At 40.9% G+C, this 278,315-nt stretch overlaps 8 protein-coding genes and 3 long non-coding RNA genes across 25 annotated transcripts; 8 read left to right on the forward strand and 3 right to left on the reverse strand.

Moving 5' to 3' along the window:
• Nucleotides 1-700: 700 nt before the first annotated feature.
• LOC124144838 (dynein axonemal heavy chain 5-like) lies at nucleotides 701-111,244 on the reverse strand. 6 transcript variants are annotated; one of them, XM_048397433.1, is made up of 67 exons: nucleotides 111,027-111,244; nucleotides 81,375-81,509; nucleotides 80,146-80,233; nucleotides 76,201-76,251; nucleotides 71,528-71,688; nucleotides 70,226-70,430; nucleotides 69,194-69,357; nucleotides 68,443-68,619; nucleotides 68,088-68,201; nucleotides 66,492-66,599; nucleotides 65,511-65,820; nucleotides 64,247-64,383; nucleotides 63,180-63,408; nucleotides 62,045-62,223; nucleotides 60,641-60,847; nucleotides 59,689-60,006; nucleotides 58,517-58,667; nucleotides 57,520-57,780; nucleotides 56,616-57,064; nucleotides 56,030-56,231; nucleotides 54,756-54,991; nucleotides 52,750-52,968; nucleotides 51,915-52,216; nucleotides 50,997-51,237; nucleotides 49,636-49,989; nucleotides 48,960-49,123; nucleotides 48,472-48,679; nucleotides 46,416-46,577; nucleotides 45,531-45,755; nucleotides 44,781-44,953; nucleotides 44,182-44,360; nucleotides 43,665-43,852; nucleotides 43,069-43,263; nucleotides 41,529-41,825; nucleotides 39,759-40,005; nucleotides 39,113-39,354; nucleotides 38,191-38,331; nucleotides 37,408-37,654; nucleotides 36,652-36,929; nucleotides 35,213-35,428; nucleotides 34,321-34,551; nucleotides 33,627-33,790; nucleotides 31,886-32,011; nucleotides 29,542-29,611; nucleotides 28,899-29,152; nucleotides 28,128-28,281; nucleotides 27,467-27,631; nucleotides 26,688-26,914; nucleotides 24,919-25,037; nucleotides 21,385-21,836; nucleotides 20,091-20,306; nucleotides 18,911-19,048; nucleotides 17,787-17,914; nucleotides 16,910-17,078; nucleotides 16,123-16,278; nucleotides 14,933-15,271; nucleotides 13,634-13,738; nucleotides 12,323-12,576; nucleotides 11,535-11,725; nucleotides 10,518-10,639; nucleotides 9,276-9,597; nucleotides 8,750-8,976; nucleotides 8,024-8,296; nucleotides 7,061-7,323; nucleotides 5,135-5,504; nucleotides 4,264-4,416; nucleotides 701-2,714 (listed from the first exon to the last, which is right to left on the reverse strand). In XM_048397433.1, the coding sequence occupies exons 1-67, from the start codon at nucleotides 111,135-111,137 to the stop codon at nucleotides 2,325-2,327; spliced, it is 14,049 nt and encodes a 4,682-aa protein (XP_048253390.1). In that variant the 5' UTR covers nucleotides 111,138-111,244; the 3' UTR covers nucleotides 701-2,324. The 6 variants fall into 6 exon arrangements, with proteins under 6 accessions (XP_048253390.1, XP_048253391.1, XP_048253392.1 ...); XM_048397434.1 differs by lacking the exon at nucleotides 31,886-32,011 and adding an exon at nucleotides 32,376-32,498; XM_048397435.1 differs by lacking the exon at nucleotides 111,027-111,244 and adding an exon at nucleotides 101,040-101,248.
• Nucleotides 96,510-106,648, forward strand: LOC124144926. The gene is made up of 3 exons (XR_006862497.2): nucleotides 96,510-96,852; nucleotides 96,986-97,240; nucleotides 106,227-106,648. It is a non-coding gene; the product is annotated as an uncharacterized LOC124144926 (long non-coding RNA).
• An 8,337-nt stretch (nucleotides 111,245-119,581) lies between the features above and the next one.
• LOC124144496 (protein NDRG3-like) lies at nucleotides 119,582-171,012 on the reverse strand. 7 transcript variants are annotated; one of them, XM_046513963.2, is made up of 16 exons: nucleotides 170,886-171,002; nucleotides 168,174-168,262; nucleotides 148,795-148,902; nucleotides 144,292-144,391; nucleotides 143,268-143,388; nucleotides 141,369-141,407; nucleotides 137,899-137,961; nucleotides 131,545-131,605; nucleotides 130,615-130,701; nucleotides 129,569-129,646; nucleotides 128,607-128,707; nucleotides 127,790-127,855; nucleotides 126,816-126,915; nucleotides 125,537-125,624; nucleotides 124,622-124,667; nucleotides 119,582-122,810 (listed from the first exon to the last, which is right to left on the reverse strand). In XM_046513963.2, exons 2-16 carry the CDS (start codon nucleotides 168,231-168,233, stop codon nucleotides 122,735-122,737), a joined length of 1,194 nt encoding a protein of 397 aa, XP_046369919.1. In that variant the 5' UTR covers nucleotides 168,234-168,262; nucleotides 170,886-171,002; the 3' UTR covers nucleotides 119,582-122,734. The 7 variants fall into 7 exon arrangements, with proteins under 7 accessions (XP_046369919.1, XP_048253396.1, XP_046370159.1 ...); XM_048397439.1 differs by lacking the exon at nucleotides 170,886-171,002 and adding an exon at nucleotides 170,588-170,606; XM_046514203.2 differs by lacking the exon at nucleotides 168,174-168,262 and having other exon boundaries at nucleotides 170,886-171,012.
• On the forward strand, nucleotides 152,962-180,831 carry LOC124144359. 2 transcript variants are annotated; one of them, XM_046513843.2, is made up of 5 exons: nucleotides 152,962-153,069; nucleotides 174,119-174,252; nucleotides 175,725-175,800; nucleotides 176,825-176,996; nucleotides 179,773-180,831. In XM_046513843.2, the coding sequence occupies exons 1-5, from the start codon at nucleotides 153,031-153,033 to the stop codon at nucleotides 180,513-180,515; spliced, it is 1,164 nt and encodes a 387-aa protein (XP_046369799.1). In that variant the 5' UTR covers nucleotides 152,962-153,030; the 3' UTR covers nucleotides 180,516-180,831. The 2 variants fall into 2 exon arrangements, with proteins under 2 accessions (XP_046369799.1, XP_046369712.1); XM_046513756.2 differs by lacking the exon at nucleotides 152,962-153,069 and adding an exon at nucleotides 172,863-173,119.
• Nucleotides 180,832-187,753: 6,922 nt separating this feature from the next.
• LOC124144175 lies at nucleotides 187,754-200,210 on the forward strand. 3 transcript variants are annotated; one of them, XM_046513488.2, is made up of 5 exons: nucleotides 187,754-188,039; nucleotides 192,397-192,531; nucleotides 194,840-194,962; nucleotides 195,591-195,733; nucleotides 199,670-200,210. In XM_046513488.2, the coding sequence occupies exons 1-5, from the start codon at nucleotides 188,006-188,008 to the stop codon at nucleotides 199,907-199,909; spliced, it is 675 nt and encodes a 224-aa protein (XP_046369444.1). In that variant the 5' UTR covers nucleotides 187,754-188,005; the 3' UTR covers nucleotides 199,910-200,210. The 3 variants fall into 3 exon arrangements, with proteins under 3 accessions (XP_046369444.1, XP_046369526.1, XP_046369603.1); XM_046513570.2 differs by having other exon boundaries at nucleotides 187,758-188,035; XM_046513647.2 differs by lacking the exon at nucleotides 187,754-188,039 and adding an exon at nucleotides 190,985-191,147.
• Nucleotides 200,211-216,738: 16,528 nt separating this feature from the next.
• LOC124144119 lies at nucleotides 216,739-220,963 on the reverse strand. The gene is made up of 4 exons (XR_006862380.2): nucleotides 220,845-220,963; nucleotides 220,237-220,311; nucleotides 219,522-219,575; nucleotides 216,739-219,074 (listed from the first exon to the last, which is right to left on the reverse strand). It is a non-coding gene; the product is annotated as an uncharacterized LOC124144119 (long non-coding RNA).
• A 17,340-nt stretch (nucleotides 220,964-238,303) lies between these two features.
• LOC125381099 (probable serine/threonine-protein kinase clkA) lies at nucleotides 238,304-242,669 on the forward strand. Its single transcript, XM_048397314.1, has 3 exons — nucleotides 238,304-238,538; nucleotides 239,510-239,759; nucleotides 240,838-242,669. Exons 1-3 carry the CDS (start codon nucleotides 238,304-238,306, stop codon nucleotides 242,549-242,551), a joined length of 2,199 nt encoding a protein of 732 aa, XP_048253271.1. The 3' UTR covers nucleotides 242,552-242,669.
• On the forward strand, nucleotides 242,625-243,495 carry LOC125381100 (histidine-rich glycoprotein-like). Its single transcript, XM_048397315.1, has 3 exons — nucleotides 242,625-242,822; nucleotides 242,912-243,452; nucleotides 243,491-243,495. Exons 1-3 carry the CDS (start codon nucleotides 242,625-242,627, stop codon nucleotides 243,493-243,495), a joined length of 744 nt encoding a protein of 247 aa, XP_048253272.1.
• A 4-nt stretch (nucleotides 243,496-243,499) lies between these two features.
• LOC124119489 (cell wall protein DAN4-like) lies at nucleotides 243,500-246,098 on the forward strand. The gene is made up of 2 exons (XM_048397440.1): nucleotides 243,500-244,140; nucleotides 244,986-246,098. Exons 1-2 carry the CDS (start codon nucleotides 243,540-243,542, stop codon nucleotides 245,300-245,302), a joined length of 918 nt encoding a protein of 305 aa, XP_048253397.1. The 5' UTR covers nucleotides 243,500-243,539; the 3' UTR covers nucleotides 245,303-246,098.
• A 1,697-nt stretch (nucleotides 246,099-247,795) lies between these two features.
• LOC124119405 lies at nucleotides 247,796-267,674 on the forward strand. The gene is made up of 3 exons (XR_007221712.1): nucleotides 247,796-247,909; nucleotides 266,198-266,243; nucleotides 267,546-267,674. It is a non-coding gene; the product is annotated as an uncharacterized LOC124119405 (long non-coding RNA).
• Nucleotides 267,675-268,244: 570 nt separating this feature from the next.
• Nucleotides 268,245-274,310, forward strand: LOC125371696 (probable cyclin-dependent serine/threonine-protein kinase DDB_G0292550). Its single transcript, XM_048397316.1, has 3 exons — nucleotides 268,245-268,479; nucleotides 270,379-270,662; nucleotides 271,055-274,310. The coding sequence occupies exons 1-3, from the start codon at nucleotides 268,245-268,247 to the stop codon at nucleotides 274,169-274,171; spliced, it is 3,636 nt and encodes a 1,211-aa protein (XP_048253273.1). The 3' UTR covers nucleotides 274,172-274,310.
• Nucleotides 274,311-278,315: the final 4,005 nt, after the last annotated feature.

Consider the following 278,315-nt stretch of genomic DNA (forward strand, 5'->3'; position numbering starts at 1 on the left):
GTGGGTTTCACCAAAGTGGTAAACGTCTGAGACCTGCATCACTTGGGGCTTTCCTCCCACATCAAGCTGACACCCCGTGATATAACTGCAATACTGTTAAAAGCGGCGTTAAATCCAACTCACTCACTGAAGACAGATATTTTTGGCATTGACCTGAATGTTTCCACATCTTTGATACTTCTTATGTTAGGTGACAGAGAGTTCCATAAAGTTGGGCCAGCTTTTGCAACAGAATGATCTCCAAAAATGCTTGTCCTCATTCATGGTATCTTCAGAAGATGAATGGGGCGGTGGGGTAGCCTAGTGGTTAAAGTGTTCGTGTTCCAGGCATATCAGCCAACAAGGTCACCATGATCAAGTGATCATCTTTTGAGTGAATGAGCATGGTTTTATGCCACTTATAGCAATATTCCAACAATATCACGGCAGGGCACACCAGAAATGGGCTTTACACATTGTACTCATGTGGGGAATCAAACCCAGGACTTGGGAGTGACGAGCAAATGCTTTAACCACTAGGCTACCCCACTGCCCCGAGTGTTCTGAGAGTACCTAAGGTTGGTCAACAGATGAACCTGTGAAAACCTGGGTGACAGTTGATCTTAAGCAACCCAACCCATCAAAGCATTATGATACTGCAGACCAGCAGAATTATTCTTAGTTAATGACTGTCACCACTTGAAACGATGAAGAAGAATTCTTTACAGCATAAGTTATGAAAGTTTATTCCATAAACTTCAGACAGAAAATAAACATGGAAGTATAGGGCATTAGGATGAAACTAAACAGGTATAAGAAATAACAACTCTGTACAGGGCAATAAATAGTAAAATAGATCAGCCAATTAAATGAAGACAGTTTCATTATCACAGTTCGTTGTACACACATCCTGGAGGGAATACAGCAAAGGGAGACAACTCTGGAGTTGGAGCCTAGAGGAATACAGCAAAGGGAGACAACTCTGGACTAGGAGCTTCATCACGTCAGGTTGAATACTGAAGTTACCTAAAACTGAAATACTGTTTGGAAAATCTGTTATTACAAATGCCGAATAAATATCACTACTCTGGATATTATTGCAATAAGTTGTAATACAATCACTACGAGAAATGTAAATGCTATGGATAGTCATCACCTAATTATATCTACACATCTGAAATATTATTCAATAATGGTCAGGCAAGAACAATTTTTGTTTCTAGTTTTAAGGTCTTAAAACATAATTATAAAAAATCAGGTCATCTTTAATATTTAATGAAAAACCTTACAATTCAAATTGAACCAAAAAAATAAAAACTTAATTGAACACATTTTGATCAAATATTTTTTCACCTTAACTTCAAGTGAAGGCTTATCCATGAAAGAGAAGACAAAATGGTCTTGCCTGTTAATAAAATATAACAAACACACAGATGCTATACTGTGTGGGTATGCACGTGTTAGTACATTGCTCTACTATGTACTGCATGTAATAACATACATACCACTCCTGAGTAGAAGCACTATCTTTATTACAACATATCTACCAGCTAAACACATGGTGAGTGTATAAATGTTTTATCACAGTGTGGAGGGGCTTCAAGAAATACTGACAGTGGAAACAATGGATGGTTCCAAATAAATATACACAAGATATTTAAAACATTTTATTTTTTATCACGGATACTTGACTGATGACTGCTAATCAAAATTCATCACAATAGAAGAATGTTTGTGCAATGAAACATGGACGGACTATGAAGACAAAAGGCAATATTTTCTGATCAGTTCAGAAACCCAGCCTTTTTGAAAGGCTATTATCGATTTAAGAAATATTATACATAGAAACTGGCTGCTTTATTTAGTATAATTTTGATGATCTGAATACAAATACCATGCAATAGTTTGTGCATGTAGTTTTTTAATCCGTCACATTTTCATCATGACGAGAAGTTAAAGCATTTCCATTATAACCAGTTGTTACATTGATTCAATTCTACACCGGCTAAAGGCAATTCAACAGCAACACAATCAGCTGTCGATTGTGTCCAGGAACTCACATACGGTAACATTGTTCCAAACAAATTGTACTTTTTGACAAAAAAATGTCATAACAAAGAAGTTGATTCTATCAATAGAGTTTGATATAAATGCTTTCTAAGCAAAGCAAGGCAATACTTTAAACATATGTGAATCAAGACCATTTTCCAAAAATGGAAAATATAATAAGAAATATGGTAAATCTTAAACTAGGGCTATTCACAATATTTTGAAGTTGTAAACTCAGATCACAAAGTGGATCAATTTTTTCTCAAAATGAAAAGTCTGCTGACATGAATGTTCCTTTATTTGATGTCACACAGGAGCGCCACACCACGCAACACCCAGTGATCTGGCGGCTGGTTCGTCTTCAGGATGACGCCGGCGATGTACGTGAGATCTGTACGCTGTGGCTTCTTGTAGATAGGACAATAGTACATGCGTGCATCAGTTGTCCCGGACGTGCTGTTGATGGCGTAGATGTGGATGACTGGCATCTGCTCGAATAGCACCTTGGGCTTGGGTTCAATGAGCTTGCTTCCTCTCCGGTCCCAGCCAGCCCCCTCTAGGTACAGGCCGTACACGTACACGCCCTCTGTTGGTGGCTGAGTGACATCATCCCGGTTGTACTTGGTGACGTCGTTATGGAGGATGACGGTGTCCAAGGCCCATCCCTTGTGAGCGCGTGTCACTTCCTGTAGACAGAGGTGACGTGTTAATAGTGTTTACTTCCCTTCACACAAAATTCAAATATACATTGTACTCCCCACCAAAAGAAACGGGAACCATAGAAACATATTGAGAAGTATGTATGTTAAGAAGAGATGTTTCCAATGTGTACCACCTAATGACAAAACTAACAATCAGTCAAGTGTTGCCCCAGCATGTCTTGGTTCATATCACGATATGCTGCACGTGATTTCCAAACTTTACATGCTAATCCTGCACGAGACAATGGTGCATGTCAAGTCATGGATCTATAACATGACGTGATGCGTTCATGAGCGACGATTCACACAACATAAAAGTATGGTCGTTTGTGCATTGAACCAATCTAATATCTCTTGAATGTGATTAATTCGTCATATATTAACCGACATGTATGGTATTCACGTTTCTTTTGTAATGATTATGTATTTGATAATACAGACAGTTAATAATTCCTGTGAATAATTTGAGCAAATATATATTCATGTCAAAATTAATTACTTTGCAAAACATTATATTTGATGGAGAACCAAACCTTAACATAGAATTAAACTTGGACCTGAATCCCCAGCAAAGGCAAACACACTATCTACTTGGCTAATCTATTGCAACAGTGAAGAGTGACTAAGTCAGTCATGATACCAATCTCATTTACATCAGACCTCAGTCAGTCATGACACCAATCTCATTTACATCAGACCTCAGTCAGTCATGACACCAATCTCATGTACATCAGACCTCAGTCAGTCAGGACACCAATCTCATGTACATCAGACCTCGGTCAGTCATGACACCAATCTCATTTACATCAGACCTCAGTCAGTCATGACACCAATCTCATTTACATCAGACCTCAGTCAGTCATGACACCAATCTCATTTACATCAGACCTCAAGTTCAGGTCACATCGGAACAACATCTCATCCAATCAATCAACCAATCAGAACTTTGCTCACCACATAGGGAAAGTGACAGTCGGATAGTGTTTTTTAATCATGGAAACCTTGAAAAGATTAACATGTGTTGTTTCGAACGACAGTATTGGGCTATACGACAGATTCCATCAAAATCGTCTATCTCTTGCTCTTGTGGGATAAACATTTAAAAAAGAGAGACTTTCCACAGACCATGGTAAGAACTGCCACACATTCTTAACCATCTATTATAGTCATTTAGAAAATTTCTTTTGTTCCATTTTCAAATTTTGAATCAACATTTTTCAAAGGGTAGTATAGAATGGAAGTCACCAGTTGTAAACTGGCGCCGTAAAGCTTGAGAAAGCTGCTTTCTGAATGGCAAATGTTGGTAGTCATTTCATTGGTCAGTCAAAGCTTACGAAAGATCATTCTGACAAGACCTGTAATGGGATGTCCTTTGTATAGTGTAAGCGAGCTAGAAGATATGATTTTAATGAGATATAAATCAACCTGCTATGATGCAATTCTATCGTTATTCAGTCAACTCCGAAATTGATCATTCTCATATACAGAATTGAAAGAAAGGAACCACTAAATATTTGTATCATTTTGTTCTGACCTGTCGCATGGCTGTGAGGAATCCCTGTGGGTTGAAGAAGCCGGTCATCCAGAACGTGTGTGGTCGGCCATCGAAACACCAGGTGTTGAACTGACTGTTGCGGTCGATGAGCTCCGTGAACCAGAAACCCAGAGTGCTGGAGTCCCAGGATATCTGAGAAAGCAAGGTCACATGATCATAGCTAGGTCACATGATCATAGCTAGGTCACATGATCATAGGCAGAGTCAGGGGATGCAAGGGAACAACCCTTTTGAAAATTACATGTACACCAATGAATTTTCTATACCGAACAATACATAATCAGTGCCAAATATTTTTTTGTACGTCTACCTGGCTACTACTCAAAGAGTGAGTATGGTTTTATGCCACTTTAAGCATTATTCCAGCAATGTCACACCGGGGAACACCGGAAAATGGGCTTCAAAACATTGTACATATCTGAGGAATCGAACCCGGGTCTTTGGCGTGACGAGCCCCCTACTACTCAAAAGAAGTTTAAGAACACCCAATTCTTTCAGACGACAATAGTTAATCTGTCATGCCATGAGAATCAGTGTTCCTTGACTTCTTTTGAGTAGTATATACAAATTCTGAGTCTCGACCACACGACCCCGGCAGTGAAATGCTACAATATCTATACACAATGTGATCCAATATAGAGAGGATTACAAGGAATACATATATGAGGAGAGGCCCTTTCCCAACAGTGTATTTGGTTACATACTAGTTTGAGCAACACAAATAAAAAAAATGCCCACCCACACTATATTTTCAATAGCCATTGCCTGAGAACAAATTCTTTTATTTTGTTAGCCTTAGAAGTAGATGTGTTAGTAGCATTCATAAATTTCCTCCTGAAACTGCACTCACCTTCTGCCACGCCTTGGGAATCCTGGCATCATACATGGAGTCCAGGGCATCTCTCAAAGTCTCACTCATGATGATGGTGCCGTCAATGGCCAACTTGAGGTCGGTCAAGGTCAGGCGCACCAACGTGATGACTTTCTGCATCCTGTCAATCTCCTGCCTCAGGAAGATGTTCATGGGCTGCAGGATGCCCATCTTTTGGAGTCTGTTCTGGACCTCGAACGGTATGTAGTCAGCCGGTAGTTTGTCCAACATGTCGTCACAGAGGCGGTAGACGATGGACTCGCGGGTCTCCCCCGTGCCGCCGCTGCTGTCCTTGGGTTGAATCTGGAGGATCGTGTCCAGGATGTTGGAGGCTGTCTTGCTCTGGTAGCTGCAGGAGAGGGCAACCATGTTAACATTCACGCTTGGTTCCGTGTTATGGAACGTGTCCGAAAATATTTTAAAAAGCATGAAATACTCATATCCCCCGCCAATATGACGTGTCTGGTTATGTGGAGCACTACCACCATTTTCAGTCTAAGTCAAAGTCGTTGCCATGGAAACTAAAAAAATAATTTTTTTAAAAATCCCAAACTATCAAAAGCACCAGTTGACCACTAGACCTATCTGTGTGTTAAGTTTGGTTAAGATATCTCTCATGGTTTTTTAGTTCTGCTCCGAAAATGAAACGTGATGAATGGATGGAAGAACGGAAGGACAGACGGACAGCACCCATTCCTATATCCCCCTTCCACTTTGTGGCGGGGTATAATAATAAACACATTATCTATTTCATATTTCAGATATGACAGACAATATGCAGTGTATCTGATTTTACATCCCTTTTAGCACCGCCAGGGACACCCAGGATGTGTCGCACAATGTCCTTGTCTCGTGTATCAGAGGGAATGATACAGTGTATCACCTTTTCCAAACTGAACACTATCAAAATATCAACTGGCAGTGCGAAAAAAAACACTCTTTTCACTGCACGAAAAATTTCAGTTGTCACAGCTAACAGCTGAATTTGATCAAGCAACACTAAGTTATATTTACAACCAAAATATGTACACAAACCCTCATGGTCATGTCTACCAACTAAAGACAACTCTAAAAGTATGTAACAATGTGTATGTCAAGTAGGCCAAACCAACTTTTGTTTCACATATCTAGTAGGTCATAATGTGAAGATACACAAGGAAACATAGTTTCAGGTTTGATTTGAAAGTTGTAACAAAAATACAAAATGGTTTTTTTCCGAAAACACATTTTATCCATGCACTTTAATATTATATATAATGAAGCTAAGGCCCAACCAAATGAAACGACATCTGCCCGAGGCAAGGGCGTTAACTAACGATAAAAGTCCAGTTCCCACCCTAACTGAACTAGGCTGGACTAACGAGTCTATGCATATTCCAATCAAAATCGTGCAACGAACTAGATATCTGATTCATGAACAATGTGGATTTAAACGATCAGATTTTGGTCGACTGCACGATTTGCAAAGCATGTGTACCGCCAACTTGGCGTTGACAGATATTTTCCAAATCATTACATGCTTTAATCAAGGTGATCACATGATCTGATGCACCTAGCGAGGTAAGACCCGTTTTATTACAATATAGATCTGTATTGATCAGATCGTCTTGACCAGAAGCCGCCATTTTGTTTGAAGCAAATGCAAGTGATATGAGAGGTGGAATCTGTTTGCTCAGCAAGAGGGACATAGAAGGGACATAACTCGTAATAGCCACTGGTGGCGCTACAATTGAACCTGGAAATTCCAGCCTCGTTCAGCAAGTGTGGAAACTGGATTTTTATGTCAAATAACTCACTTACCTCTGGAAGATGATGAAACGATTGCTATAATGTAAAGCTTACCTTGCAATAGTTACAAAATAGTATGTATATAACTGGCAGAATTGACTAATGTTCTCAACATACGTGATGTCAGCGTTGCTGTGAAGTCCGAAGGCCTCAGGAGTGTCCTTGATGGGCAGGTTGTTGATGTACTCCATATATTCGTTGTGTTTGGAGCACTTGGGGATGACGTAGCCCTTGTAGAAGTTGAAGTTTGGAGTGAACATGTTCTCCCCAAACCAAACCTTGCAGAAAGTGTTCAGGAGGCGCTTGTCGAAGTCGTCTGTGACTCGACCGCCATATTGGATCTCACCAAGCATGTAGCGAGTGCAAGTCCAATTGACCCCCTGTGAACAAAATATACATACATGTACATACAAATATTTGTTTACACAGTAGAAATTCCTGCAAACACTGCTCAACAGCACTTCACATGGAGAAGAAATTGTCACAGTCTTGGAAACCTTATCAGAGACCCAGTTAGAGAGTCTTGTCTGACGTGTCTGAGACTGGTATATGTCACACATTATCTTGAAAAAGTGTCTTCAGTTGGGACTTGAAACTACATCAATTTTGGACATGTTACTTCATGTTTTATATTTTTCGGATTACGGGCCCTCCGAACCTAATTTTTTAGAAAATGTAAAAAATAAATAAATCAGATTTCCTTTTTTCCATCCCCCGCCGATAGCCGCGTAGTCAGTTATTTTATTTGTTCTCATCACCTTTTAGTTAAAAACACATGAATTTACCGTTGTAAACTAGTAAAGAGATACATAATTGATCTTTGTTGATCTCGAGCCGAACATGAATAGCCTCCCTTGACAATTGCCCGTGTTGTAAGTGATAGAATTTTTATTGTTACAAGGGGCTTTATCATCACAAATGGCGGTCTTTTGAGCACAGAATATGTTCATAAAGTATGCATTCTGCATTCTGGCTTTTTTTTTCTTTTCTTTTTTCCCTCCTCCAACCCTGGACTTTGGGCTGAAAAATGCGTTATCCTAAAAATAAAAAAGCCTGGCCTAACATAACATCGCAACTTACCCTCTTTATGTCCATGTCATCAAGATGGTTCTGGACAAACTGCACACTAGCGTTGAAGTCCGAGGCGTTGAACTCGTACGGTATGTTCCATCCAAGCGGGCCGAACTTCCTGCGTTCCTGCACCGTGGTGTGGAGGAAGGAGACGCCGTACAGCATCGGCTTCCACTGCGGCATGTTGGAGATGTCCAGATAGTCCTGGGTCATACTGGCGTAGGTTCGCTTCAGCCCCGCCTTGATGCCCTGCGGCGGCTCCATGGTGAACTTGATGGCTACCTGTTAGAGGGTTCATAGAGGTTATCGACAATGAAGGATTATTTGCAACTTGTTTGTGAGTTGCAACAAAATAGTTACTTCTTCTGTGCTAATGTTATTAATTATTCTTCTATGACAAAATATAATGTAAGATATGACTAAACAGTGAAACCAACAAACTTCAACAGCCTCTTTTCCAATATCCAGATGGCAGAACGCAAGGTCAGTCAAGATCTCAAGGTCAGTCAAGATCTCAAGGTCCGTAAGGATCTCAAGGTCAGTCAAGATTTCAAGATCAGTAAGGATCTCAAGGCCAGTCAAGATCTCAAGGTTAGTAAGAATTTCAAGGTATGTCAAGAAATCAAGGTCAGTCAAGAAATCAAGGTCAGTCAAGAAATCAAGATCAGTAAGGATCTCAAGGTCAGTCAAGAAATTAAGGTCAGTAAGAATCAGTAAGGCCAGTCAAAGTCTCACCTGGAGGAAGCTGATTGGGAACTTGGGGTGGACCTCGGTTGTGACCCACAGGCGGAACTCTTCATGAATGTTCTCGGTCTCCATGATGGTGTCCATCACCTCTTCCACAAAGTCCAGACTGAGATGACAGTTCTGCAGCAGAAGCCAGCCACCATTCTGGGTCCCTTGTGCCATCATGCGGCGGGCGTGGACTTCCTGTCCCTGACCCATGGATATAGCCCTGTACTCTGTGAGAGGAATACAAACACGTGTAGAGATAGCACTTGGAGCGAGAGAGGTGGTTCAGGAGTGAATAATCAACCATATGTTTGTTATCTTAGTGGCGAATATAATGCTCCCTTGGCAATGTAGTTGGCCAAGACTTCATCAGTAAAACGTCAGCCAAGTTTAAACTTTCCACCCATGAAATTTTGTTATAGGCTAAGATTTACCATCCTCATGGAAACTTTTTTTAAATTTCCAGTTCAATTTCAATTTCATGTTTGTAAAGGTCATTCCACATGCATAATGATGGGAGTCTCCTTACCTAGCCTGAACTTCTTGGCCAGTGCCTCAATGTTGTTGGTGGGATCTGACCCCATGGACAGCAGACACACCATGGGCGTGCGGCAGACGCTCTCTTCCCACATTTTCTCGATGTCCAGGATCACCCCCTCGGCATACTTCTGTCCCAGGGTGTCTCCAATGTAGTTCTTGGCCTGGGACAGTGTCCGGTCTGGACACCATGACCTCACCAGCAGCAGACGTCGGAACACGTCCAGTGAGTTGTTGTAGCCGTCGGGGATCACCTCCTCCTCGGGAGCATCTTTGTCGAACCACTGATGCCATTGTTTCTCATTACGAGTTACCTGTAGACATGATTATATTCGTGAATGGTTAGGAATTAGTGGTGGTGATGATACAACAGTACACTGATTGACGTATTAGTGAGTGAGTGAGTGAGCAGCTCCTAGCAATATGTTTCTTCCATGATTCCACCAGTGTACAGTGGTCTGAAGAAATATTTTGTGTCTATTAACCCTGAAGTCAGCAGTATCACAATCTCATTGAAATCAGATCTAGGTTCTCGCTGCTGCTAAACAAAGATCTGAGGACATCCCATTACGGGTCACGTCAGAACGACCTTTCGCGAACTTTGACCAACCACTGAAATGACTAACAAGAGGTCGACATCAGCGATGAAAAAGCAGCTTTCTCGAGCTTAACGGCACTCGTTTCAACCTGGCGACTTCCATTTCAGACTACACTTGAAAGATATGTTGACACAGTTCTCAATAAAGATTTTGAAAACTGAACAAACGAACATTCCAGGAATGTCTAATATATGGTTGAGATTGTATGGCAGTGCTTCCCCCACGTACTATGCAATCCCTTCGTATGGGTCGTAACTGTCGTTCGGAATACCCCGTGTTAACATTTTCGAGGTTGCATGATTAGAAAACACAATTCACTTTCACGATCTGGTAAGCGACGCTTTGATTGGTCGGATGAAAGGTCGCTCTAACGTGACCCGTAATGGGATGTTTAGCGATAGCGAGAACTAAGATCTGATATTAATGAGATTGGCCTTACACAACTGAGTCTGAACCATGTTATAATGAGCATCATCCCAAGACATCAGGGTCAGACGATACACCATCAACAAGTCACCAAGTCTCACCCTCCAGTTGAAAGGATTCACCTCTTCTGACAAGCAATGAGAATTCAGGGACCTATCCTGACCAGGAATCGACACGGCCTTGTCTGATGAAGGAAATACTGCACCTACCTGTTCCAGGATCCCGGAGAACTGGTGCAGGTTGCTCAGCTCCACCAGGTTCAGCCAGGTCAGGTCAATGATCCACTTGTGAGGCTTCGGCTGAACCACGTTCAGATCCAGGGAGGCACCACCTGCAAGAGGAAGATCATAGTGAACGCGGGGGCGGTCGGGTAGCCCAGTGGTTGAAGCGTTCGCTCGTCACGCCGAAGACCCGGGTTCGAATCCCGACATGGGTACAATGTGTGAAGCCCATTTCTGGTGTCCCCCGCCGTGATATTGCTGGAATATTGCCAAAAGCAGCGTAAAACCATACTCACTCACTCATAGTGAACGCCATCGACACATCGAGTACCTTTCCAATCATTGATAGAATGACGGTTAGAATTTGGGATCTAGTCCAATGACACCCAAAATTATTGACAAACTGCCCTCACCCCATTCCACAAAGTAATCCCAGTGGTCTGACTGTCACAAGTGCTTTGCAGAAAAAGGTCAAATATTTAAGTTTGCACAATTATCAGACAATGTTATTTCAGGCATATTCATTCAAACTGAACGTAGGATGACTAAATCTGCCATGACCTTGTGTCTTGTGATATCTTTCAGGAAACCCTGGGATGAACCAACAGCCAGCAGATCTTGGCATGGCTATTGGGTGCAAATTTTCCCTAGTCCACTAGGCCACTCATATCAATGACAGATGGTACACGACCCATGATAAGGTGGAGAACGCCTCATCTTGATCTATGACTTAGACCGCTTGGCCACCTTCATCATTGACAGATGGTATATGACCCATGATAAGGTGGAGAATGCCTCAAGCTTAATCTTGTCTTAATCATAATCTATGGCTAATCATGTCCCAAAGGAATAGACAGCCATAATGGAACAGGAATGTGCAAGTACTAACACTTGATAAGTGTGGAGAATGCCTCAAGCTTAATCTTGTCTTAATCTTAATCTATGACTAATCGTGTCCCAAAGGAATAGACAGCCATAATGGAACAGGAACGTGGCGGTACTTACCCTTGATAAGTGTGGAGAACTCCTCATGCTTGATCTTGGTGCAATGAAGGTCAATCTTCAGAGCCAACAGCAAGGTGAAGGTCATCTTGTCTGTCTCATACAGACCACGTACCGCATACTTGAAAACTTCAAACGTCATGTACTCGATGATGTTGGTGATTCTCTTCTGTGTGATGGGAGATTTTTGTGACCTGAAAAAAGATAAAGAAAGGATTAGAGACAGACTGATTAGCCAGGAGACGATAATAATCCAGATCAAAGAAAGGAGTGAAGAAGCATTGTTAGTCACATACACACCATGACTGATTCAATCATATTCCCCAATCTCATTAGAGACAGATCTTAATTCTCGCTACCGCTAAACAAAGATCTGAGGACATCCCATTACGGGTCACATCAGACTGACCTTTCGCAAACTTTGACTGATCAATAGAATGACTGAAAAAAAATCACCATTAGCCAATCAGAAGGCAACTTTCTCATATTTTACGTCACTAGTTTCAAACTGACAACTATGCTTCGAAACATATTTTGATAAATTCTCGATCAAATATTTGCAAACTGAACAAAAGAACCTTCTGGAATGGCTAATAGATTCCCTAGATTGTATGGATTCAGCCATAAAGCCTGTAACTGTCAGAATACCCTGTGTTATATTTTTCGAGGTTGCATGATTAGAAAACACATTCAGAATGTCACTTTCCTGACCCGGTAAGCAACTCTCTGATTATTTGAATACAAGGTCGTTCAATACACATAATCAGCTGACAGTACGAATGTAGACTCACTTTTTCATGGACATGTCAAAAATGTTGAGGAACTGTCGTAGGGATGTCTGGTACATGACGTTGACGAGACTCATCTCTACAATCAAGAAGTACAAGATACTCCCCCTAGTGGCCACAGGACGGAACTCTTCTCGGGCAGTGTTGATCTTCAGCTCTGTCTCCTCTGCGATCTGAAGCTTCTGGCGGACATCTTGTGATGTGGTCTTTGTGACATTCAGCACATTGATCAAGTCTTCATCATCGACCAGGGAACCCTAAAATACAAGTGTTACATTTATATCAGACCTGTGGATGGTCCATGCAGTCCTATCTTGTAGTGTAATTGAAGATGAAGTGAAATGGGGTTTCATGCAGCATCCAAGATTATTGCATGTGTGTATGCACATGTTTGTACTTGTCAGGAATAATGCCCACTGAGAAACCATGCCTCAGTTTAACATGAATACCTCACTCAGACACAGTGTACTGACTCTGAGCCGACCAGTCCTTGTTTTAGTCTCATAATGCCGAGTGCCAGGCAGGGTAACAATAGGTACCATCTTTTAACATCTTTTGGTATGACGCAGCCAGGGATCCCCGAGCAGACGCTCTACTACAAGGCCACAGAGGCGGTCAGTTTTGTATATGCACAGTACAGTGATTTATAACTCAAGCATTTCCCCCAAACCACTGAAGGATTTTGACAGTGCTTTGAACACATTGCAGTAATATCACGGCATGTCAATTCAACCATGAGGAAAATTGATGCAGTGATGCAGGTGACAGATCTTTACATCTTTGATGAAATCCGCAAGCACAGTATAGTGCTGATCACAAAAGGGTCAAATCATGGATTCAAATAAATACCAGCGTATCCTGGCATAGGGAAGGGGTACAACTCCACACAGCAAACTAATCTTTGACCCCCAGGTCTCCTGTGCCTGGTAATATAGATGAAAACTGGAGACATTGGAGATCCTCACCTCGCAAGTTGAGAGCATCATGTATCATGAAGCCCACATTGAGAAGCAGGACAGCCCATTGCTGACTCACTGGTTGGTTGGTTTGTTGTACAACGCCGCACTCAGCAATATTCCAGCTATATGCGGCGGTCTGTAAATAATTGAATCTGGACCAGACAATCCAGTGATTGTTATCATGAGCATCGATCCACGCAATTGGGATCGATGACATGCATCAACCAAGACAGAGAGCCTGACCACCCGATCCCGTTAGTCGCCTCCTACGACAAACATAGTCGCCTTTTACGGAAAGCATGGGTTGCTGAAGACCTATTCTACCCCGGATCTTCATGCTGACTCGTTTTCCCACCTGTGTGCTGGTGAGGCGATACAACAGGTTGTCCTCGAGCTCCTTCATCTTCTTGTTGTTGGCCGTCACCTCCTCCATCAGCTTCACTCGTTCACTCTCCAGCTCCTGGAGGCGACAAAGTCACGTGTCAATATAAACGTACACTTAAAAATTCAATTTCGATAAACAAAATTTATAAAATGAATGAGTAGTATTCACAACAAAGGACCCAATCAAAGACATGTATTTTCTCACCATGTCATAACTTGGAACTAATACATTCTGTCACATACAGAATGGAAACGCAATGGTAATAAAAAATAATCTTGAAGTATATATAACTTGCTCTCCTGATTTGACCAGACAGAAACTACCATAGCCTATAATAACCTGGGACAGAAAGTAGGAGGCAAACTTTAATAATTAATTCGCTCATCCTGCCAAAGATCTGGGTTCGATTCCTGACATGGGTACAACTTGTGAAGCCCATTTCTGGTGTCTCCCGCCGTGATATTGCTGGAACATTGCTAAAGGTGGCACAGAGCTCCAGATAACCTTCTTTTTTTTTTACTCTAGGGTTTCTATTTTAATTGGGTTATAACATTTTGCATTGGGTAACCAATATTATTTCACTCATCCATTCATCACTCTATTGGGGTTTTCCCAAAATTAGTGAACATTTTGAGATTTAAAAAAAATGAAATAATGTTTAAGATGTATAACTATACTAAATATACAGGCTTGACTCAGAACAATGTCAGAAAGTAAATTAACTCATAATTGTGTTTCGGTAATTAGCTCTGTTGTATGCATGCTGAAAAAGCTTTGGGTATTTACACGTACTGTTTTTATACATTTGAGTTTTTCGTTTAATGCATGTGTTTTACGCAAGATAATTGAAAGTAATTGGGTTTTGAATATTTTTGTGGAGTACTTTACACAAATACGTAGCTTATCTGTAGCTCTGCCGGCATAAAACCATACCCACTCACACCCTCACTGACTCACTCGTAATCTTAGTAATCAACTTTTTGGCACAAGACAATATGATGATGTATTTATTCACTACATGTTGCCAGTTTTGAGCAGAATGTTAATTTCCTAAAATAAAGTCTTGATATAAAAGCTTTAACAAAATTGTATACAAATCAATTTCAATAAAAATTGTATTTAATTTTAGGGGGGGTATGGAGTTTGTTAAATTTAACATAGACTTGTCCAAAAAACAAGAAATTTACCCTGAAAAGAACTTAAAGGACAACAAATGTTGTCATATTACTTCCGTTAATCTGTCATGACATCACACAGAGGAACACTAACCACTTTCTCTGTGAGGATGACACGTCCTAGGAGCTGGTCCTCCAGGCCTTTCATGGTGACAGTGAAATCAATGATGGAAGTTCGGGCCGATATCTCAGGAGTGTAGGCAGGGTTGGGCAGCTTCGTTGTTATGTAGAGCGTGAAGCCCTTCATGATGTCACACTCTTTGTCTCCAACCTTCACCTTCAGGGTTGACCCCACCTTAATGAAGTTCTTCTCAAGGACATTGTCAAGGGCAGGGTCAAGCTCTTCTGCCACGTCTTCAAGAAGCAGTGGTCTCCCCAGGGACATGGAGTCTTCAAGATGTGTACGGAAATACTTGTGATTCAAGGATGTTATCTGCAAAATAAGAACAAAGTATTTTTACAGATCATCTTGTATCTGATGCATGTAGTAATTGTCGCATTTGTTTACTCATGTTTGTTTGTTTGTTTGTTGTTTAACACCGCACTCAGCAATATTCCAGCTATATGACGGCGGTCTGTAAAATAATCGAGTCTGGACCAGACAATCCAGTGATTGACATCATGAGCATCGATCCACGCAATTGGGATCGATGACATGTATCAACCAAGTCAGCGAGCCTGACCACCCAATCCCGTTAGTCACCTTTTACGACAAGCATAGTCGCCTTTTACGGCAAGTATGGGTTGCTGAAGACCTATTCTACCCCGGAATCTTCACGGGTCGTTTACTCATGTCATCAGTTTGATAGTTGTAGTAGAGGGGTGGTGCTGTAGACTCGTGGTTAAAGTATTTGTTTGTCCTGCCAAAGACTAAGGTTCACTCACTCTCACTTATTCATAATCTTAGCAATCAACTCTTTGGCACAACTCAATTTGACGATGTATTTTTTCATTAATGAGGGGTGGTGGGGTAGCCTAGTGGTCAAAGCATTCACTCACCACACCGAAGGCCCAGGTTCGATTCCCCACATGGGTAAAATGAGTGAAGCCTTTTTCTGGTGTCTACCGCCTTGATATTGCGGTAATATTGCTAAAAGCAGCATAAAACCATACTCACTCACCCATTACTGGAATGTAAAAGTTTTGTAAAACAAGCAGATGTCTGTAGGATAGCATTGTTCATGTCTGCTTCACACATGGCAACATCATCACAACAAGTTACAAGTCTGACCTATAGACTTCTACGTTCCTACCTCCAACCGTCCAGAGTAACTTCTGACTCACCTGCAGCTCGTTCTTGGCCTCCCTGTTCTTGATCCAGATCTTGCCCTGGCCCTGGGGGTCGATGAGCAGAGGGTAGCGAGCCGCCTTGGTGACGATGATACCGTTCTGGACTGACAGCTCGTCGTTGGGGAGCCCCTGGAGATTCCACTCAGCCACCTGGTGTCGAGAAACAACACAACAAGAATAAACACAGGAATATAAACAGGAATTTACAACGGGATAAACAACAGCATTTACAAATGAAATCACTTTGACGCTAAACATTTGGGTAGAGAAGTAGGCATTTCTTCTTATCACTGAAGATTTGCTTTACTAAGGCAATACTGTTTGAAATGAAACAGGAAACATCTCGGTTCACAGATACTTCAATAAATTGTTTGCATTTGTATCAGTGATCATCAGCCATAATTGTCAATCATCCATTTGAGCTGAAGAAGGAAATTATATCAAAACTGGAAAGATAATTTTTCATTGTATACTTTCATTCTGTTACCAATAAGTTGGGTGATAGTTTTCACTAACGAATGATGCCCATTTTATATGATAGTGTGTCGACATAATGTGAGAGGAAAGCCTGAAGTCGAAACAGGCAAGAAAACATTTACTGCCCTTACGACACTGATGACATGGTGCTGATAAACCAAGGATGATAATCAGAGCAAATCTTGGAACAAAACCCATGACCACCATATTCAGGTACATCTAAGGGGCACAACTCTTCACACCTAAAACCAGTGGAACTCTCCTGCCCCTAATGATTGAAAATTCAGGTTGTTCTCGTACATACCGTTGTAGGGTCTGTGAGCATGGTGGTGGTGTTGAGGTTGGCGGAGTACGGGATCTTCCTCGTCTTCATCTCCTTCATCCACTCCTTGTTGAGCAGGCTCCGGTAGTCCTGGTTGAAGGGCCCCGAGTAGGACAGGAAGGCCGTGCACGCCAACACGTCACCCACCAGTCTGGAGGGAGAGCAAGTTCACCATATTACTCTTTGAACTGTTACCACAGGAAATCTAGGTTCCTTTATGGGTACAATGTTTAACACTCTGGAGAGAGTCGACGTCAGGATCCAGATTCTGGATACTCAGATTCTCAGAACCATGGGAAAAGGTCATGGAGATCACCAAAATTATGTCATGTTCTCCATAGTTCAAGATGAGCAGGATGCCAAATTAGACCACAGTGCCCAAATTAGACCACAGTGCCCATATTAGACCACAGTGCCCAAATTAGACCACAGTGCCCAAATTAGACCACAGTGCCCATATTAGACCACAGTGCCCATATTAGACCACAGTGCCCAAATTAGACCACAGTGCCCAAATTAGACCACAGTGCCCATATTAGACCACAGTACCAATGAGACCACTGTGCCAATATTAGACCATTGTGCCCACAGTGTCATGCCTGTGTATCATCAAATCAAATTTTTCGCGAGCAAAGCTAGCATTATTTTTAAGTCAAAAGGGGCGATGGGGTTAAAGCCTTCACCCGTCATGCCAAGGCTTGAATACCCACAATGCCTATATCTGGTGTCCCCTGCCATGACATTCATGGAATAATGCTTAAAGTGGCCATAAACATAAACTCAGTTGTTTTGGTCTACACCCATATATAGAAACCAATGTGTTTGTGACTAGTTGTTCCAATATTCTCGTGTAGCTCACCTTCCAATCTGAGCCTTGAACTCCTTGCTCTGCTCCGTCCATCTCTCCTTCTCCCCAGCCAGGCCGTTGATGAGAGCAGACGCGGCATTCATCTTCCGTCTGCACGTCTCAGCATCATCCATCAGAGCCTACAGCATCACATCATATCAATGAACTGCAAGTGTTTCCATAGCATTGGATTGGTTAACCAAGCAATGTCATTTTTTTGTTTATAATTCCTAAACAGAACAAAAATGAGCCATGTCCAATAACAGACTACTGTTTACCGATTGGCTGTTTTTAGAATGGCCGTCTGATGGCAGTCCGGACTGATGCCGATTTATAGTGCTAGCACACTGAGATATCATGCCACAGTTTAACATGGATACCCAACTCAGACACAGAGTCAGACAGGGTAACAACAAGTACCATCTTTTAACGTCTTTTGGTATGACGTGGCCGGGGATCGAACCTCGGACATTCCGCTCTCTGGGCGGACGCTCTACCACTAGACCACGGAGGTGGTCTTATACACAACAACCTATCATCACATGGACCAATTCATACAGTACAGACATACAATAAAATAAATACAAATAATTCTTAATTCAGTTTATGTAACTTGCAAACCATCGATTGAGAACAAATTGGAAAAGAAAGTAACCCTATGCTGCCAACAACTCCTCAGATCTGCCTCTTACGTAATGAACCATGAAGTTAAAGTATACTCCAAAAGATACGTGAACCATAGAAACATGTAGAGAAGTATGTATGTTAAGAAGAGATGTATCCAATGTGTATCAATTAATGACAAAACTAACAATCAGTCAAGTCTTACCACAGAGTGACTTTATTCTTCTCACGATATGCTGCACGTGATTTCCAAACTTAACACACTAATCCTGCACAAGACAAATGGTGCATCTCAAGTCATGGATCTATGACGTCACATGTGATGCATTCATGAGCATTGGTTCAGACATCATACCAGTATGTTTGTTGTGCATCGTACCAATCTAATATCTTTTGAATAAGATAGGTCTTCGTATATTAAGCAACATGTATGGTATTCGTGTTTGTTTTGGCTGGTGAGTACAAGTATTCGACGTGTATTGTATAATTCTCAATTAACTAGATTTCCTCACCTGTTTCTCGCTCATGGCCTTGTCGTACTGTGCTCTCACAATGGCCAGCTCGGCCTCCTTGGCATCCAGCTGCTCCTGGGCCGTCTGCAAATCTCCCATGGCAACCTGAAGTCTTGCCTCCTGTACCACCAGATTGGCCTGGGAGACAAATGGACGAACATTAGCAATGGCAGCACAATATGTTCATACATTTGTAGATTTACCCAAAGCTGTGAAACATCCATTGGTTTGTGAAATGATGTTATCTGGTTTATTCATGATACTGTCTCCATCACCATCCAGTAAATAACCTTCCCTTAGTTCTTCCATTTGTGCTTCCTGATGAAGAGGGGAGGTAACTCTTAACTGTTTTATTGCTTTTTTAAAAGTTTGTAAGTAAATAAGAAAACTTATAAACCTCCGGTGACGTCATCCAATGTTCTCCAGTTGGGTTAAATCTCATAAACAGGGACGTTGTAATGTCCCTGGGATTTTATATAATATCCCCGGGATTTTATAGGATATTCAAGTCATATTTGCTATATAGTGTGTTATAATATCCCAGGGATTTTAACAGATATTGTACGCCCGTTTCCTAAGGTTCATGGAAAGTATGTTCGAAACATAAAAATGTTGATAAATGTTGTTTTAAGTTTCTTTTTTCGGATCATAGGTTAGACAAAACACTTCCCATCGGGTTTTTATCATATCTAAAACCGTTATCCTTGGGATGCGTGTTTTAAATGTGATAAGAACCCTTGGACGTGCTTTATTGTACACTTATAATGGGTTGAAATTTAGTTTAGGGATAATTTTAAGGTTCAAAATCGGTTTATAAGTAAGATAAAACACTTCCCCTCGGGTTGATATGAAATTTAAAACCCTTTCCCTCGGAAAATCCCGAGGGGCTTACCGCTTTTAAATATCATAACAACCATCGGACATGTTTTATCCTATACATACAACTTTATGGAGGACAACGTTTGGTTTATTGTATCAACAAGCAAACACTTTAACCACTAGGCTATCAGATCGCCCCTGATTACCAGTATAATAATCATAACTCCCTGTGTAATAACACAGTAATAACAATAACAACATCTATGAAACATAAACAAGGACACATTTAAATATCCACAATAAAGACCTGACCTGAAAGCCAGTATTGATTAGTTTATCTTCATTTAAACATATTTCTCACCTTGAGAGGCAACACCTCTTTGTTGATGGCAAAAAAGGAGGCCATAGCCTTCGTCCAGGCAGCCAGACCCGCGACGTTGCCACACACTTTCTTCGCTGTCTCCAATGTGTAATCCTCAGAGGAAAAGTAGGGTGTCAACAGCTCCACTGTTTCATCGTTGATGGTGTCCTTGGGGAAGGTTATCAGGGACTGCAGGAAGCCTGTGCCTGCCATCATCTGGAACAGTGAGGGAAAAAGGGGTTTGAAGCTGCTTTTAGCAATATTCCAGCAATATCATGGCGGGGGACACCAGAAATGGGCTTCACATATTGTACCCATATCGTGAATCGAACCCCGGGTCTTCGGCGTTACGAGCGAATGCGAACCGACCGCCCCAAAGCTGCTTTGAAGGGAATCATGGATTGATCCATCATGCTGTTAAACCTAGGATTATGATAAGGGCAAGTGTGGCCTTCAACCCTAAGATTGTGGAAACTGAGTGGTAAGGGACACAACTCTGCACAGCTAAAAAAATATGTCATTGACCAGTGAACTACCCATGCTCCATATATGGAAGAAGGTACACTTATTGATTATACCCCACTTCCGATCTTGTTGCCATAGCAATGACAACGGTCTTCATGCAACACAACGGTCTACAGGTAACACAATGACCTACATGTAACACAATGACTTACAAGTAACACAAAGGCCTACAGGTAACACAATGACCTACTGGTAGCACAATGACCTACATATAACACAATGACCAACAGGTATTACAATGACTTACAGGTAAAACAATTACTTACAGGTAACACAAATGACCTATAGATAACACAATGACCTACAGATAACACAATGACCGACAGGTAACAATGACCTACATATGACACAATGACAGACAGATAACAAAATGACCTACACATAACACAATGACCTATATGTAACACAATGACCTACTGATAACACAATGACCCACATGTAACACAATGACCGACAGGTAACAATGACCTACACATAACACAATGACTGACATGTAACACAATGACCTACACATAACACAATGACCTATAGGTAACACAATGACCTACATATAACACAATAACCCACGGGTAACACAATGACCGACAGGTAACACAATGACCTATAGATAACACAATGACCTATAGATAACACAACAACCCACAGGTAACACAATGATGGACAGGTAACAATGACCTACATATAACACAATGACCGACAGGTAACACAATGACCGACAGGTAACTCAATGACCTACACATAACACAATGCCCTACAGGTAAGACATTACCTTCAGTGACTCCCCCCAGGAGGGTTTACTGAACTCTGGCTTGTCCACGTCCTGTTTGACGGGCTCCAGTCTCCCCTGGAACAGCAGCAGCACACAATCCATGATCCTCATGATGAGATGTGGCGGCCGACCCAGCTTCCTCACTGTGGCAATGTCAGCAGGCTTGATGGTGTTTAGCGCTGCCTCGGCCTCCTCCAGAGCGGGTTTAGCAGCCTCTAGCTTGCCCATGGCTATTTTCTTGTCCTTCTCAATAACGTCTACAATGGCTTGAGCTTTGTCCTTAACCTTCTGAACTTGTTCTTTGACCTTCTCAGCAGCCTGTGCCTTCACTGTCACTTCCTTCAGGACCTTCTCTGCTTTGTCGTTGGCAATAGCAAGCTCCTTTTCCTTGACTGCCAACTCCTTGCTTAGTTCTGCGACAGCTAATGATGCTTCAATCAGCTTCTCAAGACCTGGAACAATGGCAGGATGGAACAATGGAAGGATGGAACAATGGAAGAATGTAACAATGGAAGGTTGGAAGAATGGAACAATGGCAGGATGGAACAATGAAAGAATGGAACAATGGAAGGATGGAAGAATGGAACAATGGAAGGTTGGAACAATGGAAGGATGGAACAATGGAAGGTTGGAACAATGGCAGAAGGTGACACAGTATACTGACTCCAAGCCGACCAGTACTTGTTTAAGCTGCTGATTGCTGATCACCAGGCAGGGTAACAACAAGTACAATCCTTTAAAGTCCTTTGGATTTACGTGGCCGGGGATCGACCCCCTAACCTTCCACTCTCTGGGCAGACGCTCTACCACCAGGCCACGGAGGTGGTGAGGCGACATTTAAAAAATACAGGGACTTAGGGGTTGATTGTTGTATATCATTTCAGGGTCAGAAATGTAGATGCGGAGTTGATGAAGTTACAAATTGGTTCACAGTTGTAGTAATTAGGTCTTTACTCCCTAAACATTTCAAATGCAACTTCATATGGATTTATACATTTAAACATAATTTCAGACTCCACTTCTTCTACATGATATTATTTTAATTGCTTACTTAATATTCTACTGAAACCTTTCTCTACCCTGGACATTGGTCCCTTCTGTCTAAGGGGGGTCTGGACATTGGTCACTCATGTCTAAGGGGGTTCTGGACCTTGGTCACTTGTGTCTGAGGGGGTTCTGGACATTGGTCACTCATGTCTAAGGGGGTTCTGGACCTTGGTCACTTGTGTCTGAGGGGGTTCTGGACATTGGTCACATGTGTCTAACGGGGTTCTGGACATTGGTCACTTGTGTCTAAGGGGGGTCTGGACATTGGTCACTTGTGTCTAAGGGGGTTCTTGACATTGGTCACTTGTGTCTGAGGGGGTTCTGGACATTGGTCACTCATGTCTAAGGGGGTTCTGGACCTTGGTCACTTGTGTCTGAGGGGGTTCTGGACATTGGTCACTTGTGTCTAACGGGGTTCTGGACATTGGTCACTCATGTCTAAGGGGGTTCTGGACCTTGGTCACTTGTGTCTAAGGGGGTTCTGGACATTGGTCACATGTGTCTAACGGGGTTCTGGACATTGGTCACTTGTGTCTAAGGGGGGTCTGGACATTGGTCACTTGTGTCTAAGGGGGTTCTTGACATTGGTCACTTGTGTCTGAGGGGGTTCTGGACATTGGTCACTTGTGTCTCAGGGAGGTCCGGACATTGGTCACTTGTGTCTGAGGGGGTTCTGGACATTGGTCACTTGTGTCTAAGGGGGTTCTGGACATTGGTCACTTGTGTCTAAGAGGGTTCTGGACATTGGTCCCTTCTGTCTAAGGGGGGTCTGGACATTGGTCACTCATGTCTAAGGGGGTTCTGGACCTTGGTCACTTGTGTCTGAGGGGGTTCTGGACATTGGTCACATGTGTCTAACGGGGTTCTGGACATTGGTCACTTGTGTCTAAGGGGGGTCTGGACATTGGTCACTTGTGTCTAAGGGGGTTCTTGACATTGGTCACTTGTGTCTGAGGGGGTTCTGGACATTGGTCACTTGTGTCTCAGGGAGGTCCGGACATTGGTCACTTGTGTCTGAGGGGGTTCTGGACATTGGTCACTTGTGTCTAAGGGGGTTCTGGACATTGGTCACTTGTGTCTAAGAGGGTTCTGGACATTGGTCACTTGTGTCTGAGGGGGTTCTGGACATTGGTCACTTGTGTCTCAGGGAGGTCCGGACATTGGTCACTCATGTCTAAGGGGGTTCTGGACATTGGTCACTTGTGTCTAAGGGGGTTCTTGACATTGGTCACTTCTGTCTAAGAGGGTTCTGGACATTGGTCACTTGTGTCTAAGGGGGTTCTGGACATTGGTCACTTGTGTCTAAGGGGGTTCTGGACATTGGTCACTTGTGTCTAAGGGGGTTCTTGACATTGGTCACTTGTGTCTAAGGGGGTTTTGGACATTGGTCAATCGTGTTTGAGGGGGGTTCTGGACATTGGTCACTTGTGTCTGAGGGGGTTCTGGACATTGGTAACTTGTGTTTAAGGGGGGTCTTGACATTGGTCACTTGTGTCTGAGGGGGGTCTTGACATTGGTCACTTGTGTCTAAGAGGGTTCTGGACATTGGTCACTTGTGTCTGAGGGGGTTCTGGACATTGGTCACTTGTGTCTCAGGGAGGTCCGGACATTGGTCACTCATGTCTAAGGGGGTTCTGGACATTGGTCACTTGTGTCTAAGGGGGTTCTTGACATTGGTCACTTCTGTCTAAGAGGGTTCTGGACATTGGTCACTTGTGTCTAAGGGGGTTCTGGACATTGGTCACTTGTGTCTAAGGGGGTTCTGGACATTGGTCACTTGTGTCTAAGGGGGTTCTTGACATTGGTCACTTGTGTCTAAGGGGGTTCTGGACATTGGTCACTTGTGTCTAAGGGGGTTCTGGACATTGGTCACTTGTGTCTAAGGGGGTTCTGGACATTGGTCACTTGTGTCTAAGGGGGTTCTGGACATTGGTCACTTGTGTCTGAGGGGGTTCTGGACATTGGTCACTTGTGTCTAAGGGGGTTTTGGACATTGGTCAATCGTGTTTGAGGGGGGTTCTGGACATTGGTCACTTGTGTCTGAGGGGGTTCTGGACATTGGTAACTTGTGTTTAAGGGGGGTCTTGACATTGGTCACTTGTGTCTGAGGGGGGTCTTGACATTGGTCACTTGGGTCTGAGGGGGGTCTGGACATTGGTCACTTGTGTCTAAGGGGGGTCTTGACATTGGTCACTTGTGTCTAAGGGGGTTCTGGACATTGGTCACTTGTGTCTAAGGGGGTTCTGGACATTGGTCACTTGTGTCTAAGGGGGTTCTGGACATTGGTCACTTGTGTCTAAGGGGGTTCTGGACATTGGTCACTTGTGTCTAAGGGGGTTCTGGACATTGGTCACTTGTGTCTAAGGGGGTTCTGGATATTGGTCACTTGTGTCTAAGGGGGTTCTGGACATTGGTCATTTGTGTCTAAGCAGATTCTGGAATAAACATTTCAAACAACCACATCATACAGACACAATTATTACACACCTGTGTTCATTCTCTGGGCCAGTTCACCCACTTCGTTCCTCTTCTCGGCATAGATGCTCTTGTAGCCGTTGATGAAGGACAGGTAAGACTTGGGTGTCACATGAGTTGCACGTCGGTATCTGAGTCACAGACACACAGATACTACACAAGTGGTTACCATGGTTACATGCAACAGTAGGAAGCAGGCGATTTCCAACAATCCATGCAAATGGTGTCAAATATTGTGTACATCAACATCGCTGACCTTTACCTTCAACGATATTCATTCAAAACCTATCCATGCCTGAAATATATACAGTGAAAGCTCGTTGGTTGGGACCCTGTTTGTCCCCCACTTCCAAACAATACTGGAGTGGAGTGTGGATACAAAACCTTAAAAACATAACTCTGAACCAGTAAGACATGTTAACCTGGAAATTCAGACAATTTCACTGGAATGGCTCCTACACATTAATGAGGTTCACTGAGATGCTTCCTACCTTAATGAGGTTCACTGGGATGCTTCCTACATTAATGAGGTTCACTGAGATGCTAACTACAGATTAATGAGGTTCACTGGGATGCTTCCTACATTAATGAGGTTCACTGGGATGCTTCCTACATTAATGAGGTTCAATGGGATGCTTCCTACAGATTAATGAGGTTCACTGGGATGCTTCCTACATTAATGAGGTTCACTGGGATGCTTCCTACACATTAATGAGATTCACTGGGATTCTTCCTACAGATTAATGAGGTTTACTAGGATGCTTCCTACATTAATAAGGTTCACTGGGATGCTTCCTACATTAATGAGGTTCACTGGGATGCTTCCTACACATTAATGAGGTTCACTGGGATGCTTCCTACATTAATGAGGTTCACTGGGATGCTTCCTACAGATTAATGAGGTTCACTGGGATGCTTCCTACAGATTAATGAGGTTCACTGGGATGCTTCCTATACATGTATGAGGTTCACTGGAATGGCTCCTACACATTAATGTGATTCACTGTGTATGTAATGTGATCTCACTGAAATAGTTTCTACAGATTAACAAGATTTCATTCAATCTTACTATATCTCTTATTACTACAGGGGCGGTCGGTCAGCCTAGTGGTTAAAGCGTTCGCTCGTCACGCCGAAGACCCAGGTTCTATTCCCAACATGGGTACAATGTGTGAAGCCATTTCTGGTGTCCCCCGCCTTGATATTGCTGGAATATTGCTAAAAGCGGCGTAAAACCATACTCACTCACTCACTGTTATTACTACAGAATCATTTTCTGGAGCCATGTCCGTAAATTGACATGATTGTCACTGGTCTTATATTGAACTTCAGATCACTGGATACATTTACATACGATCTTGCATTCATTAGGTTTCACTGTAACTAGTCTACACTTGATTTTACAATTCTTCTTTCTTATCATTATTCAACAAACAATCCACAAGAGAACATCTTTGCTTCAGCATCAATGTCTGTAGGCAATGTTTTCATATTGCTTTTTTAGCAAGGCTCCGGAAATAAAAAATACCCCAACTGTTAACATGACCGTCTTCCCGAGGCAAGGGAATTAACTGACCCTAAAAGTCAAGTTCCTACCCTTGCTGAACTAGGCTGGAATTTCTGAGATCAATTGTAGCGTCACGAGTGGCTATATCAGAGTTATGTCCCTTGCCTCGGGAAGATTCGTAACATGACCAGCCCTTATGAGATTAGTCACAGTGCTATCTCATCCAAGCACACCTTTAGATAAATGAACCCTCCCAAAAATGACCTTGACCCACCTCTGGAAGTAGCTGACACAGTTCTCCGCGACGCCATCATGAATGGTGCCCATGGTGTAAATGACCTGCTTCTTGACGTCTGCACTGCACTCAATGTCGAACTGGGACAGGAAGTGGTCGGCCACAGCAATGAGAGCATCCTTCGGCCATCGTTGGAACCAGTCCATTGTGCAGCCTGAGATGAGACCAGGGAACTTCAGCGACCTCTGTCGGAACTTTTCACCAACCTGAAACACATGCATCATTGACTAAAATGCTCTCAAAACATTTAGATACATTGTATAGTGCAGAACAACATTAACTTCCTCAGTGTCAGGACACTTTCAAAGACGTCTTTCCTTCTACAGCTGTTTCTACAGTGTCCAAATGGTGAAAATGTGTCAACAGTGTCATCAGAAGAACAAACCAAACACTTCCACTTGTGTAAAGGTTTCCCGGGTGTCCTCAGAAGAATAAACTTCCACATGCGAAGAAAAATCTGGATATTTCCACATGTGAAGAACGTTGCAAAAGCATATCCAAAATGCTTCTACAATGTCATCTACTGGTGATTGCATATCTGAAGATCTTCCAGGACAATTTTTCCTTCAGAGAAATATCTACAGCACACCTTCATTTTCCTAATCGGCTTTCTCTACAGTCAAACCAGGACAAGACCTTATTGAACGTTTTGTGATGCTGCTGATACAACTGTATGACTGACACACTGTTCTTGTTGGAGATTGTTGTAATATTCACTTCAATTTTGTTTTCCTGCAACTGTTTGTAGGTTTACTTACAGGAGAGAAGCAGAGCGTGACATGGAGATTGTTGCGAACACGGGACAGGTAGTACTCGTCTAGGTTCTCATTGGATGGTGGTCGTCGTGGAAACTCTTTCTTCATGATGGGGATGAGGTCACCACGAATCTCATCAATTTCATCTCTGGCAAATAAGTTAGCCACCTAGAGAAACATAAATATGATTATCAAATACCCGGTAAATTGACAAAAAAATCTTTCCATATTCATAAGAAATATCTGCTACACGGAGAGTCAATTTCAGGATTCCGAATGTATTATGGGCTTGTGTTTATGAATCACCATAAAAAAGAAATGACACTAGGTGTTCGCGAAAATGTGAGCGCATCCTGTCCCTCCAGTGGCACCCATCACAAACACATGCAAAGGCAAGTCAAATGTTCACCAGAAAAAACATGGGAACACATAGAAATTGCATTGGACATCATTTTTGTCACTGATGCACCAAGATTGGAAATGTCCCCGACATATCTACCACAAAACATTTTGAAAGCTTTACTGAGGCCTTGAATGTTGTAACCCTGATCAAACAACTTTTGAGCATCCACATCACACACATGTCTCAGCCCAGAGCATTCATATGTATATATAGTTTAACATATGTCCTTGGTGTAAGACTAAGGACACACGGCCTACTCACCACACCAGACGAGAGCATGTTGTTGAGGTACTCCAGGAAGCCCTCGTCCTTGATCTCCTGGTCGGTGAAGATGAAGGTGATGCCCTTGCCCTGCTGCCCTGCAGTGCGGTACAGGTACTTCAGGTCCTCCAGCAGGTTTGACATGTTGTACGACCTGAGGGTAGAATCACAGCAGTATTAATAATGGTATTGTGAAAACCCATGTTATTTGTTTTCCAGACACACTTTGCTACACAGCTCTGGCACCCGCAAACATTGCCAGTCAAAGACATGTGAGAGAGCATGCTTGAAGAAAAAGGCATATAAACGGTGTAATGGTGTGTACCTTTCTGGTGCAGACAGACCAACCATAATAATCAAAACAAATCTGGGATTTGAACTCGCAATCAGTGGACTTTGACAATCAAATTGCAATACCCAGGAGCACAGGACCATATGAATCTAACTATCAGATTTGTTTGTTTGTTTGTTGTTTAGCATCACACTCAACAATATTCCAGCTATATGATGTCAGTTTGTAAATACAATGTAATCTAGTCTGGACCAGACAATCCAGTGATTGACATCATGAGCATCAATCCACACAATTGGGATATGATGACATGCACCAAGTCATCAAGCCTGACCACCGGATCCCACCAGTCCCCTCTTACAACATGCATAATCTTCTTTTACGGCAAGCATGGGTTGCTGACGACCTGTTCCACCCCGAATCTTCATGGGTCTTTCTGTATCAGAATTGTGAATTCTACAACCAGAACCAACACATACCTTGTCAGGGTTATCTGGAAGGTTTTATATCCAGCAATGAATGATGCCAGTCGGGTGAGGGACTGCTTGCCTGATCCGCCCACACCAACAAGAAGGGCGTGGCCACGTGGGGTCCGGATGATACGCGAGATCTTCACCAGATGTGTCATGGCGTCCTTAAAGAACACCAGGTCCATACCGGCACCACGGATACTGTCATTGTACTGTTGCAGGAAGAAGTTGAGGCGCTCTTCAAGAGCTTCCAGAGACTCACACTAGGACGAAAATACGAGAATTTATCTACCATGTCAAGTAATCCATATTCACCAGCAAGTAAATATATGAAGCATGTGTGTAATAATTATTTCAGAGGCTTCCACAGACTTGGACTAGGGAGGAAATACAAGAATCGCCATTCATATGGAAGTTTACCCATATTTTTCACCCTTCATAACAAGATCTGTGTGAAGCACGTGTGTAATACTGATTTCAGGAGCATCCAGAGATTTGCACAGGGACGAATATAGCAGAATTTGCCATTCAAGTTTATCCCCATTTATCACCCTTCATAAAAGCATACGTCTATAGCACATGTATGATAATGATTCTATGAGCCAAACAAACATTAATATCATTCAGAACCATCCTACATCGGACTACTCACTGCCTCGTAAACTTTCGGCATGTCGAAGTCTGCATCATCTGGTTCATCACCAGTTGCCTCTGGGGCATCCCTGTGAGGGGGAACAAAGGTCAAGGTCAGTGATGAAAGTACTGGTAGTTGTCAACCAAACAGTATATATAAGAAATAAATATCCAATGGAAAAAAGACAGTTTGAAGAACAGTTAAATTAATTCTTTTCAAATCAAATCACCTTAACATTACAAAAACATTCTTATCAACACAAGCAATTTGAATGAAATATGATCCTGCAATATCAAACTTCATTACTGGGTGTTAGTGTTGGACCACACAAAAACACAACTAATCTAGACTTTCATAAAATGGAATGAAAACGTGTTACAATAAGTAGTTGTACATGTTTGTGACGTTATCACACACGCTGCAGTGTTAAGCTGGTTATCTTATGGTTTAATATATTAAATAATGTGCATTTCATGTTAAGATATTAACATCAACACTCAAAAGCTTAAATCATGGGCAATATTCAAGTCACCTTTTAATTCAAAATGAATGCAGATTTCAATTTGGCCTGAACATTTAACAATGAATTTGACTGTATATCTAAATGAAATATTCATTTATTGCATTCATTTTTAACCTTGGTGTACATTAATTTCCCGCAGTGCAAACAACAAACAATGGTGAAAGCATTAAAACACACACAAAGAGGATTAAGAAAAAAAAAATCTTAATGAAAGTAAATATAACAGAACTGAATCCCCCGAAATTAATACCAGTAAACAACACCAAAACAGTACCATGTTAGCCATCAGTCTCTGAAACAACTTCAAGTTTAAGATAAGTTCACACTGCATGTCCTGGACTGTCTACACTCAATAGTGGCCACACGAAGCTGCAATATTGCTGATGTGGCATAAATAATTATTTCATCACTCCATCAATTTTAGCATGTTTGTGACTGAATATCAACATTTAGAGGGACTAGTAAAAACTGAATTCACTTCAGTTATTTAAAATTATCACTAGTCTCTTAATGGTAAATTTATCAAGAAAAACGTTCAGAATTTCCAATGCCCTTTTTCACATACCGGTATTTGGAGAGTATGGGATAAGAAGCACAATTGAAATGGAATGACTCTAAGTTTGAAATTGCCTTTTTTATCTTCAATTGTGACTTGATTTAAACCAAATCAATAAGCTACATTACCATTCCTCCATCTGACTTATTACGCAGATTGTCAAATATCCATGTAAGTTTGTGTAAGTTCAACATCAACATGAGTTATCAGCCATCAACAGAATGGCGTCAGTGGAGGTTACGCCATGTTTGTTATTCACCTTCACAACAAGAATATCACAACAACGTCAACACGGTGCATTTCCTTCTCTAGCCACAGGTGGACGTCAGTGACGACTAGTTCAATATTGTGTACAACAATGTGTGGCGGGTACATCATGTCTGGGTTGTATGTGTAGGTCATTTAAAGAAACAGGAGGACACTTCTTGATTCTTATTGGTTGAATTGGTTTTTGAAAACCCCAACAAAATGAGCCCTTACCCATAATTCACTGAAGATAAAACACTCAACGAAAATAGAAATGTGGTGATTAGAAATATGCTTCCCTTAACAAGTTTGACATTTGACATTGGTCTATTGGATAATGAATGTCAAATTAATCCTGTTAATTAATCTTTTTGACAAATATTATCTAAAATAGGTCTTCAAATCATCCATCATTACAATCAAAATGTTTCAACCCAAACTACCGAATTCGACGTAATAAGCACCCCGCTCTAATAAGCGCCCACTGCGTTATTTGCTGATATATTGGCTAGTGAACAAGCCCAATTCGCATCCCTTCTGATTGATCAATGTACACAAGACTTAATTATTCGGTATAATATGCACACGTGTGTTATATGCACCCTTATTTATGGGCAATTAAAATCTGGAAAAATATATCTGTCGTACATAAACATTTCAGGCTGTCAGCATAAACAACAAAATTAATCTTTCAACTATGTTGTTTTCACCAAAATAATATTCTAATAAGAGCCCCCTATTTCTAATTATGAGAGCGCCCCGGGCGCTTATTACGTCGAATACAGTAAATAAAAACAGATAAATCAACAACATTCAGAAAATGTCCAGCTGCTTCTTCAAATACGGTCGTGGTAGAATATACTCAGTGTCCATTTATGAGCATGCAGACGCATCTCTTGATATCAACAACATCTTCGTTGTGAGTGGACAACAATCTGACACATTAACTGATGAATGTTGTGTCGTGGGACCAAAGCGTTGTATTGTGTACTATTGTGTTCATGGCATTGTGTTGTTGGAGCAGTCAGTGAAAGTACCTCAGGAAGTCAGTAAACCAGTAGGTTGGGTTAGCTAGTTGTTGGATTTCTTCTGACATTTCGCATTCACCCAGCACCCGCTTCAGCGTTTTGTCGAACCATACATAATCTTCAGGTTGTACAAATCTAAACATAGCAGCCACAAAAATATAACAACCGAAAAAAAGAGTTAGAGTAAAAATAGAATAAAATTCAGACTGTTTCCATTTGATAACTGGATTTTGTTCCGTAAACAAATTCATAGTCATTTGAATATCTATACCAATTTCAGGCATGATTTGTAATAAACCAGAAGACAATAAAAATTTCACAGTTATTGGACCAGAAACAGTCTGATTTTAGGAGTAGGAAAAGGTAACTCTCATACCAGATCTGATTAGTAATATAGAGTTACCTCCCCTTAATATAATCTCTACAAGCTCCCCACAGTGCTAAGCTACAGATCAGTGCAGTCACACATAGCAGTACACTGTACGGAGTAACCATGTACCTCATAAAGTCTACAAAATAGTCACTGCGTTCAATCATTGCAGGGAAATGCTCCCCGAGATCCTCTGAGGCAACACGATTCATTGTCTTCAAAAACCATTGCAAATCTTCCACTCCTGTAAATCTTTGGTTTAAACAGACACATGTCAAACATTTATCCATTATCATACAAGTCACACATCTGAAAGGACCCTGAGCCCTGAGCCACTAGGCAACCTTAGCACAACGACTGTTGTAAGTCCATGTTGAAATGGGAGTTAAGATTGCTTTGTAGAAGGGGCCCCTGATCTGATCAGTGAGTGCGTGAGTGTGTATGGTTTTACGCCGCTTTTAGCAATATTCCAGCAATATCGGGGAACACCAGAAATGGGCTTCACACATTGTACCCATGTTGGGAATCGAACCCGGGTCTTCGGCGTGACGAGTGAACGCTTTTACCACTAGGCTACCCGACCGCCCCTGATCTGATCAGTGTCAATAGTTAATATTGATTTATTATACCACTTTGCTGGTATGGACAGGCGACCTAAAATAAAACAAACATCATTAACATCATACACTTTAGTTACAGCAATGTAATAAAAGCCAGTAGAAAGTAATTAAGAAAAGCGTACAATGTAACAATTGACCAGAAGAGGTTATCCATAAAGTTGTACGTTTTTCTTAACTATTTGCCAACTTCTACAAAGTAATTACTGAATTAACATCTATTTTTTTCTGCAGATTTGGGCTGTTAAGAGGGAAGCATTTTATTTTTCAATTCCTTTAGACAAATTGTGATATAGATTTCAAATGAGTCTGACACATGAAGAACTACAGGAGCAGCAAGTTAGTCTCCCCCTCAAACATGTTTGAGTTTGAGGGGATAAAATTAGAAGGATCAAATCACAAAGATGAGGTGAGGCAGTAATATTAAATAATTACTTTATATTGGCCTAACTGAAAAATAATAATAATTTCAATAACATTAATCATAGATCTTCATGTCAGGATGAGTTAGTAATTACTGCTTAGCACCAAGCCAGCAATTTTGCAGCTAATCATGGCCATTGATTATAACCAGCTTCTTTTAAGAAAACAGTTAGTCCTCCCATATTGTCAAAAGTTTCAGACAAGTAATAACATTCACGCCTAACCCTTGTACGACACATAAAACCCAATTATGATGACATATTTTCTCAAAAAAGTTTTCAGAATTTTAAACAGTTGTGCATCATAACCTTGACCCTATGACCTTGATGTCAAAGGTTACCTGTCTGAGATGACCCTGGAACACTCGTGTTTCCATAGCGCCATGACACTCTCCTCTGACTTGATGACAGTAGAGGTAGTGTTCAACATGCCCTGCCAGATGCGAGACAGATCTCTCAAGTTGAAGATGTAGTGGAACTTGGCTGGGGTCGGCAACATCTTGATCTATATGGAAAACATATATTGATTGTGTAGGGTTTAGTGCTGATTTGAATCATATTTAAGTCATATTATTGCATGTCCATTTCTGCAGAAGGAAAACCTAAGATAAAGTAGGTCATAACCACTGACATCTGTTCAGAAACTTTCAAGGAACCCTCAAATCATGGATCATAACTCAGTCAACTATAAGATTTGGACCCAGGGCCTACAGATCCAGGCTTAGCAAAGGGGCACAACTCTTGTTGATAAACATTGATTCAAGAATTAAAAGATGAATAGAGTATCAGCATATGGTCTCTGTTAAAAAAAACTAGAGCATTTCGAAAAGGTTTGTTGAAATCAAATCTATCTGTTAATAGATATTTTTGACCAATAAACAAGCAGTAAGATTATTCCATGCTGTTTACCCAGAACATAAAATGATTCTACAATACAAAGCTAAATTAAAATTAAAATCATTATTCAGTAAAATAAACTATTAATAATCACTGCTGGAAAGTGACCTTGACATGACTTGACATTGACCCACTGACCTTTGTGAGCTGCCAGAGCCTTCTTGTGACTGGAACAAGATTCTTCACAAGTTTCTGGACACTTTCTGAGAAGCCACGCTCTTTGCAGAAGTGACCACAACCAATAACATTGAAGATCTTGTCGATGGAGGGGTTAGACGGCAGTGTACAGTTGAAGATGGCAAACTGTCGCTTGAGACGTTGGGGAATGTCGTTACGACCGCCTCCTGGTTGGATCATAGCGGCCAGGAACTGAAAGAGAATAATTATTCCCAGGGATAGAAATGTTTTGTTATTTTCAAGTGTGCCACAGTTGTAATTTAGACAGTTTGCCCCTTCCCTGTTCAGTGAGATTGATAATATCTTTACAACTTCCCCATCCAGGGTTTATTTCGGGAATCATATTGTGCATTAAAGATATTAACATGGCCATCATCCTCCACGTCTTTGCCCAGTTTACCACTAAACTCAATCACTGGCTTGATATCATAAATATTGACAAAAAGCATTCTTTTTTAAAAAATAATTTCTAAGTGTGCCCTTATCGCACCATGAACATCATTTAACCGTGGTTAGATATCCAGGTTGGATATTTTTGATGATTTCTTTTAAGGAAGCATGTTTCATGCCAAGTTATTTCATAAATCCAGGTTTATCTCAGCTTGTCAGATGAAGGCAGAAGGCCGCAACACGGCCTGGGGTGTTGTAGTGACAGACCAATGACAAGAATTTGGGCTAATCAGAGATTCAACCGATATTCAGCAGATCCCTCTTTGGCTAAGGGGAACAACTCTTGAACAACATGGGTTCAAGATGAACAGATAGGAAGAGAAGATCTATCAGGACAGACATGGCACATGACTAACACAAAATGATGGCTAAAGGGAGACTACTGGGACGTGAAGCCGCCTACCTGGACATCCACAATGTTCGTGAAGTCTCCAGGCTTCTCCAGGTTATAAAAGCCACCGTTCTCCATCAACTGTCTCACGATCTCGTTAGCGACCTGGTCGCCCCACTCGTTAATCACTGGCATGTTGATATCATCGATAAACACTGACATCTTCTTGCCAGCAGGGGGACCGTATGTTGAGCCAACTCTCTTGTCCACGTAGCTCTCAATGGTTCTCTGAAACAGGAAGTGAATGAGTGAGTGAGAAACAAGTATTTCGATCACTGATGCCATGGCAGTGTAAATAAACTGCAAGTGATTCCATGGCATTTGATTGGCTAGCCAAGAAATATTTTTGCATGGATAAATAAGGCCACACCCACTAGCCGTTTACTGTTTCCGGATTGGCTGATAATAGGGTGGGCGGGGCTTCGACTGCATTATTGTGCTGAACAACGCCACTGATTTCATATTGTATACAGTTGTTTGGGCTAATAAATACATAGGCAGGCTGTGAGTTATTATTGTTGACTTGTTGATTTATAAGAATTTGTCTTAAATACGTTTTGGCGTTTACTGGGGTATTACGTAAAATATTGTGTGCACACTTACCGGTATCCATACATATTTTCTATGTTAACACCCTATAAACGCAAAAATTATTTTCGTCAATTTTTTATTAGCCTGTGATGAATTTAAGTGTGATGCATGTCGTAGATGTTTACTGAATTGTGAGATGGAAAAGTACAGGTATAGTGTTGACAGTCCAATGTTCATAATCTGGACAATTTCAACCCACAGAGAATCCGGACACAGATGCATGTCACGAGAGTTGGAACTTCATTTTCAATCATTGTATTTTCCTTTGCCAGACCCTGGGAGCTTCTTAACTCAGCACCCATGTTAGAGGCTGGCTCTCACTCCATTCCAGAGTGAGAGAGTATGTATTTTAGCCATCTTTCAGCAATATTCCAGCAATATCACGGAGGGGGACACCAGACGTGACAAAGAACAACCTAGTTCATCAAACATAATGCGATCAAAATTTCTTGTGGATAAATTATTAACATTAATTTTTTATCACTTTGAACAGTCACACAATAAGTTGATCTGTAATCTTACGTATCTTCTCATCATCAAACCTTCCATATTGTTTCAGAGAAGAAGGATTTGCAGTTTAAACAATCCTTCCCACTCTACTCTCCACAGAGAACTCTTAACAACAGAAATTATTTTCTATTCCACATTTGGCGAAAGAACCTTCACTATTCCGCAGCGATTCTATGAAACTCTATTCCAGATAGTGTGAAAGTATCTCATTCAATCCCTGCTCTTAAAGCCCACCTAAGACCCACCTTTAGAACAATAACTATCAATGCTAAGCGTACTGAACACAAAGTTTTGTGCCCTTTTAGTGCTGTATTAAATTATTGTGCAAGCATTATTATTAGTAGTATTACCTGGAACATATACGGCGTTGTGGCGGAGGAGAAGTTAAGTGACTGTCCGACGTGTTCCTCTGGGTTGTACTGGTTGAGGTAGTTGTTGATCATCACAGTCTTTGCCGTTCCCTGTTCACCGATCAGCAGCACAGCTTTGCCCTGCTTGGAGATGGTGTGGATGAGGAACTCCGTCCTCACGTTGTCCACCATAGGGACCAGGATGTTGCAGTACTCCGGCTCATAGTCGGTCGGGTAGAGGAAGTCGGTCACCTTGGAGTTCCAGTGCACCCAGCTCCCTGCGTGGAGGACAGGCAAAAATATAGTCAAGGTCGTCGAGTCAACACAGTGGAATAGGTTTACAAGGTTTCCATAACTTCTGTTCTTTTGTTTGTTTGGTTGTTGCTAAATGCTGCACTCAGCAATATTCTAGCTATATGATTGCGGTCTGTATATATCTGGACCAGACAATCCAGTGATTGACACCATGAGCACTGATCCACACAGTTGGGATATGATGACATGCATCAACCAAGTCAGTGAGCCTGACCACCTGATCCTGTAAGTCGCCTCTTACAACAAGCATAGTCGCCTTTTACGGCCATAATGCGTTGCTGAAGACCTGTTCTTCCCCGGATCTTCATGGGTGCTATCACTTCTGAACAACCTAGGCCCTTAAAGTACACCACAGGTCCATTGGAAGGGAATATTTGTCCTGTAAACGTTCTATTCATCAATTAGATCTCTAAAATACAAGCGACCAAAACATCCGCCTACCGTTGTTGTCCACCATGTAGTCAAACATGGTGTAGTCGGCATCAGAGGGGATGTCAGGGAGGTCCAGTTTGATCTCCTCATGGTTCTTGAGCCACTCCTGCACCCTGTACCTGTCGTCCAGCTCCAGCAGCGCGCCGATGCTCCACATGAGCGTGAACACGTACAGCTTCTCGTAGTGATCCCGCGTGATCTGCATGCCCTCCTTCTCATCCTTCACTGGGATCAGCCCGGACAGCAGCTTCGTGCACTGAGGGGCAGGACAACACACACTTGAAATGTCGGACATGATTCTTGTTTTAGGGATTATTACTTGTAGTTCCTTATAATAACAACAACAACAACAATGACGTGTGGAGTGTGGTGAGAGAGAGTGTCAACGCTCCGTGTGGAGTGTGGTGAGAGAGAGTGTCAACACACCACGTGGTGAGAGAGAGTGTCACTGTTCCGTGTGGAGTGTGGTAAGAGAGAGTGCCAACCCTCCACGTGGTGATAGAGAGTGCCGTGTGGAGAGTGGTGAGAGAGAGTGCCACCACTCCATGTGGTGTGAGAGAGTGTCAACGCTCCGTGTGGAGAGTGGTGAGAGTGTATCAACACTCTGTGTGGTAAGAGAGAGGGTCAACGCTCCGTGAGCAGTGTGATGAGAGAGAGTGCCACCATTCCATGTGGTGTAAGAGGAGTGTCAACACTCCGTGTGGAGAGTGGTGAGAGTGTGTCAACACTCCGTGTGGTAAGAGAGAGTGTCAACGCTCCGTGTGGAGTGTGATGAGAGAGAGTGCCACCAACCTGGGAGATGATGAAGGCCTCCAGCATGTCCATCTTGAAGACAAGGTTCTGGGTGGCGAAGCGGTACAGAGCCGGGAAGGAGTTCTCAAACAGAGTCAGGATGATGTCCCGCTCGTAGCTAGGACGGTTGTTTAGCCAGCCCTGGAACAAGCATGTAGATAATTGTACATGTAAGATTTTCCTAATCCAAATATCAAACCCACTGATTCCTGTACCCCATTTCTCCCCTACACCCACAGTCACCTCACCACACTGATCACTTTTCCAACAGCTCCCCTCACACAGCTACTCTTCCCTACCCCCAGATCCCTTCCCCTACACCCACAGTCACCTCACCACACTGATCGCTTTTCCAACAGCTCCCCTCACACAGCTACTCTTCCCTACCCCCAGATCCCTTCCCCTACGTCACCCCTCCCTTATAGGTCACTTCATGCATCTTTGATTCCCACCACCAAAGCCAGTCTACAGCTCCTCTACCACAGTTCCCATCCAACACTGCTGCTCTCCCAAATAGCTCCCCGCCCACATGGCTCCCCCGGTCCCCCCCTACAGTTCCCCTCCCACATCCCCCACTCGCCAGAGTTCCCCTACCTCCAGGATGGGCTGCCAGTGTAGTCCCCATCCCCCTCCCCCCAGTTCCCCTACCACCAGGATGAGCTGCCAGTGGAGTCTCGCCCAGCCCCCACCCCCACCTCCAGGATAGGCTGCCAGTGGAGTCTCCCCCACCCCCCACCCCCACCTCCAGGATTGGCTGCCAGTGGAGTCCCCCCCAGTCCCCCTACCTCCAGGATGGCCTGCCAGTGGAGTCCCCCCCCAGTCCCCCTACCTCCAGGATGGGCTGCCAGTGGAGTCCCCCCTACGTCCCCCTACCTCCAGGACGGGCTGCCAGTGGAGTCCCCCACCCCCCCAGTCCCCCTACCTCTAGGATGGGCTGCCAGTGGAGTCCGGAGCTGCTCATGTACACCATGCCGTTCCTGGACACTGTAGCTGGGGAGGCGTTGTCGATGTTGTGAGGCTCGAAGATGATCTTGCAGTTGGGGGCCATTGGGATTCTGTCACCGTTGGCCAAGGTCAAGGTCTTGTTGTCATCCAACACAGAGTTAAGGTTCTCAATCCAGATGGCATCTACTGGGCCATCAAGCACCAGCCACAAGTGTTCACCTGGTAACATTGAACATACATCCCTTGATAGATACACATCTATACCAGAAATCTGAATACTGGGTTGGAATTTTAATGACAATGTTAGCAACTTAGCAGCTTTTAGTAGAAAGTAGTAAGTAGTGAATGGATAAGATTGTAGCTCTATTAGCAACCATTTCAAAGTGGGGGACACCAAGAATGGGCAGTACACACAATACCCATGAGGATAATAAAACCCAGGTTTCGGCATGTAAAGTGAATACCTGCACAACTAGGCCGACCAATGGCCCCCATAACTTGCTTGGCTTGGCAGATTAATACCAGTTTTGTAATGATCTTGTGAATGGATATGAGAACAAAATTAAAAACTTTTTTTCGTTCATTTAAGATCATCCAACTGTGAATGAAACAGAAAGAGTTACCTTTCTTGACTCGAGTAGTTCTCCTCCAAAGAGTAGAGAAGATACCATCGGTCCAGTCGTTGGTGGCGACATCAAGGCGACCAAACATCTGTGGGGCTGTGATGGCCTTGGGGTTCATCCTCCACTCCTTGTGTGGGTCTCCGGTGTCGGTCATGGCCTTCATCAACATGTGGATACAGCACGTCTTGCCCGCGCCACTCGGCCCCAGCGCCATCATGCCGTGACGGACCCGCTGGGTCTCAAACAACTGGAACAGGTACAACATGGATGACCCTCTACGTTAAATAGTGTTCGAAATAAGTCCAGGGCCCTGTTCCACAAAGTGATCTTAGCGCTAAGATGATCGTAACTCCCATACTTTATCATAGGCTTACGACAGTTGTAGTGCTATGACCGCTTTGTGGAACGGGGCCCTGGCCCATAGGCCCGTGACATGTAGAATTTGTATCAGGCCCATACAGTAAAGTACGGTTATAACGAACTCAAAGAGACCACAAATTTTAGTTCATAATAACTGTAGTTCGTTATAAGCATATATACAGCATATATACAACAAATGGCTTGGACAAAAAAATAAGTTTGTTATAAGAGTGTTCGTTATAAACATAGTTTACTGTAGTTTTCAAATTTGTCTTATGGCCTACAGTAAATTTACGTCTGGATTTATCTCACAATAAGCTGCATTTTTTTTTAAATGAGGGCCTGAAGAGTTTAGTCAGGGCTTGAAGAGTTTAGTCAGGGCCTGAAGAGTTTAGTCAGGGCCTGAAGAGTTTAGTCAGGGCCTGAAGAGTTTAGTCAGGGCCTGAAGAGTTTAGTCAGGGCCTGAAGAGTTTAGTCAGGGCTTGAAGAGTTTAGTCAGGGCCTGAAGAGTTTAGTCAGGGCCTGAAGAGTTTAGTCAGGGCCTGAAGAGTTTAGTCAGGACCTGAAGAGTTTAGTCAGGACCTGAAGAGTTTAGTCAGGGCTTGAAGAGTTTAGTCAGGACCTGAAGAGTTTAGTCAGGGCCTGAAGAGTTTAGTCAGGGCCTGAAGAGTTTAGTCAGGGCCTGAAGAGTTTAGTCAGGGCTTGAAGAGTTTAGTCAGGGCCTGAAGAGTTCAGTCAGGGCCTGAAGAGTTCAGTCAGGGCCTGCAGCTTCTAAAGTTTGTGGGTCCTGATGGCAGCCTGGCAAAAACATTTTATTTCGAACACTGACGTTAAGCTTTCAGTACAAGGGGCGGTCGGGTAGCCTAGTGGTTAAAGCGTTTGCTCGTCACGCAGAAGACCCGGGTTCGATTCCCGACATGGGTACAATGTGTGAAGCCCATTTCTGGTGTCCCCCGCCGTGATATTGCTGGAATATTGCTAAAAGCGGCGTAAAATCAAACTCACTCACTTTCAGTACAATATTATTTTGTGGCAGTATTTGTCACAACTGCTTTTTGACAGAATTGTGCCATATAATCTCAAATCTACCGAAGCCTTCACCAATATATCATTAAGTTACACGTTTGTCAAGAATTCTGTCCTTTGTGTTACTTATCTCCAAGGCCAAGTTCACCACTGATATTGAAGTATGGTGAAGTGGGATTTAAAGTCACATTCAAGTTTATTGCACTTATATATGTGTGTTTATGAGGGAGGAACTGCTTGTACTAGTCCAGACTAACGCTGGTGTTATAGTGCTAGCCCACTGAGATACCATGCCACAGTTTAACATAAATACCCCACCCACAAAGGCCACAGAGGTGGTGTTATTGATTATTGATATTGACTCCAGGGGAATGTTAAACATACCTGAATGAGTTTCAGTATCCATGACGGGTGACACACCAACTTGGCATCCTCAACATTCTTTGCAATGGCCGCCTCCAGCTCTGGGTAGCCTGCTTTGTCCAACGTGATGCCGGGGAACAGATCATTGATGAGAGACAGGAAGAGAGGCTCATCCTGGTCGACCAGTTTAGACAGGTTCATGTCTCGCAGGACCCTCATCACGATCGTCTGCTCGGTGTCCTCGGGGGACTGGCGCTTCACAGTTCCCAGGGTCCTCAGCACAGACAGGATGTTACGCAGACCAAAGTCATAGTGAACCTTGAGACAGCAACAAGTACAGTAATAATGATGATGATGATGATGATGATGATGATGATTTGGTTTGGTTTGTTTGTTGTTTAACGCCGCACTCAGCAATATTCCAGCTATATGACGGCGGTCTGTAAATAATCGAGTCTGGACAAGACAATCCAGTGATGGACATCACGAGCATCGATCCACGCAATTGGGATCGATGACATACATCAACCAAGTCAGCAAGCCTGACCACCCGATCCCGTTAGTCACCTTTTACGACAAGCGCAGTGGCCTTTTACGGCAAGCATGGGTTGCTGAAGACCTATTCTACCCCAAAATCTTCACGGGTCTGATGATGATGATGGTGATGATGTTGGGGGGGGGGGGGGGGGGGGATAATTACTGCAACAATGATAATAATAAACTGAGCACAGATACTGACACTGGTGTATGCTTTGTGAAATGTGTTTCTTGAAGACAGCATGTATTTGCTGTTTAAAGTTACTGACATACACACGTCTTGTCCATACCTACTGTGTTGTGGTGATGATTGTTTGTTGTTTAATGCTGCACTCACCAATATTCCATCCTGGATATAATCTAATCGGGACAAGTGATTGACATCATGCGCATCGATCCACGCAATTGGGATATGATGACATGCATCAACCAAGTCAGCGAGCCTGACCACCCGATCCCGTTAGTTGCTTCTTACGGCAAGCATGGGTTGCTGAAGACCTACTGGTGATGATGTGCACCTGGTTGTCACTCCCTACTGAGTTGTGGTGATGATGTGTGCTATACAGTAGTGATGCGTACCTGTTTCGTGAGCTGCTCCTCACATAGTTTGTACAGGGTGTAGAACTTGCGAGCCAGGATGATGTGTGCTATACAGTAGTGATGCGTACCTGTTTCGTGAGCTGCTCCTCACACAGTTTGTACAGGGTGTAGAACTTGCGAGCCAGGATGATGTGTGCTATACAGTAATGATGCGTACCTGTTTCGTGAGCTGCTCCTCACATAGTTTGTACAGGGTGTAGAACTTGCGAGCCAGGATGATGTGTGCTATACAGTAATGATGTGTACCTGTTTCGTGAGCTGCTCCTCACATAGTTTGTACAGGGTGTAGAACTTGCGAGCCAGGATGATGTGTGCTATACAGTAATGATGCGTACCTGTTTCGTGAGCTGCTCCTCACGCAGTTTGTACAGGGTGTAGAACTTGCGAGCCAGGATGATGTGTGCTATACAGTAATGATGCGTACCTGTTTCGTGAGCTGCTCCTCACACAGTTTGTACAGGGTGTAGAACTTGCGAGCCAGGATGATGTTGTCCATGAAGCCGACGGCGGCAAGTTTCACCCGGATGATGATCTGACGATCCGGAACCATCATGGCCACAGTACGGAAGTTGATCTTCAGGTTCTCAGGCAGCTCTTGTCGGCCGGCATAACCGGGGTTCTAAAAGGAGACATTATGACATCATTGAGACCCGTTTATATCCATGTCCTGAAACCACTTCTCAACAACACGTAGTGAATACATGATTAGTGACCTTTCCTTTCCTCGTAAATGAACAAAATCTGGTTTCAAATGAGCCATGATTTGGATAAATAAACAAAGTGTTATATAGTGGGCCACATTTCTAAGGCTCATCAATGTCTAGAATTAGAGTAGAATATACGAACTCTGCAGGCAAGATGTCTCACTTTTCTGGATAAAAAAACTGCCTTAATTTAGACAACAGGCATTAAACTGACAACTTTCAATAAATAAGTGAATAAAGAAAATGTTATCAGACTTTGGTGATGTTAATACATTGCTCTTCGAATCAGAGAGCCTAGAAGGTTCGAGAGCCTCACCATAGTCAAGAAGATGCCGAATTCTGGGTTCATGTCGACATTGTCACCATCAGTGAAGATGAAGTTCTTCTTGCGCTCCTTTTTACAGGCGAGCACAATCGCGATCTGCTGAGCTGCCACGGACAACACTGGCAGGTCAATACGGTTAAACTCATCAAAACATCCCCATGAGCCGGACTGGGCCAGACCTGGAACAAACAGGGAACAGTTCAACTGAAGAATAGCAGACGCCATATTGCAAACACAAAGAACACATATATATGCAAAGAAAGTACAAAACTGTATAAAACAATAAGAATTCAAAATATTTTGTAATTGTTGCAAATAGTTAAAAACTTGCTGTTCTGGAAATATTTGGTATTAAACAGAGCATAATATGTGAACATATATAAATTAACCCGAAAGCAAAGAATTCAAAACTTGAACCCATCCCGAATCTTGGGTCTGAACCTGAATCCTCACTGCCCTAGGCCACTGGGCCATGATCACCTCTGTCATACCAAGGAAGCTTCCTCACCTTTGTAGATACGTCCCAGACCTCGGAAGTCCATCTGATCTGAGCAGTTGAAGACAACAACGTATTTGCCGAGACATCTGCCCATGTCCTTGACTGTCTCCGTCTTCCCCGTCCCTGCCGGGCCAGCTGGGGCCCCGCCCATGGACATGCCCAGCGCCTGGGACAGTGTGATGTAGCATCTGGAAACAGAGTGAGTTTGACCTTAACGCTGCTTTGAACTGTATTCAGTTATATCACGGTGTGTCAGTTTGATGTGGGAGGAAAGTGATGCAGGTCTGAGATGTTTACCACTATGAGCAACCCATAAACAGGGTATGGTGCGGACAAACCTAGAAACCTAGAACGGGATTTGAACAGACAATTATAGGTTCCTATCATGCCTAAGGGAGACAACTCTGTACAACGAATTGCGGCACCAACGATGACATCCATGTCCCCTTCAAACGGAGAAAATAGGGCCAATGCACAGTTTCTTACATGTAAAATGAATAGAAATAAATATGTCAAGTCAGTGCTGTAGTCGTGTCTAACTCACCTGTCAGTGAGGGGGTCATCTATTTAACTCACCTGTCAGTGAGGTGGGGATCTAATTAACTCACCTGTCAGTGAGGGGGGTGATGACCAATCTCTCGGTGCAGCCAAGGACCTCGTTCTGGTAGTTGAAGTCCACATCCGTGATGGAGATGAGACACTTATCCTGGTCCTCGATGAAGTAGAAGCGAGACTGCTTCAGCCACTCAAAGTCTGTTGGCGACTTGATGTGTTGACGACACTACAAGACAGACATAAGTTGCTGCATGACAATGATCACAAAAAGTAATATTGTTTATCCTAAACCTCAACAATCATTTAACCTCTGTTCTAAAACAACAACAATGGTCTACCTGTCTCCTGTTCAAGAAGGGTCCACTAACAAGAATTGTACAACTGATCGAACTATTGCAATTAATCGTCAGCTATTGGCATAAATTGATGACAGGGGAAAATGTCAGTGCAATTATTCCTCAGCCATTGGCAATAAATTAATGACGGTGAAAATATCAATAAATGAGATCCATACCACACTAAACTATCAATGGTGTATCACAATTGTGAGACAACTAATGCTCTTGCATCAGAAAAGTGTTTTTAAATCTTTAAATCAGTACTATACTGCATTATTCAAAAAGTCACCACTCAGTCATCACATGATTCTGGAAAATAATATCAATAGTTGACATCAATACCACAATAAACTCTGGTGTGTTAGAATTACTGCATGTGCATCACAAAAGTGTCTTTACATCTTGCAATACTGTATTGTATTATTCAAATTGTCACCCTCCCAATAACCGTTCTGACACACTCACCAATTCCTCAAAGATGTCTCTCTGATGTACGTGGATGGTGATCAGAGTCTCAAACTTGGTCCTCTCGATCTTCTTCAGGTCCATGGTGGTCTGGGCGATGAGAGTGTTGAGGAGCTCCAGGAACGCGTTGTTCGTCTGCTGCATGATCTTCTTGTCGTACTTGGCGTGGGTCAAGGCCTCCGTGGCATCACGTGTCCAGATCATTTGGATGCCAAGAAGCCCGACCTACAAGAAAAACAAAATAATTGTCAGAATTCTCAGATCATTAGGAAACCAAGAGCATCAACAAATGTGAAAAAAACCAATTGGTTGAGATTTCTTTCATTCAGATACCAAGAAGGCCCACAGATACGAAAAACAAAAATTGTGCAATAGATCTAAAATTCAGCAACAATATCATTTCAGTTTCTGTTTCTAAAAGATCCAAAGAAAGTAAAAAATATAGAGAACAGATGAGCTCTCTGCACTGATGTCTTCAATAATTCATAAGATATTAACATACCTGCACTCAAACACCACATATGACTTTAATTCACACAGAATCTATCTTGCAACAGAGATCTTTTCCAAACTTATACTGAGTGAGTGAGGGGGTAGTTATGCCGCTTTTTGCAATATTCCAGCAATATCCTGGCGGGGGACACACATTGTACCCATGTGGGGAATCAAACCCGGGATTTTGGTGTGATGAGCAAACGCTTTAACCACAAGGCTACCCAACCACTCTGGATATTCACACAGAATCTTGCAAATGAGATCTTTTCGTAACTTATACTGAGATGAGCAAAAAAATGCTAACAAATGTTACAGGAGATGAGAATTTATTTTGGTTGCCCATATCTTGAATTATCACGGTAGAAGTAACTAAGGGCGTGTCCCTCCCACCTGTGCTGGGAACATGTTGAGGAACTCCAGCAGCTGGAAGCTGGGGTCCTGGATGGCCATGGCCGCCTGTCGGATGACGCCGTGGACGGAGCGGTGAGCCATCTGCATCAAGGCCATCAGCCAGATCTCCACATTGCCCTCGGCCTTCACGGGCTTCTCCAGCTGGAACACAGAACAGTGGGTGTGTAGGCATACAGTGAGTGTAGGCATACAGTGAGTGAGTGAGTTAATAAGGTTGTTTCACAATGTTGTATCGGTATATCTGCAGTGCATAAATAACAAAGAAGATATATCCCATACATACGAGAAATCCTTTCCTGGGTCAGTTCCACAAAGTGATCTTAGTGACTCACCGCTACAAGTGTCGTAAGTCTAAGTTCAACTGAATGTTCGTCTTAGCACTAAGAGTGCTTTGTGCATGTCGGTCACCATTTCAATATACCGTTGGAAATAAGAGAACAGGTTTAGCAGTAGGCCTTGATGCTGCATCGTGTAGTTACTGACGAGGTCATTGGCGGGTTACACACCAGTTACTAACACTAAAAAAGCGGTAAACTTTATCCAATATATTACTATGTTCACTTATTTCCGGTCATAAGTATAACAGAAATTACCATGAGACGATGTCACTAAAAAAAGCTAGGACAACATAAACGAATAGTTCCATATTTCATAGAGGTTTCACAAAGACTGATGTTAAAATTAAACTGACAATCTTTTTACTCATAGGAGGTGAGGTGAAATTGGGTTTTACGTCGCGTCCAAGATTATTGCACTTATATAGCGACATGCATGCACGTGTATGTGTGTGTGTGGCTGCTTGTACTAGTCCGGACTGATGCCGATTTATAGTGCTAGCACACTGAGATACCATGCCGCAGTTTAACATGAATACCCCACTCAGACACAGTATACTGACTCCGAGCCGACCAGTCCTTGTTTTAGCCCCTTAATGTCGAGCGCCAGACAGGGTAACAACAAGTACCATCTTTTAACGTCTTTTGGTATGATGCGGCCGGGGATCGAACCCCGGACCTTCCGCTCTCCGGGCGGACGCTCTACCACAAGACCACGGAGGCGGCCGTTTACTCATAGGAAGGTGTATCAGACAGGATGAGGTCATAGTTTTTAACCTGTTTACTCATAGGAAGGTGTATCTGTTGAGAATTCTCACCTCAATTGACTCTCCTTCTGTAGAGGCCACAGACAGGATGAGGTCATAGTTCTTAACCTGTTTACTCATAGGAAGGTGTATCTGTTGAGAATTCTCACCTCAATCGACTCTCCTTCTGTAGAGGCCACAGACAGGATGAGGTCATAGTTCTTAACCTGTTTACTCATAGGAAGGTGTATCTGTTGAGAATTCTCACCTCAATCGACTCTCCTTCTGTAGAGGCCACAGACAGGATGAGGTCATAGTTCTTAACCTGTTTACTCATAGGAAGGTGTATCTGTTGAGAATTCTCACCTCAATTGACTCTCCTTCTGTAGAGGCCACAGACAGGATGAGGTCATAGTTCTTAACCTGTTTACTCATAGGAAGGTGTATCTGTTGAGAATTCTCACCTCAATTGACTCTCCTTCTGTAGAGGCCACAGACAGGATGAGGTCATAGTTCTTAACCTGTTTACTCATAGGAAGGTGTATCTGTTGAGAATTCTCACCTCAATTGACTCTCCTTCTGTAGAGGCCACAGACAGGATGAGGTCATAGTTCTTAACCTGTTTACTCATAGGAAGGTGTATATGTTGAGAATTCTCACCTCAATTGACTCTCCTTCTGTAGAGGCCACAGACAGGATGAGGTCATAGTTCTTAACCTGTTTACTCATAGGAAGGTGTATCTGTTGAGCATTCTCACCTCAATTGACTCTCCTTCTGTAGAGGCCACAGACAGGATGAGGTCATAGTTCTTAACCTGTTTACTCATAGGAAGGTGTATCTGTTGAGAATTCTCACCTCAATTGACTCTCCTTCTGTAGAGGCCACAGACAGGATGAGGTCATAGTTCTTAACCTGTTTACTCATAGGAAGGTGTATCTGTTAAGAATTCTCACCTCAATTGACTCTCCTTCTGTAGAGGCCACAGACAGGATGAGGTCATAGTTCTTCTCGTGGAACTTGACCGTCTTGATGTTGTCGAAGACGGACAGGAGGTGAGCCTGAATGGTGTGGGGGTCACTGGCCTGACCCAGGATCTCCAGCAGGGCGGGGTCAGATACGAAGAAGAATCGAGGGAATGACAAACGCTTCTTCTCCAGGTAGCTAGAGAATGAATGGATTCATCAGAACTTGATCAGTTTTTTTATTTCACAATGTATACTTAAACACATAAATATGGATCTGGTCAAATTTTACACTAATCTTATTGAATAGTTATATTTCTAGTTTTTCAGTAATTGCTGAACACAAAAGTAAGGGATCATGAAATATATATATTTATCGTAGACATTTAAAGAAACTCAGTCTGCACGACAAAAAAAATATCTCCAAAAATATTTAATCCTTAACTCTTTATTTTCAACGACAATGTAGAAGAACGTACCCCGTGAGAGACTTCTGGCAGAGTTCCAGCTGTTCCAGTAGATGAGGCAACAGCTGCATCAGAGTCTCATCTCCAACACAACACGTCACCACGTTGGGAGTCTCGTGAGCGCGTGTCATGATCTTCACCCAGGACTTGTCGATGTTGCTGAACCTTTTAGCTTCCTATAACATTGAGCGAGTCAGTCATCATTATAAAAATAATTATTCTTGACGAGGTCAATATGCGAAAACAAGTTTAAACCATTCTATTTCATAACAGTTACTTAGCTGGGAATGGTGAAGTGTTCATACCATACGCCATCTTGTTTCTAGCAGACAATATTCATCATGTGACAGGACAATACTGATCATGTGAAGAGTCAATATTCGAGGTCTGTGTCAGTCACATGATTTCAGGGTCTACATTGAAACGTATTGTTCCGTCACGTGGTATGGATTAACCAATGGAATTGTAACATTTTTAATAGAGGTATAACAATGTTTAACAAGTATCGGCCACTTCATGGTGCGTCTTGTTTCTATAACATTTGCTCTTTATTATACAGCATGATTACAGTGATGGAGATGGACATGAAACCTCTTCTGAAATAGGTCCATGGTACATAATAGAATGGAGATATAATACCCTTGATAACACAGGATGGTAGGAGGGTACTGTGTGTCATAGCTCTTACCTTAGGCAGCTGTTTGGCGATGTCGCCACCAACAAACACGGCTTCCAGATACACCCAGAGGTTCTGTACCGTCATCCAGTTCTCAATGATCTCGGACGAGTTGGTCAGGTTCTGAACCCAGGTCTGAATCTTGGGCTTGAAGGGAGCATTGTACCGGTTGCTAAGTAACGAGCTGAGCACCATGAGAGAGTCCTCCATGAGGACGATGATCTCAGAGGTTGTGTCGCCTCGGAGGAGGAGCTCGCCGCGGTTCTTGAAGTTGCCGAAGGTGAAGTCCTGGTGTCCCCAGTCACTGATGACTCCTTTCAGCTTGGCCTCAATGTCCTTCTCCTTCACCGCCGATATACAGATGTCCTGGAGAAACAGACAGAGGTTAACCAGGGCCCGGTTCCACAAAGGGATCTTGGCACTAAGGTGATCGTAACTCCCATACTTTAACATTGGCTTACGATAGTCACGGCACTAAGACCACTTTGGAAGTGGGTGTTTTGGAAAAAAGCTTTAATATAAACTTAAAATATTTTGTATGAAATTCTACAATATTCTAGGTTAAAATATGAAATATAAATGAGAAAGGTGATTGTACTAGGAGGAGACATAGGCCTATGAAGTCAATGATTATTGATTCTGTTTTTCTTGGTGAAAGAAATAACTTCTCATGAGTTAGCGGGAATTACCAAGATCAGGTCTTGTAATATAAGTGCCACAGAGCAAATGAAAAGAAGGAATAAATGGTCAGTTTTGTCATGACCAGAAATGGACTTCACACATTGTACCCATGTCGGGATTCGTCACTCACTCCATTAAATGATACAACTGGTAGATTCAGTTCATGCTATCAAAGGGGGCGGTCAGGTAGCCTAGTGGTTAAAGCGTTCGCTCATCACGCCGAAGACCCCGGTTCGATTCCCAACATGGGTACAATGTGTGAAGCCCATTTCTGGTGTCCCCCGCCGTGATATCGCTGGAATATTGCTAAAAGCGGCGTAAAACCAAACTCACTCACTCACTGAACTGACAGAATCTCAGATATAATGTACCAATGGCTCTTTCAGACCATCATGTGGTTCTAGAGAGAGAATGAATCTGTATAACTTTAGGTAACCAGAATTGCCTTAACTCCATACGACCCTGTGGGGAGTTTGGGTTAGAATAGGACCCCTTAACCTATGCTGGTCGTAGGAGGTGACTGGTGGTCAGACTCGGGGGCTTGTTGATAGCGAGTCATCACACTGTGGATCATTGTTTACAATGTCAATCAGTGGATTGACTGGTCCAGACTTAATCATTCACAGCTATCATATAGGTGAAATATTGCTGAGTGTTGCATACAAACAAACAAACAAACAAACACTCCATACCTCTATGTCCTCCTTGAACTGCAGCAGCGGTGCCTCCAGGATGTTCCTGAGTGTGAAGTTCTCTCCCTCGATGTCAAACATGTGGCCGGTGGTGTCAGACATACGTTTCCAGTGACGAGGCTGCATGGACTTGTTGGCCATCAGCTCAAGTAAAGGCACCATCTCGTTAAAGTCGTCAATTGTCTGTTTCAAATCCTCAAAAGCTTGCCAGTCTTTAAGGGCACGTGGCAACTTGCGGCACCTGTGTCAACATACAACATTTACTGTATATGAGTCGATAGGGGTGGTGAGAGACAGGCTTCACTATGTGTTTTGGATAGCTAATACATCCTGACATTTCTGCATATCTGAATTCTGAATCTTCAAAATGAATGTAAGCAGGCAGTTCTGAATGGAAAATGATACAGGCTTCACTATGTGTTTTGGATAGTAAATACATCCTGACATTTCGGCATATCTGAATTCTGAATCTTCAAAATGAATGTAAGCAGGCAGTTCTGAATGAAAAGTGATACAGGCTTCACTGTGTGTTTTGGATAGTAAATACATCCTGACATTTCGGCATATCTGAATTCTGAATCTTCAAAATGAATGTAGGCAGGCAGTTCTGAATGGAAAATGATACAGGCTTCACTATGTGTTTTGGTAATTATCACAGCCTGTCATTTCTGAGTCCCATAGCATCTGCTACCAAAAGGGTGTACTATTTTATGGCATATTTATATTCTGTGTCAGTTTTCTTTTCTTAAAGTCAAAACATAGTGGTCAAGAAATAAGCATTTTAGAAAGCTGACATCTGACGGGCACAAGACCCCATGCATCCTTCATTTAGACTGGGTACTATTTCACAACAATAGAGCCCTTGTGGTTGTTACTAAAAGTAATTAAACTGTTTCGTGGCTCCTTCAGCAACTTTACCTGTTTTGGAACTCCTGCAGTTCCGTATTAATCTTATCAATGTTGACATCCTGCCAGTTGATGTCGTAGTACCCGTGTACGGTGTCAATGACGTCATTGTAGAGGCCGTACAGCTTCTGAAGGAGGTTCAGTTCCTTCCTGATGCGAACCAACTCTGGGTAATCGGTCACAGGGAGGCCGAACAGCTCCTCGCCTCCAGAGTATGTCACAAACTTCCTGTTGAGCGTGTCAAACTGGTTTTGGAAGATGATGAGTCTGTCGGAGGCCTCACGCGGGGCAACTCCAGGAACCATTGGTCCAGTCTGTCAACACACATTACACCAATATTACCATTCATGCCCAACTCTTGTAATTCTGGGACAAGCTGAATAGCGACTCGTGACCCTATCGTGGCCATTTTTGTGACTGGGTTCCATCTAAGCGCAAACAGGCATACCTAAAAGAATTGTCAACTCATTGCGTAATGATTCAAGTATATATCTCCTATTTGTCATATATATGCCAGATGCTATGGAAAACGCTGGGACTTACAGTATTATACCGTATGATTGAACACATTTAACTCTGTCTTGGGTACATTTTTTTAATGCAAGACATATGTAACATCAAAAATTATTCCTGAGGAATTCTTTGACAGAAGTACTTGAAGTCATACGCACAATCCATTTGGTTTGTCATATTTTCGCACATAACATACATCGATATGAGGACGAGTCTTCTTGCAGGTTACCGAAAGGGGCGAGTGTTCATGAAACCCATATTACATGCATATTACATGCACATTACATGCATATTACACCATGATTTGAGTGTATGTATTCACACTGTGACTTACAGTATCGTAACCTCTGTAGAAGTCTGTTGTTTCCTGCTCGAAGATCTTGACGTTCTCCACCAGTTCGGACTTGAACTCAGGCTGGATAGTGAGCAGGTGCGTTTGGACCTCGGCCGCCTGGGTGTTCAACTTCTCCCACGAGTATCGCAGCGTGTCGCATCTCTCTGTCTCCTCTTTCACAACAGGGAGGTCGTGTTTGTTCAGCACTGCATAGGATTCCTGTAGGAAACAATACCAATCATTGGAGAATGCCGTAATTCATAAACCAAATCTGTTATTCCAAAGAATATCAGGATCAATTTTAAAAAGAAAATTCAAACAAATAGTATTCTGATTTTTTTATCTGGCACACCCAAAATGAGAAATATCTTGCATACATGACAGGATATTTCAAAAACTTGTCTCATTCAAATTTTAACTACCGTATTCGATGTAATAAGCGCCCCGCTGTGATAAGATATTTGCTAATATGTTGGCTAGTGAACAATCCTGATTAGCACCCCTTCCGAATGATCAATGTCCACAAGTCTTATTTATTCGTGTATAATACGTGTGTGATATGCATCCTTAATTATGAGAAATTAAATTCTGGAAATATATATGTCGTATATAAACATTTCAGGCTGTCAGCATAAACCATGAAATTTACGATCTTTCAACTCTTTTCATTTTCACCAAAATAATATTCTAATAAGAGCCCCCTATTTCTAATTTTGAGGGAGCCCTGGGCGTTTATTATGTCGAATACGGTATTGGTTTTTCAGTAGTCATGCCGCCAAGATACCATAACGAGCGAAAGTCTTGGGCCTTACACCTCCATATTGTAACACACCTCTAACATATTAATGGTCCTTTTAGGAGAGCGGAGCAGCATGGCTCTACACAGTGATCGGATCACTTTCTTAAAGGGCAAGTAAAGTAGACATCTCAACTTTGGAAATTTTAATACTTTAGGGCATACCACGGTACTTAATCACAAATGCATGACCAACATTAAATTTGAAATATGAGCGTGTGATTTCAGCACTTTCTCTTCGACATTTAAATACTTTCTATAAATATTAAGAATGTTTATCTCTTGGTTGGTTGGTTGGTTGGTTTGTTATTTAATGCCACACTCAAGCTATATGACGGCGGTCTGTAAATAATCGAGGGGTAGATGCGGTTTTATGTTTTGGTTTTATACCTTTAGCTGCTACCCCCCGTGATACTGCTACAACAAATTTATCTTGCCAACATGTTTCAACCGGTATAGGAATAAAAACTGTTGGATAAAGCTGAGGTTAACTTGCGCTGCGTCACATGACTTTCATTCATAAAAACATGTAGATTTTTGCTTCATAAAAGGGTGCAAGAGATTTACTGTCCTGTTCTGAAATCTATATGCAGTTTGTTTTCTTCCTGGCGGTGAATAAGGGACTTATTCTCCTGATGAGAAACTTACTTCCCTCCTAGGCGGGATACATTGTATTTTAGCAAGATCACATGAACCAATTAGATCTCAACATTTTGACAGGGAGTTGGGCTGGGAAGAGTCCAAATTTACCACCCCACTATTACCCGACCCTACCCGGGTACCCTCTGTTGGTCTCAAGAGATAGGTACAAATGTCTCAGATTGGGAATAGTTTGACCGTAGCCCTGGCAAAATGTATTTAGATACTCATATAGAATGATCTGGTCATGCATACACTGAAGTTGACTGAAGTTTTATCTCTATTCAAGGATATAAAGTTGGAAAAAATGCTTGCATGGTCAGAAAGAAATGCGAACATAAGTCACTTATAGTGCAACCGTGGAAGTTCAAGATAATTTTTGTCATAAAACAATATATCACGTGACTAACCACAAGTCCGGGTAGTACTCTGGGTACCGGGGTCCTACCCGAGTTACCCGTCCCAGCCCTAACAGGGAGATAAGATCATAGCTTTTATTACATGAGACCCTAATCCTCTGAAAACAAAAAACGGACTAATAAGTAGAATAATCCCAACATCGTCTCCTCACCTCGATGGGGCCGATGCTCATGTCAATCATTATCTCCCTTTCCCTGATCTCCTTCAACACAGCCATTGAGAACCTGATGTCATCCAGGTCTTTGATTGGGCGGGTCAGCCTCTTCTGGGACTCGTCAATGAAGGTGAAGATATTCTCCATCTCATCTCGGTACTTGGCGTTGCAAGCTTTACCATAGTGAAGGCGCCACGCTTTGGTCTCCGTGGTCAAACCCAGTTTCAGCTTCTCTGTAAAACACGGATTGATTGAGATTGGTTTGACGCCTCTTTGAACATTTCAGTTATCATATCAGTGATGCAGGTCTTAGACATGAAACCCACAAGCATCGCTTTGGTGCTGACAAACCAAGAATCATAATTAGGGTGAATCTGGTATTCAAACCTACAATCACAGGATTCTGGCACAACTTTGTTTGTTTGTTGTTTAACGCTGCACTCAGCAATATTCCAGCTACATGACGGCGGTCTGTAAATAATAAGGTCTGAAACAGACAATCCATTGATTGACATCATGAGCATCGATCCTTGCAATTGGGATACGATGACATGCATCAACCAAGTCAGCGAGTCTGACCACCCGATCCCTTTAAACGCCTCTCACGACTAGCATAGTTGCCTTTTACAGCAAGCATTGGTTGCTGAAGACCTATTCTACCCTGGATCTTCACAGGTCTCTGGCATAGCTCTGCACAGTGAATCGTAGTGGCAACTCTTGTACTTATATGGAGCACTGTTATATATATATTACAGGCCTCAGTACAAGTGGTGGGTGTGTATGATCAATAACTGCACCCTTGAAACATCCGGAAGGGGGACCCCTGGATCGTATCAAACTTCCAATCGTTATTGTGTTTTAGGCAAGATCTTTCAGTTCCCGATATAAACCATCGGCCCATGGAAATCATGTTTACATACTAAAAATATGAATAATTTCAAGCCCCATACCTAAAACAATTTTAAAAGCTTAGTTTGTTTGTTGTTTACAGCAGCACTCAGCAATATTCCAGCAATATGATGGGCGTTTGTAAATAATCTAAGCTGAACCAGACAATCCAGTGATTGACATAATGATCAATCTACACAACTGGGATACGATGACATGCATCAACCAAGTCAGTGAGCCTAACCACCCGATCCCGTTAGTCATCTCTTACAACAAACATGGGTTGCTGAAAGCCAATTCTAACCCTGATCTTCACCGGGGTTTCAAAGGTCATCACTGAAACTGTTTTCTTAAGCTTTCACACTTTATACAATCCTGCTCACCTGTATAGAGAGCAATGGCGCCCACATCATAGTACTCGGGCTCGTTGTTGATCCGAACCTCTTGTTCTTCGTAGTGTTTGATCTTTGCCTCGAACTCCGACAGTTTGGGGTCATCCTTCATGAATTCAGTAAGGTCTTCGTCGCGGTCGCACTCCCAGATGGCATGGTAGTGCGAGAACTTGTCCAGTGCCGTTGTCACCTCCTGCAAGGAAAACATCGCCATATTTAATAACTAACCCAACAATGTGCAGACTGAATTTACAAATAAATACAATGAAATCATCTAAATAAGATGAGACACACCTATTACCTCTGCAGTGACTTTGTAAGGTTTTATGCTTCTTATATCAACATTCCAGCAACATTCCCACAACATTCCTGCAACATTCTCGCAACATTCCCACACCGGCAACATTCCGGCGACATTCCAGCAACATTCCGGCAACATTCCCACAACATTCTGGCAACATTCCGGCAACATTCCACCCCCCTAGGTTGGTAAACTAATGTTTCTCATAAAAAAAAAGTATGTCCAAAAGTGAAATATTTTGGAACAGAAAAGGGTGGAATAACACATAGTACTGACCTTCTTGGTCGAGTTGATGGACGTGGACAGAAGGGAGGCCAGTTTAGCAATGTCCTTGTTGTCCGACACGCTCTTAAAGTAATTCTTGACTTGTTGCAGGATGACCAAGTTGCTGGGTGCAGTCTCTCCGTCGCCACGCCCCTTGCGGTCAGGGTGGGACCCCTCAGAAGGGGCCTGACTGGCCACGCTGCCCCTCCTCTCATGGGAGTAGTCCCCAGTGACCGACCCGGACCGCTCGGTCTGGGCTGGTTTCACGATTCGCTTCCGTTCCTTGCTCCACTGAGACACGCCCTTGCTGACACAGATGATGTTCTGAACGGCTTTGTTCAGGGCCTGCTGGACCTCGTCTAGGGCAGGCTGCATCGTGATGTTCGGAATCTGTAGCGTGGCGTACGTTCGGTAGAAGGGACGGCTGTCTCGCTTGTTGTCTCCAAACACGGACGTGTCAGCTGGAATTACAAGAAAAGAGGAAGGAGTGAGTCAGTTGGGTCTAATGCTGCTTTGAACAGCATTCAAGTTTTATCACAGCTTGATGTTGGAGGAAAGCTCGAAGTGATGCAGGTCTTAGACTTTTACCACTCTTACAAACCTAGAAACATAATAGTGGAAAACCAGGATTCGAACCAGCGATAATAGTTTTCTAGCATGCCAAGGGATGCAACTCTGCACAGTGAATGGTGGCACCTTTAACATTTTGGCATGCCCCCCCAATACATGTAACATTTTGTCATGAACCCCCAATACATGTAACATTTTGTCATGCCCCCATATACATGTAACATTTTGTCATGTCCCCTGCCCCAATACATGTAACATTTTGGCATGCCCCCCCAATACATGTAACATTTTGGCATGCCCCCAATACATGTAACATTTTGTCATCACTTTTGACTGCCAGACTTACTCATATAGTGGGTGATTGAACTGGAGGTGATCCTCTTCCTGAGTGACTCGAGGGTGTTGCGGACACAACGTAGGAGGGCGTCCAGGTTGCGGTTGTTGAAGTGGATGAGCAGCTCCATGGCCGACTCCTCGATGTTCTCCCTCATCTCACGCTTCTTCTTGGCCACATTGAGGGCCTTGGAGGACAGAGGACGCGATCGCTTGCTGCCGCTGTGCGACATGCGAGACTCACGTGGAGATCCATCATGGCTCTTCACCTCAGCTGTTAGGAAAAATGAGGAGGTCAATTGTGTACATGTATACCATGGAATCTTTAACAGTACCTCAAAGTTAAACAAGAGTTTGCCACTAACATGGATATATCCTCCGCACCTGTTGCAGAATTTATGACATGATTTAATCTAAAGAAACCCTAACCTATACCGAAATTTAAAAAAAAAGAAGAATTCAGAAGAAGTCCATCTTGTTGCCATGGAAACATAAAAAATAAAAATTGCTAAAATTGCTAAATAGCAAAAGGCACCAGTTCAGCATGTACCTGACAAACCTGCAAAATTTCATGAAAAAATTATTGAACGGTTTCTGAGTTAGGCTCCAGAAACGAAACGTGACGGATGGACGGACGGAGCCCATTTCTATATTCCCCGCCAACTTTGTTGGACGGGGGATAACAAGCATATTTGAAACGTGACAGGGGGAGTTATAGGAAAGTGTACCATGTGCATGCAGATGAGACAGAATGTCAACCTAGAGAAACACAATAGTGGATATTAAACATGGCGAGGTCAGAGACTGCAATACTCAATACTTAAAGCCAATTCTTTATTGTTGGTTCACAGATCTAATTTACAATTTTTACACAAGTCTTTTCTTCTTCTTGCAAATATAACAATAATATAATTTCAGTAATGCTGTATCATTTGTGTCGTCAGCGAGCAGGGAGCAAACTGACATAAGGTTTGAAAGTAATCATTACAAGAACAAGGGAGACAACTCACCATCTTCCTCCGGCTCCTCTTCTTCCTCCTCCTCTTCCCCCTCCGTCTCCTCGGGCTCCGAGTTGCACAGCATGTTGATCAGCTCATTGGCCGCCTCCTCCACGGTCTGACTCTTGGTCTGCAGGATGTGCGCTCCCTTTGCACACAGGATCTGCCACAACACAACACTTGGTAACACACTAGCATGGTAGGTGATTGTAACAATAATAACAGGCCGGAAGTCTTTGATATGCATTTGGAAGTTGGGAGAACATGAATGCATGACACTTTTTTATGGATAGCAACTTCTTTTATTCTGTGTATGATGTATGTTTCAGAGCTACTTCTTGCTCCTTCACCTGACCATAAAAAAGTGTCATGTATTAAAAAACTGGCCTCTTAAAAAGCGCCGTACTCCAGTTTATGAGTGAGTTGGGTTTAACGTCGCTTTGAACAGTATTCCAGTTATATCACAGCGTGTCAGCTTAATGTGGGAGAAAAGCCCAAAGTGATGCAGGTCTCAGAAGTTTACCAGTTTGGTGAAACCCACAAGTATGGGTATGGTGCTGACAAACCTAGAAACATAATCGGGGCGAGCCAGGATTTGAACCCTTGACTATAGGTTTCTGGCAAACCCAAGGGCTTCATGACATTATTAATATGCATTCTTATCTCCCTGGGTAGTATACAATGCAGACTAACATTTAGTACAAATAAAGGTATATTATTTAAAAATAAATATCTACAAAATAAAAAATAAAATACAAAGGATATATTATTTAAAAATAAATATCTACAAAATAAAAAATAAAATACAAAGGAGCCCAGAACTAGACTTGTCAAATCATTCTAGATTTGAGTTGGATTCCTTTTAATATATTCACTAGGGTCTGGGAGACACTACATATTGTGGCAACTACAGTGAACAGTTTTTTCAGTTATATTTAGGCAAGTCTTACACGCCTGCCACCTTCAGGACACCCACAAGGACTGACTAAGGCTCATTATCAAGGAGAATCTCAGACTGAAACCCACGACCAATGGATACTGAATAAAGGAGCAACTCACAGCCATTTGGCCACTGGTGGCCTGGCAACATGTTAAGTACTATCATAGTTCATGGTATATCTAGCAGATACATTTCCTCATATATCAGCTCAGAATGACAGTCTGGTTCTATAGGTTCTCAGTACCTGTGTATTCTCCAGGAAGTGGTCGACGGTCCAGGGTTCATCGTCCGGAAGTTGACACAGTGTTGTCATGGCCATGTCGCGCAGGATAGCGTCAATACGGAACTCGGTCAGGTCATGAGCTCGGTCCATGAGCAGCTCCAGTTCTGCCAGAGCCTTGTACACCTCACCCACATACTCATGTATGTTGATGGAGGTCCACGTCAGAGTTGTCACCCCTGGTTCAATGGCATCGTCCACTTTGGCAATATGGAGGCCCATCAGCATCTCGAAGGCAGCAGGAATCTTCCCCAGGACTCTCTTGTTTTCTTCCAACATCATCTACAGACATGAAGCGCATGTTGTGAAACTGTCCACAGTGACACACAACATCGTCATAAAATCTACAGTGTTACTCATAGTGAAGAGTTTGGATGAAATGAGGTTTAACAACATGACCAAGATTATTGCACTTACATAGCGACGTGCATGCACATGTTGGTGTGTGCGTCTGTGTGTGTGTAAGTGTGAGTGTGTCTGTCTGTCCATCTGTCTTTCTATGTGTGTGTGTGTCTGTCTGTATGTCCATCTGTGTCTGTGTGTCTTTCTGTGTGTGTGTCTGTGCGTGTGTCTGTGTGTTTGTGTGTGTGTCTGTCTGTGTCTGTGCATGCGTGTGTCTGTGTGTTTGTGGGTGTCTTTCTGTGTGTGTGTCTGTGCGTGCGTGTGTCTGTGTGTTTGTGTGTGTCTGTGTGTGTGTCTGTGTGTGCCTGTGTGTCTGTGAGTGTGAGTGTGGACATGCTAATCCAGGCTATGCAATAAATATTCTAATAAACTGTCAGTCAAAAAGTTACTTCCCTTGCAGGTCTATTTTGGAGGTGATGACAGGACTTGGCAGGAAGAAAATAGACAAGAAATAAAATCTTAAAGTGAAGTTTATGGCTTGGCTACTCCACACACACGCAAATCCATGCCTCACCTGAAGTGCATTAAAGTTGTCCTTGTACTCAATCTGTTTGGCTCTCATGGTCCGAGCGGCAGGCGGAATCTCCAGGCCAAGTCGACTCATGCACTCCGTCTCTCGGATCATGGTCAGTATTTGGGAGTCAAAGTTGACATAAAGCTCTTTTGTCTCTGGATGGCGGACCAGCAGAGACGCATGGAGGCCAGACTTGGCAGCCTCAACCTAGAGCAGGACAGGGGACTTACTGAAGGCCTCAGATAATGTGGCTTAATGTTGAAACATATCTCAAATGACAATCTCTGTCTGTTGTAGTCGTCAGGTGAGAACTTCTAATTACATGTATATTCCTGACTAATCTCAGGTTACAAAAGCTTTGTAACATTAATGAAAAAAAAAAATCAGCCAGTTTTATTCATATTCAATCTCACATTCTTATAGTCTGAGACCTAATTATATCGCTGCCAAATTTCCAAATCTCCATCATGACAGAAGATAGTCAATATGTTAATGTTGTCCATATCTGTTCATTTTTACAAAACAAAATCATTCGAGGAAGAATGTAAGATCGAGCTTCCGACTGCCATATGTTATATTTGTCATCTTTCTTGCATCATGGGCCTATGGCTACAATACTTGTCTATCGTATTTTCTTGAGTATAGTGCGCACTTATTTTACAAAAAACACAGCTGTGTAGAAGGGGGTGCACATTATACACGCAATAATGAGTTTTGATGTTTTTTCCCAAAACAGTAAGACATTACTGTGAGCACGTAACACCGGAAATACCATGTCAACAAATCCATACTGAAGTATGCAAATTAATCATGTAATTACACTGTCTGGCTATAAAAAGTGCTCTTTGTATATGTGGACTTATGTTTGTAACTTATATCATTAATTTTAAAAATAGTTTCAGATACAATTTTTGCTGATCCTTGCATTAAAATCCTGTAAAAGTTATATCATTGGGTCTGTCTTGACCGAATCATCGGTAGATTCCAAGAAAATGTGTGTACAGCTGATTGCTGTTTCCGGCTTAGTTTACGAACAAATACACAAGGTAATCTTAATCCCTGGATGTAAAACAGTGCCTAGCAGAACAAAAAATAAACGGTAGATCAACATGTCGGGTGATTTTTTATCTCAAATTCAAAATTTGTACTGACCAAATTCTCATCACTCGTTCGTTTACCGGAATTCACTGAAGGGGTACGGAAATTATTTTCTGCGCTTAATATTCAATTTTTTTTTCCTCCAAAATACTGAATCCATTTGAGGTGGGTGCGCATTATACTTGGGTGTGCACTATACTCAAGAAAATACGGTAAATAACTACTGAATATATCAATGGCTGTTTCAGTGTTGACACCCTGACCATTTCACACAGGGCAGGTGCTAGTACTAGAGTTGTCTCCTACCTGTCTGATCCATCCTCGGTGGTACAGGACCTCAAACTCCAGCAGCACCTTGGCAAGCTTGTTGAAGCTTTTGATGATCTTCTTGGCCTCGGGGCCCTGCAAGATGGTGGCATGTTCCTGGAACACCTCCATCGGCTCTTGGATACGACGGTACAACTGGCGCGCCCACGAGATCTTGCCTGCAGAGGGATTGAGCAAGTGAGTGAGGAGTCATATTTGTATACTGCTCACAGCAATAGTCCAAGAACAAAGGACACCAATATTAGGCTTAACACGCTGTACCCATGTTGGGAATCAAACTCAGGTCATCAGTAGAGTGAACACTCTTAACACTAGGCTAACCCACCAACCCCTTAAGTAAGTCAGGCAAACAGAACCTTCATCACCAGTAAGATGACCAACACTATTGTACACTATGACTGGACCAGATTCATCATGCAGTGTGTACAAGGTTCCTAGAATCCTTGATGTTTCCTGCAGTAATAGTTTACTCTAGAGGCCACCAAAATCTTCAGTTTTGACATTAGGCTAATGACAAGGAAACCCTGACCCCTCTCAAGTTTTAACACTGCCACAGTGTGTTTCAGAAAGCAAAAGTTATCAATTCAATAATTTTGTTTGAATAAAAACAACCACCACCAGCAAATGAAAACAATCTTAGCGCTAAGACTGTCACAAGTCTATGTAAACAATTGGAATTCTGACAATCATGGAGCTATGATTGCTTTGTGAAACAGGGCCAAGGACAGAGTGAGTGAGTGAGTGAGTAAGTATGGTTTTACGCCACTTTTAGTAATGTTCCAGCAATATCACAGCAGGGGACACCAGAAATCCGCTTCACACATTGTACCGATATGGGGAATCGAATTCGGGTTTTTGGCATGACGAGCGAATGCTTTAACCACCACGCCACCCCACAGGACAGAGAAACAGTGTTAGACTCCTACTGACAAGCAACTGGGGGCAAGTTTCTGTCTACAATTGATTTGTAGAACCAGGGCCTGGCCCTGTCATATGAAGCAATCATAGCGCTATTACTGTCTTAAAATATGTGGGAATTCCGACAATTATAGCGCTACTATTGCTTTGTGACACAGGGCCCAGGATAGAGAAACAGTGTTAGGCTCCAACTGACCTGCAACAGGGGGCAGGTCTCTGGCTACTGGCGGATCACTCTTGTTCTTCTGGTACAGACGGGCCACCATCTCGATGTCCCGGCCGTAGTGGTTGAGGATGCGCTGGTACTTCTCTTGGATGCCCAGGTTGGGGATGTCCAGGCGCTCAAACTTCCTCAGCAGCAGCAGTGCCCTCGCGGTGTTTGAGATGCGATCAAACTTGCCGTCCATGAAGCTCACGATTCCAGACTGGAACATACAAGCAGACCTTCTGACTGATTGGAAATATTGAAACATAGGGTCATGAAGCTCAGATGGCCCAGAGATAAAGTGAGTGAGTGAGTATGGTTTTACGCCGCTTTTAGCAATATTCCAGCAATATCACAGCGGGGGACACCAGAAATGGGCTTCACACATTGTACCCATGTCGGGAATCGAACCCGGGTCTTCGGCGTGACGAGCTAATGCTTTAACCACTAGGCTACCCGACTGCCCCCTAGAGATAAAGGGCCACTTGTTGTTTTCAGGGTCAGTGATCAGGGGCAGGAAATTGTCCCCATCCAGACAAGACCTACCCCCCTTACTTACAACAGGAGGTACAGGCCATCTTGGGCAGCCATCTTGTTTTGGGATATAAAACTTGTCATGATTTCAACATGCAGGTAGAATGTGAAATAATCCAAACGTGATATTCATTAACTTAAAGTGAAGACAAGGTAATGTGGGGTATATAGATATATATATAGATATCTGGAAACAAGAAGGAGGCTGAATCTGACCTGGTGTTGATAATAATCATATGTTACAGCCTAATCCCTATTTCATTGTATTCAATGCTTTTCATAAACAGTGCGCTGGGGTCTAGTCTGGCCCAGAAACCACAGGGGACAAGAAAACATAAGCCTCATTGTGTGAATGGATTAAAAAAGAACATAATTATTGACAGTTATTTAGCACACAAATAGCATCATCTGTAAACTTAAATCCATTTCTTACCACACCCTCAACACAAACTTTTTAAAAAGAACGATTCCAGAGAACTCAGTTCCTCAAAGACAATGGTAAGTTACAAATCTGGAATACTGACATGCAGTTCTGAGATCTGGCGCTTGAAATCATCAAAGTCCTGGTCCACCTCCATCTTCCTCTGGTCCAGATAGTCGTACGACTTCTTCTTCATGGCTGTCACGATGACGCTGAACTTGTTGGCCATGATCTCCAGACCTGCAACAGATCGATGTGCTTCACAACAATTCTACACGCACATCATGAACATAAAGCCAGGTGTGCCTGGGATACTCTTGACACACAGAGGTACATAAGAATAGACAAACCATTGTTGATATTATGAGGATACAACTACATTGAAACGCAATCAACCAAATCACAGAATCTAACCAACCCATCCTACTTAGTCTCCTACGACAAGCAAACAGGCGAGTGATTCTTCTGGTGGTTATTCTAGCCTTTGTCATGGTGTAGGACATGAAACAGTGTGTGAGTGAGTGAGTTAGGTTTAACGCCGCTTTTAACATTATTTCAGTTATATCACGGCGTGTCAGCTTAATGTGGGAGGAAAGCCCGAAGTGATGCAGGTATAGAAGTTTACCACTTCGGTGAAACCCACGAGCACTGGTATGGTGCTGACAAACCTAGAAGCCTAATTGGGGCGAACCGGGATTCGAACCCACAATCATAGGTTTCTGACGTGCCGAAGGGACGCAACTCTGCACAGCGAATTGCTGCGCCTTAGACGACTGGGCCACCTGTGACCCCAGGACATGAACCAAGCTGACATGCTGTGATATGACTGTCATACTGTACAACTCACTCAATGGACTCTTGCCTCGGAGTGATTCCAGCTTAGAATTGGTCCCCAACACCCTACTGGTATGCTGGTCATAAGACGTGACCAAATGAATTGTGTAGTCAGGCTTGATGCCTTGGCTGATAGCATGTCAACATACCCTGACGGCATACGTTGTTGCTCATATTATCAATCACTGGATTGTCTGGCCTACACTTGATTATTTACAGACCCCCATCATAAGGCTGCAAACCACACGTTCGCATTTATACACACACACACACACACACACACACACACACACACACACACACACACACACACACACACACACACACACACACACACACACACACACACACACACTCACTCACTCACTCACACTCACTCACTCACTCACACTCACACACACACACACACACACACACACACACACACACACACACACACTCACTCACTCACTCACTCACTCACTCACTCACTCACACCTACACAACACACACACACACAGTCTTGACACCAACAAGTAACAAATCCTCCCTACCTTCAATCTTGGACTCTGCTAGATGAGAGTAGGTGTCCATTGTCTCGAACATCTCAATGATCTTCTTGAGTCGCCGCGTGAAGGTGTCGAACTTGCCGAAGATGTACATCTCGGAGAAGTCAAACGGACGCTCCTGGGGCATCTTCTCCAGCTTGTCCTTGGTCTTGTGGAAGTGGCGCTGGTAGTCTACGTTCAGCTTGATGCAGTCGTGGAGCTTGATGACCACCTGGTCCTGAGGCTGAGACCAGATCGTGTCTCGGTGAAGGTCGGTGATGTAGGCCTTACACGCTGTGATCATCTGGTTGGTTATCTGACGAGGAGGAGGATTAATAAATAATAATGATATGTACTTTTGTATATTCCATACAACGTATGTCCATAACATTGACATATTACCCCACTTCGAATTCTTTTTGCATTTTAAGCTCCATGGGGAGAATACAACCCAAGCTGCCTTAAATGAGTGAGTGAGTTGGGTTTAACGCCGCTTTTAACAGTATTCCAGTTATATCACAGCGTGTCAGCTTAATGTGGGAGGAAAGCCCGAAGTGATGCAGGTCTCAGATGCTTACCACTTCGGTGAAACCCACGAGCACGGGTATGGTGCTGACAAACCTAGAAACATAATTGGGGCGAACCAGGATTCGAACCCACAATTATAGGTTTCTGGCGTGCCCAAGGGATGCAACTCTGCACAGCGAATCGTGGCGCCTTAGACGATTGGGCCACCCTTGACCCCAGCTGCCTTAAAACCAGCACATCAATAGAGTACAACCTTGTTACATCAAAGCCCCCTAGCATTAAATATATATCGAGTGATCTATAGTCAAGGCAAGCTGCGCACGGATTCTAACGAGTGAGTCGAGCTTGATGCCCCTTTCAGTTGGAATATATTATTTATAACCCATCCTCCTAATTATGTCTGTCCTTGTACTTGTTCATGTCAAAACACAGTGTATGAACACCTGACAAAGTACGCACCTTGACGAAGAGCGACGTCATCCTCTCCGAGGTGTTGTAGTAACGTGAGATGCTGTGGATCATACGGATCGCGTTGATGAGTCCCGGGATACCTTCCAGCATGCCCACCTGAAGTACACATCACATCATGTAGGTATACTTCCCTTAAGTCTTCGATCATCTCTTAATTAGAGATATGCGGGGTAGTGGGGGGTATTTGGGGGTACTGAGGGGTACTGAGGGTTCCTTGGGGTTCCTTGGGGGTACTGGGGGGTACTGGGGGTTACTGGGGGTTACTGAGGGGTACTGGGGGTACTGAGGGGTACTGGGGGGTACTGAGGGGTACTGGGGGGTACTGGGGGTTACTGAGGGGTACTGGGGGTACTGAGGGGTACTGGGGGTACTGTGGGGTACTGGGGGTTACTGAGGGGTACTGGGGGTACTGGGGGGTACTGGGGGTACTGGGGGTTACTGAGGGGTACTGGGGGTACTGGGGGTACTGGGGGTACTGAGGGGTACTGGGGGGTACTGAGGGTTACTGGGGGGTACTGAGGGTTACTGGGGGGTACTGAGGATTACTGGGGGGTACTGAGGGGTACTGAGGGTTACTGAGGGGTATTGAGGGTTACTGGGGGGTACTGAGGGTTACTGGGGGGTACTGAGGGGTACTGAGGGTTACTGAGGGTTACTGGGGGGTACCGAGGGGTACCGAGGGTTACTGAGGGTTACTGGGGGTTACTGGGGGGTACTGAGGGTACTTAGGCTTCAGAAGACCCCAGTGAAATTTGTGTTACTTTTGTCGATGTATGATTTTATTTTTATCATGTTTATGATCCATCAAAGATTGAGCAGTTGGGCAAATAAAAATACAATTGATCTATTCATATTATATTTTTTTTTATTGTGGCGCTTGGCTCCGGTTGGTCGAACCCCTGTACCCCAAATAAATACAGTGCCTCTGTGTGTCCCAAAGCAATGATTGCTTTCCTGAACAGGACCATCTATTCTTGAGATTTTAAAGTCAAAAAGTGATTTGGCAGAGTGAAACAGTTTTGATTGTCTAGGCCTGGGACTGTTCAATGGCAGTTTAGGCTGCAAGTAGTATCAATCAATGTGTGTAGGAGTGTGAGTGAGTGAGTTTGGTTTAAAAGCTGCTTTGAGAAGTATTTCAGTCCTGTCATGGTGTGTCAGCTTGATGTGGAGTGAGTGAGTGAGTGAGTGAGTGAGTGAGTGAGTGAGTGAGTGAGTGAGTATGGTTTTATGCCGCTTTTAGCAATATTCCAGCAATATCATGGCGGGGGACACCAGAAATGGGCTTCACACATTGTACCCATGTCGGGAATCGAACGTCACGTCTTCGGCGTGACGAGCGAATGCTTTAACCACTAGGCTACCCGACCACCCCTGCTTGACGTGGAAGGAAAGCCCGAATTGAAGTGATGCAGGTCTCAGATGTTTACCATTTTGGTGAAATCAATGAGCACAGGTTTGGTGGTAACAAGACTACAAACATAATTGGGGGGAGACCAGGATTTGAATCAATGCCAAAGCAATGCAACTCAGCAATATGCAGAGTCTTAGACAACTGTGTGTATGTGGGTAGGAAGAAGGTCTCACAGGGTCACTGTTGTACAGAGGGTCACAGAACTTCTCCAGCGTGTAGAGGAACTTCACGTTATCCTTCGCCTCATTGGCTGTGTCGGTGATACGCCGGTCGAGTTCCTGCCAGACCTGTATGCATAGTGAAACAAAATAAAACATTTGCAAATGGAATGACAACAATTGTGAGGTACATATTTCTGTTCAGTAGTGTACTATAAAAGTCTCATGTCTTCAAGTTCTGCCAACTTGTACATGCCTATCAAAGAGAATCTTATTCTATCTCTAAGGGAGAAAGCTTTTATTTGTAGGAAAATAATCCTCCTCTCACAACAACATATTCCAGTTCTTCAGAAGTTATCTGGAAATTTACCTTGATTAGTTTGGACTTGGCTGCATGAAGAACGCCCAGAACGGCCTTGACCTCTGAACCCTTGATCTGATCCAGAAGGTAGTTGAACTTTGACATACGTTTCTTCCAGTGGTCGAGTTCAGCCCGGGGCCCGATGTCGTCTGCTTCTCGTCTCATCTGCTCACTCTCAGCAAGAACCTGCAGCAGCAGACGGTCACATTATCAGCAGACGGTCATACTATCAGCAGACGGTCACATTTTCAGTAGGGCAAGGTTTAGGACTTAACGTTTAGTCTCATTTAAAAAGGTTACTTATGTCAAGCAAGACTTTACCTATTCAATGCAGAACCCAATCAGTTTTTGAGTGAGTAAATGGTGTTTTATGCTGCAGTATTCAGTCTGTCACCCATATCTGGCCTGTAAATATTTGAGTCTGGACCAGACACACCAGTGGTTGGGGGGTGGGGGGGTAGTACAGGGGCAATAGGACCTATTCTGACCCAGACATCACCAAAGGGTTCAGCATAATCTATGAGTGAGCAAAACCTAGCAACTTACTGTGACAAGAGCCTTATAGGATTATAGGTATTTGGTTTGTCAGTCAACCCTTCAAATCCTACCAACCCAACACAACAAATGCCATAAATCAAAAGAGCAGGTTTTGCCAGTTTAAAAGAAAAGACACCAATAATGTCATTTCTTTACACATAAGAAACATTTGGACAACAAAACTATCATTTTATAGCATACTGTATTTCAAAGGCACCATCACCTGTTCAATCTGTTTGACCCACACATGCATGCACGATTCAATGGCCTCCAGGGACTCCGAGCTGTTGGCCACGGCCTGGTAGTCACCAGCCGTCTGGATCTTGCTCAGCTCATAACCTTCACATGGTCTCAAGGTCACCTTCTCCTGAAGACTCTCTTGGGCACCTGCAGGTACAACATTATTTAGTCTTATCAACAACATCTTGAGAGAATATGTCACACACAATTAGCAACTTACCACATCATTATCATATACATGTTCTTGAATATTTGACCAATCCTTTACAAATAAAGTCCTCTGTTTCAGCTCTAGTCTGTTGCCCAAATGTTAATATTTCTTTCAGTCTAGCAAGCTTATTTTAGAGGGGGCACGGGTGGCCCAATCGTCTAAGGCGCTGCAATTCGCTGTGCAGAGTTGTGTCCCTTGGGCATGCCAGAAACCTATGATTGTGGGTTCGAATCCTGGTTCGCCCTGATTAAGTTTCTAGGTTTGTCAGCACCATAACCATGCTCGTGGGTTTCACCGAAGTGGTAAACATCTGAGACCTGCATCACTTTGGGCTCTCCTCCCACATTAAGCTGACACACCGCGATATAACTGGAACACTGTTAAAAGTGGTGTTAAACCAAACTGACTGACTCACTCCATATCCAAAGATTAAAAGCTACTGTTAACCATCTTGGAGACACTGTTCAGGTTAACTGAAACTCAGGTTAATTTTAACAAAGGCTACACAGATTCATTTTGGAATAAACAAAACTAAATGTTCTGGCCCTCATTTCACAAAGAGATCTAAGTGCTACGACAGTCGTAAGTTATGTTAAAACATGGGAGTTATGGTCGTCTTAGTGCTAGGATCTCTTTGTGGAACTGGGCCCTGATCCATAAGGTTGCCCCATGGCCATGTTCCTCAAAGTATTCTGGGTGCTAAGGCGATCGTAGTTCCAATACTTCAACATAGACTTATGACAGTCGTAGTGCTAAGATCGTATTGTGGAAAGAGGCCCTAGTTTGGCTCTGTTCCTTCCTCACCGACAAGCACCGACACAAAGGCATCCAGGGAGTTGAGGAAGTCCGCTCGGACATTGGCGTCATCTTTCTCCAGCTTTCCCCACCCTTTCTCCAGGTTCTTGAGGGCCGGGATGAAGATGCTGGACAGTAAATTCTCCACCGCGTGTAGAAGACCACGCCCATTGTGAGCATGACCATTGGTGTCGAGCATCGTGAAGTTCACATCCTGTGTAATTGAATCATATAATTGGAAAACATGATCAATGATTTTCTGGGGCACACTGGTCGGAAACTCCCATCATCCCCCAGATGTCCTGTGACATAATGTTGATGGGTAGACGGAGTACATGAAATTCATCGAATCTCCACAGGGACAATATTGATGGAAAAAAATTATAAATTTACATAAAATGTAACCATCCCTGTTCAAAAGTTACAACTGCCAATCTGCCCCAAAACATACAACACTGTCCATGACTTATGCTTTTGTTTATATAATCATCTAAATTGGGATATAAAAACAACAACAAAGACAATAGATCAATGACAAAATATTTAGTTCAAATGCATTATGAATAGATATATGTAAGAAAAATTAAAGTAAATTTATTCAACGAGTTATTTTCTTAAATATCTTTGGGAGAAGTTTGGGAGAAGGTGTCCTAAGTTGGAGAACTTGTACCAAAACCTATTCCCTTTTTGTGAACAAAATATGTTTAAAACAAACCAATAAAATAACATCATGACCAATGCCCCAGTAATGCAATAAAGAAAATATAGAGACGTACTGGTCGAAAAGGACCATTGCTTCTTGTGTATAGTGTGCACTTGAGCATAATGCAATTGCATATATATATAGTTTCATGAAAAATTGCTGTCCATATATAGTATGTAGTAAAAAGTACATCATATTGCTATAGTTGAATGAACAGGAGATAACCACTATATGCATCCCGACCCACCCTGATCCACCCCAACCCACCCTGATACACCCCAACCCACCCGACCCACCCTGATCCACCTTGACCCAACCTGATCAACCCCACCCTGATCCACCCCGACCCACCCTGATCCACCCCCACCCACCCTGATACACCCCGACCCACCCTGATACATCCCGACCCACCCTGATCCACCCGACCCACCCTGATCCACCCCACCCCACCCCACCCCACCCTGATCCACCCCAACCCAACCCAACCACCTCAGCATAGCTGTAACTGGTGGAAAAAGTGCACTTCACACACAAGAAAATATTGTATCTCAGTTTCAACTGTCATCATTTTTAGAAACTTTTGGCAAAGTTCCCCGAGAACTGCAGACCTTTGAGATGGTTTGCTCAGTGATGGCGTTGTCTGTGGGCGCTTTAGTGAAGACAAGGCACGTCCCTCGTAGTGGCACCTCCTTCCCATCGGCTAGAAACACCTTCGGTTTGGTCGACTTCACCGTCTTCGTAGTTGGTGGGCCAATACGAACATGATCAACTGGAAATTCAACAAATTGAATTAACTCTGTTCATAAAATCATATTTTAACTTAAGGTAAAAAAAAATCAAGGTATTCTTGATTAATGTAATATAAATAAGCTACTCCATAAACGGTGACAATGTGAATGTATTAATGATTGTGTTACAATATCTATGTCATGATAATGAAGAGAATGTGCTCCACTGGGTTAGACGACATCATTGTCTGGATGTTGCTGTGGATAAGCTAGACGTCATGGAAAGATATCATGAATGTTATAACATATTATAGCTCCGGGACTGAGTATGTCTTCAAAGTCAAATCTAATCATTTAAGTCAACAATATTCCTGACATCTGTCTGTTAAAACAATAAAACCTAAAAGTATGTTCAATTTCTAGGCCAGACCAATTTTATTTCTTGTTTTAGGAACAAATATATGTTCAGATCTAGCAAACACTAAAATAATAAATTAACTTTTGATACGAAAAATGCTTTTTAACCAAAATTATTTTTTTTTTTTTGTTGAAATTTTTATTGCAAGATACATAGCTAACATCCACAAAGATCAAAAGAAAGTAGTTTTACAAAAACAAGAAATAAGACATGGAATACAACTGGTCTGGTGCTACTAAATAAGGCAAATACATCATGATGTGATAAAACTGTAATTTCATATAGTGTCTATTGAAATTTCTTTTTCATATTTTTCAAATATAAACTCTTATCAAGAAATAAAGAGCAAAATAGCTGTAATAATTATGAGTGATGACAAAAAGAATGTATCTGGTGCATACTGTCAGCTATGAAGCAGAAACTATACTGGAATAATCTTGAAATCCTCCGGGAACCAGGTGTGCGTCCATGATTAGAATCAGTTGTCCACCAGCACAATATTACCAGTATTACTGAAGCCATAGCAAAGCCAAGTAATGTTATAGCCGTGGCTGTAGATACAAAGAGTAGTACCATGATACATGTGCCGTTGTACAATAATGACATCATTTGTGTCAAGGTTGTAATGTTAGACTGACCACACACACCATTCTGTTATAAAAATAGGCAACTGTCACTCTGAACACTGTACATGCTTTACATAAACATCGAAAAGGTGATGTCTTTATAGATTTATCTCAATGAACAAATGGATGACAAGAAATATCGGTACATATCAGGTCTGCATTAGTTGTATTCCCCATACAGATACCATATTTGACATATTAAGCACCTGCTCATGTTAGCCCCCCCAAACATTTTGAAAACCAAACATCAGGCGTTTTTAATCAAGATTACACGTTTCTCGCCTGTAATTTAATCAAGCTTAATCAAGTTAAAACAACATCTTTGATCAATGTGAACAGGCACCCCCACATGGAAACTTATCATGATTATAGAAGCATAATACGTCGTATATATGGTATGTTCGACTGACCCATTGATACATATTTATTAATATAATTTCATGAATAACAAAAACACAGATTTCAAGATGCCAGTTGCCTACAAACACCAATAACAACATGTGACAGAGTTAACCTCGCCAACCATCACCAGTAGAGTGTATCAATGACAGTTACGTCAAATCATGCTGTTTAAGTATTACTGATATTTTTCAGTGATAAATAGGATCTTTGTGTATATTGACTTTGTCTGTACATATGTACATTCTAATTTCATCAAAATCTTGCCACTAAAAACATATACACTAAAAAAAAAGAGAAAGCACTTATACTGGTAGATTTTAAATAAAAAATAAAAAAATGCAAATATTCAAAAATATGAAATTTTTACACTTTTAACAAAATAGAACAAAGGACTGTCAAAAAAAAAAAATCAACATTTTCATTGTACAGATCCATCTGTAAGATCTAAGTTTTTTCTCTTCTTCACAATAAGAAATGTGCATAGGTTTAGTATTGGTGTTCAAAAGTAATGAGGTTTGGTTAGAGGGTAGGTTACAGCAACCCCACCACAGACATGTTCCGTAAATAATATTCGCACTTATATCATAGCCAAAACTATATACCCGGTACATGACTTTGACCTATTTTCCATCCTAAATATTGGTACAGAAGCCATGAAAATAGAGAACTTGTCAAACTGATAAATTCAGAATCAGGGGGTGATTTATCAATATTATTTATTGTTTACTTTAGGTTCTGATTCTCTAAACCTCTATGATATGATACTCTTAATGTATACAGCTTTTTAAAATATTATAAGGGGCAAGAGATTTTACCTTTTTTAACTCTGATAAAAAAATCAAATGTTTAATATTCAAATATATATGCCCTGTTATAAGTAACGTCAATTACACAAATGTCTCGCTGACATGAAAATACAAAAGCCAATCCTGGAATACCAGTCACTGAGTGCCAAAATATTATAACAATTATCCTTAGAAAACATGTCACTATGGGCCACAGCTTCCTGAAGCATGTAACCCAATATTCTAAACTACACAACGTATAATGAATAAGTCATGAAACGCGACATTTCACTGACACAAGCGTAAAGAAAGCAGAGTTCCTATTCATGCTCTGAGGTTTTATTTCATTGTCGTGCCTATCCTGCTGATAATTGTTCAATCACCATGAGTCCAATATTGACGACAACTTAAACAATTCCTTGGACATTCTTATACACTGCCTCAGTCAGGTCACATAGAACCTAGAACTCAAGCTGCAATAAAAGTAACAAACTGGCCTCCATTCACAAGAGAGTGCTTGAAGCTTCGTAGCCTAGCAACGGGTAAACAGTGTGCAAATGACATGAAAGTGTTGACAGGAATACATTGGTGTACGCCTATGACACTAGGGCGACACAGAAGAATGGACAACATCTAGAACAAGAGTATCCTTCTACCTGTTTCAAATAGCAACGCATACAACACTGATATGCAGGAGTTTAAGTACACTCTACGTAAGCAAAAGGATTTGCTTGCTCACAGCTTTGAGTTGTATATCGACAATCATGTACATGAATATTAATTTACTTGATATACATCTTGGGTGGGTGAAAACATAATTTTCACAGGGTCAGTAATTCATATTGTACTTCAGGATCTGATATTAATTAATATTTGATATGATTCCAGAGGGGGTGGGCGGATAACATGTAAAGTTATATTGCGATATATATCACTATATCATAAGTAGTATTGAGATTATTAAATAATAGCAGAGATCATCAAATTATCCTTTCAAAATACATCCATGTTGATTATGCCAGTACCATCTCATGTCATGATCTGACTTCCTGCCATGGGTAAATGTGGGAAAATTACTGGAAAAACAATTTGGGGAGGTTCTGAAAAAATGGACATGGTTTGGGGGATAATAATTCAAAGAAGCTTTTTTCTGTTCATCAAAAAAGGACAATCTTTTCACAGGTCATGAAAACATACATAATATTTGGGGGGCCTAAGATATGGACTGGTTTTAAGGAAGGTTTTGAATAAATGGACAACTTTCTGAGGTCCAGGAACATGGTTGGGCCTTTGGGGAGTACATGAAGACAAGTATATGAGGAGGGTAATAAATATAATTCAGCGGCTAAACACAAAACCATTCAGACAACCAGTAACGAAAACAAAATTACAGCTCTGTCATATGGCATAGATTACAAAACCCTCAACTCAAAAATCTTCAAAAGGGATTGTAGGGAAACCCAATTCTAACCAAGAAACAAATGCTCTACCGTGAGTAAACAAGCTACTACAGTGCTATGTCTAAGTACCTATCTCACCATGGCTGTCCTATTTACTCCACAATATATGGGGCTTGATCTAAGACTAAACATGATATACCTAAAATCTTCTATGCTTCAAGTCTCAAATACAGAAAAAAGATGAAAAAAAAAATATTATGAAAAGTCTATTTCAACTGTCGCTATTTTTCCAGGACTGTCAAACAGATGTTTGTTGCAACCAAAGAACTTTAACCAGATGTTGATATTGATGTTCACAATCAGGGTTGATACTTGTTGATTCGAGATTAACTTTAAAAAATGTTTCTTTCAATAAATTAAACAGAGCATAATATTTTCATAAAACCTTGGTACATGTAGTTAAAGAAACCAGAAAACAATCTGGTCCAGGCTAATCAGCGTATTGATATCCCACATCATTCTCCTGTTTCTTCTCGTATAATGATGCAAGATTTATCCGAGTATACGCATGCCATGATTTTTTATCTGGATGTTTCATTACCACCAAACTGAAATCAGATCTAGACAATCAGAAAAAAACCCATTTCAAATAACACAGTGATCTACTCTTTCAATAATATAAAACATTGATAAATTTACAATGAAATATAGATTGCTTTTCCATCCAAAGTGATTCTGGAAAAACAATATGTCTTTACTTCCGCCTACGCTCATTTAAAAAAGTTTCATCTGGTTAAAGATTGATCAGTGCAGCAACAATGTTTGTATAGATAGTTGTACGGCTAACACTACATATGTCTGGGTGTGGCAAGTGCTGAGAAGCAACATGAATTAGGTGCGCAATGCTGGTCACAAAACATACTCGTGCTTTTACGCCGGCTGTCCATGGTTTGAATGCGAAAATCTACCGATGCTGAAAAAAAATTCATCAGCAATGAAACTAAGAATGGCAACATGTTAGAAATACTAAACCATCACCAATGTTAGCGCTAAAGTCATTCTGGGCCAGTACCAAGGTTTGAACTTAAATCATTAATAAACTATAAACATGTATCAAACAGAAATTGGTCAAATTGTTGCTTGAGTCAAGAATAGTGTTCACTATCCTCCAATAACCAATGAGTGAGTGAGTGAGTTGGGTTTAACGCCGCTTTTAACATTATTCCAGTTATATCACGGTGTGTCAGCTTGATGTGTGAGTAAAGCCCGAAGTGATGCAGCTCTCAGACGTTTACCACTTCAGTGAAACACATGAGCCCGGGTTTAGTGCTGACAAACTTAGAAACATAATCGGGTGAACTGGGATTCGAACCCACAATCATAGGTTTCAGGCGTGAGCAAGGGACGCAACTCTGCACAGCGAATCGCGGCACCTTAGACGACTGGGTCACCTGTGCCCCCCTAATAACCAATGATTGTAGGTAAAGATATATGCTGGTCTTGTACTATGTTAAGAAATTATTGATGATTTGCTGGGATGGTTGATCTGTTGAGGTGAATAATCAACAAGATAGCCATCTTAATGAACACTGGTCAAAATAATTAACACCAGTTAAGATAACTAATTAATGCTGGCCATACGTGACCTTCCCCTTTGTCAGTCTTCCAAGGAGCATTAGGCAGCATTGTTTGGCTACTTTTGTTGGTGTTGGTTTGTTGTTTAACGCCGCACTCAGCAATATTACACCTATATGACGGCGATCAGTAAAATAATCAAGTCTGGACCAGACAATCCAGTGATTGATTTCATGAGCATTGATCCACGCAATTTGGATCGATGACATGAATCAACCAAGTCAGCAAACCTGACCACCTGATCCCGTTAGTCGCCTCTTATGACAAGCGCAGTCGCCTTTACGGTAAGCATGGGTTGCTGAAGACCTATTCTACCGCGGATATTCACAGGTCTATTAGGCTACTGATATACCATGTGGTAAAAATTATCATCAGCCCTATTGTTAAAAATAAAAAAAGGAAACGCAGTTACGATGATACCTTCAGTTTTGAGATATAATTATAACTACAACAGTATTATACTAAGACAGTACTGTCCAATAAAATTGATAACAAAATCATTTCAGGTTTGAGACAAAGAAGGCTTACAAATTGTGAAAGCTGAGTGAAAGTAGGCACCAACACAAACAAAAGGACCCTGTAGCTCACCTTTAGAAAAACATTTTAGAAATTGAATAATTACGGTTTTCGGGACATTTAGATATATTTCAGCCATATCAGACAGGGGAACACCAATGTGAGACTTCATGCTGCAAACTGCTTTAACCTCTAGAAAAATGTACCACCTGATCCAAAATGGAATATTATTCATATGCTTTCATGTTGTAGAAATTTCACATACATTTTACTTGAGATTCAAAGAACATAACAATGAACCCAATGGTTGAAATTTTATTTTTTAAAAAAAAAATTCTTTTAATCAAAGCAAAGGTAGCCAACTATGGCAAGTTGATTTCATGTCTCCTTGATTGCATGACATTAAAGCTGGTGAACTGTACGGTGAGTGCCAGTGGATTAATCAGTACCACAGGCAATATCAATAATTAACACTCATCTTCAAAACACCTCCATCTTTTGTGAAATGCAAACAATTAACAAGAGTGTAAACAATATACGTCCTGTGCCTCAGTGAGTGATATAAACCGTATATCCCAACTGGTGAATACATGACAAGACTTTATTTGGTGATAACAACATCGGAATGCAGAGGAAAGGTGTCTTTACAATGTACTGATATTTGGTGAAATGTGTCTTTAAGCATTCCGAGCAATTCTGGTTACCTTCCTAACTCAATGCCATAAGCTAAACACTCTGAAAGTAATTAAAAGAAATCAATAAAAAAGAACTGTTACATAGCATTCCTTTATGTTACATATTGCATGCTGGGTACTGAAAATGTCATACAAAATGTCTAATCATTCTCAAATGCTATTCAGGCAAGATTAAAACTAAACTTGAAAACATATGACTATATTAATTTCCTCCGCTTTCATACAAAAGAGTAAGTACCTATGAATTAATGAGGAAATATATGAAATGTGCAAGAAAGATACTCTACATACACATCTAAAACAGGATTCTAACATTAGTAATATAACACACAATGTTTCTACGATTAATTAGAATGATTGGAGACAGCTGAAAGTTGATGTGGTTGATGCAAAATAATGGTTCTCTGGGTTACTGAATATTCCCTGGTTGATAAATATTTTCCAAGATTAATGATTAGGTTTCTCAAGGTCATTCAACTTTTCAATAATTCATACAGTTTCTCATGGTTTACTACTGAGTTTTTATCACCTAGGATTGTTTCCATGTTCAGAGTGAGTCTCATTACACTTCGGTCAGAAATTCTCAAACCCAAGTACAATGACAATTTTTAGGATCTTGTGTGCTCTTTTAATGCTAGGTAGGTAGCACATCACCTCTACAACCTACTCAAAATGATGCCTAAAGACCTGGGTCCCGTTCCACAAAGCGATCTTAGCACTACGATGATCGTAAACCTATGTTAAAGTATGGGACTTACGATCACCTTAGTGCTAAGATCGCTTTGAGGAACAGGGCCCTGGGTAACGGTCCACAAAGCAATCTTAGCGCTAAGATGATCGTACCACTTATATTAACATAGGCTTACGAAGTCATAGCCCTAAGATCGCTTTGTGGAAGGGGACCCAGAGGACTCAGACATCTAAACAAGGCTGATCATAAAACTGCCGTTACTTGCTACGGGTATGTTGGTGAGATTAATCATCTGTATGTTACAGTACCCAAGAAGGAGATCTTTCTTCATCTTCTCTAAGTGAGCAAATGTGCCCAATGGTAAATGGGGCCTTCTATCAGTTCCTACTTTTCCCTCAGCAGTTATGGTAAATATAACATACCTGGATGAGAATCTTGATCCTAGGTTATATATAGGATTCCTTAGGCTATCAGAAAATTCCGTTGGTTAAAGAAATTTCTCTTGATTATGTTTCCTTGACTATATGAAACTTCCCTTGGTTTGTTTGTTTGTTTGTTGTTTAACGCCGCTGTTTGACGGCAGTCTGTAAATAATCGAGTCTGGACCAGACAATCCAGTGATTGATATCAAGAGCATCGATCCACGCAATTGGGACACGATGACATGCATCAACCAAGTCAGCGAACCTGACCACCCGATCCCGTTAGTCGCCTCTTACGACAAGCATTGACGCCCTTTACAGCAAGCATGGGTTGCTGAAGACCTATTCTACCCCGGATCTTCATGGGTTACCTCTCTAGGTAGTAAGAACATTCCATTAGTAATAAGGCTTCCCAAGGTTATATGAAACTTTCGTAGATCCTGTGACTTAACGCAAAGTTATAAGGATATTCCTTGCCTAGGTTAAAATGAAACTTGCCTAGGTTATAGTAAACTTGCCTAGGTTATATAAAATATGCCTAGGTTATGAAACTTGGCCAGGTTATGAAACTTGCCCAGGTTATATAAAACTTGCCTAGGTTATGAAACTTGCCCAGGTTATAAATAACTTGCCTAGGTAATATGAAATTTGCATAGGTTATAAAACTTGCCTAGGTTATATATAACTTGCCTAGGTTATAGGAAACTTGCATAGGTTATGAAACTTGCCCAGGTTATATATAACTTGCCTAGGTGATATGAAACTTGCATAGGTTATAAAACTTGCCTAGGTTATGAAACTTGCCTAGGTAATAAAACTTGCCCAGGTTAAATATAACTTGCCTAGGTTATGAAACTTGCCCAGATTATGAAACTTGCCTGGTTATAAAATCATAGGAATGACCTCACCTTGTTCCCGCTCTGGCTCTGGTTCCTGGTAGTAGAACATCAGGCGGTTGAGACCATTGGCAGCAAGGAAACGTTCCATATTCTCAATCTGTTGAGAATAAGGACAGCATGGCATGGACAGTGTTAACACAAATTACACTGTAGTAGAATGAGTTTCAAAAGGAAACTAACCAGCGAAATTAAATCATCTCCAGTATTCACACATCTTCAGAGTATTTAACTTTTTTTAAAGATCAATGAACACCCATTATACGAAAGTGTTCCGCAGTAAATCTGGTAAAAATCTGGTAATCTTTTCTTTTTCAATCAGAAATAAAATTACAGCCAGATGACAAAAAAAAAATGAATAGAAAATTAATTAACACAAAACCATAATTCAATTTGCTACTGAGATCTGAAGCCATTGTTCAGGTCAAGGATCATGTAACATAGGTTGGAATATACAAACACACCGTCATTGGAGTTGTTATCTGAACACCACGGAACACACTGTAGGTATGAACAATTATCAAGATAACATTTCACCCTTACACAAAGACAGCAAACACAAGCACCTGCCATCAAACATGTACTGTCAGCAGTGTCAAAGCCCAGGGTCAAGGTTATCAGACATTTAGAGGAATGGTACCCTAAAAACACTGACATCAACATATATCAAAACTATTTCAATTAGTCTCCAAAACACATCCTTAAATCAATTTTTTTAATCAAATTTTCAGTTCTCAATTCCTAAGCATACAGTTGCATATGCTAACTAAATAACTGCTGTGTGGTAATCTGATACGATTAGCGTGTGTAGGTCGCTCATCTACACAAGCTGATTCATCGAGCATTCCATGGAGGGAGTGAGATTAATGGCACCTTGAACAGTATTTCAGATAATGTCAGCTTCATGTGATAGAAAAATACAAAGTGATGAAGATGTATTTTATTACCCACAACAGAAAAGGAGTCAAAGAACACCCAACGCTTCCATATGACTATAGTGAATCTGTCATGCCATACAGATTAACTAAAGTAATATGAAAGAATCATGTGTGATTTAACTTCTTTTGAGTGGTATACTTCAAATTGAAAGAAAGAAAATGTCAACATATTTCTGAAATTATTTATCAAATAATGTTTTTCATTTTTTTTTCAGAAAGATAAATTGTCAAAGAATTAAACCACTTTTTGAAATTACATAACTGCATTTTCGGTGAAATGACAACCAACAAAACCAGTCATACCTGGTTTCCTTCCAAGATGGCATCTTCGACCTCTGACCTTTCCAGGCCCAGGCTGTCGGCGACAGTCTGCAGGATGTAGTAGTGGCGGTCATCGAGTTGGGCACGCTTCGCTTCCCGCTCTTCCTTCAGTTTTTGCTGCAAAACACAACCTGGTGTCACTCACGGCCACAGGCATCAATAACGTATGGGTATTGATCACACCCGAGTCCGACCAGAAACTGCCACCCTTAGCGCCATGAGGCCTGGAACAGTTGTTGCGATTCCGATTCGATGGCTTTAATGATTAGGGTTGGTCAGAAGGACCGGCTATGAGTGAAAGAATTACAGCCATGGGTGAGTTGGGTTTAACGCCATTTGAATAGTATTCCAGTTATATCACGGCATAGCTCTGAATGAAGTTTGAAACTGAAGGAGACAGATACAATCAGTTAACCTACTGCACACAAGACACACAGCAAATTTCATTAAATTTTTAATTCAGTGTAAATGAAGGGCCAAAAGCCATAAATATATTGTTCAATACGGTTGCCATGGAAACAAATCTATAAAGTTGCTTCTTGTTTTTTCATGGTAATTCTCATTCTAACTATCAATATCACTTAACGAGGGTCATGAAGGGCTTCTACTGATTAGCTTAAAATGTCTTAGGTATACTGATGTAAATAAGGCGGAAAAAATCTTTCCATAATCATAAGAAATTTCGATTTTATGATTCTGACTATATTATGAGCATGGGTTTATGAATCACAATAAAAAAGCGATGATACCAGGTGTTTTCGAAAAGGTGAGAGTATCCTGCCAATCTATATGTATCTATATACATAAGTGTAAGATTGGTCGTAATTTTATCTTAATATAACCCTGGTGAAATAAACTGATGACTGAACAAAAATACATTTTCTGCTTATCATACCAATAAAAATAATGAGAAAAAAAGTGATCCAAACTAGACTTGGTTTAGTTTCACAGGGCACTTTACAATACATCCTTATAAAAAACATTAAGATGGTACTAGTGCAAGATGTTTGATAAAACATGAATTCTGTTCAAAATATGAAAGCAGAGTAAATGTTGCCATGTTCAACAATTCACTGACAAATTAAGATTTCAAAACTTGTCAGCTTCTATTTTATGAAGAAAAAACTATTACTTCAGTGCCGTCCCCAATCTGGACCTTCATATTGGTAAGGTACATGCTGGTAAGAGGGCGGTCGGGTAGCCTAGTCGTTAAAGCGTTTGCTTGTCACGTCGAAGGCCCGGGTTCAATTCCCCACATGGGTACAAAGTATGAAGCCCATTTCTGGTGTCCCCGTCGTGATATTGCTGGAATATTGCTAAAAGCGAGGTATAATCCAACTCACTCACTATGTTGGTTAGGTGACCACGACAAGGAGCAAGATGATTGAACAATGTTCCTCATAGTATCGGTTTCCTTCATTAGTAGGGAACCAAATGACAGGAAATATACACAATTCATCACCAAAGGTATGTCTTGAGTCCAGTTGGAATAACATAACACTAAAAGTAGCCTTCGAATCAAATTACACGCTATTCACAGGAACTCTGTATAGGGAAGTACTGATATCGCAAGAATTTGAATCGAGGTATTACCAGTATCTCCCGCCTTAAATACGAATGGGAACACCTGGAGGCACAAGGACATACCACCCATGTCTTATTACTCAAGAAAACATCCCTTCCAGGTAGAGCTTTCATTCTGATTCGAAGAAAAGTTCTCTATTTAAACATACTGAGGTCTTGCTCAACCGAGACAGCTATTTTGAATATAGATCGATGCCAAAGTCTTGTTAAAATGAGTCCTTCTGATTGGTTGATGAGTTCAAGGTCATATGCCACAAATTCTGTGCTGGGGTAGTGATACAGGAGACGAAGGTGGCGACGTCACTTCCGCAACAAAAGATTTGGTGGCATTTGGGTCCTACATATCAAAATGGAATGGACATATCATAATATCCTAGATAATCAAGACAATAGGCTCATCTACCCTGTGTCAGAGAATCGTATCATTTCAAACATAACAAGTCGATCATAATTCTTATGGGTTGTACGGTAAATTAATTGTATTGGGTAATTCCTGCCCTAAATAAACTATATGAAATATGTAGAATCACCTCGCTACATAATTCGTTTCATTATTAAACATTTGGAATATATTTATTTTGTTAAAATACCTCTGAGCAATTTTGTTATTGATAAAATCTTTAGACTCATTAATATTATCATACATCTATATGGTTAATTTTGATCATGGTCGTTGTGTACAGGATTAGTAACCTACCTGAAACTACAACTGTATGCTATCAATTTTTTAACAAATAAAAAACCACAGGATATGGCTATAGTCATCATGCCAGCCATAGAGCAATGTTTTTACAGAACTTTCATCAATCCATATTTCTGCAACATGAGAACCATATCTGAAAATCCAAGTAGCAGACGTGTAGAACCTGATGATGCAGCAGACGTCAACTAACTCACCAACGTCCGGGAACTGTAGAGAGACATACTGCAAGTCATACTCCTTGAGACTCTACCAAAATAAATTGGCTAAATTCCCCAAATATTGCTGTGATGATGGCAGGTGACATAAAACAGACTTGAAGCAGACGTCATCAGACTGACATCTTGTACAGTTGGTGACATTTACCGGACAAATCTTAACGATCGGTTACATGCATCTCGATAATAAATGCATGACAGTCACGAAATATGAGAACCAAAGATCTCTGAATTATTTCCACATATTTTCACACTTCCTGTCTTTCATGCAAATGGAAATATTGGCAATCCCTTGAACTCCACTTCAGAACAAACATGCTGACGTAGCAGTGCGGGTGGTATGGCCACGTGTGTGAACATACACGTGGACCTATCTCGTGGAAGATACAAATATAATTCCTACAAATTATGTATGTACTGTATTTTGGGTAAAATCGAGATAATTTCAAGGAAACTGATTTAAACTGATGTCATTATACTGTAACTTGATGCAAGACAGTTCCATTATATTCCCATATTGAATCTCTGAATCAAGTGACATTTTGTGTTATTCAGAGAACATGCATAATGTAACAGAAGTGTTTCAGGGCACTAGCAGATGATAGGTTCATTGTATATATCACGTGTGCCATCACATTAATGGTGGTGATATAGCTTGTGTGGCTGCCTGTACTAGTCCAGACTAATGACGATTTATAGCGCTTGACCACTGAGATACCATGCTGCAGTATACCTTGATTACTCCACTCAGACACAGTATACAAATTGTCATTTCTGATATACATTCATTGTTCAATGTAACATAAAAACAAACAAAATAACCTGATAACTTGATCTGACAGAACAAAAGGGACCTTATGGTTGCCAGGATACAATTGTGCTATGACTTCCGTAACATCAACCCATATGCGGACAGTGCAGACTCTTGTTCATTCGTAACATAATCAAAACATTATTTCAAAACATATCAGTATACACGTCTACTTTTGATTAAACAAACATTATATCTAAATACTGCTATTGGTACCTAAATAATTATTAAATGTATTTCAAGGAAAAAAATTGGAGGGCTGCCTCCATGGTCTAGTGGATAGAGCGTCTGCCCAGAGAGCAAAAGGTCATGGGTTCATTCCCTGGCTGCGTCATCCCAAAATACATCAAAAGATGGAACTTCTTGTTACCCTGCCTTGTGCTCGGCATTAAGGGGCTAAAACAAGGACTGGTTGGCCTAGAGTCAGTACAGTGTGTCTGAGTGGGGTTTTCATGTTAAACTGCAGCATGGTATCTCAGTGGGCTAGCACTATAAAATCGGTATTAGTCCAGACTAGTACAAGCAGCCACACACACACACTCGTGCATTCACGTCACTATGTAAGTGCAGTGATCTGGAACGGGACGTTAAACCCCATATCACCTCACCTCACCGCTCCTGAAAAGGGTGACTTTGCAGAAAGTGAGTGAGTGAGTATGGTTTTACGCCGCTTTAAGCAATATCCCAGCAATATCATGGGGGGGGACACCAGAAATGGGCTTCACACATTGTACCCATGTCGGGAATCGAACCCAGGTCTTCGGCATGACGAGCTAACACTTTAACCACTAGGCTACCCGACCACCCCTGCAGAAAGGGAGTCCAAATGTTTGACGCCATGTATCTGTTATAAATATGAATTGAAGCTTGTGCATTGTGTTTTATATCTCTGAGGTGTCTCTAACATATAACGAGAAGACCAAATGTAATTTTACATGCTACTTCCCTCATCTCATGGTTGGTTACAAAGAAGTAACAGTTAAACTGAAGGTAACCATTTCCATCTTAAATACATTCAAAATATTTTCATAACTTAAACAAACAAAAAGGGCTTACCCGACTACTGTTTGCTACCTCTGCGAAGTTCGCCAGCGACGAACCAGCAATTCCAAACACTTTCTTCTTAAACATGGTGTCAATACAAACACATAAAGTGATTGTCTGTTATATTTTTGTCAACCATCAAGGGCTACAAGCCCAAACTATTCTACCTCTTCTAAAGCTACAAGTTTGACCACCATCTGAACTTGGACTGAATTGTCTATGTTTCAAACATGGCTCCAACCATTGTCAAGTATTTGTCATATTTCTTGAGCAGGCCATGTCAGTTTGCACACAATGCAGATAAAAAAATGATAGTTTTCATTTTCTAAACACTGAAATATGACACAGTTACATAAGAGCTTTATCACGAATAACCTTTCCACTCAGTAGACTGAAAATACAATCTTCCCAAACTGAATTCAAGATTCACATATTCCGCAGGTATCTTCTTCCCAAATACATTTAGAATCTTTGATTTGATATACTTGCTCCACAATCGATTAAATAAACTCGTTCCACAATCTTCGATTAAATATACTTGTTCCACAATCCTCGATTAAATATATTTGTTCCACAATCCTGGATTAAATATATTTGTTCCACAATCCTCGATTAAATATACTCGTTCCACAATCTTCGATTAAATATATTTGTTCCACAATCCTCGATTAAATATACTCCTTCCACAATCTTCTCACATTCAGCAGCAAGGATTCCGACATATTTGAAACCTTAACATTCCCGTGTAACTGAAATGGGAGTTCTACTCTCGTACAAATCTGGCCGTCACCATTGGCGATACCATCACAAAACTCATCAATCAACCGACACAGGCTACACCAGTAGAAACTTATCTCAAACTGCCAGTATAACTTTATCCAAGACCCCCAGAATCCTTCACTTGGACAAGGGAGTATACAAAGTCATGAAATATGTATAGTCCAAGAAAGACCCATAATCTCCTTTCCAGTGATTGGATCCGTAAATCACCTGTGCTAGGCTATTTGCACGCACAAGGTCTATTCACAAACACACATGTTCTACACAGAGGCTTGGGAACATACTGTGAACTGTTCCTAAATTACTTATACTGGTGATGAGAACAGGAAATTATTCAAACCAAACCTGGGAATTGGGGTCATCAAGTTTATGGGATTTAACAAGTGAATGTTGTTTGACACTGCAGTCAGCAATAATCGAGGTTTAGACCAGCTAAACCAGTGACTGAAAGCATGAGCATCGACCCATGCCCTCGAGATAGGATGACATGCAACAACCACCCGGCCCTTTGGATCATGCATAAACATACAGAAAATCTTCCTTAAACTGAAGCCATCAGGGCCCCATGGAAAGAATATAGACAGAATATCACATGAGTGTGTTTTTGGAAGGTAAATATCCTGTATTAGCAACAAACACTGTGTTTAGCAAGCTTTGAGTGTGAGTGAGTTGGGTTTAACGCGGCTTTTTAACAGTATTCCAGTTATATCATGGCGTGTCAGCTTAATGTGGGAGGAAAGCCCGAAGTGATGCAGGTTTCAGACATTTACCACTTCGCTGAAACCCATGAGCACGGGTATGGTGCTGACAAACCTAGAAACATGATTGGGGCGAGCCGGGATTCGAACCCACAATCATAGGTTTCTGGCGTGCCCAAGGGACGCAACTCTACACAGCGAATCACAGCGCCTTAGACGACTGGGCCACCCGTGCCCCCCAGCAAGCTTTGAGATAGTATATACGGATACAGTGAATAGTGCTTCACAATATATATCGTCAATGTTGCCCCATTTAGACAGTGATTCCCAGATTCCGAGACTACAATTTCAGCAATCATAATAATTATCCCAGTAATTTGTCCAGAACCCTGATGGTAATTGTGACTTCATCAGCGATATCTACAGATACTGTTATCCTGGGGTGTGGGTGGGGGGTGGTCGGGTGGGGTGTGGGGTGTGTGTGTGTGTGTGTGTGTGTGTGGGGGGGGGGGGGTTTGCAGTTGTGTATAGTGTATATGTAGAAGTACAAATGATGTGCCCCCATGACAAACACCAGTTGGGTCAAAGCCTTCAGCTTAGCTCTAACAACTGTTATATGTGTACATAATTTGCCTGACTTTCTCTAATGCTGCCATCAACAAAATAATATGATTAAGTTCACACACAAAATGTAATCAAATATCTACGGAACATTTTCACAAATATTGTCATTGTCATGCTATCATTGTCAGTCCATCAAAAGTATGGGTGTTTCAATCGTCTTAGTCCTACTATATGTTAAAACATGGGGGTTAGGATCATCTTACTACAACACCTCTCGTAAGTTTCCTTTACAGTATGCGGGTTATGATCGTCTTACTGCTACGCCTATAATAAGTCTATGTTCCAGTATGGGGGTTTACGATCATCTTAGTACTATCGTTAGTCTATGTTAAAGTATGTGAGTTACGATCGTCTTAGCGGCACACCTATCGTAAGTCTATGTTACAGTATGGGGGTTATGATCATCTTAGCGGCACACCTATCATAAGTCTATGTTACAGTATGTGAGTTACGATCGTCTTAGCGGCACACCTATCGTAAGTATATGTTACAGTATGGGGGTTACGATCATCTTAGCGGCACACCTATCGTAAATCTATGTTACAGTATGGAGGTTATGATCATCTTAGCGGCACACCTATCGTAAGTCTATGTTAAAGTATGTGAGTTACGATCGTCCTAGCAACACACCTATCGTAAGTCTATGTTACGATCGTCTTACCACTACGACTATCCTAAGTCTATGTTAACGTATGAGGGGAACAGTCCTGGCCTTTAGATAAATGAACAGAGACTAACAAGCTGCAGGAAGCAAGTATGCCCATTAAACACATGACATTACACAGCAATTTCCTGGATAAATATACCCTGACAAAAACAAGTTCAACAATAACTTCACGAGATAGAACCAAGATAAAAAGTGCCTCCCTTAATAGCCTCTTTCGACACACCACCCTTCACAACAGAGGAATGGGATATGTATTTGTTTATCAAGGTTGATCAGAAAGTCATCGATCTTATTGTCAGAGGGCCTGCCAACTTTAAGTGAACAAACAGATCTCTGGAAACTGGTCCTCAACTGATTAGAGACTCCAGTCAACAGTACCTTCGTGCTAACACCATTTATCACTGATTTAAACATCAACACATTGATCTGCCCCCGACTGAAATGGTTGCAATAATCCTGGCTACCTTATCATGAATTAAAGAGCAAAGACACCTTTAATGATATTAAGGTCAAACTATTAACCACCTGAGAATTCAGGTTGGTAGTTCAAAAATATAAAAAATAGAAGATTTCATTTTCAAACGTATTTTTGTATTTAAGAAATAAATGACGAGTGGGAGTTGTTTATCGTACAATAAAACACTGCAGGGAGAAAACAATGAGGGCCCAGTCCTGAGTGGTTTATTCTCCCTGCAGTGTTTATTGTATTATAAACAACGACCATGAGTCATTTATTTTTTATATGAAACATAACCATTAGGTACAGCCTCTTTAAGGATGTTCTTAAAAAGTATACACTTTAAAAATATTTACCCTAATTTAAATAATATTGACTCCCAGAGAGAATTTGACGGCGGCAATGTCAGACAAGTCCATTTTATGAACAGGGGGGGTAAATTTGGTCTTTCACGCATATTCTCACAATTTCCTTCTATTATCTGTACCTTTTCTCACAATACTGATCGTCATATCTCTTCCACTTTTGGAAGCGATCATTGGGCCTTTGCGTTTACCTACGTTGCCCAGCTACAACTATGGGGAACAGCTCACTAGACACTTCCCTTTAAAAATAACGTCATGAACTTGCGAGCGCATGTTCGACTCTCCAGAAATGATGTCATGATAGAACTATGTTTTATCGTGAAATAAACCACACTTTGTTCTTTATTATTCTTTGTGTTTTCTCGCAAAGGGATCTTATATTTCCACATAATTTTTATAAAATAAATTTGAAGCAGTGTTTAATTATGAAAAATTTAAATAAAGGTTTTACATTGAAAAGTGTTACACCCTCATTATGCATATTCAAACCCACTTTATTTGTCTGCAAAATTAAATCTTCTGATGACGATCAGTCGAGCTGTTGATATAATTACCGATTCAAAATCTCAGTATCACATGTCACTACTAATGCCTATTGCAAGGTTGAGACCTAAACTGGAATTATAGGCATTAAAGAATGGAGAAGAGATTTAAAACAAAATATATATTGCCATGGTAACCAAGCATTCTTACAATTGTTTTTTTATTTAGAGAGAACATAACAGTAAATGTGCTTTTGCCCTTTCGACAGTTTGATTATGTACTTTTTCATATTTGTATGACATTAAACATTATATTTCCAAAATGTCATATCCTCATTAAGCCCCTTATCATCCTTTACATCTGTAAGATATCTGTATAAATATATCAAGATATTAACTGTTTTGGATTACCAATACTCATTATCTAGCAATAATTCTGAATATCATATATGATCATAAATTCAGCTACAACAACTTACTCAATCAAACCAATTTCAATGTATCTAATTACCTACAGTTACTATTAACAACTATGCAGTAAGTTGTAGGACGAAATCACTGTGGTCCTAGGATATTATTCCACATTCCTGACATGTTAATTGTGATATCACCTTCCTGAGGTTAACTGACTATAAAAGTCCAGTTTCCACCCTGGAAAATCCAGGCTCGATCGCCGCACGACCAGTGGATATTACGAGTTATGTCCCTTCTATGTCCCTCCTATTGACCAATCAGATTCCACCTCTCATATCACTTGCAATTGCTTCAAGCAAAATGGCGGTGCCCAGTCAAGATGATCTGATCGATAGTCAAAGATCTATGTTGTAATAAAACGGGCCTTACTTGGCGAAGTACATCAAATCACATGAGCACCTTGACTGAAAACATGAAAAGATTTGCAAAATATGTGCAGGCCCAGATTGTGGTACACATTCTTTGCAAATCCTTCAGTCAACCGAAATCTGCATGTTGAAATCCATGTTGTTTACAAGATTTTGACTGGACAATATCATGCAATATCATGTCATGGTGTATATCTGGATGTATTCCTGTTTCCCACACCATCAAGGACCATGTCAAATGTATTTTGCCCATCAGTTTAAGAATTAAATGTTCGAGATACATCATTAATAATATTCAGGCAAATTTTCTACCCTGTTTCATGTTTCGAATTTATTGAGAATTTTAGATTTGTATGTGATTCACAGTTGCACTGTACAGAATGATTGTATTCAAATAACCAAAATAAATAAATATATGTCCTAAAGTTTTACATAAAAAAATATATCACTAAGATACAAGTCGGACAGATTTGGAGATGTCAGACAAAGACTTTGACACTTACTCATAGCCTTGCTTCAAGGCTGTACTGAAAGAAAAGTCCATGGATGTGTAGTAATTCTATTCTCCTAATAGGCAAGTCTAGATAAGGACTTCAGTCTCTTATTGGGACAACTTATTCTTATTATTTACATAATCTAGAACGATTTAAACTCATAATTATTGCCTTAGAGATTTGTGCAAGTCTAAGTTACTCATTGCGACATTATTATACAAATTTGCATGACTTTTTACCATAAGCATACACAGGTAATCCTATACAGTAACAAAAGCCTGACTGGCCTGTTTCCCATAATGTGGATATCAAATTGAGTTGATTCTCCTGTCAGTTCGCATGGGACACAGAAACTGAATCTAATTATCAGCTCAACCAATCCAAGGCAATCGTTGAAGCATACATAGAGATTATTACAGAAACACAGTGCCTTGTGGTGTACATTGTACGTATAACACACACTGGGATGGAATATGATCGCAGATCAGAACAGACGAGTTTCCATGTTGCATGCTGACAAAACATTTGAGGGACATTTTTCTACTGTTGAAAGAAATCCTTGTGAATAGCCCCTTCAAATGTAAGTATCAAGAATCTCCATGAAAAACAATACAGTATGGGATACAAGTAATTAATATACAGAAATAAATAGAAATTATCTTTCTGTATGTCACATATTTAAAAACATAATCTTATATTTCATAATTAATTGTCACAGATTATGTACCGAAACAGTCTGGCATCAAATATCGGCAATTGTCATTTTATACATGTCAAACCTGTTTGTTTGTCAAATATTTGGCAATTATAAGTGTACATAAAACTGAAATTAGAGCATCCCTGATGAATAACAGATTAATAATGATTTCTATATGATAGAGTGGAAACGTTAAACAACCAGTTGCCATAAAATGTTTGGAAATTAAGCGTGGGAGAACATCCTTTTAGATTGAAGGGTATTCTCCAATCAGTCACAGGTTCCAGTTTTATAAATATAATACTGTCATGAAGGAGAAGTATTCTTATACATGTGCAGCCCGAGATGAAAGACCTAAAATCTATGATTTACACAGATAGACATGGAACATTCCATGTTAATAATACACTTTAGAATCATGACTATCAACCTACTGCTACACAGTCAACAAACTTCCAAGTGTTGATCTGTTGTAAGGAAACTATTTGCACAGCTCTCACAGACACCCCTTATCAATATACAAAACCAAAACACTGTCTGAAAAAGTTTTGAATTTTTCTCAACAAGCACCCTGAATAAGAAGTCATAAATACCACTTTTGCCCGAAGTGTTCCCAGTCAACCCTCATACCATCCAAAACTCACCATCTGAAGTTCGCGGTTCATCTTGCTGGCCGCGACAACCGCTGCGGCCGAAGTCGTAGTCATCGTGACACTTGTAATTCACTACACGACTAAAATAAACTTCTATTTAAAAAATCCACCTCTTTCCAGCTTTGATTTAATCCATCTGCCATAGAACTTAACACGTCACCACGTGACTGTTTCGCACTGAAGTGAGAGTGACTGTTTTAAAAGTTGTCAGGATAACACTGTTGTGTATCCAAGCATAGAAGTGGAGTGGATGGTCCTGAGTGATTCCCCTTGCCTATGTCCACAGAGACACATGCAGGTGGCAGCTAGGTGTGCCTACTAGTCATCGACCCGAGTCACAAGCTGATCAACCTGCCTCCTATCATTGATCTGAAGGCCTCAAGCCAAAGCTTGTGCTATGTATACCGGGCCAATGGAGAATGTTCATTCACAAAAAGCTCTTTGCTGTACGAGGCAGCTGATTGATTCTATTGAAAATTATATTCAATCACTTCCCTTCACGATCATTACGTAGGTCATGTTGACAAAAACTGGATTGCCACTTGACAACATTCATAATTGTTTCAAAAGTTGTGTATAAGTGTAGGGATTACATTACGGTCATAAATCATTCTGATAAAATGAATCTGCAGTTTTATAGTATTGACAAATGGAGTCTTAGAAGATTTATGACTCAATCAGGCATAGAAGGATTTGCAGCAAATTGAATCAAGTTTTATGTGACTTGAAAAAACATAACAGAAAACAAACAGCTCATTTTTCCTACCTTTTGACTATTTTCTTGATATCAAATTTATTATTTATTTGTCTTTGTGCTAATCACTGCTAATTGCCATGATTTATTATCAATAAAAGGTAAAGATAAAGCTTTCTCAAGTATACAGAAACTTAGACATTATTTCACGGGTTCAGACTGTGCTACTATATCATGTACAAATATATGAACATATCTTTATGAACGATAAATTCAAGATAAGAATACTGCAATATCTCAATCCTGGGGGTTTGTTCAGCATGATAAATCTACAATATAATTTTTAGAAAAAAAGGTAAAATGAAGTATCCTGTTGCTATTGAATAAATAAATAATTTAAAAAACTATAATTGAAACCTGTTTTAAATTTATCTTAAAAACATTAAAAAAAATTGTATTTATATTTTTTTGTCCTTCTGACCTTTTTGTAACCACCATGACATCCCCCCATCAGATAATCAGATAATGAGTGAGTGAGTGAGTTGGGTTTAACACCGCTTTAAACAGTATTCTAGTTACATCGCAGCGTATCAGCTTAATGTGGGAGGAAAGCCCGAAATGATGCAGGTCTCAGACGTTTACCACTTCAGTGAAACGGGTATGGGGCTGACAAACCTAGAAACATAATCAGGGCGAATCAATCTAAATTTATTATTTTATGTACAGTTTTACTCTTATTAATTGTTAAATGTTCTTTGTAGGGAGAGGTGTTTAAATAGGTTGAACCTGTTCACCATACCCATTCCTTTTTCTTGGAAATAAATATTGTTTCAATCACATCAGAAAAACTCAACATCAGGTTGTCATATTGGAAGTTAGTTTGTTCAATTCACACTAACCCAAACAATTCCAAGTGGGTTTGTAACAACTTCCTATTCACAACATTTGTCACCCCAAGAGTCGACTGTATTATGAAACCTTACATAAAAACCTAATTATGCAAATAAACAAATTATCTTGAAACAACAAATGAGCAAACACTATCAAGAGTAACTTAAGAAACCATGTTGAGATCTTCAGTGCCGTGGAGGGCAATGGGGATGAATTACATAATGTCTGTGATTGCTTAACTTTGTGACTAAACACCCTTCACTGTGTTGGTATAGACCACGGACGTATATACGTCTTTGGTATAGACTAATTCCTCGTATAAACACAGGGGAGTTGGGTTTCTGGGAACCCTGAGGTTGTCGGTAACTCTACCACACATTACAAAGGCAGTTCATCTACTTGTGGGACTTGATCTGCTTCATTAGCTCGTCAGATAGAGTAAATTACAGAGAGAGAAATAACGGTCCTTTGAAACCTCCCTGCTTGAACAAAGTAGTCAATGCACATGTGTTAACATTAGGCTTGTTTGCAAGAGAAATTTACTGTCAGGGCTGTAAGTATTTCTCAACCAACAAAGAACCTGGAATACCATATTCAATGTAATAAGCGCCAAGGTGCTCTCAAAATTAGAAAAAAGGGGGCTCTTATTAGAATATTATTTTGGTGAAAAAACAGTTGAAAGATAAATTTTGTGGTTTATGCTGACAGCCTGAAATGTTTATACGACAGATATATTTTTTCAGAATTTAATTGCCCATAATAAAGGGTGCATATAACACACCAGTGCGTATTATACGCGAATAAATAAGTCTTGTGTACATTGATCAGTCGGAAGGGGTGCTAATTGGGATTGTTCACTAGCCAATATATTAGCAAATATCGCCGTGGGCGCCTATTAGAGCGGGGCGCTTATTACGTCGAAAACGGTATGTGTCCAAAAGTATATGTTCCTGTAGTGAAATTGTTCCTCTAAGGTTTTCTAAGGAAATTATACCAGGAAAATCTTTCCATAAAACATTTGCACTGGCAATATTTGTTCCTTATGGAACTAGTTCCATTTGGATCTGAATATCAGTGGCATATGTAATGTAGAAATCAGAAGAGTCTGTTGATTCTACTTCTGGTTGATATACAGTCTAGTCTTGTTACTCTGACACTCGTTAATCCGACAATCAGCTTTATCCAACACCAATGATTGGAACCTATTAGTTAACAATGTAACATAACAATATGAATATTTCATTTTTAATTTTTTTAATTACGTGTTTGTATCGTTATCTGTCATCTGTCTGATTTTCGATCACAAACGTTGATAGTACTTAACATCCGACATAATCATATGCAACCATCTAATATGTCAGGACTGTATATTGTCTTCATAACTTTGCATAATGACCTATATTTGTGTCAGTTTGACTCATGTAAATTTTGTTCACTATGGTCGTTGAATTCCTGGCTCAAAATCAACTGCACAACTATAGTGTGACCATTCAAAACAAGTTAAAGGACACCCACAATTGGAGGGCTGTGTGTTGCAATACTCACCAGCCATGACAGACATTTTTTTTAAATATGGGTTTTCTTTAACATGTTTAACGTCTATTGTGTAGTTTACATAAGCTCTTGGCTTGCATATGTGTTGCAGTAGTGAAACATGATCATTTATATATATATATGTATATACATATATCACCACTCTATGTGTACACAAATAAAGCATGCTACAAAAAACTGATGATAATTTCTTGAATGTACAAAGTCAGCCAACATAAACATGATAAAGAGTTGGTATAAGAAAAAATGTCTGGCAATTGAATTTTCATTATTCATCATAAATCTGAATTTTTATCTCTGAGGCCATTATTTATTTGTGGATCATGAATCTTGTCTGAGTCAGTCACCAAGTTCATACTTATCCAAATGTTACATCAAAAGATATGTCTTGACTACTTTGTGTTTATAGAAAATAATAAAACAACTAGAACTAATGATTCTATATTTGACATTCCTAGTTTATTCTTTTTTATTTCTTTTTTATTCATGGTATGTATAAACATATAAAATCACAATGTACAATGGAATAAAAATAAAGCTAAGTTCAAATCGAAGTTAGTATAATAGATAATTGAGACAAAATGTCACAAGAAAGAGTTACAAAAAGTATAGACTTTGTAAGTACACCTCTAGAGATGAGTTGATACATCTTACAATGGTTATTTTCTATTTCACCCCACAGTACATTGTTAATAGTTCAGAAATACACTGTAGAACATAGTAGAACACTGCTCACAAATCATGAACAGAGAGACAATATCTCCACATATAAACATTGCACAAAACATGGACTGAATGACTGGCGAGATGAATGCCTGCATTGGCAATGTCACGGATCTGTGTATACACTCTTAAAGGGGCATTGAGGGGCCAGGTAGATGTGGTATGTGATTGTCTCCCTGAAAGGGAATTCACACATAACTATTGATTTGACCATTTAAGTGGTGGACTGGGGGATTACATGTTTTGCCTACACGTTAGGAATGCAGGCAACTGGAAGCAGTTACTGTAAAATGTATAGCCCAAAATGATTCTCTCAACAAAGAAATGGCAGTTAAAGTGTGATCTTTATGTTCAGCAGGGATTATGACCATTGATACCAGGATTCCTGATGAAAGTATAGCACTTTGATAAAGTCTGTGAGACGATGGTTCTGGCGCCAATGGTGTTAGCAACAAATGTTGTCGTGAAGGTACTGACCAATAGTAAGTAGAACCTTATAGAAAGAGCATATTATAACAAGTCATATTCAGATTTTATGACCATGATGATAGCTTTCTTCAAAACCTATAAGAACACAGGTCTGACCGAAACTGTTTAAGGCAATCCATGTTTCAGTGACCATGAATTGAAAACTTCTGCACCCTCCTTCTTCCTGAAGCTTCCACTGTCCCCCAAGACACACTGGATCAAGAGGGGCACTCAGATCAGGTCTGTCGGGAACATTTTGTAACTTGCAGGTGCTTGGTTAGAGCAGCCGTTTCCAAGAGTTGTGCATTATTCGTTATTTTAATCTCCAGCATCTCACCGAGAGCTGTTATGCATACGTGGCTCCAGATTCAGTGGACTATTGGATGAACATTGTGCACTAAGGTAGGGTATGAAAATTGTCATTTCATATTCAGCAGATTTTGTCTGTATATTTAGGAAAGATATTACAGAGTATTATCACAGAAAATGGATAGTTTGTTGTATCACAGTCATTAACATACAGATTTTATTTGAATCACAAATTTGATAAATGGTTACGATAGGGCACCCCACATACCAATAATTGTAGGTTTCACATGATAAACATCTACAGATACAATCTGCATTCCTCCCACATTAAGCTGATATTCCATGAAAACTGATTTACTGTTTGGAGTGGCATTGAGCCCACATAACTCATTCTCTCATTCCCGGCACATAAAATAGTCATATAGTACCTAAAATATGCAATCGCCCTGGCATTTGATAGGCAAACCAAATAGTTTTTTACATTTCTGCTTCCATAAAACTTGTTTGTTTGTTTAATGTCACACTCAACAATATTCCAGCTATATGATGGTCTGTAAATAATCGAATCTGGACCAGACAATCCAGTGATTGATAACATGAGCATCGATCCACACAATTGGGATACGATGACATGCATCAACCAAGTCTGAAAGCCTGGCCACCCGGTCCCGTTAGTCGCCTTTTACGGCAAGCATGGGTTGCAGAAGACCTATTCTACCCCAGATCTTCACGGGTCCATCAATCTTTACAAAAATTAGACCACACCCACAATCAGAGTACTATTTTGTTATATGGCAGTGTAATTTATTGTTAAACAATGATTGTAACTGTATAACATTGTTTCTGTTGAGATTCAGTAGAAGTTCATGGCATTTTATATGGACAATGATTAGATGTCAGGAATGTAGTACTATTTTATGTAAGCAGTGGTGAGGAAAGTATTATGTTTAGATACTCGAACTATCCGTAAACTTCTGAAATGGCATGGATGGATATCAAGCATTATAGAAACATGTTGAATATTCTGTGACGTTCTAGTGACACTGGACTGGTCTGGCACTGTGTAGAAAGTGTTGGATTCTGGTTAGACTAGATTAGATTCTGGTAAGTGGAGCGGTGCGTCCCTGTCTCATGTTACGTTTCATCTGACATTACATCAAGACCAGCTTTCATGTGAAGATCACATTTAAGCCTGGTGTTCAGCCTAGGCCTATCTGGGAAGCTTGACCACTGTTGCGGTGAGGTGATTATTATTCTTGTCATTTCCACTGCTCTCAGATTTTATACTGCCATTGAATATTGTACTACCACTCTGTTGTGTAATGCCATTGTAATTGCTGTGCAGTAATTTGTGTTGATTTGTAGACCTAGTTAATTTTGTAATACATTTGTTGATTGTATACCATTTGTTGGTTGCTTGTTGGTTTCACACTAAATTCTTTTACGTACAGATTTCTGGGTTAACATATTGCTTTAATTTCGGAATTGACACATAACTCCTTATTGGCTAATAACAGAGTGGGCGGGGCTTGTGTTGGGTAATTATGATGAATCATGTCACTGATTTCGTATTATCAACTACTTTTTGTGTGTGTCAATGAGCAAATGAGCAGTCTGTGAAGTTATTGCTGATTTTATTATTTAATAAATTGACTTTGACATGTTTTCGCGTTTACAGAAGGATAGATGTGTAAATCCGTACTGGTTTTTACGTACAGTGAACTACGTTTATAACGAACTCAAAGGGATTACTGATTTAGTTTGATATAACCATAGTTTGTTATAAGCATATACAGCATACATACACCAAATGGCCGGGACTAAAAAATATGTTCATTATATCCATCAGTTCATTATAAGCATGTTTGTTATAAACATAGTTTACGGAGTATACTTCCATAACCACAAACAAAAATATTGAAGTTAATTATTAAATATTTTTTATATTACAACTTTCCAGACATGAACTAAAATCAAAGTCTTAGAGAAAGTACACATTCTCTCGTTGCATATAAACCCTGGACCCTGATTGTGAGGCTACCGACATTACCGCTCTGCTACCGGGTTGCAGTGGACAATGGAACATGAAACTATGCTTTAATCATGTTAATAAGGAAAGTCTTTTTGAATAAACATTCTCAGAGCTCGAGATAAGCTTTTGGTGTTGTGGGTATTTTACCCATGCATTTTAAAATCATTGGGTATCAGTAATTCTATCTGGGTATTCAAATTTCTGTTACCCACTAGTTTTTACACATGTGGGTATTTAAGTTAAATATTTAAAAACACTATTCATCTAGTCCCTGCAAACTGGTGTCCTGTGGGTTCGAGAGCTTTATATAGGACCCCAAAATACCACGATACTTCCACAAGAAAGTGTGATGGCAAATGATCATGATGTAACTGTCATCTTGGAATTTGGCAAGGTTGACGGAATGCCCGTTTATAATTCCAAAATATGTTGCTGATTTGCTAATTGAATACGCAGGGTTACTTCACAATATTTTGATGATACGCACAAGTTTTATTTTTGTAGCGTATCTGTAATGTTCGTTGCGTATTTAATACGCTTGGATTTTATTTTACTGCGTATGTCTGCATTTCTGATGAGTATTTTACACAGATACGCAGCTTATCTGGAGCTTTGTCATTCTGTTTCTTTTGTAAACATTACAACGGAAAATATACATAAATACTGATTCATTTGGATTTGGATTTTAGTAATACCAATATGTATCTTGGTGTCATTGCCATTACAGTTTCATTTGTGAAACCTCCATTGCAAATACAATGACGCAAATGCATCGACCATTACACCTAAAAAAGCATGGTGTCACAATCTATTTTAACGATTCTTCCTGTGACAAATTAGCAATAGTTAGGGGAGAGAAGATACTAAAAACACATTTTGTATTGTCTGATTGGCATTCTAGAAGTTGGTCTGTAAATAAGAACACAACACTTTATGGACAAAGTGACATTTTGATGTAGATTCTTTTACTGTTGTCAAGCTGGAATGAATACAACCAAGTGATAAGAGGTATGTATATACGTAATACATACATTCCCGCTTGTCAACGGTGTAAGAATCTACATCGAAACATCGCTAATGCAATTAACCTGAGGCTGTTATCCATGAAGTTGTACCTTTCATGATTTTCTCACAATTTGTATTTTAAACAAATTTATACGTAATCTTTAGACAGAATATCTATTATGTTAATGCAACAAGACACCCTGGTATTTAGTTAACACTTAACGGGTATTATACACTACTACTGTAAAATTTGTGAAATTTGTTTCCAAAAGTAATCAGGTAACGAGGATATTTGTAACCCATATAGTCTGAAATATCTTACTACTGAATTCACAAGTGTGCCCCCCCCCCCCCCCCCCCCTCCCCCCTCCTCAACTCTCTGCCCTTTTGTTTCCAATTTCTCTTTGTCAATCTCTGTAATGTAGCCAAACAGCACAAAATATGACAACTCAATAACTTCTTGTCATGTTGGTGTAAAGTGGGTAGTTGGGGTTCACAAAATTTGTACAACGCCACTCAAAACATGTTTAAAAACTCTGGTAAAAAACTGCATGTGAACTATATTCCATACATAATTTACTTAAAAACAGAAACCTATAATTTTTTTAAGTCAAGGTTAGAAAATTCTACAAACATGAACATAAATCAAGACAGACAATTAAAATGTCCACAGGAAAACAAAGTGCAGTAAGTATTCAGAGAGTGATTCACACATCTTGTGCTACATCATACGAAGTATGTTAGGTATTGAAAGAGTCTTACACAGACGTGCACTTAATATTCAAAGAGTCATACATCTGCATAGACAGTATGTGTAGTATGATAGATGGGAGGTGTATATCAGGCTATACCAACCAGGAACACAGTCTTGTCCACGAACATAAAGCTGGACTGTTTTGTAAGGTTTTTCTTCTTTCCTCCATCCATATTAGAATTGACCACTGTCTCACAGATCCACTGGAAAAAGGTTTCTTCTTTTTGGTCAACTCAACACCATCACAAGTTGGTATTTTCACATCACCCTATAGTCAACTCAGAGGGAAGACTGTCAAATGATCGTTTGAATCCAGATCAAAAGCAGTCTAATCTCTTAATCCACCTAGGTTTTTTTCTATTGACACAAAATGAATTGAATTTTTTCATTCAGTATCAAAAGAATCACATATCATTCCATGACAACAGCTAAGGAGTGAGACGTACATGCACTTAGCAATCCCACACAGTGCTGACGCTAATCTACCATTCTGAAGAAATGGAAAAGTTGTTTCCAAACAGTGATAAGGTGGTCTGATGTTAACATGACGAGAAAATGATTAACTACCCCTATATCTACGACTCCAATACCGGTATTGGAAGAAACGTAAAAGGGGAGTGATAAATAGGTCCATTGGCTCCACGGAGAATACCAGAATCATTCTGTTTGGCGTCACCCCAGTAACGTGCACATAAAATGTATTATGGCTCCCGTAAGGTCTCTTATCTCAAGCTTCACATCTGTATAAGTGTAGTTGCCATCTATATGAAAGCAGGGTCAAAACTACCCCGTATTGTGAAAGCGGTTGTAAATTTCCCGCATGGCAGTTTATGATGATTTAGACCCATAGTGAACAATACAACCTTTACAATCAGATGACACTTGGTTGTAAATTACAGCCCCAAACGTGGAGAGAGGAGACAAATTTGAAGTTTCACCTCAATGACTTCGAGAAACACAATGTAATATCCCTTGGTGTCCACTAGGTGACACAATAAAGAAGTCTGTGCATTGTACATGAGAGTTGACAGCTAACAATAGCCACGTTCCTCCGCTTACAACGAGATGCCTGAAGCACATAAATACACATGCATTGAAGGTAAATGTGTTTTATTCCTATCTAAAGAAAAAAATATATAAACCTGTTTTCTTTTTCTCTGGGATATAAATCACATACTACGGTGGCCCATCTGTTTTTCCATATTTTGATATTTCACTTACTTTTATCGTAACCTTTTGCAAATTAACACGATTTGTCTTACAAATATGTGATAAATCATGTGTAAAGAAGATATTGAATTGCTGAAAAGTGAAATGAAAATGTCAAAAACAAAAACGAAAATGTCAAAAACGAAAATGAAAATGTCAAAAACAAAAGCGAAAATGTCAAAAGCTAAATTGAAAATACAGAAAACTATTTCCATCGCGGTGACAATATTCCAACCGCGGTGGAAATAGTTTTCTGTGGTTTCATTTTAGTTTTTGACATTTTCTTTTTTGTTTTTGACATTTTCATTTTAGTTTTTGACCTTTTCGTTTTGGTTTTTGACTTTTACCATTTTTGTTTTTGACATTTTTGCTTCACATTTCAGCGACTTAATAGCTACTTGAAAGTACATTTTCCATGTTTTGGGTTGTTTTGATACATGATTTATCACATATTTGTATAACAAATTGTGTTAATTTGCAAAAGGTTACGATAAAAGTAAGTGAAACATCAAAATATTGAAAAACAGACCCCATGTCCCTTATGGGCCACCGTAACATACAGATGCTTGAATGTATTGTATGGGTCATTGTTTATGAAAGAAAATATACTCAGTTCTTGTGATCATGCACTTGGGAATCACGGCACTGGTGATCCTGTCAAATTTCTGAGTCATAAATGTTACCCCAAAATAGATTTGTATATCAAAGGATAACCGTTCAATAAATATTTAGATATTTCAGAATAGATCCTTATCTCAATCACAATGGTATAATCAGAACAGGAAATTGTGACATTCATTTTTTTTGTAAATCTGTGTTTGAGCACACATCTAACACAAAGCTTTGATTCCCAAATCTTGATTTCCCAGCAACAGGATGAGGTATCTACCCTTGCTGTCACAACCACCTGTCACATGACACTGTTGCCCGACAGACAGAAACAGTTGTATTGAATGAATGAAGATGTTGCAATCCAGAAATTAGCGTCTCTTCACATTCTCCAAGGAAAAAAATGGTTATAAAACACAATCTTTGGCAAAGAGGCCATTTTTTCTTCCTGCCTGTTATCTTAAGATATTTAAGCAATACAAAAAATAAATCTCAAATAGTAATTTGACATGAGAAGGGAGGTAACTTTTTTAATTGTCATCAAAAGTTTCATTGAAATATCATGACATTAACTTTTTTTACTTTCAATTTTTTTTAAAAATTCATGCTGCCAGTCATAACTATAAAATAATCACTTTGTTGCAGTTTTATTACATTTTTATTTATACCAATAACTCAACAATATATTGGTTTACAAAAAGAAATGCATAAAATACATAAAAAGCAACATAATCCACGACATTTACCAGACTTTTATTACAGGATATTTACATCACCTAGTCTGAGATTGACTGATGTATGCGCAGGCAGTGGAAGGGTTTGTTCTTGTTGGGTTGGTTTGACATGTCAAACAACTTCAAACATTTCTAATCAAAAGCAATAAAACACAAATAAGACAGCATGAGGACGGTGTAAATATCTCAATAGCCATTTGTAATCTTTTCCAAATAGTAAAGCATGACTATACGATGTTTAGCGAAACGATTACGTGACATATCAGTTATTCAGTCGGACATTTGTGACTAACTACAAATCACCCAAAACAAAACACCCACTTGTGGAGGCTTTTAATGCTTGCAAAAATTGCTTGTACTGTACAAGAGTATCATGGAATATTGCGTATAATGATCCAGTGTATCATGGAATATTGCTTGTAATGTACCAGTGTATCATGAAATATTGCTTGTAATGTTCAAGTGTATCATGGAATATTGCTTATAATGTTCAAGTGTATTATGGAATATTGCTTATAATGAACCAGTGTATCATGGAATATTGCTTGTAATGTACCAGTGTATCATGGAATATTGCTTGTAATGTGTCAGTGTTTCATGGAATATTGCTTGTAATGTACCAGTGTATCATGGAATATTGCTTTTAATGATCAAGTGTATCATGGAATATTGCTTGTAATGTTCCAGTGTATCATGGAATATTGCTTGTAATGTACCAGTGTATCATGGAATATTGCTTGTAATGTACCAGTGTATCATGGAATATTGCTTGTAATGTACCAGTGTATCATGGAATATTGCTTGTAATGTGTCAGTGTTTCATGGAATATTGCTTGTAATGTACCAGTGTATCATGGAATATTGCTTGTAATGTTCCAGTTTATCATGGAATATTGCTTGTAATGTACCAGTGTATCATGGAATATTGCTTGTAAAGTACCAGTGTATCATGGAATATTGCTTGTAATGTGTCCAGTGTTTCATGGAATATTGCTTGTAATGTACCAGTGTATCATGGAATATTGCTTTAAAAGATCAAGTGTATCATGGAATATTGCTTGTAATGTACCGGTGTATCATGGAATATTGCTTGTAATGTACCAGTGTATCATGGAATATTGCTTGTAATGTACCAGTGTATCATGGAATATTGCTTGTAATGTACCAGTGTATCATGGAATATTGCTTGTAATGTACCAGTGTATCATGGAATATTGCTTGTAATGTGTCAGTGTTTCATGGAATATTGCTTGTAATGTACCAGTGTATCATGGAATATTGCTTGTAATGTGTCAGTGTATCATGGAATATTGCTTGTAATTAGAGTGTATCATGGAATATTACTTGTAATGTACCAGTGTATCATGGAATATTGCTTGTAATGTACCAGTGTATCATGGAATATTGCTTATAATGTTCAAGTGTATCATGGTATATTGCTTGTAATGTACCAGTGTATCATGGTATATTGCTTGTAATGTACAAGTATAATGTGAAATATTGACTTAAAGAACATACTTTTTATTTGTTAGTTTATTAGGACATTATAAGTCTACTTTATGATAGAAATACAATATGAATGCTGGAGAGTTCGCTTCACCATTCTTTCAGTGACTTTACACATTTACCTGCTGCAGTGAGGTTGACTGTAAAGTCATCATATGATAAACAGTTTCATACATGACACCTCCATACTCAGGTAGACTGTGAGATATCTTTAAGAGTGTTCCTCAAAACCAAAAAGTTTATTCTCAAACAAAACACAACAGGGTCTATTTTTAGTTGACACCTTTGTTGGGCAGGCTGTTTTGTTTGATATCCAGCTTCATCCAGAATGCCAGACAGTAAATGAAAGCCACACATGGTCTTCTGCTTTCCATTTTTTGTCAAAAAAAACAGGGGCAGACTTTTGATAAACACCATAACAACTTCAAGTATGGTAAATAACTTAATTGTATTTAATGTAACAAATTAACTATAATTGCTGATGTTCATAAGGTATAGTTTGATACAAAATCAATTACTTGTTCCCTTATAATATCAAAAACTGACAATGTTAATAAAACTTTCAATAAAATGATAAAATTAATTAATTAGCAACCATGGAATTTTGTAATAACTTGTAACAGTGTAGCAATAACGACAACAACAAAAATCATCAACTAAAAGAATAGTAATTCACACATTATACCAGATTGTACCAAATTAACAACATAAATATACCGTATTCGACATAATAAGCAACCAGGGTGCACTCAAAATCAGAAATAGGGGGCTCTTATTAGAATATTATTTTGGTGAAAAAAAACAGAGTTAAAGGATAAATTTCGTGGTTTATGCTGACAGCCTGAAATGTTGACATACGACAGATATATTTTTCCAGAATTTGATTGCCCATAATAAAGGGTGCATATAACACATGAGTGTGTATTATATAAATAAGTCTTGTGTACATTGATCAATCGGAAGGAGTGCTAATTGGGATTGTTCACAAGCCAATATATCAGCAAATACGCCGTGGGCGTATATTAGAGCGGGGCGCTTATTTCGTCAAATACAATCAGTCTAAATGCAAAAAAGTTTGACTCTGCTGTGAATATACAAGACTAAATTATCCTAATAGTTTGACTCTGCTGTGAATATACAAGATTAAATTATCCGATCTTCTTTGAGGTACTACTTTTATGACCATGTTGTGCCAGTCATTAAGTTGTGCATATTGATCTCCCATTTCAGTCCTGCCATAGCCTATAGGAATGCTGCCACCCGCCTTAAGCCTATCAAGTCTGAGCATGTCGACGGAGCTCATCAGCTGGCCTCAAGCATGTATGGGACTTTCCCCGACCACCCAACGGGCCTAGGTAAACAACAATAAACAGTCCAGGTAACGTGTCTAGATCTGTCACATGACACTCGAGTTACCCCCGACAGGTACACCAAGTGGCTTGCCGTCAACCCAAGGGGAACCAACATTCAAGCAGGAACATTCAACACGGAACAGATCATACAAACTAGAAAACAATAAAGACAAAATACAGATTTTCTGTAATTAGTAAATAAATTAGTAATATATTGGAAATAAGATTATGGATGTTTGAAAATATTCAATCATAACTGACTTAAAACAATATTTTCAAATATATTTATAAGTAAAAAACAATTGAAAATTTAATTTAACACATTTATGGAAATGGAGAGTAAATGTTCACATAAACTGAAACAAGTGTTTACAAATATTATCACAATATAATGTTAAAGGTTCTTAAATTCACATAACTGATTGTAACATGATTTTAAATTATAAAATTTTATGGAAAGTTTATTTTGACATTTCATTTCTGAATAGTCAACCTCAAAATTCTCCTGGAGGAGGGAAATATAATTCTATTTGTTGACTGTGTTAATTATGTGTGACTCCATGCGTGATCAATCACATTAGGCATATTGTGTTACACTCACAGCTGGCTGTCAGCTGGATTATCTCCCCTGCATAGATCTTATCACCCTTGAGAGCTCTGGTACAATCATGTGCAATGTGCTGTGAAATATGATTAATAAGGTGTGATATTAACATATGTATAACCTGCTAATAAACACTACTAAACTGATTAGTGTCAATACTCTCTGCTTCACCAAATAATAATCTGACATGTGATTGATATTAATGAAATCTCTACACGTGGGCTATACACACAAATCTGTTGTAGCATAATTACTACCACAGCATACATGCAATCTGCCGAGAAATTATGCATACACTAAAACATATTTCTTGGCTTAAAGTGGGATAACTAATAACATGAAGGTGTGGAGGTTTCTTTTGTCCATTTCATCATGCAGATGGTAGATGGTTATAAATAAGACTGATAGTAGGGCTGGGACGGTTAACTCGAGTACCCGGGTCAGGTGGGTACTGAGTAGGACCCGGGTACCCACAGGACTACCCGGACCCGTGGTTAGTCACATGATATATGTTTAATGACAAAAAGTATCTAAAACTCTATGTTTAAACTACAAGTCACTAATGTTCGCAGTGCTTCCTGACTACTACGCCCTTTCCTTCTGACTTTTATATGTTTGAGTATAAACAAAACTTCAGTCAACTTCAGTGTATACACCAGATCTTTTCATACATGTATCTAAACACATTTTACCAGAGCTACGGTCAAACTTTTCCCAATCGGACAGTTTGTACCTACCTCTTGAGACATACAGCAGGTACCCGGGTAGGGTAATAAGGGGGTGGGTACCCGGGTAGTAAATTTGGACTCGTCCCAGTCATATTTTCTATATTACAATTGTAGCAATGTTTGGACGAAGATCCTAATGCTGTTCTGTCTTTTAATGTGATTTGTTCGGTAATACATCAAATTAAATTTATCATCAACTTACTAAACAGTTAGGGATCGGACTAGACAGAATAACTGGCAGTTGTTACAAAATCATTTCTGTCTGCTAACTAGAAGTCTATCATATACGTCCCATGAAGATCCAGGGTAAAATAGGTCTTCAGCAACCCATGCTTGCCGTAAAAGGCGACTATGCTTGTCGTAAAAGGCGAATAACGGGATCGGGTGGTCAGGCTCGCTGACTTGGTTGATACATGTCATCGATCCCAATTGCGTGGATCGATGTTCATGATGTCAATCACTGGATTGTCTGGTCCAGACTCGATTATTTACAGACCGCCGTCATATAGCTGGAATATTGCTGAGTGCGGCGTTAAACAACAAACCAAACCAAAAATCTATGATATACATCCAGCTATAAGTTAATGATTACCCTAATCACACAGTGACAATTGATGTCTCAGCTTCTCCCACGAATTACATTGTGAGTGAGTGAACTGGGTTAAATCATAGTTAATGACACTTTAAACATTATTGCATTGATATCAGGGGAGGAAAGTCTGAAGTGATGAAGGACTTTGGTGAAACCCACGAGCACGGGCATGGTGCTGATAAACCTAGAAACAAAATCAGGGCAAACCGGGAATCGAACCCAGCATCATAGGTTTCTGGTGTCCCCAATTACATTGTGACAAGTGATATCTCTGTTACACCTACAAATTACATTGTCTTGACCAATTAATGTTTCAGTGCCGTACAATAAGCATTCCATAATTGCACTAGACTGGAAATGATAATTAAGCGTTGTTTTTCTTTTATGCTCTGATAACATGTAGTTTTATTTTCATTTTATTATCATTATCCACAGTTCCAGACAAGCTGAGTGATGATATAATATAATTGACTTCATAATGATGTTTATGGGTCCATATTGTCTTAAACAACATAATGAGGTTCCACTGTAGTCATTTTGATTATAATCAATTCATAGTCAAACATTAATGAACATGATGAAAGTACAACTTGCAACATTTATAGGAGTGATGTAGAATCTCATTACTTAAAAACAACATGTGAAGAAGATAATCATGACAAGGCCTGTACACACATCTATACGTTATCCATAGATTTTATGTTCCCCCCACCTACACAGAGCAATGATCAGCATTAATCACCATGGTCTGCGGAGTTATGTCCCTTTATTCTGCATAGGAATTTTTCATTTAACTTACAGCCATGAGTCTATAGCCTGGGTAAAATATCTTTTGATCCAGTAAGCTCAGCTTATACTGTTCTATACACTAAGCCTAAAATCTACTGAAAATAATTATAAAATACAAGTTCTGGCTTGTATACACACTCAAAAGTATTTTACACAAACTGAAATGTGATATGTTTTGTGAAAGATTTGAGCTTATATGTAAACAAATTTAATAATGAACATTGCACAAACATTTAAGGAGTGAATATATCATTGTATGCCACATCAGCAATAAGTATGTTTGGTATGTACTCAGATCAGTTTATAAATGAATGTATTTAAACTGTTATAAGCAGGTTCACAAACTGTAACCTGTCAACATGGTCAAAATGTTCAAACCATACATCTCAAAAGGGTCATAAGACATTAATAAATCGATGTATGCTGCCATGTTTAGATCATCAACAGGAATGGTGATTAACTGATTCTTAAATGTCTTCATGAAATAATATCAAATCAAACAAGGCACAGTATATTTAACATCAGCAAGTAACAAAACATTCATTCATATGCATCAATAAACACTTACTAGTCCTTGACTTATGTTGAGTTTAGTAGCAGTTCTTGAAAAGAGTATTCTCATCTTGATGATGACAAATACTTTACATCAACTGATGAATTACAAACAATTATGTCTTATGAGTCACAGGGTACCCAGTTTTCTACGAGACTATGTGAGCTAGCCAACAGGGCTAGTTGCCTTCTACCTCCAACTAGTTTGTTAAACTGTTAATAACTGTAGTCTAGTGGGCAAGTGTAAACATGTAACACTGTTAAATAGGAGGATTATGATCCCCTGCCCGGTGCCATTTTGTCGTCTAGGTTAGAAATTGTAATTAATACCTATGAGGAACTGAGACGCTGTCTCTGTGAGATCATGGTGATTATGTTGACGGACACAGAGTAACATGGAATAAACAAACATCAATTAGACACTACAGCAGATTGATAAAAGTAGTGATTATTACTGACTTATCATGCTTATCAAAGAGATTTTTTCATCACTAGCAATCCTTAAACAATATCAAGACTGCTTCAATATGTAATAATATCTGTGAAAGAAATATTTGTTATTGTGGAAAGTTATCCACACTAGAGTACAACAGAGCACCCTGATAAGTGGGATAAACCACACCATTGTCCCAATTTAAGGTATTAAATAAATATTACATATAAGTATGCCTTGTATAGCATTTGGGGACATATTTTAACCATGCAGTTGGCAAGGAAAATCAACACCCGAAACAGAATCTTTTATTATAGAATATATTGTTATATCTTCACAAAGTATTAATGGCCTTTTCTGAATTTTTTTACATGACCATGCTGTGACATGGCTGGGCCTATTGTGTTTTTGCGATATTCACATTTTGGACATCAGGCATGATTCGTAGGGTTTCTTATTACATAATGTGATTTGATATCTAGATCTCTTTGTATTTGGAAAACAGTGCATGTCTATCCTCTAATGATAACCAGTGGAAACTATATCAGTTCCTTTCATTTCCTTGTGAATGAATGTTTCAACAACATCATATTTAATTAATAACAAATATTTGTAAAATAAATATCAAATATCATATCATCCACCATGATGTAGGCCTATATAGATCTATGTACGGGTTAAAATAGCTTTTTCCGTAACATGAAGACATGTTTTAAGATGAGAGAGGCTGTTAGGCCTATATGGGTATTTTGATACCAACATCGAATTCGTATTTTATAAAATTTTACAGAGTTGTGCATTGTCAGTGCATTGACATACTTGAACTTGTGCACTGTCAGTGTGTGCCAGTGGGTTGACAGCGATCAGGGTGTCCTAACCGGATCGATTTTATCACTGTAAACATGGTTTTTTTTTATGTATAATGTGATAAACTCAAAATGATTTTCTAATTAAATTTATCATATTTCTGTTGACAATACCTGCTTTTCTTTTATGTTTTCACCGGGTCCTAGGGCAGCGAGTCGAGTTTTCTTGGCCTCGGCGCTCGTGGCCCGGTTTTTCGAGCCTCGGCCAAGATTTCCGTCCGACATTGCGGATGTATAAACCTCCAAACCAAATCAGCTGCCTTTTCAGTTGGACAGATCCCGTGGGTTAGTTTCTTTCAAAACTTTCTGTGTGCAAACGAGCATCTGATGTTCAACACAAACTAGCCGCCATCTTGAATGTTTACCAGTTTCCACGCTACGGCACGAAAGGTCAGGGGTCGTTTGCATATGTGCGGCCTCATTACCGTACAGCTGATAGCAGGTGCCCGTTAGCTGCAGGTGCGAGCGAAAATGTATATTTTTTCCTGTTCAGTATTGAGAAACCGGGTTATTTCAGTGACACTAACTCTCACGACTGAAATATTTGTTATCATATCAAACAATCTTAAATTAATATTCTATGGATATTTATGTAAGTTTAATCAGGATTCTCCCTAAACGACCTTGACCTTTGAAGTATTTTACTGTTATATAGTTATATATATATATATATATATATATATATATATATAGTTATATAGTTATATATATATATAAGGAAGATAGTCGTAAAAGCCAAATCTACATAATATCTCTTTCTTTGACGTGTATAATTTGACACCCAATTTATTTTCTTGTTTTACGGATAGTTCTACCCTAATATTTACAAAAGTAAACAAAATACAAATGACGCGTTTTCTTACAAATACATCGTTTCACACGCGTTTTTATTTGTTTTTATCAATTTGTATTGTTTTAAGAGGCGACTAAATGGATCGGGTGTCCACACTCGATGAAGGGGCGGGATGGGGTAGCCTAGTGGTTAAAGCGTTCGCTCGTCACGCCGAAGACCCGGGTTCGATTCCCCTCATGGGTACAATGTGTGAAGCCCATTTCTGGTGTCCCCCGCCGTGATATTGCTGTAATATAGCTAAAAGCGGCGTAAAACCACACTCACTCACTCGGTGAATTGGCTGACCGCGTGTCACCCCACCCGACGGCGTGTAGAACATGCGTGGGACGTACGTTGCTCATAATATCAGCTACTGGTATAGACTCGATTATTTAAACGTCGCCGTCATATATCTGGATTATTACTGAGAGCGGCCTTCAACAACAAACATGCAAATCTGTTTAATCCTAGACTTGTTATGGGCATATCATCCCATGGATGATGGAGCATAGTCGGATTACCTGCACCAGCTGAAACAACTTCAGCAATGATACAAGCCTCATCATCTCTATCCGGCATGAAGATAACTTGAAGGAACACTATGTCTCTATTCCTTTGTCATTACCTTCAGGTAAGCTGTTTCAATACCACACCGGTAGACTAACACTTAGTCTCTGAAATCTTATATTACACAATATCCTTCTTGACTCTAAAAAAAATAAAACAATCCCTATGCTGATTTCAGAGTGGAATAGAGCTAGCGTGAGCTGGCTAGACTTGCTTTTGTATGCATTTCTAGATTATTTTTTTTCATAAAATAAATATATTCCACGGTCATGGTGCAGGACTACCACGCCGGGTGTAATCAATGATGTAAGCCGATTTTCAAAGTTGGCCCTTTGTTTCAAAACACCCTGCATCTGGTCAGTGATTTGCCATTATGACATCATAGGCTGATCCGGTGGGTCCAGAGGTCCGGGCTCCCTCCTTTTAAAAACCAAATCTAGTACAGTAAACAACGTTTATAACGAACACGCTTATAACGAACTGACTGATATAACGAACTTATTTTTTAGTCCCGGCCATTTGATGTATATATGCTGTCTATATGCTTATAACGAACTACGGTTATTACGAACTAAAATTAGTGGTCCCTTTGAGTTCGTTATAACCGTAGTTTACTGGATGTTGTAGACACAATCTCCTTCCCAACCAAGAGAGGATTTTGAAATTTTAGACCCCTCCCTTTTATGAATGCTTGGGTATTATGATGATTTTACTTTCACTAATTGCCTCGTTCAAGTTTGGATAACCCCTGTTGCATATCAAATGCTTTGTTTTGTTGAAAATATTTTAATGTGTGGTTGGGTGAAACTATTACAGCTGACCTGCTGAAAAATGATTTGAATATCAACACTCAAAGACAGGATAGTTTCCTAACCAATGGTAAATGAACAATGTAGCCTGAAAATCGGTGATAATAGAACGGATGAACTTTAAAATCAGTACTGTTGCTATAGTAACATTTCGGAAACGTTAAATTTAAAGATGTTATGATAATATTGCACGAGTGTATGCGAACCTCTGCATAATAAGTTTTATCAAAATAATAATGCAAGGTAAGTGGGTGAATAGTGCTTAACGCCGTATAGTGACTTGTAGACAGAAGTTTAAGGTTAACCGTATATGGACATCGGTGGGTATACGGTGGAAGAAGACGCCCCCGCCACGTACAATCATTCCCCGACGCCGTGGATGGTTGCTCATACTGCATGTAGACCTGGTTTGATTTCCAAGCAAGACAACACTATGTTACTCATTAAACAGTGCCTATCAAGTTCAAAATATTTTTATAGCGGTGATGAAATTGCTTTTATAACATGTTTATGCAAGTTTTACAATGTACTGTTGGCTTGCGATTCCATAGGCATATGAATAAATTATGTGTTGTATTTTGTGTTTGAAATAAATACGCTGTATGTCTGAATGCGCCTTCGTGTTAAATGCATGCCATGGTTTGGAGCTAGAAAACGCAAAACGGCTCGGTCCGTTGTTTGTTTGTTGTTTAACGCCGCAATCAGAAATATGACGGCGGTCTGTAAATAATCGAGTCTTGACCAGATAATCCAGTGATTGACATCACATTAAAGCATCGATCTACGCAACTGGGATACGATTACACGCATCAACCAAGTCAGCTAGCCCGACTACCCGATCCCGTTATTCGCGTCTGACGACAAGCTTTGTCGCCTTTTATAACAAACACACATGGGTTGCTGAAAGACCTGACCTCAGGATTTCCAGTCTGTAGTAGTAGGCAAATGAATGAGTGAGGGGGTTGTGTTAAACGTCATTTTGAACAGTATTTCAAAGGGGGTGCAGGTCGTAAACTTTTCCCAATCAGGGCAAACCACCGAGGATCAGTTTGCATTGTGCAGGATATTATTCAGGGTTAATCTTGTACCCGAAACCACAGCGGATCCTGGAACGGCTATGGGGCGCAACTAAGCACGGCGAATTTCGGCGCTTTAGGCCGTTGTGCCACCCATGCTCCACCATGGCAAACTAACAACATGAAGTACAGTATGGTGTTTGAACCGACGAAAGCAAGGTTATGTCATTATCGTGCTCCCTTCACCCAGCAACGCAAGACTGTATGTACATATTATGTATGTGTACAACAACTAAACACATAAATCACACCACTCAATACATTTGTAGATATTGAACATATATTGGATTATTGTTAACGTATATTTGAGTAGGACTCGGTGTCAAACATTTTTCGTAACACACCCATTCAACGATCGATCTTGAATAGAAGCACATTGTGCAAGTACCTTTAACTGCCCGAGTCATTATTCAGTACGACAAATGACACCTTTAAGGGCCCCACATACAATCGCTAATGTCATGCTCTCGTATTATATTCGCGCTGTACGAGATTAAATACTGAGTATTCAAATGGATATTAGTGATTGTACGTAAACCGAACGGTTCAAGAGAAGAATATATCCGGATTTAAGGTTAACCGCGTTCGGAGCCTAATTTTAAAGCAGTTTTACAAAGGAAAATGAAGATGTTCAAATGTGACTGCAGAAAAATTGAAAACCAAATAATATTCTGATGTACATACAAACCTGTAAGAAAGATAATACCACCCTTTCTTTCTTTTTAAATAAACTGAACATCCTTTGTTCAAAGTGGTTTTATTTCTAACAATAAACAAATATTAAGATGAAGTCCTGGAGACAATGTCTTTCAAGATAATACAGTTTAATTCGACCCGTGAAGATTCCAGGGTACAATAGGTCTTCAGCAACCCATGCTTGTCGTAAAAGGTGACTCTGCTTGTCGTAAAAGGCGACTAACGGGATCGGGTGGTCAGGCTGGCTGACTTGGTTGATGCATGTCATCGATCCCAATTGCGTGGATCGATGCTCATGATATTAATCACTGGATTGTCTGGTCCAGACTCGATTATTTACAGACCGCCGTCATATAGCTGGAAAATTGCTGAGTGCAGCGTTAAACAACAAAGCAACCAACCAACCAACAGTTTAATTCAAGTATGAAAGTTTGGCTGGTTATTCTACATTCCTCATTGTGTCTATAACATTTACACGAGGCTTCGGATACTTTTCTCAACAAGAGGCTGGCCAAAGTGAAAACAGTATTAACATTCTCGGTATCAAACATCCAAGTATATTACACCAAAGAAGTTGGAGATGAGTTTGGTTTAACGTCACTTTGAACAGAATCTAGTAAGTTAATGGAGTGTCAGTTTCATGTGGGAGGAAAGCCCGAAGTGATGCAGATCTCAGACCTAAGCCACTATGGTGAAACCCACGAGCACAGGTATGGTGGTGGCAAACCTAGAAACATTACCAGGGCGAACCGGTTTCGAACCCATGATCGTCGGTCCCAAGGGACGCAACTCTGTACAGAGTCCTAGACGACAATCGTATACTACTCAAAAGAAGTTAAAGAACAATAAATATTTTTAGGTGACTATGTACTGTATCTAATCTGACATAACATGACAGATTAAGTATAGTCATATGCAAATATGAAAAAATCGGGTGTTCTTAACTTCTCTTGAGTAGTTTACAATTACACACTGAATGTGGCACATGAAAACAGAGCCTTGAACTTCTACACTGAGACAGTGAGTGAGTGAGTGAATGGGGAATGACATGGGCAGCCATATCTCGTCAACTGTACAGCAGCCTCAAGCCTTCACATGACAAACCCAGTGGTCGATAGTGTGAGCAACAATTCATGCATGGTCGGATAAGACACTTGTTGCCTAAATAACCTGTTTAGTGGGTAGTTATGTCTGGAGTTAGTGGGGTTGTTTGACGCAGGTGACAGCAATCTAACTCTGTGTCTCTACCAGGAATGGGGAAACCAGTCACGATTCAACACACGCCCATTTAAACAAGGAACTTCTTGTAAGCATCATCTCTAAGACTTGCTTATCCAACCCCGCAACACAGGACGTATTCGACAGCTGAGGACAAAGGAAGCAGGTGTCATGTCTTGACTACTGCGGATTGTGGGTTCGAATCCCGGTTCGCCCCGATTATGTTTCTAGGTTTGTCAGCACCATACCCGTGCTCGTGGGTTTCACCGAAGTGGTAAACGTCTGAAACCTGCATCACTTCGGGCTTTCCGCCCACATTAAGCTGACACGCCGCGATATGACTGGAATACTGTTAAAAGCGGCGTTAAACCCAACTCACTCACTCACTTGACTGCTGCGACAGTGGGATGGCTAACATCACGAATGAACAACTCTCAGAGGCCACAACGTATTGAGATACCCCTGAGCGTTGTCTCGCAAAGCCAGGATTGAGCTAAATATTCTAGCACTAGCATACACATGTCACAATTAAACAAACCGAATCTATTTGTAAGAGTCTTTGTCACAATACAAGCCACACATATGTCCCCCTCTGAAAATGAACAACTGCTAAAAGTTCCAGAATGCGCTTGAAGACAACTGGTCAAAGATCGTTTTAATACTGTCGTTATGGAACAAATTGCCATCAATCTTAATCCAATCTCATTAAAATCAGATCTTAGTTCTCGCAAAGATCTGAAGACATCCCATTTGGGGTCACGTCAGAACGACCTTTCATCCGATCAATCAGAGCGTCGCTTACCAGATTATGAAAGTGACAGTCGGAATGTGATTTCTAATCATGCAACCTCGAAAACTTTAACAGGGGGGTATTCCGAACGATAGTTAGGGCTTTAACGACTGAATCCTTACAATCTAGACAATCGATTAGCCATTCCAGAATGTTTTTTTGTTCAGGTTTCAAATTTGTAATCGAGAATTTGTCAAAATATGTTTCGAAGCGTAATCGCCAATTTGAAATTAGTGGCGTAAAGCACGAGAAAGCTGCCTTCTGATTGGCCATTCCATTGGTTGGTCAAAGTTCGCGCAAGGTCGGTCTGACGTGACCTGTAATGGGATGTCCTCAGATATTTGTTAAGCGGTAGCGAGAACTAAGGTCTGATTTGAATGAAATTGCGTTCTCGCTGCCGCTAAACAAAGATCTGAGGACATCCCATTACGGGTCATGTCAGAAGGAACTTTCGCGAACTTTAACTGACCACTGAAACTTCATTCCGACTGTCACTTTCATGATCTGGTAAGCGACGCTTTGATTGGTCGGATGAAAGGTCGTTCTGACGTGGCCCATAATGGGATGTCCTCAGATCTTTGTTTAGCGGTAGCGACAACTAAGATCTGATTTTAATGTTATTGATCTTAATCTGTCTCCTTGTCCAGGAACAATTCTAATCTGGAATCCCCACGTGGTCAGTGAAGTCCTGGTTGAATCTAGATTTATTTGGGAACATATACAGGACCGGCCATCACCACCGCACTTGTACACAGCAAATCTCACAATTAACATATCGTTTTTCTTAGTTTCAACAAAATCAGTAATTGCACTCTGTTGCCGCTGGATTTTCGGGTTCGTCAATCATTTGATTGTCTCGTTTGTTTATATGCTACCATTATCAGGCAATACTTGTTTATGCAAATTGTATGAATGGTGGTGCTACCGGAAGGCGGGACATTCTTACTCTTTATGCGAACATCTATTGTCATCACTGAATTTCAGTGGTCCATTCATATAACTTTCACAGCTCGTTTGCCCTTTGCAACAAATGAAATCTGCTTCAGTGGATAATCAAGGCTGGTTACTCTCTTGCATTGACGTTTAATGTTTAGGTTGTCTGCGTCATTGATGTCTGGATGCAATGTGTAAATGAGTTGAACATGGGATAGCAGGTACGAGCAGATGAGCTGCACGAGTTCGACTGCGAAGTCTACCTGGAAACCTACCTATAGCCCCGTGTAGGTGATGTGATTGGCTGTTTGTCCTCTATTCCAGAGTCGGGGTCCTACTGGGACGATCCTAGACGGCTGTTGTGGGTCCAGGGTGACCTGATCCCGGTTGATCGTCAAAGTTTTGTTTGGCAGAATCTGTTCCGCTATCTGCTAACCACGGACTTTGATACACTTTGTGTATTGGTTAGAATACGCTGACTTGTACCAATAATGAAGTATTCTCATAACCCTAAGACAGTCCTAAGGCGTTTGAATCGTTTTCACATTAATTGGACAGCGAAATGATGGTAGGGTTGTACAGCATGTTGTTTCGAACCACGAAGGTGGTTTGTATTCACAATCACTAAATTATTCACTTTTGATAAAAGTGTTAAAATTACGAAATTCACCCCAAGACGTGCCAAGGACTGTCCAATGACGCACGTGCAGTGGAGGGCTGTACTCGGTGTTTCGCAGTCACAAAAGGACCTTAGAAAATCCCCTCCTTTCCTGTAACAGTGTGTAACAAAAAAGCCTGGCCTGAGCAAATCAGTTGAAAGCATGACCAAGGACATCTTCCTGAGAAAAGGGAGTTAACTGCCTATAAAGTCCAGTTTCCACCTTTGCCGAACTAGGCTGCAATTATTGACTTATATTTTGGCTGGACTAACAAGTTTATCCAATCAAAATCGCGTACCAAAATCGATTTGCAAAACATGTGTATCGTCAATTTAGAGTCAACAGATATTTTCTAAATCTGTTCATGTTTTTAATCAAGATACTCACGTGATTTGATGCACTTCATGAAGCAGGACCTGTGCTATTACAATATAGATCTTGATTATCACTGGGCAATGCCATTTTGTTTGTTACAAATGAAAGTGATATCAGCGGTGGAATCTGATTGGTCAATGGGAGGGACATAGAAGGGACATTATTCATAAAAGCAACTTGTGGCGCTATGATCGAACCCAGAATTCCGGCCTATTCTGCAAGGGTGGAAACTGGACTTTTACAGTCAGTTAACTCCCTTGCATCAGGAAGATGGAGCAAGGATACATGTTGAGAGGTTATGACTAAATATTATCACCCAGGTCAGACATGTGACCAACCATTCCCCTAGTTGACTCTTACAACAAGCATATCACACAGGCACCCGTCTACAGGTTAAACATGTGGCATCGGAAGAAATGAAATAATGACCAACCATTCCCCTAGTTGACGCTTACGACAAGCATATCACACAAGCACCTGTTTACAGGTAAACATGTGGCATGGGATGAAATGAAATAATGACCAACCATTCCCCTGGTTCACCCTTACAACAAGCATATCACACAGGCACCTGTTTACAGGTTATACATGTGGCATGGGATGAAAGAATGACCAACCATTCCCCACAGTTCACCCTTACGACAAGCATATCACACAGGCACTTGTTTACAGGTTATACATGTGGCATGGGATGAAATGAAAGACAATTGAGCATATGTTAGGACATTGTTTATTGTCTACAGACGCGTGCAGTAGATACAGTACAACCTCACAAATATATTCCTACACACAATGCTGCAGTCATAGAACTTTCCAATAACTCTCCCTACCTTATCTACACAGCAATGAACTGAACAAATTCTGTAAAACCTTCTAATACTAAAATGTATCGAAAGGAATGATCAAAACACAGTTTGATATGTAAGTTAAAATATATAGTCACTAAAATATGTGTTACTCATGTTTCATGGAAGCAAAAATCTTGACAACATATTTGCTAAGCCCTAAAAGAACAAAACTGACCCTTTCGTGAAGTGTAGGCTTAAAGTTAACAGAAAGGTGCTTTGATAGTAAACGTGCATACATAAATTGCATTGATTTTGGCATTTGGTGTCCAATTTTTTGTGTGTGTGTGTGTGCGTGTGTGTGAGCGTGTGCGTGAGTGTCTGTGTGTCTGTGTGTCTGTGTGAATCTTTCACTAAAAGTCTGAAAGAAAAAAAAGGAATATAAAGATAAGATTCTTGAAAGAACAATCTTGTATTATAAGGGTTGTGGAGAGAAATAAAGTACAAACGTGTAACATACTGTAACAAAACATAAGGCCAGATCAGTTTTTCTTCATGTCTTCAGAAGTACCCTAAATTTCATAAATATTAAAAAGAATATAAAAAAAAAATTATCAAGAAAAATATCCCTTAAATTACCTGACATAAGAAATGTCTTTTTAATGTCCACATTCCTGTCATATCAGAAACTAAACTGGTCTTGCCTTACTTATATCAAGAACATTACTTATCTCATCAATGTCCACCTCAATGTGTTCACACATAGCAGACATACAAATAGTTGGAATGCATTCATCACTCATCAGCACTGGGTTACAAAAGTCCTTCACAATACACAAGGCCTTCGGCACAAATAAACAATATTCTAGATCCTCCTACTCGGAGGAGTAATCATCAGGTAATATATTAGGCTTATATCTGTTATAGTAAGAAGGTTATGGGTTAAAAATCAGTCTGGTTGGGTTCCAATCATTGAGGTATTCTCGATAGTATTATGGGGACAAGACCTTGCACCTGGAGGGCAGACTACCTCAAATATCATAGTTAATATTTATTTAGATAATTTATTATTCTGATGCTTCATAACTTCCACAACAAAACAAAAAGATGGTCACAAAAATATGAGCAAGGTCTTGCAGTCAAAATGACATCTACACCTGGAAATTAGTTAAGCACAGCATGCTCAGTATTTCCTTACGAAATAGCCATTTCTTAAATTTGTATCTTGTCAGCTTAATTTGGGAGGAGAGTCCAAAGTAATGCAGGTCTATGACATTTACCACTTCGGTGAAACCCATGAGCATGATACAGAGTTGACAAACCTAGAAACATATTCTGGGATTGAACACGATCCTTGGTTTCTGGCGCCTAAGGGAAGCAACTCTGCACAACGAATTCCAGCACATTAGCCAACTGGGCCACCTGTGCCCCCAAATTCTCAAAGGATACATTTATAATTCCCAAAGTATACATTTATGTTCATTACATATGAAAACATGAGGGGTGGCGCTTATATTAGTTTTCAGGTGTATATTATTCTGTAGGACTGTGACCTTAATAAGCGTAGAAGAAACAATGAATACAAAAGAACGTGTAGGCTCAAAAACAGTGGTCAAGACACTGCAAGATGAGATGTTCACATATCCATTGACATATACTAATCTGCTCCAGGACACTTCAGGAAATCTGTTGTTTCGACTAGATGACATGAATTTAAAATCAAGATAAATGAAACTAATTGGTTCATTGCATGATATTACAGCATAATTATGATAATGTTTTCACTCAACATAATAGACATAATCTGTACACAGTTAAATCTTCCATTCACGATGCAAATAAAATGGAAAATGTGATAATCGCAAACGTGAGAAACAAAATATTTACAAAAGGGCATAAAATTCATACAGGTGTAAAACAACTGCTGTATAAGACATCTAATGAGACATCAGACAATGCCAATCAATTTGATTATGTTAAAACTCTTTCAAAAAACCACTGTATGGTCGGTCATCCAAAAGTCATCTTACATGCATGTACAGCATAAACTTGACAACATCACAAGCAAACATTTAGCAGCAAGTCCTGATTAAGTGTTATTTTGACATAATTGCTCCATCAGCTAAACCATGGAATATCTCACAGCCATTGCAGAATTATATCAATCAACAATATTAAAACATTGTTAAAATATTGACACTAAAATATTCTATTATGGTTACGCAAGGAACCGACATCAAGGAACTGACATCAATAATGTCATCAATAATGTCATGAAAATGTCAACAATTGCAGGTAAAATATTTCATATAATGTGGCAAATCTGACCCTAATTGTGGCATCAATATATTAAATGTGACAATTTGTTTTGTATCTGTTTTATCAACAGGTTCCAAATCCATGTATTCAGCTTATTTGATGTAACTTTCACAAACTTTGATAACATCTTTCTCAAGAAATTCCCATTTTTCCATCTTTCTACAAAGGGAGAATTCTGTTCCTTGACAGTCTCGTTCAGATAAAAATTCCAACAACTAAAACTTCACCAAGCAAACATAAACAAATACAGATCAAAGTTAAAATGAACTCCAATATTCAATGTTCATCTTGGTTAATGACAAGCAACAAGTTCCTATGCAAGACACTGTACACAAATAATGTTTGTTTCCCGGAAGGACCGACACATGTTATTGCCAAGGTGACACAACATACAATGAAAGTTTATCATGTTTCTCTCAGCTCATTATTCAAACTGATCAAACCAAATCACGACGGAATTCGTCAGCACATACCACAGGAGTCGAAACAAAGGTCATGTGATGGGTCATTGTAGCTGCTCGGGTATATCACACAATCCCTTCCCCCTCCTTACATATCACAACTCAAGGTTACCCCTGTCAGCACAGATGAGTGCACGGCCTTTCTCAAACCGAGAAATCAAAATAGTGTACAGGACAAAGATGGCGGTCAGTGATAGCCAGCTGCTACAGCCTTCTAGCTAAGTTGCTCTATCTGAGCTAACGTACTGGGAGGAGCAATGGTGGGGTCTAGGATGGACACACACTAACAGACAGCAGCTGTCTTATTCCCCAGGCTGTTCGAGGAGCTGAGCTGACTGATTCTTCCTGCAGTGCTTCGGGACTGCGGCAAGGAGGGAACTGGAAGAAAACAGTGAGTGAGTTTGAACAGAAAGGAAACACATTTGCATTAGTTACATATACTTGCTTCAAGGATGAAGTCTTTATCAGTGAGGAGGAAGTGAGTGAGTTTTGTAATGCCACTGTTAGAAATATTCCACCCAATTTGCAGCAGAGAACATCCAAATTGGGTCTTATAGACTGAACAAAAAAAGTTGGGGGATATTTTTTGTAGTGAAGACAGGACACATTTTTTAAAACATATTTCACAAAATACTAATGATATGTAGCCTTTTGACAACTGGGCCTACCGTGCAACACATTGCCCCATGTACCCTCTAAGGTTAGTCTCAAGTACTAGGATCAATGCAGCCATCATTCTTATTAGTTCACAGAGAGCAAGAGAAAGGCATTAATAGGTGACAAATAACAAGACAGGGAAAGGCATGACAGTACACACTTAGCATTAACAGCTATTAGTCTGATGTTATTGCTGCAGGGCATGTTATACCGGGTAGTTACACATTTCAAATCACGAGCCTCTTGTTCCTAACATGACAACACAACTCTTTCAGGTGGAGAAGAAAAGTGCAAATAAAAAAAATATAAATATATTTGTGTGCATGACTATATGGATATTTGTTAATTGGAAAATATGCAGTTCAAATTATTAATTTAATTTAGAATTAATTTAATTTGTTATGTAAAGAAATTCTGCCTGGAAAAAATCATGCAAAAAAGATTGACTTCCTTATGTATAAGAATTCAGTGCTTCCATGGATGATGATGCAGAGATGCATATTTTTCTTTTTAAGAAAAGGGGAAGAAGAATTCAGTTAGTTTTGTTATTTTCTGATATTCCACTGTAAACATAAGCTTTTAAGCTGTCCAAGCTTTTAAATTAAGTTATCTTCATAGCGAAACAGTGCTCATAACATTACTCACAATGGCTGGTAAGTAATATCTGACAAAGTTTTGTTTTTATTATGTGAACATGATGGATGCAATAGAAATGATAGAAAGTGACCCCTCAACATGCTAAAATCATATACATTTTTATTAAAACATACCCCATATTAAATGATTACATGCATGCTGAATAAAGATAGGAGCAGTGAAAATTGTTAACTTCATGATTTGAAAGCGATGTTGAGGTGTTTTCTAATAACTTCAAAGAAAGCCTTACATTCTTTATCCTCATGCACAGGCTACAAATATCTACCCTGGACTTGAAAACTTATCCAAACACGTGAAGACAAAAGTATGAACAAGTTAAAGTCATTCACAAAATAATTTATAATAATATTTCAAATAGTAATTTCATCCTTGAAATACACAAAAGTTCAAAGTCTGGTTTAGATACCAAAGGCACCAATCACATGTGTTAAATATCATGAGCACCAATGATGAGTTTTATATCACAATATGAGCACAAGGGCTGGGACGATACACCAACTGTGCGATCCGATATGTATCATGATACCTTACTCACGATCCGATATGCATCACGATACTTGCATGTGCTCTTATCTGTGGTGCGTAAGCCATCTTTTTCATACACAAATGGCCAAATACTTGATTTACAGTTGGCAGTGTCAAGTATTGCACAACAAATGAAAATATGTATGTTTTCACTATTAACTTGCAGTACTGATTAGTGTTTAGTGGAACAGTTATTAAATGAAACATTTAAGGTCAGAATCGATATTTTTAACTTAGTGTGTGACTGTGATCGATACTTGTATGGAGAAGTAAAAAATCGCAATCCACCGATGCATTGGTGTATCGTCCCACCTCTAATGAGCACAAATGATTTATTTTCAAGTCCATACTTAGTCCTAGCCAGTGAACTTGGAGGCAAGTTCACAAGACCTGAAACTGAGAGTATTTACACTTGGTGTGGGCTGTAGAGGTGTTTAAGACTGCATCCTGTTCTAGATAATAAACTGAATATGACCAGGTGAGACTATCATACTTAGACAGTCACATCTATGCTGTAAGCCATCCACGTAAGAGTTACCTCCCTTACAATAATTTTTTCTGCCACACAAAACCTGAGCCCTGTCTTAATCACCGGTTTGAAAAGTGAGATGTGGCTAAAAGAATCTACAAATTGAATAAGCAGGAAGTAAAAGTCATCCATATCTCCCACCATCCTTTAACGCCTACACTTATAAATAAATAAATAAATAAATAAATAAATAAATAAATAAAAAACAGAAGATTGACTTATCGCCTTAGTCATGTTGCAAACACAAAAGAAAAGAGAAAAAGAAGGCCTCCAGGTTTATGTCAGTGGTCTGTAAATAATCGCATTTTGACCAGACAATCCAGTGATAGATATGAGCATCAATCTATGTAATTGGGATGCAATCATATGCATAAACCAAGTCAGATATTAGAGGTTAAGAGTACAGTCCAAAAGCAAAGGAAATCAGAACTCTTTGTCAATACTTCATGCCCTTGTATACAATACCTTCCTGCATGATCTATGCATACATTCACTTTGAGATATTGTTATGTTTAATCAACAAGAGGTTCATGCACAGGGTTTATTTGCCTCCTGTGGGACATATAACTCCTCCTCTCATTAGTACACTAAAAATAAACACACATCACCACACGGATAATTGGGTCATGTGTTCACAGGTGATGGAGGAAAGTGTGTATACAAGACTGTGAATTGTTGACAATGCCGAACACGCCTGTCACACTACGAGATCCTTAGTACATGTGTTCCATCTTACCATAGCCCATGCCCTGTAGGAAGAGTTTGAAGGCCTCGGTGACCTTGCCTGGCTGTTCCTCAAGCGGCATCCCTCCACAGTCAGCGATCTGGAGGGAGAGGGAAGAGTGAGACAATGAAAACTCGAGTGAGTGAGTGAGTGAGTACGGTTTTAAGCCACTTTTCGCAGTATTCCAGCAACATCATGGCAGGAGACACCAGAAATGGGCTTCACACATTGTACCCATGGTGGGTATCAAGCCCCATAGTGCTACCATGCCAGCGGGTCAACCCGCATCTTGTTGGACACATCAGCATGCCTGACGTCCTGTAAACTGACGTCAGCTAACAAAACAGATGGTACAATCTACTGAAAATCATGGCAAGAGACAAGTTCATGATATTTCAAGAATATTCTCAATATTAACACTATTTAAAAAAGAACATTTGGTCAACTCGGTTCAAAGTAAACACTGAAAGTGCAACCTATTCCCTGAAGTATTTCTAATTTTATTTCAAGAATATTCTCAGTATCAACACTATTTATCTCTCTGTTAGAAATGCAGAGGGACTATCAGGGCACAAAGAGAATTCATTGATGTTTCCTCGATAAATGCAGAAGAGTGAGTGAGTTGGGTTTAACGCCGCTTTTAACAGTATTCCAGTCATATCGCGGTGTGTCAGCTTAATGTGGGAGGAAAGCCCGAAGTGATGCATGTTTTAGACGTTTACCACTTCGGTGAAACCCACGAGCACGGGTATGGTGCTGACAAACCTAGAAACATAATTGGGGCGAACCGGGATTCGAGCCCACAATCATAGGTTTCTGGCGTGCCCAAGGGATGCAACTCTGCACAGCGAATCGCGGCGCCTAAGACGACTGGGCCACCCGTGCCCCCGATAAATACAAAAGAAATTTGTAATCCCTAATGTTTCTGAAGAGGTGAGTTGAGGTGAAATGGGGTTTAACGTTGCATTCATGATTATTTCACTATTTGGAAGTATGTGGCTGCTTGTACTAACCCAGACCAATATTACTAGTCCACTGAGAGACCATGCTGCAGTGTAACACGGATAACCCACTCAGATAGAGGATAATGACGCTGAACCAACCAGTCCTTGTTTTGTACCCTCAATTCCGAGCACCAGGCAGGGTAACAACAAGTACCATCTTTTTAACATCTTTCGGTAAAACAATACTTAGGACCGAACAACTCTATCCGCTAGACCAAGGAGGCAGTTTCCTGAAGAGTAAACGATAAACACTTTGGAATGATGAACATGAAATACTAGCTAACTACCTTCATGAAGTCTGTTTCCTGTGGGTCCATGCGTCCGTTCATGTTGACCACATCTTCCATGTGGGGGGAATCGTCTCCAACTAGCATCAGTGTCCGGCATCTGAGACATCACAGAGAATAACGACTCTCTTTAATGATAATATTACAACATGGCACAATGAACTGGGGATACGACAATTACAGGAGGATTTCTAGAAACTGCCATGGGAGTACCTACTATTCATATTCCATAGTGGTACAATGACACTAAGTCCGACAATGTAACCATCCTCTCTCCCTCGGAGTTGATTTTTACCAGCAGGGGTACTGAGGATCTTTGAACCAGAAATTCAGTCTGGAATTGACTTACTGCAACTTGCAAGATAAGTTTCACAATCTTTTGTTAATCAAAGTCACACACAGCAATATATCAGCTCCATGGCAGCAGTCTGTAAAAAAACATGTCTGGACCAAACAATCCAGTGACTGATTTCATGAGTACCTATCCTTGAACATTGGGGTAAGATGAGCCTGACCACCAGATCCAGTTAGTTGTCCACTTACAACCAGCATAGGTTTAAGGGGCCAGATTCCAATCCAGAATCCCCAGGTCACACATTGTAGTCACCAGACCTTTATTAGCATCATTAGTCAGCTTTAACAACAAACATGGGATACTGGGGACCTTTTCTGGGGTGTTCCTAGGGTATATCTGTGGTATCTTTCTTCCATGTATTCCTCCTTGTGAGTGAGTGAGTGGGTGAGTGAGTTGGGTTGGGTTGGGTTGGGTTTAACACTGCTTTTAACAGTATTCCACTAACACCACTGCGTTCTGGTGTGCCCAAGGGACGCAACACTGCACAGCGAATTGGACCACCCGTGCACCTTTCATCCTTGTATGGGTCTGTAGACAGTGAACACCCCCACCTCCCCCTCCATGGTGGCATTCCATGCAGTACAAGCCTCTCTACACACAACACATATCTGTCACCTACCTCACAGTTCTTGTCTGCATTTTCTTCAAGGGGTCAAGTTCCCGGAAAATGTTCAAGTCTGAACGTCTGACAACAAATAACAGGTGTTCACATAAGTCACATGGCCACATAAATCTTTGGTGCAGGTGAGCTAACAAGTGAAAAAAAAACACAGAAAAAAAACAAACCAAGCAGAACCTTTTATGCAAGCCTATAAATTGTAAGGACCTCTCTTTCCAAATAAATCCTTCCTTTTGAGGTCGAATAATTTCAATTACAGCAGCAAATCACAAGGATATGTTAACTTCCTTAAATCGTGTGTTTGTAGTTCACTTCCTGTTGGAAACAGGTCATGGTAGAGAGACAATATATACAAAGTCAGTGTACATGGTGCAGGTTGTGCTGCTACAGAACAGGTCTTCTTGGTGATCTTATTTCTTTCTTAATCATTCTATCTGTTTTAATACTAATATTTGTTGTTTGTTTGTTGTGGAGCTCCACACTCAGCAATATTCCAGGTTTATGTCAGTGATCTGTAAATAATTGCATTTTGACCAGACAATCCAGTGATAGACATGAGTATCAATCTATGTAATTGGGATGCAATCATATGCATAAACCAAGTCAGTGAGTCTGACCACCTGATCCCTTTTGTCGCCCCCTTACGACAAGCACGGGTTGCTTAAGACCTATTCCAACTCGGATCTTCATGGGCAGAGCGTATATTATCAAAACAAGCCCAGATAACTCACTTTAGGTAGGACTTATACCATCAAGACAAAGACAGAGAATTCCCTTCAGGTAGAACTCATTATCAAGACAAAGCCAGACAACTCACTTCAGGTAGGACTCAATGAAGAGAGCGAGGTTCTGTGGATTGATTGACTTGACAAAATCCCTGTACACAGTTATCAGATCATGGTTATCCCAGCGAGTTTTCTGTAAAAGACCAAATGACAAAGATGAGATGCTAGACATCAAAGATGCTTATTAGATGAAAAAAAACTATACTGCTAGCATGATGCTAGACATCAAATCTGCTGCGTAGATGACAAAAATACTGGTAACTTGATACCAAATATGCTGCGTAGATGATAAACTAAGCTGCCAACTTGATGCTAGACATCAAATCTGCTGCGTAGATGACAACAAACTATACTGCTAACTTGATGCTAGACATCAAAGATGCTGCATAGATGATAAACTATACTGATAACTTGGTGCTAGACATCAAATATGCTGCGTAGATGATAATAATCTATACTGCTATCTTGATGCTAAACATCAAATATGCTGTCTGGTGATAATAAACTATACTGCTAACTGATGCTAATAAACATGATGCTAGACATCAAATACACTGTGCAGATGATAAACTATACTGCTTACTAGATGCTTGACATCAAAGATGCAACGAAGATGATAATAAACTATACTAGTAACTAGATGCTAGACATCAAAGATATTTGTACACTGGAACACTGCAATCACTAGGCAGAGAAACCAGTTTTCCAAGTAAGTCAGCGGGTAGTTTTTGGATTAATCAACTTAATCAACATTTAGATGGTTGACAATAAGATTGAATAATTTTTCCGGATTTCTTCACATCAGTCTTTTACTGATAATCTTCTTGTCCATCTTTTTGAATTACAACATACAAGACGCATGATAAAGAATAGTTGATCTTTGGTAATCTGTCACATGGGATGTTGAATCCCAGAACAATGAACTGATTGCTTATAGCTTAAGTATGCTGACACTGGATTCTCAGTAACACTTCATGTAACCATGGTAACCTACATGTCCAAACCAGTGCCACAGAAGATATTCCTCGGTGAAGTTGGTCAGCTGACCAGAGAACAGGTACCAAGAGTTCATCTGAAATATATTCATTGGGCATGTTTATGAAAGGTTATAACAATAACAGTATGAATATATTTATCTTGTAAATATCGATCAAACGTATATAAAATACAATTGTGATAAAGAGACAACCCCATGCCTAGTGTCATATTTACCATGATGTTATGCAATTCAAGTATCTAATGCAATGTCATGCAAGATCAGGTGACAGGGACATCAAAATTAAATACCAATATAATACCTCACTTCTCTCTGAACAGAATTATTGTTTTCAATATGTATCTAGATATTCAGAATAGTCATGGTAGTATCAATATATATTTTTAGGATATATCATCGTTCATCCCTATTTACCATGATTACATGATTTTACAGTTTCTTCCATTATCATGAAAAACATGACTTTGATGTTTGTTTATTTGTTTGTTTGTTGTTTAACACAACACTCAGCAATATTCCAGCTATATGATGGCGGTGTGTAAATAATCGAGTCTGGACCAGACAATCCAGTGATTGACATCATGAGCATCGATCCACACAATTGGGATACGATGACATGCATCAACCAAGTCAGCGAGCCTGACCTTCCAATCTCATTAGTTACCTCTTACGACAAGCATAGTCGCCTTTTAAGTTAAGGCAAGCATGGGTTGCTTAAGACCTATTCTACCCCGGATCTTCATTGGTCAACCTGACTTTGAAGTCTGAGTAAGTGTGGCTTAAGCTGCTAACAGCAATATTTTCAGCAACCACACAGCATGGGGCTTTAGATATTTTACCAATGTGGGGAATTCAACCCAGAGTGTCAACACAAGCACACACTTTAAACATTGTGCTATCCGATTATTTTGAAGAAGAAAGGAATAAAAAATAGTGCGAGAAAATAGGTAACAAGGGGAAAAAGTTTTGCATTTCTTCTTTGTTGTTTCTTTCAAAAATGTTATTCAGGTACCTCGTACATAATATACAATAGTAGATCTCACCTTCTGGTATCCCCACTCCATCCAGCCGGCCTGACTGGCCGTAGCATTGACCAGGGCGAGGGAGTCCACACTGTCTGGATGGAGCAGCTGAAACCAACAACATGCTTCATGCATACGGAGGCAAAGTACAGGGAAACCTCTAGGGCTGGGACGGGTACAGGACTACCCAGACCTGTGGTCAGTCACGTGACATATTGTTTAATGACAAAAATTATCTAGAACTCTATGGTTACACTACAAGTCACTAATGTTCGCATTTCTTTCTGACTATGCACCCATTCCTTCTGATTTTTCATATGGTTGAATAAAGATATAACTTAATTCAACTTCAGTGTATGAATGACCAGATTGTTTAATACATGTTTATAAATATGTTTTGCCAGGCTATGCTAAAAAATGTTCCCATTCAGACATTTTGAGACATCTCGTAAGGCCTACAGTGGGTACCCGGGTAGGGTCAGTTAATAAGGGGGTGGGTACCTGGGTAGTAAATTTGGACTTGTCCCAGCCCTAGAAACCTCGCTAATCCACAAACCCCATAATCTGGACAATTACTGTTGGGAACACATATTTTTGCAAATGAAAAGTTAAAGAACACTCAATATTTTCATTTGGCTATCGTTAACCTGTATACAAAAAGTAGTAAACAATAACGGACATTACAAGATGACCATGATTGTTTGATCAGGAAAAGTGTTAATATGGACAAATAGTATCATCGTGATTAATAGGGTTTCAGCGTGTAGTTCAGGACAGTATCTTTATATTCAAGGAATGACTTAATTACTTAATTACTTATCAACCATGTTAACTATACAGCCGAGACATGCTAAACGTAGGATGACTTTGAACATATTGAGATGCAGACAGCTGAATCTTTGGGATCAGTTTGTTGTTCATCACATCTTCCACCAGCTGGTGTCTACTTACTGAATATCGACTGAGGATGTTGGCGCCAGTGCCGATTCCAAAGCCAATGAATCTCTTCAACCTGTAACAAGAGTGAGTGAGTGAGTGAGTGAGTGAGTGAGTGAGTGAGTGAGTGAGTGAGTGAGTGAGTGAGAGAGTATTTGTGTATAATATTACGTGTAGGCATAACATGGAAGGAAGCCTATGGTGAGGTTTCTTGTTTGTTGTTGAACGCCGCACTCAGCAATATTGCAGCTACATGACGGCGGTATGTAAATAATTGAGTCTGGACATCATGAGCATCGATCCTCCCAATTGGGATACATTGACATGCATCAACCAAGTCAAGCGAGCCTGACCACCCGATCCCGTTAGTCGCCTCTTACAACAAGCATGGGTTGCTGAAGACCTGTTCTACCCCAGATCTGCATGGGTCAAGACATACACTTGGTGAACTAAATTACTTACTACTCGTTTAATGACCCCTGGCGTTTTTATCAGTCAGATATATGAAATTAGTAAAATCTAAATATTTTTTACATTTGTATACTTATCCTGCATTACTCCGTATTGCATTTACTGCTGTCTTTGACAGAGAGACGAACTGTGAGATCCAGCTGCTGAAGAAAGTTGTCCCAACCAGCCCAGGAGGCAGTGCCCTCTCACAGTCGGCACGTGACCCGGAAGTCATGACGTCACACCAAAAGACATAACTGCTTTAAACATAACATCTGAAACTTCGTGGGGAGGAAGCGGAGCGCAGGGGGGGCACTTAGACTTCGTAATGCAGGATAAGTATACAAATGTAAAAAATATTTAGATTTTACTAAATTTTTTAACTTATCCTTCATTACTCCGTATTTCATCTTTATCAGACGGCATGGCCGGTGGGCATACCTGCAGATGTGAACCATATTAAACCCTCGTCAAGGTCCGATGAATCCGCACCGCATACAAGTGATGACCGGAACATCTACGACCATTCCTGTCTTCAGGAAACAAGAGTCGATGCAAAAACAAAACGCCCGAATAGGTAACCGAAATACAATGAGGCGTGTTGCCACAATATATAACTTACCGAAGAGCGAAAGCGAAACGCAGTAGAGCCCTCTAATCTGAGGCGATAAACACCAGAGAGTTCGACGGGCCCCGCTCGGGGAATCGAAGAATCAGCGGCGTCGGCGGCAAAATCTACGACCAATCCCAAGAGCGAATGCGAAACGCAGGAGAGCCCTCTAGGCTGGAGGCAAGGAACACCGGTGAGGTCGACGGGCACCGCTCAGGTATCAGAGAAGCAGCGGCGTTGGCGTCGGCGCCGGTGTCCACATCAACTACCATTCCTGTCGTCAGGAAACGAGAGTTGATGCAAAAAGTAAAACCCGGATAGGTGACAGCAATAGAATGAGTCGGGTAACCCAAAACTAAAACTGACCTAAGAGCGAATGCGGAACGCAAGAGAGCCGTCTCGTCTGGGGTGATAAACACCAGAGAGGTCGCCGGGCCCCGCTCAGGGTATCGGAGAATCAGTGGCGTCGGAGATAGATTACCTGTTGGGCTACAACCAGGGACCAAAACTGTGAACGCCGGCGACAACTTTCAAGGCTACATCACGGAAGTAGTGGTTGGTGAAGGCGGTGTCCGATCGCCACGAACAGGCTTCCCTGAACGACTGGATGGAACAGTATACCGTGAAGAACCAGTGTAAATACGATTGCCCTGATCTCATTTTATTTCAGGTGATAGCCTTTGGGGGGAGGGTCCAATCCGGCGGCTCATAAGCTTTAAGGATGACCGCCTGGAGCCACAGGGAAAAGTATTCCGGCTGACCAACGACTGCGACGAAGGGGAGACCGGCAGAAAAAGGTGTTTCCTAGACTTGCGGCAGTCTTTAGATCGTAGAATAACCTTCAGTGCCCTTACTGGGCATAATGACGCTCATCCTCATCCTCGGCACCCACACTGGACGAGGGGGGAGGGGACAAGGAATGATCTATCAGGCTGTCCTGGGAGTTGAGTCTTTACGCTGACGTCCCAGTACGGTCCATGATGAACGGCGCCCTGGGTACCGCATTCGAAGTGGGCACGGGAGACGTCGAGGGCGTGCTGTACATGGACTCGAGCGGCAGTAGTCAAAACCAGTAGAAACACCCGTCTTCTTCTTAAGGTCGTAGAAGGAAGACGAGGGGAGTGGTTCGAAGGGCGTTGAAGACCACATTCAGATCCAACGCAGGCGGTCCGAACTTGGCCTTCAGGTCTTCAAGACTGAACGAGCGCAGCCAGGCCCGTAGGTCGGGAATTTTTGTCTTTCTCCGATCGTCCGGTATGGCCAGAACGGAGTAGATGGCGACCAGGTATGTGGGGGTGGTAAGCCCTTCAACCGACGGGTGCTACGCAAGTACAGAAGGAACTGATCCAGGATCTGCGGTGACGCTGTCATCGGATCCTGGTGTTTGTCAGAACAAAATGCCTGGAACAAGCATCATTTATCAGCATACAGTCCCCCTGTAGATGGACGGTGGGATGAAGCAATAGCCTTGGTCGCTCTAGCCGAATAGCCCTTGGCTTTCTGCATGTGTGTCAGGCGTGCAGACGATAACATGCGGGTATGAGGGTGTGGCAACAGACCGTGTGGATGGAGCAGAAGGTTGGACCACACCGGAAGTTCCAGGGGTTGTCTCTGGCTATGTTTCGGAGATCGATAACTCAACTTCTGGCTGACCAATAAGGCGAGACCAAAGTCAATGGCAGGGGTCGAGTGGCCTGGATCTCTGAAGAACCGTGGGAGGGAGAACCGGAGTCGGAAAAGCGTACGCGCGTAATCCTTCTCAGGAACGATGGAAGGCTTCGACTGCCACAGCGGTCGTATCCGGCACAGGTGGAATGGAAGACGACAGCTGGCCACATTCAGATATGAGGCAAACAGATCTAGGGTTGGGGTGTCGACCGTTTGACATAGTCTGGCCCGAGGCGCCGGAGAGCGTGAGGCGTCGGAGCTTGAGGCGCCTGGAACGCCGAAGATGGTGATTCTCGGGGGCGCCGGTCGAGTTTGTAGCGCCGGGAGAGGGGCGAGTACTCTGGGTCCGCAAATACCACACTACGGTGACGTCGTCAGTGGACACGATCAACAGGGCGTGATCGAGAATGCACTGTCAGCAAGTGACGTCCTGGATAAGCCTTTATCTCGAGGCTGTTGCTGTGCCAATGGTGTTGATCTCTGGATCACAGGTGGTCACAATGTGGGCTGGTGTGGGCCACTAGCCACTGACAAGGTGGCAGGGGAGGTAGTCAGCAACAGGGGTCTGCGATTGCGTACCGTCGGTACGATTCGGAAAAAGGTGTGATTGCCTGCGAGCCAACCTCAAGTAGACGAAGTAAACCAGCTTCACAATCGACCGCCGGGGCATCGACGTAACCGGGTAGTAGGAAGTCGAGGCAATATGGCCATTGCACGAAGTAATGAGATCGTTTTCATCCCTGAAGCGGCGTATAAGTACTCCTGTTCTTATATCGAGGTGACGATGGAGGACGACAACACGATACGAGGCAGGAATGCAACAGGGGTCAGTGGGACGGCCGAGGGACTTTAAGTATCAAATCGACACTGTGTCCGGTAGTCAAGGCGGAAGATAGGAAGGTGTCGTAGTCGAAAAGATCAAACCGGACGAAGGAAGGCGATCTTTTCCATCCCTTGAATGTCTATAGGCGCTATCGTTCTTATAGCGAAGGGTTGATGAAACAAGGTTCCTCGTGACAGCCGTGTTGGTAGAGGAGGTCTATTGTTTCCAACATGGATGCATGGATGGACTGCGACAGGCGCCTGGTTGAGTGGTATCACCAAGCATACAGGTAGACATGGAAACCAATCTGTAGAAATACATGGCACCCCTTGCCATGGTAAGTTGACCTAAATCCGGTCGGAGTTTGTTGACAGTCCGAGTACTTGACACGTGACATGTAAATCACTCTGCGCAGTAGCCGAGAAAACCGCCTTGGAGTCGGAACTGAGGTGCAAACTCCACACACAGACAATCCTCAATGAACTGTGTGAGAGACGATCAAGTGGTGTACCCGAGTTTTGCGATAAAACACGGAACCCCATGGGCGTCGTGGAAAACCCGGGGAGCGCCGAGGAAGAGTCTCTTTCAGGAACGCTGGCGCTAGGGTAGGGTAGAACAGCGTTGATGTCTGCGATGTTGACGAAGTAAACTCTTTGTAAGTGGATGTCGTCGTTGAATCTGATACAGACGCTGTTCACATGACGCTCTGTTTCGATGGAAAACCGCAGGTCATCTCTCCGGAATCATAGCGCTTTAAACGACGGGATTATGGATAACGTCTCAGTGGGCAAGTTGAATCAGACCAACTGTCTATTGGTTGAAATGATTCCACCCAGCAAGTAGAACGATAGTCACGATCCCGAAGACCGACGGGAGAGTAGCGACAGGAGCGGCGACAGTATTTTCACCATGCTTCTCTGTGTGACGAGTTATGAGACGGCAGCAAGAGAAGAGGGCAGTGGCGCCGGGGAGGCGATTGCCGATGGTGCCCCTTAAGCCGCAGTAGAAGATCAGATGGTCGGCTCGTTGATCTGAGCTTGATAATCGGAGGCGCCGAGTCATCAGAGGCGCGGAGACATCGGAGGCGCCGAGTCATCAGAGGCGCGGAGACATCGGAGGCGCCGAGACATCGGAGGCGCCGAGTCATCGGAGGCGCGGAGACATCGGAGGCGCCGAGTCATCAGAGGCACCGAGTAATCAGAGGCGCCGGGAGCGCCGAGTCATCAGAGGCGCCGGGAGCGCCGAGACATTGGAGGCGCCGGGAGCGCCGGGAAAGAAAACAAAATGGCGGGAACAACATTGCGCCCGTAAATTACTGTGACGTGAGCCACAGACGAGCGATAAACGTTACAATTTACGAATGGGAAGACCCTAAGGTCACGGCCCATAACAGGTAACAATGTAGCAGCATCTAATGAATGTAGAAACACGCAAAATATAAAAAACAAATAATAAGCTTTAATTTCCACAAGGGATACAAAGTACGTCCGTCCGTGGAGGTGACAAAGCAGTTATGTCTTTTGGTGTGACGTCATGACTTCCGGGTCACGTGCCGACTGTGAGAGGGCGCTGCCTCCTGGGCTGGTTGGGACTACTTTCTTCAGCAGCTGGATCTCACACAGTTCGTCTCTCTGTCAAAGACAGCAGTAAATGCAATACGGAGTAATGCAGGATAAGTTAAAAAATATGGGTTATAATTAGTGTTTCAAGTTCACTACTAAATATAGCCATTATGAACATGTGTCTACAGCTAGCTTTTCCTTTTGAACCTTATCTGAAATATTTATTGTCAAGAACTTTCCATGCGATTTGATGTAAATATGTGTATCGCGATACGTATCACATCGTGACCAGACTGTATCGTTTCAACCCAGATATGAAGACATGCATCAACCAAGTCAGTGAGCCAAACCACATTAGTGAGTGAGTATGGTTTTACGCTGCTTTTAGCAATATTCCAGCAATATCATGGCGGGGGACACCAGAAATGGGTTTCACACATTGTACCCATGTCGGGAATCGAACCCGGGTCTTCGGCGTGACAAGCGAACGCTTTAACCTCTAGGCTACCCGACCGCCCCTCTGACCACATTAGGTGAGGAAGGTTGCAGATGTTCGCACATGAAGAATAGGTATGGCGCTGACAGACCATGGATTATAACAATAGATCAATCTAACCTGACGGGAGTAAGTTTGTTTAATCAGTACCCCAGGCACCCACAATTGAAATCCTGCCTCTCTTTATCAACTGCATTAATAAACAGCTGTTGAAAAGCAGCAGCATCGGCTATTGGGAGACATGAGGTGTAATGGGGTTATTGCACTTTTATAGCCAGGTGCATGCGCACACATACTTGCAAACATGTGTCTGTGTACCTGCAAAGCTAACAGAAGCCACCTTAAGTCTATGTCAACAATCAGTGCGACATCCCCATCAACTGTGGTGTCACTAACTTTTATGTCAACAATCAGTGTGACTAACTTTTATGTCAACAATGCTGCCTGTATGGCATCCACAATGGTGTCAGCGAGGGTGTCACACTGTGCTTCCTGTAGGCTTTTCTTAACTCACTTATTTAGAACCATACGGATAATAAACAATATCACAACCTGACCAGATTTTGAAAAATAAAACAGGAGGCCATGGATTTTTTTGATTTTTTTTAGCATTTGGACCGCTAAATCTCCATCCATTATGGCCTTAGACAAGGTCTATTGGATCGACTTGATGATAGATTGGATCAGTGCAAATATTCACCAATATGACGAGTCAAGTAAACCATAACACAACAGTTCCAAGTAAAGTAAGTGGTCTTACCCATAGTGCTCCACAACGGAGTGAACGCCCTCTGCCAGTTCATCCATAGTTGGGAAGACAAACCTGTAACACACCAGAGAGAATAGCATGAAACACAGGACACAGCAATCAGCAAAGACTTGAGTGACTTAGGTCATATTGTATTTCGCAATATTCCAGACTTGTACCATGTATACAGTGGGGGACTTCAAGATCAGTCTTCACACGGTGTACTCATGTGAGGATCACATGGCATGACGTGCCAGTGTTACTTTCAAAGATGAGTCCATGGGGTTTCATGTTCAAGAAGCATGATGATGTTGCCAGTGGCTTATGAATTAACTAAACAAAACGGTTGAAAGGTTTGGGTGTTTATGAACAGGTGTGTACAGGTATCTTGCTTCAATGTGTTCATGTTGATTGGACTTCTTTGATATTCTTTGGTTTCAAAGCATGCAAGACTTCCCGAAATGAAAATATGGACACTCAATCAACGTAAGCACCTGCCCACCACATCCACTCAGTCGCCGCTTACAACAAACATAGGTGGCTGGGGAGCTCCCCATGGGAGGACAAGACGAGGAGCAGGTGTGTTACTACTGAAATGTCTTGTGATAACCATGAATCTTGCCATGTAATTATAAAAAATACTTAGCCTTGAACAAATATAGTATTTCACTGGAAACTATATAACATTACTGCCTTGGCTTTCCAAGTGTACATCAATTCTTTTCATGTTAAATAAATAAAAACCTTTTTTTACAAATAATATATTCATAATTCATTACAAACAATAATCATGTAGATAACAATGCAGTCCCTCTAATTCTATATAACTCATAAACTAAACTTATCTAACTCTATATTTCACAACACAAGCACAACATTTACAACAAACAATCATGCATAAAAGTTCATATAACCTATTTCCTCATCATTTCCTTATCAATCAGTTATGAATCAAGTTAATTTTACATGTTAATCAGCTGTGTAAAGATTTCACATAAAATAATACATCAATGTCTGTATTATCTCAAGTTAGTAACTGCCATGCCATTGTCAAAGTACAGGACAGCATTATGAAATAACATTACATGACATGAATACCTGATAATTGCTCCTGGTATTGCCCAGGGTGTTATACATGTTATCACAATGGCTCAATTAAGCTGAATGTGACTGGTCAGACAGGTTACTGGAAGTGACCTCAGGTCATGTCCTCACCAATGTCCTGAGGCATGTTAGGCTGAGAGACGTGATATATTCTCTTTATAGCCTCAGGTTATAACTCACATTCCTGGGGTGTGGTACTATCACTGAAGTGGACACAATGCATTAGTCTCTGAGTAGACAGTTAGTAGCCTTAAGTATGGAGTCGATTGTCACCAACAGCCAGGTCTATGAGGACCAAGTTACTCTAAAGGTCTCCTTTAACATTAGGAATTTATTGTATAATATTATTTACAAATATGTTGGCCTAAAAGAAAGAAAGGTCATCTATAAATAATAATACAACTTCAAAGTTAACTTGCTATTAATGAATGAAAAAGGTACAAGTTTTAACTTGGCAGGACATTAATAGTGTTGGTCGTGTTGGTTGTGAATGGTCTTCATATAGATACACAAATACTTGCAATAGAAGTCTCGAAGGACATCAATTGGTTGGAGCATCCATTGTAGGATGTTTCACGAGTGATTCTCCAATCAACTGATATATAATATTGCCAACACATTCTTGGGATGATACTAATTATGAACAAAAGCTGCCCAATGATTGTCGAAGGTCTTCTTTTTTTCTTTTTTTAGTTTCTTATGCCAGTCAATTTTGTAAGTGAACTAGTCAAAGACAACAGGCCTTCCCCTTGGATGACTAAATGAGGATTAAACGAAAGTATGTCAGCCAATTTAGCACAGCATGCAGAGTGATCAGATATAGGCAATTTACAGCGAAAGAGTTTTAGACCACTAGTCCTTATAATGTTACCATATAGCAAAACCCCTAAAAATGGCACATTTCTACTAGTCCTGAGGATACTTTAATTATTGGGCAGTTTGGCAAGGACTATAGGACTTGTGCCAATTTCTAACACTGGGCAAACCAGTATTTGACAGTGTGAGGAACTGACCACTCCGTCAGAAAACAACAGCCTTCACATTAACCAGTGTTGCTCATTATCCAATTTTCTTCAATAATTTCTACAATATCCAAGTTATACTTGAGCCAATCTCTGCCCCAGAATCTCCAATGGGAATACACGTAAAGCTTTCATAGTGCAGTACAACATCCGTGCACCATCCACATGCAACATAAAAAGTTCAATCTCACCGAGCTGATATAATTCTAGAAATAATATCAATGATATACAGGCGACATATTTGTATGCCCATTCATTTCACATACAAACTACACACACTGATTCAGAGTGAGTGAGTGAGTATGGTTTTACGCCGCTTTTAGCAATATTCCAGCAATATCACGGCAGGGGACACCAGAAATGGGCTTCACACATTGTACCCATGTCGGGAATCGAACCCGGGTCTTCGGCGTGACGAGCGAACGCTTTAACCACTAGGCTACCCGACCGCCCCCACTGATTCAGACCAATACTTGCCAATAGTTCTCCACAGGATCATGCACTAAATATCCATGGATGGGGACAGTGTTGCTGTCCCCTGTATTCTGATAGTACTACTACTCTAACATCAGTATCCAACATGACACTATAATTCTATATATGCAAGGACAAAATACCAAACCCAAACAAAAATAAGCACAACAGATACTGCAATACACCCGACCTCCCCAGCTTACTCACTAAGGCATCACTACCAATAAGCTGAACATCGACAAACATATTAGAAATGGTGAATTGCCATTGGAACCTTTTTTTTATCACAAAATAGCACCCAGTCAGCAACTTAAAATGTGTACATCATATATATGGTTAAGTGTATCTCATTCAGATGTTATGGCCATGTTGTAACTCATTTTGTAAAAAGTCACATAACGTAAGATGAAAATATGAGTTTTGTTCGGTTAGATAAAAAAAGGAATTTTTCACTGTTTTCCAAAAAATGGCATTTGTTGTTAAAAATGTCCATCTCTAGATTTAATGCACCCTCTTCAGGTTAACAAAGTAATTTCCTGATGATAATTAAAGAATTTGCTACATTCATGAACCAAAACAAAAGATGGAAATATTTCAATGATTATAATCATCAAATTCTAATCCAATCATAGTACAACTAAGTTGAAAAACTATGAAATCAAATGTTGTGCAGATTGTACATATATAATTAATAAAAACATGTATAATTAATACATATTCTTTCATAAGGCAAATGTGAACAAAAAATTGCTGCAATAAAGTTTGCCTTGTTTACAAATCCGTGACGAGAAGAAGGGTTTGGCGAGCCAATGAGGGTGGACTGAGAGACGTGAACATGTGTTAGGTGGTACACAGTGCACACAAGTCACATGACCAACATACCTGCTACCTAGAGAATCAGGATTACCCAGAACATCGTGTCTGTTAGGAGGAACGGCAAGAGATTATATATGTTGCATATCAACTACAGGCTATAGACATGTATGTCATTCCAATCTGCAGTACAGCAGTAACTATCTACAAGATGCAGGACATGCCTATTCACAAACACAAAGGATGAGTAGGTCAACATTATACACGCTCTGAAAATAAACATTTGTCAGTAAAATGGTTATATTCTTAACAAAACAGTTGGTTAGTAGAAAAACAAGCATTCAGACACAAACATTAGTAGAACACAAACCTTCAACTATCCCCGTGTTATTGGTTTTCGACACATTCTTAGTTTTCCCTCACTTTAACAACAGTCAAACACCTCATTCACTAATAAAAGACAACTTTCTCCTAAAAACAAGCCATCACCTGAGCATTTACAATGTCTGCGTGATGCTACACCCCTTGTTATAGCACAAATAATCGCGATAAACATGGCCGTCCAAAAATGTATGATGTCCAAAAACCTATGATCTGACAATATATGGTTACAGAATTTTATGCTTACAATCGTTCATTTGGTCTGCACTACTAAATATGATAAAGTTTTAACACTGATGCCAGATCCAAGTCTTCATCTGTCTCTGGTTCTTTGGTTGTGGATGATATAAACAGTGAACAAGGGATTGGCTAAATTTGATAGTAATAGGCCAGTTGGATGAAATCTTTTCTTAGCAAGTGAATTCAAAAACATGCTATCCTGCCTCAGTGGACATATTTTAACAATTTGAAGTAATTTGAGTGAATATGCTCATGTTCAGAAAAACCCATTGTACAACTGACTCATTACAAACACATCTTAGTAATTCCATTCCAACATGCAGACTAACAATAGGTTGCGTCATGCTATGAGAAGTAGCACACCGACGATGAGCTAGCCTGGCAAGTGGGACTCAGGCGAAACAGATTTATGGGGGTAACAATAACAATATAAACTAGCTAGACTTTCTTTGGTGTGATTGCTGTCATGGGTGGCTATACTTGGTTGTCTTGACAGATGCACATGCTCGACTTACTCTGGTCAGTGACAGCAAAGATGGCTACACCCTGTTATTGTGAGTGACGCACATGCTTGACTTTCTCTTGTTAGTGTGAACACAGATGGCAATACTCGGTTGTCGTAACTGAAGCACATGCTCGACTTACTCTGGTCAGTGACAGCAAAGGCTACACCCTGTTATTGTGAGTGACGCACATGCTCGACTTTCTTTTGTTAGTGTCGACACACATGGCAATACTCGGTTGTCGTAACTGAAGCACATGCTCAACTTACTATGGTCAGTGGCAGCAAAGATGGCTACACCCTGTTATTGTGAGTGACGCACATGCTCGACTTTCTTTTGTTAGTGTCGACACACATGGCAATACTCGGTTGTCGTAACTGAAGCACATGCTCGACTTACTCTGGTCAGTGACTGCAAAGATGGCTACACCCTGTTATTGTGACTGACGCACATGCTTGACTTACTCTGGTCAGGGACGGCAAAGATACCCTGTTATTGTGAGTGACGCACATGCTCGACTTTCTTTTGTTAGTGTCGACACACATGGCAATACTCGGTTGTCGTAACTGAAGCACATGCTTGACTTACTCTGGTCAGTGACTGCAAAGATGGTCATAATCTGTTATTGTGACTGACGCACATGCTTGACTTACTCTGGTCAGGGACGGCAAAGATACCCTGTTATTGTGACTGACGCACATGCTTGACTTACTCTGGTCAGTGCCGACAAAGATGGTCATAATCTGTTGTTGTGACTGACGCACATGCTCGACTTACTCTGTTCAGGGACGGCAAAGATGGTTTTACAATCTGTTATTGTGACTGACGCACATGCTTGACTTACTCTGGTTTCAGTTGGAGAGCTCCTTCCTCCTGCCCCGGAGCGTTGACGTGGTAGACACAGAAGTGGCGTAATATTGGCTGCATCTCGGCATAGCTGAAGAACCCTTGGAAACAGGTCACGTCTGCAACACAATTTAAAGAGTGAGTGATTAACCAGCTTAAGCAGGGAGACTGAGCGTAACTGCTCTGCTTCTTTTCTGGCCATTAGCGGACATTGTGACAGTCTGACTGTTACCCCTGTTTGACTCCACGAAAATGCCAAACATGTTAGATTTCAAAATCCTTTCAAAACACAACACCTCAACTAAATAAAATAAATCGATTTCAGATTTAAAGTCCTGAAAAACAAATCTATGTTCAGACTAATCTCATTATAATCAAACCTAGAGCTTGCTACCAGCTAAAGAAAGATCTGAGGATATCCCATTACAGGTCACACCAGAACGACCTATCATCCGACAGAGTGTCGCCTACAAGATTGCAAACGTGACAATTTAAATGTGTTTTCTAATCATGCAACCTTAAAAAGATTAACACAGCCATCTTGAAAGGCACCTATGGGCTGTATGACCTGAATGCTAGACATTGTTTATCTCTGGCTTCAATGAGACATACATTTGAAACGGAAGAGACTTTCCACAGCCAGTAGGAAATACTGCCATACATTCTTGGCCATATATTACACATTTCAAAGTTTTTTTTCTTCAGATTTAAAATTTTGAATAAAACTTCATCCAAATTTTATTCAGAGAGTAGTTTTGATTGGAAGTTGCCATTTGATAACTTGTGCTGTAAGCTCCAGAAAGCTGCTTCCTGCTAGTCATTTCATTGGTCAGTCAAAGTTTGCAAAAGGTCGTTCTGACGTGACCAGTCACCTTTAACGGGATGTCTTCAGATCCTTGTTTAGCAATATAGCGAGCACAAAGATACAATTTTAATAAAATGAATCAACAGACAAATATGGCGATTACTATGCAGCATTTACAAGCGGAACATTTATGAAAACACTTGTCTCTACTACTTACGGTTGAGTCCAATGTCGTGGAAGGTGAGAATGGCCATCTTGGATCGGTCCCCTTGAATTGCCACATGCATGTTGCCATATGGAGTCTCAATATCATCCTCCTGTAACATAAGCAACCACAATATGTAACAGAAGACTTGTTTAGTCACTATCAATATCCTCTTTCAACATGCTTATACAGTCTGCGCCAAATACCTTTTGAGCCTATTCACCAAAACTTTTATTTTGGCATTATGTCACTAGATTTTAGTCTTAGTATATGGAGTATAAGCTAATCTTACTATATCAGAAGAAATTTGAGTAGACTTGGGGTTCGGACTAGTGGCTGAACTGTACTGAGTACAAGTAAAATCCAAAGACGGTTTTGTTTCGTTTGTTTGTTTGTTGTTGTTTAGCGCCGCACTCAGCAATATTACAGCTACATGACGGCGGTCTGTAAATAATCAAGTCTAGACCAGACAATCCAGTAATTGAAATCATGAGCATCGATCCACGCAATGGGGATGCGATGACATGCATCAACCATTCAGCAAGCCTGACCACCAGATCCCATTAGTCATGGTAGTCCTATTTAATGACTAGCACTTGTGGACTTTAATTCCGAACCGGTTCTCAATGCTTCAATCTTTCTACAAATTGGAAGTGAATAAACTGACAGAAAAAATAAATAACATTGTTGTCTCATTTGTCAAACAGGACCAGCTGCAAACTCTGAAGACGAGCGATAGAAGGGTTCCACTAGTCTGCTGGGCTAGTCTTTAAAACATATGAATTTCGTTGGCTGTATTGGGTTTGTTTTGTTTGTTTGTTGTTTTACGCCGCACTCAGCAATATTCAAGCTATATGACGGCGGTCTGTAAATAATCGAGTCTGGACCAGACAATCCAGTAATTGACATCATGAGCATCGATCCACGCAATTGGGATTGATGACATGCATCAACCAAGTCAGCGAGTCTGACCACCGGATTCGTTAGTCGCCTTTTATGACAAGCATAGTCGCCTTTTACGGCAAGCATGGGTTGCTGAAGACCTATTCTACCACGGATCTTCACGGGTCTGACTGTATTGGGACGCATATAAGGGACGTCATGATACGCCTATCTCTCACCACAATACCTATCATGACTATTTGTTCACAGTGCAATATGTATAGGATACTTAATTCGACGCAATTTTGCTTGAATTTTTATATTTCAAAGGGCATAAACAACTATAAATTAAAAGGCTTGAAACTTCCTGAATATGTGCAATTATATTTGAAAATAAATGTCTCATTTCAATCAATACTTCATTTCAGATACAACTGGAGTGTCAGAACCAGTTGGAAAAAGCCTAGAACAGATTTTAAGTCTTAAAACTATGTACATTGTACAATCTAGATATAACATGAACTAATACTGATAAAATTGTTTATTAAAACATAGGTAGGACCCATTTTGCCTACTAAGTCATTCCATTGCTGTTTTAAATGCCCCATGTGTGACACAATAAAGGGCTAAAATGTGAACTGATATAGGATCAAATTATGTGTGAGTGAGTATTGCATATTGTATCATGTGAGCAGATCGATGCAGTGATGTACTGGTGGATCGCGACATCCCTAATACACAGATCCCAACTCTGAAGAGAGTCCCTACCCAGTCACATCCTTTAAATTCCTTATCATACACCATGCACTTGCAACACAAATGATCATATATCACTATCCAGGAATGTATTTTATGATCGATATTGACAACTCCTCCCCTCTTAACATGTCTAAGGAGGTACAGTGTTCCCTTGTTATTGCGCCCTCAATATAGCGCTAACTCGGTTATAGAACGTGGTAAAGCATGGCTCCCAAAGTTTACTAACATTTTCAATACACTCAAGTTTTCCAATGACATGATGTTTTCCCCCATCTCAGAAAACATTATCAGCTGATAACCGCGATCATGTAACACCAGAAATACCAGTCAACAAATCCGAACTGAAGCACGCAAATTAATCCTATTATTATAATATCTGGAAGATCTAATTAAAAAAAATGTTCATTGTTTATCTGGACTAATATTTGCAAAATACTTAGTTAATTATATTCAAAATTTCATTCAATAATTATAATAATGTTTACAATAATTTCGGCGAAATCGTATGCGAAGTGATTGGGAGATGGCAGAACTCACCGTTATTACAGCAACAACAGTCAAATTACCGCTATTGACGCCTTGAAACGAACTTAAGTTGCAAGAGAATGGATACACATATCATAAATGCAGTATGATGACTCGCTAAAAGTCAAATTTGAGGCAGTTTGACTATTAAATGTCAACATAACATTTTCACAATCAAAATACATGTAGCGCGGGAAGTCCCTACAGTCAAAATCGTTCCATACGTAAAAAAATATACTGCATACAATCTGTACCAAAGTGCTACGCTTGTGGTTCTTATAATTTTGACTATATATGGTGGAAGCTGCAACTAAAATAACACGATATTGGAACATATTATTCCTGATAAAATAATAATTTCTTCCAACCATTGCATCAAAATTCTTTAAAGTTGTATCACTGGGTACGTTTTAACTGAATCACCGGTAGATTGGGAGGAAACGTGTGCACAGCTGATTGCTATTTCCGGCTTAGTTTACGAGAATAAACACACAGTAATCTTAATCTCTGCACAAAATACAATGCCTTTGAGAGCAGGTAATACATTTTAAATGGTAAATCATCATGTCTGATGATGTTTTATATCAAATTTCATACTTTTATTGACCAAGTTTGTTATAGTTCTACCTGCTTATTCACCTGAAGGGATACGATGTGTTGTTTTTTTTAAAGCGCATGTTAATACTCGATAAATCTTTTTTTACACTATGAATCAAAAACAACTTCTATTGTAATCTTTTTGGAAACTAAGAAACGTGCAACGTAGATCGTGTTAGGTAGGCAGAGTATGTACATGTATACATATATGTGAATGTATGCCAGATTTTAAAAACTCATCTTCAACCGAGAAATTTATATCATTACTCAGATGTGAATTCGGGTGTTATACTCTTTGTAAGCTAACTGATCGAATGTTCCAAAGACGCTTGTCACTCATTTGATTCTGTGTGCGCTTTTCTGTATGTATGTCATTATGCTTGCGAATTGTAGTATTTCTTCCTGTGATCAATGTTATACTTGTAATGCTTATGTTGAGTGTCGGTGAGGATAAATGCACCCCTGTGTTGTGTGTGTGTGTGTGTGTGTGTGTGGGGTGGGGGGTGGGGGCACGTATAATCTACGTATGGTATATGTGTACGTGTGTGCGTAGTGCGTGTGTGTGTGTGGGGGGGGGGGGGGGGGTCGTCGTGAGAGCGTGTGTGTGTGTGTGGGTTAAATTGTACGTAGGGTATGTATGTGTGAGTGCGTGTGTTTGCGTGTGCGTGTGTGTGTGCATGGTATGGTGTGGGGTGTGTGTGTGGGTACCTACGTGTTTGTGTATGATCGTGTGCGTGACTTTATAAGTAATTTGGCGTGTGAGTGCGTGCGTGTTCATAACCCAACCTTAATTTTAAACATTGTGTTAGTATATGTCTTAGTTTACCTTACCCAGATCATGACGTTATAATTTGCTTTTATGTCTAGTGTCTCGTAGGCCATACCTGGTCGGATGTTATATTTTACTGTTCGTGTACGTGTTTTAGTATGAAGTGTATATAACATGTGACACTATAATAAACATTATTCTCTCTCTCTCTCTCTCTCTCTCTCTGTATACTGTTTTGTTGGTCATCTACCACCTACGACTCGACCTTCGCTAAACCGCTGATCATCTATAACACTCATCAATTATTTGGACCCCGAAGGTACCGTTGTAGCGAGGGATCACTGTACTACAAGGGGTTCTGCACAAAACCACAACAGGCATCAGCTTGCTACTTTCAACTGATTTGCATCATCTGGGCTGTTTTGAAACATCATTTGACATGATTTTGATATTAATTCAGCATAATCTGTTTATCATGAAGTCTTGAAAAACTGTGATCATAGTGATCATCTTAAAACTCACAAGATTGTACAAATTGAATAAGGTAAGCACTCTTTGCCTAATGATTACATGTGCCAGATCCTCACTTTGGCAATCATTTTCAGTACTGTTTAGCGTTAATATGTGGATTTAAGTAGTTGAGGATATTAGACCGGAAAAAACAGAGAAGTGCTACAAGGTGCAGACCTAGATCTTGCCTGCACCTTGTAGCACTTCTCTGTTTTTTCCGCCAGATGTGGAACCTATATTTTTTTTTAACCCTGTTTACTAAAAGGCATCACCAGTGTGGAATGCGCGTATGATTCCCTGCATTATGTGAACTAAACATATCCATAATGTTTTTGAAGAAAGGTTCCATGTTACATGCCATTTAACAGTGCCCAAGTACAATCAGGCAAAAAGTCGAAAAGAAAAGGCCTTTAATACATAATAATTACTCTAAATACACAAAATTTCTAATCGAACACTCAAACATTGCTCACCTGAATCAAAATGGCTGTGGCATCTGTGTTTGCGAACGACCTTGGTTTGGGGTCAGTGCTGTCAATGCTTGTCAGCTCGATGTCCGTTAGCTTCTCCATTGTTCGCCGCTGTCACAGATAATATTCACAACATTACACAGAGGACCTTCAAAAACAACACTCACATTTAAACTTTCAAACAATTGTCTGCAAACACCAGTCTTAACTAGTTCCAAAGTGAACACCTAGTTTTGAAAATCTTCCGGTCAGCATGGAAAACTAGTGGGGGTGTTTCTGAGGGGATGGGGGAAGGGGGAGGAGTTACTGGGGACAGGTCTGGAGGAGGGGGAAAGGCATTGTTGTCACCAACACTATAAATAAAGCAACATACCCTGGTGGAATATGATCAAGGGCCTATCGCACTTGTCAATACACTTATAAGATCATCCAACAATGATTAACCCACTTGAGGGCAAGCAGGGGCTTATGTTTCAAGCTGGCATTTCAACCAATTGAGATCCTTGATGAACAGTTACAACCTTCTTCAAGAACATGCCGTGAAGTTCGCCATTTTACTTGATGAACACTTTTAGTTTCGCTTCCACCAGCGACTGAACAAATGTTATGTTGACGAACAGTTTCAACCTTCTTCAAGAACATGCCGTGAAAGTTCGCCATTTTACTTGATGAACACGTTTAGTTTCACTTCCACCAGCGACTATGAACAAATGTTATGTCGACGATGACATAAGGCAGTTACAAGTCTCACTCACAGGTATGGTCATTGGTGAGCTCATCATCAACTGATAAACTATACCTTGTGGAACATGATATCCCGGAAAGCTACAAGTGAAAACAAAGGTATCCAAACTAGTGTCAAATTTTTCCTTTATTAATATCTAGTGGATGACGTCTTTCAAGATCTATCAATGCACCAAATACTTTCAACTTAATCAAAATAGCTATGTGTGAAATCTGTGCTTTTATTTTTACATAGTATTACTTGGTTTTATCATGTTTATCAATGGTCAATTTGTGTCAAATTTTTAACTGAAGAATATTGGTCATTTTGCCCTATTAATTTACAGTTGTGTCAGCTATTGGTCATGTTATCTTGTATATTCACTCCATATCAGCTATTCATCATGTTATCTTGTATATTTACTCCATATCAGCTATTAGTCATTTCACCCTGTTTTTTAACTCTATATTAGCTATTCATCATGTTATCTTGTATATTTACTCCATATCAGCTATTAGTCATTTCACCCTGTTTTTTAACTCTATATCAGCTATTCATCATGTTATTTGTATATTTATTCCATATCTGCCATTAGTCATTTCACCCTGTTTTTTAACTCTATATAAGCTATTCATCATTTTATCCTGTATTTTTACTCTATATTAGCTATTCATCATGTTATCTTGTATATTTACTCCATATCAGCTATTCATCATGTTATCTTGTATATTTACTCCATATCAGCTATTAGTCATTTCACCCTGTTTTTTAACTCTATATTAACTATTCGTCATTTTATCCTGTATTTTTACTCTATATTAACTATTCGTCCTGTTATCTTGTATATTTACTCTACATCAGCTATTGGCAATGATTTGGTATGGGATAATAAGATGAGAAAGCTTCAACAGTATAATAAACAAGGTTTAAAGCCTTCTGCTTTTCATAGTAGATGACGGATGCCAAGTACCCAGTAGTGAACGACATTTGACAATTATCCAATTGGGAGGTGTTGGCCCTCCTTCTGGGGGAGATCGGGTTTCCAGAAAGAAGCTTCCATGTCACCCCCATCTGACACTGGTTTACCTTACTGGCTCAACATGCTCAAGTGTGTTGTGCCATATTCTTTACTGAGATAACAATCCAACACAGTGGACAGTGACAAGATGGAAGGATATCCTTACATGATAACAACAATCCAGCGAGTAGAGGGTGAACATCAATAATAGTAAAAGGTCACCAATGGAGGTTCCAACTGACCTGTAATTTGGGCGTAAGGTGATGTCCGAACCTTACTATTTTAATTGTACATAACTGGTCTGTAACTTAGCACCCATAACGTGGGAGGCTGTTTCTCTTTGTCTTTTTTTTAATCTCATAATGATTGTTATATGTTGTCATGAACAACGAAGCAACATTTTGTGAATCGGTGTATATAGAATTATGAACCCGTGAGAAAATATATCAGCTGGAGTGAAGACTCGCAGCTTGAATGCAGCACTGTAAGCATGGTGTCTTCGTTTCAAACTCATGATGAGAATGTCAGTCATAACCCCCTTTATACCACTATTGACTGTTAATCCAATTGAATTAAATAAACTATGAACACATTGAATGACCATCACTTCCTCACAGGCTTCTCCAGTTTATTAAACTTATCTCTCGAAAACAAAGGAATTAAGCCCCTACTTCCAACACAACTTGAAAGTGTTTGTGTAAACAACATAACAATACCAATCGGCCTGTTATTACCAGTGCTCATTTCCTTGTGTAACGTGTTGCTTTTTAAACAACAGGAAGCAATCACAGTGGTCACCGTTTGTGACGTCACAGGAAACAGCTGATCACATGTTTTTGCAAATGGCGAACGGAATAACTCACCGTTACAGTTGTTTATTTGCCTCTTTGAACATTCAATTGAAAACTTATTATCGGAAGTAGTAACATGCATAACATTTTTTTAATAATGATAACATTGGTGTATAATAATAACTTTATTGATGATTTATAACAATAATGGCTTCCTAACTTTCGGGAAGTTGTAATATATCATCAGCGTTAGAATTGGCACTAGTCCTGTAGTCCTTACCAAACTGCCCAATAGTAAAGGTATCCTAAGGACTAGTAGAAATTGGCCCGTTTTAAGGGTTTTGCTATATGTTATCATTATAAGGACTAGTGGACAAAAACTGTTAGTTTCTAACCCTGCCGTCATTCAGGCGATATTTCTGACAGATCACGATCTGAAAAATACTATCATGAAAGTGTATCCCGTGGATAAGCCGAACCCCTTTCTACAGAATCTTTTTTCTGGTCCTCAAAATTCGGCTTATCTGCGGACATATACGGTACCCAAAAATGGGGTATGTGCATAAAACTCAAATGCACACTCTACACAAGAAAATATGGTACTCCAAGTCTTCGACATGTTAGATGACAAAATACACAACATAGGAAACCTGGCTACTGTTTTAATATTGATTCTGCTCAATATTCAACAATACCAACAGTCCATTTCCTTCAATCAGTTTAGTCAGGTAAACAGTCATGGCAATCTGTTGAAAGCATGAAACCTAACATAAACAATCCAATATTCAAACACCAACTTACGGAATAATACAACATGTCAATCTTTTACCTTATCAAAATCAACAAGACTTCATACATATCAACATGATATAAGCTATGAAACAAAACAAATTAAAGACCAATTTGACCTAATTAGGTTAGCTGAAACCTACCTTTGTCGTTTGTGCACACAGCAATACACCTACTCCCAAGTGAAGAAGTTTAAGAAACAGGTACAGCCAAGCCAAAGGTATTATGACAGTGTGTTGTTGAGAAGGCAGTGTACAAAATTCATGAGGCCTCTGGTGCTGATAGTAATAAACCCCATATCTAGTTTGACAAGTCTATGAAGTGGACACAACTGCTGGAGGCAATACGTGACATCATGACTGTCCCCAGGCTCCGACTCACCATGTTCCCCCATGTCTGTGAATAATCTTACAATAAACCTGCAAAGTCACAACCACCCACCGATGACCATCATATACTTCCACAGTACACAACCAACAACTGACGACCATCATATACGTCCATCATACAATCTCACTCCTAAGAAAAAATTCAGAAATTCTGTCTACTTCAGTACTTGAAGCTTGTGAAGCACATTAAGAAAGTTAATATTCATGATGAATAATTAACACTGATTAAATCATGGACATAGAAGCAAAATAACAAACTGAACTTACAGATGAGGAAATCCAAAGAGTCTGAATGATGTGAAACTGAAAGAATGGTATCGCTCAGCGAATAAAGAAAACAAAATGGCAGAGAAAGAAGACAGGAATATGAATAATGGGCTGTCTTGTGTCGTGTCAGAGGTCACATTGTGCAACGTTAACTTCCCCCCAGGAGAGTCAGGCTTTTGTTTCTACATGAGTAAGTACAATAGACATGTCAGGGCCGTGAGTCGTAATTTTATTACGTCATAAGTTGGATACCAGTGATGTATGGATTACCTCGGATACAAGGGAGGAATTGACAACAAGGTAAGGCCAATTGGGCTAAAATATATATACTTACTTATTCAATTTCTTTAGAGAATGATTCTAACAAGTCTTGAAAAAGAACTGAATTAAATTAATATGTCTTTGTTAATAATTCTGACCGAAATGATTTTGAAAATAAATCATTTATAAGAATATGATAGGAATTTTCACATTTCATATCATCAAAGGTTAATAAAACTTTATTTTGGTTGATGCATACAAAGTAAACTTTAGCATGTTTAGTAAATGGAGGGTAAATAACACAATAAAGTAATTGTCAATGGCACAGTTAGTTTGTCACAATACATCTCAATATGCTTAATGTTAAAGGGCTATGAATTATTTATCATATATACTCCAGGACTCGTTCTAAATTGAGTATATTCACTCTTCAAACATAATGCAATATTCAAGGAAAGGCTGGCAAATGATGGATGATGTACATTCCAGTACATTTATTTCTAAGGCTGAGGAGCAAAGTCCAGTTGTCTGTGACTAAGATCAAACTGACACTTTGAAATGTCAAAACAGACTTTTTTCTGCAAAAGTCTCCCTTCTCGTGACAGTGATACAAAATGGCAACATGCTGTCATGCTGGTACTAAGCAGTCACAACTGCATCACACTGCTACGATCTTCCTCATCCAGAGACATGACTGGGACATGTTTTTGATTACTCTGTTTACAGCTTTCATTCCATGTCAATGGAGTAGGGGAGGGATTTAAAAAAATGTTCACCTGGTAAAGATACTTAGATGGCAATTGCATAAAATCAGTCAATATTTGCATGAAATAAGTCAGTATTTGCATAAAATCAGTCAACATTTGCATGAAATCAGTCAATATTTGCATGAAATCAGGTATTATTGCATGAAATCAGTCAATATTTGCAACAAGTCAGGTGTATTTGAAAGTGGGTTTATCATCACTTTGATTTTTGTTTGTTGTTTTATCAAGTTAATGCTGCAGTCATCAGTCTGCGAAACAACTTCCTGCCCGCTATCCCATGGATAGAAACATCGGGCAAAACATTCTGAAATGACCCTATTACAGGCTACTGAAATCTTAACCATGATTTTTTTATCAAAATAAAAAAGTTCTCCAATTTCTGTAGATCAATTCGACTATCAAAAAGATAATTACTATCCTAACAAATCGGGGTTACAATCGGGGTTCTCACTTCATAATATTTGAGGTGAGGTGAAATTGGGTTTAACGTCGCGTCCAAGATTATTGCACTTATATAGCGACATGCATGCACGTGTATGTGTGTGTGGCTGCTTGTACTAGTCCGGACTGATGCCGATTTATAGTGCTAGCTCACTGAGATACCATGCCGCAGTTTAACATGAATACCCCACTCAGACACAGTATACTGACTCCGAGCCGACCAGTCCTTGTTTTACCCCCTTAATGCCGAGCGCCAGACAGGGTAACAACAAGTACAATCTTTTAACGTCTTTTTGTATGACGCGGCCCGGGATCGAACCCTGGACCTTCCGGTCTCCGGGCGGACGCTCTACCACAAGACCACGGAGGCGGTCTTCATAATATTTGACTCATGATTTGCAATTTTGGTTTACTTTATTGATACCTTCGCAAAATCAAATTTCTGGAAAAATAAACTGTCGTACATTTAAGCCAATAAAATTTGAAATTGACTTGTTACTGTAAAGGCTAGCAAGCCCACTTGGCCAGCAATATTTTGAGACTGTGCCACACTGGTAGTCACCATGGCCAGGAATATCATAGGGGTGAAGCGATACAGCAAGGTCACGATATGATACGTATCGCAACACACATATTTACGTCAAATCGCTAGGAAACTTCATGACAATAAATATTTCAGATAAGGTTCAAAAGGAAAAGCTAGCTGTAGACGTGATAGACACATGTTCGTAATGGCTAGTTTTAGAAGTGAACTTGAAACACTAATTACAACCCATTTTCCTATATCTGACCGTTAAAAACGCCAGGGTCATTAAACAAGTAGTAAGTAATATATTTCAGCAAGTGTATGTCTTGTATCGATACAGAGAAAAATGTATTGTGTATCGTCATGAAAACTTGTATGTATCGTATGCATCTTTTCATCCCTAGAACATTAGTCATATCACAGCTGCCTGTGTGTCATTAAGTCTGAGCAAGACTAACTAGTGGTTGATCTCATGAGCAACATTCCATTATGTCCGAGTACGATGACACCCCACACACAGTCACTGAGCCAGGCCACCCGATCGCCTCATACAACCAACATAGTTGCTTAGGACACCTCCACCCCTGCTGGATCCTATGCTTTAGACAGTACTTCAGTTGTGCGTTGGCATTTCAACTTGACATGTACTTCAAATGTTATAATGTTTTGAGTGAGTGAGTGAGTGAGTATGGTTTTACGCCGCTTTTAGCAATATTCCAGCAATTATACGGCGGGGGACACCAGAAATTGGCTTCACACATTGTACCCATGTCGGGAATCGAACCCGGGTCTTCGGCGTGACGAGCGAACGCTTTAAACACTAGGCTACCTGACCGCCCCTATAATGTTTTGATGTCACAGGATATGAAACCAGTATGTTTACTGGTTCAAAAAGACCTAACATTTTTACTGGTCAATGATTAAGAATAAAAGTTTCTCCTGGAAATTGCAACAATGTTCACAAACTGCTACATACATGTTGTGTGGCATGAAGACTGTCAGGACTTCTTGCCTGCAGTCAACAGCTACATGTCTTGAACTTCACAGCCACAATATTTTCTACCTATTGACTGTTTGAATCACCTGTGTCAAAATATGTATTTGAACAAGAAGAACCAGTTGCTGTTCTTATCACAAATGTCTTGAACATGTTGACAAATTTGCAGATATTGAGTATCAACAACTTAAAAGCATAATAGGGAAACGTTGCCACCAGAAAACCAATCAACAGGTCTAGATGTCAGGCTGTAACTGATATATACACCAATTGTACAATCAAGCAGCACTAAACATGCCAAACAGTCTCTTGTTAACACTTGCACAAGTCTCTAAGGCAATAATTATAAGTTTTAATCGTAATATCTTGATTATATAAATAATAAGAACAAGTTGTCCCTATAAGAGACTGGCGTCATTCTAGACTTCCCTATTTGGAGGATAGAATACAATACATTCATGGACTAATCTTTCAGTACAGCCTTGGAGCAAGGCTAAATCTCTTATTTACAACTTTCAATACACCCCTTCATGACAATTATCTCACAGTATCTAAGGATTTCCTATCATGCCTTTCAAAGAATGACTATTTTGTAAAAGCCATGACAGCAGTGTTTGAAATTAAGGAAAGAAACAAAGGGTCATGGATTGCTATTAAGGGGGAAAACAAACACCAAAGCTGCTAAAATTACCGAGTTTGGGGCCAGTGTCTAACAATATCCACTATTTGCCATTGGAACAATACAAGTGAGTGAGTGAGTTAAAATTTAACATCGCATCAGCATTATTGCAGCCATATCGCAAAGAGACCAAGTTAATATATTCACAATTTAGTTTTTATTGCAATTTTTTTTTTAAAAACAATTTATGAAACATATTTGAGCATACCAATATCATGTATACAGTTTTAAAACACATGCTATAGTAAGAATACAAGAGGGAAGTGGGAACATTTCTTAAGTTTTCAGTGAAAAAAATGCCCGTTTGAACTTCTTGTAATACAAATGACAAAAAATGTAAAATGTTTTCAAGTATGTTGTAAATCACATTTGGGTTGACATTAACGATACTGATAACCATATCATACATAGAGATTATTATAGCGATTAGATTAGAGATTATTATGTGTCATACTGATTTTACGAAACAAGAGTCAGAATTCTTGTATTTCCCAAGCATTAATTCTTACACAAGTTCTGTTCTGTCACTCATGGGTATTGTGCGACGCTTCAGTATTGGGCAGTCACAAGTTACTTCTCTTTGGAAGCTCTCCCGTGGAGAGAGATAAGATTTGCGTTTTCGTGCTGAAAAGCACGTTGTGTTTGACTGCTATCTCTTTAGCTATGACAGAATTCAACACATTTTATACAGTCCCCACAGTGTAAGTACAATCATTTGTTGTTTCCTGATAATATTTGTCAGCATGGGAAATACTGTTAACGCCAAAATTGTTTAGTTTTCTCAAAGTTTCGTTGTTGCCTTATCGAAGTTGAAGTGAGTGAAGTGTCGTAAAATATCAAAGAACACTTGCTAAAGATGGTTTTGTTCCAAAATAATAATAAAAAAGATATGTAGCTTTCAAGTTATAATAATAGACTTAATAAGTCTTCATTTGTATTTTTCAGCCTTTTTACCACTCTACCATCACCACTAAATCATGATTATCATGCCACCAACAGTATAAAAGTGATGGCGGTTATAGCTGGCTGTGCTTTTTTGTTTATGGAACAACTGGTCACAGTACAAGTTCCGTGAGTGTAATAATTTCCTTATTACCCATTATTTCTTAATAATTTGAGCTCCCCTTTAGAAAAGGGCAGTGATCACCACCACTGTCCTAGAAAAACACGAGTCGATTGACGTCAACAATTTTCAGCTTTGATGTCGTTTCTTGTATGATTCTAGTTTCTAGTCATTCCAACCTTTTGTCACAATAAGAGTGAGTGAGTGAGTATGGTTTTACGTTGTTTTTAGCAATATTCCAGCAATATCACGGCGGGGGACACCAGAAATGGGCTTCACACATTGTACCCATGTCGGGAATCGAACCCGGGTCTTCGGCGTGACGAGCGAACGCTTTAACCACCAGGCTACCCGACCGCCCTGTCACAATAAGAATTAAATGACGTCATCAATGATGACACAATACACTGGAGCGCAAGAAGTGATATTTTCACTAGGGCACACACGATTTTTTTGCACTTGGTTATTTCTAACCCTATGAGTAATAGCTTAGAATATCACTACCAGTACATTGACCATGTGGGCACACATTATACATTAAATTGTCCTGATGGAAATCTTGTAGTCATTGGCATCTGGGTCGTGTCACTTTCCCCAGAGCATACATTCAACACAACAACCACCCCTATTTCATTCCATTCCTCTTCCATTCCTCATCGCTTCCTCAACTCTCTCAGCCATTACATACCCCATTCTCAGATCTGGGAAATAAGAAACTTAATGGTCGAGATCCCTTATAGAATTTATTTTATTATTTAATCACATACATAACTTTATTTCAGGGACCATTATTAGTCTAGCACCTGGGCAACTGCCAAGTTTTATCCTTGAGGTCCTTGCCATAATGTTAAGAATTAAGTGCTGAGGAGGCCCTTAGCAGCAGGGATCCCAGGAGCCCCATAATTTCAAATACTAATTATTATAGTTTTCATAAAAATGTACAAAATATTGGAGGAAACCAACCTGCCACTTCAGTCACTTCAATAAAAAGACAAAGTAACCATGGTAACAGACCAGACACAACAAATATTTATCTCAGTGTATCAAGAACAGTACCACAATCTTGCCAATCCAAGAACTGTCCCAACATGTTCCATAATTAACAGTTAACTGCTAGAATTTCAATCTAATCTAGATTTTACCACCCACCTAGATGAAAGCAGTTAATAGAGAGATAGTCCTTCATTCTGTCATAAGCATAAACAATAACTTAGCAGATCACACTATGGAGGTTCCCGTGTTGTACCCTCAGTTTTAGTCTGCAAGTCCTATTTCATATTTCTTTGGGAGTTTGACAAAGTAGCCCAAAAAACTGTCTACTTCATAAAGTTTGACGAAGTAGACAGTTTTTTGGGCTACTTTGTCAAACTCCCAAAGTAATATGTGGGTATCAGAATCTATACCGAAACGTTGCTATTACACTACTTTAAGGATGCTATTCACGAAAAACCGCTTTTCTAGTTTGTCATCCATCAAATTCTAAGAAATGCTGATCCAACAATTCGGGAGTTTGTGTGGGAGGGAACTTGTTTAGCTTCTGAGCCAAAGAGTGTTAATTGTCTTGACATAGTGCATTAACACACATTGATGGCTGAAATCAATCAAACCTTGGAACTGAAAGGCCTGGATTACATCCTATTCACCATACTTTACACGTAAAGCTGAAGTATGGATTTGATAAATAATGAAATACTTCGGCTCCACACACTTGCGGACAACACTAAGAGTCACCCCGACACGCCGACACGCAAGATCAGTTTTATCAAGTCAAAATCCTGACTTTCTCTGCACCATTTTATCATGATTATTACCTGTAACATGTACCTGATGCTTGATAGACAAATAGCAGTTGACATCATTGAGAGAGCGAATTTTGTTTAAGGCTGCTTTGCACAATATTTCAGTCGTATCAAGGCATGACAGCTTGATGTGGAAGGAAAGCATGAAGTGATGCAGGTGTTAGACATTTACCACTTTGGTGAAACCAATGAGCATGGTGTTTACAAACTTACGACACAAAATCAGGGTGAATCTAGGATTCAAAACCAAAATCATAGATTCCTGACACGTTTAAGGGAGACAACTCTGCACATCAAACATTGGGCCTTAGACCACCAAGCCACCCATGCCCAGCCTCTAAGACAGGCATGGGGCTCAGTGAAATGTGAGACCGTTATTTATGGAGTCATTCACAGCGTTGGCCACAAATCTGTTCATGGTGACAGGACATATTCCCCAGTACAAGAGTGTGAGTGACTTTTCATAGAACAGTATCTCAATAATATCACGACATGTCACCGTACTTTGGGAGGAAAGCTCAAAGTTGCTTAGGCTCAGATATTTATCACTTGTCAGGTTGGGCTGACACAGTGCTGCCCCCATAACAAATGCAGATGAGGTACTACGCCTGTATTGAAGTGTTTGCGGGTCACCTGTAAATCAGCTTTATGACCAGTCATATATACACCAAAACCGTAAATCACGAAGCTGAGTTTTTATGAGACATATTTCATATATCTCACGATTATATAGCAGCCTTGACCCAAATCATGCTAAAACAAGAGTGCTCTGAGAACACAACATTCCCCGCATGAATTATTTTAACAAGTCAAATGAAGCTCCGTAAAAGAGGGGCAGTAACTCTGTCAAAATTTGTTGAAATGAAACGGGACTGCGATATGCATATCATCAACATGTTGACATCTTGTGTGTCAGGGATATTCTCTGGAAACTGTAGGAGGAGTTGATTTCACAAGCTTAGTACCCTCTCTCACAGTGAGTGGGTGAGTTTGATTTTACGCCGCTTTTACCAATATTCCAGCAATATCACAGCGGGGGACACCAGAAATGGGCTTCACACCTTGTACCCATGTCGGGAATCGAACGCAGGTCTTCGGCGTGACGAGCGAACGCTTTAACCACTAGGCTACCCGACCGCCCTCTCTCACAATTAGGCAAATGAAGCTCCGTAAAACAGGGGCAGTAACTCTGTCAAAATTAGTCGAAACAAAACGGGACTACGATATGCTTATTATCAACATGTCAACATCTTGTGTGTAGAGTGTCAGGGATATTCTCTGGAAACTGTAGGAGTTGATTTCACAAGCTTAGTACTCTCTGTGGGACGGACGGACGGACTGCGCCACAACATAATCCCCCTTTGGCCATCCAGCCCCGGTTTGGGGATATTTAGGATTGAGAACCGATGAAAGTTATTGACTTCAAAAGTCCGTTACCATGATTACTCAGTGGGTAATTGTGTTCATGTTGAAACCCCTGGATGTTCATATGAACAGCAAAGGTCAGCTTTATTGTATCTTCCAGAGGCAAGGAAGTTAACTGACTGTAAAAGCGCAGTTTCCACCCTTGCCAAAGTAGACTGGAATTTCTGGGCTTGATCGAGGCGCAACCAGTGGCTATTACGAGTTATGTCTCTTCTATGTCCCTCATATTGACCAATCAGACTCCACCTCTCATATGGCAATGCCCAGTGAAGACTAAGTGATCAACAATCAAGATCTAAATTGTAATACAGGCCACAAAGTTAAAAAAAATTCAAAGGAGCCACTTGGCTCCTAAATTATTTTTTCAAGGAGCCAAATAGAATTTCAAGGAGCCAAGACAAAATGTAAGGAGCCAAAAGTAATGACTTGTAATTTAACTGCATAACAAAAAAAAAAAATCCATTAGTTTGAATAATCAGTTTTAAATCATGAACAACAACTGTTGACGTGTTGTTGAAGCTTTTGAGTTTTTCAGACAAACAAGCTTTAGAACATTGTGTCAGTAACATCATCTGACAGTTTACCGGTGCCAGTTGCAGGTTTTGGTTCATCGAACGTGTCGATAGACGACGAAACTTCCGTGTCAGCTTCGCCATTCAAAGCATTCCGTATTATCTTGAGTATACTGCGCATTTATTTCCAAAAAAACACAGCTGTGTAGAAGGGGGTGCGCATTATACACGAAATAATGAGTTTTGATGTTTTTCCCCCATGGAAAGACATTACCGTGAGAACGTAACACCGGAAATACCATGTCAACAAATCCATACTGAAGTACGCAAACAAATCATGTAATTACACTGTCTGACTATAAAAAGTGTTCTTTGTATATCTGGACTTATGTTAGTAACTTATTTCATTAATTTTATTCAAAATTACTTTTAATATTGTTTTAATTTATTTCGGCGAAATCGTGTGTGAAGCGATCGGAAGATCTAACAAACGGTTATTAAGAGAAACCACGGTCAGATTACCGCTATTGATGCCTTGAAACGAACTTTCGTTGACAGAGAATGGATACATTTGTCATAAATGCCATACTTTGACTCGTTAAAGGTCATATTTGTTTTTGTTGGACGATTCTATGTCAACACGTAATTCACGCGATCACGTGCACGGGAGCCTTGACGGTGACTGGTCAGACTGTGTGTTCCATGTAAAACCATGTAATACCCGGTAATATATAGCAATCAGCTGCTTCGCTTACGCTTAGGGTTATTATTATTTCAAATATGTTTGGTAAAAGCTGCATCTAAATTAACAAGATATTGGAATATATTATTCCTGATAAAAAGAAGAAGTTTCAGATACATTTTTTGCCGATCCTTGCATTAAAACCCTGTAAAGTTATATCATTGGGTGTGACTTGACTGAATCACCGGTAAATTCCAAGAAATTGTGTGTACAGCTGATTGCTGTGTCCGGCTTAGTTTACGAGAAGATACACATGGTAATCTTAATCCCTGGATATAAAACAATGCCTAGCAGAACAAAAAAATACAATTTAGCGGTAAATCAACATGTCTGGTGATTTTTTATCTATGTGTTTATCCCTTTCAACACCGTAGGCCGGTTTTCCGGCCAAGCCGTAGTCACGTCAAAATAGTTTATATTTGTATGGACCTACCTATAATATCATTCATTTATTAAATCTATCACATTTTACAATGTCTGAAATACGTATTCCATATCAATTTATCATTTTTTTATCAATAAATAAAAAAATTATTCACTATTTCCCGCGATGTTATTGAAAATATAATTCTCGGACACACATTTCAACAACGGGTCCACATCGAACATGTCAAAGAGCAAAATAAAGTCGTTTTAAGCAAATCTTTGATATATTATACAAAGTAATAAATAAATTCAACAAAAATATATCTAAAAGTAATCAAACTTACATCTAAGTTATTATTTCCATCTTTTCGTGCGATCGCATGTAATGTAAGTCAAATGACATCTCAGCTTTCGTCGCCTTAAATTCTCGGCTCGGACACGATGTTTAATGCAAAAATATATGCATGAAAAATCTGTCACAGCTCGTAACCTAGCACGATAGATTCACGAAGTTCCATATTTTTAATATATATATATCGTGATTCCTGCCTTTTAGTTCAGAATAACATGATTTAACAAAAATCTTTCGCCAACTTCTGAAATTTATCAAACACGAGCTTGGTATCACCGCTGAAATTTGATTGGCTGCCTGCCTTACAAGTAGTTAGAAATGTAGACAGTGATAGTAATTTCCAATATTACTTGCCTCCGGACAAGTTAAAGTAAGTGATTTTGTTGCCCAACCTCGTATTTCTACTTTCCCCGAGAGTCGGGAATTGGCAAATTTCCACCCCTGTTCCCCCCCCCCCCCCCCCCCAAAAAAAAAAATAAATAAATAAATACTGAATCTGCTAAAGAGGGGTGCGCACTATACTAAAGAAAATACGGTATTCATCATTTGCCGATTGACAACGATTTGTTGTTGTTTTGACTTGCGCAAATATAGAAAAATACTTCGTGTTTTTGAACGGCGAAACGACCGCCTTAGCTGTCACCTGGGCGGATGTCGTACAGCGCATGCGTGGGTACTAAACTCTTAACATCGTTAGTGCATTACTTAATAACGGAAAGTGCTTCCTTCATTCCAGGTATGGAGCTTCATATCGAAAGCGAAAACAGAACACATGGCCAACAGTGATCTTGTCGATGTTATTATGTTCTGATATCGAATTTTTTCACCGAAGTTACGCACTTATATTAAAAACGATCTTTTTTAATATCTTATGACAAGAGATATTTAGTCGCCAAACTTAATTAAAGACAAGGAGCCAGTTGGCGACTGACATGAAAATACCAGTCGCAAAATACAAAACTAGATCGCCATGGCGACCAATTTAGTCGCAACTTTGTGGCCTGTAATAAAACGGGTCTTACACCACGAAGTGCATCAAAATAGGTGAGCAAAACATGAAAAGACTTAGGAAGTGGCTGTTGACAGCATGTTGACGGTACACATGCTTTGCAAATCCTGCAATTGACTGAAATTTGTATGGCAGTTTACGGTGATTTTGATTGGGCTATGCATAGACTCATTAGTCCAGCCAAAATATAATTCCATAATTCCACTGGAATGATTAACTCACTTGCCTGGGAAAGATGCCTTTGTTGCAACAATTGATAAGGAACATGAAAATAACCTAATTTTTTTTTTCCGAATATGTATTCAGCCTGAAGGTGCTAAACCAAACTTCCTCAAATGTGCCATAAAATATCAATGTTAATACTTAACATGATCATAATAATTAAGGGTAGATGTTTCCTATTTCTTGGTTTACAGATATTTTTTGCGAAATAAAATCATGGTTGGTAGGTTGCAAAAAATTAAATAAACATGAAATTACTGCTTTCGTTTTCACTCTTCAAAATGTTGAAGCAGCGATAGCATTTGGCACTGGTCCGGTTGTCCTTGCCAAACTGCCCAATAGTTAAGGTATCATATGGACTTGTAGGAACTTGCATTTTTTTAGGGTTTTGCTTTATGTTATCATAATAAGGGACAAGTGGACTAAAAATGTTACTTTCTACCGCTGTGAAGTTGTGAAGTACACTGCCATATGACCCATATTTATCCGGCAGGTTAATCTTGGGCAGGGCTTGATTTAAGGAACTTCATTTAACTTTCACCAGGTGCATGTTGACATGAAAGCCCAGGTGCATGTTGACATGAAAGCCCAGGTGCATGTTGACATGAAAACCCAGTTGTACCAGGCAAAACCAGGCTGCACATTTGTCCCATAAAATTAACAAAGATGAAACATTGAGGCACAAACTGAATGAAGTCATCTCAGGTCTCTGATGACTGTCATGATTTTACATAAATAATGCAGTAAAGCGTAATAGGATGCACAGTCTTAAAGTCTCTCCAGATTGACGACGTCAAGCCCAAGAGTGAGTGAGTGAGTGATGTGGGTTTAATGCCGCTTTTAACAGTATTCCAGTTACATCGCGGCGTGTCAGCTTAATGTGGGAGGAAAGCCCAAAGTGATGCAGGTTTCAGACGTTTACCACTTCGGTGAAACCCACGAGCACGGGTATGGTGCTGACAAACCTAGAAACATAATTGGGGCGAACCGGGATTCGAACCCACAATCATAGGTTTCTGGCGTGCCCAAGGGACGCAACTCTGCACAGCGAATCGCTGCGCCTTAGACGACTGGGCCACCCGTGCCCCCGTCAAGCCCAAGAAAGTATGTCAAATTACATACATAGGGACCAATGATGCTGGATGGTGCATAAAGCTTAGAGGTATGCACTGTGTTCAGAGATACTGTGTGGACATGTGAAGGTTAGTCAGACACAAACTTGAATTTTTTGACCATGTACTTGTACAAGCAGAAATAAATAAACAGGGAGTAAACACTTGTCTCAAGGATTTATGGTACTACAGTTCATGTGTCATTTGTAAACTGAGTTACCAGTATATCATGACATATGAACCGAAATCTGTCTGTAATCTACTGTAGAACCTATATAGGAAACGTCTAGAAATCTCAGTAGACAGTGTTCCAAGTCAAGTGGGGTCCTAGGGTCCTTAAGCATGTTTAGGTCTATGGTATTTACTTCTTATGATCCCTCTAAAGGTTTCATTTTTAATATTAGGTATATACAAGAACACCCTGACTTTCATGATTAACTGTAAACACTGGTTGGGTGATTTATTGAACTACTGAACCAATACAGGGTAACCATGGAAACCAGTAAATCACCAATTACTGGTAACATGATTAAGTACAAAAACAATTACTAGTGATCACCAAACCAACAGTTATTGACAGAGGGAGTAACATACAGTTTGTAATAATATTAATGTTACAGCATCTCACATGCGACATACAACTGTTGTTATGATGTCATACCCCAATCACCCGTGAAGATTCCGGGATAGAATAGGTCTTCAGCAACCCATGCTTGCTGTAAAAGGCGACTATGCTTGTCGTAAAAGGCGACTAAAAGGCTTGCTGACTTGGTTGAGGAATGTCATCGATCCAAATTGCGTGGATCGATGCTCATGATATCAATCACTGGATTGTCTGGTCCAGACTCGATTATTTATACAGACCGCCGTCATATATCTGGAATATTGCTGACTGCGGCGTAAAACAACCAACCAACCAACCAACCAACCAACCAACATACCCCAATCACATCACTGGGCACTTTCCATATTGTACACACAATGGGAAGACTGAAATTTCATATTTTCTACAAGTAGGCTGATGTTTAATGCCCTCTGTCTTGTGGACCAGATTGATGTGAACACTTTTAGGTCTTTTAGTTTTTACTAGTTGGTTTAAAACCAATTTGGCCTACAATTCAATGTCGGTGGTTGGAAATAAAACATAAACAATTTTCAACTTTCAGATTAGTATTGCTACCAATGAATGAAAAACTAATTGGTTGGTCACACCATCACAGAAATATAATCACAAAACAATACTGAAAGACAATTGATTGGTTCTTTTTGTTAGAATAAAAATCTTATTAGTGTTATTGACTGTAACTTACAAACAATGGTGATAAGTCTCATGGTTATCCCATTTAACCTAATTGTAAAACAGTTGATAACAAATGTTTATGACAAAAGTCATTATATTTCTTTTTAAATTTCAGTAGGTTTTTTTAGGCCGCCTCGTAAACCAACTGAAGAAAATATATGGGATCTTATGGACAGGTGACACATTACCTGCCAGGTAGCATAATAAAATCTCAAGCACCCTCCTCAAAAATGGTGGCTTATTTTCTCATAGGTTCAACACGATCAGTGTCATGTTGTGACCCAGGCCCCATGGCAATTAAGACAACTGATTAAAGTACAACAGGTAGACTGTCCTAAATTTGACTATGCTTGCAACATCGTACTGTGCTGGGTGTGAATATTTCACAATTTGTGTTATTATTCTATTCATAAATCAACACAATAATTTCAGGCACTCGTTGAGAGAGAAGAGATTTTCATATTCTCTCAAGAGTTATCCCCCTTTGACTAAACTGTTGACATGATGCCAACAGCCTGAAGTATTATCATGATTATTTGATAATGTACATATCTGTGATATTGGAGATAGTTGATTGACTGTTGTTTTCACCTCCCAGTTCCATTAGTTAGAAGGGGAGAGGAGAGGAGGGGAGAGGAGGGTTTGGTTTTTTTTAAGGACACTGCAAAGGAAGAGCTCAGATACAAAAGGGCTGAACTGCATATAACATTCAACAGTAATCTGACATGGCTATTGCAGAAACATATTGTTGGATAGCAAATGTGAATCATCAAACTAAACTCATAGTAATATAGCATATCACATGTAAAGTATTAGTACAAAGGCTTCAAAGGAAATGTATTCATAAATACAAAATAAATCATGCAAAACATATTAATGTAAATTATCAAAACAAAGGCATGGTAAACTGGTTCTCAACCACTTGCGTGAATAGAATACATCATGTCAAATTGGCATCAACAGCTTTTTCTTTTATCATGTTTATTTCACCTGCATATTTGCTACTCTACCCTTTGTATCTACTTTCTAATTTGTTTATCCACAGCTCCAGATAAGCTGCGTATCTGCGTAAAATACAGAAATGCAGAAATACGCAGTAAAATAAAATCCAAGCATAACAAATATGCAATAAACATTACAGATATGCTACAAAAATTAAACTTGTGCGTATCATCAAAATATTGTGAAGTAACCCTGCGTATTCAATTAGCAAATCAGCAACATATTTTGAAATTATAAACGAGCATTCCGTCAACCTTGCCAAACTCCACGATGACAGTTACATCATGATCAATTGCCATCACACTTTCCTGTGGAAGTATCATCATGATCATGGTATTAATAAATCCTATAAACCCTCGAACCCACACGACACCAGTTTGCAGGGACTAGATGAATAGTGTTTTTAAATATTTAACTTAAATACCCACATGTGTAAAAACTAGTGGGTAACAGAAATTTGAATACCCAGATAGAATTACTGATACCCAATGATTTTAAAGTGTATGGGTAAAATACCCACAACACCAAAAGCTTATCTGGAGCTCTGTTATCTAATCCACTTTGAATTCACAATTTACTCTTCTTGATTGATAGTATGGATATTTACAGGAGTTATTTTAGTCATAGTTGAAACAAGCCATTTAAATTTAAATAATAGTGACAAAATAATCACTTGTCTATTGAGATGCTTTCCCGAGAACCAATTATACCATTCTTTAGGTCATCAACAAACTACATCTAACATGATCTAATGCAGATAAATCAATTCTACATATGCAAATACACTTAAGTAAAAACAAATTAGAACAGAAGGAAAAAGCATGCAGACCTGATCATGTGACGACAGCAGACGCCTCGTTTCAATTTCAATATCGTCGATGTTATCCATCTTAGCAAATTGTCAACACGGCTTGTGTACTGGGTGGTTGAAACAAGCAAATCATTCATGAAAGCAAAACGAAAAAAACACAATGCAAATCAAACATCAATCATGACAACATGAAAGCACTAACTAAGAATGTCAGCTCTCGCCATTTTCACTTCCTGAATCAGTGTATAATGAGTAGCTCTTGCTTAATTGAAGAAATTTGTCATTTTGAACATCACATTATCCAAAACAATAATCATGATAATGCTCAAGATTATATTCTAATGCATGCCTCAGGGAAACAATAAGCACTTGACACTCACCTCAAGCAATCTGCCCAATGTTAAAAGGTACTCTTTAGCTAGTTCAGGAAAAATGATCAGCAGAAATTACTTATTTCCACAACATGCACAAGTTGACTGCAGATGTTACCAAAAGAAATCAGTTGAATGTTGGGAAACATTTATTTTCTTTCCGAGATAATAAAATCAAAAGATACCATGGAAATAAAAAGATGAGTGTTGCATTAAATAAAGTGCATGCTATGATATTCATGGAAAAATACATGATGTATGGGATAATTAATAAGCACAGAAACACATTTCAAATAGTTGTCATGTTATGACCTTTATTGGGTTTATGTAAAATTTTGCAATGATAATAAAAGAGTCCTTGACTTTCCTGATTAATTTCGAATACTGATATGAATTGTCCTTTCGTTTACACTGCAATCTGGTAATAGGGGAGGAAACTATGCAAATGCTGACATTTTCAAGGTGTAACCATTGGTATCGAAAGACATTTCAAACACTTTGGAGCTTCATTTTGTCAACAATCTTTTGCTTGTTAGCAGCTGTTACGATGTACATGGCAGACAGATAAATTTATTGTAAATCACCATGATCAGATAGATACAGAATTGAACATGTTGAAGTGATAACGTAACACAAGAATCCTTTAATCTTTAAAGTGACTTTGAGTCTACACTGCCCTCAGCATTGTTGTGATTCCTTTAACATTAAGCAAACTGGCTTGAGGTTGCATGCAGGCTGTCATGGTCTGGAGGCTGTGAGTGCTTGTTAATGATAATGCTCAAGCAAGATATTGACCACATAAATACATATAAAATATTGGTGCATTTCTAAAATAGAACACGATACAGTTTATAACATTAAGACTACTGACATAATTCAAACATCACATAAAAGGAGAAAAAACGACAAACATCTAACTTACACGGTCACGGCATTTGAAAAATTCATATACAAGCATATACAATGTAAGTCATGATAGCATACCTTTTGTTCTTCAATGTGTCTCAACCAAATAGTCCACAATATATTATTCACAAATTTGATTCTCCTGATTCACTTTATATCCTGGGAAGAGTGAGGATAGGACTTTTTATCGACTGCAGCAATGAGCACTGCAAAGACTGACCTTATATCCTAATTCATAAACAGTTACATAACCAGGGGCCATGTTGCCTTGAAGCATGCAAAGTGTGATATCTTTTCAAAACAGGTAAGAAAGGGAGCCATTTATCCTTAGGCAATTGGCAAAAAAACACAAAATAATCCTGATCCAAGGGCTGGGACAACAATTATCACCCCTTTGCCACATTCAAATGTATTTCAATGGCTTACAGAGAAAATCCCTGACCTGAGGCTGTCTTACAACCTAAAGGTAATTGTGATCACTGAAGCATGCCCACTCTTCACAACATGCACAAGGACAGGTCAAAGTTCAATGGGCAGTGGTTGTTCATGTCAAATTTGTAAACAAACATCTAGGTACCCCTTAGATTTTAATGTCATGTTTTTGAAGGACTCTTTTCATTTCGCCATATTATATTATTTCAAATAATGGAAAAGAGATAGCTGTGCTCTTGTCAGGCAAGTTAACAATAACTAAAGATGGGTAAAGCTAGGGTCCACTAGTCAATGAATGGATTGATTAATTTTTAAAACCTATCACACCTGGGATCAGGGGCAACTTACAATGCGCACTGATTATTAATATTATCATTAATCATTATTATTATCATTATCATTATGTGGATATAACTCTGCCCCATGGAAATATGTGGTAATTTTAATAATACATGAAACATATCAACCAAGTGAAAACAGCCACACCTGAAATGTATTTTTGTTTACTCTCGTTTTGTTTGTCCTATACACTGATATAAGAATTGATCACTTCCCTATATGTTCACAGCGGTTCAGGTGGGACTAAACTATTCCATAAGAAAACTTAACGTATGTACTTAGCATGCTTACTAGTCAAGATTGGGACCCGTGCATTGTTCTACATTTAATATCACTTACTTGCTGAACACTAACATAACCCAATATGCCCAGAACTCCACCTACCTTGTGTCTTCCCCCAACACGATATCAGTAATGTGGCCATGAGTGAGAAATACGGAACGTTGTTAATGTCCACATTGGGATGTTTATTGCGAAATTAGAATGTTTTGACCTTTCCTTAAATCGATTTCAACACATCCGTATTTTCGTCTAGCCTATGCAGTATGATGGTCCTGCTGATTATTCAAGAAATTCAGACATGTTTAGGGCATTTATTCGAACTATCATACTCACAGGCGCAAATACGCTGCATGATTCCTACTTATGCGAACAACTAACTCAAAATTAACACAACACTCACCTAAAAACCTTGTAAATATTCTCCTTTTCTCAAAAATATCTGGATTTTATGACAAGTTAGACGTAATTAACACATTTGCAACAATATTTCTCATTGGTCACTTCATTAACGCTTGAACCAATGAAATAACGTGTTACTCCAAATTGTCCAAGAGGAGATAACTCTAATCGTAGATCATATTTACACTCGGTAAAAGTCGTAACTCTCCGTGTAATACCAGTTATTGCAGGACGAGCGTTCGTTTTAGCATGGAAACTAAATATAATAGATCGTATAAAGTGTCCATGGATTGTTACACTACAGGGCGTGTTGGCTCGACTGATACTGCTGTAATGCTTTCTTTTTACAACAGCATCCTTTTATCTCTCAATATTGTTCCGTTTAAACATTATCAATGTAAATTAATCTATTTACTCAATAGACTTAAAATTGTCAGTAATTATCTTTTCGTGGCACGAAAAAAGCATTTGGGGCATATAAAAATGATCATACAGTTCATTGGCCCCATGACAACAAACAACTCATCTCTTCAACACAATATTCCGTTGTTATGGATAAATAATAATGACATTGCATGGTGTCTTCTTCGGGATAGCAAACTATTTTCTTTCTTAGAGAGGGCACGGAGTTAATAAAAGTCTCTTCAAGATTCCATTGAAAGTCTTATTTTCATCTGGCATGGCATTTTACCCTGTTAATAAACGGTTGTGATACAGCTGGAATTTTCTTAGTGAGTCCAGGAAATCTAATACTAAAATACAATGCTGGGTAAAAGAAAGTATCCACTTGAACATAGGATTTACCAAACAAATTACAAACGTTATTATGTAAACGGCCGAAAGCAGTCGTCTAAACATTGCAAACCAATACCCCGTTCACATGCGCCTTTATACATTATGTGTGTATATGTGCATACGTGTGTAAAAAACGCGTTTACTCATGTGTGTATATTTACACCAGGAGCAAATTTGCACCACGTCTGGAGCAGGTGCAAATGTAAATTTGCTCTGTGTGTGTATGTTGCAATTTGAATGTTTATATCAACGTAAGAGGGTGATCTTATTAATATCTGCCCTTTTGACAACACCAACCAAATTGTCAACAGTTGCCAACTTTAATGCGTTTATACAGTCTTGAGCGGTAGGTGTTTTCTTTTGGTTTCAAGGAGAGAAAACTTTGTGTACAAATTAAATCAAACACATGTTACTTCACGCGAAAATCGTTGGTGAAGTAACTCTCTTCTCATTCAACTCTGAATATGAGTGCCTTACACAATTTACATACTTTATTTACACACGTAAGTTGATTTTCATGTGAACGCATAGTAAATTTACACAATGACATACACACGTATGTATAGTTACACATGTGCAAAATCAATTACGTTAGTAAATGTTGTGCGTGTGAACAGGGTATAAGCTCCAACATGTAACTGTCATACCCGTATCAAACATCACCACCGAATAACCCTTTCTTGTTTCAGCAAGCATGAAACTTTGGTGTATACTTTCTTTTTCCCCGCCAGTTTAGACTCACTTGTGTAGCGTACAACGCACTTACTCACTGCCTTTGCTGATTACATTAATTCATGATTTATTTTAATTATATAAGGATTTGAAATACTAAATATAACTCATTCCTTTTCATTTTATATGATAAACTGGAACTGACTTAATAATATCAGTAATTGGATTAAGGATGTGATTGTTCATTGAACTTTGGTAACAATAACTGTTATCTTTCATTCAGTAGATTTTATTCTATTTTATGGTCTCTGATTACACAATATCATCAAGCATTTGCCGATTTCATATTTCTTCCATATCAGTAAAGAATTCATTATGTATCAATAAAACAGTAATGATGTAATACAAATATTATGAAAAGAATCTATGATGTCAGTAAATCTCTGATAAATGTGGAAACGGTTTTCCAAAGCCGAGAGTGGGCAACTTGCTGTTTGAGTAAGCTAGGCGACCGTCTTTGAGCAACACACAACGGCTACCAGTTTACGGATGTCACTTCCGTTTTACACGCCAGAAGCGCTACATTTGAACTACAGAGACTTAAACATGCCCTCGGGAACATATTTCAATTTTTATGTTGATATTGGAGGAAAAGAGCAGAAAGAATACAGAATCAACGACAAAGATGTCATAGCCGTTTCCTTGCATGGGAAACACAGTTTCTTCGTCGAGGAATCGGAACATGAAGTCGAAGGCGATTGTGGACAGGTGCTTGCTCGGCTATTAACGGCTGTTAGATGTTGCTAGATACTCATTAGCGCGTTTCCTTTGTTTGTAGTGCCAAGATGACCCAACTGCGTGGACGTCACACCATTCATTGTCGAAGATTAACCATTAGGTCAGGCTATTCCTCATTAGATTGTTTATATCAGTTCTATTTGTATGCCAAGGTCGACCTGTTGGAAACGTATTTGAACTACATTCAAAAGATCTGTCCAGCACATATAATATAACAGGGTCGGTCCACTTTTATGCTTTTGGGGTTATGTAACTAAGAGCCTGGTGCATAGAATCATGGCCATATTGAACTTTCAACAAAACCTATTTCAAATAGGCTAGTATTTGAAATGTGAATATTTCAGGGATTATGCAGGCCTTTTAAGTCTGCAGCAATGTCATTATAAAACTCCAAATAATTATCAAAGATATTAACTTTTACAATTATTAACTTTTTATTGCTTCACAAAGATTATTAATATTTTTTTAGATCAGCTAGGACTAATATTTGTGAATGTAAGAGTGTAATTTAGTTCCTAAGATTCATATAAGTGGACCATATGTTTTCCAATCTGCCCGCCAACTTTCCATACAAGCAAAGAAATATTGTGTGAAGTGGTCTGGTTTATTAAATTGGTTCTATTGTGTCCCTCTTCTGCTAACAGGGCTGGCCACAAGAATGTTTTAGGGAGTACTCAAGAACATATTTTTGGGGCATGTCAGCTTAATGTGTGTTGCAAGCCTAAAATAAATATCTTGAATCCCCGTGAGGTATCACCATGGTAAAACCAACTAATCCAGGTATGATGCTGATCAACCAAGTCAGCAGATCATAGTACGTATAAGATGTATACTATTAGCAATGCCAGTAGAGAACCCGTAGGAACAATAGAACTCAATCATGATAACATGATTATAAATATATATATATATATATATATAAGTATTATATATTGTTTCTTGCACTAATTCCCTGTTTGTTATTTTCAGTTTCAAAAGTACCCTGTGCTGCCATTCAAGATTGTGATACGGAAGACCTACACCTACCCATGTTGGTTCCAAATCTTTGTAGATGGCGAGCATGTGAGGTCGTTTCCTATTACCACACATGGACTAGCTAGCAGGTAGGAATACGGGCAATAACAGACCAGCAATTATGAATGTCTTTTGTGAATTGTTTTTGTAACATTCAGGGGCACGGGTGGCCCAGTCGTCTAAAACGCCGCGATTTGCTGTGCAGAGATGCGTCCCTTGGACACGCCAGAAACCTATGATCGTGGGTTCAGATCCCGGTTCGCCCCGATTATGTTTCTAGGTTTGTCAGCACCATACCCGTGCTCGTGGGTTTCACTGAAGTGGTAAGCATCTGATACCTGCGTCACTTCGGGCTTTCCTCCCACATTAAGCTGACGCGCCGCGATATAACTGGAATACTGTTCAAAGCGGCGTTAAACCCAACTCACTCACTCACTCACTTTTGTAAGATTCCTGAACTACAAGTACAACAATTTATTTCCTGAGCACTAGGGTCTATTTGAAACAAACTTATTTGCATGCGCCAAGTGGCAGATTTTTAGCCGATTATTACTTCCTGTGCATACATGCTCCAGTAGCTTGCAACAATTGCCTTTTGTCACTTTTGGAATAGTTTCTTGCTATCTGTAGTCAGGTAATTTAGATCTATTACACACTTGAATAAAGTATGAATATCACTCCATTGCTATTAATATTAACATTATTGTTGGGACAATACACAATGGTGAGGTGACAATCCGATATGTAACCCGTTCAGAAAGATTGACACATGGTGGGGATGTAAGATGAAAGTTAAAGTTACTTTTGAGAGTGAGAACTGGTTTACCAACCCATCAACCCTTTCAAATTGAAAAGTATAAAACAATATTATCTGAAAAGCTTTTTTCATTAAATTATCCCACTGAATGCAAATGTTCATTTTTCAATAAAAGACATAGTTCATATAAGTAGTAGCAGAATCACAAGGGGTAATTGGATTTTATGTACCCTCTTTAGGTTTTATACCACGAGCTGGATAGAAACAGCTGTTCCTCTGAGCTGAGGTTAACTTGCCCTATGTCAAGTGACTTCCAGTCTCGGGGGGAGGGGGGGATGGGTGTTTGGGGGAAGCTTTTGGCTTTGAAGCGAGGTATAAAGGATTTACTCTGTCTCTCAGAAATCCTCATGCAGCCTGACTTGCCCATTGCGGGGTATGAGATTTATTTCCCCACTGAGAAATTTATTCCCATCCGCGGGTTAAACAGTATTTTATCAAGGTCACGTGGACCTATCAGATCTCATCATTCTAACATGATATGATAATGCAGTATGTTAAACGGTCCCGTTAAACAGCAAAAACAACTGGACTGGCTTACAAAAAGCTTAACAGATACAGCACACATTGTACATTTTTCCGATAACATTTTGAAAATAAGAAAGAAACAAAGTATGAAGTGTCCTATTTCTTTCTTGCCAGTATTTATATTTTTGTTATCACACACAAAGAAATACAAAAAAGTGTGGTATGACAAATTACAAAGATCTTCAACTTTCTATACTATGACTTTGTGATCTCTTACAGAACAGTGGATGGATACAAGGTGAAGAATGAGATTCGTGAACTTGCATTTTCACTGCCACGAATGTCTCTCGCTCAGGTTTGTAGCCATGGTCTTTTCACTCGCAACATCCCATTAGCCATGGACACCAGCAGTCTTTGAACTTATCCCTAATGTGCATTCCATGGTCCCAGTATCCCAGTGTCAACAGGGCCTTCTGATGATTGTGGGTTTGAATCCCAGTTCAGCCTGATTATGTTTCTAGGTTTGTCAGCACTATACGTGTATTCAACGTTTTCACCAAAGTGGTAAACATGTAATTCCTGCTTCATTTTGGCTGTTCCCTCACATTAAGCTGACACGGCGTCATATAACTGAAATATTGTTCATAGCATCATACTCCCATGTTATGAGGTGTTGCTGACTTCACATAGCTTCCTTCTTTGGACAAAAGAAGGCAGTAAATGGATTAAGTAGTAATGCAGATAAGTATACAAATGTAAAAAGTATTTAGATTTTGCTAAGTTTCTACCATATTCATTGGCCAGTTATTCAACAGAAACATCTTGTCTCCGGGTTTAAGTCTGATAATTTACGGTATTGACCAGGAAGTGTCTTCCCCAAACAAGAGCCAATCAGATATCTGTTGGATCCTCCTAATATTATTGTAGCTAACATAGTTTGATACTTTGACTCTACTTTTGTCTCTATCGTATAATAAAACAATTATAGATTTTATATGAGGTCAATACCTATTTTTATGGAACTGAAAATGCAATATCCTCATCTTCGGTCTATATTGCTTCTTAAAAACAAGTACTGACCTGATATGAAGATTATAATTGTAGGGGGCACGGGTGGCGCGATTCGCTGTGCAGAATTGTGTCCCTTGGGCACGCCAGAAACCTACGATTGTGGGTTCAAATCTCGGTTAGCCCCGATTATGTTTCTAGGTTTGTCAGCACCATACCCATGCTCGTGGGTTTCACCAAAGTGGTAAACGTCTGAGACCTGCATCACCTCGGGCTTTCCTCCCACATTAAGCTGACACCCCACGATATAACTGGAATACTGTTAAAAGCAGGCGTTAAACCCAACTCACTCACTCACTCTATAATTGCAGACACTAACAAAGCAGCGACAGATCCATGCAGGGACGGTCCGTATTGTCTGCATGGAGGCCACGCCCAGCCACACCGAGACCTTCAGGCAGCCCAGAACAGTCCAGAAGAATGAGCTGCCAGGTATCACAATGTACCCACAGCTCACCAAGAAGGACATGAGCTCCGTACAAGGTCAGGCTAAAACCATTCCCCACATTACATACCTAGATCGTAACCTTTGTGGACCCATGAACATCCGGGTTAGAATAGGTCTTCAGCAACCCATGTTTGTTGTAAGAGGCAACTAACAGGTTCAGAGTAAGTGGTCAGACTCGCTGACTTGGTTGATACATGTCATCGTATCCAAATTGGGTGGATTGATGCTCACGATATCAATCACTGAACAGTCAGGTCCAGAATCGATTGTTTACAAATTGCCGTCGTAGATGGGATATTGTTGAGTGGCGTTTCACAACAAACAAAGAAACTACAGATGGTTCTTGTTGTTATCCTGTTACAGCATACTAACATGGAACATAACTGAACATATATGTCTGATGTAATGTTACAAAGAACATGAATACAAAACCTGTAACTTTTTCAAATATCACTTTTTGATGCACATGTAATTTAAGGACAACACATAAGGGTGTCCTGAGACATAACAATTTGATCTGCTCAGACAACCTTTCATCCTAGTAATCAGAGCATAGCTTACAATATTGCGAAAGTACAAGTAACAGTCTGAATGTGTTTTCTCAACATGTATCCTCTAAATGCTAACACGGGGCATTCATTTTCATTTATTAGACGTTCCAGAATTGTCTTTTGTTGAGTTTACAAATTTTGTATTCAGAACATTGTATATATTTTAGAAAGCGTAGTCTGGAATGGAAGTTGCCATTGTGAAACTTGTGCCTTAAAGCTTGAGAAAGCTGTCATGTATTCGGGACTGTCAGGCATTCCGGACTGTCATGTATTCAGGAATGTCACTTGTTCAGGACTGTCACATATTCAGGACTCTCATTCATTCAGGACTGTCACGTATTCGGGACTGTCATGCATTCGGGACTGTCACGTATTCGGGACTGTCATGTATTTGGGACTGTCATGCATTCAGGACTGTCATGCATACGGGACTGTCATGCATTCGGGACTGTCATGCATTCGGGACGTCATGTCGCGTATTCGGGATGTCATGTATTTGGGACTGTCATGCATTCGGGACTGTCATGCATACGGGACTGTCATGTATTCGGGACTGTCATGCATTCGGGATGTAATGTCGCGTATTCGGGATGTCATGTTTTCGGGACTGTCACGTATTCAGGACTGTCATGCATTCAGGACTGTCTCGTATTCAAGATGTCATGTCGCGTATTCGGGATGTCATGTTTTCGGGACTGTCACGCATTCGGGACTGTCATGCATTCGGGACTGTCATGCATTCGGGCCTGTCACGATACGGGACTGTCATGTATACGGGACTGTCATGTATTCGGGACTGTCACGTATACGGGACTGTCATGCATTCGGGACTGTCATGCATTTGGGACTGTCATGTATTCGGGACTGTCATGTATTCGGGACTGTCATGCATTCGGGACTGTCATGTGTTCGTGACTGTCATGTATACAGGACTGTCATGTATTCGGGACTGTCATGTATACAGGACTGTCATGTGTTCGTGACTGTCATGTATACAGGACTGTCATGTATTCGGGACTGTCATGTATACAGGACTGTCATGTTTTCGGGACTGTCATGTATACGGGACTGTCATGCATTCGGGACTGTCATGTTTTCGGGACTGTCATGTATATGGGACTGTCATGTGTTCGGGACTGTCATGTATATGGGACTGTCATGTTTTCGGGACTGTCATGTATTCCAGACTGTCTTGTGTTCGTGACACATAATTGGGACTGTCATGTATACAGGATTGTCACATATTCGGGTCTGTCAAGTATTCGGGATTGTCACGTATACGAGACTGTCGTGTATTTGAAGAAGCTGCTCTTTGATTTACTTACGTCAACTTCCTGTCATTTCTTTGGGCGGTCTAAGTTTGCAAAAGGTAGTTCTGATGTGACCTGTAATGGAAGTTGCCATTGTGAAACTTGTGCCTTAAAGCTTGAGAAAGCTGTCATGTATTCGGGACTGTCAGGCATTCCGGACTGTCATGTATTCAGGAATGTCACTTGTTCGGGACTGTCACATATTCAGGACTCTCATTCATTCAGGACTGTCACGTATTCGGGACTGTCATGCATTCGGGACTGTCACGTATTCGGGACTGTCATGTATTTGGGACTGTCATGCATTCAGGACTGTCATGCATACGGGACTGTCATGTATTCGGGACTGTCATGCATTCGGGATGTCATGTCGCGTATTCGGGATGTCATGTTGCGTATTCGGGATGTCATGTTTTCGGGACTGTCACGTATTCAGGACTGTCATGCATTCGGGACTGTCATGTATTCGGGACTGTCATGTATTCCGGGCTGTCATGTATTCGGGACTGTCATGTATACAGGACTGTCATGTTTTCGGGACTGTCATGTATACGGGACTGTCATGCATTCGGGACTGTCATGTTTTCGGGACTGTCATGTATATGGGACTGTCATGTGTTCGGGACTGTCGTGTATACGGGACTGTCATGTTTTCGGGACTGTCATGTATTCCAGACTGTCTTGTGTTCGTGACACATAATTGGGACTGTCATGTATACAGGATTGTCACATATTCGGGTCTGTCAAGTATTCGGGATTGTCACGTATACAAGACTGTCGTGTATTTGAAGAAGCTGCTCTTTGATTTACTTACGTCAACTTCCTGTCATTTCTTTGGGCGGTCTAAGTTTGCAAAAGGTAGTTCTGATGTGACCTGTAATGGGTCTACTCAGATCTTTGTTGTAGTCGTAGCGAGTATTTGAAATAATGACTCACTGTGCTTGTTTCAGGTGGTATGGGCGTTGTTTGCCGCGAGGGACGCACCATGGTGGAACTGCAGTACGATGACAAGTGCACCTATCGTACACGGACCCGTTTGTGTAAAGGGCCAGTCTTGGAGGAAGTGGTGTTGCATTATGGGACTCAAGAAGTGCTGCAGGATATGGGTCTGTCTGTTGACATGGACATTGCACAAGAAGTAACGACAAGACTGACAAACATCGACATAAACAACAGTACTGAACAACACGAACAGCAGCCAGTGGTTGCAGACAAGGGGGAGAAGCCCCAATCAAACGTCAGTCCACCCAAATCAGTTGCTGACAAACCCGAACCAAATGTCGATGAACCCGACTCAATTGTTGACAAACCCGAACCAAGATGTCCGCTTCCAGAAGACCAAACGAAAGACCTGAAACAAGAACAGATCAGTCAGTTAACCAATGACATTGAAATGAGTACACCAAGTAAAAACGTTTCACGTCTTGTCAAGCAAGATCAATCCATGTCCCCAATTGCCATTAAGCATGAGAGGTTGAAACAAGAGGTCGCGAACAAAGACCTTGTGGAGGTCAAATGTAAAGTGGAGATCGATGAAGAAGATGATGATGTTGTCTATGTTGAGACGACCTTCATTAAGCGTGAGCCAGGTGACCTTGATGACAGTGTCATATACATGGGAGACGACTCTTGCTGTGAGCTGGATATCCCAGAACCAGATATCTCCATATTGGATCTGTGTGATGATGACTGAATTAGTTGTCAGTGAAACATTAAATTCGTTTACAATTTGCCAAAAAATGCAGATATATATCATTGCCCAAATTATCTTGTGTTTTTGTTTTTTTCAGTACAAGGAAATGCTCATGGCTGAACAGATATTATTTTGTATCCTGGCCCTACCTTATTATGTTCATACCTCAACAACATCATTGTTGGATATTATAACATACTCGTGAAGATCCAGGTTAGAATAGATCTTCAGGAACCCCATGCTTGCCGTAAAAGACGACTATGCTTGTCGTAAGAGGCGACTAACGGGATTGGGTGGTCAGGCTCGCTGACTTGGTTGATGTATGTCATCGAATCCAATTGCGTGGATCGATGCTCATGATATTAATCATCGGATTGTCTGGTCCAGGCTCGATTTCTTTTTTTTATACAGACCGCCGTCATATAGCTGGAATATTGCTGAGTGCGGTGTGAAACAAACAAACAAACAAATGTAAATAATCCAACTCTTATCTGTCTTTCCTCTAACTGTGTTGAATCATTTTCTGTCCGGAGAGAGGGGACTGCGGGGTAGCCCAGTAGATAAAGCTGAAGACCAAGGTTGGATTTCCTATGGCTACAATGTGTGAAACCCATTTTTCAATTTTTGTGTGCCAACCTTCCTCCCCTGTGATAAGGCTGGAATTTGCTAAAAGTGAAGTAAAACCACACTCCCTCAATCTGTCAGGACAACTGGATGTGAACTGCAAACATTATATTCATGTTTGAAAAAAAGCTCGAAATTTACAAGTGGAAATAAATGCTCTCGTCCCTGAATCTTTGTGGTTCTCATACTGACAGAACAGTTTCATAATTTCTCCTTGACCACAAATTATTTCCTGAATTATATTTTTCTTTTGTGTTTTGTATAAAAAGTTTATCATGCAATTGGTAAGCAGTGATATGCATAATATACAATCATGAATATCTGTTTACAAATGACATATATTTAAAGGAAATGTGAGGTTATGGAAATGTGTATTTTATCGTAAGTAATCTGAACAATCTAGAGTGTACCAGTTTTGTTTGAATTATTTATCACTTAACCCAGAGAAGAATTGTTTTTATGGCTAAAAGAAGCTTATATATACTACTCAACATTTGCTAAGGACAGAAATAGTCATCTTTAGTTAGAGGTGGTCCTTAGCAGATGTCAACTTGAGCTTGACATGATCACTTCCCTCTGAACATTGTTATGCTCAAGGTGATGCTATTGTTGTCATTTATGTTATTTTGATTTTGTGTATATATCTTTTATAAGTACTCATGTTTTTTCCACCATAATATGTTTGATGATAATGTCACTGTGACTCAGCGGTCTGTGGTTGATAAAAAGGGGCACTGTGGTCTGTGGTTGATAACAAGGGGCACTGTGGTCTGTTGTTGATAACAAGGGGAACTTAGACCCAGTTGTCAGTGGTTGATAACAAGAGGCTTTGTGATCCAATGGTCTGCAGTTGATAACAATTGTCACCGTGACCCAGTCTGTGGTTGATAACAAGAAGCATTGTGATCTGTGTTTGATAACAAGGGCCACTGTGGTCTGTGTTTGATAACAAGGGGCACTGTGGTTTGTGGTTGATAACAAGGGGCATTGTGATCTGTAGTTGATAACAAGGGGCACTGTGGTCTGTGTTTGATAACAAGGGGCACTGATCTGTGTTTGATAACAAGGGGCACTGTGGTTTGTGTTTGATAACAAGGGGCATTGTGATCTGTAGTTGATAACAAGGGGCACTGTGGTCTGTGTTTGATAACAAGGGGCACTGTGATCTGTAGTTGATAACAAGTGGCAATGTGGTCCGTGTTTGATAACAAGGGGCACTGATCTGTGTTTGATAACAAGGGGCATTGTGATCTGTAGTTGATAACAAGGGGCACTGTGGTCTGTGTTTGATAACAAGGGGCACTGATCTGTGTTTGTAACAAGGGGCACTGTGGTCTGTGTTTGATAACAAGGGGCATTGTTATCTGTAGTTGATAACAAGGGGCACTGTGGTCTGTGTTTGATAACAATGGGCACTGTGGTCTGTGTTTGATAACAAGGGGCACTGTGGTCTGTGTTTGATAACAAGGGGCACTGTGGTTTGTGGTTGATAACAATAGGCACTGTGATTGATAACAAGGGGCACTGTGGTCTGTGTTTGATAACAAGGGGCACTGTGGTCTGTGTTTGATAACAATGGGCACTGTGGTTTGTGGTTGATAACAATGGGCACTGTGATTGATAACAATGGGCACTGTGGTCTGTGGTTGATAACAATGGGCACTGTGGTTGATAACAATGGGCACTGTGGTTTGTGGTTGATAACAATGGGCACTGTGGTTGATAACAAGGGGCACTGTGGTTTGTGGTTGATAACAATGGGCACTGTGGTTGATAACAAGGGGCACTATGGTTTGTGGTCTATAACCAGGGGTACTGTGATATAGTAGATATCATATTGCACTATGTCCGTGTGGTAATCACGGTTGATATGCCATTATGCTGCAACATGCTGTGCAGAGTTGTGCCCCTTTTCTACCAGGAACAAAGGAAGTTCCAATTATGGAGCAACCCAGATTATTGTGTTGCCAGCTGTGTGCCAGTGATTGTGCAGTTCACAGAAAGTGGCACTTGGGGATTACCTTTCACATTTGATTGAGTGAGTGAGTGAGTTGGATTTAACGCCACTTTTAACAGTATTCAAGTTATATCACAGTGTGTCAGCTTATGTGTGAGGAAAGCCTGAAGTGATGCAGGTCTCAGACGTTTACCACTTCGGAGAAACTCACAAGCATGGGTATGGTGCTGACAAACCTAGAAACATAATCGGGGCAAACCGGGATTCGAACCAACACTCATAGGTTTCTGGCGTGCCCAAGGGACGCAACTCTGCACAGCAAATATTTCATCGAAATAAAAAAACATTTGCAGTGTCAAATGGTAAAAAATATATGAATATATATATTCTCACATTGTTTTTTGAAGTTTTTCTTCGATTCAAGCCATCTCCTCTATAAATATTGGTTAAAAAAATTAATTTATTATTTGGTGTATTTTTTTAACCCATATTTATAGAGGAGATGGTTTGAATCGGGGGGAACAACTTTGAAAAACAATAGCTACAGGTGACAGTAATTTTTTCACTTGATTTTGGTTTTTGAAGGTCGATCCATAAACCAGGAAAGTGTGCGGCCTAAGCGTGCTAAAGATGCTTTGTGCTAGCCCTTTGGCTGGGTATTTAGTTACCAACCAATTCTGTGGTGTTGGTTCCATCAGGAAGTGTTCTTTATGTCCTCTTTGTAAAAAAACCATCTGATAAATTGCCAATGAAATTCAGGGGATCTGTTAGAGTTATTTCATGTGATAACATTGTTGTTTAACAGTCAGAATGTTTAAGGTTTCATGCTTTGAAGAATGTTTGAATACAGTTTCTATAAATGTTATTGTCAGTGTTTGTTATATTTAAAGGCATTTTCCACTGAAAATTACCATATAAAAAACAATCACACTAAAATCATGATTAACACACTTTGCACATTAGTATGAATGGATGTCGCCATGTTAGATCCATGATGTGACACATCAACTAGACATGGGTGGCCCAGTCGTGCAGAGTTGTGTCCCCTTGGGCATGAACCACACCCTGCTCGTGGGTTTCACCAAAGTAGTAAACTCTAAGACCTGCATCACTTTCGCACTTTGGATGATGACATGCATCAACCAAGTCAGCGAGCCTGACCACCCGATCCTGTTAGTCGCCTTTTACGGCAAGCATGGGTTGCTGAAGACCTACTCTACCCCTGATCTTCATGGGTCGAATCACTTTGGGCTTTCGTCCCACATCAAGCTGACACAAAGTGACACTTGGCCGTCAAATCGCGGCGCCTTAGACGACTGCCCCCCCCCCCCCCCCCCCCCCCCCCCCCCCCCTTCTGTTTTCGTAAGTTATTACAAAGATAATGAATATGTTGGTTTTACGATCTGCAAGTCATGCAGCTCAACATGACGTGTGAAGTGGAGTAGGTACTGTAGCTCACCTTATTTAATATATATTTATAGCATATATAGAGTTCAAAATATTTGATACATTAATATCACACTGGTCATATGTAACGAATACACTCGAGAAAACAGACTCTTTTGAAGGAATTGAACTCAGCAATACCTTTTAGTGTAATCGTGATTTCGCAGGCAAAGAAAACATTTTTTTACTACAAGAGGTGAGGCGAGGTGATATGGAGTTTAAAGTCGCGTCTAAGATTATTGCACTTTTATAGCTACATGCGTGTGGCTGCTTGTACTAGTCCGGACTTATGTTGATTTATAGTGCTAGCCCATTGAGATACATTGCCACAGTTTAACATGAATACCCCACTCAGACACAGAAAACTGACTCCGTGCCGACCAGTCCTTGTTTTAGCCCCTTAATGCCGAACGACAGACAGGGTTATAACAAGTACCATCTTATAACGTCTTTTCGTAGTCGCGACCGGGGCTCGAACCCGGACCATCTGCTCTCCGGGCGGACGCTCTACCACTAGACCACGGAGGCGATCCTTTCTCCACAAGAGTATGTGTAGGTCAAAGATGGTAGTAGAACAAAATATCATGAGATGACTATAAGAATAACGTACCATTAATGGCATTACCGATATCTCAAACTCTATGTCAGTATGCCACAATTATATGCATGCATTGATACTTGGCTAAATAGAAACTGGAGTGGGGTCATTTTTCATATACCATTAAAAAAATACCTATCAACGTAAATATACTTCTATGAAAAGGCTAATCTCACAATGGTAATGACGCGACAACATGTTTGTTTAAACACCGACTGACAGCTACATGACATGACTTAGTAAGCGTTATTACAATGCACTGCCGCACGACAATGTTCCCGGCGGGAGGTGTCAGTAACACCTAATGATACCATTATCTGCCAACTTGTTGATGATTCCCGGGGGAGGAGAAAGTAAATGCTTACCAGCGCACCTGACGCTGCATGCTTATGAGAGTACTGTTTCCTGTTTGGGATGGGCGGGTATAGGACAAACTGAGCAGACATAAATTAACTAGATTGAATACACGATAGTCACAGTGTTCTAAAAGATGCATATCTGGAGTTCCTTTTATGTTTTTTTATCTATCAAGATGGAACTGTGTTTCAAAATATAAAACTTTAACGCCAGAGAATAACTACTATCGATTTAGGAAGAGAATATATGGATGTCAACTTCTTTATTATGAGGAACACGATATTTTTCGGAGTATATGCTTACTCCTTCATCGATTATCCGCCGAAACAGATTCCTTTGGGCGTAAAAATAAAACAATTGTCAAATTGAAAATTCTTGAATGATATATTTATGCCTCAGACATTTGAACCAAAAAACATTTTCTATCGCAAAAAAATACTTTCTTTCATGATGTTATAATTTTGTTGAGTCTATTTAGGCTCATAGTTTTAAATGTTATTGAAAAACTATGTAGCTGAAAAAATATCTGTTCTCCATACAGTTTCCCAGGCCTGTATGTTTGTGTTGACACCAACATCGCTCCCCTGACTCTGCCCGCCCCACCACCCCCATGCAACCAAACTAATGTGAATGCACTGAGATGGATGCTAAAGAATGGTTATCTTGCATTCGGGTCGTGTCCAAACAATTTGGACATTCCTAAAATCATGATGAAGGAATTACATGTATTGCATTGTAATTGTCTCAAGCATGCTTGCAGTTTTTTTTACCTTGAAAGCTACGAAGATATGTAATAGCATCACTTTATTAAATGCCGCCTTCCTCGACCGCCATACGTCAACATCTGACAGTGAAGAGGATATTATAGTGACTGAGTATGGTTTTACGCCGCTTTTAGCAATATTCCAGTAACATAACGGCGGGCGATATTATATGAGTGTTGATGTCATACTATGTTTACGACACTCGTGCCTACATTCCGGTATTTCCCGAGCGAGATATGAACACGAATATAATGTTTTCTGTCATTCGTCACAACTCGCCCGTTTCCGTAACCGCTATTCGGCTTGTCCCGGAATAACACGAGTTGGTCACGAATGGTTTTATGTATTACCGAAGACGATATCTACATACAGAGACATGACGTCGTTTCTAGTATGACGTCATTCCGACCTTCGTCACAATAAGATTCGAATGACGTCAACAATGCCGTCCGATTGCTCATGATATTAATCACTGGATTGTCTGGTCCAGACTCAATATTTTACAGACCGCCGTCATATAGCTGGAATATTGCTGAGTGCGGCGTTAAACAACAAACCAACCAACCAACATTAATTTTGATTTTTAGAGCGTGGATCGATGCTCATGATGTCAATCACTGGATTATTATCACTTGATAAACAACAAACAAACGTAAATAAATAATCCAACTCTTATCTGTCTTTCCTCTAACTGTGTTGACTCATTTTCTGTCCAGAGAGATGGGACCGCGGGGTAGCCCAGTAGATAAAGCTGAAGACCTAGGTTGGATTTCCTATGGCTTCAATATGTGAAACCCATTTTACAATGTGTGTGTGCCAACCTTCCTCCCCTGTGATAAGGCTGGAATATTGCTAAAAGTGAAGTAAAACCACACTCCCTCAATCTGTCAGGACAACTGGATGTGAACTGCAAACATTATATTAATGTTTGGAAAAAAACTCGAAATTTACAAGAAGAAATAATAGCTCTCGTCCCTGAATCTTTGTGGTTCTCATACTGACAGAACAGTTTCATAATTTCTCCTCGACCACAAATTAGTTCGGCGTTAAACAACAAACCCACAACCAACCCTTATCGGATGTGAAGGTATTAACATCAGGTACATGCATATAGTTGCTTCCACCAATACAAGTATCAACATATTAAATACTATTAGTCAGCATATATTAAGAAAAAACGTGCAAAACATATTCAACAACGACAACTAATATACAAATAAAAGCTACTATTAATGGTACAACCTGGAATTTGAATCATGCGTCTTGATTAATATTTTACCAAAATATTTATGTGTTTACAATTTCCTTTTTAAAAAAATCCCTTTAAACAGCGAGCAGGCACATTTAATGAATGAACAGGTTTCTGATTCATGATTCGTGTGTACATTCCACTTTGCCGCCAAACACGTCGCGTTAGCGTATCAATCATTGTAATGGCGTAGGTCCCGAAGGATGGAACGTCAGTAACTGAGGCAGTCCATGCTATTGATTTGCAAAGCTAGATAATTTAGTCCCTGCTCTCAGTTAATCACCGTTACGATGCATTCAGTATCTGCACTTGTGATTGAGGACAGACCTGGACCCGTGTCTCATTTGCACCCATATACGAGTCTGACCGGGGCCTCGAGTGGGTGTGTGTTAGGTCATTCAGTGTCTGCGTTCCCGATAATGTCGGAATTTCCTGCACGGAGTTACGATTGGAAATTACGTGCGTGTTGTCGATGAATCCGCTGTCAACAAGCTGATGTGGGTCGAATGGCTGCCTTTAGAATTGGTAGGTGGGTGTTTGAGATACTCTATTCCTGTCAGCTCTGTTTTGTGTCGAGATTCGTCTACCCTAGCCGAGAGCCTCGATGGGGTCCTACAGTCAAGACATGAACCTACATCATGGCCATGTCTTTACTGTAGGACCCCATCGCGGCTCTCGGCTACACCGACCCCTGTGTGTACATTTTACTGTTGTAGACAAGATTACGACAGTCAAGTGATTGGCAGTACAGACACTTATAGACATATATTTTCGACGTTCTGTTTCAGTGCGTGTATTTTTGTTTATCTTATATTTACCATAGGCGGTTAACTTGGGCATAGAGAATAGCGATTATACTTGGAGGTTATTTAGAGTTTCTCGCCGCTTTGAAATTACACATCGATTTAAAGCAATGTGGGTTTTTTCTTCAAAGCTACGTAGTCCAGTGGCTGAATCAAGGGTAATATGTGTGAATATTTAGAGGTTAAAGGGTTCGCTCGTCACGCCGAAAACGCGGGTTCGATTCCCGACATGGGTACAATGTGTGAAGCCCATTTCTGGTGTCCCCCGCCGTGATATTGCTGGAATATTGCTAAAAGCGGCGTAAAACCATACTCACTCACTCACTCACTCTCTTTTCAGACTTGGGTGCCCGCAATAACGGGGCACTGTGAACGTCGAGCGTCCATTGCCAGGTTTAGTTATTGTAATTAGTTACTTGTGTCAAACGTAGACATTGTCCCCGCGTACTAACAACTTCTAGATTCATTATTCATTACACAATTTGAGTTTACAAACGACATGTTTTGAAATATTTGAATCCACCTTGCTAGGTCTGCCAATTGCAACTACTCCGAATCCTTAACTCGAAACGATTTAAAATATTAATTCCAATCTTGATGAAACCACCTCCTCAAAGAGGCCATAGCCCTGAAGTCGTAGCCTCTGACATACGAACACAACGACGCCAACAGCTAGACGTAAAAATCTATGCAACGTCTTGACGTACCAGTACCTTAAGAACACTTTCGGCAAGAGTTAGTGAGTCTGTTCTACTAAAGCTGTTATTATGTCAACAGCCATTCATTAACTGGAGACCGCCTCCGTGGTATTGTGGTAGAGCGTCCGCTCGGAGAGTGAAAGGTCCGGAGTTCGATTCCCGGCCGCGTCATACCAAAAGACGTTCAAAGATGGTACTTGTTGTTACCCTGTCTGGCGCTCGGCATTAAGGGGCTAAAACAAGGACTGGTCGGCTCGGAGTCAGTATACTGTGTCTGAGTGGGGTATTCATGTCAAACTGAGGTATGGTATCTCAGTGAGCTATCACTATAAATCGGCATCAGTCCGGATTAGTACAAGCAGCCACATACACAGTTCAATAATCTTGGACGCGACGTTAAACCCAATTTCATCTCACCTCATCAGCTGGAGCCATACTGCATCTCGGGTTCCAATTCCAGATTACGTGCTGGGTTTGTTTGCACCTTACTCGTGCTCATGGGTTTCACCAAAGGAGCTAGTCCTACACCACCACGCCTGTCTTTTCTCTCACATTACGCTGACGTGATATAACTGAATTATTGTTCAAAGCGGCGTTAAACCAAAATCTCTCATTCATCCCACACTGCATCAAATTGGACGAATGTTGACTTTGGGTTTGCCTCTAAGTGAGGTTGTGGCTCTATTTAAACTCATAATCACATTTCCTCATGATTGTGATTTTGAAAAAAAACAGTATAAAATGTGGCCATCCTCATCAGTACAGGGTATTTTGTGAACAAGGCCATAATCTTTGACCGAGAGATATCACCAATAGAGACAACATGTCTGTAACCCATATTTATTAATAATCATTTCGAATCTCATAGGGCCATTTCAAGAGGCCCTATCATGCAAGGCAGTGTGTTGAATCCTTAGACAAGGTTTTTGACTCCGCTTTTCCCACTGCGATATAACTGAAACAGTTGTTGACTGTGATGTGAAATGACCATTATTAACCCTTACTTGGAAAAAATACAATTTAAGCATATGTATAATTAAAAATATTTTATTGCAATAACCTAAACTGACGAGCAAAAGAAAAGTTACCAGCTAACATTGTTTGATCCTAAATACAGAACAGGACCAATGTCAAGGAAGATACTTGTATTGTCAAAAGACATGAATTAACAACATCATTAGAAGTTAAGCTATGAGAATCAAGATGGCCTAAAACGTACCCTATCGCAGTTTGGGATACATCAGTTTGAGGAAGAAGGGTTTGCTGTAGCTTTTAGATTGCATGTTGGTGAATGTTGGACCGTTCGAAAGACGCGTCTTTTTTCCGACGGTTGTAGAGAGGGGATGCGATGGTAGAAAGGTTTGCTACAAATTTGCGCCAATACGAGGCCAAACCTGAGAAATAAGGCCTGTCATAGACACATAGACATTTTTAGGGGGTGGGATCTATATGTGACTGAATCTTTTCTTGAAGGATCGACATAGATGACATATTTTGTCGCGAATTTCCGTTTGCTTGGTTTTAGTAAATCCTCTACCCCTCTAATTAAAAGCACCCCCCAACCCACCCACCCACCCTACCCCCAGGCAGGAGGAAAAGGAAGAAAAGAAATCTCAGCCCCTTAAAATGAAGAAAAACCCCATCACTCAACACCCCCTCAACAATTGTGATACAGTTCCACAAAACGGACAAAGATGTTGCCCTTCACAAATTGGAATATGTCTTTGACTTTTGTAATTTCCAAACAATTTGATCTGCAACAAATTTCGATGTTATAGGCTTTCGAATGACTTTCGATCACGAGGACGTACCTAGTTGTTTTTCATACGACAGAGGGGCTTGGTATTCTACCTACAACTATATAACATGTAATTGTCTACATTGTATACATTTCAAGGTCAACGTGGTGTCGTGATGACTTTGACATCTGAATGTACTTTAACGATGTCTAAACAAGGGCGGATAACTCTCATTGGCGGAAGTTGCTTCAGACCAGCGTGGGTGAAGGTCGTTTGCGGGAGGCATCGAGAAGTTTGTTGATGTTTTTGACAGAAATGCCTCCGTAATTGTCGCTTGATTGTAGTTCTACATTTGGTAGAAACGTATTCCGTTAATGATTATAATTCAGAATACCAGGTAAGAAAAGTCTACGTTAGATGTGTAATCTATGTGCGTACGACAACAAATATACAGGCCCTATTCAGTACAACGCAAGAGGGAGCATGATCCGTCAGGTTGTTGTCAAGTTTGTTCCAAGGTCCGGCATGGCAAGAATTACGACAGCAACTCCCGTTTGAAATATGCCATTGAAATTGCCCCAAAGCGATATTAACCACACACGGGTGCAACAAGGTCCTCGTAACCAGATAATGACACCACAGTTCGCATTTCCTTCAGTGTAAAAGAAACATTAAAGTTATATTCGTGGTGGTGACCAGTATCTGATAGATATGTAGGCAATGCACTACAAATTAACCTGAAACATTTACTATCTTGAATACAAATAATGCCATTACAATGCTACAGTGTTTAAGCATACTAAAATCATTTTACATTCATCACACTTTCTGCATTCCTTACATCTCCAAATTCATAAATATTCAACAAAAGTTTAACATTTGATACACATGGGATTCTTCCACTGTCATCTGATTTGTTCATGAACATAGGACATTTCATGTTCTGTCATTGCCAGATGGAGTTAAAACTGTAAGTAAAAATATGTCTATAAATATGCAGCCATGGCAAGGGACCGTATGTGGACTGTTCATTGTTTGCAAACAATAGCCAATAACCCCTGAGCTTACTCTGATCACATTATTCCGTGAGAGAAATTTCTGCCACAGTGACAACACGTCAGATGTAGCCTTATCACATGACCAGACTTTTCTCTTGTTTGTAAACAAACACACATATTCTGAAATCTGAACAGACAGGCCTAATGCAAGCCTTTCAGTGAGATTGTCAGTACCATTCCCAGACCTGTGAAGATCCGTGTTAGAATAGGTCTACATCAACCGATGCTTGTTTTAAGAGGCGACTATGCATGTTGTAAGAGGCAACTAACAAGATCGGATAGTCAGGCTCACTGACTTGGTTGATGCATGTCATTGTATCCCAGTTGTGTGGATTGATGCTCATGATATCAATCACTGGATTGTCAGGTCCAGACTCGATTATTTACAGACCACTGTCATATAGCTGGAATATTGCTGAGTGCGGCGTTAAGCATCAAAGAAACAAAGTATCATTCTCAATGACCCATACTGATACGATTCACCACAAGTATTTTACTTGCTTTCCTCTTTTGGTACTACATGTTGATAAAACTGAAAAGCACTACAAAGTCCAGCTTATACACCCACTCAGTGTTGTTTTCTTTCAGAGTCCATTATGTCTGTGACATACAAAAACAACGATTCCAGTGGTGGAGGAAAGCCAATCACGGAAATTGATTGCGACCTGGCGATTAACAGACAGTGTGAAGATGGCACCTGTATATCAAAGGTCGAGCTATGTCGTAAGTAGAGTTTTTGCGATTCACTAGAAATGATTGTGACCTGATGGTTAACAGACAGTGTTAAATGGCTCCTGTATATCAAAGGTTGAGCTATGTCAAAAGTAGTTTTGTACTGATTCACTAGAAATGATTGTGATCTGACGATTAACAGACAGTGTGAAGATCGCTCCTGTATGTAACACAATGAAGCTATGTTTTAAAGTAGAGTTGTTGCTATTCACTAGAAATGATTGTGACCTGGTGGTTAACAGTGTGAAAATGGCTCCTGTATATAGTAAATAGAGCTCTGTCGTAAGTAGAGTTTTTGCTATTCACTAGAAATGATTGTGACGTGGTGGTTAACAGTGTAAAAATGGCTCCTGTATATAGTAAATAGAGCTCTGTCGTAAGTAGAGTTGTTGTGATCCACTAGAAATGATTGTGACCTGGTGGTTAACAGTGTGAAAATGGCTCCTGTGTATAGTAAATAGAGCTCTGTCGTAAGTAGAGTTTTTGCTATTCACTAGAAATGATTGTGACGTGGTGGTTAACAGTGTGAAAATGGCTCCTGTATATAGTAAATAGAGCTCTGTCGTAAGTAGAGTTGTTGCTATTCACTAGAAATGATTGTGATGTGGTGGTTAACAGTGTGAAAATGGCTCCTGTATATAGTAAATAGAGCTCTGTCGTAAGTAGAGTTGTTGCTATTCACTAGAAATGATTGTGACGTGGTGGTTAACAGTGTGAAGATGCTCCTGTATATAGTAAATAGAGCTCTGTCGTAAGTAGAGTTGTTGCGATTCACTAGAAATGATTGTGACATGGTGGTTAACAGTGTGAAAATGGCTCCTGTATATAGTAAATAGAGCTCTGTTGTTTGCTGGCTTGTAGATTTACTATGAATGTTCAGTGAATGACCACATGAATAGGTCATGTGTGTATCAATTCAAGACAATACATATGTATTTAAGGGTGACATGTAAAATGGTGTAAATATGCATTTGAAGTTGCCCTTGATCTATTTCATTCGGAAAATATCATAACTATTCGGTGAATGGCATCTTACATCCTTGATCTGAGATACAAAATTGTGGTTGGTGTGTTGCAAATGTTATTACTTGCCCGTGAAGAGATCACCTGTTTAATAAACATACAGCTGTATTACGCATTGTGTAATACCAAAACGCATACTTATGTACTCTCGGAACACATTTCACGAAGAAATGTTGAAAACTCTCAACATCCCTTGGCTTATTCAACGACATTGCGTGTGGAGTTGATAGATCACTGAGAGGAGCTTATGCACACTTGATGGCCCCCAGCAACCTTGTTGCTAGGCTGACGTCACATGGCATTGTTTCGCCGATGGATCTTGCAACATAATTCCAAAAAATTATGTCATCGGGTGTTGTGACGTTATTGTAAACTTTAAGGTGCAAGGCCTGCTCCACAAGGCGATCGTATTGTAGCGCAACGACAGTTGTAAGTCTATGTTAAAGTATGTGAGTTGCGATAGTCTTAGCCCTACGATAATTTTGTGAATTCTAAAGGTGGACCGTTGTATGGTATTAAATTCATACGTTCCAACTTTTGACGTGTTTGAAGTATTATTCTGTTAAACTCAGTTGGACTATGCCGTGGATCGTGTAGGTGTCAGCCTGTTCATACTCAACAGTATAATTCTAAAAACGTTATAAATGGCAAGTAATTAATAAAATACTAAACTCGCTCCCGTGTAAAACCAATTTTATGAAACTCGTGAATAGTTGTGGTAATACACGGGAACTCGTTTAGTATTCTATATTTATGCCCACAGTTCGACAATTCGAGAGAGGAACAATAGACATGTTTCTTTCATAAATATATTGACACAGTTCTTGATTAAAAATTTGAAAACTGAACAAACGAACATTCCTGAATGTCTAATATATGGTTGAGATTGTATGGCAGTGCTTCCCACGAACTATGCAATGCCTCCTCCATTCAAATGTTTACCCCACTGAAGCGAGAGATAGACGATAAGTTTGACGGAATCAGTCAAAACTGTCATTCGGAATACCCCGTGTTGTCGTTTTCGAGGTTGCATGATTAGAAAACACATTTCGAATGTCACTTTCATGATGTGGTAAGCGACGCTTTGATTGGCCGGGTGAAAGGTCGTTCTGACGTGACCCGTAATGGGATGTCCTCAGATCTTTGTTTAGCGATAGCGAGAACTAAGATCTGATTTTAATGAGATTGTTGTCAGTGAGACATTAGATTGAAATTTGCCTTTCCGGTGGAGATTTTGTCAGTGCGACGTTAAATTGAAATTGCTCTTTCTTTTCAGCCGATGAGCAGATTATGAACCAGAACACAATTCTCATCATGATTGTGGTCGGCATGGCTGTTGTCATTTTTCTCATCATCCTCTACTGCTTCCAACAGCGACAACGGGGCAATGGAAGAACGGGTATGGTGTTTCTGTTGTCTGCAAGAAATGCATGTGGTATATTGGGAAGTTATTTCACTAAATCTTTCACTCTATATGGTTTATTTTTGCATTTAGTAGGTATTTTCAAAACCAGAACTTATTGACTTATTGCTTATTGACTGCTCAGGGATGAGAATGTGTATTTTTTGAAAAACACTAAAAGTTAGCCAGGGGTCTGGGGTCATGACTTATGAGTATATTGTAGTCATGGTAATGGCATGGGTGGCAAAAATAACACTTGACGGAACAAAGTCCTTAGAGTTCTGTGGATCCTCTGAAAATTCTCGAACTGTGTGTTACTCATGTCATGCAGGGGGCATGGGTGGCCCAGTCATCTAAGGCGCCGCGATTCACTGTGCAGAGTTGCATCCCTTGGGCACGCTAGAAACCTATGATTGTGGGTTCGAATCCTGGTTCGCCCCGATTATGTTTCTAGGTTTGTCAGCACAATATCTTTGCTCGTGGGTTTCACCGAAGTGGTAAATGTCTCAGACCTGCATCACTTGGGGCTTTCCTCCCACATTAAGCTGAGACGCCACGATATAACTGGAATACTGTTAAACCCAACTCACTCACTCACTCACACATGTCATGCTTTTTGATGCAGGAAGAAACGACAACTTTGAATCCATGAATGGCGATGGGATGAGTGGTGATGGAGACAATGCTTCATTATACATGCCGCCGCCGACGTACGACGAGGTTGTCACAACAGACCTTTACCCAGCCACACCACAGATGCTGAGAAATGTAGGTACTAAACTTGCTGCTGGGTCAAACACAGCAGGTCCCACCTCCCCACACCTGTCGTAAGATCCGACGAATGAAGATTGTGATCATGCTTATTGTGATATTGATTCATGGCGTTGATCATGCAGTGTAGTAACAGAAGAACCTTTGGCCACAGATCATGCTTATTATTCCCCGCCACGAAGTGGAAGGGGGATATAGGAATGGGTGCCGTCCGTCCGTCCGTCCGTCCGTCACATTTCGTTTATCCGGAGCAGATCTTGAAAACTGTACCATATATCTTCATCAAACTTGGCACATAGATAGGTCTAGTGGTGAACTGGTGCCTTTTGATAGTTTGGGATTTTAATTTTTTAAATTTTTTTAGTTTCTATGGCAACGACTTTGATTTAGACTGAAAATGGCTGTAGTCCTCGTTTCCGGAGCAGATCTTGAAAAGCGTGCCATATTTCTTCATCCAACTTGGCACATAGATAGATCTAGTGGTGAACTGGTGCCTTTTGATAGTTTTGGATTTTTCAAAAAATTATTTTTCGAGTTTCCATGGCAACGACTTTGAATTAGACTGAAAATAGCAGTAGTCCTCGTTTCCAGAGCAGATCTTGAAAACCGTACCATATTTCTTCACCAAACTTGGCACATAGATAGATCTAGTGGTGAACTGGTGCCTTTTGATAGTTTGGGATTTTTCCAAAAATTATTTTTCGAGTTTCCATGGCAACGACTTTGAATTAGACTGAAAATGGCGGTAGTCCTCGTTTCTGGAACAGATCTTGAAAACCGTGCTATATTTCTTCACCAAACTTGGCACATAATGTCATCTCACAGTATTGAATACATTTCCTTTCTTCTTGGTAAGTTCTGCTTTGCTTGAGTGTATGTTCCTCCAAAAGTGTCTTGGACACGGTTGTTGCATTCACTGACTAACTTCATGCAGAAACACAACTCATTACAAATACAACAGTGTAACTGATCTTAAACCTACTCAACTGTATAAACACTATATATTCTTGTCAACCATACTCTGTACTTCACTTGCTTGATAACGGTGTCAGAACCTTCACCGAAACCATCGCTCCTAATTGTAATAAAGAAGTTGTTCGTCCATATGTCTCATCCTTACTCATTACAAATTTAGTTACATATTCTATCATAAACTGGGGCGGTTGGGTAGCCTAGTGGTTAAAGCGTTCGCTTGTCACGCCGAAGACCCGGGTTCGATTCCCGACATGGGTACAATGTGTGAAGCCCATTTCCTTTCTTCTTGGTAAGTTCTGCTTTGCTTGAGTGTATGTTCCTCCAAAAGTGTCTTGGACACGGTTGTTGCATTCACTGACTAACTTCATGCAGAAACACAACTCATTACAAATACAACAGTGTAACTGATCTTAAACCTACTCAACTGTATAAACACTATATATTCTTGTCAACCATACTCTGTACTTCACTTGCTTGATAACGGTGTCAGAACCTTCACCGAAACCATCGCTCCTAATTGTAATAAAGAAGTTGTTCGTCCATATGTCTCATCCTTACTCATTACAAATTTAGTTACATATTCTATCATAAACTGGGGCGGTTGGGTAGCCTAGTGGTTAAAGCGTTCGCTCGTCACGCCGAAGACCCGGGTTCGATTCCCGACATGGGTACAATGTGTGAAGCCCATTTCCGGTGTCCCCCGCCGTGATATTGCTGGAATATTGCTAAAAGCGGCGTAAAACCAAACTCACTCACTCACTCACTATCACAAACTGCAGATGGAAAAACAACACCAGTAATAACTCTTTTTAGTGCTGCAATTAGGCAATTTTCATTGCACACAATCCGACATGTCATATTGGCGGGGGATGTGAGTATTTCATGCTTGTTGTAATATTGATTGATGGCACTGGTTATACACTAGAGTAACACATGACCTAAATACATCACAACTGCCTCCGTGGCCTGATGGATAGAGCATCTGCCTGGAGAGTGGAAGGTTGGCGGTTTGATCCCCGGCTGCTTCATACGAAAAGCATATGAAGATGGTACTTGTTGTTACCCTGCCTGGCACTCGGCATTAAGGGTATATGTTACATGAGCAGTAAACTACCGTTATAACGAACTAAGAGGGACCACTAATTTTAGTTCATTATAACCGTAGTTCGTTATAGGCACATATACCGCCTATATACAGCATATTGACGGAACCCCAAAACAGTTCTATAATATCTGGCAGTTTGGTATGAGCGTGTTCGTTGTAAGCATAGTTTACTGTATGTCTATATATATATATGTATCTGTATATTTTAAAACTGGCATATCTCAGAGGGCTAGCACCATAAACATGATAAAACCAGCATTAATCCGGAATAGTGCAGACAGACAGACCTGTCGCTACATAAGTGCAATAATTTGAATGTAACTTGTAAACTTTATTTTGGGAATTACCCTTACTTGGAAGGAGTGTTTGGTGGGTACCTGTAACTAGTGTGGGGAATATATCATCCTTTTCAGGCATTATAATTATACAGAGCTCCAGATAAGCTTTTGGTGTTGTGGGTATTTTACCCATGCATTTTAAAATCATTGGGTATCAGTAATTCTATCTGGGTATTCAAATTTCTGTTACCCACTAGTTTTTACACATGTGGGTATTTAAGTTAAATATTTAAACACTATTCATCTAGTCCCTGCAAACTGGTGTCGTGTGGGTTCGAGAGCTTTACAGGACTCAAAAATACCACGATACTTCCACAAGAAATGATCATGATGTCACTGTCATCGTGGAGTTTGTCAAGGTTGACGGAATGCCCGTTTATAATTTCAAAATAAGTTGCTGATTTGCTAATCGAATACGCAGGGTTACTTCACAATATTTTGATGATACGCACAAGTTTTATTTTTGTAGTGTATCTGTAATGTTCGTTGCGTATTTGATACACTTGGATTCTATTTTACTGCGTCTTTCTGTATTTCTGATGCGTATTTCACGCAGATACGCAGCTTATCTGGAGCTCTGATTGTAGGGTTGGGGGATTGGCTCATAAATTGTATTGCAATACATGTATGTCGAATTGCAATACGTATTGGGGCCCAAATTATATATATTTGTACTGTTCAAATGGTATTCCTTTTTTCAATTATCCAGGCTTCAGGCTTCAGATTGGATGATGGTAGTATGGATAAACGAGACTATCTATGTCATCAATGTAAACAGCATGAAACATGTGCTGTTTCCTAGGTTTAGATAGGAACCCAGTCCATCCAAATTCCTCAAGTTAGTAGACATAATTTATAGAATTATGTCTTAATTCTTCTTTGTCTGTATCGGAAAATATCAATACACAAGTGTTGTAATACGATATGTGTATTGCTGATGGCGTATTGCAGTATACTGGTATACCAGTTATATAGCACACCATATGTAATAACATATAATAGGATCATAGGATCAACTGAACACACTCTGAGAATATATTGACACACACCTGTATATCTCCACTCTATCAGAGATTACAAACAAAGTATTGATTTTCTATATTACTTTATACTTTGCTAATAAGTTTCAATTTTATGACATGGTCCATGAACAAGAAATATCATTTATGCAGTCAGTAATGCAATATGTAATTTGGGGGCACGGGTGGCCCAGTCGTCTAAGGCGCCGCGATTCGCTGTGCAGAGTTGCGTCCCTTGGGCACGCCAGAAACCTATGATTGTGGGTTCGAATCCCGGTTCGCCCCAATTATGTTTCTAGGTTTGTCAGCACCATACCCGTGCTCGTGGGTTTCACCGAAGTGGTAAACGTCTGAGACCTGCATCACTTGGGGCTTTCCTCCCACATTAAGCTGACACGCCGCGATATAACTGGAATACTGTTAAAAGCGGCGTAAAACCCAACTCACTCACTCACTCAATATGTAATTTCTATTCTGATAACTGTTTCTTCCTCAGACGCGGATGTCTTCGTCCGACGAGCCGCCGATGACCCCACCACCAAATTACGAGGTAGCACTTCACATTTTAGCTCAAAGCCACGAATCTGTGTTAACGAACAAAGTAGGGAAGAACTTGCGGACATCGCCTGTTGTTCGACGTAGCATCTCTATAGACCACCACATGGGGGGACAGTATACACAGCTGAGGGAGGGGTCAAGGTCACCCGTCCGGAATGTGGACGAAGAAAATAGGTAGCAGAGAGAGAGGAAGGACTGTGTGCTTGGTTAAAACTGTGTTCCAAGGATTGACATTATGCAGTAGTGGCATGGAAATTCAGATTTACAGATGCTGAGATGTCTGTAATTATACTACTCCACTTTTTATAGGGGTGATCAGATATGAAGATAAAAATAACCCTATCAAAAATAGAGTAGTATGTAAATACCGTATTCGACGTAATAAGCGCCCCACTCTAATAAGCGCCCACGGCGATATTTGCTAATATATTGGCTAGTGAACAATCCCAATTAGCACCCCTTCCGATTGATCAATGTACACAAGACTTATTTATTCGTGTATAATACGCACTCGTGTGTTATATGCACCCTTAATTATGGCCAATTTAATTCTGGATAAATATATCAGTCGTGTATAATACACACAGACTTTTATTTTGTATCATTTCAAGCTGTCAGCATAAACCACGAAATTTACAATCTTTCAACTCTGTTTTTTTCCAAAATTTTATTCTAATAAGAGCCTCCTATGGGTGCTTATTACATCGAATACGGTAAGTCTTTATAATGAGTACCTGATACATTTTAAATGGCAATGACGCTTTTACGTTATATACAATCTGTGTCAAACACTTTCTAATCCACAAGCTCAAGACATGTATTTCTGCATTATTTTCATTATATTTAGTCTCACTATACCAGAAGAATGTTGCTAGACTTTCGCTTCAGACAATTGGCTGAAGTCACAGACTGTATATATATAATTGATATAACTATTGTGAAAAATGGCCTTTTGTGGAAAGTGGGGGTGGGGAGTGGGGGGGGATTGTGAGGAAGGGACCAAATGTAATTGTCAGATGTACATAATACCTCTTATTTATATAATGAATCATTAAATAGAACACTCAGTTTAGTTCATTGGCATTTTTTGTTCACTGTATTACTTGAAAAGTATGGCTGGGACGAGTCCAAATTTACTACCCGGGTACCCACCTCCCTATTACCCGATCCTACCCGGGTACCCACTGTAGGTCTCAGGAGATGTCTCAAAATGTCCGATTGAGAACATCTTTAGCATTGCCCTGGCAAAACGTTTTTTCGATACATGTATTAAACAATCAGTCAGAAAGAAATGCGAACATTAGTGACTTGTAGTGTCACCATAGCGTTCTAGATAATTTTTGTCATTAAACAATATATCACGTGACTAACCACGGGTCCGGGTAGTCCTGTGGGTACCCTTGTCCTACTCTGTACCCACCCGACCCGAGTACCCGAGTTACCCGTCCCAGCCATACTTGAAAGATTGATGGAAATAGTGCTATGTTGTTGTTAGAAGATGTCACCGACAACCACAGCTGAGTAACAAACTTTTGATGGTGGTACAGAGTTTATGCATAATACTATCAAAGAACTTGTTTGTATTTACTGACTGGCAGTTAAACATCATCTGTGCCTGTAAATGTTTTGATATATCGGCAAGAGTTCAATATTATGTATATCATGTTACTACCTGTGTTAGTTGTGATTAGCAGCGTTAGAAATTGGCACTAGTCCAATGGTCCTTGCCAAACTGTCCAATAATTAAGGTATCATGAGGACTAATAGAAATTTGCCCTTTTTGTTATTATTTTGAGGACTAGTGAACTAAAACTGTTTCCTTGCTGATAATGTTTCGAGAACATACTGATCAATATTGAAAGTGGCTGCAGTAGTAGGCATGGCATGTAAATAGCTACTGTGTATTGTGCAATGATATTCCACATGTGAGAGTTCTTCTCATGAACTGATAGTTTACGTCATCTTTACATTGTTCAGAGCTCCAGATAAGCTTTTGGTGTTGTGGGTATTTTACCCATGCATTTTAAAATCATTGGGTATCAGTAATTCTATCTGGGTATTCAAATTTCTGTTACCCACTAGTTTTTACACATGTGGGTATTTAAATTAAATATTTAAAAACACTATTCATCTAGTCCCTGCAAACTGGTGTCGTGTGGGTTCGAGAGCTTTATAGGACTAAAAAATACCACGATACTTCCACAAGAAAGTGTGATGGCAAATGATCATGATGTCACTGTCATCGTGGAGTTTGGCAAGGTTGACGGAATGCCCGTTTATAATTTCAAAATAAGTTGCTGATTTGCTAATCGAATACGCAGGGTTACTTCACAATATTTTGATGATACACACAAGTTTTATTTTTGTAGCGTATCTGTAATGTTCGTTGCGTATTTGATGGATTATATTTTACTGTGTGTTTCTGCATTTCTGATGCGTATTTCACGCAGATACGCAGCTTATCTGGAGCTCTGTTGTTACTTAATCATGTACTTCGTGATCCTGTCAGGTTATTAATTTTTGCAAAATAACCACCCAAACATAATGTCTCTTTTTCATATTTTACATTCTCTAGGATGCTATGTTTAGCTTATGATGATATAAAAGAACATATCAGGGACCTTGCACTTGGTGCCATCTTTGACTCTACTATAGAATTTTGTCCCTTTATCTTGAAGTTGGCATTTGCCACATAACACTTTTTGATAAGCGGATTATATCCAGAAGTACCTTTCCTCACACAAATGTCGCAGTAAAAGAACAGTTCAGTTTAAACTAATTGCTCAACTTATTATGTACATGTACTTTTACTCCACTTGTAACGGTCACGGGTGGCCTAGTCGTCTAAGGTGCCACGATCATTGTGCAGGGTTGCGTCCCTTGGGCAAGCCAGAAACCTATGATTGTGGGTTCGAATCCCAGTTCGCCCCGATTATGTTTCTAGGTTTGTCAGCACCGTACCCGTGCTCGTGGGTTTCACCGAAGTGGTAAACGTCTAAAACATGCATCACTTCAGGCTTTCCTCCCACATTAAGCTGACACGCCGCATTATAACTTGAATACTGTTAAAAGTGGCATTAAACCCAAGTCACTCACTCACTCCAATTGTAACAGTAATCTTTTTGGACAAATGAAAGTTTGAGGCGAGAGTGGCACTTTGTTGTTTTCGTTAAGTGGACAGACTAAATAGTGATTGCTAGGCCAAAGGTAAATGTACACTGTTCATTATTTGTCAGAGTTATTATTAATCATTGCTGGTGAAAAACATTTCAATTTATCATCACATGCATGTGATGTGTTCTTAATGCAGGGGGGGGCAGTGGGTAGAGGTTAAAGCGTTCGCTCGTCACGCCGAAGACCTGGGTTCGATTACCCACATGGGTACAATGTGTGAAGCCCATTTGTGGTGTCCCCAGCCGTGATATTGTAGGAATATTGCTAAAAGCGGCGTAAAATCATACTCACTCACTCTTAATGCAAGGAATTGCTATGTATCCATAATACTGTTACTTGATCTGTCTGGATGTTCATGCCTTGTTGGGGCGGTCGGGTAGCCTAGTGGTTAAAGCGTTCGCTCGTCACGCCGAGGACCCGGGTTCGATTCCCGACATGGGTACAATGTGTGAAGCCCATTTCTGGTGTCCCCCGCCGTGATATTGCTGGAATATTGCTAAAAGCGGCGTAAAACCATACTCACTCACTCACTCATGCCTTGTTATCTTGAATTGTCGGAGATCTCTCAAATTTTAAGACAATCCTGTTAGGTTCAAGATAACAGGGTTTGACTGTACATGACAAATTATTTTTTTAAACAATGTTAAGTTCACCATTGAACATGTAAATGGCAGAGGTTCAATTTAAATCCCTGAATGTCTTTGTCAAAACATTGAACAATGCTTGATTTTGAAATAAGGAAACATGTTTCTTATTGGCTTTGCTGACTCTCCATTCCTTGATGTTTCTCTGAAGAATTTATCTATTTAGTGAAGAATTATCTTGGAAGCAAAGATCTTTTTCTTTTCTTTTTTTTATAGCATAGATCTGATGCAACAGATCTGCATGCAATGATGACATGTGTTGTCTGTGAAGGTATTTACAATGTCGTAAAAATTGATTTTACCTTTTAAACCAAGCCCTTTTTGTTTGCTTTACATGTGCCCCAATAATAGTAAAATAACTATGGTTGGAGATATACTTTTTGTAAAATCGACATGTCGTATTTGTATTTGTGTCCAACATTTTTTTCACATTTTATTTTCAAGATAATCATTCATAAATTATCCTGACATCGTTGCATATTGACCAAGAAAAAGCGTAAAAACAAGAATTGGTCTTTCTGCATGGTAAAATAAGAGACGGATAATTCATATTTGAAGCTGAAAAGGCCTTTAAGTGATTAAATCCTCACATGCCCTGATTCTAACGAGCCTTATCTCTATTTTTGTATGTTACCATGGCAACCACTTTACTGTCAACGTGTACCTGTGGTTTCATATCTCACAAAGATTCATATTTTCATAATCCTTGTATGATACTTAGTTGTTATTTTTATACATCAGTCTCCATTTGTAGATATTTGACAGATTTCAAGGGATGCAATTTGGTAGACTAATGATATATTTTGTACCGTTGTTTGTCGTTCCATGTTAAAGTGCTTGGATGCTGTTTGACTTGTATTGCTGGGGCATTTTGTTTTAGGGGAATAAGACACCACTACTGTGTGTCAGTGTGTAAGCGACTATGCTTGTCGTAAGAGGCGACTATGCTTGTCGTAAGAGGCGACTATGCTTTTCGTAAGAGGCGACTATGCTTGTCGTAAGAGGCGACTATGCTTGTCGTAAGAGGCGACTATGCTTGTCGTAAGAGGCGACTAACGGGATGGGGTGGTCAGGCTCGCTGACTTGGTTGATCCATGTTATCGTATTCCAATTGCGTGGATCGATGCTCATAGTCTTCATCACTGGATTGTCTGGTCCAGATTTGATTATTTACAGGCCGCCGTCATATAGCTGGAATACTGCTGAGTGCAGCGTTAAACAACAAACGAACAAACGATTTAACTGTTTCTGTCATTGGCACTCAGCCCACACATTTTTTCCTTACTTTTTGATAAAATGATTTTATGATATTTCGACTAAAATTAATAAAATAGATTACAAACATAAGTCCAGATATACAATAAACACATTTTATAACCAGACAGTGTAATTACATGATTAATTTGCACATCAGTATGAATTTGTTGAAATGGTATTTTCAGTGTTACGTGCGCACAGTAATGTCTTTGTGTTTTGGGGAAAAACCCCGTCAAAACTCTTCCACCCTGTGTATTAAAAGCCCCGCTTTGGAAGCCCCCTAAATCTAGGTACGTAAAACTCGTCTTTGACACAGCAATATATGGTACAAAAACACACAAATAGTATCAATATTTTAGTCAGTTATATAAGTGACCTTCCTGTGTTTTTATTCCAATCCTTCCTTGAATCTCTCTTTCCCACTCCCTCATATCATGTGACAGATCCCTAAAGGGGTTGTTGGGGTGGTTGGGTAGTCTAGTGGTTAAAGCGTTTGCTCGTCACGCCGACGGCCCGGGTTCGATTCCCCACATGGGTACAATGTGTGAAGCCCATTTCTGGTGTCCCCCGCCGTAATATTGTTGGAATATTGCTAAAAGCGGCGTAAAACTTGTATGACTTGAAGCATCTTCAAGAAATCTTGTAAAACAAGCGAGTGGGTTAAGATGTAATGTCGCATTGGCATTATTTCAGCCATATGGTGACTCTAAAACAAGTCGTGTATGGTCACATGTAACTATAATCTTTCCATCTCCTCTCGTGTGAAATCTAGTCGATTCTCCTCTAACATGATTGACAGCATGAACCATGGCAGGTAACTCTTGTTACGGGAGTTACACACTTATTGATTGGTTGATTGCAATTTGTCTCTTGACATTGGACATAAATTCTTATCCTTTTCACTCAATTACAACACGCCCTATCGGTTCAGATGATGAAACTCCGTCTCATACTGCATGTACCAATTACACTGAAAACCTACCTATCATAAACACTGACCGTTTTAAGGACCTTCAAATTTTATCAATTTCATCTTTGGTGATAAAGGCAAAAAGTGTCATGTACATATGTATGTGATGAACATGTGTACACTGACTTGATAACTTATGACTCAAGTGGCCCTGTTTTCTAAGGTGGCACAGTTCACTGTGCAGAGTTGTGTCCCTTTCCCATACCAGGATGTATGGTCATGGGTGCAAATCCCAGATTTGCCTGGATTCATGTCCTTGTTTTGTCAGCACCAGATGCTGATTGGTTTCAGTCAATAGGTAAATGCCCAAGATCTCTGTTACTTTGGGCTTTCTAGTGACATTAAATCTGGCATACTAACTTGATGGCATGCTCAGGTTAGCCTTCCAAGAACTGACTTAATGTTCAAGTCGACATTAAACCAAACTTGCTCAACTGCAATTAACATTATTGCTTTTTGTGGTAGATATACCGTTATTGGATACCTATTACCATGATACAATTTTTTTATGTGTGCATATCTTTTTTTACAGTGATAATCAGTACTTGTTTAATGCAAGTTTCTAAATTCCTTATGGGACCAAGGTTGCAATGATATTCAAAAATAATTTTATTCCAAATTGTAGGAGTGCCACCATACAATGAAGGTGACTATGCTTGTTGTAAGAGGCGACTAACGGGAGCAGGTGGTTATGCTTGCTGACTTAGTCGACGCATGTCATCGTATTCCAATTGCGTGGATTGATGCTCATGACATCAACCACTGGATTTTCTGGTCCAGACTTGATTATTTACAGACTGCTGTCATATAGCTGGAATATTGCTGAGTGGGGTGTTGAACAAACAAACAATACAATACAATACAATACAATACAATACAATACAATGCATTTGATCACCAGATTGTTTGGTATGTGCAATTGGGAAGATTAATAAAATAATTTGCAAAAGCAAGACATACGGTACATTAGATGTCATCTGATGGTTGTCGTTTTTATAGTTTTGAGGTTTGGTGTGCCCAAGCTTGCTGTGAACAAATAGTTAAGAGTTGCCTCCCTTAGTCCCAGTTACCGTTGTGGTAAAGAGACCCTATCAACACTATCCTGGGTCTGTCAGCGCCATACTTGTGCTTGTTGATTTACAGAAGTAGCAAATGTCTACAATCTTCCTCACTTGAGCTTTCCTACACATAAGGCTCTCAAGCACCATGATAAGACTAACCGTATTCAACGTAATAAGCGCCCACAGCGATATTTGCCAATATATTGGCTAGTGAACAATCCCAATTAGCACCCTTCCGACTGATCAATGTACACAATTCGTGTACATTTATTTGTGTATAATACGCACTCGTGTGTTATATGCACCCTTAATTACGGGCAATTAAATTCTGGAAAAATATATCTGTCGTGTATGCACAGAATTTTCTTTTGTATCATTTCAGGCTGTCAGCAGAAACCATAAAATTTACGATCTTTCGACTCTTTCACCAAAATTATATTCTAATAAGAGCCCCTATTTCTAATTTTGAGAGCGCCCTTGGCGCTTATTATGTCAAATACGGTTACTGTTGTTGAAAGCAGCATTAAAACACCTCAGTGACTGACGCTAAAGCCCTCATTCTAATGGTGAACTTGCCAGCCCACCATCTTGCCGTGCACTTCTGGTTTCTTGTGCAAACAATGTGAATAACATTCCTTGCAGAGATCATGTCCATGTGTGATGGTCATTGTCATACAAGGGACCGGTCATTTATTACGATGGGTGTTAGAGGCAATCAGGGGAGCTCTTTTGTCTTTTCAGGGAGGGTCATGAAAAAAATGTACAAAGACGTGGGGAGGGTCATCCGAAAATGTGACAAGCATTGGGAAGGTCATTATTTTCTGAACATTTGTGCCTCAAAAACCTCCGACCCATCCCCTGTAATAAATAACTGGTCCCCAATATCTGTTTTATTTTCAGATTATGTACAAATGTCAATGCCTATTATCATGATTATCATTGACTGGAGACTATTAGTGGGATGATAAATTTATGCAATATGATTATGTTTCTGTTGGCATTGAATTGTTAGGAGGGACAAAACTCATTTACTGTTTATTATTTGTGTGTATGATTATACTAGACGACCAGTACACTAGTATTCGTCTTCCCAAAGCAAAGGAGTTACCTGACTTTAAGTCCAGTTTCCATCTTTGGAATTAGGCTGGAATTTCTATGTATAGTCCGTCACGATATGGCTGCAATATTGCCAATGTGACGTTAAATATTATCTATGTATAGTCCAATCAAAATCGCGTTATGAAATTGACATCCTGTTAATAAATAATACGGAAATTGAACTTTAATAGTCAGCAACTCCCTTGCCTCGGGAAGATTCCTTGTTTCACACAATTCAATCACTGGATTGTCGGATTAAAATCTCTAGACTAACTTGTAATAGTTCTGATCACTTGTTCACCATTAGGGAAATGTGTGAGTACAATATTGTCTGTTCACAGTGATCTGTTTGTCAAGTAGCACCTGTGATGTGCATTGACAAAATCTATTGTACCTGTTTTTCTTGGATGTATATGTTGATTAGTCATGATAAAATGCATTTGTGTATTTGTATTGTACATAATGGTATGAATGGGTGAAAGTAGACTATGAGAACAATTTCCAGGGGTACTACAAGTTACCTTGTTTGCATAATTATGATAAACCCTTGATATAATTCTGATTTAGAGTCTACTACCAAATATCATGATAATAGCTTAAAATCATGATATTTTATTCTCCATTACTCTGATACTGATCACAGGGCGGAATCCGGAGGGGGTGGAGGAGGAGGGGTCGGTTGTAATCTCCTCCTCTCTTCTTCTTTCTCTCTCCTCTCTCTCCTTATATACTGGTCAACTGGTCATAAGAGGTCATAAGAGGCGACAAAATGGATCAGGTGGTCAGTCCTTGGACCCTTTGCTCACGGTATCAATCACTGGATAGTCTTGTCCAGACTGGATTATTTACAGCCCATAATCAAGTAGCTGGAATATTGATGAGTTCAGTGTTAAACAACAAACAAACAAGCAAACAAAACATTGACAAAAAACCTGTAGACAACAATACCACATCATTCAGCATAATAACGCAACAAGCCCAGCCCATTCTGTTATCAACGAATCAGGAAACAGGACAGAAGAGCTGCCACATTCCAATTCTTGTCAAAATGGGGATCGAACATGTTGAATGGTCACAATGACAGCTAATTATTAGTACACAACTGTTTGACAATCAATCCAAATGGAAAGGATGCTCACACTATCAACCATTGGTTTGTGTGATCCGGGCTCACTTTGCATTGGCCTGGTAAGTTTGTTTTCAAAGTATGATTTGTGACCCACCAGGAGAAAGGGGACCTTATGGGTGCTTGGATACAAATGTGCTGTGACGTCATAAAGACGTTTGACGTCAACTTACTTCAGTGAAGATTGATATGTGTGATTTCCTGTTTCTCAGAAATAATGTAATGTAAATTGAAGCTCGTGAATTGTATTTTGTGTTCCGCAGATGCTGTAGTTTTAAAAAAATGATAAAAAGTCAAAATGTGATCTTTCACCCATGAGGTCCCTGCTCTGATGGTTGGTCACATTTGATGTCTGGAGAGAATTTTACCAATCTCATTAAAATCAGACCTTAGTTGCCACTACCGCTACCGCTAACAAAGATCTGAAGACATCCCATTAGGGGTCACGTCAGAACGACCTTTCATCCGACCAATCAGTGCGTCGCTTACCAGATTATGAAAGTGACAGTCGGAATGTGATTTCTAATCATGCAATCTCGAAAACTTTAACATGGGGTATTCCAAACTATAGTTACGGGTTTAACGACTGAATCCTTACAATCAAGATCATATATTTGCCATTCAAGAATGTTCTTTTGTACAGGTTTCAAATTTGTAATCGAGAATTTGTCAAAATATGTTTCGAAGCGTAGTTGCCAATTTGAAATTTATGCTGAGAAAGCTGCCTTCTGATTGGTCATTCCATTGGTCGGTCAAAGTTCGCGCAAGGTCGGTCTGATGTGATCGCTAATGGGATGTCCTCAGATCTTTGTTTAGCGGTAGCAAGATAGGTCTGGTTTTAATGAGGTTGGAATTTTACTTTTATTCCCTGACTGATCAGGAGCATCTTCTATTTATTATATGTCTTGATATTGTCTTGACTGGTCATGCTCCAGATATACTTAGGACTGTATGGGAACTTCAGTTAGACAACACTTCCTGTCTCAGTTGCAAGATACATGTTTCTTGCTGATACGGATGAAATGATGGTAAATATCTACACTGCTCCATGCTTCACTATTCGGGATGATATTAATGTGGGGGCATGGGTGGCCCAGTCGTCTAAGGCGCCGCGATTTGCTGTGCAGAGTTGCGTCCCTTAGGTTCGCCAGAAACCTATGATTGTGGATTTGAATCCTGGTTCGCCCCGATTATGTTTCTAGGTTTGTCAGCACCATACCCGTGCTCATGGGTTTCACTGAAGTGGTAAACATCTGAGACCTGCATCACTTCGGGCTTTCCTCCCACATTAAGCTGACACGCCGTGATATAACTTGAATACTGTTAAAAGCAGTGTTAGACCCAACTAACTCACTCACTGAAACAAAAATTCATTTTTTTCACAAATAAGATAATACCAATGCTTGATGTGACAGCTTTGTAGACTGGATATGATGAAGCTAAGACGATCCAGGTTCCAGATATTTAAGACAATTTATGAAAATTTATTGAAGTATTTCTTGTATCATTGAGACTGAATTTGTGTTAAAAGTATTGAGCCTTAAATTCATTTTAACAACGAGAAAAACAAGTTATGAAGAAATGTTTTTGTTTAGAGAAAATACATGTGGACAGTTTGGAGAAGTGACTGTGCATCTTCTATTTGTTGACTCCTTGAGCAAGTTACCATGTGAAGCCCTTACTGAAAGTGCTATTACTATGCTGAATCTCTTAATGCCCAGTGGTTCAGTGGGGTAGCCTGGTGGTTAAAGTGTTCGTTCATAACGACCAAGACCTGGGTTTGATTTCCCACATGGGTACAATGTGTGAAGCCCATTTCTGGTGTACCCGTTGTGATATTGCTGGAATACTGCTGAAAGCAGCAAAAAACCACACTCACTCAATGCCCAGTGTCACCTGATCATGTTGGACTATGTTGGTGTACTTCAGTTCCTTTTGTGTGCAGGATGAGTGCAAATTTTGAGCAGATCTGTTATTGACATACTCAAGATGTAAGAAATACAACAATTTTGTATTAACGTAGACTTTGTTGTTATTTAATGGATGGATTAATGGTTTCACAAGCAAGGAACATAAGCTCCAAATGTTCACAATTGCAGACAGAAAATGTGAATAAATTCTGGGAAAGCTTCCTCAGCCACACTGTTAACTGAAACGTGAACATATTGCTTCCTTAGCTTACTCAGAACAAAGACTGAATATCAGGTCAGTAAGCTGTTGGCAACCATTCCTTTGGGGTCATGTGTGGCTTGGAGTAAGGCACTGTGACAACATCTACGACTAGCCGTGGGGATTCCGGCACTGTGACAACATCTACGACTAGCCGTGGGGATTCCGGCACTGTGACAACATCTATGACTAGCCGTGGGGATTCCGGCACTGTGACGACATCTACGACTAGCCGTGGGGATTCTGGCACTGTGACAACATCTACGACTAGCCGTGGGGATTCCGGCACTGTGACAACATCTACGACTAGCCGTGGGGATTCCGGCACTGTGACAACATCTACGACTAGCCGTGGGGATTCTGGCACTGTGACAACATCTATGACTAGCCGTGGGGATTCCGGCACTGTGACGACATCTATGACTAGCTGTGGGGATTCAGGCACTGTGACAACATCTATGACTAGCCGTGGGGATTCCGGCACTGTGACGACATCTACGACTAGCCGTGGGGATTCTGGCACTGTGACGACATCTATGACTAGCCGTGGGGATTCCGGCACTGTGACGACATCTATGACTAGCTGTGGGGATTCCGGCACTGTGACAACATCTATGACTAGCCGTGGGGATTCCGGCACTGTGACGACATCTACGACTAGCCGTGGGGATTCTGGCACTGTGACGACATCTATGACTAGCCATGGGGATTCCGGCACTGTGACGACATCTATGACTAGCTGTGGGGATTCCGGCACTGTGACGACATCTACGACTAGCCGTGGGGATTCCGGCACTGTGACAACATCTACGACTAGCCGTGGGGATTCCGGCACTGTGACAATATCTACGACTAGCTGTGGGGATTCCGGGACTGTGACGACATCTATGACTAGCTGTGGGGATTCCGGCACTGTGACGACATCTACGACAAGCCGTGGGGATTCCGGCACTGTGACGACATCTCGACTAGCCATGGGGATTCCGGCACTGTGACGACATCTATGACTAGCCGTGGTGATTCTGGCACTGTGACGACATCTCGACTAGCCGTGGGGATTCAGGCACTGTGACAACATCTACGACTAGCCATGGGGATTCCGGCAATGTGACAACATCTCGACTAGCCATGGGGATTCCGGCACTGTGACGACATCTCGACTAGCCATGGGGATTCCGGCACTGTGACGACATCTCGACTAGCCATGGGGATTCCGGCAATGTGACAACATCTCGACTAGCCATGGGGATTCTGGCAATGTGACGACATCTATGACTAGCCGTGGGGATTCTGGCACTGTGACGACATCTCGACTAGCCGTGGGGATTCAGGCACTGTGACGACATCTACGACTAGCCATGGGGATTCCGGCACTGTGACGACATCTACGACAAGCCGTGGGGATTCCGGCACTGTGACGACATCTCGACTAGCCATGGGGATTCCGGCACTGTGACGACATCTCGACTAGCCATGGGGATTCCGGCAATGTGACAACATCTCGACTAGCCATGGGGATTCTGGCAATGTGACGACATCTATGACTAGCCGTGGGGATTCTGGCACTGTGACGACATCTCGACTAGCCATGGGGATTCCGGCAATGTGACGACATCTATGACTAGCCGTGGGGATTCCGGCACTGTGATGACATCTCGACTAGCCATGGGGATTCCGGCACTGTGACGACATCTCGACTAGCCGTGGGGATTCCGGCACTGTGACGACATCTCGACTAGCCATGGGGATTCCGGCAATGTGACGACATCTATGACTAGCCGTGGGGATTCTGGCACTGTGACAATATCTATGACTAGCCGTGGGGATTCCGGCAATGTGACGACATCTACGACTAGCCGTGGGGATTCCGGCACTGTGACAACATCTACGACTAGCCGTGGGGATTCCGGCACTGTGACAATATCTACGACTAGCTGTGGGGATTCCGGGACTGTGACGACATCTATGACTAGCCGTGGGGATTCCGGCACTGTGACGACATCTACGACAAGCCGTGGGGATTCCGGCACTGTGACGACATCTCGACTAGCCATGGGGATTCCGGCACTGTGACGACATCTACGACTAGCCGTGGGGATTCCGGCACTGTGACGACATCTATGACTAGCCGTGGGGATTCCGGCACTGTGACGACATCTATGACAAGCCGTGGGGATTCTGGCACTGTGACAACATCTACGACTAGCCGTGGAGATTCCGGCACTGTGACAAAATCTACGACTAGCCATGGAGATTCCGGCACTGTGACAATATCTACAACTAGCCGTGGGGATTCCGGCACTGTGACAACATCTACGACTAGCCATGGGGATTCCGGCACTGTGACAACATCTACGACTAGCCGTGGAGATTCTGGCACTGTGACAATATCTACGACTAGCTGTTGGGATTCCGGCACTGTGACGACATCTACGACTAGCCGTGGGGATTCCGGCACTGTGACGACATCTACGACTAGCCGTGGGGATTCCGGCACTGTGACGACATCTACGACAAGCCGTGGGGATTCCGGCACTGTGACGACATCTACGACTAGCCGTGGGGATTCCGGCACTGTGACAACATCAACGACTAGCCGTGGAGATTCCGGCACTGTGACAATATCTACGACTAGCCGTGGAGATTCCGGCACTGTGACAATATCTACGACTAGCCGTGGAGATTCCAGCACTGTGACAATATCTACAACTAGCCGTGGGGATTCCGGCACTGTGACAACATCTATGACTAGCCATGGAGATTCCGGCACTGTGACAATATCTACAACTAGCCGTGGGGATTCCGGCACTGTGACAACATCTATGACTAGCCGTGGGGATTCCGGCACTGTGACGACATCTATGACTAGCCGTGGGGATTCCGGCACTGTGACGACATCTATGACTAGCCATGGGGATTCCGGCACTGTGACGACATCTACGACAAGCCGTGGGGATTCAGGCACTGTGACAACATCTACGACTAGCCGTGGGGATTCCGGCACTGTGACGACATCTATGACTAGCCGTGGGGATTCCGGCACTGTGACGACATCTACGACAAGCCGTGGGGATTCAGGCACTGTGACGACATCTACGACTAGCCGTGGGGATTCCGGCACTGTGACGACATCTACGACAAGCCGTGGGGATTCAGGCACTGTGACAACATCTACGACTAGCCGTGGGGATTCCGGCACTGTGACGACATCTACGACTAGCCGTGGGGATTCCGGCACTGTGACGACATCTATGACTAGCCATGGGGATTCCGGCACTGTGACGACATCTATGACTAGCCATGGGGATTCCGGCAATGTGACGACTTCTATGACTAGCCATGGGGATTCCGGCACTGTGACAACATCTATGACTAGCCATGGGGATTCCGGCAATGTGACGACATCTATGACTAGCCATGGGGATTCCGGCAATGTGACGACATCTACGACTAGCCGTGGGGATTCCGGCAATGTGACGACATCTACGACTAGCCGTGGGGATTCCGGCAATGTGACGACATCTATGACTAGCCGTGGGGATTCCGGCACTGTGACCCCCTCTACAACTAGTTGTAGGGATTCAATCACTGTTTTTCAGACCGACGTCATATAGCTAGAATATTACTGAATGCAGCCTTAAACAACAAGCCAACCCAAACAACACTATGCGACTAATCCTCATCCGTGCCCAGATCTGTTGATTTTGGGAGCTGAAAGCCTGGATTTGTCCAATAATAATCCCCTGTGACTGTGGGTGGCACCAAAGTTGAGAAGTTGTGTCACTCTGAGTTCCCATATTATGCTGACATGCAGTGAAATAACCAATCTCATTAAAATCAGATCTCAGTTCTCGCTGCCGCTAAACAAAGATCTGAGGACATCCCATTACGGGTCACATAAGAACGACCTTTCGGAAACCTTGACCGACCACTGAAACGACTAACAAGAAGTCGACATCAGCCAATTAGAAAGCAGCTTTCTCAAGCTTTGCGGGACTCTTTTCAACCTGGCGACTTCCATTTCAGACTACGCTTGAAAAATATGTTGACACAGTTCTCGATTAAAATTTTGAAAACTGAACAAACAAACATTCCGGAATGTCTAATATATGGTTGCGATTGTACGGCACTGCTTCCCACGTACTATGCAACGCCTCCTCCGTTCAAATGTTTATCACACGGGAGCGAGAGATAGACTATAATTTTTACGGAATCAGTCGTACGGGCCATAACTGTTGTTCGGAATACCTCGTTTTAACATTTTCGAGATTGCATGATTAGAAAACACATTCCGACTGTCACTTTCATGATCTGGTAAGCGACGCTTTGATTGGTCAGATGAAAGGTCGTTCTGACGTGACCCGTAATGGGATGTCCTCAGATCTTTCTTTAAGAGAACTGAGATCTGATTTTAATGAGATTGTGAAATAACTAATAGAAGTTTGGCAGTACAATTCACCCACTCACTCACTCTATGAAACTAGGGCTATGAACCAAGATACAGGAACTTAATTTGCCCTTTCTCTTGAGTTTCTCCATACACCCTGACTAACAAGACGTTATCAACTAGTCAACTGTGTTGTGCCTCACATCACTGGTGATTTTAGACTTGCACTAATGGCCTTGTGTCATCAGATTTAGTAGTATAGACAGGGGGTACTACACCAATCCACATAAATTATATCATGATGCAACAAGACGACATTTTGCTAAGCAGTTGCTACATTTTGCTAAATCTGCTCGGCAAAATGTAGCAACTGCTCAGCAAAATGTAGCAACTGCTCAGCAAAATGTAGCAACTCCTTAGCAAAATGTAGCAACTGCTTGGCAAAATGTAGCAACTACTCAGCAAAATGTAGCAACTGCTTACCAAAATGTAGCAACTGCTTGGCAAAATGTAGCAACTGCTCAGCAAAATGTAGCAACTGCTCAGCAAAATGTAGCAACTGCTCAGCAAAATGTAGCAACTGCTTACCAAAATGTAGCAACTGCTTGGCAAAATGTAGCAACTGCTCAGCAAAATGTAGCAACTGCTTACCAAAATGTAGCAACTGCTTGGGAAAATGTTCTTTTGTGATTGGCAGTATGGTACAAATAGCTCTGGTCGGTTTATTGCAATTTATAATATATATAACTTTTTAAAAATCAGTTGTCAGGATTAAAACATACATCAATGCATTGGTAGGCTTATTGTAAAGTGTTCAATAGACAGAGTATCACAATTCACCGATGTCTATGTATAAATCATGTTATCCCAATATGTTTTACATCCCAACATTCTCATCAGGTGGTCAGGCTCGCTGACTTGGTTGATGCATGTCATCGATCCCAATTGCGTGGATCGATGTTCATGATGTCAATCACTGGATTGTCTGGTCCAGACTCAATTATTTACAGAATGACATCATATAGCTGAGTATTGCTGAGTGCGGCGTTAAACAACAAACAAACAAATATTAAAACTTTGACATTTTACATACACTGCAAAAATTATATAACGCAATCAAGCACATTCTGAAATACTTTATTCACTTCTATTGTCTATGTACAAATTCTCTTCCTCAGTTACTCCGATATTATTTATCACAATAAAAAAAATATGACTAAATGATATTCAAACATCAGATCTAATTTCTGAGAGTAATGATCACAAACCATTACCTTTAAAACAATTATGTCTATTGCACATCCAAACAATATGTGAATGTTTAGTGAATATTAAAAAAAATTGAGATTAGTTTTTTAAATTCAATTTCTCTCTTTTCATCTAAAAATTCCTTACCATGTTGACTTAACTAACATCCACACATCAATCTCACAATGCAATACGTGTCAAAGATTTTCTACAAGGAATCCTGAGTATCACTAGAACCAATAATGGAAACAGTCCGCTATCACAAGGGATGTAGACATTATATAGTTCAGGGGGTGATTTTTGTTATGTCTCAAACAAACCTAAGGACAAAAATATATATATAAAAAATTGCACATCCAAACATTTAAAAAAAAAAAAGGTGACCAAACTAATTTAATTACTTGATATACAGACCTACCTGTCTGTTTTTACATGATATATGAAATATAAATAAAGGGAGTTAATTCAGTTTCAGTTCAGTATGATTATTTCTTGTTGCCTTAAACATGCTAACTTGGTCATGTTGGTAGCCATATTGAAATGCAAACATGGTAAATATGAATTTTGAAGTGTGGATGTTTCTTCGCAGTAAGGATGCACCTGACATTACATGGTCGTGATGCAAGGCTCGGGACAAGGGGAATCAAATAAGTTCTTCAACCATCCAAGTTAATATTCCCTACCATGGGTGAAATATACCCAGAAGATAAGGCCACACTTTTTTAGTTTTATGTTTTACAGATTTATTTCAGCTGCTCCATATAAGGTTGGTCGAAACAAAAAAAATAAATAGCTATCAATCATTTATTTATTTATATGAAAGTCATACTGCAGCTTGCTTCTTGAATCACTCCTAGTGATGTACACGTGGAATTATATAAACATTTTTATTGTAAAAGAGGGACTATATTACTAGCGAGAGACAATAAAAATATATATTTTTATGATTAATTTATTTCTGTTCCTGCTACTTTTTAGCATGTTTAGTAGGGCGACGGACCCGTGACACGAAAAAATAAAATGTGTGGCCTCATCATGTTAATGGTAGTGGATGGTCTTATAATGCAATACTCATAAGGCTTAGCGATAACCTCAACAAGGGGAGTAACTACAGTGGGGATGGAGGACTGGCGCCAAGTGTTACATGACACCCTAACAGATGTGACAGGTTATGAGTTCGGCTCGTGTCGTGACAAATATAATTAAAATATACACCTGGAATAAAGTTAAGCAACACTCCTTTATGTTCATACCTTATATGTTTGGAGATACCTACATATGACAATAACCTTTTTGTTAAATATATAAGATACGACCAATTCCTGATTAAAGTCAGCACAAACAGATGCAGGGAAGTAGACGAAGCCATTGAGATTTGTCATCAAATAACTGTTGTCATGGAATAGTTAAAAAATAAGTCATGACATAATCCGTACTAGTGATAGACCGATACTGGTCTTGTTAGTCTGAGACTAGTAAAAATTGACTAGTTGGTTTCCTGCAAAATCTAGCTATCTTACGTAAACCACTCGTCCAAAATGAACTGCAGACCAGTTAGATTTGCTCAATGTCTACCCTGAGTACGTCACTTTGTAAACGTAATTTTTTAAGAAATATGTTTTGTCAGAAACAAATACAAGAGACGATTTCTAAAATTTGCTATTTTATGTGGAATTATACAGTTAGGGGTGCTTAATTATTTTTCAGGTGTATATCGGGATGTGTTGCTATGACAACCAAGGAATGACTAGAGACCCTCACCAAAGATATGCAGCAAACTTGGTCTATAAACTGATAGTGGCTTCAGAACTCGTGCGTTATCAGACTATGAATAGCTAAGCCAAACTAAACATAAACTTACTAAATACTGCCACCCTCATGTAGGTCAGGAAGCTGTGATGATGCACATAGTGAACAGAGGGCAACCAGCAGGTCCACGGTCATCACTGTGTTGTCATAGCAACAGGAGCACATCTGCACACTGGGGAAATAAGGTGGTTTGATACTGAAATAATCACTAGCACTCCCTGATTTGACGACATCAGTATTCATGTCCACCAGCGTACCGTTCAAACAGATTTATTACAAGTGTGTTTGTGTGTTCCCTGGTTGTCTAGTCCTTTGAAGATCCGGAATCATCTTTCTTGTATTTTTCTGAAAACTCCTTCACTTTGGCCCAGATATCCTGAGGGTTATCAACTCGGGGCAACTGTGAATACAAAACAGATAAGACATCATTGTCAGCCAAGACAATCGGCATGGAGTAGGACTTAGACGAGTCCACATTTACAACCCGGGTATCCACTGTAGGTCTCAACATCCTCAAGAGTTGAGAACAAAATGTCCGATTGGGAACTGTTTTACTGGAGCCCTGGCAAAATCTATTTAGATACATGTAAAATGATGTGATTATGCATACACTGAAGTAGACTGAAGCTATATCTTTCCTAAAGAATATAAAAGTCAGAAGGAATATTTGCATAGTCAGAAACAAAAGCGAATATTACCAACTGGTAATGGAACGAGTTTTGTTGTTATTGGTATTAAACAATATATCATGTGACTAACCACAGGTCTGGTTAGTCCAGACAAGGTATAGAAGATTAGAAATTACCCAACATAATTCTAACAATCTAACAAGTAGCTGAATAATTACCGTGTAGTGTTGATCTGCAAATATGCCTGCATAGACACCAGCCAAGAAAAATGCCTGAATTTGAAAGAATCTCATATATAAAAAGCAGCATATCACAAAGAATTGTCAATGTTTTGCGTGCCACTCATTCCACCAAAGATTCCACTTTCCCTTTGATAGCTAGGGCTTTGTAGTAGCAATAGTGAGTGAGTGAGTGAGTTGGGTTTAATGCTGCTTTGAATAGTGTTCCAGTTATATCACCGCGTGTCAGCTTAATGTGGGTGGAAAGCCCAAAGTGATGCAGGTCTCAGATGTTTACCACTTCGGTGAAACCCAGGAGCAAGGGTATGGTGCTGACAAACCTAGAAACATAATCGGGGCGAACTGGGATTTGAACCAACAATCATAGGTTTCTGGCGTGCCCAAGGGACGCAACTCTGCACAGCGAATCACAGCGCCTTAGACGACTGGGCCACCCGTGCCCCCCTGGTAGCAATTAGGGTACTGACATATTGTTCACACTTTTGCTATCAAAGCAACCAACAATTTTCAGTATTTTCCATCTTCATAAAGGGTTCAATAATCATAAAGTTATGTTTTTGTTTCAAATTAGCACATTTCCAGGGAGAATATGAGATGCATATGGAATTGCCTTCATTACATATATAGCCTATTAATATCATACATATAACCATCTCCCATCTGCATGATGAAATGGACAAAATTGTTAACTTACTATTTTCCCAAACATTTTCACTGGTCACGTAGCAGTTCTAGGTGTCAGAATAGATGCCTCCCAAGATCTCTCAAGCTGTAAAAGACATTATGTCGTAAATGAATAAGAGAATTTGGATACATATTTCATCGTAATAAAAAACCCACTAAAGTATGATAAATCGAAATACCAATATTATAAACTGGTTTATAATAAGAGACGAAGCTCGAGTCAACAATTGGCCTAGAAAATTTGATTCAAGTCGTTCAAATACCTCTGTGTCTGTTGCCTAGTGTAGGCCTACCCATACACTCAGCATATATGAATCTAACTTATAATAAATAGCCTACATACATACAATGTCTCAGTTTACTACATTCAAACGTCTAGATGTAGTGGAAATGGACAAAACGATCCCGGGATACAGCTCTGAAGTCCTCAGAAAATGAAACTAGATATTTCGTTAGCACAGAGAAACAGGTAAAGGTCAATTTCAAGTCCATTTACGATGTCAACTGATTAAATCCTGCCCTGCGATATACAGATCAATAAAACGGCGATAAATACTTCATTACACGATGTGAAAGACGTACTCTGACAAGTATTTCAAGAGTCTCCATTCCTCTTACCTGTATATATGTGTAATGGATATCGAAGTACCTGATGTAAAGGCTCGGTCTAAAGGCTCACAATATTTCTAAGGGAGGCTACTCTATTGCAATATTGAATGATGCATACCGGTTAAAAACCTTTTTTTACAGGGCCTGTCCTGTGTTTACCAGCACCGATGATTTTCCCAAGTAGATCTAGAATATTAATAAAACGACACTTAGAGGTATGGTTAGAACTGACAATTCTGTATATAATTATATTCACAAAGCAACTTGGATTGTGTTTATAAAGTGTTTATTGCATCAGATGGTCAAAGTTTGAAGCTATTGTTATTGACGACCTAGATAACAAACTGATGAAATATGGGTTAGACTTGCATGGTTACCGCGGAAATCAGACGCCTAGATCAGAAACCAGACACTCCTCAAAACGGAAAGAAACGCTTAGTAGATATCGATATGCATACATGAACGACGTGAGACTTATCACACCCTGGCGTTGACGTTTTGTAAGACATAGAATTTGTGATTCTGATGGGCGGTGGGACAGGTTTGAGTCAGATTGGGGTCATCAGATTTCCCGCCTCATCAAGGACAAAGCCAGCATAGATGTCACCTTTTTTTGGTGGAAAGACCATCAAAACCCATCTCCGAGCCAATGGCAAAGACACCAGCAACGGAAATTCCAACCCCAGAAGAGGTGTATACCATGCAGGTTCATTGGGGAAACCCTTTAACCTCTGTCAACAAACTTGACCAGAAATCCGCCATTTCCGAACACATCAAGAACCAAGACTACAACAACAACAACAACAACAACAACAACAACAACAACAACTGCCATGGCGTCAAAGGAAAGTACAAGAGGCCAATGATATCAGGAGATACCAGCCATCTAGCCACGTAACGTGACCAGTGCTGCCTAGTGCTTGGGACTTAATACATTGATTTAATTTATTTGTGCCACCATCTGTCTATGGCATTATCCCATATCAAGACAAATTATCCAGCTGGCTTCCACTTGTCCCTTGCTTATTTCAGTCAGTGCTAATTTTCCTCATGGCTTCCCCTGTTAGTTTCCCTGGGCGCTTATTACGTCGAATACGGTATATATGCTCTCTGCATCCTAGCAACCCGGTAAAGGAGTAAGCATATACACCGAAACGTTTTGTTCCTCATAATAAAGAAGTTGACAGCCATTATGGAGGTATACACGTAAAAGCCGGTTTGCACCCGGGAGCGGATTTACGATAAGTTAGTGAGCTCACCGGATTCTTCGTTTATAACTCCATAAACGCTACAAAATATTGCAGCCAATTCTCATAAATAAATACACATACAATAATAACTTCACATATTGCTTATTTATTCACAACGAACTACAAGGGATAACACTGAGCAACAAAATACGAAATTAGTGACATCGCTCAGCACTTTATGCAACACAAGCCCCGCCCATTCTATAATCATCCAATACGAAAACAACAGACCATAAGTAGGCGTGGCCTAATTAATTTTTCGGTGTATGAATACATAAACGCAAATTTATTAGCTTGGTTAACCAATCAAATGCCATTGAATCAGTTGCAATTTATTTATATGAAGGTCAATATTAGAATCAATGAAGTTCTTTCTTAGTTTTCATCACACATGTCAGAAGGGACAACTACACATCCGAATGTGATGAGTGAGTGAGTGAGTTTGGTTTAACGCCGCTTTTAACAGTATTTCAGTCATATCACGGCGTGTCAGCTTAATGTGGGAGGAAAGCCCGAAGTGATGCAGGTCTCAGACGTTTACCACTTTGGTGAAACCCACGAGCACGGGAATGGTGCTGACAAACCTAGAAACATAACCGGGGCGAACCGGGATTCGAACCCACAATCATAGGTTTCTGGCCTGCCTAAGGGACGCAACTCTGCACAGCGAATCGCGGCGCCTTAGACGAATGGGCCACCCGTGCCCCCTCCGAATGTGATGAGTGAGAGCACCAGATGGCGTTACGCTTTGATCAACTCTCCGACATTTATCAGATTAATCCGTGATATCATTCTATGTATATGTGATATATGCATTCAGTGTGTTATGGCGATTGTATAAAAATAGATGTAAATAATGTAAACACACACGAAACACGTTTTGATCTAAACAGGTTTAGGATATGTGTTTACATAATATACGGAATACACATTTGGTGTGTCCTATCTAAACACTTTAAGGGTCTAAACAAAGGAAATGAACTTTCGTCTCACAGCCGACCGCCTCCGTGGTCTAGTGGTAGAGCGTTCGCCCGGAGAGCGGAAGGTCCGGGGTTCAATCCCCGGCCGCGTCATACCAAAAGACGTTAAAAGATGGTACTTGTTGTTACCCTGTCTGGCGCTCGGCATTAAGGGGCTAAAACAAGGACTGATCGGCTCGGAGTCAGTATACTGTGTCTGAATGGGGTATTCATGTTAAACTGCGGCATGGTATCTCAGTGGGCTAGCACTATAAATCGGCATCAGTCCGGACTAGTACAAGCAGCCACACACACATGCATGCACGTCGCTATTTAAGTGCAATAATCTTGGACGCGACGTTAAACCCAATTTCACCTCACCTCACCTCGTCTCACAGCCTAAACACCACTTAAACACCACATCCCCATACTCTAAACATGTTTAGATTTTAAACGCGTTTTAACTTGTTTGGAATTTAAACGTGTTTAAACGTGTTTAAACAAAGTGCAAATCTAAGGTCAAATATTAACAAGATGTATAATATGTATTAAAGTTAGATATTCAAATCAGATACACAGGCACTTGCATTACACATGTGCCACTAGGATTTTCAACAAACTTGATACGATATTAACATAAAATGTACAAATAAACGAAACTAAGTTAATGTTGACTAGGAAAATTGATATCTGTGTGGACAACAGCCTCCGTAACAAAGGTGGTAGCGTCAAGGACTAGAATAAAGAAAATACGGGTCTTTCCCACATTTAGACGACTCGTGAAGATCCGGGTAGAATAGGTCTTCAGCAACCCATGCTTGCTGTAAGAGGCGACTATACGTGTTGCAAGAGGCGACTAACGGGATCGGGAGGTCAGGCTCGCTGACTTGGATGAATCATGTCATCGATCCCAATTGCGTCGATCGATGCTCATGATATTAATCACTGGATTGTCTGGTCCAGACTCGATAATTTACAGACCGCCGTCATATAGCCGGAATATTGCTGAGTGCCGCGTAAAACAACAATCCAATAACCAAACCAACCACATTTAGACCCTAAACACGTTTAGACATAAACATGTTTAGACAAGGAACGTGTTTAGGTTTGTGCTTAGGATCTAAACACATATTCTGCAGTGTGGTCGGTGACCAGCCAGTATTCAGTCTGTTAGATCTATTCGTTAGTAATTTTTGCGCTTTGCTTTTGAAATGATTGCCATTATTATAACAAAGACCACCATAGTAATGCAGATGATAATCAGCGATCGAAAAGTTGTCTCCGATCTGATGCAAGTGGAACTGAACCGGATTGAATGCCGTCAAAAACTTGTCAAATAGTGGATGACAGACTGAAGCTGAATGACAGCAAGACTTGAGGCTTTGTTGATTGGTGCCAACGCCAAAAGAGATTTGGCTGGGATTAGTACTAATCTGATTCAGCTAACACCTTTGGGGTTTATCTGGAGCCTGGCCTCACAATGGAGAATCAAATAACGAAAATTTGCAAAATTATGCAAACGCCATCTACGAAATAATGGTAACATTCGCAGTCTGTCAAACGAAGCAGCGCATCTTCTTGTAAAGTCTTTTGTCATTTCAAGACTTGATTATTGCAACAGTCCGTTCGCAACATCACAACATACCTCCTCTCTAGACTACAATCTGTTCAATACACGGCAAATAGGATTAAAAATCGTACCCAAAAAACACGCACACATCACACCAGTGCTGAAGTCACTACACTGGCTACCTGTCATTGAGAGGGTAGACTTTAAGATCTTGTCCATAATCTATCAATACTATCACGGTACAGCCCCGCATGTCTCACAGACTTAATCTCAATGTACACTCCAACTAGGAGTCTTAGCTCTGACATTAAGATCCTCCTCAACAGTACTCTGACAAAACAGAAGTCATTTGAACATAGATCGTTCCAATATATTTCTTCTTCCCCCCCTCCTTCCCCCCTTTCTTCTTCTGCTTCTTCTCCCCTCCTCCTTATTCGTCTCCTCTGCTTCTTCTTATCCTTCTTCTCCTCCTTAGTCGTCACCTGCTTCTTCTTATGCTTCTTCTTCTTCTCCCCCTCCTTCTGCTGCTTCTCCTTTTTCTCACCCCCCCCCCCCCCCCCCCCCGCCTTCTCCTCCTTCTACTCATCTGCTTCCACTTCTCCTTCTAGAAGGCTATCGGTAGTTAGAATGAAGCTCCCATAATTCATATGGTCTACAAAATATTTATCAAAACGTTCCGCTTTCCAGGTGACGATGACTGAAGGTTTGTCATAATAACATGACGTCACACTGTGGGTGCACGAGGAATGACATAATACATTGTGCCCCTCGCTGTTGTGTTGCTCACATTTATACACATTTATCATACAATGAGTAGGTTTCTCGGCAGGATAAAGCCAACGGATAAAAACGATATCCGTTGGGGTCATATGCGGATAGAGATGCAAATATCAAAGGTCAAGTAGGGACTACTTTCGCTGTTTATATAAACAAACATGGCGTCCCCCTCGTCATTCGGCGATCAAGTCAGAATTAACCATCGCGAATCTGGATAAACTACAGGGATGATTGCTATCATTTTCAAAAGAACAGTCTAATATACTGAAAATCAGTGTCTAACTGTGACGTAGCTAAGGCATTTTATAAGTTTTAGCAACTTTGGAGATATTAATTTCGAACAATTTTGCGAGGGCACGGGGCCTAGCCAAGCGGGATCAAGAGCCATATCTGTGCTTGTAACCCTCTGCGGCTTGAAACCTTCTCCACAAACTAAAATAGTTGGATTTGGCCGAAATATGTTCGAATTCTTACCTTGTTTCGTTTTCTCGCTTTGTGTACATCTGACTACACTTCTTAACGTTATGACAGGACAGACCGACTGTCAACAAAGTCTGACCGTGACGTCTCATAGACTAGGGTTAGAGTAGCTTCCCTTTGACAAAGGGCAGTTACTCTAGCGGACAGACCGATGGATTGCCGCGAAAGGCAAGTACAAACAATTGTTGTTTTGCGTATATGTTGCTTCGCCACTGTATAAGGAACAGATTTCAGTTGGAACTATATTGGCTACTGTCACTGTCCGACTGACACATCACTTACCTGTGGCGTAATAAATATTGATGCGCGCATTCCAGGAAAACTTACACTGTTTCGGTAATGTTTGTGAGAGAGGGAAAGCGATTTTGAAGCACAGAATTAAAGATGACATTATATGATGAAGAGGTTATCACGCTTGTGTGTTTGGGGATGGTAAATATCGTGTATTGGGAATAAACACTATGTATTTAGCTCGCCAAGGCTAGCTAAATACAATGTTTATTCCTAATGCAGGATATTTACCATCCCCAAACACACTCGCGTGATAACCTCTATAAATTGGTAACATTCATTCTATATTCGTAACATTGACTATGCGTACTTTTGTCCTTTATTTCAACTTTGTATTTTTTGACCGAATGGCTGCCACAGAATACATTCGGTTTTAAATGGGAGAGGATTGACATGATCAGTCGTAAGACGGTCTAAATAAGCCCAACATCATCTCATTTAAGCAGTGAAATGATACATAGGTCCCGTCTGTGTTCACCTTTTCAGTGGCTGCATTTGCACAAAAAACAAAATAACACACGATTGTATGTTCGCCATATTATGCTACTCAAAAACACTGGACGAGTTGTGGAATTAGCTTGGTTTCAAGATGGTTATGTTGATATTAAAATCAATTGCTAGTGTGCAAATACTGACTTAATACGGGTATCCATTCTATTTGTTTTCTGCCGAGTATCCATGAAATCATTAAGTACCACCCCACCAGCGACCCATGCATGCCATAAGAGGCATAACGGGATCGGGTGGTCAGGCTCGTTGACTTGGTTGACACATGTCATCGTATCCCGACTCCGTAGATAGATGCTCATGATGTCAATCACTGGATTGACTGGTCTATTCTCGATTATTTAGGGCTCAGTCACACATTCAGGATTTTTACTGACGTAATCTGCCATAATCGGCACTGTGAACCTGGCCTTACAGACCGCCGACATGTAAGTGGAATATTGCTAAATGCGGCGTTCAACAAAAAAAACAACCCCCAAACCCAAGCCAATTACCACCAAAGGGATCAATCACAGTGGCACACATAACTTACTTAATTAAACACGCTGATCGACAACGAAACCTTATAAAGTTTTGCCTCAAAACTGAGTACCTACAAACATCTCTGCCTAGGTTTACTGTCCTCTATTTACTACGTAAAAAGAAAAGTTGCTAGTATTCTTTACAAGAAGGGTAATGTATTCCAAGTGCAAACAGACAACAAAGCGAGTGTTACAATGACAAAACCATACCGAAAGCACTAATGACTCGCACAACGATTTCGGTGTGTGTAGTGCCAATGTTGAGATGACATGACAATATCAATATAAATCTTCGGAAATATTTGCTTACGCATGTGATTAAAGGCTTAAAGTCTTGAACGGGGATGATACTACGAACGTGTTTACTTATTCTGAGACGAAGAATCTATTTTAAATTATAATTCTGTTTACAACTGTTTATCTTTTTGAGTTATCAACACATCTGGGATTATATATAAACATTCGGGGTACTATTTCCCCCCGTAGCATATAACAGCGTTCATGGTGAGTTAAAGAGCAAATATTTAAAGTTATAAACAGGACAAAATAAAACAGAACATATTTTTTGCTTATGGTAATTATGTTTTGTTTCCAAATATGAACTAATGATTTTGTTTCCATATATGAACTAATTATGAACTATCGTTGACGAGTGCGCTTATAGTCATGGATTACCACAAGGGACATTGTCGCATTGTCGCGTTGTCGCGTTGTCGCATTGTCGCGTTGTCGTGTTGTCGCATTGTCGCGCTTTGAATAATCTTTAGTATTTTACCAAAGCGCGACAATGCGACAACGCGACATTTTTTAAGGTCAAAACATGTCGCCCCATTTTGACACTTTTTGGTTGTTTTTGCAAGGGCGACCATGCGACAACGCGACCGTAGTATTCCATATATAGGGGAACTCACAATCACTAATGCAACTGAAGTAAGCACACACTTTAAAAAAAAGCCCCCCCCCCCCCCCGAGACAGTATATCAATCAACAGACAAAATGGCGATTTGTGGGCACGATAGAGGGGCGACGTCATTATCCCTAATTACGCCAATGTATGGCAAACCAAAAAGTGTATTTTCTCCGCTGTGAGACCAGTACCGTCGGACGGGCGGGGTTGCATTGAGGCCTGAGCGTTGAAGACCTGAAAAACACGACACCCACTAGAAATAGTAGGGGATCATGAAATATAAATGTTATGATCGGTCTAAAGAAGAAAGATCAGCTTTGAAAAATGATTAACAGAGAGAATACGGTTTCGGAACCAAAACCTTTCGCCCCAACATCCAGAAACGTTGCGCAGGCTAATTTATGGGCCAAGATTGAGAAAGAAGTCTATAAGTGTATGATCATTGCATGTAAGGTTTAATTACAAATTCTGCACTGCAATTATGATGTCACAACCTTATATATAAAGTTTAGATTAGACCTTTCAATATTCATATATACTACTAAAATAGTCAAGGACCATCCGATTCTTTTATTTTACTGACAAATTGCAATGACAGATTAACTGTAGTTATGTGATGTGAAGTGATGTTGGTTGTTTAGTATCAGCAATATTCCAGCTATGTGACGGCGGTCTGTAAGTAATCGAGTCTGGACCAGACAATCCAGTGATTGACATCATGAGCATCGATCCACGCAATTGGGATACGATGACCAAGTCTGCGAGCCTGACCACCCGATCCGTTAGTCGCCTCTCACGACAAGCATAGTAGCCTTTTACAGCAAGCATGGCTTGCTGAAGACCTATTCTACTCCGGATCTTCACGGGTCAGTAGTTATGTAATATATAGAGACATGCTTTGTTTCAAGGTAATTACGGGGGCATTGTAATTCACATCGACAACTTTAATTACTCAGCCCCTCAAATGTAGAAGTATGTTATCTTAGATTTGCCGACATTAATTTAACATTAAAAACTATTATGGGTCAATTCAATGTAGCACCAACAAACCGAAGTTTAATCATTCGTCATTGCGCATACATTTATGTATCTGCTGAGTATTGATCGCGGTCGATCCTGCCATACAGATGCGAGTATTTCACACTGATATAATTCGATATCCCGAGTGTTGCTATTGTGTCCCGCGAACGTCTCAGTAGCGACTCACAACCAACTGTGAACTGTGAACGTCACTACCACCTACTGCTGACGAAACGCTCCATGTATGGGGCCGTGGATCAGCCCGACGATAAGCGACCACGAAAAGGTAACCGAAATCGTTCTCGATTATTCCAATTTACTTCCAAACTTTCAAAATTATTATCACATCATCGTTGCCAAACCCATGGAACATTTCCTGGATGATATTATGCTCACATAAGAAGCCTCGGCCTAGAACAGCGAATGTGAACATGCTTTTGCCTGAGGTCAGATACGATTTTGTTTGTTTGTTCTTTACCGCCGCACTCAGCAATATTCTAGCTATATGATGGCGGACTGTAAATAATCGAGTCTGGACCAGACAATCCATTATTATTATTTTTATTAGTAAGCATATACTCCGAAACGTTCTGTTCCTCATAATAAAGAAGTTGACATCCATATATTCTCTTCCTTAACCAACGATCTTATTTTGACTACTGACACAATGTCGCACAACATTGCTATGTGATGTTGATGCTGCCAAGCAATACCGGATTCGACGTAATAAGCGATTCGCTCTAATAAGCGCCCAAGGCGATATTTGCTAATAATTGGCTAGTGAACAATCCCAATCAGCACCCCTTCCGATTGATCAATGTACACACGACTTATTTATTCGTGTATAATACGCACTCGTGTGTTATGTGCATCCTTAATTATTGGCAATTGAATTCTGGAAAATATACCTGTCGTATGTAAACATTTCAGGCTGTCAGCATAAACCACGAAATTTACGATCTTTCAACTCTTTTTTTTCCACCAAAATAATATTCTAATAAGAGCCCCTATTTCTAATTTTGAGAGCGCCCTGGGCGCTTATTACGTCGAATACGGTATTAGTGATACAACCACTGGGAGGTCTTTAACATGATCTAAACAACATTCTTCAGTTTCCATTTGTTGTTCAGCATACAACACTCCCTGGTGACAGCTTTCCATCGATTTCTTTTCATGGATTTCCATCATGGCGAATGGTAAGACCTCATCCCAGTTGTCCTGTTGAGGGTTGGCTTTGACCTTCAGGATTTGTGCTATGTCCTGGTTCTTCTATCGCAGACTATGTTGGTCTGATATTAATATGTAGTCATGTTTCATCTAATACAACTCACAGATTGCATTGACGAACTTGGAAGCGAATTGTCTTCCTTTGCCTGTGACTAATGTTCTTGGAGCTCCGTACATTCTAAAGACCTCTTTCACCAGCAAGTCCACAACTTCTGTAGCATCCAGCTTTCTCATTTGGAAACTCTCCATCCATTTTGTAAAGGAGTCAATGGAAGAAGTCAAATAGAAGAATGTACGAGTTAACGTTCTTGATCTTTGGCATTGGTCCAAGGATGTGGACATTGAGGCGTTCAAAAGTTCCCTCAATTCTCATTGGTCCAAGGATATCGACGTGGAAGGGTTCAAAGGTTCCCCATATTGGTATTGATACCATGGGTTCAGTTTTTTTGTGGCTTGCATATCCAGCAGATGTCACAGGTCTTGATGTAATCTTGTATGTCTTGGTACATGCTTGGCCAGTAGTATTTCCGCTGGATCCCACGTGGAGTCTCTTCCAAAATGGCACCACCCTACTTTCCGGTCCGGGCGTGGGACTGCTAAGTGTTCGCCCCGATTATGTTTCTGGGTTTGTCAGCACCATGCCCGTACTCGTGGGTTTCATCGAAGTGGTAAACGTCTAGGACCTGCATCACTTGGGGCTTTCCTCCCCAGTAAGCTGACACGCCGTGATATGACTGGAATACTGTTTAAAGCGGCCTTAAACACAACTCGCTCACATACTCCTTCGGGATTCTCCTCATCCCGCCGGATCATTGTGTCGTGTTTGATTAAATTCGTTACCATGCTATCTGTGTTACCATTCTGCATTATGGTCGTTATTGTAAAACAAATCTGATCAAAACATACGAGGCAGATCAATACTTCTAAATTGCTTATTCAAACCGTATGTAATACGATTATTCAATTATCCAGAATGTTGATGTAATTGAATTCTAGGGTATATATTGAATGATACTATTGCCGATCAGTCATACGAAAGTATGAAATTATTGTCCGTGAAAAAAAATCAAGGGGATGGAGTGTTAACACGCAAGCCTCCCTTGTTGCTGAATATTTCGGTGGCACTAAAAACTCTTAATATAAGGTTTCATTGAAGCTTGGCGCAAGAACAAAGAAAACCATAACAATGTGGAAATAAGGTGGACTAACGCCGGATAAAATAGCACTATTTTGAGATGATCATCAGTCCTGAATACAAAAGTCAGTGAGTTTTTTTCGACACAAGCACTATAAAGGATGACGACACCAAGATACTTATTCTGCAATACCACCAGTATGGAAAATTTAGGGTTTGGGCTTGATGACTTAACGTTTTAACAACGAGACTATTTCACGTTATAATACCCTCAGTAAAAGACATATACAAACAAGATAGGCAGAAGATATGACTATGACGCCATTTCAAGAAGCATCCAAGTTTCTGTGCCGATTATTATGGGCACACCATATATTTTACCCTTCGTATCACATATTCTACCGTCCCATGAACCCATGCTTGTCGTAAGAAGCGACTAACAGGAACAGGTGGTCAGTCTCGCTAACTTGGTTGATGGAAAATGTATTTTTTTTCCAATGGTCAAAAGTACGTATGTGGCATTACAAATAACCTATCAACCCACCCACCCTCAACCCCCCACCACACCCCACCTACCACTAGACCAGGGAGGCGGTCTGATTACTAAAGGTATTAAGACATGGATTGATATAATATCTAAGAGGAATAAACTTTTGTCTTAATAATGCGTAAAACGGGCAGATAAACACAACATGGACTTCGTCCTAAATACAACCATTGTTACATAGCTGACAAAAGCTTTGTGAATAAACAAGATCCTGTCTTCTGCCCAAATTACCCCGTATAGGCAATTCACTTAATCTCAACAGGCACAGCATACGCATATGATCTCAATATCTGAAAGCTGTAACATAATATTCCATATCCAATAATATGTTAACGTGTGAATAATACCTTCATTTACAAGACTCATATATTTTCATCTGGATACTCTGTTTGTTACAATCCAACAAACGATGTCTTAACGGCTGCAAGAAACAATTAACATCCTCAATACACTCTTCAAAAAAAGAAACGCACAGGTAGTATGTAGTTCATTGAACCTGACTACACAAAAAGTCCGGTATATAATTTGGATATATGTTTTTGGAAAATGTTGGTGGCCTGATATTCGACAAACGGTATTCAATATACAACAGGGAGCTGTTTCAACAGGACAACGCACACAGCTCGTGTCGCGGTAGACTACCTTCATAATGCCAACATCAACGCTTTGCCCTGGCCGTCGAGATCTCCACAAAACTGGCCAACGCGTTACAAGCAGAATGGCGCAGAATTCCGCAAGACGGAATTCGTACACTTATCCAGTCAGTGCCGAGGAGATGCAGAGCCGTGATTGCTGCCCGGGGCGGTCACACGAGATACTGAGTTCAGCGCAACCTTGTGGCCTTATGAGACATGACAATAACAGTTTTCAATGCCTTTGGACAACGACAACATGTGACTATCGAGCTCCAAAATTTCATATTTGTATCTATGATATTGAATTTAATATAGCGACTTTATTAGGTACATATATATATTTTCTCAAATCTACCGAACCGTGAACATCCGGGGTAGATTAGGTCTTCAGCAACCCATGCTTGCCGTAACAGGCAACTAACGGGATCGGGTGGTCAGACTCGCTGATTTGGTTGATGCATGTCCTCGTATCCCAATCGTGTATCCCAAACTGGATTGTTTGGTCCAGACTCGATTATTTACAGACCGCCGTCATATAGCTGGATTATAGCTGAGTGTGGCGTTAAACAACAAACCAACCAAACAACCAACCTAAAATCTACCTATGCGTTTCTTTTTTTGAAGAGTGTATTCTGCTCGTGCCACACATAAACAAATCCATAAATATCGAGTAATTATTTAACATGAGTTGCACAAGTAGCTCTACCACAGTCATTCAGCTTCTTCATTAACAAAAAACACCGTTTCCTAACGATTAGCATAATACATCTGTACTTAAGGTGCACGATATCGGTATAAATGGGTATAACGGAACAAGCATTATTGCAGATCACAAGAGTGTGGTATAACGCATATAAATCCTGATATTAACATCTCTGCACTGAAACTAAAAACATGAATTTCAAACTTGGAGCTATTGAGCTTATTTAGCGCTATAAAAGAGAGAAACGTGATGAAATACAGCTGTTTTGGTGATGTGCTGTGCCATTTATGCCCCTTCTCATGAGTCATATTCTTTAGGTAATCGATATATTGATTTGGAGTGCGTTTGAACAGTATTTCAGTTATATCACGGCTAGATGTGGTAGGAAAGCCTGAAGTGTATATCCGTGACAAAACAACACCAACGACAGTGTATGTGTTGACTTCAACTTTCCATTTGTCAACTTTGGCGTTTTTTCGAGCAATATTCCAACAGATCCAGCCTTTGGTGTCTACATGTTACAACTTTTGAGATACAATCCAACATGATCTTTCCACGAAGATCTCAAAGAGAGTAGGGGGCACGGGTGGCCCAGTCGTCTAAGGCGCCGCGATTCGCTGTGCAGAGTTGCGTCCCTTTGGCACGCCAGAAACCTATGATTGTGGGTTCGAATCCTGGTTCGCCCCAATTATGTTTCTAGGTTTGTCAGCACCATACCCGTGCTCGTGGGTTTCACCAAAGTGGTAAACGTCTGAGACCTGCATCACTTCGGGCTTTCCTCCCACATTAAGCTGACACACCGCGATATAACTGGAATACTGTTAAAAGCGGCGTTAAACCCAACTCACTCACTCACTCAAAGAGAGTCAAATAACTGTTGCTTGCTAGTTGTTTGGTCAGGGTTAAAACATTCAAGGCCTCGGTAAGGCTTTCAAAAAGTTCAATTGTGGACATTTTAAAGTCTGAGGCATCAGTGACCAAACGTATGTCCAATGCAATTCCCTATTTGACTGAGTGCCAATGTTTGTTGAGGTGAACAATTGACGTGCCTGTGCATGTATTTGTGAAGGGGGAGTTACCAGTGGAGCAGAATACGCTGACCTTACATACGCGAACACCTCACTATTTGGTGGTTTATAAAAACCATGCCAATGGTGTAGTCGGAATCTTACAATTGAGTCTGCTTTCGGTGTTTGTTTTTTTGTATGGCGGTGAAAAGGGATCTGTCTCTTTTATTTTGACGTTTACCAGTTAAAACACGACAAAATTTTTCTGTGAAACTGTTTAGTTTGATTTAGGGCATACAGACGTGAGCATGTGCTGTCTGACGGTATCTTCCGAGACATCGGTGACAGCGGAGTTGCTAGCGTTCCAAGATTTATTCAGATGCAGTGTGACTTTGCAGTTGTTGTTGTTGTTGTTGCTTTAAGTGTTTAAGAGGTCGCCTTCTGCCTTAGCAATATCGGCAGACCTGTCCCTCTTTAGGAGTCATGTGTGTGAGTAGGGTACACATATCTATTGTCAGTTTTAATATTGATAGGATTTCTATTTTCTTATTGATATGATTTCATTTTTGATTTTTAGAAATTGATAGAATTTCTGTGGCTGCTCTGTTTGTATACATTCGAGTTGCTGTCCATCTCTCAGAAATAGAGTAAGTTTGGCCTTCGCTATTGCATCTCTTGGCTTTAGGAGATCTGTGACAGATAGCGGATCTAACTGCAATTCTTGTTTTAAGGAGCCCGGGCTGGGGCATGGTCTGGTTGACTGCAAGATGGGCATACCTTGTCATCGTGCTTTTTGTGACCTAGATGGCTCCATCGACTTTCATTATGAGTATGGCTTTTTGTGGATTTTGGGTTGAATTTTGTACAGCCATATACCTATCTTACTTGCATCCCGTTAGGCTTTTTGGACAATGGAGGCTTTGATTTTGCTTTCCATCTCCAGTTTGCTGAAGGCTGTATCTCCGCCTTGTCTAGTCATATATACGTATGCACACGTGCAATTAGTTTCTTAAGTGGTTTCATCCCTATTTGACAGTGGTTCATAAACACGTGCTTTTTAGTTGGCGTCGTACAACGGAGATTCTTATAGTTATGGAAATGGTTTGTTGTTTTATATTTTATCCATCTCATATCAACACCGCTTAGGTGCACTAGCCGCCGTTTGACTAGGACTATGTTGTGTGCGGGTGATGGTAGTGTGATGGTTAGTCGGGTATTAGGTATTGCCTTGAGTATGATTCTTGGTTTGTCTGCACCAAATCTAGCTCGTGGGTCTAACCACAGTGGTGAACATCTGAAACCTGCAGCACTTCGGATTTTCCTCCCAGATTAACCTGACGTACTGTGATATCACTGGAATACTGTTCAAAGCGACGTTAAAGCAATTTCACTTAATCTAAATAATAGTATTTTTATTGGAGTCCAAACTATCGGGGCGGACCGATATTCGAACCACACATTATTTGGAACATAACGAGTCATGAACATTCATATGCACTAGCATATCCAAAATCAGGTAGGCAACATACATAATTCCCAACTAACCAATATGCCTAAATCAATATACAGTAAACTTCGTTTATAACGAACACGCTTATAACGAACAGACCGATATAACGAACTTATTTTTTAGTCCCGACCATTTCTTGTATAAATGCTGTATATGCCTATAACGAACTACGGTTATTACGAACTAAAATTAGTGGTCCCTTCGAGTTCGTTATAACCGTAGTTTACTGTAGACAATATCAATTATTTATACATGCGCTTTGTGAATTGCACAATGAAACATTGCATCATGTTTTATCACTTTTACCATTATCAATACACTCTATATTCATTCGTATATGGGTACAATGTGTGAAGCCCATTTCTGGTGTCCCCCGCCGTGATATTGCTGGAATATTGCTAAAAGCGGCGTAAAACCATACTCACTCACTCACTCATTCGTATATAAGAATCGTTTTAGAGGACCATATGCATATTTTTTCAGATTATGCCAACGCTAATAGCTCTGTTCATCGCAGCTGTTGTTTCATGTAAGTAGCTTGAATAAGTTATGTTTACAGTGTAGTAATACAGCAATCATATACAACTGTATATTCCAAATTCACATTATGGATACAATAAAGTTAATGTATTTCTTTGATGTATACTTCATATATCTATAAACATGGGGCATGGCCTGGGTTATACAACCAGCAACGCAACAAATAGTATTCGAGGTCGCTCTTTTTCAGCATCCAATGCCTGCCGTAAAAGGCGACTATGCTTGTCGTAAGAGGCGACTAACGGGATCGGGTGGTCAGGCTGGCTGACTTGGTTGATGCATGTCATCGTATCCTAATGGCATGGATCGATGCTCATGAAGTCAGTCACTGGATTGTCTGTTCCAGACTCGATTATTTACAGACAGCCGTCATACAGCTGGAATATTGTTGAGTGCGGCGTTAAACAACAAACAAACAAACACACAAGCACACAAACAAACAAACAAACAAACAATCCTTCTGTGACGCTTCTTCCTTCAGTTCACCCCGATTATGTTTCAAGGTTTGTCAGCACCATACCAGTGCTCATAGGGGTCTGAGACCTGCATCACTTGCGACTTTCATCCCTCGTAAGCTGGACAGGCCATGATTGAACTAGAATACTGTTAGAAGCGGCGTTAAACTCAACTCACTCCAAATAATGTTTTTTCATTGGAGTCCCATCTATCGGGGCGGACGGGATTCGAACCCACACATATAACTTCTGTCTACCAGAGAATCAACTTAGAATATTCTGATTTTAAAGAAATGGTTCATCGTTTATCTTATACACATTCGTGTAAATGCAAGCAAAACTCATGCATTAACGTGTCTGGTTCAAAACTGGATGACGCAAAAGAAACCAAGATGCAAAGACGCAAACAAATAACCAGTTGCATCATCGCACAGTGTCAGATATACCTGTTTTTAAAGACACCAATCCTATCTATAGAAGGACCTGTGTGGCCCAGTCGTCTAGTCGCTCTGCAGAGTTGCGTCCCTTGGGCGTGCCAGAAACTTAAGATTGCGTGTTCGAATCCCGTTTTACCCTGACTGTTTCTAGCTTTGTCAGCACCATACCCGTGGTAAACGTCCAAGAACTGCTTTACTTCGGGTTTCTCTACCACATGAAGCTGACATGCCGTGATATTATTGGAATACTGCTCAATACGGCGACAAACTCATGTAACTTACTCCTTACAGGTGTCGAGTGTAGCAGCCTGACAGGCAAACATTTCTACATGTATACGGGCAAAAAGACATGGAACGAATCAAGGACAATATGCGAGGACAATGGAACACGCCTGGCTAAGATAGACAATCAGCAGACAGTGGATGCTCTTATTGCTTATGCAGAGACTGAACATTGGCAAAATGACATGTATGACAGAATTTTACTGTAACTATTTTTGATGAACTATATGAAGTACATGGAAACAAAATAATTATCAAAATTCTTTCCTCCTGAAATATATAAAATATAGACTTTTTAGTGTTGGTGAAGTGTGATGCAAGTCAGCTTCTCAAATTAAAAATACAAGCTGCAACACTCCATAATAATTAGATAACTCTGCTCAGGAACAGATGGTCACTGGATTGTCAAAGTTGGTACTACACTTAGGATTAACGTCGTTGTAGTCGCAGATTGTAGTAGGTGTTTACCACTTCCACAATGATAATAAGTGGGGCGGAACTGGGTTCGAATCTACCACAAATATATTTTTTTGCAAGATAATGGTAGCGTAAAATAGTTTTGTTTTTGGTTGTATTTTTCAAGTCACATTTACAAATAAAACTCAGCAGCTTAAAAATGTAAGTTTAAAATATAGTACATGTACATATAGCAGAGAGTTAGAAAGAAAGTACCGATTTACTCATAAAGTTTACATAAATAAATTATTCATGTATATCTTTGACCTTAGGGCAAACCATTTCTGGATTGGACTGAACTGTGACAAACAATTTCTGTACCGGTGGGATCACTGTGAGGCTGTTGATAGTTCGTCCTTTACATTCTGGGATGATGAAAAAAAGGATCAGACAAAACTTTGTGTTTATGCTGAAAAGGACACATTGAAATGGTTCAGCGAAAAGTGTGACAGCAGTGGCTATCAGTATCTGTGCCAGAAAGACACGGGTGAGTAACCAGACGCCAGGGCCCCGTTGCACAAAGCGATCTTAGCGCTAAGGTGATCGTAACTCCCATACTTTAACATAGACATACGAAAGTCGTAGCGCTGAGGTCGCTTTGTGCAACAGCGTCCAGGGAAGCAATCTTAGTGTTAGGACCGTAGATTGACATTGACCTAAGATATTGGAACGGGTCTTACGGCATCATGCCACGTAAAATCCTTTCTTCTACGTCCGTCGTAACCATTACTATTATACTTGCGAAGTCTTAAGGTCTCATAAACTCTTTACTCTGTCAAAAGAATACACCCGTTACATATTCCGCATCGGAAAAAATGGTATAAATAATGCAGGGTAAAACCCGTTTGTTTACGTTACCGCATTGTGTTTACGTATTTACGAATGTGTATACGATTGGAATCGCTCCGGAAACCAAGTTTTAGGCATACCCGTTTGTAGTCGGTAAACCAAGAAATGCGGTGGAGGTGAACAACTGGTTTGCACCAACGTAACAAATGAAATTATTTAATTTGAAAGGAGTCGCTTTTACTAGAATGGTAACTGCTAAGACAACTTTATACTTGTTGTGTATAGCACCATATGCCGCATAAACTTCTTTTGGGCAACATTTGAAGTTCATCATCGAATATATGCAATGTAGGCGCGGCGAAAATGCGTCGAAAGGATGTCTCTTCACTATCAGTAAACAGAAAGTTTCAGTGACAATTCCGATCGACTTTCTCCGAGTAATCCGAAGACAATCTCAGTTTTATGGCACATACATTATACATGAAGTAATCGTGTGAATATTGCGAGTGATGAGGTAAGTAAAACCTTTCATTTTCATCATAAGCCATTTACTTTTTCAAATGTTATTAAATGTTTTGGGTTATTGTGAGGAACGCGCTTATAGTTCTGAGAAATTGTGGAATGGGATATAAGCAAGAAGCGACTGTTACTTCCTTGTTCCGGTTCCAGGTCCCTGTACTTATACAGAGCACACTGGGACGTGTTCGGGATCTAGTCATGAGGAGACTTCTGACAATGCTGTTGTGGATGTCGCTGAATGTGAAGACTTGTGTAGTAACACCACAAAGGACGAGCTAGCGTGTTGGATGTACAGTTACGACAATCCGACCTGTACACTGTATTTCGACAAGGACCCACGGGCATGTACAAAACCTTCAACGGACGCTACAACCAAGACACGGACCTGCTTTACATGTGTGTATAAATGTGTGTTCACTCTGTTACTGACACCTTCCCAAAGAAATGCAAAAGAACACTGATTTACCTGGTTCACAATCGAATATTTGTCTGTTGTTTAACGCCGCACTCATCAATATTCCAGCTGTATGACGGCGGTCTGTAAGTAATCGAGTCTGGACCAGACAACCCAGTGATTGGTATACGGTGACAGGCATCAAACAAGTCAGTGAACCTGACCACCCGATCCCGTTAGTCGCCTCTGACAGGCAACGAGGCCTCTTACGCATGTGTTGCTGAAGACCTATTCTACCCCGGATCTTTACGGGTTAACTCAATAACATCCCATCCTATTGTTACCTGGCCGAAACACAACATTCACGTTCGTCTGCACAACTAGTGAGTGAGTGAGTACGGTTTTACGCCGCTTTTAGCAATACTCCAGCAATATCACGCCGGGGGACACCAGAAATGGGTTTCACACATTGTACCCATGTCGGGAATCGAACCCGGGTCTTCGGCGTGACGAGCGAACACTTTAACCACGAGGCTACCCCCCCCCCACCCCCCCCACCCCCCACCCCCCACCCCTCACCCCACACACACACATCCCACCCCTCCTCTTACATAAGGTAATACTTATAAGGCGACTTATATTTATTCATATATTCTTGATGTAACCGAAATGTAGTTCACATTCACTATATCTTCTGTGTAATTTCGTTTTTTGCCGACAGTCGAAACTTTTGCTTCGCCCTCAAAGGACAGCAACTCTAACAACAAACGAATTATCGACTGCGACTTATACACAACCCCTGCTGCAGCTACCTCAGCACCAACGACAGCATTCTCCACTACCACCATGGCAACTACCACCACAACTACGACACTAGCAGCAACTTCTACCACTACCATCGCACCTACTGTTACAACAACAAAGGCTCGCATTACACCTATTTCTACCAACACAGAGTCAACAATCAATCCTGCACAAACAGCTGATTCTACCAGGGACACTGAGGTAACCACATCATCAACAACTACTCCAACTACCCCAGTCACTATAATCATCACTTCGGCAATTAATCCATCTACCCCAGACACTGCAAGTATCACCATGCCAACTACTCCAACTACCCCAGTCACTACAAGTATCACCATGGGAACTACTCCAACTACCCCGGCCACTGCAAGTATCACCATGGGAACTACTCCAACTACCCCGGCCACTGCAAGTATCACCATGGGAACTACTCCAACTACCCCGGCCACTGCAAGTGTCACCATGGGAACTACTCCAACTACCCCGGCTACTGCAAGTATCACCATTGCAACTATTCCAACTACCCCGGCCACTGCAAGTTTCACCATTGGAACTACTCCAACTACCCCGGCCACTGCAAGTATGACCAGGGCAACTATTCTGGCCACTGCAAGTATGACCATGGGAACTACTCCAACTACCCCGGCCACTGCAAGTATGACCAGGGCAACTATTCGGGCCACTGCAAGTATCACCATGGCAACTACTCCAACTACCCCGGCCACTGCAAGTGTCACCATGGGAACTACTCCAACTACCCTGGTCACTGCAAATATCACCATGGCAACTACTCCAACTACCCCGGCCACTGCAAGTATCACCATGGGAACTACTCCAACTACCCCGGCCACTGCAAGTATGACCATGGGAACTACTCCAACTACCCCAGCCACTGCAAGTATCACCATTGGAACTACTCCAACTACCCCGGCCACTGCAAGTATGACCAGGGCAACTACCCCGGCCACTGCAAGTATCACCATGGCAACTACTCCAACTACCCCGGCCACTGCAAGTATCACCATGGGAACTACTCCAACTACCCTGGCCACTGCAAATATCACCATGGCAACTACTCCAACTACCCCGGCCACTGCAAGTATCACCATGGGAACTACTCCAACTACCCCGGCCACTGCAAGTATCACCATGGGAACTACTCCAACTACCCCGGCTACTGCAAGTATCACCATGGGAATTACTCCAACTACCCCGGCCACTACAAGTTTCACCATTGGAACTACTCCAACTACCCCGGCCACAGCAAGTATCACCATGGGAACTACTCCAACTACCCCGGCCACTGCAAGTATCACCAGGGCGACTACTCCAACTACCCCGGCCACTGCAAGTATCATCATGGGAACTACTCCAACTACCCTGGCCACTGCAAGTATCACCATGGGAACTACTCCAACTACCCCGGCTACTGCAAGTATCACCATGGGAACTACTCCAACTACCCCGTCCACTCCAAGTTTCACCATTGGAACTACTCCAACTACCCCGGCCACTGCAAGTATGACCAGGGCAACTATCCTGGCCACTGCAAGTATGACCATGGGAACTACTCCAACTACCCCGACCACTGCAAGTATGACCATGGGAACTACTCCAACTACCCCGGCCACTGCAAGTATCACCATTGGAACTACTCCAACTACCCTGGCCACTGCAAATATCACCATGGGAACTACTCCAACTACCCCGGCCACTGCAAGTATGACCATGGGAACTACTCCAACTACCCCGGCCACTGCAAGTATCACCATGGGAACTACTCCAACTACCCCGGCCACTCCAAGTTTCACCATGGCAACTACTCCAACTACCCCGGCCACTGCAAGTATCACCATGGGAACTACTCAAACTACCCCGGCCACTGCAAGTATCACCATGGGAACTACTCCAACTACCCCGGCCACTCCAAGTATCACCATGGCAACTACTCCAACTACCCCGGCTACTGCAAGTATCACCATGGCAACTGATCCAACTACCCCGGCCACTGCAAATATCACCATTGCAACTACACCAGCTACCCTGGCCACTGCAAGTATCACCATGGGAACTACTCCAACTACCCCGGCCACTGCAAGTATCACCATGGGAACTACTCCAACTACCCCGGCCACTGCAAGTATCACCATGGCAACTACTCCAACTACCCTGGCTACTGCAAGTATCACCATGGCAATTGATCCAACTACCCCGGCCACTGCAAATATCACCATTGCAACTACACCAGCTACCCTGGCCACTGCAAGTATGACCATTGGAACTACTCCAACTACCCCGGCCACTGCAAATATCACCATTGCAACTACACTTACTACACCGGCCACTGCAAGTATCATCTTTGCAACTATTCCAACTACCCCGGCCACTGCAAGTATCACCATGGGAACTACTCCAACTACCCCGGCCACTGCAAGTATCACCATGGGAACTACTCCAACTACCCCGGCCACTGCAAGTATGACCATGGGAACTACTCAAACTACCCCGGCTACTGCAAGTATCACCATGGGAACTACTCAAACTACCCCGGCCACTCCAAGTTTCACCATGGGAACTACTCCAACTACCCCGGCCACTGCAAGTATGACCATGGGAACTACTCCAACTACCCCGGCTACTGCATGTATCACCATGGGAACTACTCCAACTACCCTGGCCACAGCAAGTATGACCATGGGAACTACTCCAACTACCCCGGCTACTGCAAGTATCACCATGGGAACTACTCCAACTACCCCGGCCACTGCAAGTATGACCATGGGAACTACTCAAACTACCCCGGCTACTGCAAGTATCACCATGGGAACTACTCAAACTACCCCGGCCACTCCAAGTTTCACCATTGGAACTACTCCAACTACCCCGGCCACTGCAAGTATGACCAGGGCAACTACCCCGACCACTGCAAGTATGACCATGGGAACTACTCCAACTACCGCGGCCACTGCAAGTGTCACCATGGCAACTACTCCAACTACCCCAGCCACTGCAAGTTTCACCATGGCAACTACTCCAACTACATCGGCCACTGCAAGTATGACCAGGGCAACTACTCCAACTACCCGGGCCACTGCAAGTATCACCATGGCAACTACTCCAACTACCCCGGCCACTGCAAGTATCACCATGGGAACTACTCCAACTACCCCGGCCACTGCAAGTATCACCATGGCAACTACACCAACTATCCTAGCCACTGCAAGTGTCACCATGGCAACTACTCTGACTACCCTGGCAACTGCAAGTATGACCAGGGCAACTACTCCAAATACCTTGGCAACTGCAAGTATCACCATGGCAGCTACTCCAACTACCCCGGCCACTGCAAATATCACCATGGCAACTGCTCCAACTACCCTGGCCACAGCAAGTATCACTATGGGAACTACCACGACTAACTCGCCTACTGGTGCTCCATCAGCTACTACTGCACGGGCGTCGTCAACAGCAACGGACACAGCGATCTCTCCTTCACAAAGCGTAATGGCTACACCCACCGCATCATCAGAGACGACAATGTCTTCAACAGCCACCATGTTCTCATGGCCTTCCGTGGCAAGTAAGCTGAAGTAATATAATACAAAGGAAATAATAGCTTTAACCGGGTAATGTGCTATAGGGCCAGATTAACTGTTTCATTTCGTGCTTCCACCACCATACCTTTACAATAATCTGATATCCGACTTTGTGTATCGACCTGTACAAAAATAATTAACCAGCATTTACAGCATTTGCAACATAAGAGTGAGTAAGTATTGTTTTACGCCGCATTTAGCAATATTATAGCAATTCCAGCGGGTGACACCAGAAATGGGCTCCACACAATATTCCCATATGGGGATTCGACCCCGGTCTTAGGCACGACCAGTGGACGCTCATCAGCAGGCTGCCCCACCGCCCCTGCACCCCTAAGAAATACCCCCCACGAGGGCTGGGACGGGTAACTCGGCTACTCGGGATCGGGTGGTTACTACCCGGATAACCACGGGACCCCCGGGCCCTAGGTTAGTCACGTTTAATGACAAAACTTATCGAAAACTCTACGGTCACACTACATGTCACTAATGTTCCCGTTTCTTTCTGACTATGCACGCATTCCTGCTGACTTTTATATGCTTGAAAAGAAGATAAAACTTCATGCAGTAAACTTCAGTGTATGCATGACCAGATCGTTTTATACGTGTAGCTAAATACATTTTGCCAGGGCTACGGTCGAACTTTTCCCAATCCGACAGTTTGTACCTATCTCTTGAGACCTACAGCGGGTACCCGGGTAGGGTCGGGTAATAGCGGGGTGGGTACCCGGGTAGTAAATGTTGAATCGTCCCAGCCCTACCTCCCATCTGTGTACTAAAATATATTAATAATATAGAATAATATCGCTTGCGGTACAATATATTTCAGATTCTTCTGGGAACAGCAAGATGTGTCCGTGTTTGATGTGCGCTGAAACACAAACTGTGACCGAGATACGGCGTATCATAGACGCCATTCTCCTGCTCCTGAAGTTAGACAAATCCAAGCTGTCAGCCACCAGAAGGAAGCGGGAGTCAGCGCCGGACGACAGACCCTCAGCACAGGCCATTGGCTACTCGGGAATAATCTTCATCGTCATCACATTCAGTTTCTTTGTCCTGAGTGATTTAATACGACTCTGTCAGTTTCTCTCCGGCAACAATCAAAACCACAATTACAGATCAAGAACAATGCCTGAGGAGTGAGTGAGTATGGTTTTACGCCGCGTTTAGCAATATTCCAGCAATATCACAGCAGGGGACACCAGAAATAGGCTTCACTCGTACCCATGCGGGGAATCGAACCCGGTTATTAGGCATGACGAGTGGACGCTTTAACCACCAGGCTACCCCACCGCATCTTAAGTCACACTATCTTGTGTATGAGTTCCCGAGCACATAAATATATTAAGTATCGTGAAAAAAAAGTAAATGAAAAAAAGCAATATGACAGTAAAGGTTTGGAAACTTTTGGTATCGTGTCCTAATACGTAGAGCGTATGTTAGAAATGCGTTTGTTATACAGGGGTAAATTTCACAACAAATTTGTATGTTACCAGCAGGGCTTGCTCCTTTTCAAAGTTACTGGCCCTTCTCCAAACCACCAAAACTAAATGGTGGTGGCCGCGAAGTGGCCGAACCTAACGTCGTGTAGCCACCTAGCAGGGATCTGAAAAATGTTGAACTCCTCATCCCTAAAACGTTTTTTCCAGAAATCTGAGATTAAATCTTGGTTCCATTTGCCTCATTTCATGGCGATTAATGAACAAAATAAAGTTGTGTACGCAACATTACAAAATGGCGTCCGAGGTGATCCAACTAAAAAACTTAAACATACACGGAGAAGGGGTGAAATGTTGACTTGCCATCTACTTAACGTTCCAGCAAGCCCTTGTAATTTTAACTGGCCACATAGCAGTGAAATCGGCCCTGTTATATCTATTTCAGTGTGACGTTACTTGTACTGTCAACCATTAGTTTCCTCTTGGCCTTTGCTGATGACCAAGCTGTTGTCTTACAAATATTGTAATACATTACATAGAATAAAAATTCTTGTGAAGACGTACTATCTTTTTGAGTTATCAACACATCTGGGATTGTATATAAACATTCGGGGTACTATTTCCCCCCGTAGCATATAACAGCGTTCATGGTGAGTTAAAGAACAAATATTTAAAGTTGTAAACAGGACAAAATAAAACAGAACATGTTTTTGCTTATGGTAATTATATTTTGTTTCCAAATATGCACTAATGATTTTGTTTCCATATATGAACTAATTATGAACTATCGTTGACGAGTGCGCTTATAGTCATGGATTACTACAAGGGACATTGTCGCGTTGTCGCATTGTCGCATTGTCGCGCTTTGAATAATCTTTAGTATTTTACCAAAGTGCGACAACGCGAAACTTTTAAGGTCAAAATATGTCGCCCCATTTTGACACTTTTTGGTTGTTTTTGCAAGGGCGACCATGCGACAACACGACCGTAGTATTCCATATATAGGGGAACTCACAATCACTAATGCAACTGAAGTAAGCACACACTTTAAAAAAAAGCCCCTCCCCCGAGACAGTATCTCAATCAACAGACAAATGGCGATTTGTGGGCACGATAGAGGGGTGACGTCATTATCCCTAATTACGCGAATGTATGGCAAACCAAAAAGTGTATTTTCTCCGCTGTGAGACCAGTACCGTCGGACGGGCGGGGTTGCATTGAGGCCTGAGAGTGAAAGACCTGAAAAACACGACACCCACTAGAAATAGTAGGGGATCATGAAATATAAATGTTATGATCGGTCTAAAGAAGAAAGATAAGCTTTGAAGAAATGATTAACAGAGAGAGTACGGTTTCGGAACCAAAACCTAACGCCCCAACATCCAGAAACGTTGCGCAGGCTAATTTATGGGCCAAGATTGAGAAAGAAGTCTATACGTGTATGATCATTGCATGTAAGGTTTAATTACAAATTCTGCACTGCAATTATGATGTCACAACCTTATATATAAAGTTTAGATTAGACCTTTCAATATTCATATATACTACTAAAATAGTCAAGGACCATCCGATTCTTTTATTTTACTGACAAATTGCAATGACAGATTAACTGTAGTTATGTGATGTGAAGTGATGTTGGTTGTTTAGTATCAGCAATATTCCAGCTATGTGACGGCGGTCTGTAAGTAATCGAGTCTGGATCAGACAATCCAGTGATTGACATCATGAGCATCGATCCACGCAATTGGGATACGATGACCAAGTCAGCGAGCCTGACCACCCGATCCGTTAGTCGCCTCTCACGACAAGCATAGTAGCCTTTTACAGCAAGCATGGCTTGCTGAAGACCTATTCTACCCCGGATCTTCACGGGTCTGTAGTTATGTAATATATGGAGACATGCTTTGTTCAAGGTAATTACGGGGGCATTGTAATTCACATCGACAACTTTAATTACTCAGCCCCTCAAATGTAGAAGTATGTTATCTTAGATTTGCCGACATTAATTTAACATTAAAAACTATTATGGGTCAATTCAATGTAGCACTAACAAACCGAAGTTTAATCATTTGTCATTGCGCATACATTTATGTATCTCCTGAGTATTGATCGCGGTCGATCCTGCCATACAGATGCGAGTATTTCACACTGATATAATTCGATATCCCGAGTGTTGCTATTGTGTCCCGCGAACGCCTCAGTAGCGACTCACAACCAACTGTGAACTGTGAACGTCACTACCATCTACAGCTGACGAAACGCTCAATCTATGGGGCCGTGGATCCGCCCGACAGTAAGCGACCACGAAAAGGTAACCGAAATCGTTCTCGATTATTCCAATTTACTTCCAAACTTTCAAAATTATTACACATCATCGTTGCCAAACCCATGGAACATTTCCTGGATGATATTATGCTCACATAAGAAGCCTAGGCCTAGAACAGCGAATGTGAACATGCTTTTGCCTGAGGTCAGATATGATTTTGTTTGTTTGTTCTGTACCGCCGCACTCAGCAATATTCTAGCTATATGATGGCGGGCTGTAAATAATCGAGTCTGCACCAGACAATCCAGTGATCAACATCATGCGCATCGATCAACGCAATTGGGATACGATGACATGCACCAACCAAGTCAGCGAGCCTGACTACCGATCCCGTTAGTCGCCTCTTAAGGCAAGCAAGGTCAGATGTGAAGAGACATTAACAAGAACGTTTTATAACGTGTTATTCACTTCATACACCAACGATGTGCCTGCATAACAACCAACGATCTGACACTGACACAATGCCCCACAACATTGCTGTGAAATGTTGATGCTGCCAAGCAAAATTAGTGTTACAACCACTTGGATTTCTTTAACATGATCTAAACAACATTCTTCAGTTTCCATTTGTTGTTCAGCATACAGCACTTCCTGGTGACAGCTTTCCACCGATTTCTTTTCATGGATTTCCATCATGGCGAATGGTAAGACCTCATCCCAGTTGTCCTGTTGAGGGTTGGCTTTGACCTTCAGGATTTGTGCTATGTCCTGGTTCTTCTATCGCAGACTATGTTGGTCTGATATTAATATGTAGTGATGTTTCATCTAATACAACTCACAGATGGCAATGACAAACTTGGAAGTGAATTGTCTTCCACTGCCTGTGACTAAAGTTTTTGGAGCTCCGTACATTCTAAAGACCTCTTTCACCAGCTAGTCCGCAACTTCTGTAGCATCCAGCGTTGTCATTTGGAATCTCTCCATCCATTTTGTAAAGGAGTCAATGGAAGAAGTCAAATAGAAGAATGTACGAGTTAACGTTCTTGATCTTTGGCATTGGTCAAAGGATGTCGACATGGAAGCGTTCAAAGGTTCCCTCTATTGCAGTTGGTTCAAGGATGTCGACATGGATGCGTTCAAAGGTTCCCTCTATTGGCATTGGTTCAAGGATGTCGACATTGAGGCGTTCAAAGGTTCCCTCTATTGGTGTTGGTCCAAGGATGTCGACATGGAGGCTTTCAAAGGTTCCCTCTATTGGCTTTGGTTCAAGGATGTCGACATGGAGGCGTTCTTAGGTTCCCTCTATTGCTGTTGGTCCAAGGATGTCGACATGGAGGCGTTCAAAGTTTCCCTCTACTGGCATTGGTTCAAGGATGTCGACATGGAGGCGTTCAAAGGTTCCCTCTTTTGGTGTTGGTCAAAGGATGTCGACATGGAGGCGTTCAAAGTTTCCCTCTATTGGCAATGATCCAAGGATGTTTTCATTGTGTATATAAAACACTTTAAAAGGGCAATATATTTAATAGAATCATTTCCATTTAGAACGAGGAACACAGACTAAAACCATAACTATTGTCATAATAATAATCCATTACATCTTTTCTGATATTGGTGTAGAAAACTTAGCAGTACTAAATCATCCTTTCACATTTCGTAATATGAATTGCCGGACTGTGGTCCAGTGGAAAAAGCATCTGCCTGGAGAGCAGGAGGACGGTTTCTCGAAACTGGGTCGCATCTTATCAAAAGATGGTGCTTGTTGTCGGGATGACATCTCAGTGGGCTAGCATTATAAAACCGGCATTAGTCCGGACGAGTACAAGCGGTTCTACTAAACCGTTCACATTTAGTATATTATTCTTGGAAGAATTGTGTCTCGGAAAGGCAACATGGCTATACTGGCACACTGTTCTTTTATGTCATGAGACATATGTTTTTATCGATTATACACTTCCTTTTCCCCAAGACATATTATAATCATTCATTTGTTGCTGTTCATCTTAAGCACTCTACCGCCTCGTCATACCGAACTGAATCTAAACTTATCTTGTGATTCAGACAAATTATGCATCTTCAGTAGCACGTAATATTTCTTTCTCATTTCTGATTGTACTTATAGTGACGGTAACACGTTTTCTCTGAAACTCTCGAGATATAGCACATAATCAATATGATATACATTTCGCTTTACTCGAGTCTGCGGCGTGCTTTGCGAAACAATTTTACTGCAAGGCCACCCTTGACACCCAACTACCCTCTGAAAAACAGGGGACACAGGTGGCCCAGTCGTCTGTGGCGCCACAATTCGTTGTGCAGAGTTGCGTCCCTTGGGCAAGCCAGAAACCCAATGATTGTGGGTTCGAGTCCCGGTTCGCCCCGATTATGTAAACTAGGTTTGTCAGCACCGTTCTCGTGGCTTTCCCCAAAGTTGTAAACGTCTGAGACCTGCATCACTTCGGGCTTTCCCCCACATCAAGCTGATACGCCGTGATATTACTGGAATACTGTTAAAAGCGGCGTTAAACCCAACTCACTCACTCACTCTGAAAAACAACGCCACTGTTTCCAAAGGTTTGAGACGACCAAAACGGACATGACAACTTTACAGCAGAGATCACATCAGCAAAGACCATTTCTAGGTATAAGTGCATATGATTTATTATCATGATTTATTTAGTAAACTATTTCTATACAATTGAACCATGCAACATAAGTAACTGCATCATGAGTAATTTCGGACCACTTCCCTTGCCTTGTCTGCATACGATGTACATGTTCCAAAGTGGCACACAGCAGACGAATTGCATTAAAGTTTGTATGCAAAAGAAGTTGAGAAACTTCTAACCTCCGTATAGCATCTGACAACGTTCAACCTTATGTCATAGAGCACTTTAACTCAGAGCTAAGTAAATGCCTCGTGAAGGCTAACTCGAACCATATGCCCCAAAGTGTATATAGATCACATTCGAAACCTTGTTGGAAAAATGATAGTTAAAATGAGCCCTACTGTGAGATGAGGGTGGCAAGACGAGAATGGGGAGAGAACAACAGGCCACGGGGAGGAATCTCTAGATTGTACAAATCCTATTAAAATGGTAAAAGGGAGTTTAGATGTTTACACTGCAACGTAAACAGTGTTTCCCATTAAACAAGGTGTTAGGCAAGGTCGAGTTAGGTCAGCATGGTTCTTTCACGTTTTCATAAATGATTTTATATGTGAATTAAAGAAAACAAACAATAGCCTCTCTGCTACCAACCTTATACCGTAAAGAACTTGAAATAGTTGAATGTACACAACGCGACTTTGCTCGCCATATACAAGAGTTTGGTGAAGACATACAACTGATGCGGTCATTTCTAACTTCGGAATGTGGTCAATGAATGGCTACATAGACTATGTAAATTACTATTATTAGGAAGGTTCTGTAATAACGACTGGAACTCAATAACAAAAGGATCTGTTTTGTGCTCACATTGCTACCAACGCCACTGTCAATATTAGACGTCCAGTAATCGTATACAGCATCCTTCTGTACACTGCTAAACGATATGATAAGACAACTATAACAAAGAGTATACTGATAGTGGTTCGTTCCCATCTAAATCGGCTGAGAAATCAGAGACGTAATCAGAGAATAAACAAAACATTTGAAGAGAGAGACCAGCACACAGACCATCACGGTACCATCAAATTCATGCACTCTTTTAATCACATGTTCGTTATAATGTAATACATCTCTATCCACATGTAAGACGACCTCTGCCATTTAAGTCTGACAGAAAACATTTCTTTTCATGTCTGATTGATAAATTTGATGTGTATGTGAAAATAGATATGCTTGACGATGATGACACGCTTTTGTTGTTTCTCGGTGCAGATGTTCATGACTTAACTGATGAAATTGATTATGATACTTGGGGACACATCTTTCTGTCATTTTGCCACTTTATATGGAATTTCAAGAAATATCTTATGTATATCTACTAGACACATATACCCTACTCCTCATAAATTGTGCATTGTGCATTGTGTATTCATAGCACTATATATATATCAAGTAATCTAAATAATGTATTGTGAATAACGTATTTGTCTGTGTAAGATCTTCGGATTCAAATCTGGAGGATATAAAGAAATTCATTCATTCATCAGCAAAGACCATTTCTGGTGTCCCCTGGTGTGGTATTGCTGGAATATTGCCCAAAGCGGCTTAAAACAATACTTACTCACTCACTCACTCCCATTTCTAGGTATAGGTTTCATATGATTTATTTAGTGAAACATTTCCATGCACTGAAGTGAAGCGTAATTTATATAACGATTCTCGTTGACAATGCACATCTGTGGTTTGCTTGAGGAATTCCAGATGAATAAATTATATCGTCAACTTGAACACAAATGTGCAGTGGACAAACAATACAATGCTACATATTGGCCGTAAAGGGAATATTTGTTGTGACAACTATATCTGTATCTACGTTCCAACCGGATACAAGTTTCCTGAAGTTGATTTGTAATTGTGAATAACCATGAGCACAACATCCGAAAATATCATGAAATAATTATTGCACATTATTCTACTGCTTTACTGTAAGATCATATAACACTACAGCATGAATTAATCACCTCAAGTCAAGTTAATGATACTTTGCATAAATGACACGATCGTTAAGTGTTTGCATTTCTTACTCTGAATATTATAGTTGACAGCTGACATAGCGTTTGATTCCGCCAAGTTCCGGGGACGAGGCTATGCTACGTTGGTTGTTTGCCTCTCTGGGTTACACGTGTAGCGTGTGGGCTCGTGCATACGTGAATCAGTGGAATAAAACTGGCATGTTATTATCATGTTGGTAGACTCATATTAACCGAAGTATATTGATTTATCCTCACTTAATATATAACATCAGTTATATTTACAAAGATGTTTCAGAACAGGGAGGGGAAAGTCACATACAAACTTCATGCCTAACAATCCTTTTGGTGTTGTTGGTGTTGTTGTAGTTGTGTGTGTCGTTGCAGTATAAAGCGATATATTTGTGACTACAACAGGAGTAGGGAATGGATTGATGTCGGATGCAATTCCCTTTTTTGACTTGTACCATTAATTTCCGTTTACACCTGTTATCACCACTAGTTCATAGTAAAAACAGAAACACTTTGCTAAAGATACAAGTAGAGATTGCTGCAGAGCATCAATAGCTCCCCGCAATATAATGTTATGTGCAGAGGAAGGAAGTGTAAGCTATGGGAGGAGAGAATTGGTGTAAAGTACAAATTGGTTGTTATTAATGTAGTTATCTTTGGAAAGCACAATAAAAGAAACAGTGTCTTTAATTGGTCAGCACAAAGAAAACCCAGGCAAGAAAACTGGGCCTGTCAGGCAAAACTTGATATATACCCTCTATTAGTACCAATAAAAATAATCCTATATAGATAACACAACAAATGTCATTCTAAAGCATGCTTTTGCAGCAAATATCAATATTTCTGGTCAAAATGTTGGTTGGGTTAAATAAAGCAAACTTTTAAAATAGTAAACACAAAAAATGTAATGAATCCACTCTAAATATACTTCAGTTCAAATGTAAAAAATCACGCAATCATTAATGGATTCCCATTTATCTAGCAGCAAGTTAGGAACATACAGTTTGGTCACGTTATCTATAAATATTGAGACTTATCTTACATATTGTAAAAACAAAGGCCATAGGTCACTTTTCTCAAAACTACGTTTAAGTAATCACAAACTAAAAATTGAAAAAATTGTAGATATACAAAAACACCAACCCCATTTGAACAACGTCTCTGTGAAACATGTGATGTCTCAGAAGATGAACAACATTACGCACTGTCTTACATAATACAACCAAGAAAAGAAAACAACAAATAATCCCCAATCATGATAAAGAATTTGGTACAGTCTGTTAAAAGGAGCAGATTCTTGATAAGTTTACCAACAGTTATCCAGAAACAACTTCCAAGATCTGTTAACATATCAACAATTACAAACAAATTCCTTGTACATGTATGTACAACATTACCATAGTTTTGCTCAATTCTCATATTGTTTCCATATCATTATAATACACTTGTTTTTTTAAATAAAATTGTTATAATGTACCTCCTTTGAATGTTGAATGTTCCTGTGTTTTTTAATTGTCGTTTATTTTGCATGTATTTTGTAGTTTGTGATTGTGTAATATTGCCACTGTTTCTTCATGGAATGTTCCGCAATACATATCTCATCTAAAACATCTTTGTTGTATAATAGTTTCTTACAGTTTTTTAACGGGGGCATGGTTGGCCCAGTCGCCGAAGGCGCTGCAATTCGCTACGCAGAGTTGTGTCCCCTGGGCACGCCAGAAACCTATGACAGTGTGTTTGAATCTCGGTTCGCCCCGATTTTGTTGTCAGCACAAAACCCTTGCTCGTTGGTTTCACCAAAGTGGTGAACGTCTAAGACTTGCATCACTTCGGACTTTCCTCCCACATCAAGCTGACACGGAATACTATTCAACGGCGTTAAACCCAACTCCCTCACTCACTCTTGTGTATGGTTCCGTTTGGTTAACTGGGTTTGTGTTGTGATTGCTTCCGGCTTAGATTTGAAATTTGTTTAGAAGAATGTTACTATGTTCAACCCAAACATCGTGAAGATATCATGCAACCGTATTATCTTTTTGGAAAATAATTGCAAACTACAGACCAACCTGTTGATTTCCTATGTATCCAGAAGCAAAGAACATATACGGGTGTATAATCTCTGCTGGAAGTTAAAATTTTGTTGTCAAAGCAATAAACCATGCAGAAACGTAAACCGCCGCATGAAACGGTATGTACCATACATTACATACAGTGAAGTATTTAAAACAATTTTATGATATCAAACCCGTTGTTTTACATGTGTTGTTTATTGAACAAAGTCATACTTTATAGAAGCCTGGTATTTAATCGTGTTGAACAATATGTTGCAATAGCAGTGTGAAAATTGAGTGCGCGTGACAGGCTTGGCCTAAATTCCTCCCTGGAACGTTTCTCGATGGCTGCCTGAATAACATACGATACATTGCAAAGGTAGTGCGCAATTGAGCTGTTCGGGTAAGGGGGATAATCACTCACTCTCAGTGATACAGCTTGAATAAGATACGATGTACAGCAATGCAAGGTCAGTGCGTGATTTATCACTTCTATACTACGCCTATAGCTAAAGGAGATAATCGCTCAATGCGCAATAGTTTATTCTTACAAAATATAGACCGGTTAACTTTAGCGAAATGGGATCATTTTTAGCTCTTTTAAAAACAAAATGAACAAATTTCATGGGTTATCAGCATTACGAAAAGTGACTAAGTCTCAGAATAGCAAGACGATTTTGAAGTATCTCTTATTGCTGGAAAAGATAAACATCAACTTTACGCACATTTCACATGATTTGTATGTTTCGTTTCGGTAACTGTGTGGCTTGAAATTTCAAAGAAACCAACATGTCGACTTACATGCTACAAAATTAACCTCTCCCGTATACTTCCCCGCCTTAAGGGCGGGGAAGAATAATCGGAATCTGCAATGGACAACGCTATTAGCTGAGATGATTTATGATCAAGGAAAGGGTGTTATCGCTTTTGTGAACGAAAACTGATGTGTAAATCACATGCTGTACCAAAGTTCCTGATATTGCACATTACCCCTTTACCATTATCTCGTACACCAAATATAATATACTCACACGCAAAAGAAACGCAAGTGGTTTTAAGCAAATAGGTAACAAACACGGAACCATAAATTGATACGAGTTTTAGCATGTAGTGAAGCATGATGGTGTTATCAATATTTTTGGTTGCATTTTGGAAGCCCCGAGTAAAAATGCAACATAAAAAACGAATAGCTAAAACGCACCAACTCAATGAATATGTGGGTATCATGCACCCATTTCTCGCGAAATCGAAAACGCACGAACTGTCACGAACTGTAGTGGGTATAAAACTGTGGTCGATTTTTGTCAATCTTGCCCTATTAGTATTTCTTGTCTTTACTGTTGAAAATAAATAACATGTATACTGCATACTCGACTTGCGTTTCTTTTGCGTGTGAGTATATATATATGTCTCCTTCCAAATACTTACATAGAACATGCTTCAGAAATCAAACACTTCGTTCTCTCTCTTTGAGTTAATTTAGCAAATAGCCGATTTCATTTTAAATTTACAACTTCCTGTTAGGTTATGGAAAAATAGAGTTCACAACGAACACCACGTGAACCACAAACCTCGCTTTTCGCGTCGACTGTTCCCTAGGATTGAGGCTCACATTTAGCCGAGTATAGTGAAGATGGGGTCCCGTTATCTCGCAGATTGTTAAGCATGGTTATATGTGTATATACATGTTCGCATGCAAACTGATCAACATGTATTTATGATATTTGAAAAGAGCTTGATCTCATGGAATGTGTAAAGGCTAGTGCTTTACGACGACGCGTGTGCGACCATGTGTCCATGTATATGTGCGATGTGCTCGTGTGACATATTCTCCAATAATTCATTGGGTATCGACAGGGGGAAGAAGGGGAGGGATCTGTACAAGATGTTAATGCTTTCACACTTCTCCTGAGCACCAGATACGCTGCGTATTTGTGGCTCGTGAAGATCCGGGGTAGAAAAGGTCTTCAGCAACCAATGCTTGCTGTAAAAGGCGACTATGCTTGTCGTAAGAGGCGACTAACGGGATCGGGTGGTCAGGCTCGCTGACTTGGTTGATGCACGATATCGTATCCCAATTGCGTGGATCGATGCTCATGATGTCAATCACTGGATTGTCTTGTCATCTACACAGACCGCCGTCATATAGCTGGAATATTGCTGAGTGCGGCGTTAAACAACAAACAAGCTAACAGCCAAGCGTATTTGAGTTAAATACCCTAAGTACATTTGTAAATCGCTATAACCCATTTGAGTTGCTTTAATTAGATAATTCAACATTATAACAATACCGTGCGTAAATACCCAAAGTTCTTGGAGCTCCGTACATTCTAAAGACCTCTTTCACCAGCAATTCCGCAACTTCTGTAGCATCCAGCGTTGTCATTTGGAAACTCTCCGTCCATTTGGTAAAGGAGTCAATGGTAGAAGTCAAATAGACGAATGTACCTGTTAACGTTCTTGATCTTTGGCACATGGATGTCGACATGGAGGCGTTCAAAGGTTCCCTCTATTGGCATTGGTTCAAGGATGTCGACATGGAGGCGTTCAAAGGTTTCCTCTATTGGCATTGGTTCAAGAATGTCGACATGGAGGCGTTCAAAGGTTTCCTCTATTGGCATTGGTTCAAGGATGTCGACATGGAGGCGTTCAAAGGTTTCCTCTATTGGCATTGGTTCAAGGATGTCGACATTGAGGCGTTCAAAGGTTCCCTCTATTAGCATTGGCTCAAGGATGTCGACATTGAGGCGTTCAAAGGTTCCCTCTATTGGCATTGGTTCAAGGATGTCGACATTGAGGCGTTTAAAGGTTCCCTCTATTGGCATTGGTTCAAGGATGTCGACATGGAGGCGTTCAAAGGTTTCCTCTATTGGCATTAGTCCAAGGATGTCGACATTGAGGCGTTCAAAGGTTCCCTCTATTGGCATTGGTTCAAGGATGTCGACATGGAGGCGTTCAAAGGTTTCCTCTATTGGCATTGATTCAAGGATGTCGACATTGAGGCGTTTAAAGGTTCCCTCTATTGGCATTGGTTCAAGGATGTCGACATGGAGGCGTTCAAAGGTTTCCTCTATTGGCATTGGTTCAAGGATGTCGACATGGAGGCGTTCAAAGGTTCCCTCTATTGGCATTTGTCCAAGGATATCGACATGGAAGGGCTCAAGGGTTCCCTCTATTGGCATTGGTTCAAGGATGTCGACATGGAGGCGTTCAAAGGTTCCCTCTATTGGCATTTGTCCAAGGATATCGACATGGAAGGGCTCAAGGGTTCCCTCTATTGGCATTGGTTCAAGGATGTCGACTTGGAGGCGTTCAAAGGTTCCCTCTATCGGTATTGGCACTATGGGTTCAATTTTCTTTTGCTTGGGGTTTTCCTCCCACATTAAGCTGACACGCTGTCAAAAGCGGCGTTAAACACAACTCACTCACTCACTCACTCCTGGATTCTCCTCATCCCGCCGTATCATTGTGTCGTGTTTGATTAGATTAGTTACCATGGTATCTGTGTTACCATTCTGCATTATCGTCGTTATTGTAAAACAAATCTGATCAAAACATACGAGGCAGATCGATACTTCTAATCTGCTTATACAAACCTTATGTAATACGAACTGTCGGTATTGATTCCTTTCAATTATCCAGAATGTTGATGTATTTGAATTCTAGGGTATATATTGAATGATAGTATTGCCGATCAGTCATACGAAAGTATGAAATTATTGTCCGTAAAACAAAATCAAGGGGATAGAATGTTAATACGTAAGCCTCCCTTGTTGCTGAAGATTTCGGTGGCACTTAAAACTCTTAATATAAGGTTTCATTGAAGCTTGGCGCAAGAACAAAGAAAACCATAACAATGTAGAAATAAGGTGGACTAACGCCGGATAAAATAGCACTATTTTGACATGATCATCAGTCCTGAGTACAAAAGTCAGTGAGTTTTTTTCGACACAAGCACTATCAAGGATGACGACGCTAAGATATTCTGAAATATCACCAGTGTGGAAAATTTAGGGTTTGGGCTTGATGATTTGGGCTATTTCACGTTAAAATACCCCAGTAATTAATTGAGGTAATTAACAAGGAGGCTCAATTGCTGGGAGTTTATCGGAACCAATATATTATCCCTTGAAAATTCTTGAAACAAAATTATGCTTCAGACTGCCCGAAAGAAAGAAATTACCTGCAACAAAATCCCCCCCCCCCCCCCACACACACACACACCCTCCCCAAGACTCATAATTTACATCTGGATAGCTGTTTGTTACAATCCAACAAAAGCTGTCTAAACAGCTGCAAGAAACATTTAAAATCCCCAATAAACTATTCAAAAAAAGAAACGCACAGGTAGTATGTAGTTCATTGAACCTGACTACACAAAAAGTCCGGTATATAATTTGGATATATGTTATTGGAAAATGTTGGTGGCCTGATAGTCGACAAACGGTATTCGATATACAATCATTGACCGCCATAGGGAGATGTTTCAACAGGACAACGCTCCACCGCACACAGCTCGTGTCACGGTAGACTACCTTCATAATGCCAACATCAACGACTTGCCCGGGCCTTCGAGATCTCCAGATCTCAACCCAATCGAACACCTCTGTGATGAACTCGATCGACTTGTACGTCAACGTCAGAACACGCCGCAGACACCCCCACAACTGGCCAACGCCTTACAAGCAGAATGCCGCAGAATTCCGCAAGACGGAATTCGTACACTTATCCAGTCAGTGCCGAGGAGATGCAGAGCCGTGATTGCTGCCCGGGGCGGTCACACGAGATACTGAGTTCAGCGCAACCTTGTGGCCTTATGAGACATGACAATGAACAGTTTGTTCAATGCCTTTGTACAACGACAACATGATATCAATCACTGGATTGTCTGGTCCAGACTCGATTATTTACAGACCGCCGTCATATAGATAGAATATTGCTGAGTGCGGCGTTAAACAACAAACCAACCAACCAACCAACCGACCTAAATTCTACTGCGTTTCTTTTTTTGAAGAGTGTATTCTGCTCGCGCCACACATAAACAAATCCATAAATATCGAGTAAATATTTAACATGAGTTGCCCAAGTAGCTATACCACTGTCCTTCAGCTTCTTCATTAACAAAAAAAAACCACCGTCGGGGTTTTATTTTAGTGAATGATGGCGTTTATTTTCAAGTTATGTCCGTTTCCTAACAATTAGCACAATACATCTGTACTTAAGGTGCACGATATCAAAGAAATGGGTATAACGGAACAAGCATTATTGCAGATCACAAGAGTGTGGTATAACGCATATATATCCTGATATTAACATCTCTGCGCTGAAGGGGCGGTCGGGTAGCCTAGTGGTTAAAGCGTTGGCTCGTCACGCCGAAGACCCGGGTTCGATTCCCGACATGGGTACAATGTGTGGAGCCCATTGCTGGTGTCCCCTGCCGTGATATTGCTGGAATATTGCTAAAAGAGGCGTAAAACCATACTCAGTCACTCACTCACTCTGCCCTGAAACTAAAAACATGAATTTCAAACTTGGAGCTATTGGGCTTTTTTTAGCGGTTTTAAAGAGTGAAACGTGGTGAAATACAGCTGTTTTGGTGATGTGCTGTGCCATTTATGCCCCTTCTCATGAGTCATATTCTTTACGTAATCGATATATTGATTTGGATGTAAGCGAGTGCGTTTGAACAGTATTTCAGTTATGTCACGGGTAGATGTGGTAGGAAAGCCTGACGTGTATGTCCGTGACAAAACAGCACCAACGACAGTGTATGTGATGATGTCAACTTTGGCGTTTTTTCGAGCAATATTCCAACAGATCCAGCCTTTGGTGTCTACATGTTACAACTTTTGAGATACAATCCAACATGATCTTTCCACGAAGATTTCAAAGAGAGTAGGGGGCACGGGTGGCCCAGTCGTCTAAGGCGCCGCGATTCGCTGTGCAGAGTTGCGTCCCTTGGCAAGCCAGAAACCTATGGTTGTGGGTTCGAATCCTGGTTCGCCCCGATTATGTTTCTAGGTTTGTCAGCACCATACCCGTGCTCGTGGGTTTCACCAAAGTGGTAAACGTCTGAGACCTGCATCATGTTCGGGTTTTCCTCCCACATTAAGCTGACACGCCGCGATATAACTGGAATACTGTTAAAAGCGGCGTTAAACCCAACTCAATCACTCACTCAAAGAGAGTCAAATAACTGTTGCTTGCTTGGTCAGGGTTAAAACATTCAAGGCCTCGGTAAGGCTTTCAAAAAGTTGTATTGTGGACATTTTAAAGTCTGAGGCATCAGTGACCAAACGTATGTCCAATGCAGTTCCCTATTTGACTGAGTGCCAATGTTTGTTGAGGTGAACAATTGACGTGCCTGTACATGTATTTGTGATGGGGGAGTTACCAGTGGAACAGAATACGCTGACCTTACATACGCGAACACCTCACTATTTGGTGGTTTATAAAAACCAAGCCAATGGTGTAGTCGGAATCTTACAATTGAGTCTGCTTTCGGTGTTTGTTTTTTTGTATGGCGGTGAAAAGGGATCTGTCTCTTTTATTTTGACGTTTACCAATTAAAACACGACAACGGGAAAGGTGCTGATAAACCTGGAAACAACATTTTTCTGTGAAACTGTTTAGTTTGATTTAGGGCATATAGACGTGAGAATGTGCTGTCTGACGGTATCCGGTGACAGCGGAGTTGTTAGCGTTCCAAGATTTATTCAGATGCAGTGTGACTTTGCAGTTGTTGTTGTTGCTTTAAGTGTTTAAGAGGTCGCCTTCTGCCTCAGTAATATCGGCTGACCTGTCCCTCTTTAGGAGTCATGTGTCGAGTAGGGTACACGTCTATTGTGAGTTTTAGCATTGATAAGATTTCTACTTTCTTATTGATATGATTTCATTTTTGATTTTTAGAAATTGATAGAATTTCTGTGGCTGCTCTGTTTGTATACATTCGAGTTGCTGTTCATCTCTCAGAAATAGAGTTAATTTGGCCTTCGCTATTGCATCTCTTGGCTTTAGGAGATCTATGACAGATAGCAGATCTAACTGCAATTCTTGTTTTAAGGAGCCCGGGCAGGGGCATGGTCTGGTTGACTGCAAGATGGGCATACGTTGTCATGGTGCTTTTTGTGACCGAGATGGCTCCATCGACTTTCATTATGAGTATGGCTTTTGTGGATTTTGGGTTGAATTTTGTAGAGCCATATGCCGATCTTACTTGCATCCAATTAGGCTTTTTGGACAATGGAGGCTTTGATTTTGCTTTCCATCTCCGGTTTGCTGAAGGCTGTATCTTCGCCTTGTCTAGAGCTAGCTTTGCCAGTGTGTCTGCTTCTCAGTTTCATGAATATCTACTTGAGACGGGATCCAACACAGCTCCACCTGTCCGATAGTGATATGTTTTCGTATAGAATATTATTGACTGTGTTTGGTCTAGAGTTTGAGATTCTGCTGCTGATCGCTTGTAGTGCACGTAACAAGTCTGACAGGATGACTGCCTTTGTTTCCGGTATGAGTTTGAGTACATGATGAATTGCCTCCAATTCAGCAGCGAATACTGACTGGCTGTCAGAGAGGCAGGCTGACCGAATGTGCTTGGGGTTGGGAGCTGTGGATGTAGATCCAGTAACCGGCAGTGTTGTTGATAGGATTCTTGGATCCATCTGTATATATGGGCCCAGTTAGCTTTTCTGGGCTAACTGTAAAGGGTTCATGGAAAGACATAACAACATTCAAACTCAGTCGCAGCCTTTTCTAGAATTATACCAGAGGTATCATGGCAAAAGGCTGAAGATCACGTTCTTGAAATAGAACGTCAGTACCGCCAACGTGACGGCGTAGATATCAACCTTGTCCCACCAGTTATCATACCCTGGTGTGATAGTACGGATTCAGATACGTCATCAGCTGAGTCTGACGCTTGCTAAAGACATCATCTGTAGAAGAACAAATACTTCTTGATTCACAAACCCAACCTTTCATGTACTCATCCCGTCTCATAGATTACCTATTCCATCATTTTTTCAAAGCAAATATAATGCAGTACATATCTAAATTGATAACCCCGTCAAACGCATAACCCAATAAGCAATAACAGCAATATTTTGAGACCAGGTGACATTTGCACCTGTGAGAATGCACGGGCCGGTGTGAGGTCGTCATCTCGGGACAGGTGTTAGGTAATTACCGCAGTCTACAGGCCGTAACATACATGCATGACATATATGGATATATGCTATTTTCATAGCCCTGAGATTCGTATTTATTATATGAAGCAAGAAAAGCATTTTTCCCAGCATTTTTGACAGTACTTTTAATATTCATTTTAGAGAAGTCCATAGTTTCAATGTTGTTATATTATTGGAGATCTGGTTGGGGCCTATTTCTGGATTGTAAAGGGACCGATGAATGTCTATGTTTGTTTTACTGCCTTTCTGGACTGCTGGGGAATGTAAGAGGACCATGTCATCAACAAGGAATGTAGGAAAATTGTCATTTGGGCCATTTGCCGGAACAGAAAATAGTCACTGGGGTCTAAGTCTGGGCTGTACAGTTAAATTACCCACCCTACAGCCCAGACTTAGCCCCCAGTGACTATTTCCTGTTCCGGCAAATGAAATCTGCCCTACGTTGAAGACGTGACGAGGACATAAAGGCTGCCACAGAGGCGTGGTTAGAGGGTCAATCTGTGGATTTCTATAAAAGTGGTATTAAAAGCTTGAAGGACAAATGGAATAAGTGTATTGAGGTGAATGGAGATTATATTGAAAAATAAAAGTGCAAAAGATATTCTGCGACTTGGTCTTATATTGAAGTTGCAAAACTTATTGAACGCCCCTCGTACCTGTTCTTGGGCAGTTCTTGACTGGCTTCAATGTTCTGCCTTGCAATATTCTTGCGATCCTCAGGGTGTCCAAAAGTTCCTTAAAGTGATCAGTCACATATACGTATTTATTACCCACGTGGTGAAGAGACAGGTGGTAAGATACTAAATCCGTACGTCACACGTGTGTCGTACAAGGTTGACCTTGTTTTATTCGTTTTGATTGGATAACCGTGACCTCTGTCACACCGGGACTACTTTTTTCATTCATAAAAAATCGCGAGACGTCATTCATTTTGCGATTACAAGGCAGAACTGAAGAAATTCATGAGAACGAGAGATATTTACAAACACTTTATTAAACCAAACAAGATAGTCACACGCATCAAATTCGGTTTGCATTCTATATAAGTTATGCATAGAGCTCCTACAGACATATAATCGAGCTAGATCTATAAATCGATTTACAATGTACGACTGCCGATCGAGCGCGTCCCTTGAGCGTGACGCACCCAACTTTCAATTTGATTTAACGTAAAAGGATAGGCGTGGTGAAATGAAGTCTGTTTAAACTATCTGGACAGATATCTAGACTTACTTGGGATGATCCGGTTGTGCCATCGGTGTCCCCCTTGAAGCGTATTTTGTGGCGCTGTTTCGGGAGGTGTTGTTCATGAATGAACGAACACGACAGCACGACCAGATCACTTAAAGTTCACAGTTCCGATACAAATCATTCGAAAACTCCGTGGAAGTGTGCTTGACTTCTGATTTTGTGGCCCCAAACATCCCAAATGTGAACAGTTACATTCCCTATCTCTAGCGTAAAACGCTGTGAGTGGATCGCGGTTGTCTTTTCTTATTCTGGTGGCGACCTTGCCCTTCGATCGTTCGAAGCTGTCACTGACATGCAAGCAGATTTGAGTTTGTTGATTTTCACGTCTTCAGTATATAGGGTGGTACAGTTAACATGAATGTCTTGGGCGAACAGTCTGATTTCCCTCTTCCAAAATGGTACGGACATGATATAAATTCAGCTGATAGATCAATGAAACCGAACCACTTTGATTGTACAGACGGGACCCCGGCAGTGTGATGCGTGTGACTGTTGGTCCGATATTCAAAGAGCGGCGCTAATGTGACATTTCAAATTTTCTTATCGGTGTCCTGCGTACTAACAACATGGCGCTTGAATTACCATAAGTTGAAGACTTTCTTCCAAAAGGATCTTGAGCATCGGTGCTGGTTTGTTTGCAAACAGAACAGCAGGCGCATGTTGTTAATGCGTATGCATAAACATGTCAACAATGCCCATATTTGGTCTTATATCAATATTCATGCGCAACCAGATTTTGCAACCGGTTTCAGTTTGGTCTGTCAACGAACGAAAGTTGTTATGTATTTACACTTAGATATATATTTAACGTGGGTAATAATAATAAAATACCACACTCGTGAACTTTCTATGGTATCTGACCTCGCTTTCGCTCGGTCAGATACCATAGAAGTCCACTCGTTTCGTAAAAATGGTATCTAACGAGAATGAGTGTAGTATTCTCTATGTACACATGCAATTAGTTTCTTAAGTGGTTTCATCACTATTGTCGTCACGATATGGCTGAAATACTGCCGATGTGACGTTAAATCATAACTCACTCACTCACGCATCACTATTTGACACATGCTTTTTAGTTGGCGCCGTACAGTGGAGATTCTTATAGTTATGGAAATGGTTTGTTGTTTTACATGTTATCCATCTGATATCAACACCGCCGGTGCACTAGCCGCCGTTTGACTAGGACTATGTTGTGTGCGGGTGATGGTAGTGTGATGGTTAGTCGGGTATTAGGTATTGCCTTGAGTATGATTCTTGATTTGTCTGCACCAAATCTAGCTCGTGGGCCTCATCACAGTGGTGAACATCTGAAACCTGCATCACTTTGGGTTTTCCTCCCAGATTAACCTGACGTACTGTGATATCACTGGAATACTGTTCAAAGCAACGTTAAAGCAATTTCACTCAATCCAAATAATAGTATTTTTATTGGAGTCCAAACTGTCGGGGCGGACCGATATTCGAACCACACATTATTTGGAACATAACGAGTCATGAACACTTCATATGCACTAGCATATACAAAATCAGGTAGGCAACATACATAATTCCCAACTAATAATATGCCTAAATCAATATACAGTAAACTACGTTTATAACGAACACGTTTATAACGAACAGACCGATATAACGAACTTATTTTTTAGTCCCGACCATTTCTTGTATAAATGCTGTATATGCCTAAAACGAACTACGATTATTACGAACTAAAATTAGTGGTCCCTTCGAGTTCGTTATAACCGTAGTTTACTGTAGACAATATCAATTATTTATACATGCGCTTTGTGAATTGCACAATGAAACATTGCATCATGTTTCATCACGTTTACCATTATCAATACACTCTATATTCATTCGGGGGCACGGGTGGCCCAGTCGTCTAAGGCGCCGCGATTCGCTGTGCAGAGTTGCGTCCCTTGGGCACGCCAGAAACCTATGATTGTGGGTTCGAATCCCGGTTCGCCCCAATTATGTTTCTAGGTTTGTCAGCACCATACCCGTGCTCGTGGGTTTCACCGAAGTGGTAAACGTCTGAGACCTGCATCACTTCGGGCTTTCCTCCCACATTAAGCTGACACGCCGTGATATAACTGGAATACTGTTAAAAGCGGCGTTAAACCCAACTCACTCACTCACTCACTCTATATTCATTCGTATATAAGTATCGTTTTAGAGGACCATATGCATATTTTTTCAGATTATGCCAACGCTAATAGCTCTGTTCATCGCAGCTGTTGTTTCATGTAAGTAGCTTGAATAAGTTATGTTTACAGTGTAGTAATACAGCAATCATATACAACTGTATATTCCAAATTCACATTATGGATACAATAAAGTTAATGTATTTCTTTGATGTATGCTTCATATATCTATAAACATGGGGCATGGCCTGGGTTATAAAACCAGCAACGCAACAAATAGTATTCGAGGTCGCTCTTTTTCATTCAATCCTGTTGAATGGCATATCTTGCACGTGTTGCCATCATTGCTCTCCTGATGATCCGGGGTAGAATAGGTCTTCAGCATCCAATGCCTGCCGTGAAAGGCGACTATGCTTGTCGTAAGAGGCGACTAACGGGATCGGGTGGTCAGGCTGGCTGACTTGGTTGATGCATGTCATCGTATCCTAATGGCGTGGATCGATGCTCGTGAAGTCAGTCACTGGATTGTCTGGTCCAGACTCGATTATTTACAGACCGCCGTCATATAGCTGGAATAATGTTGAGTGCGGCGTTAAACAACAAACAAACAAACACACAAGCAAACAAACAAACAATCAATCCTTCAGTGACTGTTCTTCCTTTAGTTCACCCGATTGTGTTTCAAGGTTTGTCAGCACCATACCAGTGCTCACTGGGGTCACCAAAGCGGTAAACGTCTGGGACCTGCATCACTTGCGACTTTCATCCCTCAGTAAGCTGGACACGCAATGATTGAACTAGAATACTGTTAGAAGCGGCGTTAAACCCAACTCACCCCAAATAATGTTTTTTCACTGGAGTCCCATCTATCGGGACGACGGGGTTCGAACCCACACATATAACTTCTGTCTACCAGAGAATCAACTTAGAATGTTCTGGGTTTAAAGAAATGGTTCATCGTATATCTTATTCACATTCCTGTAAATGTAAGCAAAACCTACACATGCATATACGTGTCTGGTTCAAAACTAGACGACGCAAAAGAAAAGAAAAATCCGAGAAACCAAGATGCAAAGACGCAAACAAATAATCAGTTGCATCATCGCACAGTGTCAGATATGCCTGCTTTTAAAGACACCAATCCTATTTATAGAAGGACCCGCGTGGCCCAGTCGTCTAGTCGCTCTGCAGAGTTGCGTCCCTTGGGCGTGCCAGAAACTTAAGATTGTGTGTTCGAATCCCGTTTTACCCCTACTGTTTCTAGCTTTGTCAGCACCATACCCGTGGTAAACGTCTAAGAACTGCTTTACTTCGGGTTTCTCTACCACATGAAGCTGACATGCCGTGATATTATTGGAATACTGCTCAATACGGCGTCAAACTCATGTAATTCACTCATTACAGGTGTCGAGTGTAGCAGCCTGACAGGCAAACAGTTCTACATATATACGGGCAAAAAGACATGGAACGAAGCAAGGACAATATGCGAGGACAGTGGAACACGCCTGGCTAAGATAGACAACCAGCAGACTTTGGATGCTCTTTTGGCTTATGAAAAGACTGAACATTGGAAACGGGACATGTATGACAGAATTTAACTATAACTATTTTTGATGAAGTACATGAAGTACATGTAAACAAAATAATTATCAAAATTCTTTCCTCCTGAAATATATAAAATATATACTTTTTAGTGTTGGTGAAGTGTGATGCAAGTCAGCTTCTCAAATTAAAAATACAAGCTGCAACACTTTATAATAATTAGATAACTCTGCTCAGGAACAGATGGTCACTGGATTGTCAAAATTGGTACTACACTTATGTTTAACGTCGTTGTAGTCGCAGATTGTAGTAGGTGTTTACCACTTCCACAATGATAATAAGTGGGGCGGAACTGGGTTCGAATCTACCACAAATATATTTTTTTGCAAGATAATGGTAGCGTAAAATAGTTTTGTTTTGGGTTGTATTTTTCAAGTCACATTTACAAATAAAACTTAGCAGCTTAAAAGTGTAAGTTTAAAGTATAGTAGATGTACATATAGCAGAGAGTTAGAAAGAAAGTACCGATTTACTCATAAAGTTTACATAAATAAATTATTCATGTATATCTTTGACCTCAGGAAAGGCCATTTCTGGATTGGACTGAACTGTGACGAAGACTTTCGGTACCAGTGGGATCACTGTGAGGCTGTTGATAGTTCATCCTTTACATTCTGGAAAGGCAAAGCCAACGATAAGACAAAACTATGTGTTTATGCTAAAAAGGAAAAATTAACATGGTTCAGCGAAAAGTGTGACCACAGTGGCTATCAGTATCTGTGCCAGAAAGACACGGGTGAGTAACCAGACACCAGGGCCCCGTTGCACAAAGCGATCTTAGCACTAAGACGATCGAAACTCCTACACTTTAACATAGACATACGAAAGTCGTAGCGCTGAGGTCGCTTTGAGCAACAGCGTCCAGGGAAGCAATCTTAGTGTTAGGACCGTACATTGACACTGACCTAAGATATTGAAACGAGTCTTACGGCATCATGCCACGTAGAATCCTTTCTTCTACGTCCGTCGTAACCATTACTATTAAACTTGCGAAGTCTTAACGTCTCATAAACTCTTTTCTCTGTCAAAGGAATACACCCGTTACATATTCCGCATCCGAAAAAATGGTATAAATAATGCAGGGTAAACCCCTTTTGTTTACGTTACCGCATTGTGTATACGTATTTACGAATGTGTATACGATTGGAATCGCTCCGGAAACCAAGTTTTAGGCATACCCGTTTGTAGTCGGTAAACCAAGAAATGCGGTGGAGGTGAACAACTGGTTTGCACCAACGTAACAAATGAAATTATTTAATTTGAAAGGAGTCGCTTTTACTAGAATGGTAACTGCTAAGACAACTTTATACTTGTTGTGTATAGCACCATATGCCGCATATACTTCTTTTGGACAACATTTGAAGTTCATCATCAAATATATGCAATGTAGGCACGGCGAAAATGCGTCGAAATGATCTCTCTTCGCTATCAGTAAACAGAAAGTTTCAGTGACAATTTCGATCGACTTTCTCCGAGTAATCCGAATACAATCTCAGTTTTATGACACATACATGATCCATGATGTAATCATGTGAATATTGCGAGAGGTGAAATAAGTAAAACCTTTCATTTTCATCATAAGCCATTTACTTTTTCAAATGTTATTAAATGTTTTGGGTTATTGTTAGGAACGCGCTTATAGTTCTGAGAAATTGTGGAATGGGATATAAGCAAGAAGCGACTGTTACTTCCTTGTGTTTGGCGGTTCCAGGTCCCTGTACTTATACAGAGCACACTGGGACGTGTTCGGGATCTAATCATAAGAAGACGACTGACAAAGCTGTTGTGGATGTCGCTGAATGTGAAGACCTGTGTAGTAACACCACAAAGGACGAGCTAGCGTGTTGGATGTACAGTTACAACAATCCGACCTGTACGCTGTATTTCCACAAGGACCCATGGGCATGTATAGCTCATTCACCGGCCACTACAACAAAGACACGGACCTGCTTTACATGTGTGTATAAATATGTGTTCACTCTGTTACTGACACCTTCCCAAAGAAATACAAAAGAACACTGATTTACCTTGTTCACAATATTTGTCTGTTGTTTTACGCCGCACTCAACAAAATTCCAGCTGTATGACGGCGGTCTGTAAGTAATCGAGTCTGAACCAGACAATCCAGTGATTGATATCATGAGAATCGATCCACGCAGTTTAGATACGATGACATGCAAGTCAAGTCAGTGAACCTGACCACCCGATCCCATTAGTCGCCTCCGACAAGCAACGAGGCCTCTTACGCATGTGTTGCTGAAGACCTATTCTACCCCGGATCTTCACGGGTTAACTCAATAACATCCCATCCTATTGTTACCTGGCCGAAACACAACATTCACGTTCGTCTGCACAACGAGTGAGTGAGTGAGTACGGTTTTACGCCGCTTTTAGCAATATTGCAGCAATATCACGGCAGGGGACACCAGAAATGGGTTTCACACATTGTACCCATGTCGGGAATCGAACCCGGGTCTTCGGCGTGACGAGCGAACACCCCCCCCCCCCCCCCCCCCCTCCTCACCCCCACCCCCGCGCTTCGACTTAAGCAATATTTATTCATATATTCTTGATATAACCGAAATGTAGTTCATATTCACTAACTCTTCTGTGTAATTTCGTTTTTTGCCGACAGTCGAAACCTTGACTTCGCCCTCAACGGACAGCAACTCTGAAGAGAAACCAATTATCGACTGCGACTTATACACAACCCCTGCTGCATCTACCTCAGCACCAACGACAGCATTCTCCACAACCACCATGGCAACTACCACCACAACTACTACACTGGCAGCAACTTCTACCACTACAATCGCACCTACTGTTACAAAACCAACGACTCAAATTATACCTATTTCTACCAACACAAAGTCAACAATCAATCCTGCACCAACAGCTACTTCTACCAGGGAAACTGAGGTAACCACATCATCAACAACTAATCAAACTAACCCAGTCACTACAATCATCACTTCGGCAATTAATCCCTCTACCCCAGACACTGCAAGTATCACCATGGCAACTATTAACACTACCCCGGCCACTACAAGTATCACCATGGGAACTACTCCAACTACCCCGGCCACTGCAAATATCACCATGGGAACTACTCCAACTACCCCGGCCACTGCAAGTATCACCATGGGAACTACTCCAACTACCCCGGCCACTGCAAGTATGACCAGGGCAACTACCCCGGCCACTGCAAGTATCACCATGGGAACTTCTCCAACTACTCCGGCCACTGCAAGTTTCACCATGGGAACTACTCCAACTGACCCGGCTACTGCAAGTATCACCATGGGAACTAGTCCAACTACCCCGGCCACTCCAAGTTTCACCATGGGAACTACTCCAACTACCCCAACCACTGCAAGTATGACCAGGGCAACTACCCTGGCTACTGCAAGTATCACCATGGGAACTACTCCAACTACCCCGGCCACTGCAAGTATGACCATGGGAACTACTCCAACTACCCCGGCCACTGCAAGTATCACCATGGGAACTACTCCAACTACCCCGGCCACTGCAAGTATCACCATGGGAACTACTCCAACTACCCCGGCCACTGCAAGTATGACCAGGGCAACTACCCCGGCCACTGCAAGTATCACCATGGGAACTACTCCAACTACCCCGGCCACTGCAAGTATCACCATGGGAACTACTCCAACTACCCCGGCCACTGCAAGTATCACCATGGGAACTACTCCAACTACCCCAACCACAGCAAGTATGACCAGGGCAACTACCCCATCCACTGCAAGTATGACCATGGGAACTACTCCAACTACCCCGGCCACTGCAAGTATCACCATGGGAACTACTCCAACTACCCCGGCCACTGCAAGTATCACCATGGGAACTACTCCAACTACCCCGGCCACTGCAAGTATCACCATGGGAACTACTCCAACTACCCCAGCCACTGCAAGTTTCACCATGGCAACTACTGCAACTACCCCGGCCACTGCAAGTATCACCATGGGAACTACTCCAACTACCCCGGCCACTGCAAGTATCACCATGGGAACTACTCCAACTACCCCGGCCACTGCAAGTATCACCAGGGCAACTACCCCGGCCACTGCAAGTATGACCATGGGAACTACTCCAACTACCCCGGCTACTGCAAGTATTACCATGGCAACTACTCCAACTACCCCAGCCACTCCAAGTTTCACCATGGGAACTGCTCCAACTACCCCGGCCACTGCAAGTATCACCATGGGAACTACTCCAACTACCCAGGCCACTGCAAGTATCACCATGGGAACTACTCCAACTACCCCGGCTACTGCAAGTATCACCATGGGAACTACTCCAACTACCCCGGCCACTCCAAGTTTCACCATGGGAACTACTCCAACTACCCCAACCACTGCAAGTATGACCAGGGCAACTACCCCATCCACTGCAAGCATGACCATGGGAACTACTCCAACTACCCCAGCCACTGCAAGTATCACCATGGGAACTACTCCAACTACCCCGGCTACTGCAAGTATCACCATGGGAACTATTCCAATTACCCCGACCACTGCAAGTATGACCAGTGCAACTATCCTGGCCACTGCAAGTATCACCATGGGAACTACTCCAACTACCCCGGCCACTGCAAGTATCACCATGGGAACTACTCCAACTACCCAGGCCACTGCAAGTATCACCATGGCAACTACTGCAACTACCCCGGCCACTGCAAGTATCACCATGGGAACTACTCCATCTATCCCAGCCACTGCAAGTATCACCATGGGAACTACTCCAACTACCCCGGCCACTGCAAGTATCACCAGGGCAACTACCCCGGCCACTGCAAGTATGACCATGGGAACTACTCCAACTACCCCGGCCACTGCAAGTATGACCAGGGCAACTACCCCGGCCACTGCAAGTATCGCCATGGGAACTACTCCAACTACCCCGGCCACTGCAAGTATCACCATGGGAACTACTCCAACTACCCCGGCCACTGCAAGTATCACCATGGGATCTACTCCAACTACCCCGGCCACTGCAAGTATCACCAGGGCAACTACCCCAACCACTGCAAGTATCACCATGGGAACTACTCCAACTACCCCAGGCACTGCAAGTATCACCATGGGAACTACTCCAACTACCCCGGCTACTGCAAGTATCACCATGGGAACTACTCCAATTACCCCGACCACTGCAAGTATGACAGGCGCAACTACCCCGGCCACTGCAAGTATCACCATGGCAACTACTCCAACTACCCCGGCCACTGCAAGTATCACCATGGGAACTACTCCAACTATCCCGGCCACTGCAAGTATGACCATGGGAACTACTCCAACTACCCCGGCCACTGCAAGTATCACCAGGGCAACTACCCCGGCCACTGCAAGTATGACCATGGGAACTACTCCAACTACCCCGGCCACTGCAAGTATGACCAGGGCAACTACCCCGGCCACTGCAAGTATCGCCATGGGAACTACTCCAACTACCCCGGCCACTGCAAGTATCACCATGGGAACTACTCCAACTACCCCGGCCACTGCAAGTATCACCATGGGAACTACTCCAACTACCCTGGCCACTGCAAGTATCACCAGGGCAACTACCCCGGCCACTGCAAGTATGACCATGGGAACTACTCCAACTACCCCGGCCACTGCAAGTATCACCATGGCAACTACTCCAACTACCCCGGCTACTGCAAGTATCACCATGGGAACTACTCCAACTACCCCGGCCACTCCAAGTTTCACCATGGGAACTACTCCAACTACCCCAACCACTGCAAGTATGACCAGGGCAACTACCCCGGCCACTGCAAGTATCGCCATGGGAACTGCTCCAACTACCCCGGCCACTGCAAGTATCACCATGGGAACTACTCCAACTACCCCGGCCACTGCAAGTATCACCATGGGAACTACTCCAACTACCCCGGCCACTGCAAGTATCACCATGGGAACTACTCCAACTACCCCAGCCACTGCAAGTATCACCAGGGCGACTACTCCAACTACCCCGGCCACTGCAAGTATCACCATGGGAACCACTCCAACTACACAGGCCACTGCAAGTATCACCATGGGAACTACTCCAACTACCCCGGCCACTGCAAGTATCACCAGGGCAACTACTCCAACTACCCCGGCCACTGCAAGTATCACCATGGCAACTACACCAACTATCCTGGCCACTGCAAGTATCACCATGGCAACTACACCAACTATCCTGGCCACTGCAAGTGTCACCGTGGCAACTACTCCAACTACCCCGGCCATTGCAAGTATCACCAGGGCATCTACTCCAAATACCTTGGCAACTGCAAAAATCACCATGGCAACTACTCCAACTACCCTGGCCACTGCAAATATCACCATGGCAACTGCTCCAACTACCCTGGCCACTGCAAGTATCACTATGGGAACTACCACGACTAACTCGCCTACTGGTGGTCCATCAGCTTCTACTGCACGGGCGTCGTCAACAGCAACGGACACAGCGACCTCCACTACACAAAGCATAATGGCTACACCCACCGCATCATCAGAGACGACAATGTCTTCAACAGCCGCCATGTTCTCCTCGCCTTCCGTGGCAAGTAAGCTGAAATAATATAATACAAAGGAAATAATAGCTTTAACCGGGTAATGTGATATAGGGCCAGATTAACTGTTTCATTTCGTGCTTCCACCACCATACCTTTACAATAATCTGATATCCGACTTTGTGTATCGATCTGTACAAAAATAATTAACCAGCATTTACAGCATTTGCATCATAAGAGTGAGTAAGTATTGTTTTACGCCGCATTTAGCAATATTATAGCAATTCCAGCGGGTGAGACCAGAAATGGGCTCCACACAATATTCCCATGTGGGGATTCGATCCCGGTCTTAGGCACGACCAGTGGACGCTCATCAGCAGGCTGCCCCACCGCCCCTGCACCCCTAAGAAATACCCCCCACGAGGGCTGGGACGGGTAACTCGGCTACTCGGGATCGGGTGGTTACTACCCGGATAACCACGGGACCCCCGGGCCCTAGGTTAGTCACGTTTAATGACAAAACTTATCGAAAACTCTACGGTCACACTACATGTCACTAATGTTCCCGTTTCTTTCTGACTATGCACGCATTCCTGCTGACTTTTATATGCTTGAAAAGAAGATAAAACTTCATGCAGTAAACTTCAGTGTATGCATGACCAGATCATTTTATACGTGTAGCTAAATACATTTTGCCAGGGCTACGGTCGAACTTTTCCCAATCCGACAGTTTGTACCTATCTCTTGAGACCTACAGCGGGTACCCGGGTAGGGTCGGGTAATAGCGGGGTGGGTACCCGGGTAGTAAATGTTGAATCGTCCCAGCCCTACCTCCCATCTGTGTACTAAAATATATTAATAATATAGAATAATATCGCTTGCGGTACAATATATTTCAGATTCTTCTGGGAACAGCAAGCTGTGTCCGTGTTTGATGTGCGCTGAAACACAAACTGTGACCGAGATACAGCGTATCATAGACGCCATTCTCCTGCTCCTGAAGTTAGACAAATCCAAGCTGTCAGCCACAAGGAGGAAGCGGGAGTCAGCGCCGGACGACAGACCCTCAGCACAGGCCATTGGCTACTCGGGAATAATCTTCATCGTCATCACATTCAGTTTCTTTGTCCTGAGTGATTTAATACGACTCTGTCAGTTTCTCTCCGGCAACAATCAAACCCACAATTACAGATCAAGAACAATGCCTGAGGAGCGAGTGAGTATGGTTTTACGCCGCGTTTAGCAATATTCCAGCAATATCACAGCAGAAATAGGCTTCACTCGTACCCATGCGGGGAATCGAACCCGGTTCTTAGGCATGACGAGTGGACGCTTAAACCACCAGGCTACCCCACCGCATCTTAAGTCACACTATCTTGTGTATGAGTTCCCGAGCACATAAATATATTAGGTATCGTGAAAAAAAAGTAAATGAAAAAAAGCAATATGACAGTAAAGGTTTGGAAACTTTTGGTATCGTGTCCTTATACGTAGAGCGTATGTTAGAAATGCGACTGTTATACAGGGGTAAATTTCACAACAAATTTGTATGTTACCAGCAGGGCTTGCTCCTTTTCAAAGTTACTGGCCCTTCTCCAAACCACCATAACTCAATGGTGGTGGCCGCGAAGTGGCCGAACCTAACGTCGTGTAGCCACCTAGCAGGGATCTGAAAAATGTTGAACTCCTCACCCCTAAAACGTTTTTTCCAGAAATCTGAGATTAAATCTTGTTCCATTTGCCTCATTTCATGGCGATTAATGAACAAAAAAAAGTTGTGTACGCAACATGTCAAAATGGCGTCCGGTTGTCATTCTACCGAGGTGATCCAACTAAAAAACTTAAACATACACGGAGAAGGGGTGAAATGTTGACTTGCCATCTACTTAACGTTCCAGCAAGCCCTTGTAATTTTAACTGGCCACATAGCAGTGAAATCGACCCTGATATATTTATTTCAGTGTGTCGTTACTTGTACTGTCAACCATTAGTTTCCTCTTGGCCTTTGCTGATGACCAAGCTGTTGTCTTACAAATATTGTAATACATTACATGGAATAAAAATTCTTGTGAAGACGTACCATCTTTTTGAGTTATCAACACATCTGGGACATTACGTCTCTTACGGTATAACTTTTGTTGATACTTGCGATAATATCCTGCTTGACGATAAAGGCAGCTGAATATTAATGTAATTCGACACACCATAACCGTGTTCAATGTTTGTGAAGTACATTAATAGTGTATGGGCTGAATGAAAGGACGAAAGAACAGAATACCCAGGGAACCAGGCTGGCTATTGTGCAGTCATTGCCTGGGTCAGTGTAGCGCCAGCGCAGCATACCGATGGAATCAGGCTGATGAAAGAAAACATTTCACGGTAGAATCATGTCAACAAGGTTTATGATAATCAACATCAATTTTCTTCATCAGTGAAGTTTTTCAATGATTTTAAACCCTCTTGTCAAGATTCCAACCAACAGTTTCTAAAACCTTTAATTTCTGACATTTACCCATATACTACTTTTTTGTTTAAGAGCATGCAATCCTGCCAGTTTTCACATGAACTTTTGTGGCGGCCATCTTGAATTTTGAAAATGGCCGCCATTTCTCATCCGCAAACGGGTCATATTTCAAAATGTAACTGTCTATGATAATGCGACACATAGACTTGATACATGTCAAATGGAAGCTCTTTTTATGTCTTTTCACTTGATACATACGATTCTGTTATATCTCAGTCAAAACGAACTTATAGCTCAAGAACAGTACTGAATTGCGCAATTTGTTAATACATAGGATGAACACTTCATCAGCACCGGAAAGTGTTGCTGCTTACGACGAATTAATAATGAGTACACGTTTCTTTGTTGGATTGCACATATTTGTTTCTAAAGAGACACATATGATTTGAAAAAGTGAGTACCCCAGTTAGTGCCCCAAGACATATTTACTGCCTCTGTTAAAAGTGCCAGAACGTAGCGGGAGTCAGCGCCGGACGGCAGACCCTCAGCACAGGCCATTGGCTACTCGGGGATAATCTTCATCGTCATCACATTCAGTTTCTTTGTCCTGAGTGATTTAATACGCCTCTGTCATTTCTCATCCGCAAACGGGTAATATTTCACTGCCTATGATATTGCGACACATAGACTTAATACATGTCAAATAGATGCTCTTTAGTCATACTCTCACACTCCCCTCCCCCTTGCCACCCTCCCCACTTGTACAAACGTCCTGGGACTAGGAGACACTGACACACACTCCCCTCCCCCTTGCCACCCTCCCCACTTGTACAAACGTCCTGGGACTAGGAGACACTGACACACACTCCCCTCCCCCTTGCCACCCTCCCCACTTGTACAAACGTCCTGGGACTAGGAGACACTGACACACACTCCCCTCCCCCTTGGCACTAAAGGTAATTTTTTTCCCATGTGGACAAAGCACCTGTGCAAAAGTCACATGCATGACCATTGGTTTGAAGTGTTTGAACATCCTTCTTATTCAGCAGTGTCAGTTTTCAACCTCTTCCCAAACATGAAGACACGAATGTGCAAGCATTAAGCAATTGATGATGACGTCATTTCTGCTGTGGAGGACTGTTTGTACCAGTGGGATCCAGGCACTCCATCGTCTGTACCAGTAGGATCCAGGCACTCCATCCCTCTGTACCGGTAGGATCCAGGCACTCCATTGTCTGTACCAGTAGGATCCAGGCACTCCATCCCTCTGTACCAGTAGGATCCAGGCACTCCATCGTCTGTACCAGTAGGATCCAGGCACTCCATCGTCTGTACCAGTAGGATCCAGGCACTCCATTGTCTGTACCAGTAGGATCCAGGCACTCCATCGTCTGTACCAGTAGGATCCAGGCACTCCATCGTCTGTACCAGTAGGATCCAGGCACTCCATCCCTCTGTACCAGTGGGATCCAGGCACTCCATCGTCTGTACCAGTAGGATCCAGGCACTCCATCGTCTGTACCAGTAGGATCCAGGCACTCCATCGTCTGTACCAGTAGGATCCAGGTACTCC

This window comes from Haliotis rufescens, unplaced genomic scaffold, assembly GCF_023055435.1.
Source record: "Haliotis rufescens isolate VD_foot unplaced genomic scaffold, xgHalRufe1.0.p SCAF_17, whole genome shotgun sequence".
Classification (NCBI taxonomy): domain Eukaryota; kingdom Metazoa; phylum Mollusca; class Gastropoda; order Lepetellida; family Haliotidae; genus Haliotis; species Haliotis rufescens.

Excerpts from the sequence above, each read along its gene's own strand:
- LOC124144838 (XM_048397433.1), bottom strand. The coding sequence starts at position 111,137 with ATGTCGGACGGAAATCTTGGCCGAGGCTCGAAAAACCGGGCCACGAGC. Across the intron at positions 57,781-58,516 it reads AGAGGAGCCGGAGGAAGATG|CTGAGGTGAAGAGCCATGAT; the intron begins GTGAGTTGTCTC and ends TTTTCCTAACAG. Across the intron at positions 46,578-48,471 it reads CAGAAGGAGAGTCAATTGAG|CTGGAGAAGCCCGTGAAGGC; the intron begins GTGAGAATTCTT and ends TCTGTGTTCCAG.
- LOC124144496 (XM_046513963.2), bottom strand. The coding sequence starts at position 168,233 with ATGGATAACATCGACGATATTGAAATTGAAACGAGGCGTCTGCTGTCG. Across the intron at positions 143,389-144,291 it reads CCACGACATTGGACTCAACC|ACGTGACCTGTTTCCAAGGG; the intron begins GTAAGTAGTAGA and ends ATTGTGTTGCAG. Across the intron at positions 122,811-124,621 it reads AGTTCACTGGCTAGGACTAA|TTCCCTCCTTGCCGCAGTCC; the intron begins GTATGGACTTGA and ends GTTTTCTTCCAG.
- LOC124144359 (XM_046513756.2), top strand. The coding sequence starts at position 172,901 with ATGTCACTTCCGTTTTACACGCCAGAAGCGCTACATTTGAACTACAGA. Across the intron at positions 175,801-176,824 it reads CACGAATGTCTCTCGCTCAG|ACACTAACAAAGCAGCGACA; the intron begins GTTTGTAGCCAT and ends CTATAATTGCAG. Across the intron at positions 176,997-179,772 it reads GGACATGAGCTCCGTACAAG|GTGGTATGGGCGTTGTTTGC; the intron begins GTCAGGCTAAAA and ends TGCTTGTTTCAG.
- LOC124144175 (XM_046513488.2), top strand. The coding sequence starts at position 188,006 with ATGTGGGTCGAATGGCTGCCTTTAGAATTGGTAG. Across the intron at positions 188,040-192,396 it reads GCTGCCTTTAGAATTGGTAG|AGTCCATTATGTCTGTGACA; the intron begins GTGGGTGTTTGA and ends GTTTTCTTTCAG. Across the intron at positions 194,963-195,590 it reads ACGGGGCAATGGAAGAACGG|GAAGAAACGACAACTTTGAA; the intron begins GTATGGTGTTTC and ends TTTTTGATGCAG.
- LOC125381099 (XM_048397314.1), top strand. The coding sequence starts at position 238,304 with ATGTATATCTTTGACCTTAGGGCAAACCATTTCTGGATTGGACTGAAC. Across the intron at positions 238,539-239,509 it reads TCTGTGCCAGAAAGACACGG|GTCCCTGTACTTATACAGAG; the intron begins GTGAGTAACCAG and ends TTCCGGTTCCAG. Across the intron at positions 239,760-240,837 it reads CGGACCTGCTTTACATGTGT|ACACTGCAAGTATCACCATG; the intron begins GTATAAATGTGT and ends CATCTACCCCAG.
- LOC125381100 (XM_048397315.1), top strand. The coding sequence starts at position 242,625 with ATGGGAACTACTCCAACTACCCCGGCCACTGCAAGTATCACCATGGGA. Across the intron at positions 242,823-242,911 it reads CACCAGCTACCCTGGCCACT|TATCATCTTTGCAACTATTC; the intron begins GCAAGTATGACC and ends GGCCACTGCAAG.
- LOC124119489 (XM_048397440.1), top strand. The coding sequence starts at position 243,540 with ATGGCAACTACTCCAACTACCCCAGCCACTGCAAGTTTCACCATGGCA. Across the intron at positions 244,141-244,985 it reads CTCATGGCCTTCCGTGGCAA|ATTCTTCTGGGAACAGCAAG; the intron begins GTAAGCTGAAGT and ends AATATATTTCAG.
- LOC125371696 (XM_048397316.1), top strand. The coding sequence starts at position 268,245 with ATGTATATCTTTGACCTCAGGAAAGGCCATTTCTGGATTGGACTGAAC. Across the intron at positions 268,480-270,378 it reads TCTGTGCCAGAAAGACACGG|TCGAAACCTTGACTTCGCCC; the intron begins GTGAGTAACCAG and ends TTTTGCCGACAG. Across the intron at positions 270,663-271,054 it reads CTTCTACCAGGGAAACTGAG|TCCAACTACCCCGGCCACTC; the intron begins GTAACCACATCA and ends CATGGGAACTAG.